Genomic DNA, 272,525 nt, shown 5'->3' on the forward strand with positions numbered 1-272,525 from the left:
AAATGCAAACTAAGTGGCATAAACAGTGGAAAGTTAACTAGATTTTTAAAATATGGGGCCAGATCCCCAGTTGATGTGGCCCATGAATTTTAAATTGACTTACATCCCTTTTAAAATCCTTCAGTAAAAGCCACCCTAGTGGCTTTTGGACACCAGAGGCTCAATTCACCACCACCCTTCTTGTTTCATCACTTACCAGTACAGTCTCCCCCTTTTCCCTTGGCCCTCTTGCCGATGGGGTAAATGACCACCAAGCTGTGCAGCTCAGCAATGAAGTGAGGGCAGGGTTTGTTGCACAGCTGCTCTGCCAAGAGCTTGTGAGCTGCCCCAACGCCATCAGACAGATTCAGACCTCGAGCCTGGCATCTTGTGTAAAACTACTACCGGCTTGTAACTGTGCTGGGGTCTGGGACAGGGCACTGTGCAGAATCACACTCTTAGAAGGGAGAAAAGGCCTTATTACTTCCTTAAGTGTACCAGCTGTGATAGTCCAGGACAAGGCAGAGAGCGCAGCCTGGACAAGAGCTGCATGGAGCAACCTTAAGGCGCATAGATAACCTTGGCAGAATTGGATTTTTTTTATAATTTCAACAGACGTCTATTTTGAAGCATTTTTTCTGTTTTTAGTGACGTAGATTTTCACTGTTTGGGGACATTATGAGGGGAGGGTCAGTTATTGAACGAGAGCCATAGAAGTTCAGAAAGTTAGCGCTTTGTAACCTTAGAATCTGATTCAAGGAATTTAATGAAGTTCTCAAGCAGCATTTCTGTTTCTTTGCCTAGCCGTGAATTTTTATTGATGGAAATACTTTTTGGTAGTTGATGTGTGTGTGGTGAAATTGACCTTTATCAGGGCTCTACTCCTTCCAAGCCTACACCAGTAGGCAGCAATTAGTGACCCTCCCTTCTTTAGAGCTCACTTGCTCTCCTGTTGTTAAAACAGCTCCCTTCTTCGGGGCGGAGGTGAGGGAGGCAGACCAAGCTGCGTCGAGCCCCACACTTGCTAAATGAGTTAAGTTTATAAAGTGTGGAGGACAAAGTATTCTGGGAAGATTCCTTGTGTGCACAGCTGGAACTGAGCCCCTGGGATCATTCCAACCAGCGTAATATGATGTGATGGATGCACGAGCCTGATCTGAATACGATGCCTGGGATGTGAAAATCTCCCCTGCCCCTCTTGCAATGCACTCTGCCCTCGTTGTCTCAGAATGGTGGGGCATTTTGACACTTACCTCCCTGGTAAAGCACAGAGAGCGCTACTGATGTGGAAAGAAAAGCATGGTGTAAGAGCTCTGTGTAACCTTTAAGGGGAGTAAAACCTGCATCTCCAGGGAAGCCTTTTGTGGGTAACTTGTCCACCGAAAAGTATAGATCCTCCTGCTCTCTTCCCTCCGACAACCCGAGGGACCACCAGCTCACTTCCCTGTGCAGCAGTATCTTCCAACTGAACATAACGGCCAGCCTGGGTCAGACCCGTGGTCCATTTATCCCAGGGTCCTGTCTTCTGACCGTGCCTGGTGTCAGAGGCTCCAGAGGGAATGAACAGAGCAGGGCAACTGTGTGATCCATCCCCTGTTGTCCACTCCTAGCTTCTGACAGTCAGAGGTTTAGAAACAGCCAGGGCATGGGGTTGTGTCCTTGACCATCTTGGCTTATAGACACTCCCAGTCTACTCTCAGCGGATTTTCAGTTGGTTTCTCCTGCAGTCTGTACAGCTGCCTCCTCCTTACAGGTGTATTTTCCCTGGGATTTCAGGGATTATAAAGCCCTGAACCCCCTGGGATGGTCTCGCCTCCTGTACAATAAGCCAGAAAACCTCCTGGTATTCATTCCTGTTTGAACATGAGCAGATCTTTGCAGGGGGACCAGTCCCAGTTTGATGTAAAAGCCACGACCGCTTGGTAAGTTGTTCCAGTGGTTAATTTACCCCTTGTTTGCCAGGCTTTCAGCCAGCAGCAGGTGTTAGTCTGCTGGGGTGGGGGGGCTGCAAGCTGGGGGAGCGCCCCACCCCCCAAAAAAATCTAATCCTTGCAGCGCCTGGGGCCAAATCCCCCTGCAGTGAGATTTGCCTCTGTATCTGCGGGGAGTACCCTGGCTGCCCGAGCGGCCCCTGGGCGGATGAGGTGGGGGTGGGGGGCTGCCCCCCCCCATCTGCCCCCTTTGAATGAGCGACGGCCACCAAGGATGACCCTTCCCCACCCGCCGCGGAACGGACCTGTCCCGGAACTCACGTGCCCGGGCCGCGTTTCCCTCTCCCGCGGGGAACCCTTTAGCCGCGGGACCGGCGGGGGGGACCCGGAACTTCCGGCCTGCGCGGCGCTCGCGGGATGGAGGCGGAAGCGGAGGCCCGCGCGCTGCCGCCCCCGCCGGGTGAGCAGCGGGGCGGGGGGTGTCGCACCCAAAGGGGTCCCCCGGCGCCTTGCTCAGGCCTTGGGGCGGGGGGGGTCGCTGTCCCCCTGGAGGAGATTTGGGGGCCCCCCTAGTTCTGCCCTGACCGCCCCCGCGGGGAACCCCGTTACTCTGGGGGCAGGGCTGGGGGCGGGCTCCCCGACCCCCCCCGACTGAGTGACCCCCCCGGGGCTGGGGGCGGGCTCCCCGACCCCCCCCCGACTGAGTGACCCCCCGGGGGCTGGGGGCGGGCTCCCCGACCCCCCCCGACTGAGTGACCCCCCGGGGGCTGGGGGCGGGCTCCCCGATCCCCCCCCCCGACTGAGTGACCCCCCCGGGGGCTGGGGGCGGGCTCCCCGATCCCCCCCCGACTGAGTGACCCCCCGGGGGCTGGGGGCGGGCGGGCTCCCCGATCCCCCCCCGACTGAGTGACCCCCCGGGGGCTGGGGGCGGGCGGGCTCCCCGATCCCCCCCCGACTGAGTGACCCCCCCCGGGGGCTGGGGGCGGGCTCCCCGATCCCCCCCCGACTGAGTGACCCCCCCGGGGGCTGGGGGCGGGCTCCCCGATCCCCCCCCGACTGAGTGACCCCCCCGGGGGCTGGGGGCGGGCTCCTCGATCCCCCCCCCGACTGAGTGACCCCCCCGGGGGCTGGGGGCGGGCTCCCCGATCCCCCCCCGACTGAGTGACCTCCGGGGGCTGGGGGCGGGCTCCCCGATCCCCCCCCGACTGAGTGACCCCCCCAGGGGGTGGGGGCGGGCTCCTCGATCCCCCCCCCGACTGAGTGACCCCCCCGGGGGCTGGGGGCGGGCTCCCCGATCCCCCCCCGACTGAGTGACCTCCGGGGGCTGGGGGCGGGCGGGCTCCCCGATCCCCCCCCGACTGAGTGACCCCCCCGGGGGCTGGGGGCGGGCTCCCCGATCCCCCCCCGACTGAGTGACCCCCCCGGGGGCTGGGGGCGGGCTCCCCGATCCCCCCCCGACTGAGTGACCCCCCCGGGGGCTGGGGGCGGGCTCCTCGATCCCCCCCCGACTGAGTGACCCCCCCGGGGGCTGGGGGCGGGCTCCCCGACCCCCCCCGACTGAGTGACCCCCCGGGGGCTGGGGGCGGGCTCCCCGATCCCCCCCCCCGACTGAGTGACCCCCCCGGGGGCTGGGGGCGGGCTCCCCGATCCCCCCCCGACTGAGTGACCCCCCGGGGGCTGGGGGCGGGCGGGCTCCCCGATCCCCCCCCGACTGAGTGACCCCCCGGGGGCTGGGGGCGGGCGGGCTCCCCGATCCCCCCCCGACTGAGTGACCCCCCCGGGGGCTGGGGGCGGGCTCCCCGATCCCCCCCCGACTGAGTGACCCCCCCGGGGGCTGGGGGCGGGCTCCCCGATCCCCCCCCGACTGAGTGACCCCCCCGGGGGCTGGGGGCGGGCTCCTCGATCCCCCCCCCGACTGAGTGACCCCCCCGGGGGCTGGGGGCGGGCTCCCCGATCCCCCCCCGACTGAGTGACCTCCGGGGGCTGGGGGCGGGCTCCCCGATCCCCCCCCGACTGAGTGACCCCCCCAGGGGCTGGGGGCGGGCTCCTCGATCCCCCCCCCGACTGAGTGACCCCCCCGGGGGCTGGGGGCGGGCTCCCCGATCCCCCCCCGACTGAGTGACCTCCGGGGGCTGGGGGCGGGCGGGCTCCCCGATCCCCCCCCGACTGAGTGACCCCCCCGGGGGCTGGGGGCGGGCTCCCCGATCCCCCCCCGACTGAGTGACCCCCCCCGGGGGCTGGGGGCGGGCTCCCCGATCCCCCCCCGACTGAGTGACCCCCCCGGGGGCTGGGGGCGGGCTCCTCGATCCCCCCCGACTGAGTGACCCCCCCGGGGGCTGGGGGCGGGCTCCTCGATCCCCCCCGACTGAGTGACCCCCCCGGGGGCTGGGGGCGGGCTCCTCGATCCCCCCCCCGACTGAGTGACCCCCCGGGGGCTGGGGGCGGGCTCCTCGATCCCCCCCCCGACTGAGTGACCCCCCCGGGGGCTGGGGGCGGGCTCCTCGATCCCCCCCCCGACTGAGTGACCCCCCCGGGGGCTGGGGGCGGGCTCCTCGATCCCCCCCCCGACTGAGTGACCCCCCCGGGGGCTGGGGGCGGGCTCCTCGATCCCCCCCCCCGACTGAGTGACCCCCGGGGGCTGGGGGCGGGCTCCCCGATCCCCCCCCCGACTGAGTGACCCCCCGAGGGGCTGGGGGCGGGCTCCCCGATCCCCCCCCCCGACTGAGTGACCCCCCCTGGGGGCTGGGGGCGGGCTCCCCGACCCCCCCCCGACTGAGTGCCCCCCCGGGGGCTGGGGGCGGGCTCCTCGATCCCCCCCCCGACTGAGTGACCCCCGGGAGCTCGGGGCGGGCTCCCCGATCCCCCCCCCCGACTGAGTGACCCCTGGGAGCTGGGGGCGGGCTCCCCGATCCCCCCCCCCGACTAAGTGACCCCCCGAGGGGCTGGGGGCGGGCTCCCCGATCCCCCCCCCGACTGAGTGACCCCGGGGGGCTGGGGGCGGGCTCCCCGATCCCCCCCCCGACTGAGTGACCGCTGGGGGCGGGCTCCCCGATCTCCCCCCCCCCCGACTGAGTGACCCCTGGGGGCTGGGGGTGGGCTCCCCGATCCCCCCCCCGACTGAGTGACCCCCCAGGGGCTGGGGGTGGGCTCCCCAATTCCCCCCCCTCATCTGAGAAATCTGCCCTGAGCCCCCCCCCTCCCATGGGATGTCCCCCAGTTACTCCAAGGGGCAGAGCTGGCCGTGGGGCCCACTTGCCCCCAGCAGCCCCCCCCCCCCCCCCATATGGACCCCCACACACACACACACCCTTAGAGGGCCGGGCTGGCTGGTGGGTCCCTGTTCTCCCCCCTCCTCCCCCGGTCAGCCCTGACCCCCCTTGGGGAGCCCGGCTGGCCCAGCGTTAATTCCGTGTCTCATCAGCAGGTAACACGGGTGCCTGGAAGAGCAGGGAGCAGCAGGAGCCGGAGGCTGCACCTTCCCCGTCGTTGGCAGAGAGCCCAGCCCCGGGGGACCGTCCCCCCAATACCAGCGGGGTCACCGAACCGCCTCAGGGCACGTCGCGCTGCGGGGAAGGGATGCTGGAAAGACCAGCCCTGGGGGACCGTCCCCCCAATACCAACAGGGTCACTGAACCCCCTCGGCAGACATGGCACTGGGGGGAGGAGATGCTGGAAAGACCAGCCCCGGGGGACCGTCCCCCCAAGAGCAACGGGGTCACTGAACCCTCTCAGCAGACATGGCACTGGGGGGAGGAGATGCTGGAAAGACCAGCTCCGGGGGACCGTCCCCCCAAGAGCAACAGAGTCACTGAATCCCCTCGGCAGACGTGGCACTGGGGGGAGGAGATGCTGGAGAGCCCAGCCCCACAGGACCAACCCCCAAAGAACACTGGGGTCACCACCCCGCCCCGGCACCCGTCGCCTTCGGGGGAAGCGATGCTGGCGACGCCAGCCCTAGGTGACCACTCACCCGACAGCAGTAGGCTCGGTGAACAGCTGCAGCGCCCGTCCCAGCGGAGGGGAGGGCTGCCGGAGCCCACCCCTGCTGTGGGCTTGGCTCACGAGGAGCCCGGGGCCCAGGAGCCCGAGGCAGGCGAGCGGGCCCTGCTGGCCATGCTGACGGCCGTCGCCAGCAGCCCGCTGCCGGTGCGCAGCCAGCAGAAGGACGAGCCGGACCTGACGGCGGAGGAGAAGCTGGCCATCCTGCGGGCGCTGTACCGGGACAAGCCCGTGGTCTTCCTGGAGCGCTTCCGGCGGGCCCTGCGCGTCGAGCACCTGGGCTGCTTCGCCCACCTGGCCGCCCGCTACGAAGTGCGCTTCTACTGCGACGAGGTGCGCCGGGCCGCCCGCGGCAAGGCCGGCCACACCCGGGTACGGAACAAGAGGTATGCCGCTCTGCAGCAGCTCATCAAAGGTAGGGGGCCGCCGGCCCGCCAGGCCCTGACCCTCCCCGCGCTGCCCTCTGTTATTGCACCCCCCCAGCCCCACAGACGTGGGTCACAAGAGGGGAGGTCCAGGGTCTTCACAGTCTGGCACCCCGGTCCTGGTGCGACGGGGCACGGAGCAGCAGCGGTCCCCTGGCGGCCAGTGCTGACTCGGGTGCCCCAAGGCAACGCTAGGGGGCGCTGTGCTGCAGGGAGGGTAGGTGGGTGCCCGCTGGGTGCCCTGGCTGGAGGCTGCTCTAGCAGGATGTGACCATGCCAGTCAGCCCAGCTGGTGCCAGGTGCCCCCCGCACAGGCTGCCATGGCAGAGGCTAAGGACGGCGTGGGTCAGAGACAGGAGCCCTGCCCGTGGGGGATCTCTGCAGGCTGAACAGTGGAGGCTAATGGTTTGAGCAGGGGGGCCTGGGAGCCAGGACTCCTGGGTTCTCCCCCAGCTCTGGGAGGGGAGTGGGAGCTGTGTCTGCCCTGGAGAGCCCCAGAAGCCACCTGCCTCTGGGAGCCCCAGCCCTGGTGCCCCAGCCCCATGGCTCCGGCCCCTCCACACTGTCTCTGCCTTGCAGGGGGGGAGTATTTCAGCGACGAGCAGATGCGGGCGCGGGAGCCCCTGCTCTACGAGCAGTACATCGGGCAGTACCTGAGCGACGAGGAGCTGCTGGCTCTGGGCAGCCAGGCGCTAGCCGGCCCCTGCTCCCTCTCCGGTGTCCTGCTCGACTCCTACCAGGAGCAGGTGCTCCAGCTGCGGCTGCATATCCAGCAGGAGCAGGAGGACGCCTGCATGGAGGAGGAGGAGGAGGATGACGAAGGTCAGTATCTAGTCCAGCTTGGGGAGGGGAGTGGGGGCTAGTGGTTAGAGCTGGGGGGGCTGGGAGCCAGGACTCCTGGGTTCTATCCCAGCTCTGGGAGGGGAGGCGGGGGTCTGACAGCCCGTTACTGGCTTTGCGGCTGGTATCCGTCCCCTCCTTGCTGATTGTGCCCTTCCCCTCTCTCCTTGCTAGGCGAGGATTCCAGCTCGGCCTCGGATGCCTGGGTCCCCGACACGGAGGAGAAGGCCTTCCTGCGTGAGGAGTTCACCAGCCGCATGCACCAGCGCTTCCTGGACGGCAAGGACGGTGACTTCGATTACAGGTGAGGGGGCGGGCACCGGGCGTCACTCGCTGGGCCACTGCCCGGGGGGGACACAGCAGAAGTGGGTCTGGCGGGGGTGGGGCAATCTGCGTCTGTCCCAGCTCTGGGAGGGAGAGAGGTCTAGTGGTTAGGGTGGGGCGCTAAGCCAAGACACCTGGGTTCTGTCCCCGGCTCTGGGAGGGGAGTGGGGTGTATGGGTTGCGGGGGCTGGGAGCCAGGTGTCCTGGGTTCTCCCCCAGCTCTGGGAGGGGTGTGTGGTGTAGGAGTTAAAGCAGTGGGCCAGGACACCTGGGTTCTGTCCCTGGCTCTGGGAGGGGAGTTGGGTGTAGGGGTTAGAGCAGGGGGGCTGGGAGCCAGGACACCTGGGTTCTGTCCCCGAGGTCACAGCTCTGGGCTCGTTCTCTCCCAGCGAGGTGGATGAGAACCCGGAGTTCGACAACCTGGACATTGTGTCGCGGGACGAGGAGGAGCGTTACTTCGACGGCGAGGAGTCCGAGGAGGCGGAAGAGATGGAGGCAGAGTAGGGGGCCCCCTGTGCCCCCACCAAGCCCTAGCACCCTGATGGAGTGGGGGGACACCAGGACCCAACTTGTGTACAGTAACCCAGACTCCTAGTCTGTGACCTGGGCTCCTTCCCGCTGCCGGCTGGGGGCGTGTCCCTGCAAGGCGCTGCCCCCGGACGCTCTCCCCAGGTCGCTCCCCGCCTCTGATCTAGTCCAGACAGGTACCTTTGTGTAACGGGATCCCTGCCCCCCTTCTCTCCAAGGCTGGGGCACCCCGCCCCCCATGGGCTTCGTTAGCCCCACGTTCCTGGCTCTCATGGGCAGCCCAGAGCCAGGAGAGGCACCGGGGAGCAGCTGGACTGGGGAAGGGGCTGCCCAAACTCTGCCCCACCCCGTCTCGCGGGCAGAGGAACCGCTGGATTTCTGGACTTGGCTCTGGGCCTCCGGGCCCCCGAGGGCGGGAAGCGTCCCAGTGGCGAGGCGAGGCCCAGAGCTGGGAGCCGCTGGCCTCTCGACGCTGCACCGGGAAGCAGCCGCTCAGGGGAACAGCCCCCCTGCTGGAGCTGGCCAGGTGCATGGGGCGGGGGGACGCTGTCACAATTAAAGCTCTTCATTAACGGGTTTTGCAACAGCAGCAGTTTGGTCCTTTCAGCCTGAAAATCCAGGAGCCGGTGTCTGCGGCTTGAGCTGGGGCAACAGGGAGTAGGGGGCTGGGAGCCAGGACTCCTGGGTTCTCTCACTGGCTCTGGGAGGGTAGTGGGGCCTGGTGGTTAGAGCAGGAGGGGCTGGGAGCCAGGACTCCTGGGTTCTCTCTCTGGGAGGGGAGTGGAGGCTAGGGGTTAGAGGTGGGGAGGGAGCTAGGACTCCTGGGTTCTATCCCCAGCTCTGGGAGGGGAGTGGGGTCTTGTGGTTAGAGCAGGGGGAACTGGGGGCCAAGACTCCTGGGTTCTCTCACCAGTTCTGGGAGGGGAGTGGGGCCTGGTGGTTAGAGCAGGAGGGACTGGGAGCCAGGACTCCTGGGTTCTCTCCCTGGGTCTCTGGGAGGGGAGGGGAGGCTAGGGGTTAGAGGTGGGGCGGGGGGGGCGGCTAGGACTCCTGGGTTCTATCCCCAGCTCTGGGAGGGGAGTGGGGTCTCGTGGTTAGAGCAGGGGGGGTGAGCCAGCTGAGGCAGGGCAATGGGGGTCTAGTGGGTAGAGAAGGGGGCGGTTCTGTTCCTGGCTGTGCCAGGGGAGCACTCTCTAAGCATCACAGCTGGGTTTGCTGGAACCGGGGTGTGCTCCCAACCCCTCTCTCTGTGATGACTTACTTTGCCTCTCCGTGCCTCAGTTTACCTTACCCCAGGAGTTAGTGTCTGTTGGGTGCTCAGGAAGCTCAGAGCCTTATCCCCCCTGCCGAGCTCCTTCCTGCTGGCCAATCGTCCCTGCCGGCCCTGGGCCCTGCTTGATTCCAGCCCCCACTGTTTTGGGGGGAGGGTGGCCGGGGCCCACGCAGGGACCTTCCGCCAGGGGGTGTTGCTGGGCGGGGGGAGCTGAGGATCCTGATCCCTGCAGGTGACTCACTTTCCCTCACCAGTTTCGGTTCCTTTCCCTGTCCCCCGTGGGGTTTTCGATCCCTTCCCAGCTTCCCTGTGGGAAATTCCGCCAGCAGGTGGGGGTGCTGCCGCTCAGCTGACTGCCCGGGGCCGTCACCGAGGGGTGCTGGGAGCGGGCAGGAAATACCTGGTCCCAGCCAGCTTCCTCTTCGGTGACTGAAGCCAGTTCCCCTGGGGCAGTCCCATCTAGGCCCCTGCTCGGGCTTCCTTGTCTCGGGCCTGGGTCACGGGCCTGGCCCCTGGTGTCGGTTACAGCAGCCTCAGGGCTTCTCTCACTCCTACTTACACCCCTGGGGGGCAGAGAATAGCCACCGTGCAGGGCACCCCAGCCACTGAAATCCACCCCCTGTGGGCCCTGGGGGGCAGAGAATAGCCATAGCGCTATGCTCTCCGCCCACGCCCCTGATCCGTCCCCTAGCCGGGGTGACCCCTGTGTGAGGAGATTCCCAGGGGCCTGACTCCTCACCCCAAGGGTCTGGGTGTGACTGAGAATTCCCAGTTGTCCCGTGGAACTCACCGCCACTAGATCAGCCCCGGCGCTGGCAGTGGGGGGAGGTGGGGTCCCCTGGGCAGCTGCCTGTGGAAGGTGTGAGCGACCCCGCGGTGGGCAAAGGAAAGTGGCGGGCGATACTCACCCCCCGTCGCCGCGGGCACTCGGGGTCAGGGGTGGAGAATCAGCTGCCGGCTGCAGGGCCAGTTCTGCCGCCTCCGGCAGCTTGGAGTGAGCACCAGCCAGACGCCTGGGGACATGGGCCGGGGGGGTGCTCTCCCCCCACCCCATATGTGTCATCCCTCACCCCCCCCCCCACACACACACACACACACGTGTCTGGCCTCATGTGTCGGGTGCCCGGGGCTGGCTCTGGCCCCACTTGGCTCCAGGGGGCGACCCCACGGTCAAAGCAGAGGCCGTGGGAGAATGGGGTTCATGAGTGTGTTGGGGGGGGATGCAGCAGATCACTGGGGTTGCTCAGCCCCCTGGGCCCCCTCCGCCGAGGCTGCCGATGGGTTTCTAGGGCTGAGCCCTGGGGAATGGCTGGGACCCTTATGCCCTGGGGCCAGACCGGGCCAGCACCCCCGAGAGGGGACAGGCCCCGTGTCCTAGCCCCCACCCAGCCAGTCCCCACCCTGGGGCAGGAGCAGGGCTGGCACCCCCGAGAGGGGACAGGCCCTGTCCCCATCCCCTGTGGGAAACGCGAGGACCCTGCTGGCCTGGATCCTGCCCCGGGGGCTGCGTTGGCCCAGCCCACGGCCCATGTTCGGGTCGTGCCTGGTTGCTCGGAGCCCCGAGGTCAGCGCTCGGCAGGGAGCCCCCCGCCCAGACCCAGCTGCAGGGGGCTCTGGGGGGCTCAGCCACTGGCAGCCGGGCGGCCTCAGGCCTGCGACGAGTTTGCCGGGGCTCAGCACTGCTGGGCCTGGAGCTGCGGGCAGCACGTGGCAGGAGCGGGGGGGCCAGGGTTCGCGCAGGAGGGTCCCGGGCGGTGGGGGGAGCTTTTCTCACCTGTCCCTCCCCAGCTCACTTTCCCTGTGCTCCAGCGCTCCCCCACTCGGCTGTGGGGACCCTGCCCCTGATCCCAGGCCCTGGCCCGGCCCAGCAATGGTGCTGGCTCCTGCCAGGATTGGGCCCTGCCTTTCGGCTGCTGCCCCCTGGTCCCACCCCCCCACCACCACCACACACACGTCTCGGCTCCAGCCGCCCACACACCACCACTGCAGCCACTCCCACAAACCGCTCGGAGGGGCGGGGGGCCTAGTGGTGGGAGCCGCGGGGGGCAGGGAGCAGAGTCGCGGCTGGTGAAGCACCGATCCCCGAAGGGCTGGGAGCCAGGACTCCTGGGTTCTCCCCCCGTCTCTGGGAGGGGAGGGGTCTAGTGGTTGGAGCACGGGGTGGGGCTGAGGGCCAGGACTCCTGGGTTCTCCCCCCGGCTCTGGGAGGGGAGGGGTCTAGTGGTTGGAGCGGGTGGGGGGGCTGAGGGCCAGGACTCCTGGGTTCTCTCCCGGTTTGTCAGTGATGTGCTGTGGGACCTGGGGAAGCCCCCTGCCTCTGTGTGTGCAGGGTGCGGCAGGGCCCTGATCTCCCCCAGCCGGGGGGGCGGAGGCCCTGGAGAGCCCCACGTAGGGAGAGCCCGAGCTCTCTGGGGTGGGGGCTGGCGGCCACAGCGGGCCCGTTCTGAGGGGAATCACGAGGGGCAGGAGCATAGGGGGGTCCCTGGGGCTCCCGGCAGGGCCTGGCTGGGGGCGGCTGGGATATTCCTGTCCCCGGCGCTGGGTAATTCGGGTGTTGGCACCGAAGGTTTGTCATCAGCTGCTCACCGCTAACACGCCAGGGCACCGCGGAGTGGGGGGAGCCGGGCCTGGGCCAGCAGGGGCTGCGGGTCGGGAGTGAGGGGCCCCGGCAGAGCTGGGGGGAGCCCAGGGCTGGGCTGGCAGGGGCTGCGGGTCGGGAGTGAGGGGCACTGGCAGAGCTGAGGGGGCCCCCAGGGCTGGGCTAGCAGGGGCTGTGGGTCGGGAGTGAGGGGCACTGGCAGAGCTGAGGGGGCCCCCAGGGCTGGGCTAGCAGGGGCTGTGGGTCGGGAGTGAGGGGCACCGGCAGAGCTGAGGGGGCCCCCAGGGCTGGGCTGGCAGGGGGCTGTGGGTCGGGAGTGAGGGGCCCCAGCAGAGCTGAGGGGGCCCCCAGGGCTGGGCTGGCAGGGGGCTGTGGGTCGGGAGTGAGGGGCCCCAGCAGAGCTGAGGGGGCCCCCAGGGCTGGGCTGGCAGGGGGCTGTGGGTCGGGAGTGAGGGGCACCGGCAGAGCTGAGGGGGCTCCCAGGGCTGGGCTGGCAGGGGGCTGTGGGTCGGGAGTGAGGGGCACCGGGAGAGCTGCTGGGGGGTCCCCCAAGGCTGGGCTAGCAGGGGGCTGTGGGTCGGGAGTGAGGGGCCCCGGCAGAGCTGAGGGGGCCCCCAGGGCTGGGCTAGCAGGGGGCTGTGGGTCGGGAGTGAGGGGCCCCGGCAGAGCTGAGGGGGCCCCCAGGGCTGGGCTGGCAGGGGGCTGTGGGTCGGGAGTGAGGGGCACCGGGAGAGCTGAGGGGGCCCCCAGGGCTGGGCTATCAGGTGCTGTGGGTCGGGAGTGAGGGGCACCGGGAGAGCTGAGGGGGCTCCCAGGGCTGGGCTGGCAGGGGGCTGTGGGTCGGGAGTGAGGGGCACCGGGAGAGCTGCTGGGGGGTCCCCCAAGGCTGGGCTAGCAGGGGGCTGTGGGTCGGGAGTGAGGGGCCCCGGCAGAGCTGAGGGGGCCCCCAGGGCTGGGCTAGCAGGGGGCTGTGGGTCGGGAGTGAGGGGCACTGGCAGAGCTGAGGGGGCCCCCAGGGCTGGGCTGGCAGGGGGCTGTGGGTCGGGAGTGAGGGGCCCCGGCAGAGCTGAGGGGGCCCCCAGGGCTGGGCTAGCAGGGGGCTGTGGGTCGGGAGTGGGGGGCACCGGGAGAGCTGCTGCGGGGGAACTAGCCCGGTTTATATCAGTCTCCTCCCAGGGCTGCCAGCCCCACATTCCCTCTGCCCCAGAGCGCGCTGTACGGGGTGGGGGGGGATTGGCAGCAGGGCCCTGGCAGTGACTCAGCCCCCGACATTCCCCCCGGGGGGGGCTTTCCATGGAAATTCCGGCTCCTCTCGCTGGGGGCTATTTTTGGAAACTTTTCTAAACATCCCGGGCCCCGCCCCTGCCTTTGATTCACCCCCAGCTCCTGCTGCTGGGCCCCCGGCCTGGGGAGCCGAGGGGGGCTGGGCTGGGCAGGGGGGTCCCCCTTGGGGCTGGTGCCCCCAGACAGACCCTGTAGCCCAGGGGTTCTCAAACTGGGGGTCAGGACCCCTCAGGGGACGCGAGGTTATTATATGGGGGGTTGCGAGCTGTCAGCCTCCCCCCACACCCCGCTTCGCCTCCAGCATTGATAATGGTGTTAAATAGATAAAAAGTGTTTGGAATGTATGGGGGGGTCGCACGCAGAGCCTGGCTGTGGGAAGGGGGGGCACCGGGACAAAGGTCTGAGAACCCCTGCTGTCGACCGCAGGGGGGCTCCCCACACCCTGCAGCCCAGCGCCCCCTAGCGCCACCCTGGGGCCAGCCCCGCCTGCCAGGGGAGAGCACCCCTTGCTGAGCCCCCCACCCTGCTCCCTGCCCCACAGCACCCCCTAGTGCCCCATGGGACCCCAAGTCCCCTTGCTCTGGCCGTTCGCTCCAGCAGCAGCTGCTGTTATTGGTCCCCCGAGGGGGACGTGGCTGGTGCTTGGCCCAGTCGTGCGGCGCCGACTCTGGGGAAGCCCCCGGGCCTGTGGCCACGAGCACAGCTGCTTTCTCCATGCCCTCTTGACCTCCCGCAGCCGCTCTGCTGACACGGGGCTGTCCCGCCCCAGAGGTGGCTGCATCTCGGCGCCGGGCGAGGGATCCCTGGGTAAAGAGCCCCCCGCCCCAGAGGTGGCTGCATCTCGGCTCCGAGCGAGGGATCCCTGGGTAAAGAGCCCCCGCCCCCCGCCCCAGAGGTGGCTGCATCTCGGCGCCGGGCGAGGGATCCCTGGGTAAAGAGCCCCCGCCCCCCGCCCCAGAGGTGGCTGCATCTCGGCTCCGAGCGAGGGATCCCTGGGTAAAGATCCCCCGCCCCCCGCCCCAGAGGTGGCTGCATCTCGGAGGCGGTGGCAGCCAATTTCACACGTTTTGTTTCGGGGGGCGGAGAAGGAAACTGGGAACTGCCCGGCTCCCCGTTCTCGTCTCTGCCGCTAGGGGGAGCTGAGCGGCTGGGATGTGACATGAGCTCTGCAGGGCTGCTTCATTCCACGCTGTGCCCCTGTGCCAGTCCTGGGGGGCTCGTCCCTTGCCCCCCTGCCAGGGGGTTCTCCGTGGCCCCCCGCCCCCACAGCCAGCAAATGCCCCTTGTCTTGCCAGCAGCTAGGCTGAAACCCAGATCCACCCCTGACCCGGGCCCACGGCCACCGTCACCCCCAACCGGGGCCCACGGCCTCCGCCACACCCAGATCCATCCCCGACCTGAGCCCACAGCCCCTGTCACCCCGAGATCCACCATCAACATGGGCCCATGGCTCACATCACCCCCAGATTCACCACCACCCCCACCTGGAGCCACGGCCTCTCTCACCCCCACCCCCAGATCCCCCCCTCAATCCAGGGCCACAGCCCCCATCACCCCCAGATCCACCCCCGACTGGGCCCACGGCTCCCGTCACCCCCAGATCCACCCCCCCACACCTGGAGCCACGCCCTCTCTCGCCCCCCAGATTCCCCCTCAATCCAGGGCTACGGCCCCCAGCGCACAACCCGCCCCCCCAAAGCCCACGGGCCACTGCACTTCGAGGCCTGCCGTGCGCTTGGCCTAGTGTTGAGGGGGGAGATTCTACCGTCGCGTCACTGACCCACAGCCACTTGGACCCAACGGCGCGGATTGAACTTGGATCACCCACACCCCCCGGCTCCCTGAGCTAATGGGGACTCCCCGTTAGTGACGTGCTGTGCGGGGCCTAAGACACACGGGAGCAGTTCTGATTCCAGCCAGCAGGGAGTGGTAGCGCCCCCCCCCAACACACACACACACACACAGAGCTCACGTGCAGGCCCTCGCCTGTCCTGGGTGGGGGGTGCCTGCAATCTCCCCCAGGCCAGGTGGGCTGGGCGGGCCCAGGCCACACGGTGACATTGTAGGGTGGCCGGCCAAGGCAGCATGTGGGGTGGGGGGGGTTCTGTGTTTGCTCTGGCGTCGCCGGCAGCTGCTTTGCAGGAACCCGTGGGAGGGGGCTTGGCTCTGTGTGTGTCGGTGTGGGTGGGTGTGTGCGCAGAGCCCCCTGGTGCTGACCCAGCCTGGGGGGATTCGGATGCCGGCGGAGCTGGACCCACCATCACCCAGTCCTGGGTCGGCCCCGCTGGGATGCCCCGGCTGCCTTCAGCAGCCCCCTTGCTGCCCCCCAGAGCATTTCAAAGACCGATCAATGGGGCCGGGGGGAGGTGGGTTTTCCTGATCCACTGGGGGGGTCTCGCATCCAAGGGCTTTTTCCCATTTTCTCGCTGCACCCCCCAGCCCAGCCCCTCCGATGCCCCAGGCAGCTCGTGGGGCTCATGCCAGCCTGGCTGATCCCTCCCGCAGAGGGGCTGGGTTCTGGGGCCCTGTTTGCAGCGTGATCTAGGGCCCAGCCCCTGCCTGATGCCTCTGTGGGTCAAGAGGCGGAAGGGCAGTGGTGGGCCAGCAAGAGAGGTGGCTCTGGCCCCACACTGAGCCCCCAGAGCCATGGGGCTGGGGGTTAACCCCCCCGTGAGGTGCCTGGGCAAAGGGCTCAGGCTCTCTGCACACTCAGGCAGCCTCGCTGCATCTGACACACTTGGGGCAGCTGCCCCTGCTCCCAGCGACAGGCTGAGGCTCCCTGCAGGCGCCCGGTGTCACATTTTTGAGCTTTTTCGCCCCAGCCCCGGGAGCTGGAAGCTTCGACCAGAACCCCGGGTTGCCAGAGCCGAGACCCGGGGTACAGGAGGCAAACCCGTCTCCCGCTGAGCTGAAGGGCCGGCCCCGGCCTCCCCAGGGAACTGTCTCTTCGGCATGAACAGAGCTGGCGCGGCGCGTTCTCCCTCCGAGCAATGCCCGGCATGACCCCCGCTAACGCCCGCGGCTCTGGCTGGTTCTCGCCCTTCGAGGCTGGCACTGGGCATGTGGCGGGGGGGAGAAATTAGCATCCAGGGACATCTCGGCGCGTCGGTTAACTCTCCTGGCGCAGGGGCGTACAACTGGGCAGCAGCCGCAGGGGCATGACCCAGGGACCCCTGCTCCAACAGCCTAGCCCTCTGCGTGAGAGGAGAATCACCCCCCTGGGTGAGCAGTGTCGGGGATACGACACACAACATACAGTGCCGTACCCATGCTCTAGAGGGCAGTGAGTGGTGTGCAAAGCTAGCTATAGATACACATATATGTCATAGACACAGACGTGCGAGTGTGCACAAGCACGCACATAGAAACACACACACACCCCTGCTCCTTGCACACCTGCAGCTCGTGCCCTCCGCTCACTCGCCCCAGGGGCTCCCAATGCTGCACAGACAGACCTGGTCCCTCCCCCGACAAGTTCAAAGTCTAACAATGACCCAGGACTCCTGGGTTCTCTCCCCAGCTCTGGGAGGGGAGTGGGGTCTCATGGTTAGAGCAGGGGGAGCTGGGAGCCAGGACTCCTGGGTTCTCTCCCCAGCTCTGGGAGGGGAGTGGGGTCTCATGGTTAGAGCAGGGGGGGCTGGGAGCCAGGACTCCTGGGTTCTCTCCCCAGCTCTGGGTGCGGAGTGGGGTCTCCTGGTTAGAGCAGGGGGGCTGGAAGCCAGGACTCCTGGGTTCTCTCCCCAGCTCCGGGTGCGGAGTGGGGTCTCCTGGTTAGAGCAGGGGGGCTGGGAGCCAGGACTCCTGGGTTCTCTCCCCAGCTCTGGGAGGGGAGTGGGGTCTCCTGGTTAGAGCAGGGGGGCTGGAAGCCAGGACTCCTGGGTTCTCTTCCCAGCTCCGGGTGCGGAGTGGGGTCTCCTGGTTAGAGCAGGGGGGCTGGGAGCCAGGACTCCTGGGTTCTCTTCCCAGCTCCGGGTGCGGAGTGGGGTCTCGTGGTTAGAGCGGGGGGGGCTGGGAGCCAGGACTCCTGGGTTCTCTCCCCAGCTCTGGGTGGGGAGTGGGGGTCTCATGGTTAGAGCAGGGGGGGCTGGGAGCCAGGACTCCTGGGTTCTCTCCCCAGCTCCGGGTGCGGAGTGGGGTCTCGGGGTTAGAGCGGGGGGGGCTGGGAGCCAGGACTCCTGGGTTCTCTCCCCAGCTCTGGGTGCGGAGTGGGGTCTCGTGGTTAGAGCGGGGGGGGCTGGGAGCCAGGACTCCTGGGTTCTCTCCCCAGCTCTGGGAGGGGAGTGGGGGTCTCGTGGTTAGAGCCGGGGGGGCTGGAAGCCAGGACTCCTGGGTTCTCTCCCCAGCTCTGGGTGGGGAGTGGGGGTCTCGTGGTTAGAGCAGGGGGAGCTGGGAGCCAGGACTCCTGGGTTCTCTCCCCAGCTCTGGGTGGGGAGTGGGGGTCTCGTGGTTAGAGCAGGGGGAGCTGGGAGCCAGGACTCCTGGGTTCTCTCCCCAGCTCTGGGTGCGGAGTGGGGTCTCGTGGTTAGAGCGGGGGGGGGCTGGGAGCCAGGACTCCTGGGTTCTCTCCCCAGCTCTGGGTGGGGAGTGGGGTCTCATGGTTAGAGCAGGGGGGGCTGGGAGCCAGGACTCCTGGGTTCTCTCCCTGGCTTTGCCCTGACTTGCTGTGTGACCTTGGGTCAGCTGAGGGGGGCCGGGGGGTGCGATGGAGGAGGAAGGGAATTCAGCCGGGGGGGCAGCACGGGCAGGGGGGCAGAAGGGGGCAAGGGGAGAGGAGGGGCTGAGGAGCTCAGCCCCCCCCCCCCCCCCCCCCGCCTGGCACATTCCTTCCCACTTGGTCAGTGTCTGAGGCTCCTGCTGCCTCCACTTTCCCCGGCCGCAGGCTGATGGAAACCAGGCCGTTCCCAGGCCCCGGCCCCCGCACACGCGGCCTGGCGCTGCCGGGGGGGTCTCCCCCGGGGCCCCTCGCTGCGGGTGGGGGCAGGGCCTTTCTCATCGCAGGCTGCTCAGGGAGAGGGGAACATAATGCCCCACTCTGCCCCCCATGCACTGGGGGTGACAGGCTGGCTGGGGGAAAGGGGCCTTTCCCCTCTGGGGGGCGCTGGGCCTGATCCGGCCCCATGGCAGGGACTGGCTGGCTTGGGGGGGGGCAGCGAATGGGGCATGGGGCCGTTCCCCTTGGGGGTGGGGGGGGCCGGCCCTGATCCGTCTGTAAAAGTTGAGCCCTCTCCTGCCCCCTAGTGGTTGGTGCACAGGGAGGATAATGATCTGCTACTGCTACCAGCTGGTGGAGAGACTCCCCTAGCTCAGCTGGGCTGCGATGCTGCAGGGCCTGGGTTCAAGCCCAATTAGCCTGGCCCATGTGAGCCCAGCCCTCCCCTCTTTGCCTTCCAGCCACGGGCCTCCCTGGCTGGGTCCCAGGAGCTCCCCCAAGGTGCCGCCCACGCCCCCGTTCGAGTCCTGCAAAAGTGGGTGAAACGGGGAGTGATGCAGGAATTGCCAGTGACAGGGGAGGGGGCTGGGAGGCAGGACTCCTGGGTTCTCTCCCTGGCTCTGGAAGGGGAGTGGGGTCTAGTGGTTACAGCAAGGGAGCCAGGAGCCAGGACTCCTGGGTTCTATCCCAGCTCCGGACGAGGAGTGGGGTCTAGGGGTTGGAGCAGGGGCGGCTGGGAGCCCGGACTCCTGTTTTCTCTTCCAGCTCTGGGAGGGGAGTGGGGGTGGGGTGGGCTGGGAGCCGGGACTCCTGGGTTCTCTCTCAGCTCTGGGAGGGGAGCGGGGTCTAGTGGGGGAGGGCTGGGAGCCCGGACTCCTGGGTTCTCTCCCAGCTCTGGGAGGGCAGTTCCAACCTCACAGCTGGGCCGTGTTGAGGGGACAGCTCCTGAGCAGTGAAATCCTGGGACTGTGGCAGGTCCCGGGACAACCCCCCAGCCCACCCCCGAGGAACCGTTCCCAGGCCCCTCCTCTGCGGCTCCCGCCCACCCCAGGCGGGGCTGTCTGGCCCGTTCGGCTGCAGTGCCCAGGGGGAACACCCGCCCGCCTGGCACAGGGGCCCACCCAGGGGAGAGGGGACTGTGGACTCCACAAATACCGAAACATCTGGAGCAGCTGGTCTGGCGTCACTGCGATTCCCACAGCCCCCAGCCTGCGTGTCCCCCCTGTCTGCACCCCCAGGCAGACTCCTGGCCATCCTGCTTGGGCACCCAGCCCTGTCCCCCGCCCCCAGTGCTCTGGGTGCATCTCACAGCCCAGGGCGGGGGCCCTGGGGCTGGCCACACACGTCCCGGCGGGGTCCTGCCACCCCTGGGAGATGAGCAGCGTCCAGCCCAGTCACTTCCCGCCGGGGTTACTCGCATCCTGGGGGGACGAGTCAGGCCCTGGTGAGGTTCCTCCCCACGGCCCGTCGCTCAGCCTGCCTAGCAAGCAGGACTGGGCCTGGGCCACTGCGGGGAGATTGAAGTGAGACCCCCACACTCTGCTCCCAGAGCTGGGAGAGAGCCCAGGAGCCCTGGCTCCCAGCCGCCCCCGCTCTAACCACTAGACCCCACTCCCCTCCCAGAGCCAGGGAGAGAACCCAGGAGTCCTGGCTCCCAGCCCCCCCTGCTCTAACCACTAGACCCCACTCCCCTCCCAGAGCCAGGGAGAGAACCCAGGAGTCCTGGATCCCAGCCCCCCATCCTGCCCTGCCCGGAGCCACCCCGGCATGGTTCGAAGGCACGCGGGGCCCAGCAGCCACCCAAGAAGCGTGCAGCTCCTGGCCGGGCTCCAGGGAGGAGGTCGGGAGGCCGTAGCTACGCGCCAGGGCTGACCACAGGCGTCCGCGGGACCCGCACGCAGCCCTGGGGGCAGGTACGGCTCAGCCGCCGACACCCTGCCAGGCCGTGGGACTTCACCTTGGGGAGTCTCATCCCCCAAGCATTCGTGGGGTGAGAGGCAGTCGGAGCTAGTGGTTAGAGCCAGGGGGCTGGGAGCCAGGACTCCTGGGTTCTCTCCCAGCTCTGGGAGGGGAGTGGGGTCTAGTGGTTAGAGCAGGGGGGGCTGGGAGCCAGGACTCCTGGGTTCTCTCCCAGCTCTGGGAGGGGAGTGGGATCTAGTGGTTAGAGCGGGGAAGGGGAGGGGCTGGAAGCCAGGACTCCTGGGTTCTATTTGCAGCCTTTGAAGGACTGCCAGGCCCCCTGAATTTGGCTTTGCATTTAGGCCCAGAGTCTGGGGGGCAGCAGGGTCCTGCCCTGGGGGCCCCTCTCTGCCACCCCTCCCCCCATGGTGCGGGACCCTGCTGCTAGGACTGGACCTGGCTCGTCCACAGCTGGGCAGGCTCCCCGGCCTCCCTCGGCCCTGGGAAAGCTGCCTTGCGGTTGGGGCCGGCTTTGAACTTCTCCTGCCTTCGCCCCCCGCCTTCCCCCCGGCCTCCCATGGCGAGAGCCGGCAGGAAATGCCTGCAGCATGGGTCAGCAGCCTGGGAGCGCAGGCCGGGGCAGCAGGAGAGACCTGGGCTCCGCAGGGGGCTCCCCGGTCCAGGGACCCTGACAGCTTTGACCCCCCCCAGCCAGTCTCAGCCCTAGTGCTCTGGCTCTGACTGGGGCCTAGTGGGTAGAGCGGGGGAGCTGGGAGCCAGGACTCCTGGGTTCTATCCCTCGCTTCACCACAGACCTTGTGTGACCATGAGCAAGTCACTTAGTCTCTCTGTGCCTCAGTTTCCCTGTCTGGCAGAGAGTAGCACTTCCCCCCCACCGGCCCGAGGAGCTCAGATACCCCGGTGATGGACACAGGGCTGATTGGGATCTGGCCTGGGTCAGGAGCAGCGAAAAGGGACTAAAAGGGTCCATGGCTGAGCCCACCCGCCATGACAGAGGGAACGATCACGGGCTCATCTGTATTCACCTGTTAGGTGTGTGACAGTAGCAGCTACAGGCCCCAACCCAGATCACGGCCCCGTCGGGCCGGGTGCTGCCCAGGCCGAGTGTGAGACACTCCCTGCCCCTAAACCCTCCCAGTCTAAACAGACAAGTGTGGCAGGGTGAGTATCCCCATTTACAAATGGGGAAACTGAGTCACGGGGCCAGGCAGTGACTTGACTGGGGTCACGCGGGAAGCCCCTTCCTCTGAAGCCGCTGGCACTGGTCACCGCCAGGACAGGAGACGGGGGAGAAGGACCAGTGATTAGCGCTGCCAGCCCCATGAGGCCCCCCCACCCCCATAGTGTCAGCGCTGCCCGCCTGGCCCCGGGGGCGGCACGGTGGGCAGGCTGGCGAGGGCGGTGCGGGATAATTACAGGCTTGGAGCCGCGCCGGCCGGGAGGGGTGGATGGAGCCAGCTTGGCAGGGAGTCAACCTGTCGGAGCCCTGCAGCCAGGCATGGGGCGGGCGTGTACCAACGTGGCAGCGGGTCCCAGGGCTGGGACACAGAGTGGGGAGCGGCGGGGGAAGGGGACACCCAGGGTCACAGGGCATCCCAAAGGGCCCACCCCAGGGTGCCCCCTCAGAGGCGGGCAGGCGGGGGGGGCCTCAGTCTCTGTGGCCCATTGTGAGCCCTGATCACACCCCCGATAAAAGGATTGGACCCCTCAGCCTGTAGCACACCAGGGGGCTGGGGGGAGGCGGGGGGGCGGGGGGGGGGCTCGTTCAGGGTGGTGCCAGAGGAGTGGGGGGCTCAGGACTGAAGCTGGGGCGGGAGGGGAGTGAGGTCTAGAGGTTAGAGCAGGGGGGGTCTGGGAGCCAGGACTCCTGGGTTCTCTCCACAGCTCTGGGAGGGGGGTGGGGGCTAGTGGTTACAGCAAGGGGGGCAGGGGGCCAGGACAGTGGGAGGGGGTGGGGGCTAGTGATTAGAGCGGGGGGAGTGTCAGGGTTGTTCCCCCCCGCCCCCGCATCCTGCATGGCCCTGCTGCCCTCCAGGGCCGGCGGCTGAGCCCTCTGGTGCCAGCCATCCTCGCGGTTCCCAGGACCAGGGCTGCTGGGCCAGAGGGCTCAGGGGCTGCCTGGTGCAGCCATTTGCACCCTGGCCTGGGCACAGACTGTCCCTGGAGCAGGGGGCCATGGGCCGGGCTCCAAACTTCCCACCCCGGCCGCAGGAACCTGCTCCCGGCTCAGCCTGCCCCACAGACGGTGACCTACAAAGCCCCTGGCACACGGGGCAGCCCTGTGGGCAAGGTGCTGTGGGCTGGGGGGCACCCTCCCCCGGTGGGCTGCGCTGCCCCCAATGCCCCAGCGCAGCGCTAGGGGGCACTGTGCCCCGTTTTCCATCGTACACGCTCTGGTCATTGAAAGCTCCTGGCCAGTTCCCCAGGAGTTGGGGGTGAACCCTGGCGTCCTGCCCAGTCAGGTGACTCCATCCTGCAGCCCTCAGTCACACGCAGGATTCGGGGCTCCTGGTTCGACCTCGTGGTGTTAGCAGCAGCCGTGCTACCCCCCAGAGCTGGCTGCATCAGCACCAGGTGCTTTGTGGTGAAAAGGGCCACTGAGGTGGCTAGTGGCTGCTGGTCCCCTGGTGTGTACCGGGGACGCGGTGCAAGCCGTACCGGCCTGCCTCGTGTGCTCTCCCCACCCCCTAGCCCTGGGCGAGGAAAGCCAGCTCCTGGCTCTCCCGCTCCCAGCCACGCAGCAGCCGCCCCCAGGGCTGGAGAAGCAGCTCTGACCCTGCGGCCCTTGGAATCTGTCATCACGGGGCCCAGCTCCCCCCCCCGGCCAGGGCCTGGCTCGCATCGATGGCCCCCACCCCTCTTGGGGCTGGCAGCTCCGCGGCTCATTAGGGACACGCCGGCCCCGGGCCATGAGCCCAGTGCCGGATCCTGGAACCCCACACGGCCAGCTGCTATGTTGTGATTCAGGGAGGGGTGGGAATAGGACCCAGGAGTCCTGGCTCCCAGCCCCCACTGCTCTAACCATTGGGCCCCACTCCCCTCTGAGAGCTGGGGAGAGAACCCAGGAGTTCTGGCTCCCAGCCCCCCGCCCCCTCCGGCTCTAACCACGGACCCCACTTCTGCTCCCCGCCATGATCTCATACTTCACACCCCACCCTGCCCCCTCTTCCTCTCTGCAGCCGGGGATGCTCTGGGGCTCTCCCGCAGCCCCACTTCTGCTCAGCCGGGCCCCTGGGGGCAGGTATCCCTGGGGCACAGGCCGGGCTGGAGCAGAGCTGAGAGCCCTGGGGCAGGGGCTGCCGACCGGCCCCGTGGCTCGGCTCAGCCCCACCCCGGTGCCTTTTCCACCCTGAGGGGGGCAGATTCCAGAGCCGTAGCCTCAGGGCTCCAGCCTGTAGCCCCCAGGGCAGCAGCGACCCAAAAGGGCTGACCAGCCCCCACCACCACCCCCCCGCCCGCCCAGGGTCTGTCTGGTCACCGGTGCCCCCCCCCCCCCCCCGCCCCGACCCTGGGCTCAGACAAGGCACCAGGCCAATCAGACCAGCGGGGCGGGCGGCTTCCCACCCCCAACTTCCCCCCCCCCGCCTGCCGTCCGGCGAGACAAGCAGCTGCCTTTCATTTGGGCCGGCCTCGCCCCAGCCTTGTGAATCGTCCTGGGCGGGGAGTGGGGCATGGGGCCTTTTCCCTCTAGGGGGCGCCAGCAACAGGGCAGGGACTGGCTGGCTCAGGGGGGCGGGGAATGGGGCCCGGGGCCTTTCCCCTCTAGGGGGCGCCGGCTCGGATCGAGACCCGGGTATTTCTGTACTGATCCGTCTGCCCGGCGTGGGCCCTGCACTCGCCGGGTTATTGCCAAGGGGTTGGGCTCCTGCTCAGCCCGGGGCTGGGTCAGCCCCTCGGAAGGAGGGCAAAGCTCGTTAGGGCTTGGAAGACCCTGGTGCATTTGGCTTCTTAATTACTGAGGAGTCGTTAGCCGGTGACGATACTGGGCGGCCGGGGAACTGAGCAGAAACCGATTCCTCCCCCGCCGTCCCAGCCCCCCAGGGTCTGTGGGTCTGCAGGGCCTGACCCGAGCAGGGTCCAGACAGGCCTTCATCCCTCTTCTTCTGTGGGGGCCTTTAAAAACCACTCCCTGTAAAACCAGCCCCCGCACCCTTCCCCAGAGGTGGCTGCATCTCAGTGCCAGGCAAGGGGTCCCCGGATAAACCGTCCCTGTGCCCCACCCCCGAGGCTCCAGCTCCAGATGAGGACTTATGGGGTGTTTATACAGGGATCCCGGCACTGAGATGCGGTTGTCTCTGGGGCGGGGCAGGGGCCCCCCACACGGCACTGAAGGGCGAGTGTGTCAGTCCCATGTCCTGGGTTCAAATCCCGGCCCCAGAAGCCACCTGCACGGCTTGGCTCGGGCCCGCTGGGTCCTTTGCTCTCTTGCCATGTGGGCGAAGGGTGCCGGGAGCCCCTGGGGGCAGGGGAGGTTCCCAGAGCCCATCTCCGCCCCGCTGGCACCGGCCCCAGCAGCGGGGACCCCGCCCGCCCGCCTGGCACGGGCCCCGCCAGGCCACCCAGCAGCTGCTCTCCCCGAACAGGCCCGTCACTGTCACTGCCAGGGGAGGGGAGTGAGGGAGTCGCCCCAGAGACGGGCCCGGGCGGATGAGTCAGGGAAAGAATAACAGGCAGGCGGCACCCGCCACTCAGCCCGGCTGATTGACAGCGGGGGGAACCGCGCCGCTGACGCAGAGCCCAGGCTGAGTCAGAGCCTGGGACCCAGGCGTCCGGTCACCGCAGGCAGGCCTCAGCTGTCTGTCTGTCCTGCCCCTTCCACCCTCTGCCATCCGAGTGTCTGGTCATCTGTCCCCAGTCACCATTTATCCATCAATCCCTCCGTCCGTCCCCAGTCACCCCCTCATCCGTCCCCGGACACCTTCTCTCCGTCCATCCGTCCCCAGTCACCCCCTCATCCGTCCATCCATCCCCGGACACCTTCTGTCCGGCCATCTGCCCCCAGATACCCCCTTATCCAGGGTCTGATCCTGGGCTGTGTTGGCTCAGCCCTGGTTGCCCCCCCCGAGGCCAAATTCCCCGGCGTGACGCAGGTGCGGGGGTGGGCGCCGGATGGTCCCTGTCCGTGACTCAAGGGACGTGCGCCAGCCTGTCTGACCCTGACATGCCCGGGCAGGGCGAAGGGACCCTACTGGGAATCCCTCGGGAGGGGGGGCTGGCACCAGGGCCCAGGAGTGTGGGTCCCCCTGAATAGGGACGGCCCCCATGGGTGTGACTCAGCCCCCACCCCCCGAGGTGAGAGGGGATCCCGCTTTCCAACCCCTACCCAGCCTGGAGCTGATCAGCCAGTGCCCCACATGCCGGGGCCTGTCTCTCCCCATAGAGACTCCAGCTAGCTCGCTAGGCTTCCATCCCCATACACCACTGTCTGTCTGTCTGTCTCTCTAGCCCCATACACCTTATCTATCTATCTATCCCCATCCACCCCCTCTATCTATCCATCCATCTAACCAACCCCATACACCCCCTCTATCTATCTATCTATCTATCTATCCCCATACACCCCCTCTATCTGTCTGTCTATCTCTCCCCAGACTCCCCCTCTATCTATCTATCCCCAGACACCCCCTCTATCTGTCTATCTATCTGTCTATCTATCCCCAGACACCCCCCTCTATCTGTCTATCTAATCAGGTGAGGAAGGAGACCGGCAAACTGCCAAGTTCATGGCCCAGGGTCCCCAAAATGAAATTGACTAGAAACAAAGGTGAAACTGACAAGTTCATTTGCTTCATTGCAGCTGAGAGAAATGCAGGAAAGAAACAAAATGGGGGTGTGTGTCCATCGGGGTGTGCGTGATCGTGTGTGTGCGCGCGTGTGTCTGGGTGTGCGCACGTGCAGGGGGGGTGTTTGCAGCGGTGTGCGCGCGTGCGGGTGTGTGCGGCGCAGGGGGTTGTTCGCGCGGGTGACTGGCCTGTGACACCGGCAGGCAAGAATTCCCCAATCCACATGCCAGCCCCTTGTCAGTGTCACTTCCTGCCCTGGTGGGGGTCAACAGGCCGGTGGGGGGGGCTGCGGTGGGGGGCAGAGGAAGCCTCATTTCCTCTCCCCGTGATGCAGCGACTTCTGCTTTTTGACTCTTGCCGGAAATATATTTTTATCTGGCACCAGGTTGCCCCCCTCCCCCTTCCGCCCCAGCTCCCGGCTCTGCAGCTGCGGTTTGACCTCCCCCGGTCACGTCAGAGCTGCGCCGGCAAACCCCCCCCACCGGGCCGATGGCTCCGCTCCTGGGGCTGGGTGGCTGGAGAACTGGGGGCAAACTCGGGCCCAGTGCTCCCCACCACAGCAGCCCCCTCGGGCCTGCCCTGGTAGCTTTTTTCACTCCCGTTTTGCTCCAAGCCAGCAGCAGGACGGGAGGGAGCTGAGCCCGGATGCCACCAAAATTCCCCCAGGCCAAGACTTTCCCAAGCGGCCGGATCCGCAGGGAGCGAAGGCTCAGGGCTGTCCGGAGAGCTGGCTCGGGCTGGGCACGGGAAAGCTTTGCTCAGCTGGCCCTGCTGCGTCGGGCGCTTGCGGGCCCAGTCTCAGCTCTGAGCGCCAGCCCCGAACGGGAACCTCCTCGCAAACCCCTGCGGGCATCACGGCACCGGCACGAAGTTTTTTGCCTTGGCATTTCCTTAGTTTTTACTGAGGTCAGCGCTTCGCTCTTGGGGGGGGGGCTTTTCGCCGGCCGATCTCCAAGCGCTTCATGCCACATGATTTAAACTACCCAGAGCCTGAGCCGCGAGGCCGGTGGTGCGGGAGACAGCCCCCGAGCCTGGGGCCAGCCCGCTTGGGGCAGGGGCTGTGGGGCTGCCGAGGGTGGGGCTGGCTGTGTCTGGCCGGCGAGGCTGAGGAGGGGCTGAGGGCCGGTAGCTGCCTGGCCGCAGCGGAAGCAGGAGGAAGGCCTATTTTGAGCTGTGGAGTTATTGTGGCGGCTGTTTATTTTCCTAGGGCGATTTTAGCTTCCCCGCCGTGCAGGGCACCACACGCCGCCCACCCGCGGTTGCTGCTCACACACTCGGTGACCGTCTGGGGCGCAGCCCGGCCCCCTGCTGTCCCGGGGAGCGGAGCCGGCTGGCTCCCGGCGCAGGCTGGGACCGGGAGAGGCCGTGACAGGCGGGGGAAAAGCACCCTTGTTAGTTTTAATTTCAATGCCTTTCGGCGGGGGGTTGGGGGGTGGGGGTGGGGGCGGGGGTTTAGAGCTCGTTAACCAAAGGCTCGTTCGCCTCCCGGTCGGCGGTTCGACGCCGGGCCAAGTCCAGCGAGAGCAGGCGCCTGTCCCAGCTGTCGGCGGGCCGAGTTTGTGGGGTCTCAGGCCGGGTCTGAGCAGCGCAGGCCACCAGACTCTGCGCCCAGTGGGGTGACGCCGGCTTGACCCCCCCCCACCATGTGAAGGAGCCTGTCTGCTCTTCACCCCAGCGCGCCCCCCCCGCCGGAGGCCCCCGGGGAGCCGAGCCCTCCCAGACAAGCTGCTGTTTACACAGGAGCCAGGCTCCAACCCGCCCCCCCCCCCCGCCCCTTGTTTGTGTGTTTATGGGCCCTAGAGGCCTTTCCCATGGGGGGAGGGAGATCCCCGGCTTTTCCCCCACTGGATCAGCCACCCCCCAACACACCACCACCCACCCAGCCTCGACCGCCTGACCCCGGGGCAGGGGCCGCCCAGCACAGAAGGCACATGGGGGCTCTAGGGAAAGGGGGGGTGTCATCCGGGAGTTCCCCTCCCCCCACATTCATGTGTCTGCCCCTCCCATACACCCCCAACCCCTGGGGCAAGCTATCGCCTTCCCCAGTCTCCATGTTCTACACCTGGCTCCAGGAGGGGAGTGGGGCAGGAGTCAGGACTCCTGGGTTCTAACCCTGGCTCTGGGCAGGGGAGGGGCTAGGAGTCAGGACTCCTGGGTTCTGGGGATAGACTGCAGTGGTGACATCAGGGGAGGGCGTGGGCCACATCACATCCCTTGTTTGGGGTGGGGGTGCTGCTCTGGTCCCCCCCCTTCCCTTTCGCCAGACCCTGCTCAGCCCCCCCTGCAGCCCGGGATGCCAGCGGGGGGGCACCTGGGGCAGGGGTGGGGCAAGAAGCCGGGCCCCATCCCCTGCCTGCCCCAGCGCCCAGTTGGTGCCGTGTGCGAGATGAGTTTGGCAGGTCTCAGCCCAGCTCCCGGGGGGGGGGGGGGGGGTGAGACCCACAGGTCACCTGAGCAGAGAGCCCAAGGCCTGATATTTGGGGGACTCTGGGGTGCAGGGCAGGGAGGCCCAGTCCCCCTCCCATGGGATGGTGACTGTGGGGGGGGGCAGTCCTGACTGAAGCGATTTCCCCCCCATCCCCCTCCGATCAGGGGAGCTGCTGAGCTTGTCAGTTTCACTTCCCTCCCCCACACTTGACATGGAAAAGGGGAAACTGCCTGTGACCCTTTCAACATGGCCCTGCTGCCAGCCGGGGCCGCGGGTCGGAGTGAGGGGCACCGGCAGAGCTGTGGGGGGGCAGGGGGGGGCTGGCAGGGGCTGCGGGTCGGGAGTGAGGGGCACCGGCAGGGCTGTGGGGGGGGGGGGGGGCTAGGCTAACAGGGGCTGCAAGTCTGGAGTGAGGGGCACCGGCAGGGCTGGGGGGGCAGGGGGGGGCTGGCAGGGGCTGCGGGTCGGGAGTGAGGGGCACCAGCAGAGTGGGGGAGGGGCAGGGCTGGGCTAGCAGGGGCTGCGGGTCGGGAGTGAGGGGCACCGGCAGGGCTGTGGGGAGGGGCAGGGCTGGGCTAGCAGGGGCTGCGGGTCGGGAGTGAGGGGCACCGGCAGAGCTGTGGGGGGGCAGGGGGGGGGCTGGCAGGGGCTGCGGGTCGGGAGTGAGGGGCACCAGCAGAGTGGGGGAGGGGCAGGGCTGGGCTAGCAGGGGCTGCGGGTCGGGAGTGAGGGGCACCAGCAGGGCTGTGGGGGGGGGGGGGGGGGCTGGGCTAGCAGGGGGCTGCGAGTCGAGAGTGAGGGGCACCGGCAGAGCTGTGGGGGGTGGGGCTGGGCTAGCAGGGGCTGCGGGTCGAGAGTGAGGGGCACCGGCAGGGCTGTGGGGGGGCAGGGCTGGGTTAGCAGGGGGCTGCGAGTCGGGAGTGAGGGGCACCGGCAACGCTGGGGGGGGGGGGCAGGGGGGGGCTGGCAGGGGCTGCGGGTCGGGAGTGAGGGGCACCGGCAGAGTGGGGGAGGGGCACACTCCCATGCCCCCTCCTCGGTCCCGGCGCCCAGGCCAGGCCCCTCTCTCCCGTTCCCAGGCTCCTGTGGCGGGCGCGGGGGGGGGGGGGGGAGGCGCGGGGGGGGGGCGGGGGGCCAGGCCGAGCCTGGCAGCCACCCGCAGCCGCAGGAGAATCAAGCCCTTGTGTGTCTCTGGCACGTCCCGCCAGCCGCTGCCAGGGCCAGGGCCGCGGGCGTCTCCAGTCCTCGGACCCCAGTGTTGGGCCCAGAGAGACGTGACCCGAGCGAGGCCCAGACACCCCCTGGCGACAGCCAGGCCCCCCAGCCCCTGGCCAGTCATCGATCCCATACCCCCCAGTACCCACCTAGCCCCCCCATCCCGCTACACGCCGTGTACGGGGTCGGGGGTCCCCCAGCGGGGGGAGTGGACACAGCCTGCGGGGTGCTGTGCTGGGTATTCTGCCCCCCGGGCTTTGCCAGTGCCCCTCACGCCTGCCCCCCAGCCCCTGCTAGCCCAGCCCTGAGCCCCCCCCACCCCTGAGCTCGGCTGATGTCCGAAGGCTCCCCAGTGCCAACCTTAGCCCTTGACTGGTGGGCGGTCGGGGGGGGGGCAGCCCTGAGCCAACCCCTTTGTGCCCGGGAAGCTGCAAGGGGGTCCCTGGATAACCAGACCCCCCCCCCGCCACCAGAGGTGGCTGCATCTCAGTGGTGGGCGAGTGCACCAGGATTAACAAACAGGACGCTCCGAGGGGCCCCCCCTGCGTCACCGGCAGCCGCGGGCCTGGCCGGGACCGGGACCGTTTCCTGGGCAAGTCGTAAACATTCCCCGTGGCGTCAGGCTCCCGGCTGGGGGGCTCGGCTCAGCCTGGGCTGACGCTGGGGACGTGAGGTACGCGGCTGCTCGGGCCACTGGGACGCCCCCCAGGGGCTGTGCACGCAGGACTCCCTCGCCCAGGCGTCCAGGTGCAGCCACCTCTGGGGTGGGGCTCAGCAGCCCTGAGCAGAGCCCAGCAACGGGGCGGGGGGCAGAATCCAGCTCTGAGGGGCAGCGGGGGAGGAGATGTCTGGAGGCGGAGTCACACCCAGTGGGCGGAGCTATGCAGTCGGCAATGAGCAGAGCCACCTGGCACGCGCCCCCGCCTGGCCAAGGTGGTAGAGCCCAAGGTGGGCTCCCCTCTTGAGGAGGTGGGGTTTGGGGTCAGGAGGCGGAGCCATGTGGTGGGTGGGAGGAGTCAGTCAAATGGGCGGGGTCACAGTGCACACAGGATCCGCCCCCTGGGGCTGCCAAGCCAATACCCAATCAATGGTGGAACAGAAAGCAGGACCTGCTAGTGAGGAGGCGGAGCAGCCATGTTGCACGAGGGGGCGGAGCCACACTCCTAGCCACGCCCATTCCCACGGTATCGACGTGTCCTCCACTGGCCTTCGACTCAGGCTGCCATGGCGCCCCCTGGCCCCGCCCCTCGGTTTGAATTAAAGCGACGGCGACCTGTTAATCCAGCGGGGGGGATCTCATCATTTTTAACTCAATGCCCGCCCCCCAAAACCCCCCCCCCCGAGGATTTTCGATCGAACCAACAACAAAACGAAACCTCGTTAAATAATTCTCTTCTTCTTTTTTAAATTACAAAAAATTCAAGATTTTCACCCAAAAACACTGAGGGAATTTACAAAAAAAATTATTAATAATAATAATAATAATAAGAGAAACTCCAAGTCCAAAACCCCCTAGTTCCCCCCCCATGAGCCCCCTGCCCGTTCTCTGCGGTGCGGGGGGGCAGTGAGTCCGTGTGTCTCGGCCTCGCCCCGCCGGCGCCCGGGCAATCAGCTGCACTTGCAGGAGCTGACGATCATGTTGGAGAGCTGCTCCACCTTGGGCTTGCGCCCCACGTAGTAGACGATGGGCAGGGGCGCCAGGGCCTGGGGGACGCAGCAGGGCGCGGCCGAGGCGCCCGGGTTGTGCTGGTTGTACAATGCCAGGACCTGCGGAGAAACAGCCCCGGTTCCGTATCTGTCCGGGGACAAGCTGGCCCCGGGGGTGGGGAGCGGGAGAGGGGGCCTGTCCCCCCGAGGGAGGGGGCCGGGCGCTTGGTGCTGGGCTCATGCCAGCCTGGAGGGGCCGGAGGGTGCCGGGGCGCCTGGATCCTGGGGAGGCCGATCCCACGCCGGGCTGGGGGGACGGGGCAGCAGTAGGTTGGGGGCAGCCGGCAGCTTGAGGTGAGCTGGGAGGGGCCGTCTGGCCCCAGAACCCCCACCAAGGTCCACACTGGGCTAATCAGCTCCCGACTGGGCTTCCCTGTCTGCCTACCCAGGCACCCTGGCTCCCAGCCCCCGCCCGGCTCTAACCACTAGACCCCACTCCCCTCCCAGAGCCAGGGAGAGAACCCAGGCGTCCTGGCTCCCAGCCCCCCTGCTCTAATCACTAGCTCCCCCTCCCCTCCCCTCCCAGAGCCAGGGAGAGAACCCAGGCGTCCTGGCTCCCAGCCCCACTGCTCTAACCACTAGCCCCCTCTCCCAGAACTGGGGACAGAACCCAGGCGTCCGGGCTCCCAGCCCCTCCCCCGGCACCCCCACCTTGCTGTACTGGGTGTCGGAGCTCCAGATGTAGGGGCAGGGGCCCATGCAGAAGTTGGCCATGTAGCCCTTGGGCTCGTGGATCCACTTCCACTGCAGGTCCTTGCGGAAGTCGATGTAGAGGGGCCGCACGCAGCAATTCTTCTCCTCCGTCCTGCCGGGGGCAGAGCCGTCAGGGCACCGCTACCACACAGCCAACCCAGGGGAGGCAGCCAGAGCCCAGAGAGAACCCAGGAGTCCTGGCTCCCAGCCCCCCTGCTCTCACCCCTAGACCCCACTGGCCTCCCAGAGCCGGGAGAGAACCCAGGAGTCCTGGCTCCCAGCCCCCCTGCTCTCACCCCTAGACCCCACTCCCTTCCCAGAGCCGCGCCCCCCCCCCAAAACAATACCCCCCGGCAGCATCCCCTCCCCGGAAGCCTGGGGGGCCCCCCGTCCGGGCCGCAGCTCACCCGAAGCAGTAGTCGGTGTCCAGCGCCCGGCGGTGGCGCGAGCTCTGCAGGTGGCTGGCGCGCTCCAGGGGCGTGGACATCACCAGCACGTAGGGCACCTTCTGGGCCGTGGAGGAGACGGTGCCCAGGTCCCCCCGCTTCTGGTCAAAGCCTTCAGGGAGCAGACACCCCGTTAGCGGCTTGCATATGGGGAGCTCCCCAAGCTCTGCCCCAGGGCGAGGGCACACTGGCTGGGAGAGGAGTGCTGGGGCACACACCTGGGGGGAACTGGAGGACGGACCCGTTGGCCCAGCCAGGGAGCCTGGCAGCTGGCAGGCAAGTCCTGGCCTGAGACTGGAACACGCCAGCCCAGGGCCTCAGGCCGATACCCAGGGACCAAGGGCAGCAGGGGCAGGGGAGGGGGCGTCTCCCTGTGCAGGAGGAAACTGAGGCACACAGGGAATTGCCTGGCTACCGCCCCCTGCTTTATCCACTAGACCCCACTCCCCTTCCAGAGCCGGGATAGAACCCAGGCGTCCTACCGTCTATGGTCACTTTCAGTTCCTCACAGGCGGCCTCGCAGGAGCAGTGAACGCTGAGTTTAAAGATCTCCAGCGGCTCTGAAACAGACGAACGGGGTGAGATTCCCGGCAGCACAACCAGTCCTCAATGTTTCACCTCCATGCACAAACCAGGAAATCCCCACCCCCCTCCCAAGGCGGGGCAGAGAACTCAGGAGTCCTGGCTCCCAGCCCCCCCTGCTCTAACCACTAGACCCCCCTCCCCTCCCAGAGCTGGGAGAGAACCCAGGAGTCCTGGCTCCCTGACGTCTCAGCTCTAACCCACCAGACCCCCTGCGCTGTGGCTGTTCTCTGCCCCCAGAGCCCACAGGAGGCACAGCACAAGTTAGAGCAGCCCGGAGGCAGCTCTACGTGACACTGGGAAACAACGGGGGCAGGGTAACCCCCCAGTGCAGGGACGGGGGACCTCGAGGGGATGGGGAAGGACAGGACACTGTGCCGGGTGCAGGCTGCAGGGGCCGCGGGGGGAGCTGGGTGCCCAGGAAGCAGCGGCGGACATGGTGTGCCCCGGATCGGGGCCCCCCTCACCTTGGCCACTCAGCCACTGGCGGACCACCTCGGTGACGTCGAAGGCCAGCCACTCCTCCTCGGGCGCCCGCCCCACGGCGCGACTGTCCAGGTACCGCCAGGACCTGTTCCCGTAGTGCTGGGGGGAGACGGGTGTGAGCCAGCGCACCAGGGGAGAGACGCCCGCCCTGGCCACCGTCTGCCCCACGGAGCCCCGCCTACCCCCAGCCTGCCCCACAGGCCCCACCCACCTGTTCTCCACCCTCCACCCACAACCCACTTCACCTCCTGTAGCCCCGCCCTCCCTGGTTTACCCCCACCAACAATCCACACTGCCCCACCCCATTCTTCTAACCCCGCCCTCTCTGGCCTAGCCCCGCCCATGCCATGTAGCCCCGCCCTCTCTGGCCTAGCCCCGCCCATATCATGTAGCCCCGCCCTCTCTGGCCTAGCCCCGCCCATATCATGTAGCCCCACCCTCTCTGGTCTAGCCCCGCCCACAACCCACACTGCCTCCCCGGCCCCGGGGGCCCAGCGCACCTGGTACAGCTCCACCCGCTGCTCCGTGCCCGGCTTCTGCAGCATGCGCAGCTCGGCCCGGTGCAGCAGGGCCTCGCTGCTGATCTGCGCCCGCACCTGCGAGGCGTTGAACAGGAAGAAGGTGCCATGGTAGGTCTTGCCCCAGTCCTTGTAGCTGTCTGCGGGGAGACAGGGCGTGAGCACGCAGCGCCGTGCCCCTCGCTCCCGACCCGCAGCCCTGGGCCCCCCCAGCGCTGCCGGTGCCCCTCACTCCCGACCCGCAGCCCCCTGCCAGCCCGGCCCTGGGCCCCCCGAGCCCTGCCGGTGCCCCTCACTCCCGACCCACAGCCCTGGGCCCCCCCAGCCCTGCCGGTGCCCCTCGCTCCCGACCTGCAGCCCTGGGCCCCCCCCACAGCGCTGCCGGTGCCCTTCACTCCCGACCCGCAGCCCTGGGCCCCCCCCACAGCGCTGCCGGTGCCCCTCACTCCCCACCCGCAGCCCCTGCCAGCCCGGCCCTGGGCCCCCCGAGCCCTGCCGGTGCCCCTCACTCCCGACCCGCAGCCCCTGCCAGCCCAGCCCTGGGCCCCCCCAGCCCTGCCGGTGCCCCTCACTCCCGACCCGCAGCCCTGGGCCCCCCCCACAGCGCTGCCGGTGCCCTTCACTCCCGACCCGCAGCCCCCTGCCAGCCCGGCCCTGGGCCCCCCGAGCCCTGCCGGTGCCCCTCACTCCCGACCCGCAGCCCTGGGCCCCCCCCACAGCGCTGCCGGTGCCCCTCACTCCTGACCCGCAGCCCTGGGCCCTTCCAGCGCTGCCGGTGCCCCTCACTCCCCACCCGCAGCCCCTGCCAGCCCGGCCCTGGGCCCCCCCAGCCCTGCCGGTGCCCCTCACTCCCGACCCGCAGCCCCCTTGGGCTCCTCCTTTAACCCTAAATACACCGGCCAGATCCTGCAGCGGGGGTGGGGCCGGGTTGTCACGAGGCTGCCCAAAGGGGTCGGAGGAGCCCAACGAAGGGGCCAAACCCCAGCGGCAGCTTCGAGCAGCTCAGCGTCAGTCAGACGAGTGCCCAGGGGAGGAAACACCAAGAAAGGTCTGGGATGGTCACAGCCTGAAACTGACCTATCCCCAGCCGGCTGAAAGCTTGGGCCCGATCCCGACCCCCCGTCCAGTGGAGCCAGGCCCACCCCAGAGGTGGCCGCATCTCTGCACCAGGCGAGGGGTCCCCGGATGAACTGCTCCCGCACCCCACCCCAGAGGTGGCTGCGTCCCCGCACTGGGACGGGGGGCCCCGTGTGTCGAGTCACGGTGCCTGTGGGGGGCAGGTCTCAGGGGCCCGCGGTTCCCAGATAATTCCAGCGCCGGTCTCAGCCCTGTGGCTCTGGCTGCATTATTCAGAGGCCCGTGACCTCGGCTCTTTGCAGCCCCCCCAGGACTCATGCCACAGCTCCCAGCTGCCCCCCCCTCCCCCCCGGCTCCTGTCCCCTTTGCGTGGAGGAAGCTGATAGGGGCTGGAGCCACCCGACCAATCGGATTTGAGTCTCATGGGAGGAGGCGGGGTTAACTGCCCATTCTGGCCATGCCCCCCACTCTGCCCCAGCCACCTGCTCATGGGAAGTGTTAACTCTGGAGCGGAGTGGTGGGGAGAACCGCCCACATGGGACTCAGCACCTGACGCCTCGTTACCACGGAGAACTAATCACCCCAGCGCTACGTGGCACGAACCCCCCGTGCTCAACAGCGGCCCACAGCTGATCGGACACGCCAGGCACCCCGGAACGGCCGGCTGGCGACTCTCAGGTGGTTTCTTGTTTTCCCCTTTTTGGCCCGGACGGCGAGTTTTCAGCCAACCGATGAAATCAAAATACAGCTGGGAGGGGAACCCCCCCCGACAGCGAGAAACGGGGCCACGGGACATCGGGGCAAACACACCATCCCCCCCCCCGGTCAGGGCTTTGCAGGGATCGCAGAGGGAATGTAACATGGGGGGGCTATTTTAAGCACCTGGCCATGATCCTCCCCAGCCATGTGCTCTGCTCTGTGCCCCCGCATATGCACCCGCCACATTCCCCTCATCTCTTGGCCTCATGCCCCCCCCATACACAGCCCCCCACAATGTCTACTCCAGGCGTCACTCTGCCTGGCCCCCCTACGCCCCCAGCACGTCCTCCCCTCCCCGGCCCTTTGCCTCTCCCTCTCCCCATGCCCCCCCCCCGCCACACCCTGCCACGCTCTGCCTCTCCCAGACACCCCCGGGATTTGTGCCGTTTCCTGCCCCCCCCCAACATCTTCCCCTCCCCCCAGGATCGTCCCATCCCCCCCACCCCCCGCCAGTGGCCCAGCTGGTGTTTTTACAGCGGGAAGAGGTTATTTTAAGCCATTTTCCCTTTGGCTCCAAGGGGCTTTTGACTCCGTCCATTCCCCCCCCCCCAGGTCTGGCCAGGCCGATCCCAGCGACCTCCGAGGCCCAAACAAACAGCACTCAGGGCGGGGGGGACGGACCCGTGCACTGGGGGGGCTATCAGGGATTAATGGGATTGGGGGGTTGATGGAGCAGGAAAGAGGAAAGCAAAGAGAAAAGAAAGTGATGGAGAAAAGGAAAGGAAAGAAAGAATGAAAAGTCGGAGCAAATGAAGAGGAATGAAAAAGGGGGAACCGACGGGGGAACGAATGCAAAGCTGGAAGGGAGGGAGGAAGGAAGGAAGGAAGGAAAGGAGGGAGGGAGGGATGCAGGGCAGGAAGGAGTGAGGAGCCAGGGAATGAGGAAGCTGCAGGGGGGCTGGGGGGTCTTAGTCCTGGAGCCATTTGACATGTTCCCCCCTCCAGCTAGGGGTGGGGTGGGGCTGGCACAGAGGGGCTGGCAAGGCGGACGGGGGCCACGGCTGGGGGGTGGCGGCACTGGGCTGGGACCCAGGAGAGCTGCATTTAATCCCCAGCTCTGCCCCGAGTGTCCATGGGTGAGTCCCTGGGCCCAGCTCCCAGCTGGGGCTCAAACCCCTGCCTGTCCCTGAGCTCGCCAGCACCTGGCACCGCTCTAACCACGGGACCCCCCCTCCTCTCCCAGAGCCAGGGAGAGAACCCAGGAGTCCTGGCTCCCAGCCCCCCCCCGCTCTAACCACTGGACCCCTCTCCCCTCCCAGAGCCAGGGAGAGAACCCAGGAGTTACAGCTGGGAGGCTGGGAGCCAGGATGCCTGGGTTCTTTCCCCGGCTCTGCCGCTGAGTGGCTGGCTAGGTGAGCGCCTTCCCCGCTCTGACCCTCACTTTCCCAGCATGTGCTGGAGGGGCAGGGGGTCAGGCCACGCTCAGCGCCAGACAGACCCGACAGGGCCTGGCTGGAAGGTGTCTAATCCCACCTGTCCTGTGCGGTGCAGATTTGAGGTCGGACCCCTGCCTTTGCCACGAGCCCCAGGGCCCACTGAGAACAGCTTGCCTGTGCCCATGAGATCCCCACCTACTTCAGGGTAAGTATTTGAGCCCCAATTTCACAGGCACTGGTGGGAAACTGAGGCACAGACCAGGTGAAGTGACCTGCCCAAGATCCCCCAGCAAATCAGTGGCAGAGCCAGGGATCGGTCCCAGGGGTCCTGGCTTCCAGGTCCCCTGCTCTAACCCCTAGACCCCACTCCCCTCTCAGGGATCCTCATCCTAAGGAATCCTCTGCCTTCCCAGGACTCAGTGCAGAGTCCCAGCCCGGCCAGAGGCAGAACCCAGGAGTCCGGGCCCCCGGACCCGCTGCCTCGCCCGGAGATACTGCCGTTGCCTTTATTGGCGGTTTCAGCGCTGGACACACCAACCCCTTCTCTGCCCCTCACCCCCCGCGGCCCTTCTGGCCAATCTGCAGTGCACACAAGCCAGGCCGACCCCTCCTCTGCCCCCTGCCCCAGCTCACCCCCAATGGGCCTCCGGGTCACTGTGGAGTGTGCACGGGCCAGGCTGACCCCTCCTCTGACCCCCCCCCCAGTGCGACGGGGCCCGGATCTCGCTCGGGGTCTGTGCAGCGCCCGGCGCGGTGGGGCCCTGGCTGGGGTTGAGGCTTCTGGGCCCTCACCTCCCATATCAACAATATCCCCAGGCCCTTCCTTGGGAGCACAGACGCTGGCATCCGACTCCGACTTGGCAAACGCATCCCTGTTATTGAAAGCCAAAAAGCACCCGTCTGCCAGGGCTGGATGGTGGAGCTGGGGGACGGGGGGGGGAACCCCTTTGCGTCTGTGGAAAGCCGCCCCTCCCATGGCTGAGCCCCCCCCCCCGGGGCCCGTGCAGCCAGCAGCCGACTGGGGCAGGCCCAGGCTGTAATGACGGGCGGGAAGTTCCGCGCTGAGCCACGGCCCCAGGGCTGGGCTGGGCCATTTCACCACCGCGGCGCGGGGAGACAAGACGCTCCAGGCCATGACAAGCTCCAGCAGAGGAACCAGACGCCTTCCCCTGAGCAAGCCGCTCCCGGGGCCAGAAATGGGATTTGGGGCAGGGCGGCAGCTGGGAACTGCTGATTCGGAGGCAGCCGAGTGGCTGGGCCTTGGGACTTGGGCAAGAAAAGAATTCGGGACGTAGCAATAGTCAGAGCGGGGGCCCGTCTACCCCGGTATCCCGTCTGCTGCAGCCGCTTCAGGGGAAGGCGCAAGGGACTTCCCCGGCTGGACGCAGACGGGATAACCTGCCCACCAGGGACTGGGGGTGACTGGCTGGTTCAGGCCCTGGCGCGTGGAGGCCTCTCACCCAGCCCAGATTCTCCGCTCCGTTTTAACCCTTGCTGTTCCCTCTCGGGATGGTCTCATTCTCTGCCGCAAAGCCCAGCTGGGCGCAACTCCCGGCCCCAAAGAGACCTAGTGGCAGTGAGTTCCACCAGCTAATCCTGCTTTGGGGGAGGGAACTTGGGACCGGAGAGGCCAATGGGGTCTCAGCTCCCCCACTCTGCAGGGGGAGGGGTTGAAGTCGCTTTAACCCTTTGCACTCTGCATTGTGGGAACCCGCCCAGCCCCAGTTACAGCAGCCTCAGGGCCGCTGTAATTCACGCTCTGCCCATGGGCCCTGGGGGGCAGGGAATAGCCACTTCGCAGTGGGCTCCGGCCATACCCCGATCCACCCCCTATGCTGGGGCTGGGAGCAGAGCCCGTACGCCCGCTCCACACCACCTCGGGGGGCCCCTGCGTGGTGGGGACTCTCAGGGGCTGATCCCACCCCAGAGGAACCCGAGCGTGATTGAGAACCAGGCCCCAGATCTCAGTTGGGGTCTGGGCAGCGCCCGGCACAAGGGGGCCCTGATCTCGGTTGGGGTCTGGGCAGCGCCCGGCATGACGGGGCCCTGATCTCGGTCAGGGGCTCTAAGCGCTCCCATCACACACATCATAAAGAGTAATTCTATGAAGCTGAAAGGATGGAAACATTCACAACAGATTAAAAGGACATTGTTTATCCACCCCACGGCTTTAGCCTGTGGAACTCACTGTCACTGGATCCCAGTGAGGCCGAGGGCTCAGCAGGATCCAGACAGGGTGGCACATTTATGTGGAGAACGAGCAGATCCAGATGGGGAGTGCTGCGGGTCAAGCTGAACCCAGCACAGCTATGGACACTCATGCTTCAGGGCATCCGCTGACCTTTAACCAGCAGGGTCAGGAAGGGACTTTCCCTGGGGAAAGGTTACCCATCGGTATCTAGTAGAGGCAGAATACCGGGGTAGATGGGCCCCTGCTCTGACCCAGACTGGCACTTCCTTGTGCTGCTAACTCTGCCTGGTAAGGACTCAGTGGCCACATCCAGCGCATGCCGGGCGCAGATCTCAGGGCCCTCAGCGGATGCTTCGCCCGCCCTAGGAGCGTTTGCGGTTCTCCCACCATGCAGAGATAGAACCCGAAACCCAGACACCTCAGTCCACGCCCCCCCCAGGAGCCCCTTCGGCACCGATGGACTGACACCAGGTGTCACCTGGGCCCTGTGAAGTCAAGGGACTTGCCTCGAGTCACGCAGGCGATCAGTGGCAGAACCAGAAATAGGACCCAGGAGTCCTGGCTTCCAGCTCCCCCCGCCCCCTAGACCCCACTCCCCTCCCACAGCTGGGGACAGAACCCAGGAGTCCTGGCTCCCAGGCCTAACCACTAGACCCCCCCCCCCATAACCACACACACACTAGACCCCACCCCACCCCCCTCCCAGAGCTGGGGACAGAACCCAGCGGTCCTGGCTCCCCCCCGCCCCGGACTCTCACCGTCTTTCACCGACAGCATGGAGAACTTGTGCACCTCCTTGGCGTAGTACTCGTCCTGGGGGCTCTCACGCAGCTTCGCCGCCTCCTGCTGGCGGGCCATGTCCCGCACCATGTCGCGGGTGCTGTTGTAAAGCGACATCACCTCCTCGGGCAGGCGGAGCAGGGCGGCGTCCCCCCCCTCCACCTGGGGGGGGCTGTCCAGCCGCAGCTTGCTGAGGATCTGCCCGCGGATGGCCTCGATCCGCTTCCTCTTCACCAGCTCCATGTTGATGGTCTTGCAGGTGGACAGGGCCTGGCTCGCCCAGAGCCGCACCAGGGCCAGCAGGAAGAGGAAGAGCGGCCCCATGGCCTGCCCCATGGCGGGGGGGCCCCTGCGGCGACAAGCAGTTTCCGGCCCGAGGCTGGGAAGTCGGCCTAGCGCCTGCCCCCGGGGATCCCGGCCCGCAGCAGCTGGAGGGAACCCCAGCGACGTCGCCGGCCGCCGGCCAGGTCCATGGGCCACGCTCCTCGGGCGAGACGGAGCCGCTCCGGGGCTCAGCCTGGCATCCGGCCCGGAGGGCGCATGGAAACGTAGGGCTGGCCGGGGGCCAGGCCAGCCGGACGGATTCCACCCGCTCCCCGCTTGGCTCCTCGGCGCTTGCTGGGACCTGCTGGCTCCCGCGAGCTGGGGCTGGAGGCTTTTAAAGGCTTTTGCCTCTGCCCAGCCCCAGCTCCACCCAGGAAACGAGCACGGGCGGGGGGACCCGGAGCCCGGCTCCGTGTTTCACTCCCACGCCTGGCGGGGCATGGCCAGTTCGAGGGAGCTCCCCTCGCCTTCCCCTCCCCCTCCCGCCCCCTTTCTGTCCCTTGCCCTCCGCCCCCCGCTTCCACACTCCCCCCTTCTGCCTCCTCCGGCTCCCTCCCCCCGACTTCTCTCCCTCCTCTCTTCCCTCGTCTCTCCTTCCTTCCTTCTTTCGGCCCGTCAACTTCCCCTTCTTGGCTGGCTTCTACATTCCAGCACTTCCCCTTCTCTTCTTCCCCAGCTGTCTCCTTCTCCATCCCTTCTTCACTCTCCTCCCCCCTTGCTGTCTCTTCCACCTCCGCCCCCTGCTCTGGGGGCCTGTCGTCTCCCAAGGGGAGCTGAGCCGCCCCCCCCTCGGGGTCAGATCAGTCCCCAGCCCCTCTGCTTGGGCAGCGACTGCCCGGGGGCACTGCGAGCGCCCCCGCCCCGTGTCGCCGACTCCCCCGACTTTGTCACGGGTCTCAGGATCGTTATCCTTTTCCTTAAAGCCCCAGCTCCCGGAGTCAAGGGGCGATGTGAGGATTTCAGCCTTTGTTCTTAAAGGAAAAGTTTGTTTCTAGCCCTCGCAGCTGTGGAGAAAGCTGCAAAATGTGGCCCCAGGGCACCCTCGAAATGCAGACGACAAACAAAAAGACCCCCCCCCTCCCCCGGGGAGTGTTACAGAATCTCGTGATTTTGGCGAGCCTGACTCGCGATCTTTGAATGTTTGGGGCTGGAGATGCTGGATGCGGGCTGCACGGCCGAGGGGGGATTGGGGCAAACAGAATTTACCCCTGTCTCCTCTGGGGCCTATGGCATTCACTCAGCTCCCTGCCGCGAGCCGCCCCCCCCCCCCACTCCGGTGCTGCCTTTTTGACCCCCCGCTCAAACCAGCCGTTGTCTCTTCGGAGCTGCTCAGCCTACACCCAGGTCCTGCCCCCCACGGCGCCGCCCAGCCAGGAACACCAGAAAACTGAGTTCACCCACTTCTTTTTTTACCACCGCCCCACTGCAGAAAGGTGGGGGGGCATCGGGAACTTTGCGGGCAGCAGACAGGGCCTGAGGGGGTGACAGTTGGAATGTGGACCCCAAGCCGGGCCCATCGGCCCCGATTCCTGGGGACCGACTCTGGCTAGGGGCTCTGCGACAGGACAGGGAGGCGGACCCCAGCACCCAGGCTCGGCCGGATCCGAGCTGCGGAAGGCCTAAAGCCAGATGGGGAAAAGGGGAGGAATTTAAATCCACCTGCTCCAAACTTCCAGCCCCCTCCCCGAACGCAAGGAGAATCCCCAATAGCTGTGGCCACTATAGAGCACATGCCATTCAGCCAGGAGCAAAGATCTCACCAGTTTCCCTCGGGGCAGCCTAGCGGTTCTCCGCTGGGGTGGGGAAGCTACTTTCCATTCAAACCCAGACCCAGACGTGTTTGTGCCGTGTAGCCCCAGCTCTGCTGCCCTCAGCAGGATGGAATGGGTATTGCATGGCTGGGTGTCAGATGCCCTGTACTGCGGGCAGTGATGAGGATTTTCTGTTAGCTCAGGGAGCAAGCATCCCTCTGCCTTTCAATCCCAAGCCCCCAGACATTATCAAACTCATCGTCACAAGCCTCCACCAGCCCATCACAAAGCAAGAGCCAAATGGGGAAACTGAGGCTTTCAGCAGGGCAGGGACTTCCCTAAGGTCACAGAGTGAACCCGTGGCCGAACTGGGAAAGGAACCCAGGAGTCTGGACTTTCAGCTCCAATCCTCCCTGGCTCTAACCACTAGACCCCACACCCCTCCCAGAGCCTGGGATAGAACCCAGGAGTCCTGGCTCCCAGCCCCGCCCCACCCCAACCACTAGACTCCACTCCCTTCCCCGAGCTGGAGAGAGAACCCAGGAGTCCTGGCCCCCCTCTGTGTACATTGACCTACCAAAGTCATGGAGCAATGGGCCTGGCCCCCTGGGGTACAGCCCCCTCCAGCAGCATTTTCCAGCCCCGGAGGGCTCCCCCCCCGCACCCCCACATTCCTGGGCCGGGGGGCTCCAGGTCACCCCAATGCTCCCTCCGTGTCTAGCCAGCAACTCCCAGCAGGCAAACGGGGACACCCCAAAACTGCTGCTCGGGCGCCCTCTGCTGGCAAGCGCCTGAATTGCAGCTTCTCTGAGCTCGGGGGAGCCCGAGCCCTGGGCCTGTCAACCTGGGTCAGCCAGACGGGGGGCCCCGGGGCCCCCAGTTTTAATCCCAGCTCCGATTTGCAGCACGGCCTCCGGCGAGTTCCTGCCCCACTTGGTGCCTCGGTTTCCCCTCCACCCATCTCCCAAAAGCGGGAGGAGAGGACAACCAATGGGATGCGGCTCTCAAAGGGCCTTGGGACTCTAGGGAGAGACACAGGCAGGATGCGGAATGAATGCAACAGGCCTCAGCTCAGCCCCTCCACCAGGGGGCATTATTCACCCCTTGTTCTAAACAGTCACGTTCCCCCCCTCCCCCCGGGGATGGAGAGAGAACCCAGGAGTCCTGACTGCCAGCTCCCCTGATCTTACCGCTAGCCCCTCCCTCCCCTCCCCTCCCAGAGAACCCAGGAGTCCGGCCTCCTGTCCGCTGGGCAGTGGATGAGCTGCGTCCCATCTGGAGGGCGAGCACAGCTCTTCCGAGGGACGCTGCCCCGTTAACGGGATTCGCCGCAGAGCCGGAGGATTAATGAGCCCTGGCTCAGTGGGGGGCCTTGGCAGCCAGGCCCCCGCATGGGCCCAGTGCCCAGGGCTGGGGTGAAAGCCGGACCCACCTGCCAGGAAGAGCTGGTGCTGGCACCGAGACTTCCGGGACAGCTCCCGCCAGCCCTTCCTGGAATTTCACCCCCAATTAGGCTAGGCGGAGGTAAGAGACGGGGGGGCCGTGAAGGTCAGTGGGCAGCGGAGCAGCAGCTGGCTGCAGGTGGGCACCGGCCTGGGGCCAAGTTGGCATCAGACACTGGCTCCAACAGGCCACAACCTGCACCAGTCAGCCAGGGAGCCCGCGGCCAGGGCTAGGAACAGCGGGGCGGGAGTCAGGACTCCTGGGTTCCCTACCCAAGCTGGTGCCCCTCACTCCTGACCTGCAGCCCCTGCTAGCCCAGCCCTGGGCCCCCCTCAGCTCAGCTGGTGCCCCTCACTCCCAGCCCACAGGCCCCTGCTAGCCCAGCCCTGGGCTCCTCCCCACCCTCACTCCTGACCCCCAGCCCCCCCCCAGACTAGCCCTGGGTGCCCCTCACTCCCGACCCGCAGCCCCCCCACTAGACTAGCCCTGGGCTCCCCCCTACCCCAGCTCTGCCGGTGCCCCTCACTCCCGACCCGCCGCCCCTGCTGGTCCAGCCCGGCCTGGCTCTCTCAGCCCCGATGAACTCAGGCTCCGAAGGGAGAACGCCAAGCAGCCGGATGGGGGGGCCCGGGCCCGTCTGTCACACTGGAGGGAGCCGGAGGGCGGCTGGGGGGGTATTAACTGGAGCAGACGTGGGCCCCATCCCAGCCAGGCTCAATCCAGGGACACACGTGGCTGGCATGGGCCAGGGGCGCCCTCTGCTGGGGCGACACTGGAACAGCACCAGCCACTGACCCCTTGGGGACACGGACAGGGGGCAAAGCGTGAGCTAGGCCCCCCCAACGGGCCGAGAGCCACCGGCCCCCCCGAGCTAGGGGGGAGCAGGAGACACTCATCCCCTCCCCGAGCTCCCGGGGATATCGTCGCCCTCCCGCTGGCTGTTCTCGGCCCACGGAGCGCGCCCACCCCGCTCGGCCCTTGTGGCAATGAGTTCCACGGGCTATGGCACTTCTGGGGGGCGGCGGGCTGGGGCAGGAACAAACGCCGTGCAGGGGTCTGGGGGCAATCGCTGATTATGTTTCTACCCCCCAATCAACGGGCCCCCCACCGTTCTGCAGCTACACCCCCATAATCCTTTGCTGTAGGGGTCACCATGGCAATCGGTGGGCGGGGGGGGGAGAAGAGAAACTCTCGGAAAAGCCGTTAGTGCAAAAGGATCTTTATATAAGGGGGGGTTGTTCAATGGGGAGCAGGGGAGAGAGACGGGGGAAGACGGGTGGGGGAGCTCTTTGGGGAGCAGGAGGCAGAGGGGACTCCCTCCCCCCGCCAGCCCCCAGCGCTCCCCATGGAGCCAGCGATGGGTCCAATTCCCACCGGCCCCCGGCGGCTCTGCGCCCTGCCCGCACAGCGCTGCCCCATGTTACAGAGGGCAGGGGGCACAGGGGCCAGCCCCAGGTCACCAGGGTCAATGGCAGAGCAGGGGAAAGAACCCAGAAGTCCTGCCCCCCCCATGAAACATAAACAGACTGAAACCAGCCCACCAGAGGGGAAAGAGCTCATGGCCCCTTCCCCCCCCCCGGGCCAGCCCAACTCCCCCCCCAGCCCCGTTCTTACAAAAGAGCCCCATCAAGCAGCTGAAATGTCCACACTGTTAAAGGGGGGAAGGCTTTGCGGTGACCCCCCTGGATCCAAGGGCTTCCCCAGCGCCCCCCCCCCGACCCTGCAGCAAGGGCAGGATCCGTGCAGACCCCTCGCACCCCACCCCGAGGCAGGGGGTCCATACAGCACCCAGCCTGCGATGGGGAACCTGCCTCCTCCCTAGAGCCCCGCCCCATGGCAGGGGGTCCGTACAGCACCCAGCCCACGGAGGGGGGCCTGCCCGCTCCCTAGAGCCCCGCCCCATGGCAGGGGGTCTGTACAGCACCCAGCCCACGGAGGGGGGCCTGCCTGCTCCCTAGAGCCCTGCCCCATGGCAGGGGGTCCGTACAGCACCCAGCCCATGGAGGGGGGCCTGCCCGCTCCCTAGAGCCCCGCCCCATGGCAGGGGGTCCGTACAGCACCCAGCCCACGGAGGGGGGCCTGCCCGCTCCCTAGAGCCCCGCCCCATGGCAGGGGGTCCGTACAGCACCCAGCCCACGGAGGGGGGCCTGCCCGCTCCCTAGAGCCCTGCCCCATGGCAGGGGGTCCGTACAGCACCCAGCCCACGGAGGGGGGCCTGCCTGCTCCCTAGAGCCCTGCCTGCAGCGGGGGGCCTGCCCGCTCCCTAGCACTCCACCCCGTAGCGGGCGAAGTGGCGCAGCACCACACCCAGCTCCAGGTGCACGGTGCCCGCGGCGGTGGTCTGCAGGCGGTACCGGTCAGCCCCCGTGTAGATCAGGTCGCTGTGCAGCAGCTGGGGCCCCCCGCCCACGAAGAGCTGGGAGAGCCGCTCCTGCCACGAGCCCAGGGGCTGCCAGGTGACGCAGGCCAGCGCGTGCCAGCCCGGGCTGCAGGGCACGTGGCAGACGCCGTAGCCGTAGAGCTCCCGGCGCCCGAAGGCGTCCTGGTGCCAGACCTGCACGTGCAGCTTGGGCCAGCCTGACGGCAAGAGAGAGGGGACCCGTCAGTGCCCAGCCCCCTCTGCAAGCCAGGTGCCCCCTGCCCCCCAAGCCAGCCAGTCCTGCCCTGGGGCCGGATGGGAGCGTTTATCCATCCTGGGGACACTTCTGCAGCCAAGGACACAAGGCGCTTCCAGAAGCAGGGGGATGTACGGCTGCACCTACCCCACCCGGGCTCTGCCCCCCACCCCAGACCCATCCCCAGCTCCGGCGGGGCTGAAGGGAGGGGAAGAAAAGCCCCGGGGGAGACGGACTGGAAAACAAACGGCCTCTGGTGTCTCACACAACTGGAGCCAAATTCCCTTCACTGAGAGAAACTAACTCACGCCTGGCCAGGGCTGCCACACACCCCCCGCCCGCCCGAGCCAGGGCTGCCTTCCCCATCCCTGTCCACACCCGAGCCAGAGCTGCCACGCACCCCCAACCCGCCCAAGCCAGGGCTGCCTTCCCCGTCTCTGCCCCACTTTGAGCCAGGGCTTCCTGCCCCCCACCCCCAAAGCTCCCGTCTGGAACCCGCAGCCTTCCCCGGATCTCCTGGGCCATCAGTCCAGGGAACACCGGGGCTGGAACCCGCGGAGGGAGGAACTTACCCTGCAGCCCCTTGGTGGCAAAGTGCACGTCGATGGGGTGGGACCAGTAGGCCACATCGTCCAGCTGGGGGTGATCCACCTGCGTCTGCCCCTCCCGCAGGCCGGACAGCAGCTTCCAGGCGCCACCTGGGGGGGGAAGCGCAGTCAGTGAGGGGGGCAGAGGCTTCAGGAAGGGAGCACATGAGAGCTGAGGAGAGAACCCAGGAGTCCTGGCTCCCAGCCCTCTCCCCCCCCCACCCGGCTCTAACCATCAGACCCCACTCCCCTCCCGAGCCAGGGAGAGAACCCAGGAGTCCTGGCTCCCAGCCCCCCTGCTCTAACCCAAAAGCTCAGGCTCTGGGCCTCTGCAGCCCTGTTGCCCCAGCCCACGAGCGGAGCCCCTCTTTCCCCCGGGCGGCCCGGGGCCCCGGCTGACCTGCGTGGATTCCCCACTTGCAGAAGAGGCTGCTGCGGGGGAAGCCGCTGGCTCCCACGATCTGCCCAATGAGGTGCACTTCGGCCATGATCCTGCAGCAGGGGGAGGACAAGGGGGGGGGGTTAGAAATAGATCCCAGGAGTCCGGGCTCCCAGCCCCCCCTGCTCTAACCACCAGCCCCCACCCAAGCCGGGGAGAACCCAGGAGTCCTGGCTCCCCCCACGAGCCGGGGAGAACCCAGGAGTCCTGGCTCCCAGAGCCAGGGAGAGAACCCAGGAGTCCGGGCTCCCAGCCCCCCCCCCGCTCTAACCACCAGCCCCCCCCGAGCCGGGGAGAACCCAGGAGTCCGGGCTCCCAGCCCCCCCCGCTCTAACCACCAGCCCCCCCCGAGCCGGGGAGAACCCAGGAGTCCTGGCTCCCGCCCCGAGCCGGGGAGAACCCAGGAGTCCTGGCTCCCAGCCCCCCCTGCTCGAACCATCAGCCCCCTCCCAGAGCCAGGGAGAGAACCCAGGAGTCCGGGCTCCCAGCCCCCCCCCGCTCTAACCACCAGCCCCCCCCCGAGCCGGGGAGAACCCAGGAGTCCTGCTCCCGGCCCTGCCCAGCGCGCGGCTCCGTGTTCCTGTGCGCTGCCGCCCAGCCCGCCCCAGAGGTGGCTGCATCGCCGGACACACCCCGCCCGGGGCTGGGGGGGGCGCGTGCTCGGGGCGTGCCGGGGGCGCGCACGGGGAGGCGGCGCGTACCCCCGCCTCAGCTCGCACCGGGGGGCGGGAGAGGAGAGGGGCCACCCCGCGCATGCGCACTGCGCGACGCCCGCCGTGCCCCGCCCTTCGCTGCCCGGGCGCCACGGACCCGCGAGCGACCCCCCGGCCCCGGCCTCGTCTCCAGCCGCCGCTCCCGCGCCCCGCCCGCCGCTGCCACGGCAACCGGGGAGGGCGGGGGCCCCAGCCCAGCGCCGCAGCCGGATTGGCGGGCGGATGAGGCACGTGACGGCGTTTGGGCGGAAGCCCCGCCCAGGAAGGCGGAAAGCGGGCGAGGGTGGCGGCCATCTTGAGCGCGGCAAATGACAGCCATCGTGAGGGCGGCGCCATGTTGGGTGGGTCATGGAAAGGAAGGGGGCGCCTCCACTGGGAGGGGCGAAGCCCTGCGGCAGCCATCTTGGGAAGGGCAGAGAGATTGACAGCTGGGGGGCGGGGCTGGGCATTGTGGGAGTGGCAGGGAGACCCTGGCCCAGCCAGCCCATAGCTGATGGGCGAGCTAGAGTGGGGGGGGAGGGGAACCCGCCCCCCGGCTGCTCCCCCTCCCCATCGCCCTGGCCCCACATGCACAGCGCTTCGCCCCAGGAAGCCGGACCCTCGACCGATCCCGGGCCCCCCGATGTGCCCCCCCCGATGTGGGACCAACAAACCTCCCCCCTCGGCCGCAGCCAGAGGCGAAATCCGACCCCCTGCCCCCCACCTGCCTCCCTGCCCTGCAGGGCCTTGGACTCATGTGGCTGGAGGAGAGACCGGGGGGGGTCACTCACGTGGGGGGGCCCCCTCTGGCTTTGTTAAATCAGCACAAGAACCGGAGACACAGGCGAGTTGGAGCCTGCAGAGCTCTAGGTCGCGGTGACATCTTGCGGCAGTGAGTTCCGCAGGCCCACCGTGCCGGAGAGAGCCAATTACAGGATAAGACACCCCCTCGGGGGCGGTCCCTCTTGACCTCAGGTGGGTGGCGATTGGCTCGTGCCTCAAAGTGGGCAGGGCTTATACCCACCGCTGATCAGTGAAAATTGATCGGCTTTTGCTCAGACCTCACATTCCTCCTCCAACCAATGAGGTGCATTGCCCAGGCCTGGGCACCCTCCCCTCAGCCACGTCCATAGGCCCAGGGCCATTTCGTTTGCTGGTGACCAGGAATAACCCTTCCCAGCTCAGGGACCCTCCGGGAACCATGGGGCCCTGCCCAGCCCCGGCTCCCTGCACGGGGCCCTATGACAGGGGCTGGAAACGCCTCTTCCAGCAGCCTGGTTTGCGTTTCCAGGTCCTGCCTAGCACCTGAAAGTGCTAGGGGGTGAACCACCTTGAGCAAGAGGGAAACTGAGGCGCAGAGAGAGATGGCACCTGCCCGAGGTCACAGTGGAAATAAGTGGCAGAACCAGGGAGAGAACCCAGGAGTCCAGGTTCCCAGCCCCCCTGCTCTAACCACGAGACCCTGCTCCCCTCCCATAGCCAGGGAGAGAACCCAGGAGTCCTGGCTCCCAGCCCCCCTGCTATAACCACTAGACCCCGCTCCCCTCCCATAGCCAGGGAGAGAACCCAGGAGTCCTGGCTCCCAGCCCCCCTGCTCTAACCACTAGACCCCGCTCCCCTCCCATAGCCAGGGAGAGAACCCAGGAGTCCTGGCTCCCAGCCCCCTGCTCTAACCACTGCTCCTCCCTGCCGCTCAGCCAGGCATCCCTGGGGCGCTTCGCTCTCCTGGCCCCGCGGGTTGACCCTTCGTGCCAGCATCGCGCGCCTGCCGGGCTATTTCCAGCTGCCCATGGCCAGCCCGCCCCCACCCCCCCAACTCCGAGCCGGGATTATTTCCTGCCTCTCGCAATTAAACTAAAACGCCAGAGTGCAGCGAAGACAACGGAGGCGCCTAATGCCCCCGCCCGCCTGCCCCCACCTCCATCTGCTTCCCTGCACAGAGAGCCTGCGAGCTGCCGTGGGAGGGGGCTGGGGGCTAGCGAGGGGGAGGGGGCAGCCGGCTGAGCCCTGGCCCATTTCCGCTCTGCATGAATCCCAGTTAGCCCAGTTCCCTTCCTGGTCTGGAGTCCTGGCCAGCCCCACCCTGGGGTGATGCCCAAGGCAGGACGGCCTACAGCGAAGGCCAGTTCGAACCCAGCCCAGGGCCTGCGTCCTGGCGTCAGGGGGTGGCTTGTCAGAGGGCATGGGATTGCTGGGGCTCAGAGACCCCCGGGGCCGGCCGGCTCCAGCGCGAGGCCCTCAGAGCAGGGAGCTCTGGCTGGGCTTTTCTCCGGAGAAAGGCTCAGGGACCAGCAGGGCTCGGGGGGAGCCCAGGGCCGGGCTGGCAGGGGGCTGCGGGTCGGGAGTGAGGGGCACCGGCAGGGCTGGGGGGGCAGGGGGGAGCCCAGGGCCGGGCTGGCAGGGGGCTGTGGGTCGGGAGTGAGGGGCACCAGCAGAGCTGGCTGGGGAGGCCCAGGGCCGGGCTGGCAGGGGGCTGCGGGTTGGGAGTGAGGGGCACCGGCAGGGCTGGGGGGGCCCAGGGCCGGGCTGGCAGGGGCTGCAGGTCGGGAGTGAGGGGCACTGGCAGGGCTGGGTAGCGAGGTCTATTAATAGCAGCTGTGATGCTGGTTTGGCAGCAGGACTCCTGGGTCCCTTGTGGCTGCTCCCGCCTCCGCGTGCGTGGGGAGGAGGCGGCGTGGGGGGGGGGGGCTGTTCGCACCCAGATCGGGGCCTTTCGATAACTCAGCACCCCATTGGCGGGAGGGAGACGGTTCCTTAGCCCCCCCCCGCGCTGCTTGGCCCCTTACTTTCAGCTCATGGATTCTCCTCCCCACCCCTCACGTACCCTCCCCTGCTCCCCGGGCACTTCATGGAGCTGGGGGGGGGTCACCAGCCCTCCTTTCCGGCTGGGGAGACTGGGGGACTGGAACCCTGGGGCCCCTGGGGCCCAGTCTAGGGTCCTGTCCACTAGGCCACGCTGCCAATCTTCCCCCTCCCGCCACCGTGGCCAGCTGAAGTCCCCCCGGGGGGGTCTGGCAGGGGGTTACGGGCCCCCAGAATGGATCAGACCAGCCATCCGTCACGCTGAGCCCCCCAGACACTATCCATCTGCCTCCCCTCTCCATGCACCCCCTGCCATGGGGGGTGGGGGCGGGGCCCAGCTGGGGGGGGCAGGCTGTGCAGTGGGCAGCCTACCCCAGACCCCCCCACCCCCAGCAGCTCGGCTGGGGGCCCCGGGGGCAGAACCTGCAGCTCGGGGGGGGGGACGCAGGGGGGGGGAATTGCTTGTGCCACCCCTCCCCCCCCACCTGTCTGTGAGCAGCTGGCTGGTGGCTGCCCAGCGCTGCGGGGGGGCGGGGGGAGGGTGACAGTTCCAGCAGATGGCAAAGGGGGGGAGGGGAGCTGGGGGGAGGTAAACGCAGAATGCGGGGGGGGGGGGGGGGGTGCTGAGCTCCATCCCTGGTCCACAGGGCTGGACAGAGGCTGCGACTCCCCACGTGACCCCCAGCCTGCCCCCCGCCGCCAGGCCTGGGCCCAGCATCCCCAGCAAAGGGCGATAACGCCCCCAAGGTGGGGGAGGGACTCCCCAGGGCAGGGCCCATCCCCTGCAGGGTCTCTGCAGGGTCTGTGCAGCGCCTGGCACCGGGGGGGCCTCCAGCTCCCGGCCCGGTGGCACCTTTGGACCCTGTGGGAGACGGGCCCTGCCCCACAGAGCCTGGCGACCTCAAGGCCCACCAAACATAGGCCCATCAAAGCCGCCCTCGCAAGCCAGCGGTGCCCCTCACTCCCGACCCACAGCCCCTGCCAGCCCGGCCCTGGGCTCCCCCCTGCCCCCCAGCTGTGCCGGTGCCCCTCACTCCTGACCCGCAGCCCCTGCCAGCCTGGCCCTGGGCTCCCCCCTGCCCCCCAGCTGTGCCGGTGCCCCTCACTCCCGACCCTCAGCCCCTGCCAGCCCGGCCCTGGGCTCCCCCCTGCCCCCCAGCCCTGCCGGTGCCCCTCACTCCCGACCCGCAGCCCCCTGCCAGCCCGGCCCTGGGCTCCCCCCTGCCCCCCAGCTCTGCCGGTGCCCCTCACTCCCAACCCACAGCCCCTGCCAGCCTGGCCCTGGTCTCCCCCCTGCCCCCCAGCTGTGCCGGTGCCCCTCACTCCTGACCCACAGCCCCTGCCAGCCTGGCCCTGGTCTCCCCCCTGCCCCCCAGCTGTGCCGGTGCCCCTCACTCCTGACCCACAGCCCCTGCCAGCCCGGCCCTGGGCTCCCCCCTGCCCCCCTGCCCCCCAGCTCTGCCAGTGCCCCTCACTCCCGACCCTCAGCCCCTGCCAGCCCGGCCCTGGGCTCCCCCCTGCCCCCCAGCTCTGCCTGTGCCCCTCACTCCCGACCCGCAGCCCCCTGCCAGCCCGGCCCTGGGCTCCCCCCTGCCCCCCAGCTCTGCCGGTGCCCCTCACTCCCGACCCGCAGCCCCCCCATGTGCCTGTTCCCTTCCCTCCCCCACCTACCCCACGCACGGAGCCCGCTATGAATGATTCATCAGCCGCGGAGCGCTCCTCTTGGAGGAGCCCGGCTGCTACGGCCCCGGCTCGGCTCTGCTTCTCCAGCCCCCTCAGTCTGCCATGGGCCCCTCGGCTCGCAGGCCGGCCCGGGACGCGAACCCGGGGCCAGCCCTTGAGCAAGGAGCTGGCTGGGTCAGCTGGGGCCGGCGGCCTCCCAGAGGGAAGCCCCCGGCCACCGAGAAGCAATGGGCCCCCCGACCTGTGGAAGGGGGAGCCCAGGGCTGGGGGAGCAGGGGGCTGCGGGTGGGGAGTGAGGGGCACCGGCAGAGCTGGGGGTCCAGGGCTGGGGGAGCAGGGGGCTGCGGGTCGGGAGTGAGGGGCACCGGCAGAGCTGGGGGGCAGGGCTGAGCTGGCAGGGGCTGCGGGTGGGGAGTGAGGGGCACCGGCAGAGCTGGGGGGCAGGGCTGGGCTAGCAGGGGGCTGGGGGTCGGGAGTGAGGGGCACCGGCAGAGCTGGGGGGCAGGGGGGAGCCCAGGGCCGGGCTGGCAGGATTCCCTGCCCCCTGGCATTGGCTGGGTCCATGGGATGACACCGCCCGGGCTCTGCCCCCCCACCCCCCCCAGGTGCTCAGCGGGGAGACCCCGTCAGCGGTCAGGGCGATTCTTCAGCCCGGTTAATTCGCTCCCTGCATCTGCCCCCCCCAGCCGGGGAAAGAACCCAGGAGTCCTGGTTCCCATACCCCCCACATCTCTACATTGGGGGGGGGGCAGGTCTCCCTGCCACGCCAGGTCCCCTAATGCTGGTAACAAAGCAGCGATACAACCCCCCGCCCCAGCGCCTCCCCCCCCTTTCCAGCCCCCCCCCCCCGCCGCCGCCCCCGGCCCAGGCGCGTGGGAGCGATCCCGGAGCAGGCAGCGCTTCCGGGGACCCCCAGCCCCCCACCCCCTCTGCGAGCCTGCCCCCCAGCCCCTCCCAGCCCCCCCGATCCTGCCCCTTGCGGGGGGCGGGGGGCGGAGCCGGGCTGCGGCTGCATCGCGGAGCTGCTGCGGGCTCCGTGCGGGGGGCGCGGGACGTGCGGGGCCGGGGGATTTTCGCCTCTCCTGCCGCGGGGGGGCCGGGGGCCCGGAGCAGCCCCCCGGGATGGGGGTTTGGGGGGGCTGCAGAGCGGCTGGCGGGGGCCCGGCGGGCGGAGGCGGGCGCTGAGGTGCCGGTAAGTGCCGGGGGCAGAGCCGGGCAGGGGGGGTCCCTGGAGCCGGGCAGGGGGGCAGGGCCCCTGCGGGTGTCAATGGGGCCGGACCCATGGCGGGGGTCAGTCGCTGGAGACCCGCTCGTTACACCAGCTGCGGATCTGGCCCAGAACTGAGGCGGGAGGGGGCTGCTAAGCTCAGCACAGGTCCCCCCCCCCCGCAACCTCTCCCCGAATCCGAAGGGGTCCGGGGCAGAGCCGCACCCCCTGTCCCAAGAGGGGGGACACAGGTGCCGGTGCGGGGGGGGGGGAGCGAGTCAGTGTCTTTCCCAGCTGATTGCGTGGGGGGCGGGGGGGTGAGAAGCCAAATCTCCTTCCTGCCCCTCCACAGGGGGCTCTGCCCCCCCATTCACGACCTCACCTATTGCCATAGGAGCCACTAACTCGGGGGGGGGGGAATGGGGACGCCCCCCCAGGTAAAGTCTGGGCTCCCGCAGGGCCAAGGCTGGGCGTGGGGCCGCGATCCCAGAGCTTCGGGTGGGTTCCTTTGTTTTGTGAGTGCGGTCCGTGGGGCAGCCCCCCAGCTGGGGTCCGTCGGCCGTCGCTCCATTGGGTCCGTGGGGCCAGCCCCCCAGCTGGGGTCCGTCGGCCGTCGCTCCATTGGGTCCGTGGGGCCAGGCCCCCAGCTGAGGTCAATCGGCAGTAGCTCCATTGAGGTCAGTGGGTCAGCCCCCCAGACTGGGGTCCGTCGGCCATGGCTCCATTGGGATCCGTGGGGCAGCCCCCCCAGCTGGGGTCCGTGGGGGTCGCCACACGCTGGAGCTCGGCCCATGTACCCAGCCCACGTTGCAGACCCAGGGCCGACGCTGCGGCCCCCCTGCCCCGGTGGCCGGAGCCGGGGGCTCTGCCCGCGGGAAGGAGCTGGGTCTGGCGGGGCCCCGTCGGGCTGGGACGTGGATTGACCAGCCCCGGCCCACGGGCGCCAGGCGGGGACAGGCGGGTGCGACCTCTGCTTGGGGGCAGCGCCGGGCACAGAAGCGGGGCTGGGAGCCGGTGGCCAGTCCGCAGCGGAGCTGGCCCAGGGAGTGGGAGAGAAACCGGCCCCCCCCCCCACCCTCCCGGCCCGCTTCCCACGCCCCAGGGGGTGGCGCAGATTCCCGGGGCTCCCCAGCGCCGCCCGGCCCAGCCCCGAGTCCTCGCCAAAGCCCCGGGGAGCGATGGGAGCTCCTGGACTGGGGCAGCTGGGCCGGGTAGATGTGGACGGGGAGAGGAGTGGGGTCTAGTGGGAAGAGCAGGACTCCTGGGTTCCATTCGCGGGTTTACCACTGACTTACACCAGGGACTCCGGCCCCTCCCTTTCCCCTCTCCGTGACTCAGTTTCCCCCCTCAGCCCGCAGCGGCGGCAGCAGCTTGCCTCTGGGCGGGCGGGGACTGGAGGCCAAATTCATCCCAGCGCCCTGGGCCGCCCCCCCTGGGCGCCAGGTACCGCCCCCCCCGCCCCCAGGGCTCAGCGCGTCCTTCCCTGCACCTCCCCCGAGCCCTCCGCCTCCTGCCGCCCCGACCCCACCGCCCGGCTGCTCCTTAGGGCGCCGCCCGCCCTCCTGCCCCCCAGAAGCGGCGGAGCAAATCGGCAACCCGCGGCAGGAGCGAGAGGATTGGCGCTAAACCGGCAGCCGGGCGGGGAGGAGAAGCCCAAGCCGGGAACAGCGGCGGGAGAGGGGCAGGACCTCGGCTGAAGGGGGCCTGGGACGGGGGCGGGGGGCTGGCAGGGGGGCTAGGACTTGCTCGCCCAGGGACCCATCCACCCTGGTATCCCGGCTAGGGGAGGGGGAGGTTTCTGCATCCACCCATAGCCCGGCCCACGTGGCGGATCCAGGCTCTCGGCAGGCAGCCGGGGGGGGGGGGGCGGAGGGGGGCGGCATCTCGGCAGGGTTGGACCCAAGGTTTGGTTTGCAGGGGGCGTCGAAGGGCCCCCGTGAAATGTGCGCTCCGGGGGGGCGGCCTGCAAGCAGCCGGTCTAACTCTGCGGGGAAGGAGCTCCAGCCCCCTCCAGGCAGCCGCCGGCGAAAGGCGCTGGGCGAGGCAGGGACCCACTGTTGCAACGAATGGTCTAATCGGCACCTGGGCTCCCAGCGTCAAGACCCAGCGGCTCTTTGGTTCCGCCAGGCGGGGGTTCCCCAGGTGGCAGAATAACGCCCCAAACGTCTCTTCCTCTCCTGGAGCAGCTGGACTTTGTCCAGGCCCCCAGGGGGTCTCTGGGAGGGGAGTGGGGTCTAGTGGTTAGTGGCGGAGGCTGGCAGCCAGGACTCCTGGGTCCCTTGGCCAGCTCTGCGAGGCCTTCCCCTTGTGTGTCACAGGGACAACGCTCCTCCCTTCCTCGAGCGCAGGGGAGAACAGCCTGGCACCGCTGCCAGCGGAGGGAGCCGCTCCTCCGGCTCCAGCCTGGGAGTCTCCTTTTTTTGTGCCCCTACAGATTCACCGTGTTTATCCCTTACTGCCCCCCCACCAGGTGACCTGGGAGCCCAAGACCCCGCCGGACCCCCTGCCGGAGCAGGGATCTCCCCCCGCCTCATGGAGAACAGCCACGAACTACAGCGCCCGCTGCTGGCCAAACCCTCCGGGCGCGCCCTGGCTGGGGAGGCGCGGCGGGAACACCCCGGCTTCTTCTCTCGGCCCGGCTGGAGGCGCCTGCCCCCGCCACCCCCCGAGCTGGCCCAGCAGCTGCTGGACGCAGGGACCCTGCAGAGGACGGTGGAGCCGCTGGGCAGCCCCGAGCCGGCCCCCGCCCCGGGCTCCACATGGAAGACCGGGGAGCCCCCCAGCTGGAGGAAGCAGGGGTACTGCGAGACGGCTTTCGGGGAGCCGGCCGAGCGCCCCAAGAAGCTCTTCCTGGAGAAGGACATTCACACGGTCTGCTGCGAAGTGGGGGACGGAGAGCGGCTGCCTGAGTTCGAGGTGAGGGGGGGCTGGGAACCCAGGCGTCCGGCTGAGCCCTGCCAGCAGCTGGAGGGCACTGGCCAGGGGGATGAATCACTAGCCACCTGCCATCGCTCCGTGAGCTCCAGGGACTGGTTCACGAGCCCGGTCAGTAAATCAGTGGCCTGCAGTGGGGCTGGTCACAGTCCACACTATCCCGGAGGGTCTTTGGGGTTCCCTGCTCGCCGGGTCTGGGGAGCAGTACCGGGTTTACAATGGCACGAGTGGGGCCCCTGGGACTGGTGCAGAAGCCTGGCCAGTCTCAGTCAGTTGTGGGGGGGACAGTGTGGGGGGCTTGGCTGGGCCCCTCCAGGCAAGTGGGTCCTGAGGGACCCCGGCCGGGGCAGGCCCTGGCCTGGCTGATCGCGCCACTCCGGAGTCGGGGGTGTTGGGCGGGGGGGCCGGGGCTGCGTGACGCGGCCTGGGCTCGCCCACGAGGGGAAGGGGCAGGCTGGCAGCACGGGGCCGGGCAGGCCACTGTGCGTCTGGCAACTGCCGGTTTGTAAATAGTGCCCTGGCGCTGGGCTGGGCAGAGCGGGGCGACCCCTTCCATGCCCCATTGCCCCTGGCTGGCCCCTCGCTCTGGGGACCAACCCCGCCCCCCACCGCGCCATGCACCATTGCCCACATGGGGGCCCACAAATGGTTAATCTGGCCCTGCCCAGGAGCGTCCAACCAGGCCCTCACCACAGGGCTGAGCTCCGTAGCCCGGGGACCTTGCCCCGCAGCCGAGGGGCCCTAGACTCGGGGTTCAGAGCTCTGCTCCTCTGATGCAGAGGTGTGGCTGGAAGCCAGGACTCCTGGGTTCTCTCCCCAGCTCTGGGAGGGGAGTGGGGGCTAGTGGTCAGAGCAGGGGGCCGGGAGCCAGGACTCCTGGGTTCTCTCCCCAGCTCTGGGAGGGGAGCGGGGGCTAGTGGTCAGAGCAGGGGGCTGGGAGCCAGGACTCCTGGGTTCTCTCCCCAGCTCTGGGAGGGGAGCGGGGGCTAGTAGCCAGAGCAGGGGGCTGGGAGCCAGGGCTCCTCGGTTCTATTCCTGGCTCAGGGAGTGGAGTGGGGACTGGTGGTCAGAGCAGGGGGCTGGGAGCCAGGACTCCTGGGTTCTCTCCCCAGCTCTGGGAGGGGAGCGGGGGCTAGTGGTCAGAGCAGGGGGCTGGGAGCCAGGACTCCTGGGGTCAACCCTGGCCGCCAGGGGAGCGCACTCCCCCCAGCCCCTGATCTGGATCCCCCCCCCACATCCCCCGCCCAGAACGACTCGGCGAGCGAGAGCGAGAGCGACAGCGACTTCGGCCTGATGCTGCCGCAGGACCACCTGGGCCTGGCCGTGTTCTCCATGCTCTGCTGCTTCTGGCCCCTGGGCATCGCCGCCTTCCACCTGTCCCAGAAGGTGAGCGGGGCAGGGGCGGGGCGGGGGCAGGAGCGGCCCACCCGGGAGACGAGTTTGCTGGGAAGCCCCTCCCCTCCCCCCCCCGCAGTAAAATCTGGACGATTTGCATACATTATGGGAGATATTTGCATAACTTCCTCTGCCCCCCAAAGACTGGTCCAGTCCCTCAGGGGGCCCCCAACCCCACACAGGGCACTGTCACAGTGCCCACTCCCCGGCCCCCCCATCCCCAGAGCTTGGGGGGGTCAGGGCAGAAGGGGCACTGCGTGGCCCATAGGGCCTATGGGGTGAGAGGATCTGGCCTGGGAATGGGGGCGGGGGGTGGCTCAGGGTACCCAGCTGTGGACTGGGGCCCAGGCTGGGGCTGGAGCAGGGTACCCGGCGGGGCAGGGGGCAGATGGCAGGGGGATCTAAAGCATACAGGAGGTGTGTGGGGGAGGTCATGGGGTATCCAGCCAGGGGTGGGGTTATCCATGGGGGGGTGTCTCAGGGGAGGAAATCTCAGGAGGTTCCTCCTCCCCCTCTAACCGGCTCTCCCCTCCCCCAGACCAACAAGGCCTCGGCCGAGGGTGATTTCCCAGGGGCGCGGGCGGCCTCGCGTCGGACCTTCGCGCTGGCCGTGCTCTCCATCCTGCTCGGTGTCTGCACCTACATTGGGGCCGTGGTGGTGCTCATCGCCTACCTGTCCGACAAGGGCCCCCCCTAGCGCCCCCAGGGGACGGACAGACAGGGGCCGGCCCAGCTGCCGCGGGCTCCCTGGACACGCCCGAGCCCAGCGCCGCGGGGATGGAGGCCAGCAGAGAGATTTGGACTAGCAGTTCCCTCCCCCGCCACCAGAGACATGGGCCCGGATGCCTGGGTTCACCAGGGAGCCTGATTCGTGGTGACCGACCAGACCCACTTCCTTCCTTCCTCCTTCACTGCACCCCCAAACTGTGTCCCCATTTTGTACGTCCCCCACCCCCCTGCCTTCCACTCAGGGTTGCGATCAGTCCGACGGGGGCGCCATACCCAGTAAAGGCCCCATCCACTTTGCCTGCATCTGCTGGGCAGCAAGGGGTCAGCCCCAGAGGGGAGGGGAAGGGTTAATGCCCCAGGCGGGGGTGCTGCTTTCCCACTGCCCCCAGGGGTTGGAGGCCCATAGAGAGGCCGTGGGTTATCTCCTGGAGCCAGGGGGCTGGGAGCAGGACTCCTGGGTTCAATCCCTAGCTTCAGGGGAGAGAGGTCTAGTGGGTTACAGGGTGGAGGCTGGAAGCCAGGACACTTGGGTTCAATCCACAGCTGGGGGGTTAGGGCTAGTGGGTTTCAGGAGGGGGAAGAGCTGGAAGCCAGGACACCTGGGTTCTATCCCTGGCTGTGGAAGGGGCATGGGGTCCTGTGGTTAGAGCAGGGGGGGTTGAGGAACCAGGACTCCTGTGTTCTCTACCCGACTCCCTGTCTGACCTCAGCAAATCCCTCCCCCTCTTGGTGCCTCAGTTTCTCCCTCCAACCCCATGACATCCTCACGGTTGAGACAATTCATCCTCAAACGAAGCAGGATGCAGCCGCTTCCATCCTGCGGCAGCCAAGTAAGCCCCCCGCGCTCTCCGCTGTGGGGGGATGCGGCCGTGGTCCTGCCCCACTGGCTGCAGGCTCTCCCCTCGGGCCCGGAGCGTCTGAGCGGCCCTGCAGCTCCACCCCAGCTTGATGGGCCCTCACCAGCCCTGCTCTGGCTTTTTCAGTGAAAGCCTTAAATGTTCCCTTGATCCCCGCTCAGGCGGAAAACTTCCCCAGGAGACGGCGTGGCTGGCTGGCTCACCAGCTCTGCTCTGACGGCGGGGAAACCGCGAAGATCCACCCCACCCCGGTGCTCCCCCGTCCCACTCCTCCCTCCCCGCTCACCGGAGATCGGGGGAGAGACAGCGAAGCCCCTGCTCAGCCAGGGGAAATAGTGGCTTGGTGCCGGCTGGTGCTTTCGAGAGGCGCGGCTGGGTGGGTTTAACGGGTCTGCTCGCACGGTACAGCAGCGCCGAGCTGGAGCAAACGGGGCCAGGCCCCCAGCGGCTGGGAATCAGCGTCGCTCCCGTTGGAGTCAATGGGGCCAGGCCCCCAGCGGCTGTGAGTCAGCAACAGAAAGCAAATTAGAGCAGCTGAGCTGCGCTCAGAAGCTATTCTAGGTTCACACTAGTGTCAGCAGGAGAATTTGGCCCTAAATTGGTTCAGGCTGGTGCCACTCCCAGGATAGCAGCCCCCCCAACCCGCCCCTCTCAGGCCAGGTTTTCTAAACCCCACACCCCACAGAAAGCTTGGGGTTAAAAACCTGTCTGCTGCGTTTGGGCCAACCCTTCCCTTCCCACTGCGACAGCCAAGCCCTGGGCCAGAGTGGGGTGCCCAGCCTGCAGGGCACACACGGCCCCCCAGTGCATTTTGGGAGGCCCCTGGGCGCACGGCCCCCCAGCGCATTTCGGGAGGCCCCTGGGCCGGCTTCAACACAATCTACTCACAGCCGATTCCTTAGCGCTTGGTGGTCACGTTTACAGCCGTTTAGGTCACACACGAGTGCGTAAACAGCCAAGATTAGACAAAGAACCCAGCTAAACACACATGAAACAAGCAGAACTTGAAATACACGTTCCCCACTGGAGATGGCTGCATCTCAGTGCAGGGTGAGGGATCCATGTATGAACAGCCCGTGCCCCACTCCACCCCAGAGGCAGCTGCATCTAAGCATTGGGTGAGGGGTCCCTGCACAAAATCCCCGTGCCCCACCCCAGAGGTGGCTGCATCTCAGCTCCCGGAGACAGGTCCCTGTATCTACAATGCTGTAGCAACTGGAAGAGCGTTAACCTTCGCAGCACCCCTGAAAATGGCAGGGGGGATTGCGAGCGGAGAACTGCTCCCGACAGATTTTTCAAAGCCAGGCAGCAGATTGAGCCTGCCCCCCACACCGCAGAAATTAACTGGAGTCACGTGGCTAAATCCACTGGGCAGATGCGAAATGTCACGGCCCAGCTGGCTGGGTTGTTTCGGTGCAGAGCCCCAGGGTGGGGGCCGGCTTTGCTTTTCGGCCAGCCCGGGCTGAGGCCTGCTGGGCTGGGCCTGGACCACTAGCGGCTCGTGGGTCCGACACCCCCACCGTGGCTGGGAAAGATGGGGCAGGGCTGCGGGGAGTCGAGCTGGGGGCGCCGCTCTCAGCCTGGCGGGACAGAGGCTGGGGTCTAGCCTGAGCCCAACACCCCCCCGAGTTCTTAAGTCATGCAGATCTCTCTCCACTGCCTGCCGGGGGTTTTCGGGGCGGCGGTGGGGTGGGGGGGGTTGCCGCAAGGTGCGAGCATAAAAGAATAAATCCTGTTCCCCGGAGCCAGAGTCACGTCACTGGCTGGGCCTTGGGGAGCACGAGGAATGGGCCATTGGGGTGCAACTTCATTTTCTGCTACAGGGCCTCAGGAAGGGGGGGTGGGGGTGTTCAGCAGGGTCCCCCCAGCCTGCACCGAGGGGCAGCGCCCGGGCTGGGAGGGTCAAGGGGTGTGGTGTGAAAGTGGGAGGAGGTTGGAAAGGGGGCAGGCAGACGGGTTAGGGCAGGAGACGCACGGAGCTCCCGGCGCCGACAGGCAATTACAATCATTTCATCAAAGCGATTAGGCTCCTTAACCAAAGCAGCGGCCTGGCTCCGCCAGGGAGGCTGCTGATGGTGAAGGGGGGAGGAAGCCCCATGATTTCAGGGGGGAGGAGAATCCCCCCCCCCGAATCCAGAGGGGGCACGGCCAGGGGGTCTTGCCGGCTACCTCCCCGCAGGCTGTAACTGCAGGGGACCCGCGAACAGAGGCCGCGGCTGCTCTGGGGTGGAGCACAGCGAGGGCGCAACACGGGGACTGCAGCCGGCAGAGGAAGGAGAGGGCCCCAGGGGGGCACTTCATGGCCATCAGCAGACCAGGCCGGGGGGGTGCCAGGTCCCCAAAGGACCCCCGGGGAGGAGGGAGGCTGAGTCGGGGGGGGTCGCAGCTCATGCTGGGACCCCAAAACCAAGCTGAGCGGCCAGATCCTCCGGGTCGCAGCAAACCCGGCCACGCTACCCTGGGGTTTTGTTCCCGCTCCAAGAGCGGGCGGAACGTCCTCATTAACAGCCTCCTTGGTGGAAACGGCAGAGAGCACGCTGGGCTAGGACTCCGGGGTCCTGTTCCCCCTCGCAGTGGGGTCTGGGGTTAGAACGGGGGAATCCAGACTCCTGGCCCCACTTCGAGGAGGGGAGCGGGCTCTAGGGGGGAGGACGCTGACAAACCGGAGAGGGGTCAGAGAAGAGCCAGTGGAATGACTCTGGGATCGGAAAACCTGCCTGAGCGCGAGCCGCAGACCGGCCGAGCAGGTGACCTGATCCCACGGGGGGAACGAGCCGGGAAAGTGAGGGGGCTGCAGTCCACGGCCAGGCGCCGGGCGGGAGCTGGAAATAGGTGGAAACGTTTAATGGGGAGGGGAAGGAACCAGGGAACCACTCGCCAGCGGGGGCTGGTTTTTCTCCTTCGAACAAGAGTTCCTTGGGGGCCGCCCCAGGGCAGACAGGATCACCCCACCCCGGCTGGCCTGGGCCCCGCTCCCGGTGGGGGAGAGATCAGAGCACAGAAGAGGGACTCCGGCCAAGGGGATTCGGAGCAGGCTGGGGGTAGAGCAGAGGGGAAAAGCCACAGAGCGGGAAGGGGGGGACGAAGGAGGGGAGAAAGGAGGACATAGGGAAGGAATGAACGTGTCACCTACTTTCACCCCGGGGCACAGCAGTGCCCGGCTGCAGCCGTCGAGCTGGGCTCAGGCAGGTGGGTTTGGCCCCGGTCCGGGGTGCGAGAAGGGGCGGGGGCCGGGGCCGAGAAGGGTAAATAAAAAGGGGGAACGAGCGAATGAAAGGAGAGAGAGAGAAATCAGCCCGTGGGTCACTGACATTTCCTGCCTGGGTTTACACTGGATTTCCCCTGCAAATCTGCCCCTGACCCGAATCCCCTGACGGTTTAACCCTTGTCACCACCCCGCAGCACACATTGGGCAGGGGCTTTGGCCAACAACCCCCAGCCCTCTCCAAATGCTTGTCCCCGTACACAAGGGGTTAACCATGGGGGGAGCACTGTGGGCCGGGGCTGGCCCTGACCCAGCTTGGTGACAGATACGCTGAAACACCCGGGTGTGGAGGGGTCCAGATGTCTGCCCACCGGGCCCTGCCAGGTGAGAGCTTCCCTGCAGCAGCGCCAGGTGGAGACTGGCGCTGGGAGGGGAGACCAGCACCCCCGCCAGGCCTCAGTTTCCCCCCCGTCGCATCCACAATGTGGCAGCCGGGGCTCCGTGGACCGGGCAGCTCGAGGTGCGCCGGGACCAAGTGCTCAGAATTTGGCTGCCGGCTCCGGCCCCGCTGGAGGGAAAAGGAAAAGCCAGGAGGCAAGGAGAGCCCTGCAGAACAGTAGTGTGCCTGGGGGGCAATCGCATGGCCAAAGGACACGCGGCGCAGACGGCTGGCTGGACAGACAGACGGGGGGATGCCCCCTTTTTAATGGGCCCCGATGCACAGAGTTCATCGCAGCAAACGCCGGGTTTGGGGTGATCTGGACGTAGCCTGTGCGCGACGGGCAGGAGCCGGGAGAGCGGTTTCACGGGCTGGACGCGCTGACAGGGGTCCCCGCTCGGCAGGGATCTGGGGCCCGGCTGGGGGCCAAGCCTCACGTCTTGGAGTATTTCCTGCGGACGGAGTCCCGGTAGAACTGGAAGATGGCACCACTGGCTCGCTGGGCGGCTGCGATGCACTGCTGCAGCTGGGGAGGAGCGGGGAGACGGGCGGTTAGAGTGGGGGGACCCCCAGAGACAGGCCCTCACGGCAGGTGCTGGGCTGGCTCTGTCCCCAGGGGCTCCCAACACCTGCCCCCCACCCAGGCTCGGGCTGCAGAGGAGAAGGCTCTTCGCTCTGCTGGGGCATCATGGGACAGTTGCGCCGACCAACCTGCCCCGAGAGGCCGGGGGGGGGGGGCCTGATTCCCCATCCTCAGGAAGTGGGGGCCTGATCCATTCACCCTCCCTGTAATTCATGAGGGGAACCCCCCATGTCCTCCCTCCGGGCCAGGACCCCCACACTCCCCACCCAGCCCCATGGCCAGCCCAGAAGCGTGTGGGGGGGGGAATGGGAGGAGAGCCGCCATCCCAGCACCCTACCTCCCGTCGCCGTAGCAACCAGGTTGGGGCTGTGATTCCCCATCAATCGTTCAAAGTTGCCCCACACCCAGGAGGGGAACCCTTCGCTCCCAGCCCCCTGGCACCTCTTCCTGCAGGCAGCCCACCCTCGCCCCGCAGCGCACAGGAGGGGAGAAAACAGCCCAGGGCATCCCAGGGGTCGCTCCCCACCGGCCCCTCAGGGGGCAATGGAAGGCAAGCCCTCGACTGGGGCTCAGAGCCACCCCCCTGGCCCCACATGGGAGTTGAGAGCATCCGACAGGCCACCTACCCACCCACCCCGCCCTCAGCGGCTCTGCCCCCAGCGCCAGCCGCCCGGGAGCGATTGGGAAACCAGACGCGGCTGAAAGGGCCTGAAATTCTGCCCCTGGGCAACAGTTGGGCACATGCCAGCCCCAAGCAAAGTGCCACAGCGACTCCCCGCCCCACTCTGCTGGTGCCCCTCACTCCCGACCCATAGCCCCTGCTAGCCTGGCCTTGGGCTCCCCGCCAGCTCTGCCGGTGCCCCTCACTCCCGACCCATAGCCCCTGCTAGCCCGGCCCTTGGCTCCCCGCCAGCTCTGCCGGTGCCCCTCGCTCCCGACCCACAGCCCCTGCTAGCCCAGCCCTGGGCTCCCCCCAGCTCTGCCGGTGCCCCTCACTCCTGACCCACAGCCCCTGCCAGCCCAGCCCTGGGCTCCCTGCCAGCTCTGCCGGTGCCCCTCGCTCCCGACCCGCAACCCCCTGCTCCTCCCCCAGCTCTGCCGGTGCCCCTCGCTCCCGACCCCAGGAAGAAGATGTCACAGGGTCTGGAGGGAAACAGATTCGCTAGGGAAGCTGGAGTGCAGAGCTGAGCTGCAAACGCAGCATGGCCCAGCATCAGCGCTCTCGCCCGTCCCATCCCCTGCCAGGGCACTGAAGGGTTAAGAGCCAGCCAGCGAATGGCCCCTCCCCCCCGCATTGCTCTGCCCCGAGGTGATCAGCCCCCCACGCAGGCAGGGCTGAGATCCAGCCCCCCCAGCAGCGAGGCTGTCAAGTCAATTAGCTCGCTGCAGCGGGCGCAGCCCCCAGGCTGGGCAGGGAATGGACGGAGAGCGGCAGCCGGCTGGGACAGCCAGAAACCTGGGGGGGGAGACGCGCACACGCACCCCGGGGGCAACAGGCGCACGGAGTCGCAGCCACAGGCTGTGATGTGCATCCACGGGGCCCACGCAAGCGCACACCCCACAGCAACACACACGGCTGCAACCACGCACTGGAACGCTGTGGGGGCGTGCGCGCACACACACACACACACCCCCCCCACAGCAACGCACACAGCCGCAACCACGCGCTGGAAAGCAATGTGCGCACACACACACACACACACACCCCCCACAGCAACGCACACGGCCACAACCACGCGCTGGCACGCCGTGGGGGCACAACACGGCAATGTGCTGCACAGAACCACAACCACACACACCACAGCAACACACACGTGCGCACGCTCCAGAGTGACGCGCACACAGCCACAACCGTGCGCTGCAAAGCAACACAGCAATGCGTGCACACACAGAATCACAACCACACACCGGAAAGCAATGTGCGCGCGCACACACACACCCACACCAGAGCAACGCACACAGACACAGCCGTGCACTGGAAAGCAATGCACACAGAGGCAACGCACGATCACAACCACAAACTATGCACGCACTGGAGCGCCACCCCCCCCCCCCGGGGGCAGAGACCAGCCCCAGCAGTGCGCTCCGGTCACACCCCCTAGGCCAGCACAGGGGATGCAGCGCAGGCTCCATGCACGGGGGATTCTCCGGGGGGGGGGGGCTTCCCACCCCCCTCAGATCCTGCACGCTGCTGGGACGGTCTCAGCGCGGGCGCCGTGGGGCGAAGGCAGGGCCCTGCCGGAGACCCACCAGCTGACACTGAGCAGCTGCTGCGGCCGGACGTGCCGGGGTGCTGAAGTGACCCCTCGCGGGTACAGAGGGGAGCCGAGGCGCTCGGGACCCCCACCCCGACCGAACCAGCAGGGGGGGGATCCGTGTCCCGCCCCGTTCAGTAAACCCAGGAGGAGGAAAAGGGTTTTCAAGCAGCCAAACCTAATTGGGATTCAGCCCAGGCCGGCTGCTCGGCCTGGCAGAACCATTGTCTGGGGCAGCCAAGAACACATCCGCGCTCCCGCCCGCTCCCCAGCAACGCGCCGGGTCGGGAATACTAACGGCCTGCCCTAGCGGACCGGGGTCCTTCCTCCCACCCCCCGGGGATTCCCCTCCCCCGCCTCAGCGGCACCCCCCTTTCTTGTCTCACGCCAGGTCTGTACGGGGCTTGGCCCCCCCAGAATCCCAGCTGCTCCGCGCCCTGCTGAGCTAAGCGACACCCCGGAGCCCTAGTTCCCGGCCATGGCACCGCACCCCAAACCCAGCCCTGCTGCCGGCAGATTCGTCTCCACCCGGCAGGGGTCACACAGAGCTCCCGGCACCCCCCCCCGTGAGATCTCCGAGCCTGATCCAACCCCTCCGCCCCCTGCTCCCGTGGGTCTGAGCTGCACAGGGACTCCACCAGCGAACCGGTGAGTGTGCGCCAGGTGCCGACCCGCAGTGCGTCCCAAGCCGGGTTTGCCCCGCGCCTGGCGGCCCAGCCGCCCGGCCACGCCCTGCTCACCTCCTCCACCGAGCAGGTCCCCTTGGTGGTGGACATGAGCACCTGCCGCTCCACGCTGCTGATGGCGAAGGTCACCACGGCCCGAGCCTCCTGCAAGGGAAGGGGGAGAGTGTGAGCTGCCCGCCCACGTCGGAGCCTTCCCCGTTCATCCCGGGACCCTCGCAGGCCAGGCTCCCGCCTCTGTGGTCCCAGCCTGCCAGAGCTTCACTATCGGACCCCAGCCCGATGCAGAACACACAACTCCCCTCGCATCAGACCCGTTAGCCAGGCAGCCTGCTCGTGCCAGCATCCAGTGGCGGAGAATTCCACAGGTCACACCGACTGCCCCCTTGAAGTAGGATTATTTCGACTTCATCATTTCTGCTCCCAGAGGTCACCACCTCGCATTTTGCCTCAGTTTCACCTATTTCTGACTCCCAGTCCCCTGGCTGCTCTAACCACTAGACCCCCTCTCCACTCCCATAGCCAGAGAAGAGTCCTGGCTCCCATTCTCACTGCTAGACCCCGATCTCGATACACACGGAGCAGATGAGGCCTGCGGGGGGAGTGGGGGAGCATTGATTCCCGCCGCCAGGCAGGAGGGTCAGGGGCTGGCAACGTTTACGAACCATTAAGAGCATTCAGGCTCGGAGGAGCGGAGGTAGCTCAGCTCCATGCTCCAGGGCACCCATCAGCACAGGGTCAGGAAGGAACCGCCCCCCCACCCCCCCGCCCAGATTGTGCTGGGTGCGACACAGACCCTCCCACCCATCGTGCAAGGCACGGCACAGACCCTGCCCCCCCGCCCCGCCACAATCAGGGGCCCCCCTTGTGCTGGGTGCTGCTTCTAGTTCCGTGGGGACACCGTGGCGCTAAACCCAGACACCCCTGGGGCACAGCCGCCTGGCCCTGGGCAGTCCCACACCCACCTTCTCCTGCTTGGCCGTGGGGTCGAGGCCGATGGCCCCAGTGGCGTCCAGGGTGCACGTCACCCCACAGAAGAGAGACTTCATGGGCAGGCCAGCGTCCATCAGCCCCATGCAGGCCGCGTTCAGGCAGCAGGCCAGCAGCTGGGTACCGGGTCAAGGAAAAGCTGGCAGCTAATTAACAGGGAGGGGTGCCGCAGGCCGTCCTCGCTACACGGAGGGAAGCCACCACTCGTTTCTTCAGAGGGGCCATAAGTCCCTATTTCAGCACACGCAGAGGTTGCCTCAGCTGGAAAGCGCACCTGGATCTGCAGAGTCTGGAGGATGTGGGGGCCGCAGGGGGCTGGGAGCCAGGACTCTTGGGTTCTATCCCCGGCTCTGCCACAGATTTGTGTGACCCCGAGCAAGCCACTTGCTCTCTCCGTGCCTCAGTTTCCACACCTGAGTGGCTGTGCAGGGGGTGCTGCCTATGGCCGGTGGTCACTTGGAGGAGCCTGGCCCCAGGGCCGTGAGGCTGGTGCCTGTCACCAGAGCCAAGCACCGCCTCCAGCTGTACCGGGCATGCTGCAGGCGTTTTCGACAGCAATTCAATTCCCCTTTAAAGAGGGCAGCCTAGTAACACTTGGCTTCCCTGCGGCACCGCACGGCTTCAAACACTCCACAATCAGCCTCCCTCCCGGAGTACAACAGAACCCAGGAGTCCTGCCCCCCAGTCCCTGCCTGCCCCAACCTCAAGACCCCACCCCTCATCCGAGCTGGGAAGACAACCCAGGAGTCCTGACTCTCTGAATGGGGCCTGAGGGCTCTAATATTTCACTGGACATGTGGAGCCCACCAAGCCCGTAACCATCCAGCTCCTGCCCATAAGTAACCCACCCCCAGCCTCCCTGGGGCCCGGCCCCCCCACCAGGGGCCCAGCCCGTGTGGCAGCTGCAGGAGCCTCTGGGGGCACGCCATGGGCCAGCCCCCCATGGCGCTAGCTACTGTTCACTTACTAGGTGTATTACGGTAGCATCCTGTGGTCCTGACCCAGCCCTGGCTTCGCTGGCACTACCATAATACACCTAATAAGAGAGCAGTTCCAAGCTAGAGCTCCAGTTATGGACCAGACCCCCACTGTGCGAAGGTCTACACATTTATTAGGTGCATTACAGTAGGGCCAGGACCCTAAGGCACTACCATAATACACCTAATAGATGTACAGCACCCAAAACAATGGAGTTCTGGACTGGTCCATTTCGGGCTCCTACCATGTTACCACACCGAAGAAATGTACAGTGCCTAGCCATGGTTCACAACTGGGGTGCCTAGGTCTTACCATAATACACCTAACACACACACAGCACCTAGCACAATGGAGTCCTGCTCCATAACTGGGAGGCCCGGCCCATAACTCCTTTGTGCTGGGCACTGGTCCTCACGTATTAGGTGCATTACGGCTGTGCCTAGCAGTCCCCAATGGACCAGAACCCCCCGGGGGCTGTACGTGTACTAGGGGTCTTGGGGTAGCACATGGGGCCCCCGCCCGGAGCAGGACCCCGCCGGGCGGTTGTTGCCGGTGGAAAGGCTCCGGCTGGGTCCCACGCCCTTCCTGCCAGCGCTAATTCTCCCCCGGGGATTTGGCTCAGTGAAAAGCGAGAGCCCTTCCCGGCAAGGCCGAATTAAGTCATCACTCCTGCCTCTGTTCAGATGGAATCCGACACCCTTGGCTGCCGCTAATCCCCGCACCTGGCTCACACCCCAGAGCCGGAGACCTTGTCACTTCGCACCCGCATCTCACGCCATAATTAAATTCCTCCAGCGCCCTGGGAAGGCTCTGGTGCCCCGCCCGCTCTGCAGCCAAGCCTGTCCCAGCAGCCCAGGTTGACACCAGGTTCCTCTGCTCTCATTGACAGAGGACTGGGCAAGCAGGGGGCTGTGGATCGGGAGTGAGGGGCACCAGCAGAGCTGGGGGGAGCCCAGGGTTGGGCGAGCAGGGGGCTGCGGGTTGGGACTGAGGGGCACCAGCAGAGCCGTGTGTGGGGACCCCAGGCTGCCATTCCCCCTTCGAATCTCCAGGCTGGTTTCAGTGTAACGGGAAGGCTGCAGCCCTGGCCAGATCGGAGACCAACCTTCCCCGGCACTGGGGCGCACCCCCAGGATGGCCACTGCCACAGCGCTGCTGCCACCTAGAGGCGACAGCCAGTAGTTCCCGTAGGGCTCGGGCAGGAAGAGCAGGAGGGCACCCGCTGGAGAGCGCCCCCGGCTGGGCTGCCTGTGAAGGATACGGAGCCCGCGTCGCTGATCACCTGCAGCACAATGGTGATGGAGGTCCGGGGGTGCAGGGCGCCCAGGAGAGCCGCCTCACACGTCTTCCTGATCAGCTGCTCCCGGTTCTTCTCGAAGACACCTGGGGGAAGGAGAGAGGGGGGCCAGGCTGAGCCAGGGGAGGGCACACCGGGAGCTGGACAAAACCCCCCAGCAACCCTCCGTCCCTACAAAACCAGCTCCTCTTCAGCTCCGTGCTCTCCCCCCGCCAGCTCCGTGCTCTCCCCCATGAGCCATCTGCCAGCGCACAGACGTCCCAACGCAGACTGCACCCCCGACGTGCCAGGCACTGCCCCAAAGCCCCCCAGCTGAGATCTGGGCCCCTCGCCATGCCAGGTGCTGCCCCACAACTGCTCCATCCCCTGCCCAAGATTGGGGAGGCCCCCGTCCTTCCGAGTGCTGTAGACAGCTTAAGCCCTAAATACACAGGACAAATGGAAGGAGAAGGGACTTGGACGAGTCAGACAGGGAGCCTGGAGCAGGGCAGGGTCCTGACTTCCAGTCTAGAGCCTTACCCACAAGGCCAGTCCCTTCCACGCATGCACACAGCTTGCTTCAGTTTCCCCATCTGAAAAGTGGGGGAGAATTCTCCCCCCTTTATCTCGTCTACGGAGAGAGAGTCCTGCCCCGGTGACATTACACCCGACCCCACGCTCGCCGGGCGGCTCTGACTACACAAGGCTGTTTCTCCAGCAAGAGTCAGTGCGACAAAGCTGAGAAATGTCAACAGTTCTGCAGAGGAAAATCCTCCCGGTGTTTCTTAATTTAATTATTTGCTGCGGAAGCGCCCCTGGGAATCTGACACCTTAAAAAAAGCAGCCTGCCGAGATCCAGAAAGCGGGAGAGATGCTAACAGTTCGTGGGGCAGGGCTCAAGGGGGCCCAGCTGCAGGGGACCGACCCGATGAGCCCCAGGGGCAAGGGAGAGCCCGCCCGGGGTTAACACCGCCATTGTGGCACAATCCAGACAGGAGGGGAGTGTTTAGGAGGCTACATGGCCTTATGTCAAGCTACTGTCGGTCCCTCCACACCCCCTCTTTGTCCGTCCCGCCACACCCCCCTGCACAAATCCCTCCATTCATTCCCCCCCACTGCACAGGGCTCCCCCATCCACCCATGGGTCTTATCTGGCCACCATTCCCGTAGCAGGTCAGCACCTCACAATCCTCAGTGGATTTACACACACACACATATCCCTGGCAGGGCAATGCTGTTACCCCATTGCACACACGAGGCACCGACCTGCAGTGACTTGACCAAACCCGTGGCAAAGCAGAGACTCGACCCAAGGTCCGTCCAACCCTCCGCCCGCCGGGGAGACGGCGCGACCCGAGCTGCAGCACCATGATCTGTATCCCAACGGGATGCGCGTCCCGTTTCGCTAGAGGGCGACGGGCTCCAAAAAGACGGCACAACCCCGCCCCCACCTTGTAAATCCCCGCTGGGCTCAGGGAAGAGGCCACGCGCAGCCACTTCCCCTCACGGGGTCTCAACGGGGACCGCTCGGGGCCGCTCAGACGCACCGTATGATCGGAGCTCACGGAAGCTGGAGCCGGACGTGCCGGGGGGGGTATCGGATCGTGGCAGAATTACTCCGCGAGACCTAAGAGCTGCACGCTGCTTTGTGACGGCAGGGCGGCACAGATTGTTAGGGTGGGGCTGCTGGCGAGCCCCCTACTCAGTACGCTAATAAAATTCTCTTGTTATTGTAGGGTTCATTTTAAACATTGTGTAAACAGCGGGGGGTTTGAAGGATATAGTGATTTGTTTGGTTTTTAAATAGCCTCCAAGCTTTTATTCGAGGCGTAATCCTGGCCAACGCCCGTGAGGCCCCCCAACCCCAGCCAGCGCCCCCCTTTACCGCTGACAAGGCCCATGGGGGGCGCTCCCTGCCCCGCCGTCGCTTACCCGGGAGCCCCACTTTGGGTTTGAGCAGCACTTCCACCGTGGCCTTGTCGTACAGCTCCTTGCTGACCTTCACCTCCGCCGGGCCGTACAAGCCGGCGAGGACCGAGGTGTCCCCTGAGAGGAGAGGCGAGAGCCAGGTCAGACACGGCCCCTGGGCTTCCCCCAGCTTCTGCCCCGGGAGGGGAGCCAGGACAGGAATCGCAAGCCCACGGCAGGGGGCGGCCCCGGAGCGCCTGCCCCAGGCTGCCAAGAAGGGGGTCCCCGAACTCAGCCGATGGCAAATGCCCCCGAGCTCTGTCTGGGATGGGGGAGGCGTCTCCAACAGCCCCTGCTGGACAGGCAATGAGAGAGGGCCAAATTGGGACCACGGGGGGACTTCCAGAGGAGACACCCCCCAGACGGGGGAATTGGGGAGCCCTCCCTCTACCTGCGGACGGGGTGGGAAGGGGAGACTAGCCGCTCCCTTTGGGGGAGACAAACCCACTACCACAGGGCAGGGGGATAAGCAAGTCCCTGGGCCGAGGGGAGAACAAGTGGGTGGAGAAAGAGCCCCTGGGGTGGAGGAGGGCAGGGAGGTTGGGGTCCCCGGGGAGCCCCAGGGAATGGACGGATGAGAGGACCAGCGGGGTGTGGGGGGAGGGAGACGGGAAATAAGGGGCAGCCCGTGTAGGGGGCCAGGGGTGTAGGGGTGACAGGGGGGAATGGGGTCCCGGGAGGGACCGGGAGGGGGTTTCGGGGGCAGTCGGGCCCCGGGGGGGGGGGGGAATAGAGGTGAGGGGGGATCCCGGGGGGGGGGGGGGGGGAATAGGGGTGAACGGGGGGGAAGGGTCCCGGGGGGTTCGGATCCCGGGACAGGTCTAGGGTTGACAGGAGGGTGCCGGGAGGGTCCTGGGGGGGATTAGGGGTCCCTGGGAGGGGTCCAGGCGTGACGGGGGGCCCGGGGGGGTCTAGGGGTGACGGGGGTGTCCGGGGGGGGTCTAGGGGTCCCGGGGGGGAATAGAGGTGATGAGGCTCCCGGGGGGGAATAGGGGTCCCGGGGGGGAATAGGGGTGATGAGGGTCCCAGGGGGGAATAGGGGTCCCGGGGGGGAATAGGGGTGATGAGGGTCCCAGGGGGGAATAGGGGTCCCGGGGGGGAATAGGGGTGATGAGGGTCCCAGGGGGGAATAGGGGTCCCGGGGCGGGGAAGAGGGGTCCCGGGGGGGGGAAGGGGGGTGAGGAGGGTCCCGGGGGGGGGTCTGGGGGTCCCGGGGGGGAATAGGGGTGATGAGGGTCCCGGGGAGGGTCTGGGGGTCCCGGGGGGGAATAGGGGTCCCGCGGGGGTCCCGGGGGGGGTCCCGGGGGGATCTAGGGGTCCCGGGGGGGAATAGGGGTCCCGGGGGGGTCCCGGGGGGCGTCTGGGGGTCCCGGGGGGGAATAGGGGTGATGAGGGTCCCAGGGAGGGTCTGGGGGTCCCGGGGGGGAGTCCCGGGGGGACCTAGGGGTCCCGGGGGGGGTCGGGGGGTCTGGGGGTCCCGGGGGGGGTCCCGGGGGGGAATAGGGGTCCCGGGGGGTCTGGGGGTCCCGGGGGGAGTCCCGGGGGGGGTCGGGGGGCCTGGGGGGGGTCGGGGGGGGTCCCGGGGAGGGTCTGGGGGTCCCGGGGGGGTCTGGGGGTCCCGGGGGGGGTCGGGGGGCCTGGGGGGGGTCCCGGGGAGGGTCTGGGGGTCCCGGGGGGGCCCGGGGGGTGACGGGGGGTCCCGGGGGGGCCCCGGGCTCACCCTGCAGGACGGCGGCGGAGCCGTCGGGGCGGCCGAGCGGGCCCAGCTCGCAGGAGAAGCGGCGCAGGCCGCAGCCCCCCGGCTCGGAGCCCATCGCGCCCCCGGACCCCGCGCGGAGACCGGCCCCGCCCCCTGACCCCCGCGGCGCGACCCCACTTCCGCTTCCGGGGCGCGGGGAACCGGCCGGAGCCCCGCCCATCAGCGCCGCCTCGGGCCACGTGCGGGGGAGGGGTCACCCCGTTACCATGGTGATGGGAGCGGTCGCTGTTGCCATGGGGCCCGGGAGGGGGCGGGGACCTCGGGGGAAAGGGGCCGGGCTCCGGGGCGGCCCCGCCTCCCGCAGCAAGATGGCGGCGGGCTGGGCGCTGCGGCGGGGCCTGGGGCTGGGGCTGCTGCGGGGCCCGCGGGGCGCCCGGGGCCTCGGCTCCGCCGTGAGTGCGGGGGGGGCGGGGGGACTTGGGGTGCAGAGGTGGGGAGCGGGGGCAGAGGGAATTGGGGGGCAGAAGGGAGCGGGGGGGCAGAGGGAAGGGGGGGCAGAAGGGAGCGGGGGGCAGAAGGGAGCGGGGGGCAGAGGGAATTGGGGGGCAGAGCGACGCGGGGGGGCAGAGGGACTTGGGGGGGCAGAGGTGGGGAGCCGGGGGGGGGCTGGGCCCCGATCCTGCCCTTGGGGGAGGGGGGACCCCGGGCTCTGCACGCAGCTCCGAGGGCGGGATCGGGCCCTACCCCTGGGCCGGGGGGTTAGTGTCCGTGGAGTCCCTGGCGGCGGGGGGGGCTCAGGACGCCTGGGTTCCCAGGGCCAGCCTGGCCGGGGCGCCTGGAGCAGAGGGGTCTAAACTGGGTTCCCGGGGCCCGCTCCCAGCCCCGTCCTTTGTTCCCCACGCGCCGCCGCGCCCAGTGCCTCAGTTTCCCCATTTCAAACAGGGAGGCTCGTGCTGGCCTGGAGGGGCAGGACGAGCCCATTAGGGTTAATCTATTAAAGCACCGGCTGCCCCCCCCCCCATCCGTGGGGCAGCTCATACGGGGAGGGGGACATGGGGAGTTCACCCCCCGTTGTAATCCCTGGAAGAGACTCGCGGCTGGGTCTGGGGGGGTCTTCGCGGCTGGGTCTGGGGGGGTCTTCGCGGCTGGGCCGCGCGCCGGAGGCTGACCCCGGGGTGTGTGTGGGGGGGATGTTGACGGGCCAGGTTACAGTTTCCTGACGGTTCGCTCGGCCCTGAATGGTCCATTCTGGGGGGTGTGAGGGAAGTGGGCCCGGAGCCCGTGTCAAACGCCATCTTTACGTTGGCAAGGGCGTGTTGAGATCAGGGAGACAAGGGGGGTGCGGTGATACCTCTTACGGGCCCAGCGTCTGGTGCTGAGAGGGGCGTTTTCCGGGCTCCCCGGGGCCCAGCCCTGCAGAGGGGCTCAGTGTGGCTCCCCACTGGGCTCTCTCACCCCCCACAGCTGGTCCGATAACCGCTCTTTCCTTTGGGCCGGTTTTCTCACCGGGCGCGCTCTGGTCACGCTCTCGCAGAGACGGGTGTTGACAGCTGGCCCGAGTGGGCCGGCTTTCAATGTCAGTCCCTGCTTCGCGTGGCCTTGAACTAACATAAACAAGGGCATGGTGTTTGTTCAGTCCAACCTGCCCCCAGCCCTGGCTCTAAGCGCAAAACAAATTTAATCAGCTGTTAAAACAGGGCTCGGGGGCCTGGCGAAGAGAACGAAAATCCCCAGGCCTCCTAAAATAACCTTGCCGGGCTCCCCGCCTGCCACGCACCTGCCTCGGAGAGTCGTGTGTGGCCAAAGTGAAGGGCGCCCCAAATTGATTCATGGAGGAAACTTTAAAAAGCTGCAGGATTTGTAGATGGGCCAGCTGCCAGCCTCTCCTCGGCCTCCTTCGGCTGTAGCTAGCTGGGAAAGGGGCATCCGTGTCGTTAATATCCGCTTGATTACACCCCTGCTGTGAGTCCACCCAGCTGTGTATGCAGCAGTTCAAGATTTGCTAAGCTTATAAACCCAGGGGCAGGGACTGTCTCTTTGTTCTGCGTTTGTGCAGCGCCTGGCGCCTGTGGGGCTGGCCCACGGCTGGGGCTACCCGGTGCTGCTGCAATGCAAAGAATAAATCATTTAAGCAACGTCGCTGGCAAAGCCCTGAGCGCACCCAGCCTGGCAACACGTCCCTACAAGCGCGGGGCCCCCTGGCTAGGTGTCACTCCCGTGGTGCTCCATGGACACGTGGGGGAGACATGTCAGAGCGCTGCTCTCCCGCCTCACCTGCATCCTGTCCTCCCCCCAGCATGTACTCCGGCAGCAGCAGGAGTTCACCTCCCTGGAGGAGAAGCCGCAGTTTCCCGGAGCCTCGGCCGACTTTGTGGACAAGCTGGATTTTATCCAACCCAACGCGATCTCCGGGATCCCCATCTACCGGGTCATGGACCGGCAGGGGCAGATCATCAACCCGGACGAAGATCCTCATGTGAGCGCGAGACGCTGGCAGGATCTGCGGGGGGTGGAGCCCAGGTCCCATCTCCTCCACCCCGCCCGTGCAGGATCGTCCTCTGGGCTGTCCCCCACAGCTGGACACATGGCAGGGGCAGGATGCGCCTAGTCTGTCCCCCGGGGCTCTGCCCGGTGTCGTGTCAAAACACTGCTCTCCTATCCCTGTTCCCCTGCATTTCACCCCGTTGCTTCCCACCCCTTGCTACCTCCCTGTGTGGGGCTGGACCCTGGAAAGTCTGCTGGCTGTTGCCGTGTCCCCTTGTGATGGATCCACGCACCAGAGCAGCGCCTCCTGCTGGCCGTTTCAGGGATTAGCTCTCTCTCATCCTCTGGCCGTGCCACCAGGGGGAGGGGTCACCAGGGCCCACCCACTACTCCGGGTCCTGGCCCAGGGATCCTGTAGCTAGCAGCCTCCTGCTGCCTCTCCTTAACTTCTCCACCAGAGCTGCTTCAGTTCTCCGCGGCCCCAGCACCTTCCTTGCCCTCCTCCCCGGGCCTCCAGCCCGCACGTCCCAGCAGCCAGGAGCTCCCTCTCGTTCCCCTGGTCCCTGCCAGCAGCTGCTCTGTCCAAGGAGCTACCTCCCTGCAGCCGCCGGCTTCCAGCAGCGACTGCCCCTGCTGCCCTGCCCCTCGCTTTTATGTCAGCCCGCTGGGCCCTGACTGGCTGCTCCGTGAAGCCTGTCTCTGATTGGCTGCGCCCTACGTGGCCTCCCTCGGCTGTTTGAACCCCTTCCCTGCCAGCCTGGGGCGAACACCCCATCCCACCCCCAATCGACCCGGCTGGTGCGGCCACAGTAACCGAGCACCTGACACGGGGGCCCGAACCGTCGCGGCTTCTCCCAGGCATGGGCTCGCCTAGCCCCCAGGCTCCATCGCTGAGTCGGGATCGCCAGTAACGATCCCGGCGCTGGGAGCCGCGGCCCCGAGCCGTCCCCGGTGCGGCAGGCCCCGCGCTGACCCGGCTCCTCGCCCTCTTCCGCCGCAGCTCTCGCAGGAGCAGGTGCTGAAGTTCTACAAGACCATGACGCTGCTGAACACGATGGACCGGATCCTGTACGAGTCGCAGAGGCAGGTGTGTCGGCCGGGGGCTGCGCGGCGCGTGCCGGGGGGCGCTGGGATGGCGGGGGGGAGGACCCCGGCAGCTCTGACCCGTCCGACGCTCCTGGTAACGCACCCCAGAGTCACCTTGCTCACAGCTGCGTCACGTTGCCGACTCCTCCAGGGTGTGACCCCTGTAGGCCCCCACTCCTTGTCGGCAGGCCCCACCCAGCCAGGCCCCAGTCTGGAGTTTGCCTTTGATTTCGCCTTCTGACCTGAGGTACTCTGCACTTGTCTTCTTCGGGGTTCTCCGTTCGTCGTAGGATTTTTAATGTCTTTTAGGGCGATTAGCTCGCGGCAACGTTAATTTACCACAGCACAGGGCTGGGAGCCAGGACTCCTGGGTTCTATCCTCAGCTCCGGGAGAGGAGCAGGGTCTAGTGGTTAGAGAAGCGGGGCTGGGAGCCAGGACTCCTGGGTTCTATTCCTGTCTCTGCTGCTGACTCTGTGTCCCCCCGCAAGGCAGTTCCCTGCTCCGTGCCTCTGTTTCCCCACAGTGATGAGGACAGTGGCCTGTGCGTACCCCTCACACTGCATCCCCACGGTTACTAACGCCATGTTCCTTTTCCAGGGCAGGATCTCCTTCTACATGACCAACTACGGGGAGGAGGGGACGCACGTGGGCAGCGCCGCAGCGCTGGATGACACAGACGTGGTGTTCGGGCAGTACCGGGAAGCAGGTGAGGGCGAATCAGTCTGGGTTTAATGCGCCCCCCTCCACCCCGTCACTCCTCCCTGCCCGTGCGCCCAGCCTGCGGGGCGGGGCTGTTCCATGCAGTGTCACTAGGGGGCAGCGTAAAGCAGCCTCACGGCCATGCTGGGACAGGCAACCTGCCCGCAGGGGAGCACCCGGACGCGTCCCACCTGGGCTCCCGGGGACGCCAGGCTAAAGCCCAGCAGGGCAGATCTGTGGCTGATTTCCAGCCCCTCCCATGCCGTGCAGTGGCTCTGATCCGAGGGGCAGCGGTGCCGTGGGTGGAGATCCAGGGCAGGGCAGCGCCGGGGTGGAGGACCGGGGCTGCCCCCGACCCCGCCTCCCTGCTGTAACCCGGCTGCGGTTCTGTCGGCCCCAGGTGTGCTGATGTACCGGGGTTACCCCCTGGACCTGTTCATGGCCCAGTGCTACGGCAACGCCAGCGACACCGGCAAAGGGCGCCAGATGCCGGTGCACTATGGCTGCAGAGACCGGCACTTCGTCACCATCTCGTCCCCGCTGGCCACGCAGATCCCCCAAGGTGAGGCCCTCGGGGGTGCTGGGGCCTTGAAACCCTCGGGTGCCCCAGAGGCTGTTGGACAGAGGCCACCTCCCAAAGGGGCTGTGGGAAAATCCTGACCCACAGCCCCCTGCCAGCCCAGCCCTGGACTCCCCCTCAGCTCTGCCAGTGCCCCTCACTCCCGACCCGCAGCCCCCTGCCCCCCCAGCTCTGCCGGTGCCCCTCACTCCCAACCCGCAGCCCCCTGCCCCCCCCCCAGCTCTGCCGGTGCCCCTCACTCCCAACCCGCAGCCCCCTGCCCCCCCCAGCTCTGCCGGTGCCCCTCACTCCCAACCTGCAGCCCCCTGCTAGCCCAGCCCTGCCCCCCCCAGCTCCTCCGGTGCCCCTCCCTCCCGACCCACAGCCCCCTGCTAGCCCAGCCCTGCCCCCCACCCCCAGCTCTGACGGTCCCCCTCACTCCCGACCTGCAGCCCCCTGCTACCCCAGTCCTGGGCTGCACCCCCCCAGCTCTGCCGGTGCCCCTCACTCCCGACCCGCAGCCCCCTGCTACCCCAGTCCTGGGCTGCACCCCGCCAGCCCTGCCGGTGCCCCTCACTCCCGACCCGCAGCCCCCTGCCAGCCCGGTCCTGGCAGACACACAGCCAGCTGTCTGCCAACCCGTTCTGCATGACGGACACTCCTCAGCCTGACCCCGCAGCCCACTCCCCGGGCTCCGCCCCGCCCCCCCCCCTTGGTGCCTGTTGATTCCAATCCACAGCCCCTGTTACTCGAGGCCTGAGCCTCGACAGGGCCCGGGGCAGAGCCCTGCCCTGCTGGCTGGCCGGGGGCGAGGGAGGTTCTGGGCCGAGGCTGCCAACTCGTCTCCCCGGCGCCCTGCTGGGGACCCTGCCCTAACCCCTCCCCCGCGCTCTGTGCCCACAGCTGTGGGGGTCGCCTACACCTTCAAGCGGGACAACGCCAGCCGGGCCGTGATCTGCTACTTCGGGGAGGGCGCGGCCAGCGAGGGCGACGCCCACGCCGGCTTCAACTTCGCCGCCACCCTGGAGTGCCCCATCCTCTTCTTCTGCCGCAACAACGGCTACGCCATCTCCACGCCCACCTCGGAGCAGTACCGGGGCGACGGCATCGGTGCGGGCCCAGGCCTGGGGGGAGCTGGCTGGGGGGCGGCAGTGGGGGGTCAGAGATCCAGCCACCCGCCAGACTGCTCAGTCTCAGCCCAGTCTCCGGGGGTCCCCAGGCACACACTTGGGGAGCAGACCAGTCGCCCACCCTCCCGTGAGAGCCGGAACCCGCTGTCCGGCTGCCCAGCCCCGGGGCGCGACCCCTTCCGACTCCTCTGGCTGCCCCCCTCCGGAGACACGTGGCCGTTGGGACACCTGTTGCCCCGTGACACACCCGTGCAATGCCCCTCGCTCGCTCACCCTTCGGGGGGGGTCCTGGCCTCCCCAGCGGCAGCACCCCCCTTCTCATTTCCTGGTCTCCTGCGCCAGGTGGCTCAGCTCCTTACCAGGGCGACCCCCCAGCCCCGTTCTCCTGCGGGGGGGCGGCCCCGTGTCTCAGGCGATGCCATGGGAACAGCTGGGCACTTCGAGTCAACGACCCGCCTGGGCGATTGCTTTGCCACCAGCCTGTGGCACGTCGGCCCGGCTCCTGGGTGGGGTTTGCAGCCAGAGGGCCCAGGATCTCCCCCAGCACCCCTGCAGTGCGCAGAGCCCCCCCGTTCCGCATGGCTGCCGCGGGGCTCGGGGTTGGCTGGAGGGAGCACTGGGGGCGGGCGGGGAATCCGAGGGAGGGGCTGGGGGTTGATGATGGGCAGGGGGGGTTGGTGGCAGGGCGTGGGGCTCGGGGTTGGCTGGAGGGAGCACTGGGGGTGGGCGGGGAATCTGAGGGAGGGGCTGGGGGTTGATGATGGGCGGGGGGGGTTGGTGGCAGGGCGGGGGGCTCGGGGCTGGCTGGAGGGAGCCCTGGGGGCGGGCGGGCGGGGAAGCCGAGGGGGGGCTGGGGGTTGATTGGGCAGGGGGCTGTTCGGGGCAGGGCGTGAGATCGGGCAGGGGGCCGGCCCCAGGGCTCAGAGCATGACCGGCGGCGTCTCTCGGCCCCCAGCGGCCCGGGGCCCCGGCTACGGGATCATGTCCATCCGCGTGGACGGGAACGACGTCTTCGCCGTGTACAACGCCACGCGGGAGGCCCGGCGCCGGGCCATCGCCGAGAACCAGCCCTTCCTCATCGAGGCCATGACCTACAGGTGGGGCAGGGGGCACGGGGCAGGGGGCACGGGGCGGGGGGGGGGGGGCGGGGGGGGCCGCGGGGCTCACGCCGTGATCCTCCTCCTCCCCCAGGATTGGGCACCACAGCACGAGTGACGACAGCTCGGCCTATCGCTCGGTGGACGAGGTGAACTACTGGGACAAGCAGGACCACCCCATCTCCCGCCTGCATCACTACCTGCGGGGCCGGGGCTGGTGGGGCGAGGAGCAGGAGAAGAGCTGGAGGAAGAAATCCCGCAAGAGGGTGAGTGAGGGGTCCCCCCCGCCCAGGACCCCTTAGCCCCGGCTGCCCACGGGGCTCGGCCAGCACCCGGTGTGGGGGGGCTGCCCCACCAGCTGGGAGCCCACCAGGGCTGGGAAGAGATGGCAGGGGAGAGCGACTCCACTCCTTGCTGGGCCCGAGCCAGCACCCTGGAGGTTAAGGGCAGGGGAAGGAGGGGTAGGTTGGGAGCCAGGACTCCTGGGTTCTCTCCCTGGCTCTGGGAGGGGGGTGGGGTCTAGTGAGTGGGGGGGGGGGGGGGGAGGCGGGACTCCTGGGTCCTGCCCGGCCCGGGGAGGGAGCGGGAGGGGCCTAGTGGGCAGAGCAGGGGGCTGGGAGCCAGGATACCTGGGTCCTGCCCTGCTCGGAGAGCGGGTGGGGCCCAGTGGGCAGAGCAGGGGCTGGGAGCCAGGACACCTGGGTCCTGTCTGGCTGGGGGAGGGAGCGGGAGGGGCCTAGTGGGTGGAGCAGGGGCTGGGAGCCAGGACACCTGGGTCCTGCCCGGCTGGGGGAGGGAGCGGGAGGGGCCCAGTGGGCGGAGCAGGGGGCTGGGAGTCAGGACACTGGTTCCTGCCCGGCTTGGGGAGGGAGCGGGAGGGGCCCAGTGGGCGGAGCAGGGGCTGGCTAACACTGCCCCCCCCCGGCCAGGTCATGGAGGCCTTTGAGCAGGCGGAGCGGAAGCTGAAGCCCGGCCCCCAGCACCTGTTCTCGGACGTGTACCACGAGATGCCCCCGCACCTGCAGAAGCAGCAGGAGGCGCTGGCGCGGCACCTCCAGCTGTACGGCGACCACTACCCCCTGGAGCACTTCGAGAAGTGAGGCCCCCGCTCACCCCGCCCCCTCCTGCCTCGATTTCCCCTGGCTGCGCTGTGCCAGGGGCGGGCGCACGGCACTGGGGCAGCGGGCCCGGCGCCAGGGGAAGTCCTAGCTCAGACAGCGCCGCCCCCAGGCTTAGATTAGCGCCTGGCCTCGCCCTGGCTGCTTAGGGACAGCTTGTCCCTGGGGCCAGCGGGCAGCTGCCCCCGGGCCCCTAGCGTCAGGCTGGGGCAGGGAGCCGCTTCGCTGCGGGGGGTGGGCACGGATCTCGGCTGTGGCCAGCTGATGCCGGAGAGCGGCACCATCTACCCCGCCCCAGGGGCCAGCGTCTGCCTGCCTGCCAGCTGCAGGGACTCACTGTGCCCCGCCCTGGGGTCCCTGGGCTCCGGGGGGCTTTGCTGTGGGGTGGGGGGGCAGGGTATTTTAGTGCAATCTCATAAATCAGCCTCTGGTTCTGCATTCTAGGCTCGGGAGAGCGGTGCGGGGTTGAACCATGGTTCCCCGGGAGTCAGCCAGGCAGAGCCGGTCCCTCGCCGGTCAGGCCCCGGGCGCCTGGCTCTGTTAAACGTAGGCTAGGCAGTTGCTGTTACACTGGGGGGCTGGGAAATCCGGCTCTGCCGTGGAGCCACAGGCCCCTGGGGCCTGGCTGTACCGGTGTGGGGGGGTCAATAAACTCTCTGTGCACTAACGTCTCCGCGTCCCCTCGTACCTGGGCAGCCGGGTCCCTCGCCGGTCACAGCTGGCCTCATCCTCTGGGCTGGTGTGGGGAGAGTTCCCGACCCACCAGCCGGCCCAGGGAAGTCGAGTCTCCAGGGCAGGGTTAGCAGGCGGTTTGTGGTGGGACACGTGGGGGCAGGTGGCTGGGGTTACAGGTAGCAGGAGCCCGGGGCTGTGCCTCCCAGAGGGGGAGCGTCTCCTGCCGGCACCAGGGAGGAGGGAGCGTATCTGAGCCCGGCTGCCTGCCCGCAGGGGTGCCCCAGGCCGAGGGTACCAGCCCCCCAGGCAGCAGCAGGGGTTAAAGGGCCAGCACGGGGCCCCCTGCCGGCTGGATAGAGGCTGCACTGCTGTGACGAAGCGGGACTGTTCTTAATGTTTCCTCTGAATAGTGTGGGGGTGCCTCAGTTTCCCCTAGGCAGTTCTTAAGTCTCTAGGGGGTGGGGTAAGGGTGTATGATCATTGCAGAGCCCTAGAGGGCAGGTGTGTGCAGGGGTCTGGACACAGAGAATGGCCGACACCCTGTTTCCTGGCCACTGATGGCCTGGGCCCTTCCCCCCTGCAAGGTGAGAGCTAAAGGGCTGGAGAACAAAGGAATCAGGTGACCTCCTGGCCCGGGAAAGGGACAAAGCCCAGAGGAGGAGGGGCTGGGGGGAGTCAGTTTGGGGCTTCGTAGAGACCAGTTCCAGAGCATCACCCGCCTTCCCCCCCACAACCCTCCGTCCATCCGCCCCTCCCGCCTTCCCCCCACACGCTCCTCCGTCCATCCGCCCCCCCCTTCCCCCCCAGACCCCTCCGTCCATCCGCCCCTCCCGCCTTCCCTGTCATCTAATAAACTTCTGTTAGACGACAGGAACATGGTCTAACACAGAGCTTGTAGGTGCAGAGAACAGGACCCCTCAGCTGGGTCCATTTTGGGGGGCAGTGAGCCAGACAACCTCGTCTGCCCTTCACTCCATGTCCCAGCCAGCCCCAAACTGAAACTCCCTCCAGCCCCGCCCTGCTCTGGGCTTTGTCCCTTTCCCGGGCCAGGAGGTCACCGGATTCCTTTGTTCTCCAGCCCTTCAGCTCCCACCTTGCAGGGGACAGAGTGTAACCACCAGCGGCAGCCTCCAGTGGGCGCTAGCATTGGGGCGAGGCTGACACCGCCAGGGCGTGAGGGGAAGGTTTGCCCTGTGCCCAAGCGCCGGGCTGGGGCCCCGTGAGACTAGTTCACGCCAGGGGCCAGCAGCCAGACCTGCCCCTGCAGCCACAGGTTCCACCCCCCTCCCCTCGCTCCCGACCCGCAGCCCCCGCCAGCCCAGCCCTGGGCCCCCCCCCGGCTCTGCCGGTGCCCCTCGCTCCCGACCCGCAGCCCCACCCTGGGCTCCCCCCCCCCCGGCTCTGCCGGTGCCCCTCGCTCCCGACCCGCAGCCCCCGCCAGCCCAGCCCTGGGCCCCCCCCCCCGGCTCTGCCGGTGCCCCTCGCTCCCGACCCGCAGCCCAGCCCTGGGCCCCCCCCAGCTCTGCCGGTGCCCCTCGCTCCCGACCCGCAGCCCTGGGTTCCCTCCACACCCAGGTCCGCTGCACTCAAGACGGGGAATTGCACAGAGCGGGGCTGGGTCGGGGAAGCGCCACTCGATTCGCACCCGTGCCAAGCCACGGTCCTGCCAGACACTGTTTAATGGCCCATCCGGGAACGACAGCCAGCTGCACAGAGCAGTGCCCCCCCCCCCCCCCAGGCGCGCCCAGGTCCATGGCCCAGCTCGCAGCTGGGGGGCCAGTTAAACGCAGTGGGAGGGAATTTGCCGGTCTGGCGGCGGAGAGCCGGGACCACGTTTCCGCTTGGCCCGTTCTCTTGTCCTGCCCCCCCAGCACGGGCAGCCCCCCTCCAGCCCTGCCGGAGCCCCTGCTGCCCCAGGGCCCGCTCCGCCCGAGGCTGGGGCCCCTGCAGCCAGCGCTCAGCCCCCCATCAGCACTTGAGCTGGGGGTTGCGAAGCTGCTGCCACAGCTGCATGGTCTGCTGCGGGCTGCGCCGATGCACCAGGAGCAGCTGCCGGTGCGCGCAGGGGTCGGCCCGGTCTTTCTCGGCGATGTCGAAGGTCTGGAATTCGGGGTGGGCCTCGGCCCGCACCCCCAGCGCCTGGAAGCAGAGCCCGGTGTAGACGTCGTCGATGGGGTAGAAGGCCACGTGCTGAGCCAGCAGGAAGAGGGCCGGGGCCAGGCGGCCCGAGAAGATGTAGCCGCCCCCGCCGGCGTAGGCCGGGTACGGCCCCGCGTAGAAGGACTCGGGGATGTAGTACTTGCTGGAGGCCTGGCGGAAGGGGGAGGCGTTGGCCATGACCTGCCCGGTGTAGAGCGCCCGGGCCCGGCGCGTGTCCAGCGCCCCCAGGTAGGCCAGCACCCGCGGCGTGTTGATGAACACGTCGTCGTCGCCCTTGAGCACGAAGCGGGCGTCGGGGCAGTGCGCCCGCGCCCAGCCCAGGAAGAGGAAGTCCTTGAGGGTCAGGTTGAAGAACGTGTCCTCGAAGTCCCACACCAGGACGTCGCCGTAGGCCTGGCTCTCGGCGGCGATGAGGCGCCGCAGGTCGGGCTGGTGCTGGCCGTGGGCCGCGCCCATCAGGAAGATGGTGCGCACCGGCTGCCCCCCGTGCGCCCCCTCCCGGCCCCAGGTCTCCCGCACGGCCTGGCGGGCGGCGAAGTTGCCCGGCACCGACTTGATGGCCAGCAGCAGGAAGGTCCCGTTGCCGGCACACTTGCGGGGCTGGTTCACCAGCAGCGGGAAGCTGCGGCAGCCGGCATGCAGCACGAAGCGCCGGTGCTGGTCCGGGTACGAGGCGAAGTCCCTGATGGCAGCCGCCGCGGCCGGCCCGTCCCCGCAGCCCCACGTGCCGTTGGCCGGCCCCCCCCTCCAGCGCCCGGAAGAGCCCGCGCAGCTGCCGGTTCCAGTAGGCGTCCGCCTCGGGGACGCTGCGGCGGAGCCGCTGGAGAGAGGCATTGAGAAGGAGCAGCAGCCCCGCCGGGTCGTCCCCCAGCGGCTGGGTGAGCGGGAGGGGGCTGGGCTGCCAGGCGGGCTCAGGGGCGGGCAGGTGCTCGGGCTGCTCCAAGCTCCAGTCCATATAGGCCTTCAGGGCCAGCAGCGTCAGCAGGGCCAAGGCCACCGTCAGCAGCTTGGTCCCCTTCATGGTCCTCTGCCATCACGGAGCCTGCGACACAGAGGGGGTGGTTAATGGATTGTTCTTTATAGTAAAGGACAATATTGTCAGACACAGAGATGAACGTAATTTGTTGAGGAAAAGTCAACATGGTTGTAGTAACGGGAAATCGTGCCTCACCAATCTACCAGAATTCCTTGAGGGGGTCAACAAGCATGTGGACCAAGGGGATCCAGTGGAGATAATGTACTTAGATTTCCAGAAAGCCTTTGACAAGGTCCCTCACCAAAGGCTCTGACGCAAAGTGAGCTGCCACGGGATAAGAGGGAAGGTGCTCTCGTGGATCAGTAACTGGTTAAAAGAAAGGGTCAGTTTTCAGAACGGAGAGAGGTAAATAGCGGTGTCCCCCAGGGGTCCGTACTGGGACCAGCCCTACGCAACATATTCATAAACGAAAAAGGGGTAACAGTGAGGTGGCAAAATTTGCAGATGATACTAAATTACTGGAGCTAGTTAAGTCCCAGGCAGGCTGCGAAGAGCTACAAAAGGAGCTCTCAAAACTGGGGGACTGGGCAACAACATGGCAGATGAAATTCAGCGTTGATAAATGCCAAGTAATGCCCATTGGAAACCGTAATCCCAACTGTACCTATACAATGATGGGGTCTGAATTAGCTGTTACCACTCCAGAGATCTTGGAGTCACTGCGGAGAGTTCTCTGAAAACGTCCACTCAACGTGCAGCGGCAGCCAAAAAAGCCAACAGGATGCTGGGAACAGTCGAAGAAAGGGACAGATAATAGGACAGAAAATATCACGTTGCCTCTGTATCAATCCATGGGACGCCCACAGCTTGAATCCTGCGTGCGGATGTGGTCGCCCCATCTCAAAAAAGATCGATTGGAACTGGAAAAGGTTCAGAAAAGGGCAACAAGAATGACTGGGGGTCTGGAATGGCTGCTGACTGAGGAGAGATTAAGAAGACGGGGACTTGTCAGCTTGGAAAAGAGACGACTCGGGGGGGGATATGCTCGAGGTCTATAAAATCATGACGGGTGGGGAGAAAGTAGAAAGGATGTGTTGTTTACTCGTCCTCATAACACAAGAACTAGGGGACACTCAATGAAATTAATAGGCAGCAGGTTTAAAACAAACCAAAGGAAGTGTTTCTTCACACAATGCACAGTCGACCTGTGGAACTCCTTGCCAGAGGATGTTGTGAAGGCCAAGACTATAACAGGGTTCAAAAAAGAACTAGATAAATTAATGGAGGACAGGTCCATCAATGGCTATTAGCCAGGATGGGCAGGGATGGTGTCCGTAGCCTCTGTTTGCCAGAAGCTGGGAATGGACAACACGGGATGGATCACTTGATGATTCCCTGTTCTGTTCATTCCCTCTGGGGCACCTGGCACTGGCCACTGTCGGAAGACAGAGGAGTACTGGTGGCACTGGACACTGGGCTGGATGGACCTTTGGTCTGACCCAGCACGGCCAGTCTTATGTTCTTATGGTATATTAAGGGCCTCAGTTTTCCCATCTGTACAATGGGGCCAATGCTGCTGAGCAGTGCCGGAGACGAGCCGGGATTGCTCACCCCGGCGAGAGCCCAGGGAAGGTTTCCAGGCTGGGCTGAGGGCAAGACTCCCACCCCCCTAAGGTTCCTGAGGGGGGCTTTCACCGAGCGTCACCCCAGCTCACCTGCACGGCTGGTGGCGGAGAGGCCGAGCGCTCTTAGCCACAGAGCACCCGCAAGAATGACTAGCAAATACACCCAGGCCGAGAGGGAACTGACGAACCCGGGGCTGAGCCCATGCAAAGCTGCCGGGGAAGCGGGACCCCAGGAATAGCCGACGCGGGCACCACAGAGGAACAAGCCCCAGGCCCGAATGACACACGATCAGGGGCTAAGAGCGTAACCGGTCCAGACCCCCGGGAAAGTCAGAGCAGCTGCAGGGTGGCCCAGCCCTGTGGGGACGGGCACCTGGTGGCACCCGGGGCTGAGCCGGGCCACTTGCCGCTGACTCGACCACGGTTTAGTGCCAGAGCATCACCGGGAACATTGTCACCCATTGACTTCAGATTAATTGGTTATCAGCAAACTAGTTACCAGTGATTAATTAGCCACAGGTTGTTATTACCACAGACCTAATGTGCTGGCCCCACGGGCAGATGCTGCCACCTGGCCACGCCCAGCGCACTCAGCAACCCACGGGCAGGGCCCACGGGCGGCTTCCAGCATCCTCCAGATCCTGCTTAGAGGACAGGAGCAAGTCCCCGGGCAGCAGTTCGAGTGAGTGACCATCAGCCCCCCACCTTTCCCATGGGGCCGCGAGCTTCCCCGGCCGGAGCCCTGCTCACCTTCTCCTCCCTGGGCTTTCCCTGCCTTCTCAGCGGGCCGGGCAGCCAGCCCCCAGCCTGCCTGGGAGCCGACAGCAGGGCTTCTCGGGGGGAGCGCGCTCGGGCCTGTGGGGGGGTCTGTCTACACAACCGGTGCCCCTGACTCCGGCTGCGGGGGGGTCCCAGAGCCTGGACTCCAGCTGCACGGCCCTGGCGAGCCCCTGAGTCAGCAGCCCCGGCCGTGCCGTCCCCGTGTGACCAGAGCGCCGGCCGGCTGCCAGCCTGCAGGCCCCTGGCCCAGCACCTGCGTCTCCGCCGGGAGAGGAGGTTTGCGCCACATTGGCCACCCCTTTGCTTTCTCCCCGGCGGGCACCTCACGGCAATTAGCAGCTTCGTCAAGGCGGCCCCGGCCCCAGCCCCTCTCCTCCTGCGCCCTCTACCCTGGCTCGTTTCCCCGGCTCTGGTGAGCGATTTGCCTCGTGCGAACGTTTCTTCCGGCTACTCCTGGGACCGACAGACCCACCCCAGAGCGTCCTGGATGCTGCGTAACCCCTGGAGGGCCGGCGCATTGCAATGCAGCGGTGGCTGGGCTAGGCTGAGATGGGGAGGGGGGGCAGAGGGATTCCTCCTGCTATCAGCCCTACGGACCCCCCCCCCCCCCGGAGCGACTGGCAGCTCTGATTCCCACTGGAGTCTCCAGGGACCGGGGGTGGGTGTGTGTGAACCAGGCTCTGGGCTTTGTTCTGAGCCAGCAAACGGCTGGACGGGGGGCAGGCCTTAGGGAAGGACACTGACCAGAGCCTTTGTGGAGGTGGGGGCTGGGGCAGGGGGGTCTCTGGTTTTCTCTCTCGTGTTTTTACCTTACGGATAAAATACACTTGCTTAGGAGGAACTGGGCGGTCACCTGTGGGTCTGGGGGAGCCGGGAATAATGGCACAGGCAGGGGCTGGGCGGCCCGGGACAGACAGAGACGGGTCTCCGCCCCAGCCAGGACCGGCAGCCTGCGGGCGGGAGCCATCGCGGAGAGGAGATGCAGGTGCAATGGCCCTGAACCGGGACAATTCGTTGGCTCCACGGTACCTTGCGCGACTCAACACAGGGTTTGCCCCACGCCTGGGGCGGCCATTCCCCTCGCTGGGCTAGCGACGGCCCGAGTCTGGTCTCTGCGAAGAGACGATCCGAGATCGGCAGCCGGCCGCAACGGCCTGCCTGGGAGCTCCCGGTCAGCGTCACAGCCCCCGGGGGGCTGGGGGTCCCTTGGCCTCATCCCCGGCGAGCCAGGGCCACATCATCACCCACGTCACAAATCCGGGTGGCTTTGGCATCAGCTTGTTCCCCGGCGGAGCACGGTCAAGCCAAGCTGGTGGGACCTGCCAGGGCAGAGAGAATCGGGTCGGGAGCGCAGGGGGCTACACGTTATAGGCATTGGCTCTGGGCTCTCTTTCCTGGCATACGCTGACCGGTGCTGAGCACACAGATGGTGCCAGGGAATGAGAGCGGCCAGCCTGGGTCAGAGCCACGGTGCATCCTGCCCAGCGTCCTGCCTGCTGACAGCGGCCAGGGCCAGGTGCCCCCGAGGGGACGAACAGGACAGGGAATCACCAAGTGACCCATCCCCGGTCACCCACTCCCAGCGCCTGGCGGACAGAGGACACAACACCACAGGGTCGTGGGCGCTGGGGAGGCAGGTTCTGGGCTTTGTCCCGGAGTTGGCCTGGTTACAGCTGACCCCCTAAGAACCCATCAACCCCTCGGACGCTCAACACGCCACTTTCTCCCTCCTCCTTTGTCTCACACTCGGAGCAGAAAAGGACCAAACCAAACGGTTTGCTGGTAAAATCTGAACTTGCGCAGCAGCCCAGCCCGGGGCAGAACCTGCCACCCCGTGGGGGTTAAGTGATCTCCTCTCGGCCGAGTCTCCAGCCTCCCTAACCTCCGGGCTGCTTTTCAGGCTGTCGACCAACCCTCCTCCCCATGGGCCTGGGACCGTTCGCTGGGGCTCAGAGAACTGGCCGCCTGGGGTTTGCTGCTCCCATCAGAGGCCTCTGGTTTTTGCAGCCTGCGGCAGAGCGTGCGGCCGGTCTGGGGCCCGGAGGGACCCGGGTTCTCCCCCCGCCCCGGCCTTCCCCTCTGGCCTCCGGCCCGCCGACAGGGACAGAGGCTGCAAGGGTTGCAAGCGCCCAAAGACGAGCTGGCCGGCTCGCGGGGGTTACAAAGCAGCTAACCCGGGAGCTTCTGAAACTCTGACCTGTGCTGTGTGCGCCCCAGTGCCCCATCTGTACCATGGGCCCCACAGCCCCGCCCGACCTCCCCGAGGGGCCAGGCGGGGAAATGGGTCAGACCTTGGGAGGAGCTCAGGCACGCCGGTGATGGGGCCATGTCAGTACCACAGGTAGGGTGGGAACCGCCCGACACCCGGCTTGCCCTGCCCTGGGGTTCGGCCCCTTCTTTTCACCGACGCCCCCAAATCCCCCCTTTTCTGAATGTAACCTTGGCTCAGGGGACTTGGCTGGATTTCTTCTCTCCCATCCCTGCCCCCCGCCGCCAGGGATTCCTGGTTTACAGGCTTCCAGAACCTGAATTTAGTCCCCAGCCTTCCTTCTCTCAATGCCCCGGCTCCGGAAACAAGCTCCTGACTCCCTGCCCCGGGGCAGGCCTGGGACCAGCCCCTCTCCCCTGGGAACCCCCAGGCCACACCCAGGGCAGGTGAGAGCTCTGTGGGGGGGGGGGGGGGGGGGCTAGGACATGCAGCAGCTGAGCTGCTGTCTGAAACTGGGGGGAGGAACCCACCTGCCCCCCCCAATAGCACCCCTGGGCTGCGGGTCAGGAGTGAGGGGCACTGGGAGAGCAGCCCTGGGGGTGTCAGGGGACCAGGTCTCAGCACCCCCCGGGAGCAGGGCTAACCCAAGCCGGCCTGCTCAGCTCCGGGGTGGGGGGAATTCAAAGGAAAGCTTTGGGGTGCAGTCAGTGGGGGGGGGTAGCTCCTCCCCCCATCTCTCAAAGCACAACCAGCCGCCAGCCCACTCTCCCCAGCCCGGGACAGGACAGGACAGGACAGGACACGTCCCCGGCACCATGCGAGTGCCAGACCTGCGGGGGGGGGGGGGGGAGGGGTTTATTTCTGCCCACCCCAAAGGCCGCTGGGAGCCCAGGGAGAGGGGCCAAGGCCTGGCCTCAGTTTCCCTCTGGGTTTATTGATGGCGTCTCTCTCCTTCCCAGGCAGGCAGCCCCGGCCCGGGATCCTGCCTGAAAAATCCGTCCTGGCTTCCCAGGAAGACGTGTCTGAACTCCCGGCCGGTCCGACCTCGTCCCACCCTGCAGTCGCCCACCAGGGGCCGGGGGGCTCCGCCCCGAGGAGCTCCAAGCCAGCGCCCCGGGCCACCCCCCGCCCCTTGGCAGGATTGCTTCAGCCCCCGCTCCCCACCCCGCTCTCACCTCCAGGCGATTCGGCTCCTCTTGCTGGTTCTGCGCGACGCTCACCCGCCTCTGAGTCACGTCCTAAACCCGGAGCGTACAAACCACCCCCTGGCCCCCCTCCACCGGTGGGAAGGAAAAGGCAAAGCAAAGCACCAGTCCTGAAATACCCGGGCAGCCCTGCCCACGCACGAGGCAGAGGGAAGGGTGGGGCCTGTCAGCCAAGCTCCCGGCACGATTTCATCTGCCATCAAATATTCATAAAGCTGAATCGGCTCCGGGCTCTGCAGGAAACGCCCCGTCCCCAGCCGGCTCCACAGAGCGTCCGAAAACCCAGCCCGGGGGGGCTGGGACTCTGGTGACCAGATGTCCCGATTTTATAAGGACAGGCCCAATATTTGGGGCTTTGTCTTATATAGACTCCTATTACCCTCCACCCCCGTCCTGATTTTTCACACTTGCTGTCTGGTCACCCTAGCTGGGACTGGGGGGGCTGACCCCCACCCCCCAGCCTGGTTTCCATCACATCCAGGGTTTGCTGTTTGGTTCTACGGCTCTCAGCCTCCCCAGTCCGGGCAGGTCCGTGGCCATCACCTGCCACCCCTTTGTCTGGACATGTTTCCCCAGCGCCGGGCAGGGAGCGTTCGCACCGCGTGGGGCTGGGGAGAGATTCAGGTTTGGCCACCCAGGGAGCTGGGAGACTCTCCCCCAGGACGGGGCAGGGGCAGCTCCCGGCTCCTTCCCCTGGCTCCTGCGGGTTCGTCCCCAGCCTCCATCCGCGTGGTGGCAGGGCCCTCCCGTGTCGAAGCAACGGCCAAGTTCCTGACGGTTTCCTGCCTCCAGCCCCGCTCCCTTCTCGGGGTCAAAACCCAGCCTGGGGCCCTGCCACCCGTCCTACCAAAGGGGAGCGGCAGGACAGAGCCGGCCCTGGCGTTTGGCCCAGCCAGGAGCGCATAGTGCAGGAGGAGGATCATTGCCCTGTGGGGAAACTGAGGCAGGGAGCGAGGGGAGGACTTGCCCAGGACTCGAGCAGAGGATGACAGAGCCCGGGCACGTCCTTGCTGGGATGAAAGGCTGGGGGGCGGGGGGGGAGGGAGAGCGCAGAGCGGGGGAAACCAGCCCCCGGCCTGTGCACATCCGGGGCTCGGAGCAACAGTGGAGTTGATCCAATTGGATGCCGCTGAGCCCCCCATGTAGGGTGACCAGCTGCCCTGATTTTATAGGGACAGTTTTTGGGTCTTTTTCTTATATAGGCTCCTATTACCCCCCACCCCCGTCCTGATTTGTCACATTCGCTGTCTGGTCACCCTCGGCCCACGCTACAAAGCGGCTCCTGCCCCCTGCCAGCGCTGCCCGGCATCCCACGGCCACGTGCAATCGGCACCCCCCAAGGCAGCCGGTGGGACCGACCCACCCCCAAGGAGCAGGTCCGGGGGATCCTGGGAAGCCAGATCGTGGCAGAGGCCTGACGACAGGGCCCAGCCACACGACGACCTTTGTTTCTCACGGGGCGGTGGAGGAAAACAGGCAGACGCAGCGGCTGTGAGAAAGGGGAAGAGGGGGACGGTTACATCACGTACAGGGACTTCTTGAGCCGGCCCAGCTGCCCACAGGGTCCCCCAGCTTCCCCTGGCGCCAGGGACCCCCCAGCCATCGGGGGGATCCAGGCGTTTATAACACTTTACAACGGTTTCCGGCTTGCGCAGCTTGTGGTGCAAAAGCTGGTGTCTCAATCCCCCCCCTGGGGCAGCCGGCACGAGGTTCCCACCGTGGGGAGAACCATGGGGACGGGCAAACAGCAGCCCGGCCGAGCCAGGCCCGTCGCTCGCACCCCGCGAGACCTCGGCTGGGAGAGCCCTCCTCGTGCCGCAGCGAGCGGCTACACGGCAGCCGTGCCACCGAAGTGTGCTAAGTGGCACCGTAGCCTTGGGGGAGGGGGTGGGGGAAAGGGCTGAGAAATCACAGAGGGCGCAGAGAAAGCGAGTAGGGACGTGTTACTTACCCCTTCGCCTAACACCCCCACCGGGGGTCACCCGGGGAAACGAACAGGTGGCAGGATGAAAGCAAATGGAAGGACTTCACCCGACGCACAGACAACCTGCGGAACTCCTTGCCAGGGGATGTTGTGGAGGAGAACTGGGTTCAAAACGGAATGAATTCAGCCCCTGGAGGACAGGTCCATGAATGGCTATTAGCCAAGATGGTCAGGGACGCAACCCCATGCTCTGGGTGTCCCTAAACCTCTGACTGCCCCAAGCTGGGACTGGACGGCAGGGGATGGCTCACGCGATAATTGTCCTGTTCTGTTCATTCCTTCTGAAGCAGCCAGCGCCAGCCATGGTCAGAGCCAGCAGGACCATGGGTCTGAGCCAGCCTTTCTCCATCCCTTGAGGGCTTCAAATCCAGAGCCTTGGGACCAACACGGGGGAGAAGAGAGACACGCCTCAGCCACACACACGTCCTGCTGGAGGGGCCCCTGGGGGAATGCAGCGACCCGCGTGACACAGCGGGTCCGACTGGTTCTACGGTCCAGGGGGGACAACCTGGCGGCCCATTTCCCCCCGTGGCGGCGAGGCGAGACCGGCTGCCCCGGGGCCTCCCGGCCTGGTCACTGCGACGCAGCCGACACCCCGCAGGAAAAGCGCCCCTTCTTGCTAACGCAGAGAAGCCCAAGCTTCCCTGTCCGGCCCCCAGCAGCCAAACTGAGGCAGGATCAGTCCCAAAATCACCTGCCTCGCCCCGACCTCCTGCCAAGAAAACGAGAGCTCGCTGGCCGGGGGCAGGCTGGGCTTTCACCTCCCCCACCGACACCCGAAATGGAGCAACCCAATGCCCTGGGAATCGGGAGCCGGCAGGGAGCTATGAGGCCTCTGGCTGGGGCACCCGGGGGACAGCGTTCGCTCCCGGCCTGGGTCACGGACAGGCAGGCACGCGGAGGTGATAACGGGGTTTGAACCACGAACCTGCTGCTAAAAATAAACAGCCCGTCAGTATTTCCACTCGGCCGGAGCCAGCGGGGTCCATTTCTGGCTTTGCTGGTTAGGCGGGGGGGTGGGGCAGCAGGATTCCTGGGTTCTATTCCTGGCTTGGGGGAGGGGGAAATGGGGTCTAGTGGTTAGAGCAGGGGGGGAAGGGGAGAGGGGCCAGGACTCCTGGGTTCCATCCCCGGCTCTGGGAAGGGAGTGGGGTTAGTGCTTAGAGGGGCGGGGGGCTGAGAGCCAGGATTCCTGGATTCTGAACTCTACTACGAACAAATCACTCCTTGCTGGACCCAGGGCTGCCCCTCGCCGGTCTCACGAGGGGGTTGTGGGCCAGTCGTACTGGTGAGGCTCAGAAGCGCTGGTGTCGGGCGCCCCCAGGCACCGCCACACAACGAGACGCACGGTCTCATGGCCTCACGCGAGGGGCAGGAACGTGCCAGCCCCTTTCCCCCGGGGGCGAGCTGCTGGCCAGGCTCCTCCACTCAGACCCCAAACCACCAGATGCAAAAACGCCAAAGGGCTTTCAAAACACAAACCCAGCCTGCTACGGGCTCGGCTCCTGTGCCAGGCCCAGCCCGCGGGCGCCAGGCCCCTGACATATCCCCACGCACAGCAGACTTCTCGGGCAGCGGCTCCGCTGGGCAGCTGACACCCGAGACAAAAGCTAGCAGGGAAGGGAAGCTTCCCCGCGGCTAATGGCCTCCCTGAGAGGCAGAGTCACGTGGCCAGATCATTCGTCACCTGCTGCAGCTGGCGCGCGGCCCAGCCACCTGGCAGGGGCAGGCGGGATGGCTTCTACCCAGGTGCCGTCCTGCCGGGGGCATGAAACGCCCGTGCGACGGGCACCGGGGATCCGAGCTGGAGGGACACGGAGGGGAGGGGAGATCCTGTGTTGGACGTGCTATGGAGCAAACACGGAGCTCTTCTTTGGGTCCCTTCCAGGGCGCCGGGAGGCTCCGAAGCGCGTCTCTCCCCCCGGCGGAAGTGGGTCCAATAAAAGCTCTGACCTGTCCCGCATCCTGGGACCCCCCCGGCCACCGCAAGTCCCGCTGGCGGCAGAGCGGCTGGGGGAGGAAAAGGAGGCAGGCCGGGAGGGAGCGTTGAGCCAGGCCTGTGGGTGGGAGAGGAGACGACGCGGGTGTGACCGGCTCCGACTAGGAATACTGAGGTGCGTCCAGCTCTCCGCCCTCCCACCTCGCCCGCACACCGACCTGAAATGGGAGGGGGAAAGGGGGTTGTGGCGGCTGTCGCTTCTTCCCAGGATGAAGATGGCCTGAAAAGGGCGGGGTTGGGGACAGGGACCGTTTCTTTCCTGCCGTTTCCTGCCCAGTGCGGCGTCGGGAACATGCCGCACAGTTGTGCTCCGAGAACTTTCTCGGCCCAAAGCGAAAAAATCTTCCCTTCTCCCAGGCCCCTTTGAGCCGTTCCAGGCTCCCGGTTGGCCCCGGCGCCACCCAAACCAAACCAGCCTGCTGCGCTGGAAAGGCCCCTTGCCTCCCGGCCGCTTGCATCTCCGTCTCTTGGGAATCCCCAAGTTCTCCCTTTGCTCAGGCCTCTCCCGCAACCAAGGATGTGAGAGTGGCACACGGAGAGGCCTTTAATGCTCACAGCACGGTTCAGCCCGTTGCGAGCCCCGTCCTCCGTGAGACCAAAGCCGGGGGGCACGGATCGCCCAGCATGGCCCAGGCACACCCGCAAAGGTACCGCGACGCTGGGGTCCTTCGCTGTCCATGATCGGAGGGTGCTGAAGAGAGCGCGGCTTCCCGCCCTCTTCCATCAGTGTCAGGAAAAGCTGGGGGCAGAGCAGCCAGGTGTCAGGCAGGGATTTCACCAGCTCTCCTGGCTCCGCTGGGGACGCCGGGCTCCTCCCTTCCGTCCCCGCTCGTCTGGGCACCAGAATCCGGGGCCAGCCCCACCACCTCGCACTGCGGCAGCATCTCCTCCACCAAGATCCGGATCAGCCCCGGGGTGGGCACCGAGGGCAGGTGCGAGAGGTCGAGGCGTCGCAGGTGCCTGGGCAGGTGATGGGGAAAAGGGATAACGAAACACAGAGCAATTAGCTGCCTTGTGGCTAGGGTAACGCTGCCACGGACTGACGGCCTCCGGACCACTGGAAAGTGACTCATCTAGAAAGGTTCCCCCCCGGAGCTGGGACCAGAGGCAGATCCTTCTCCCACCCAGCCCGACGCCCCCTATCCCTTCAGCAAGCCCCGCCAGCCCTCTTCCAACAGGCCCATAAACCCACGGCCTCCCCTCAAAGGACGCTCAGCACAATAGAAGAGAGAGAGTGTCCAGGGCTGGATTTTTAAAGTCTTTCGGCTCCTCACTCCCACTGGAAATGCAACGGGAATCCGCTCCCCTGGGAGACAGGCACCAGCGCACCTTTAAAAGCCTGGCCCTGGTCCTTTGGCCGCAGGGGAAGGAGCTGGGTCTAGTGGTTAGAGCAGGGAGAAATGTGGCCCGGACACTTGGGTTCTACTCCCAGGTAGCACAGACTCAAGCAACTTGCTACTCCCTGCCCGCTGGGGGGACGGGGAGACCGACGGGGGTTTGGAAAGTGCTTTGATCTCTTGGGGCGAAGGTCGGTGTCCGCACAAGCACCGCTCCCAGCAGGAGAGGCGCTGTGGAAGTGAACCCAGTGCACAGGACGCCGGCACAGGGTGTCTTGGGTGGGCACCGGTACAATCCGCGGGGAGCCGGGGCACGTGGCGTTTTCACACCCGTTAGGTGAAGACCGAGCAGGTTTCCCCGAGCCCCATTAACGCGGCCTGGCCCTCGCTGGAACGGCACCTCGCGTTAGCGCCCACGTGGGCGGAACACACCGTTCTCCCCAGCCAGGGGCACCCGGGGAGCAGCCACCCACCTTCGCAGCACCCGCCCGAGAGGAGGCCCCTGCCGCCCTGCCGAGGAGGAAGGAAAGGACCTGCCCGCACCACGCCCTGCGGTGACTCATCCGCTCCAGCGGAGGCCGCGTCTCTCCCGCACGGGCCTGCGTGGCAGCGTCCCCGGCGACGCTCGCGGCTGAGAGCCACCAGGGGTTTTTCCGGGAGTGCGACTCAGGGCGGATCCCCTGGCTGGCGCAGCAGCGCTGCCTGAGGGGCGGAGCAGGACGAACCCTCACGCTCCTGGGCTCCTCCCGAGCACGCTCACGCTCAAAGCCCTTTATGGTTGATTAGCCAGGCCGCACAGCTGCCCCCGGAGGCAGATGTTAACACGCCCTCACTCACAGAGGGAGAAACTGAGGCACAGAGCGATAGTGAAAGTGAGGGATAGCGCCCAGGAGTTCTGACTCTCCCCAGCTCTAACCATTAGACCTGGAGCCCAGAACAGAACAGAACCCAGGAGTCCTGGCCCCTCTAACCACGAGATCCTACTCCCTTCCTAGAGCTGAGGGAGACCCAGCCCCCCCCCCCTCCCCCCCGCTCTAACCACTAGGCTCCACTCCCTTTCCAGAGCTGGGGAGAGAACCCAGGAGTCCTGACTCCCAGCCACCCTACCCTCCCTCCCCGCGCTTTAATCACTAGGCCCCTCTTCCCTTCCAAAGCTGGGGAGAGAACCCAGGTGTCCTGAGTCCCAGCCCGCTGCACTAATCGCTAGACCCCATTCCCCTCCTAGAGTTCAGAAAATAATCTAACCACTAGGCATCACTCTCCTTCAGGAGACGGAAATAGACCCCACCCGACTCCCAATTCCCTCTGCTCTAAACCCTAACCCTCCACTCCGTCCTAAAGCCAGCTTCCGAACCCAGGTGTCCCGATTCCCCACCCCGCGCTCTGACCACTGCGCCGCGCTTCCAGCGTTTCCACTCACTCGAGTTGGTGGAGGCAAGCCAGCCCCCGCTCCGTGACCTGGGGGCACCCAGCCAGCGAGAGCTCCTCCAGGCTGTCCTTGAAGACATGCAGCCGGCTTAGGGTCCAGTCGTCAACATGGGGGCAGCGGCTCAGGTCCAGGGACCTCAGCGCCGTCAGCTTCACTGCAGGTGCGGAAAGGGAAAGGAGGGTGGAGCTGTGGGCCCCAAACCTGGTGGCAGCCCCCCAGCCCTCCCCCCTCCTTCGGCCCCAATCTCGTTACCTGCCCAGAGGGAGAGCTTCCGAGGTGACCCCCTGGGACTTGAATTTTGCCTCCTCCCATAGGAGGTGGCACTTACCAAGCTACCTCTTGCCCGGCACCCATCTTCAGGAGGGTGCCAGGCAGTTTCCACACCCACATGACATCTCCGGCAACGGCAGGTGCTCTCCCCTCTGGAAACCCGGCCCTTTTATGACAGGTTTCAGAGTAGCAGCCGTGTTAGTCTGTATCCGCAAAAAGAAAAGGAGTACTTGTGGCACCTTAGAGACGAACCAATTTATTTGAGCATGAGCTTTCGTGAGCTACAGCTCACTTCATCGGATGCATGCTGTGGAAATCGCAGAAGACATTATATGCACAGAGACCATGAAACAATACCTCCTCCCACCCCACTCTCCTGCTGGTAATAGCTTATCTAAAGTGATCATCAAGTTGGGCCATTTCCAGCACAAATCCAGGTTTTCTCACCCTCCGCCCCCACACACAAACTCACTCTCCTGCTGGCAATAGTTTGTGGGGGGGGGAGGGGTGAGAAAACCTGGATTTGTGCTGGAAATGCCCCACCTTGATTATCATGCACATTGTAGGGGGAGTGGTCACTTTGGATGAGCTATTACCAGCAGGAGAGTGAGTTTGTGTGTGTATGGGGGTGGGGGGGTGAGAAAACCTGGATTTGTGCTGGAAATGCCCCACCTTGATTATCATGCACATTGTAAAGAGAGTGGTCACTTTGGATAGGCTATTACCAGCAGGAGAGTGAGTTTGTGTGTGTGGTTTTTGGAGGGGGGTGAGAGAACCTGGATTTGTGCAGGAAATGGCCCACCTTGATTATCATACACATTGTGAAGAGAGTGGTCACTTTGGATGGGCTATTACCAGCAAGAGAGTGAGTTGGGGGGGGGGGGGGGGCGGAGGGTGAGAAAACCTGGATTTGTGCTGGAAATGGCCCAACTTGATGATCACTTTAGATAAGCTATTACCAGCAGGAGAGTGGGGTGGGAGGAGGTATTGTTTTATGGTGTCTGTGTATATAATGTCTTCTGCAGTTTCCACAGTATGCATTCGATGAAGTGAGCTGTAGCTCACGAAAGCTCATGATCAAATAAACTGGTTAGTCTCTAAGGTGCCACAAGTACTCCTTTTCTTTCGGCCCTTTTATCTGTCGCCTGAACGTGTGCTCAGGTGCCTAGCTGCAAATATCTCCGTCGGCCAGAGACGGGGCACTAGACAGGGAGGGCTCTGAGCTACTACAGGGAATTCTTCCCCAGGTGTCTGGCTGGTGGGTCTCACCCACATGCTCCAGGTCTAACTGATCACCAGATTTGGGGTCAGGAAGGAATCACCACCACCACCAGGTCGGCTCGGCAGAGACCCTGGCAGGTTTCCCTTCCTCAGCCAGAGATTACGGGTCTGTTGCAGGAGTGGGTGAAGATCTGTGGCCTGCAATGTGCAGAAGGTTGGACTGGATGCTCCCTTCTGGCCTTGGTATCTATGCGCCTACTACGCGCCCAGGTGAAGAAACGCAGGCCAAGGGTGGCAGAGGAGGTGGGGAATCGTAACTTGACGTGACACACGCGAGCAACACAGGCTCAAAGATCCGTCTGCCTGCTACTGGCAACCTGAAAAATAATCTCTGCCAGCTACAACGCGGCCAGAGATTCAACATCCACGAGGAGAGCCCCGACTCGTTCTCTCTCCTCCCCCAACTCCGGTCAGAGGCAAGGTCTCCTCACCTGGCGGATGAAATACAAGCTCCAGGGCAATAAATACCAAACCCTCGTTTTTAGGAGTGGCACAGAGAGGTGTGAGCCGGGGGACTGGGTTCTATCTAGCGTCGGAAGAACTCAGATTTGATCAGTACATGGCGGTGAACGCCGATTTCCAGCAATGGTGATCAACGTGTAGAGCTAGGCTAAGTACGAAAAATGCTGCTCGAGCGTTTGATTTAAGGCTAATTACTTCGTCTGTTTTGACACCTGATGCTGCCAATTTGTGATTTCACGGTTATAAAGCTTTAACTTGAATCTCAGCATCTCCTGCCATTCAGTAACCATCGTCTGACCCCCATTTTGTCTGACCTCCCCAGAGTTTCCCACAACAGTGAATATTCACATCCATTTAAAAAAATTAAAAATGCTTAAAAATAACTATCAACCTTCACCATCAAAATGACAAAATAAAACACAAGTTCCGCAGAGTCTAGTCACGTGAGACGCGTGGAACCGCGCAGCAACGGTGATGCAAAGACCATGACACGAGCCAACGGCTGTAAGGACCGGCCTATTCCTGAGCTCAGCTGAGGGACGCTCAGAGACGGTGCCAGTGATGTACCTAGTTCCCCATCACCTGCCATCAGCACAAAGCGGGGTGAAACGCCGCCCCTCTGCGCCATTCTGCTGTGACTACACATGGCGCGGGGCGACTGGGAATCAGGCCGGGCGGCCGCGTGCGAGAATGAGGAGCGAGCCAAGGGGCGGAGAAAATCCAACCCCAGAAAAGACCCAAACCTCCCGCAACCAGAGACCACCCAAACCTGGCTCTGATAATCAAAGACTCGCAGCCAGGTCAGGAACCGACCCCCAGAAATTAGGGGCTGCGTCGGCCTAAGGAGAAGGGGCAGCCTCCTCATCCCGCCTCCCCTTTGCCTAACGGCGGAGAAAACGAGGAAAATAGCTGCAGACAAAGGGTCACACTGCTCCCTGGTTCAAGCCTTGGCAAGTCACTGCAGGGCTGACTTCGGCCCAGCATGCTGTGCTTTCCGTTACAAGGGGAACCAGCTCGTCTAACTCCAGACGGGGAAACAAAGAGCCACTGACCTTTACTCTACACGACAAACTGCTGGTTACCAGGCAGCTTAGCACCATTGCAACCAGGAGAGGTCCTAGTTATGGCCCGCGGCCATTCTGCCCTGTGTCCAGAACAGCCACTCGCCCTGCCCTCTGGATGCTTTTAACACCAAGTCTCCCGGCCAATGCTGGCCAAAACCACATTGGGTTTTGTCCCAGTACCGGGTGGGCAAGGGGGCAAACCTCTCAAAAAGATGGCAGTCTGGCTAATACCCGACATGCTGCCGGGAGCCCAGATCTGCGGCATGTTTTCCAGCTTTGCTGTGCTGTTTTTAGCCCCGCAGCGAGAGCCCGAGTGAGTCGGCCCAGGCTCTGAGATTCAGCACCACGGGTTCTCCTTTGCAGTGTGCACATACCCTGAGGGGCTCATGTAATCACAGGACTCCAGGCGCTGGGGCTTTAAGGACAACACCAAATCTGGCCAGACTCGCACTAAAATCCTGAGCTGGCAATGATGAGTCCTCAACAAGATCAGACCCAAAGTGACAGCTAAACACTGGGCAACAGATCTCCGTGTAACCCGAGATCTGGTCTCAACAGATGGCAGCTGTGGGTCTTTGGACACATCTGATTATTTCAGACTGATGCAGACATAAGAATTAGGTTCATCAAATCATTGCCTGAGATAGCAGCTGCTTCCGATTGCCAGGAAATGGACACATCATCCCTCCAGCCGTGCATTAGAAGCAGCCAGGATGGCATTACGAAGGATCTCACAGCAAGGTACACAACCCTCCAGCAGAGCCACCAGGAACTGCCCATGAGGCCAAAGCACCTGCAATCTATACTAAAGCTAGCCCAAACACGGGGCAACGGGCCACCCAGCCGCATGCCAAGGCTCCAGCCCTGCGTTTGGATCCACCAAGGCAGACGCCGGGACCAACGCGCACCCAGCCACGGGCTCAGGGCACCAGCAACTCACGGAAAAGACTGGTACAAGGCAAACACCAGGGGACCCACATTATGAGACAAATGAGTCAGGACAGGGATTGCTGGCCCCCAAAACGGGTCTTTGGAGAGCTATTACAATGAACAGCATACAAGCTGTAATATTGGATCATATTAAAGAAGTTCTGTATTAAAATCACAAATGAGTTTGATTCCCCATAGTTTCAATTCCAGGGTATTACTAATTAAGAGGTCTCTTGGTTTTTGGTACTGTTTCTCTCCCTCTAGGTGTGAAACTTGCAAGCTGCTAATTGCGTTAGTACATTCTAAGACAGAGTCTGTTCTCAAAGCAATTCACAGAGAGAGAGACTCAAAGCAATACTCTACCAACAGAAACAGCACCCAGAGACTCCCCGCCCTTTTGTTGTATTAACAATTGTGATTAAAATAGAGATAGAGGATGTATGTGGATGGATTCTTGGTGTGGATAATCACTGAATGATCAGGGAGGTGCCAGCCTAAGAATCCAGTGTCCATCGGCTGAAGAAGGCGTCAAGTGGAAATAACCAGAGGACCCCCCAGAGGGCAGACTGGAATCCACCCAACAGCCTCAAGAATGGGAGAACCAAAGAACAAGGTAACATCTAGCAGCACGGAGCCGTCAGGAATGTGCTATCTGCTGATTGATTCAGCAACAGCATGATGAAGCAAAAAGAAAAGGAGGACTTGTGGCACCTTAGAGACTAACCAATTTATTTGAGCATAAGCTTTCGTGAGCTACAGCATCCAATGAAGTGAGCTGTAGCTCACGAAAGCTTATGCTCAAATAAATTGGTTAGTCTCTAAGGTGCCGCAAGTCCCCCTTTCTTTTTTGCGAATACAGACTAACACGGCTGTTACTCTGAAACCTGTCAGCATGATGAAGCAATTCCCATAGACTGGCATAGGAAGAAATTCCTTTAAAAATGGACTTTAGAAAGTGAGAACTTTGAGGTCTGATTCTGCAAACCAACTTCCAGGAGCATCAGATGTGCATCTGACAAGGCCCTGCTCCCTCCTCATGTCCAGGCCACCTGGCCAGTGGCTTGGCATGAGCAACTCTAAGGCTGGTAACTATGATAACAACCTTGCAGAACCTTGTGTGTGTTTGTATGAATGAATGTGTGAATAAATATGAGATTGAATGGAATGTTATAGCTATAACTAACTGCTTACTATGATTCTTTCTGTATTCACAATAAATGTGGTATTTTGCCTTTTCCTCTTTAATAAGATCCTGCTGGTTTTTATTTTATTGGTATAACATTTTGGTGGAGAATTGCGAAAGGGGGAATATTGGTAAAAAACCTCAGTTATTGTAAATATTGGTGTGCACACCACCAGCTCTATTGAGCTAGGCATTTCTATTAGGTTAACCAGACCTGCTGGCCTCCGGGAAGGTAGCAGGGGAAAAACGCATAGATTAAGCTATGATTTCAGAATCTAGGCTGTGTCACTTGCTAAGTAATACCAGCAGTGACAAAGAGATTGAAATATCCATGTTAAGATGTTTAAAAGAAAACAGGGTAAGCCAGTACCAGAGGGAGGAATGGAATCAGAAGGAACTCCAACCTCACCTTTTGTTAAAGCAATTACACCTTTTAAACAAATCCTTCAAAAATTTGGGCACAGTCCTTGGACTAAACAAGCCCTAGCTGATGTCTGCACTATTTCGGACCTAGAGGATAGATTGGCTCCGTGTATCCTCATATACAAACCTTCTCCTGCTGCCAACAGAGATGCAGCAGCAATTTGGCTGTTGTGGGAGGCCTGTAAGGATTCTTCCCTCCGCTTGTCCTCATGTGAAGAGGAAAAGGCACAAATGGTGGAAAAGGGAGCAGGCAATTGGAAGGTGCCGGCTACAAATACCCAAAGCCAGCGGAAAATAGTGAAAGAGGCACTCCAGGAATGCAAAAAAAGAGTGAAAAAGTTCACTCTGCAGAGGCTGGAGGGACACAGGTGAAGGGGGAGAAGGTCCTATGTACGGCACCCCCAGGCATAATGACAAAGAGAAAAGAGTAAAAAAGTTAACTCTGCAGAGGCTGGAGGGAATTAAGCAGCTAAACTTTGTGAAAATGTTAAAAAGGAAAAGTGTTAGAGAAAGAGCATTCTTGGTTTCTTTGCAGCCATTCTGAAGGGAAAATGGGCCCTTTTCCAAAGGAATGTATGTAAATTAGCCAGGCAAAAATAAACTATCTGATTAAAATCATTTGACTGGACAATTTAGTCAAATTTGCTAAAAGAACAGAAGGGGGTTCTATTGGAACTTAACTGTCTCAAATGTATAAAGGGAATGTAAGATGTAAAAAAAAAAAAAAAAAGGAGCAGTGTGGAAGGGATGTTAAGGAAAAGAAAATGTGTACATATCTATCTGTGTGAGTGTAAATATGTAAAGTCCTAAGGACCAATTGGTTTTGTTTTTGTTTTAAATAATGCCACTAAAAATTAATTTGACTCTTTAATTCAAAGTTGCAAAACTGACAGACCTTTTTGCTAGACACAGGTAATTAGTGTTGTTTGGCTTTGGGATTTGGCATTTAACCCTTAAAAGGTAACTCACTGCTTTACAAAATTTAAAATGTTATTAAGTTGTGGCTGCAGCAGGGCAGTCAAAATCAGAAAAAAAAAAATTCTGGTTTCTTTTTGTTTGGTTGGTTGGTTGGTTTTCATTTGGTTTTGTAACAAAATAGCAGATGAGAGCTGTAGTAAATAAATAAATAAAAAGAAATTAAAAAAGACAGTGCCCCTCTGAAGCAACAGCAGGGGTAAGGTGCACAAAACAAGAAGAAGCAATGTTAGAAACACTGAGCCTTAAAATGGCTCTGAGTAATCAGACTGTCACTTTGATAAAGGTACATGAAAACTCTGTAAGCAAAAAAAGAAAAAGAAAAAGAAAAAGAAAAAGAAATAGTGACACCTTAGGTAAAAATGGATCTGGATCACGTTATAGAAGTTAAACTACAGAAGGAATGTGCATTTGCCCCAGAACATGCGCAGGGTGTATTGTAGAAGGGGCAAAAGAAATGCAAACATACCACGCTACTTAATTAAAATGCTATTAGGGGTCCAAAGGGAGCCACCATAGGTTGGGATTTCTTTTTCACATTGCTGTGTGTTTTGGAAGGAGAAGTTAAAAGTGATCAAAACTCTGGTGAAAGTTGATTGTGTCCCTTTTAAGATCCAGCCTCTCAGCTGCTGAGGGCTTTAAATCCAAAAGCAGGAAGCGGCTGTGAAAATGCAAATGACCTAAATGATAAAGGAAGGAAAGAACGAGCAGCACAAAGGAGCTGCAGATAAAGGACACACCTGGTCAGCAAACTCTAAATAAAAAGAAAAGGAGTACTTGTGGCACCTTAGAGACTAACCAATTTATTTGAGCATAAGCTTTCGTGAGCTACAGCTCACTTCATCAGATGCTTATGCTCAAATAAATTGGTTAGTCTCTAAGGTGCAACAAGTCCTCCTTTCCTTTTTGCGAATACAGACTAACACGGCTGTTACTCTGAAACCTGTCTAAATAAGAGGCATGGGATCACAAGAGAATTTTAATAAATTTAATGAGAATAAGTACCCCTGTAACAACGTATAGTGTGTATGATTTTTGGAAAAACCCTTTAAGGTTGTATGATAATGATGCTTCTCAGCTATTACCTGTAAATAAACTTAAAGCTTAACACAGCAGGAAAAACATTATAAACTTGGTCTGCTGTAGAAGAAGGGAAACTGAGGTACCCCACCTCAGGGATTTAATGACTAAACAGTGGGATAATTTCCCCATAACCCTTAAAAGACAGAAGCCATTGAAACCTGGCCTGCCTATAAAAAAAACAAACAGGAAAATATGGGGGTAATTCCTCTGTTTTGCCTGCAATCAGCAAGGGTATTTGTAAAAGAAATATTTTAAGCAATAATCTGACACCCCAAAAGGGGTAGAAACATGTTCTTTTTGTCTTTCAGAAAATCAGGAAAAGCTGATGCCAGCTGAAAAGCATGAATCTACTGTCACAATAGAAATTGTGTTTTGTGTTCTATGTTTTGTCTTGTCTTGTTGCTAGCACTGTTGTGTGTTTAAAAAAAAAAAAAATACTAAAGACCTGCAGGTAATTAAAAATAAATTAAGCTCTCTGTCCCAACTACAGGACAGCCCGATACAAAAACAAGTACATGCCAATGTAGACTTGGTCCAAATTGGTCTGGGTAACCTAAAAGGCCGATGGAATCTTTGGTAATGGCTTAATACTATCACATGGCTTATCCATAAGAAAAAAAATATTAGAAATAGGAAACTCCACAGCCATAGCCATGGGATGCACTGAAATGCAGATACTTGCACTAGCTACTTTGGAACACAAAATGTTCTGGGTCATATTGGGAAATATTAAGGTTTGATGCATTTGTTAAAAAAGAAAGAGATCATTGTTTGACACTTATCAATATGAATGCATGCAATATGTTTCCAGTATTGTAAACCAGACTTGTTAATGGGAGAAACTGCTGTCAGAATTGCACCAACAGTCCCTGGAGGCAAAGGTATTGAAGGTTAACCCACTCCCCATATTACACGTGGGATCCTTCTGGCTACCCTGGACCTCGAGCCAGTGGGCTGGGGAGGGAGGGAAGCTATTGGACACTAGAGGTTGTACCGAATGGACTCCTCAAAAGTGGGTGTGCCTCACCTTGCCTGTTGCCCCAGAACCTTGTAGTAAAGATACATCACTGGGATCGTGTATGTGGCATGAATTGGAATCACAAACTCAAATTGCCTCACAGTACCTTCTCTTGAATAGGCTACATAGAAAGTGACACTGACGATTATAAATCTTAGTGTCAAAAGGGGGATTATGTTGGATCATATTAAAGAAGTTCTGTATTAAAATCACAAATGAGTTTGATTCCCCATAGTTTCAATTCCAGGGTATTACTAATTAAGAGATCTCTTGGTTTTTGGTACTGTTTCTCTCCCTCTAGGTGTGAAACTTGCAAGCTGCTAATTGCGTTAGTACATTCTAAGACAGAGTCTGTTCTCAAAGCAATTCACAGAGAGAGAGAGACTCAAAGCAATACTCTACCAACAGAAACAGCACCCAGAGACCCCCCGCCCTTTTGTTGTATTAACAATTGTGATTAAAATAGAGATAAAGGATGTATGTGGATGGATTCTTGGTGTGGATAATCACTGAATGATCAGGGAGGTGCCAGCCTAAGAATCCAGTGTCCATCGGCTGAAGAAGGCGTCAAGTGGAAATAACCAGAGGACCCCCAGAGGGCAGACTGGAATCCACCCAACAGCCTCAAGAACGGGAGAACCAAAGAACAAGATAACATCTAGCAGCACGGAGCCGTCAGGAATGTGCCATCTGCTGATTGAGTCAGCAACAGCATGATGAAGCAATTCCCATAGACTGGCATAGGAAGAAATTCCTTTAAAAATGGACTCTAGAAAGTGAGAACTTTGGGGTCCGATTCTGCAAACCAACTTCCAGGAGCATCAGATGAGCATCTGACAAGGCCCTGCTCCCTCCTCATGTCCAGGCCACCTGGCCAGTGGCTTGGCATGAGCAATTCTAAGGCTGGTAACTATGACAACAACCTTGCAGAACCTGTGTGTGTGTGTGTGTGTGTGTGTGTATGAATGAATGTGTGAATAAATATGAGATTGAATGGAATGTTATAGCTATAACTAACTGCTTACTATGATTCTTTCTGTATTCACAATAAATGTGGTATTTTGCCTTTTCCCCTTTAATAAGATCCTGCTGGTTTTTATTTTATTGGAATAACAGTCAGAGCAGGAGATTTCCAAGCCAGACGCAGCAGTGACCCCACAGAAATTAGAGACAAGAAAAGGGTTTTTCTCCCCATCTCCCCCATCTTTGCTCTCCAGGATTTTGGCCAGCGCCTCCGGCAGGAAGGTCACAGCCACTTCCCGTGGGAGACGATTTCTCAGCCTAATAAACCCTCAGCAGGAGATTTTACCCAGATCCTCGGCCTCCACCTTCCTTGGCTTCATCTTGTCCATTAAGAACACGATCTCTCCATTGTGAGCCTGGAGAGGAGCCTGCTACATTACTGCCTCTGACGGGCTCCCAGCCAGGGCAGGATATCACATATTAAAAGGCACAGGAAGCAGGAAGGTAAAGGCCAAAGTGTATTTCAACAGCTCAAAAACTGCCGTGCTGAAATGGATGAACAGATTGTACGAGCGTGTGATCAGCTGGTCTGATTGTGTGCCACAAGCCAGAGCATGGCAGAGCTGTTAGACAAACACACCCCCTTGATTTCACAATGACCAGGACTAAAGAATTCAAACCCCCCCCCTTTGGGAAACTGCTTTAGTAAATTACCCTCCCTGTGAAAAATCCTGACCCCTCTCCCACCGATCCACCTCCTTCCTGACTGGTGGGCACCAGAACTGGACGGCAGGTCCCAGCCGCGGTCGCGCCAGGGCCAGACACAGAGGGGAAACACCCTCTCTGCTCCGACGGGAGATTCCCCAGTTTATGCAGCCCAGGATTGCGTTAGCCCTTGTGGCCTCGGCATCACGTCAGCAGATAAATAGATTGGTACATCCCCGAATCACCCAGCGTCAGCACGGCCCCCTGGGATTAGTTAGTATGAAACGGGCCTGTCTTGCTTTGTATTTGTACCATCGCTTCCCTGACACACGGCAGCCGTCTGAGCAGCGCTGTGTGCCCCTTACAGCACCAGCCGTAAAGACAAGAAGGGACAATCTCTGCCTCCACCTATCAATCCACGTCTCCCGAAGCACTCTACAAATTAGACCGTATGCTCTATGGGGCAGAGACCATCTTTGTATTTGTACAGCGCCTAGCACCATGGGGCCCTGGGCCACGGCGGGGGTGCCCAGGCACTACTGTCAAATTAATAATGATAGCGCCCTGGGTTTCTCATAGGAGAAAAGCTTTGCCACTGCTGTTACAGTAAATGTCTTATCTTTTCTCAAATGTACTAATCTAGTTCTTCCAATGATATCCTGCAGCAGTGAGTTCCACAGGTTAACTGTATGTGGCCTGAGAAGCGTTCACTCCTTGGAGGACTCCTGGGGATGTTCAAGAGCTCGGGGATGAGGGAAATCAGCAAAACTTATCACCCCTAGCTTCATCCTTCGATCTCAAAGCTCTTTACAGAGGAGGTTGGGATCACGATTCCCATTTTACAGATGGGGAAATGGAGGCACAGAGGTGGGGCCTGCACAGCAGCAGAGCTGGGAACTCTTCTGAGTCCCAGTCCGGGGCTCTATCCACTAGGCCGCACTGCCTCCTCCATAAGAAAAGCCACTTGTGAGCCCAAGTGTTTCTGTGCTTCATAGTGCCCCCAGCTGCGCCAAAGATCCCACAGACAAACGTCCTCCGCGGAAGTCCATCCATTTCTCACCTAGGTTATCCAGCCCATTGTAGTTCAACACGGAGCCAGAGAGGTCGATGGCCACCACAGGCACATCTCGGAGCTGTAGGAAATCGGAGCTGTACTTCCCTCGCCGGTCCGCACAGAACCAGGTCTCCTGGCCTTGAAACCTGGAAGGAGAAACGCCAGCGTTAGGAGAACTGAGCCGGGGGTGAGTCAGGGCGAGGCACCACGGAGACCCCACACTAGGAACCGGGACTTTGCCAAGGGGATTTCCCGGCCAGACCCACGTCCCCAGGGCTTGGCCAAGAGCGTCAATACCTCACTCTTCCCCTGTTGGACAGGACAAAGTAGGCTGCCGCGACATTGTCTCCGTAGGTCTCCTTGGTGTAACCATAGTACCTGGCAAAAGGAGGGGGGAAGGGGAAGGATCACAACATTTTTCAACACGAAAACGGTGCATGTCAAGGACTATTAATTATTATTATTTAACCTCGGACCTGGAGCAGGCCCCTGGTGTGCTCGGAGCTGTACACACGCAGACCCTGCTCCAAAGAGGTTATGATCTACTAGAAATTTTGCCCAGAAATATATACCCGGAGCCTGTTTGTTTCCATCCGTGCGGGGCCAGAGCATGTAAATTGGATAAGAGGAGCATGGACACTTTTTTTTCCTCTGTTTTTGTGCAGCGCCTGGCACAGTGGGGCCCTGATCCACGACTGGGCTCCCAGTGTTACCGTAACAACAAACAATACGGTTTGGACTCAAATAACCGTCCTGAAATTAAAAACCGCTGGCGAACAAAGTCCCAACACCCAGGGCGGCTTCTCTCCCACACACTATGCCAGGACCAGAGCAACCCTGAGACTTAATGACTCTTGTGAGCCGCTAGGAACCGGACGGAGACCCAGAAAACCCACTGACCATGCCATCAGCTGGTAACAGCTTCTAGTCCTTGGGCGCAGGCGAAGCCGGATTTTAAAGGCTCTGCAGCTCACATGCAAGTCCCCTGCGTCATGGGTCTTGAACCCGGGCCCACAAGGTTCACAGAAGCAGCCACACTCCAACCCTCCCCCTGCTTGGTGTCCCGACCCAGCTCAGCGCCTGGCGCCTGACTTGTAGTTCCCGACCTCCAGTTTGTCTCCTGCCTCTGACCCTGGTTCCTGACTCGTGACTGCAGATGCTGGCTCCGACTACTAGGTCGGACGGCCCACAACCCGGTCGTGACAGCTGCGCCTTTGAGTTTGGAGCTCTCCTGAGGAGAAGTGCCACAGAAGGGCTAAGTGCTTTTCCTTACAGTAGAGCCGGGCAGGAAAATTTTCTCATACAGAATCGCGACAAAAGGGCAAAATCGCCAGTACTTTTGTGAGCAGGCAAACGGAACAGGAAAATGCACTTTGACTCGGTGGAAACGTTCTCTGACTTCGGAGACATTTGCTTCAATTTTGACCCTTTTAACTTTTCTTTTAGTAGCAATTAAGTTACATTTCTAGACCAAGAAGTTGCTTACAAAAGAAAAAAAATGAAACTTGCCATTTCAAAAGGGTTTTCCAGCATTTGTGTCCTGCTGGGAAATTCATCAAAACTGACCCTTTCCCGCAAACAGCTTCGGTTTTGAAAAATCAGCATTTTTCACCCCCCAAAAAATTTAAAAATTCCCGCCTAGCTCCGCTTTAGATTTCCCATGAGCGGTTGGTTGTGCAGGTCTCCCTGCAGGTACCCGGCAGTTCCGTAACCATCACATTTACAGTCATCAGCTTCTCAGAAGGGGAAGTGCCAGAGGTTTCTCTTTTCCAGGAAGTCAAGTTCCAGCCATCCCTCTCCAGCCCCCCCGCCCCCCCTTCTCAGCTGGGGAACACCGGAGACGCGGGCTGTACGTACGCGTTCTTCCTTCGCAGGTTTCTGTAACGAAGCTTCGTGCTCCAGCCGACGAGGTATTCGATGTCATAGAACCGGTTACAGAGGTACTGAAGGATGCCACCCTTTAGAGGGTCTGGGCAGGTGGCACTGCTGTACGGACGACGGGCGCACAGAAGGCGGGGGAAAGCCCTGCACTGCTGGAGCTGCAAGACACACGGTTAATCATGTGAACTCCCAGAGAGTCAATCAATCAGATTTCTAAGGCCAGGGGGTTGGGGGCTGTCAATGCAAACACCATAAGACAAAGAGAACCCTCTGCTAATGGAAGCAACCCAATTCCTCCCCAACCCCCGCCTCCGAGAGGGCTCTGCTGGTTAGAGGTTAAATGTAGCCTCTCTGCTCCCAAGGGGTCAGAGCCTCACGCTCGCCGACAGGTGGAGGCCACACAGGAGCCTCTCCCCGGGTGATTTCGCTCTAGCCACACAAGAGACGCCGTCTGCTGGCTACATCCTGTATGATCGATCGCACCGCACTGGCAGGACACTGGATTTCACACCTCGGATGGCTGCTCACAGTGTCACACCCGCAGAAACAGCTGGATTCCCCAGGCCAGGGGAGCCGCTTTATACCTGCTTCTCATTTACAATGCTTTTTACCTGGGGAGTGGGAGCCAGGACTCCTGGGTTCTAGCCCCAGCTCTGGGAGAGGAGTGTGTCTAGCGGTTAGAGCCAGGGGGGACTAGGATTGAGGACTCCTGGGTTTCTTTCCCAGTTCTCCCACTTTGCCCTCTCTGTGCCTCAGTTTCCCTTGTGTATAAAGAGGATAATCATGAGTCTGGGGGTCAAGAAAGCTCAGTCCTATCCCCAGGCGGATTGCCAACTGCTGCCAAATCTGGAGCAAATCCCTTCCCCAGGCTGTGTCTACAAGGAGACTTATCCACCTCACAGCTTCACTCATTAGCTGCAGAACCAGAAGCTACATTTACAGGTTTTCTTAAGCTTGAAGCATCTGTCTACAGGAGAGAAGCAATTACAGCAGTGCTAGCTACAGCAAAAGCACCTTAAACTCCCCCGCTGGAGATGCTTCGGGCGGCCACAGATCTGAGCAGCTGGCCTGAGTTGAGGAAGCAAGTGACCAGGAAGAGACCTTTGTTCCGGCCCTTGCTGAGGAACACCTAACCACGCCCCAGCAGAGCAACTCTCCTGTGCTGGAACCACAAATGGAAGGTCTCATGGGGTTGGTTTTGCAACATGATTAGCAAGAAGGGGAGGAGGGGAAAAAAGGAAAGCCAAGAGCTTAAATCACCCAGGCAGCTGGGAAATTGGGTCTGACGGGCGGGGTGACCATATTTCCCTGTGCTGAACACGGGACACCTGGTAAAATCACTCGTATTCAAGCGAGGTCAATGCAATCAGAGCTATGCAGGACAAATGTTCAAACTAACACCAAGTTGACTGAACCCGTTAAAAAGAAATACTGCGTAGCTGGAGTCTTTATTTACCTTAAGGCTTTAGGGTTCACATGGGGAGGGGTGTCACACACACATCACCTGGCCCCCGTCTTTGCAGAACCCATCTCTTCTCCCCCTCCCCCCACTGGAAGCAGCTTGTCCCTTCCTGCCCGCAGTGTCAGAAAGGCAGCTAACACCTCCAGACTACTGCTGGCCACTGACATAACCCAGCCGCCTCCTGTCCCCTGGCTACAGCATGGGCAGGAAGGGGTTAAGCCCTAAGGCTGCATTGTGCACCTGGGGCCAGGGAACCTGACTGCAGGGGGGCAAGAGAGGTGGCTCAGCAGGGGAGGGTGCCGAGGGAACAGAGCAGCCCCGCTCCCTGGGACAGGACCCACAGTGGGAGGAGGCGGGTGAAGAAGGGGCTAAGCCCCTGCCTTGGGAGCCTGCATGGGGGGCGGGGGGGCATGAACAGGCTGGAAATCGCTTCCCCCCTCCAACTCCAGAGCTCAGCTGAGGGGCGGGGAGGCTTCCCTGTGCCAGCGCTGTGCAGGGCTCTGGCACATGCCGGGCTCGGCTCCTCCTGGCCAGCGCCCCAGGCCGGAGGGTCTTGGCTTTCCCGGGGCACCGGCCCAGCCAGAGGCAGTGGGGGAAGGAAGGAGCCTGACAGCCAGGCTGCTGGTGAGCTGAGCGCTCGGACCAGGGGCTGGTTCTCCCCACAGCGCTGGGAGCGGGATGCGCCCGCTGGGTGAGGGAGATGGACGAGCAGCGGGGCTGGGGGGGGGGGGGGGGGGGGGGGCGAAGGAGGGAGAGGACAGCAAGAGGGGGCACGTAAAGGGTCGATGGGTGGGCAGCAGAGACAACACACCAGCCACTGCAGTTCATAGCACGTAGCGTGCCGGCCGGAAACGGGCCGGGGGGCCCTGCAGGCCGAGAGCCAGCACGCAGCGGGGGCTGCGGTGACAGACCAGCAGCGGGGGCGGCTGGCCCCACGCGCTCCATCTTTGCCCCGCCACCAGCCTTGCACACCCACCCCCCCCACTCACCAGTGTGGCCAACTCTCATGGTTTTATCACGATTCGCGATATGTGCTGTTTGTCTTAATGTCCCAACTCCTGAAGTCATGAAAATCTCGGCTTTCATTTTCAAAAGAAACCCCTCTGGCCTGAGCATACCCTAGAGACTCAAAAAAACCCAGCAGGCTAATCAGAGGAACTCCAAACTCATGATTTGAAATGCCATGTTTCTTAAGCCAATCTCCCAATCTTTGGGGGGCTTGCCTTGTGATTTTTTTTAAATGCTTGAGGTTAGCACTGCTGAGAATCCCACGTGGTTCTCAAATACAGAACTCCTTTCCTTTATTCTTTGCCTTTTTCACCTGACGGGTTAAGGTTTTATAAGTAACTGCAAAAATTAACCAGGCTGCAAAGACTTTGGCCAAGAATCCACTTCTTCACTGAGGAAGTTAATGTCACAAGAACAGGGGCTTGGTCCTGAAGTCATGGGGAAGTTTGTCAAGGCTGACGCGTCCTTCACAGCACAATCAAGGCTTGTTTGCTACCATCAGTGCAAGGAGACACAGCTCACCCATGCATTAAGTCTTCACATACAACTAATTTAACACCGAGACCATCAAATCAGTGCTTTAGGTCACTACCAACCAGGGCTGAATTCAACTCTTTGACCCAGCGATGAAAAGCACCAGGTCCTGATCCGGGACGCTCCTGAGCTTGTCCCAAAGAGATCTAGTGACATCTACTGGCCGGCGCTCTCAGCTCCCTCTTCCCCCGGAGGGATTTCACATTTCAAATCCAATTCGTTAAAACCCTTCTCCCTGAGCCTACCCTTCCTAGCAAAGGACGCCAGAACGTTTCTCAGCCTCCGTGGACGCACGTCACTCACCAACAAAATGCAGCCCCCTCTGGACTGGAAAACAGCTGCTGTTTCAAAGGGAAACTGTCATGGTGATATTTGGCCCCAAAAATATTGGAGGGCAGGGAAGAGCTCTTAAAAAGCCATTTTTATAAGCAATTCCAAAGGAGGCAATTTTAAACAAAGGTTGGGTTTGCGGGGGGCCCTCCAGGTACAGTCCACACAACAGGGCAACACGACCAGCCAACAACAATGGCTCTTGCAGGGACAGGGACTAGAAACCGACATGACACTGACGCCAGGCGGGCGTGGAGAAGGTCGCTGGCTGCCAACGCGGGGATCTGCTTCCCGAGGCCCGGCTCCGACAGTGAGGCCCGTGGACCTGAAAGCTGCCGCACGGCACCGGCGAAACCTGGACATGGGGTCGGGTATTTGAGGTCGCAGGGACCACGGGCCCGTCCCAGATCCAGCATCTGGGGCCTTCTCTACGCTATGCTACCATGGGTCCTTTTCACGACCTCGTGCTGCTCACCCGACCCCAACGCTGGGGTCACCCTCTGGCTCTGGGGATGGTTTTGAGCAGCCTCGCGCCCGAGCGGCCCCCTCCCGCAGCCAGTCGCCCCCTGCCGCACGCGCCCCCGGGCAACGCGGAAACAGCCCCAGGACCTTCCCAGGGCCCAGCAGAGCCAGAGGGTCCCGGACGACGAGCCGGCCCGGCTGGCACAGGGTTGGCGGCGCGCTCGGACCGGGGACTCGCTCAGGCGGAGCGGTTCGCTCCGTGGAGCCGGCCTAGGGGCTGGGGACCCCGGGGGGGGCCGCCATGGGGGGAGCAGGACCCAGGCGCTGGGGACCCCCGGGGGGGTTATGGGGGTGGCGGGGGGAGCAGGACCCGGGCGCTGGGGACCCCCGGGGGGGTTATGGGGGTGGCGGGGGGGGGGCAGGACCCGGGCGCTGGGGAACCCCGGGGGGTGGGGGGGGCCGGGCGCTGGGGAACCCCGGGGGTGGGGGGGGCCGGGACCCGGGCGCTGGGGACCCCTGGGGGGGGTTATGGGGGCAGCGGGGGGGTCGGGACCAGGGCGCTGGGGACCTCGGCGGGGGGGGGTTATGGGGGCGGGGGGGGGCCGGGACCCGGGCGCTGGGGGGGGGGCGTTACAGGGGCCCCAGGGGGGCAGAGGACCGGGGGGGGGCGTTAGGGGAGCGGGCGGGAACCTGCCCCCCCCCGGGGACGCTCTGGCGCGGGCGGGGCCGAGGCGCGCGGACATTTCCCCCCCCCGCCACCTACCGCCCCGGGCGCCGCCATCTTGGATCGGCCACGTGACTCCCGGCCCCGCCCGCGGAGCGCCCGGACCCTTCCCGCTCCGCCCCGCCCCTCAGGAACAGCCCCGCCCTCCCCTTTAGCCCCGCCCCCTCAGTGGTCTGGGGCTCCGGGGGCCAGGACTCCTGGGTTCCAGCCCTGGCCGGGGGGAGGGGGGATCCTGAGCGCTATTTGCAGCGCTTACTCCTCGTGTGCCCCTGAGCCCCTCGCTTCCCCACTCTGTGCCTCAGTTTCCCCCCACCCCGGCCTGGGGGACGCGCTCCGGGCTCTTGCCCCGCAGCACCCAGCCGAGTCACGGGCCGGCCGGTGGGGAACGGACCCGCTGCCCCGCTCTCAAACAGGGAGAGCCCCCCGGGGCCGACCCGCAGCTGAGCCCTCCCCCGCACGGGGGGCGAGGGTGTCTAGGGCGCCGTGGGCGACGCTCAGCACCGCGCCGGGCAACCCTGCCTCTGTTTCCCCTCCGGGGCCCAGCATGGGCCCCCGCGGCCGGACTCCAGCTCCCCAGCCGGTGCCGTGCGCAGGCAGGGGCCTGCATCGCGCTCCTCTGAGCCAGGGGGTGGCCCAGCCGTCCCCTGCCTGACCCCCAGCAAAGCCGGGCTCAGCAGCCCCACCTGCGCTCTCTGGGACGCGCGCGGTGCAGCTTGAGTGCCCCCTTCATACAGGTCGGGGGTCCCAGGAGCAGGCAATGGGGTTTCCTGCCCAGGGCGTGCGGCCTTTCCCCTGGGAATTTCCGCTCGGGTGACGGAGGGAGTCGCTGGAAGGGGCAAGCCGGGCGGCCGCGTGCCAAAGGGCGTGGGGACGGGCTGCTTCGGCTGCGAACTTTGAGCCCCCAGCTCCGCTGGCTGCTTGGGAGCCTGGCGCGTTTATGACCCGTTGCCAGCCAGCGCCCAGAGCCGCTCCCTGCACTGCAGGCCCAGCAGCTCCGTGGGACAGGAGGGGAAGCGAATCGGCGCTTCAGCTTTCCCGCTGGCTCGGGGGAGCGGGAGCACCGCTCGGTAGCGCCCTCGCTCGGTAAGGGGGGTCCCTTCAACTGCCCCCTCGGGGCTGGGGAACGGTGCTCGCTCGCCGGCTTGTCCTTCCGTCCCCTCCTCCCTCTCCCAGGGGGGCTCCTCCGGCCCTTCCCACCGTCGGTGGCGCAAAAGCCTTCTCCTTTGCAATCCCCTACCAAACGCAACAGACGCCCTGGTTTCTCCCTCTCGCCCCGGCCACGCTCCCCCCGTGCTCAGGATCTCCCTCCCTGTCTCCTCTCCCGCTCCCGGCAGCATCCCCAGGGCTCATGTGAGAGACGTGCTGCGAGGAAAGCCGTGTGTCCACCAACCTCAGTTCTCCTCGGCCAGAAGGAGGGGGTGGTCAGGCAGGATTAAAGGAGAAAAACTGGGGGGCGGGGGGGGAACGTCTGGGAGGGGGGAAACAACCCCCTGCGCAAAAGGCCAGGGGTGCCAGCCATAATCCACATCTGCGATAGGACCCTTTGGCGCATGACCCTGTTTCCCGGACGCCCCAGGCCAGCCCCAGGCACCCCGATGGCCGAATGCCGCTGGATGGAGGAAGAGGGGTCCCTTTTCAAGGGGCTGCCCCAGCTGCCCAAAGTGCTCCGCGCCCCCCCCCACGCATGGCCCTCCGGCGGCAGGGGAGCGCCAGGAGGCCCTAGGAGTGCGGGGGACAAGCAGCCAAAGGGACGGCGCTCCGGGCTCCAGCCTCCAGGCCAGGATCTCTTGGGTGCGGAAGGAGCTGGTGAGTTCGGCCCGGTTTTTCAGAAGGGGTTCGGTGCTGGCAGGCGGGCCCTGGCGTCAGGACTCCTCAGGGGTAACTGGCTGCAGTAGAAGGCCGTTACCTTCTCTGCAGGCCTGCCACCAGAGGGGGATGGAGACACCTGCTTTGCCGGCAGGTTTCACTGCTCGCGACTGGCTCGACAGGAGCAGCCACGATTCCTGGTCGCGGAGGGGAGCAACCTCTCCTGGTTACAGACCCTTCCTTTCCCTTCAACACCAGCAGCCCGTTTAGGACAGGAAGTGACGGAGAGTCCCGTCGCCAACGGCTAAGGACGAGCAGCGGAGAGCGGCCAGTTCCAGGCTGGCCTGGGCCAGGGTTCATGGGTAACTCTCACCGCCCCTTGAAAGCCACCAGTCGTAACTCCCTCCCTCTCCTCCCATCCCTGTCCCAGCTCAGCCTGCAGCTGACCGACCGGGCGCTTCTCCGGCAACTGGACCCCATCGCCCAGGAGATCCAGGACCTGCGGGAGCTGCAGCTGGAGCTGGAAGAGCTCTTTGCCGAAGGGGAGCTGCTGGGACCAGCCCCCTCCTCCCACTGGCATCTCTGCCCCTTGACACTGAGCGGTGGGGTGGAGGGGAAGGCCTTATAAACCATGCAGGTGAAAGAGCTGATTGGCTAGATGAACCATCGATCGCCTAGACGCAGGGGAGGGACTTCCCTTCTCCGCAAAGGGTTCTGGGTAGGGAAGCCCTTTATATAACCCCGGCTGGGCCGGCCGAGGGAGTGGGCATTGCTGGGATGGAGAGGACCTGTAGGGTGGAAGATCCCGGGCCTGTTATGAGCTATCCGGACCACTTTGGATGGGGAAATGGATGGCCGTGAGGAGACGGCAAAGGAGCCTGTCGTGTTCTCTGGCTGGGGGTTTTGTTCCCTCCCCGCCACGTTAAAATAAAAGGAGTTGGTCCTTTGCTTTTCTTCTTGCCCCAGCTTCTCTGAACTGGGCCCCGCCGATCTGTTCGGAGAGTTTGGCGCCCGCGTTCTGCCCCACGGCAACTGAGAGGACGAGAGAGAATCGCAGGGCGTTTCTGCCGTCGTCTTCCTCACGAGTCAGGCGCAGCGAAGAGAAATCAGTGTGGGTCACGGGGCGTTGTCCTGCCGTGTAAAGGGGGCAGAGGAGAGAGATATTTTTTTCTAGTGGGGGGGGCATGCGCTCTCTCCCTATGTGGGCGGGCACAGCCCATTCCTCCTGGGGGGAGACCTGATTCTGGAGTGAGCTCTGGCCACCTGTTTCAGAAGGAGAACCCCCGGCCCCCAGCTCCGCCATTGCACCACAGAGAGGTAGGTGCAGAGAGGGGCGTTGGGGCATGGCACTGGGAGAGGATGTCTCCAGGAGAAACTGGGTGTGGTTCTCAGTCACGCCTGGGCCCCTCTGCACCCCCCTTGCAGCGTAGTGGGGCAGAAACACCCTGAGAATCCCCACATGCATGGGGCTCCCCCAGCTGGGGTGGAGTTGGGGTGACGGTCCTGATCCCACCCTGCTCCCAGACCTGGCAGAGAGGGTGGACCTGCGGTGTGGCCGGGGCGCACTGCGCTGTAGCTCTTCTCTGGCCCACAGGGGGCGGAGTTCAAGTTAGAGCAGCCCCAAGGCTGCTGTAACTGACGCAGGGTCCAGAATATGGGGAGCACCTGCCCTGCGGGGTATCCCTAAGGGCTCTGCACAACCTGGTCCTGATCCTGGTGGTTGGAGCCTCGTCAGACAATACGATTTACACAATCAGACCCAGCAACAGGCTGATCCTGCTTCGTTCGCCTTGGTCTCTGGCGCAAAGGAGTCGACGGCTTCGCAGAAACATCTAAAAAACCCATCTTTCATTGCATAAAACAATTAAAGGATCCAAACCAACGCAGCAGGGGGACAAAGCTGTCCCCAGAAAATTCCCAGGGGTTTGGCTGGGCCAAGTGCAGTAGATTTCTCAGCATCCCCACTTCATCCCCCGGATCATGATTTGTTGTGTGTTGTGGCAGCAGCTGGGAGCCCCCATCATGAAGCCATTATGCTAGGAGCTGTACGAATGCCAAGCAGAAAGCTGGCCCCTGCCCCGACGAGCTGGCAATCAAAGTAAATCCCTGCCAGAAGGAAGATTTTGCCGCATCCCTCTACGGGCGGAAGTCCACGCAGCATCGGAGGGCGAATGGCTTCAGGCCTGGAGACTCAGGGGGCCGAAGGCTCCTTCCTTGCCGATCTCAACCAGTCGCCAACATGGTAGTCGATCCGCTGCGGAAGTGGGGAGGGGAGGGGGACACAGGGAGAGAGCTGGAGGGACCCCGCCAGGATACGGAGCTCCCACCCCACTGGGCCCCCCATGCTGCCCAGGGGCTTCGGGTGACATTCAGCGCAAAGCCTGGCCAGCACGTAAGCCCATGCCCTGCACATCAGGGGGCATTTCACCCAAGGGGCCTGATCCTCAGTCGTGCTCGGGTGTGGGACCAGCCCCCTGAGAAACCCACCACCCCCAACGCAAGGACTGCCCCAGCTGGCATAACGGCCCTGTACCCACCCTGCTCCCAGCACCTGGCGTAGGGGGCAGATCGGGGGCATGGCCGGAGCACACTGGCTATGGCTGTTCCCTGCCTCCAGGGCCCATAGGGGGTGGAGCGGGGGCGTGGCCAGAGCCCACTGGCTGTGGCAGTTCCCCGCCCCGCAGGACCCATAGGAGGCAGATCGGGGGCATGGCCAGAGCCCACTGGCTATGGCTATTCCCTGCCCCCCGGGTCCTTCACAGGGTGGAGCGTGAGTTTGAGCAGCCCTGGGGCCGGGGTGGAGTCACTGGAACTTAACAAGAGGTTCCCAAGTTCGAGTCTGGGTCGGTTCTGATTCTGTTCCCACCGGGCCGGGCTTCCCACCGGGCCGCACTTCCCACCGGGCTCTTACCTCGCGGGCCAAGACGAGGGGCAGGGGGTCCGAGGGCTTGGAGGGGTTCATGTTGGCACAGTGGGAGGTCCCGTTGATGAGGATGGCCAGCTCCGAGCGCGACTGGTTCTTCAGGACGCTCAGGGCATGCCAGGGGTCGATGTTGCCTGGGGACAGAGCGCTTAGCTCCAGCGTGGCATGGGGAGGCAATGCCAGGCCCAGCCCGCGGGTCCAATCTTGCCGACCACCCCCTCCCCAGCTGCCCGCCCCCCATCCGTACCATTCACAAAGAGGATCCTGCTGGCCTTGGGGTGGTCGGCCCCGTAGTACTCGTTGGTGAAGGTCACCGCCTGCCCCACGCGCTCGGGCCCGATGCCGAACACCTGGGAGCAGAGGTCGAGCTGGGCCGACAGCGTCAGGAGACGGGAGAAGGGGCAGGTGGCGTCTTCGCAGGTCTGGTCTGGAGCAGGGCGGGACGGGGGGGAGACGTCAGCACCGCGGTTCTTTGGGGTGCCCCCCCACCGAGATGGACGAAGAAACGGGGCGATCAGGGGGGAGAGGGTGCCCCAGGGCTTGGGGGGGGGGAGATGGGGCAAATGGGAAGGGGATTCTCTGCCAGACCTCTGTGTCTCGACCTCCCCAGCATGACACCCCCATTTCCAGTCACCCCGTCTTGGGGCAGGGACTGAGGGGGGCTTTAAGCCCCATTTGTTCTCCCCATATTCTGCCCGGGCCCCCTGGGCTGGGGGTAGAGGATGCATGGACAGTGCAGGGGTCTGGAGGTGGGGTTCACATGGGGGGCAGCGGCAGGGGCCAACCCCTCCCTCCCCCCCGCCACGCAGCCAGCTCACAGTATCCGAACTCGGTGCAGGTCTGGAAATACCACTGCCGCTCGCCCACGCCGCTGAGCGTCAGGTTGGCGCTGCGCAGCTCAGCCAGGGTGCGTTGGCGCGAGTTGTCCACGCAGGGCAGCGCCATGCGCTCCAGGAAGCCCTGCCACGGGAGGAGACACACGGGGGGGTCAGCCAGGGCCCCCCTCGGCCCCGGGAGGGGCCCGTCTGGCTCTGGCTCCGGCTCCAGCGGCTGGGGCACGTGGGACGGGGCCCCCCCCTTTGTTGTTACAACAGATCGACAGAAGGGGCGCCCGCAGCACACTGGCGAGGGGGCAGGACCCCTCTGCTTGTAGCTGACAGGGGAGAAACTGAGCTGCCCCCTTCCTTTAGCCCCTCGGGATGGCTGTCCCGTTCCCCCCACCATGGTGCATCATGGGAGATGTAGTTCCAATGCTTCATTCCCTATGGGCGAGGCTTCCCAGCTGGACTTCATCTCCCATGATGCACTGCAGCCACCACCTGCCCACCCCGCCCCCCAAGGCCGCAGTGCATCATGGGTGATGTCGTGCCTTGAGATTCTGGTGCCTTGTTCTCTATTGGCTGGACTTCCCAGCTGAACTTCATTTCCCATGATGCACAAAGGCCACTGCCATGAGGCACCACCTCCCCCAGATTGTGGTGCATCATGGGAAATGTTCCAGTGCCTCATGCCCCCACGCTTCTCAATGGACCAGCCTTGCCAGCCAGACTTCATCTCCCATGATGCACTGCAGCCACCACCTCTCCGCCCCAAGACTGCAGTGCGTCATGGGAGATGTAGTCCAAGCAGGAAGCCCAGCCCACAGAGGAGAACAGGAGCTGGAGGCCACCTGAACTACGGCCCGTTCCCTGGCCCCTGTGTGCAGCGAGCGCGCTGGGTCTCAGCTGAGCTGGAGCCAGACCCCTCCTCAGCCTTACGTTATTGACAGCGATGAGTCTCTGGTAGGGGGACCCCAGGCCCATGGCGTTCATGATGCCGCAGAGATCGGCCACGCTGCCGCCCTGGAATCCCTCGTTGTTGTACTGCACGGCGCCCATGAAGATGTCGGCCAGGTTGCTGGCGAGCTCCCCGCAGTCGTCGGGCTCCGTCAGCGGCCCGCAGGAGCGGAAATCCTTCGCCAGCTCGGCCAGCTGCCCGGCCTGCAGCCTCTGGTCCACGGCGGAGAAGGCCTGGGCCACGGCCTCGCGACACTGCGGGGGGAAAGGAGAGGCACTCGCAGGCCCAGGCGTTCTCGGCTGTGGGGGATTTTGCCTGGTGGGTTAGGTGTGGGGGCTGGGAGCCAGGACGCCTGGGTTCTATCCCCAGGTCTGGGAGGGGAGTGGGGTCTAGTGGTTAAAGTGAGGGGGCTGGGAGCCCGGACTCCTGGGTTTCTCCCTGGCTCTGGAAGGGGAGTGGGGGTTGGGAGTGGTGGGGGGGGGGCCCTGGGAGTCAGGACTCCTGGGTTCTATCCCTGGCTGTGGGAGGGTACAGGGCCCAATTCTCCTCTTATTGACACTGGTGCCAGTCAGGAGCAGCTCCTCGCATGCCAACGGAAGGACACTGGTGTGAGCGGGCACAGAACGGGGCCAAGGGGGGCCAGGTGTCGGAGCTGGGGGGCGGAGAGCCCTAGACGTCAGAGGTGGCCCCCGCATGCCCAGATCTCTCTGCAGCCCGGCTTGGAGCATCCCATGCCATGCCGTGGCGGGGAGGGGACGGGACACACAAATCTCTGGGATTTCCCCCCGCGGGACCCCGGAACCCGCCCCAAGCCATTCACCCACCTGGGCAGAGCCCCCCACCACCGGGTCCGACAGACTCCCCGCCACCACCTGGAGGAAAGACAGAAGCGCCGCGCGGGGTTAATGCAGCTGCCTGCTGCATGCTGGGAAGGCCCCGAAAGGGGTAACTAGGAGTTACCGGGTCCCTCCCCTCGCCCCCCCGTGCCGGGGCCCTTCTGCGGCCCCCCAGCTCCCTCTGGAAGAGGCTTCCCTAGAGCGACGGGAGCCCGGGGGTGCCCCCTGCGGCCAGGGGCTAGTCCTGCAGCCCCCAGTCCCTTCCATGACGGCGCAGCTCAGGGCAGGATTCGGGGGGCAGCACAAGCTGGGGACCCCCAGAGACACCGCCCCCCGCTTCTGCTCCCCCATGCCCTTCCCTGCCCAGATCCAAAGTCGGGACCCCACAGCCGGGTACAGCTGTCTGGGGCGGGAGGGGCCAAAGGGAGAGCTGCTCCGAGGACATCCCCCCCCCAGGTGAAAAGGGGGGTCTGGGAGCCCCCCCCATGGGCGCAGCCCGCTCACCTGGTTGTAGCCGGTGAAGTCCAGCTGGGCCCGCACCGGGGCGGAGGACGCAACAGCAGCAAAGACCAGGTGGGGGAACTAGGGGAGGAGAGAGAGAGAAACCGGCCCCACCATCGCACCATCTGCCTGGCGGGAAATCCATCCCCGCCCCCTCCCACGACCCCACAGGAGCAGGGGGGCACGGGTGGGGGCTGGGCTCCCCGGGGTGAGAGGGTTCTGGGGTGGACCCCAGGACTGGCTCAGTCCCCCCCACTGAGTCTTCCCCACTCAAACCAACTAGACCCCACATCCCTGCCACAGCTGGGAATAGAACCCAGGAGTCCGGATTCCCAGCCCCCACCCCTTTTCCTCCCCCCAGGTCTACCCCACTAGACCCCCTCCCGTCCCCTCCCCGAGCTGGGAATAGAACCCAGGAGTCCTGGCTCCCTGCCCCCTGCTCTGGCCGTTAGACCGCAGGCTAGCGCCGTCTGGCTCTGTGTCCCCCTCGAGTGGCTGGATCGTGTGTCGACTCTCGTGGGCCAGCCCCCAGCTACACGCCCGCGAAGTGGCACCGGTCAGATCGCGAGGTCGTGGGTTCGATGCTGGTGAGGGTGGGGGGCTCCCAGCAGAGCCCCACACACCGACAGCCCCCCCGGTGCCCCCCAGGCCGGTACCTTGACCCTGAACCAGGCGGCGAGGGAGCCGGGGTAGGAGCCCCCGAAGCAGATCCAGGTGTTGTTCCGTGTCAGGTTGTACTTCTGAGTGACGAAGAGGTGGAAGGCGGCCAGGTCAGCCAGGCTGCGACGGGACCGAGGGGGAGGTACCGAGAGAAAACCCACACTGGTGAGCTGAGCGCAAAGCTGGAACGCCGGGGTACCCCCGCCCCCTGTGACTCACTGTCAGACCCCAGGGAGGGAGTCAGTGTAATCATCCCCGTTTCACAGAGGGGAAACTGAGGCACTGAGTGGGGACGTGACTTGCCTGAGGTCACAGAGCAAGCCATTGGCAGAGCCAGGATAGAACCCAGGCGTCCTGGCTCCCAGCCCCTGACCCCCGCGCTCTAACCCACTAGGCCCCACTCCCCTCCCAGAGCTGGGGATAGAACCCAGGCATCCTGGCTTCCCCCCACCCCCCACGCTTGGGCACCCTCCGACACTGAGCGCAGCGTGTCCTGGCCCCGCCCCGCCCCGCCCCGCCCGGGGACTCACGCCTGCTGGCTGGACAGGAACTGGAGGCTGGCGTCCCACAGGCCGTCGGGGTTGATGCTGGCGCCGTAGAAGCGGTGCTCCAGGGCCACGGCCAGCGCCCCGTATTTCCGAGCCATCTCCATGTGGTGCCCTGGCACCAACACCGGGGTTAGGGGCACGGGAGCCTGGCAGATGATGAGCCCCCCCCCCCCCCCCCCCCCCGGTCACCCCATTGTGGGCACCTCTCCTAGGTCGTTCCCCACCCCGCTGGGGTAGCCAGTCCCCGCCCTGGGGCCGGATGGGAGCCGGCGCCCCCTAGCGGGGACAGGCCCCTGCCCCATTCCCCGCCCCCCTGAGCCAGCCAGTCCCCGCCCTGGGGCCGGATGGGAGCCAGAGCCCCCTAACGGGGACAGGCCCCTGCCCCATTCCCCGCCCCCCTGAGCCAGCCAGTCCCCGCCCTGGCCCCGCTTACCCGACAGCACCGCGAACTGCGACAGGGAGCTCTCGCCCCCGATGTAGAGGAAGACGGGCCCGGCTGGGCGGTGCCAGAACTCCTCATTGATCCAGAACCTCTGTGGGGGGAGAACAGGGGCCGGTGGGTGCGACGCGGCGGGGCCCCGGGGCAGCTCGGGGGCTCGGGGAGCCCCAGCGGGCAGGGGGCCCGGCAGCCGCCCAGGGCAGGTGCCTGGGTTTCACGTGGGCGTGCGTGCCCCTGTGCCCCTCCGGCCGGAGGCCCCGCTCCTGGCGAGGCTGGGGGGATCCGTGCGGGTCACCGCGCCAGGCCGGCCTGTCTCACCTGGTTAAAGACCCGCCCCTCCTGCCGATCGAAGTGGTCGAGGGGCTGGCGCAGGGCGCCCTCGCTGGGGGCGCGCCAGGGCGCCGGGCGCAGCAGCCGCCTCCGGGAGAAGGTGTCCCGCATGGCCTGCACCTCGCGCGCCCGCAGCACCTGCTGCCTCAGCAGCCGGAAGTTGCGCCCTGGGGAGGCAAAGGGAGGCAGGGGTGGGGGGGCCAGTTCTGATCCGGCCCCCCCCACCCCGAGGGGACCCAGCACCGCTCCCCGGCTGGCAGGGAGTCGGGGTGAGACGAGTTCGCTGGGCCTCAGGCCCCGGGGGTCAAAGGAGCAAACTCGACCAGCCCTGAATGGGTCCGGGGCACTGAGCTGCCCCCTAGAACGGGGTCTATGCAGGGCAGGGGGGAGGCGCACTGCAGGGGGGGGTCCAGGTGTGTGTTTTGGGGGAGGGGGGATCTTTGCCCAGCCCCTTTCCTTGGGCACAGGCGAAGGGATCTAGTCTCCAGGGGTCTCCGTCCGTCTGTCTGTCAGGCTAAAATTGCATTTGAAGAAGTAAAAAGAACAGGAGGACTTGGGGCACCTTCGAGACTAACAAATCTATCTGAGCATAAGGTGCCCCAAGTCCTCCTGTTCTTTTTGCGAATACAGACGCACTCGGCTGCGCCTCTGAAACCTGTCATTTGAAGAAGTGAAACCATTTCGCTCAGCAGAAGCGGGGGGAAGGGGGGACAGGTCACGCCCAGGGCTGCTTCCTGGGGGTCACATGCAGCCCAGGCGAGAAGCCTGCCCCCGCCGCTGCTTCCAAGAAGCCAGGCTCAGCAGAATGTGGGAGGCGAAAGCGTCCCACAGCGCGCTGGCTACAGACCCCACTCTCCTTCAGAGCTGGAAACCGGACCCAGGAGTCCTGGCTCCCAGCCTTCCCCGGCTCTAAACACAAGGCCCCACGCCCCCCCCCAGAGCCGGGGTTAGAACCCAGGAGTCCTGGCTCCCAGCCTCCCCCGGCTCTAAACACAAGGCCCCCGCTCCCTAGCAGGAACATGTGTGCCGGTTGGATCCCAGCAGGGAGGGACAGGCCCAAACGGGAATCCAGGGTTTCCAAAATCTTGCCTCCAGGCTGCTAAACAATCAAGATTCGACCTGCCCCTCCCCGCACCACTTCACCTCAATTGGGTGTGAACGCCAGAGCCAAACTAATGGGACACTTAAACAGCTGATCTCATCAGGGTCTGCTTGGCCTCATTGTGAGTCCCCCCCAAACTGTGCCCCCCTCCCCCTTCGCAGAGACGCATTTCTCCCCGAAGGATCCCAAGGCACTTTACAGATCGTGCATGCACTCACTTCACTTAGCTCGGCACCAAAATGCAGCCACCTCTGGGGTGAGGCCCAGTGGCTGTTAACATGGGGATCACGCTTGCTCAGCAGGGAGATCAGCCCCCTCGGAGATGGAACATGGCCCCCCGTTTAAACAGGGACCCCTCACTCGGCACAGACATGCAGCCGCTCCTGGGGGGCCGGGACGCAGCAGCTGCTCAGACGGGGATCCCCCAGCGCCGGGATGCAGCCACCTCTGGGGTGGGGCGAGGGGGTTGTTTATACAGGGACCCCTTGCCTGGTGCGGAGGTGCAGCCACCTCTGGGCTGGGGTACAGGGGGGCTGTTAAACAGGAACCCCACAGGATGAATTTAGGGAGGCAGAACATTACCCTAAGCAGGCCACTGAGGTGACATCCCCCCTGCGTGACGGAGCAGCCCTGACCCGGCTTTCCCATCCCACCGGGCAGACCGTAAACACTACCACTGGGGGCCGGGGCCAGCTCTCCCTGCGGTGTCCATACAGCACCTAACACCGTGGTGCCTGACAGCTCACAGGGGGCTACGTCCATTAACCGCCTTACCTGCCTCGGCTTGGATCAGCAGCGATAGGAGCAAACCCAGGGCCCAGGGAACCAGCCCCCCCATCTTCAGCCCAACTCTCAGACGGCTTCCTGGTTGCCTGAAAACTTCCTGCAGGAGGCCGGGGGTCCACACACAGAGCTGGCCGAGAGACTGGCTTGCTAATTCCTTCCCCAACTAGCCCAACAGCATCTTAACTCCCTCCTTCCCCTGGCCCCTCACATGATCCACTGCCCTTGCCCCTGGCCTGGCCCCCTTTGGACCAATTGCAGCTGCAGCCATTCGGGGGTGGGGCTGGAGAAGGGGGTGTGAACTTTCACTTTGCTGTCTGAGATGATCGAAAAGCAGCACCCGCCCCCCCTCTGGTGTAAGGGCTGGCCCTTCTGTATCTGAGAGCCCCAAGATACCCGTCCAACCTCTGGGCAGGGGCTGCCCCAATCCAGCCCCCTGCCCGAGGCATGAGACCCCTCCCCTTCACGAAACAGGGCAGAGAACCCAGGAGTCCTGTCTCCCGTTCCCCCAGCCCCGATGTAACCACCAGACCCTACTTCCTGCCCTGAGCTGGGCATAAAAGCCAGGAGTTTCTTCAGATCTAGCCCGGGCCCAGGATTTCAATGGATTTTACCGACGGGAAATTTGTGGAATCTGCTTTTTCCCCGTCGTACAGGACATTCAGGACAAAGCACCCAGAGGCTAAATTGCGTCACGCCCCCGCTTTCTAACGGAGCTTGGCTCATACAGTTAGTCGTGGGTTTGGTACCAATTCCCAGAAAGCACACGCTCTTGGGGCCGACGGGCTGCGTTTCTCATCCAAAGAGGCTGAATGGAAGTTGTAACCTCGAGGCAGAAATCAACCCTTAGCCCCTGCAGCAGTGACTGGGGCTTTCAAAGTAAGCCACACAATTAGATACATCATTAATCACCTTGAAATGTTCACACCACTCAGTCACTTGCTCTGGGTCATTAATAGCTCCCCTTCGTGACCAGCACACACAGCCTGTGCGTGAGATTTTAATGAGTTTTACCCACACAGGAAGCTCGAGCAACGCGTATTAGTCCGCCCTGTAGATCCTTTAGCCCAAGGCAAGACGGGCAGGGAGGCTACATTTCGTAAAGGGCCCCATTTCAAAAGACTCTGTCGTAACCTGCAAACTGCTGACCCAATTTCTTTGTGAATTCTCCAAATAATCCAGCCGGCAGCCAAAGAGGAACTGCTGGATGCTGCGGGGGGGCAGGGGGGAGGCGATTCACTGAGCTTTCCACACACACCACGGAGGGCAAATCCCTCCTGGAAGTGCCAACGGCTGGAAATTAAAGCCGGACAATATTCCACTTAGGAGCAAGGCCCAGGGTTTCACCGGGGCGGGGTGTTTACCATCGGAACAATTTACCATGGCATTCTCCATCTGGCCATGTCTTCAGATGCTTTCGTCTGACCGACACAAGGTCTGGGACTCGGCTCAGGGGTGACGGTGAAATTCTCTGGCCTGGATGGGAGGTCAAACAAGAGGATCTCAGGGACCCTTCTGCCCTTAAATATATTAAAATGCAAAAATCGAACTGGAGGCTGGCACCTCCTTGATATTTTCACTGGTCAGTCAACCCTAGCGCCAAGTTTTACACAAACCCAGGGAGACCCGGAGACCCTGGGACGGGCGCGGGGTCTCCGTAACCTCAAATACCTGCCTGAATGTCCAGATTTCACCGGAGCGGTTCGGCAGCTTTCGGGTCCACAGGCCTCATTGACAGAGCTAGGCCTTGGGAAGCAGATCCCAGCATGGGCAGCCAGCCCCGGAGACCTTCTCCACGCCCGCCGGGGGTGGCCCAGGTGCCAGGTTTATCCAGCTGTTTGCTGGGTTGCGTCAATTTCACGTCGGTTTCGAGTCAGTGTCAGGGCAAGAGCCATTGTTATGGGGGGACTGGACCGGGAGGGCGCCCTGCAAACCCAACCTTTGGTTAAAATTGCCTCCTTTGGAATCGCTTATAAGTGCAGCTTTTTAGGAACACCCCCTCCCCCGACGTTTTGGGGCCAAATGTCACCTTGACAGTTTCCCTTTGAAACAGCGGCTGTTCTCCAGCCCAGAGGGGGCTGCATTTCGTTGGTGGGTGACATGCGTCCACGGAGGCTGAGAAACTTTCCACTGAATGCATCCGATGCAGTGAGCTGTAGCTCACGAAAGCTTATGCTCAAATAAATGGGTTAGTCTCTAAGGTGCCCCAAGTCCTCCTGTTCTTTTTGCGAATACAGACTAACACGACTGTTACTCTGAAACCTGAGAAACTTCCTGGCGTCCTTTGGTAGGAAGGGAAGGGTCGGTTTGAAACCCGCGCTGGGTTTGATTTTAAAGGCACTCCAGGGGGAAGCGGAGCTGGGAGCGCTGGCCAGTAGATGTCACCAGATCTCTTCGGGACAGCCACCCAACTATGGGGCGAGAGGGAGTGAGTGTGTGTCCAGAACGGGACCTGGTGCTTTTCCTCGCTGGGTCAAAGGGCTGATCCCGCCCAGATCGGCAAAAAAAACCCAAAACCCAGCTCCGAGCCGACGGCCTCTCTGTGAAACGAGTTTGCTTGGCCTCAGGCCACGGCCAGGCAACAGTGGCAATTCTCTGTCCATGCACTTAAGCCATCTCTCTCAGAGCGGGGAGGAGGGAAGAGTTCTTCTGTTGCCCTGGCCATGTCCACACCAGGGATCAGGTCGATTTAATTTTTAAGTGTCTCCAAATTCCCCCCCGCCCGGTACTCCTAGGAGACCCTACAATAACAAACCTGCATACAACCCCCTGCGCCGGCTTGGTCTAGCAGCTGGTCTCAGGCCTGAACTGGGTTATGGGGACTGGGACTGGCGCTCTGCCGGTCAGGATCCCTTTGCCAGGGGGGCGGACATGGTGCATTTACACTCTCGTTGCACACTTTTGGGCTTCGCTTTGCAGCAAAGCATTGTGGGTGGCATACACCTTCGCCTCTGCTCAGCAAGGATCCGAGGGCTGCTCCTGCGCAAAGCATGCTGGGTACAGGACATGCGCAGTGACCGTCGGGATTTTTGCTTTACCGCCGGTTCGCTTCAGGCAGGCAGCTGGGCGGCTGCTCAGAAGCCGCTCAGCCTCAGATGGGTCAAGGGCCGCAAGGCGACGCTTCCGGAGGGAGAGCCCGGATTGTGTCTGTCTGTCCCTCCGTCTCTTCCGAAACAGAGCCGGCGCCGAACCGGGCGGCCTGTCTCTTTAAGAGATTTAAAGGGGCAGCGCACAGACGACCCAAATGGACTCGCCAAATGCCCAGAGGCCCGTTCATCCAAACTCGGACGCCGGCCCCGGATCAGAGCTGCCCCAAATGGGGCCAGCTCCAGGGGTCCCCAGCTCTGCCTCAAGGTCTCAGCTGAGAGTGACCCCCAGCCCCCTGCCAGCCCAGCCCTGGGCTCCCCCCCCCAGTTCTGCCGATGCCCCTCACTCCCGACCCGCAGCCCCCTGCTACCCAGCATAGCGTGGGCTCGGCAGGGGGGACCCCTTTGTTTCCAGGCCTGGCAACCCATGGCTCACTCACCCGCCTTATCTCCTTCATTAGAAATTTTAAACCAAGCTTAACCTTCTTTCCCTCATCTCCCCCCCGCCCATTAGCCGAGCGCCGTTCCTTGGTTCACCTTTGCAAGGTCTCCAGCTCGGGTGTCGTCTCCTCCCATCTGTGCCCGGGGATCAGGGCAGATTAGAGTCCAATCTGTCTGTCTAGTTCACTGCTTTAAAACCTGCTGACAGGTTCAGAGATTAAATTTACCAAACTCCCCCCCTCGGCCCCCTGTGTGCTCCTTCCCTCCCCAACCCCGGCCTCCGCCCGCCCGGGGTCGCGGGATGAACCTGCGTGGGACCTGGTGGGGGAGGGGACGTGGCTTCTTTTGGGTCACCCTGGGGCCCCTGTTGCTTTAAGGAACCCATGCCACTGCAGGGAGTGCGGCGCCCTGGCAGAGCTCGCAGGAAGGGGACCGGGGGCGGGGGGGGCGCGCGGGGCGCTATGTATGTGTCTGCCTGTCCATCTCCGGGGTGTGTATGTGTGTGTGTGTGTATCCTCATTCCAAGGCAGCTCCAACACACATCACCGTTTGGCTGTGCCTCAGTTTCCCTTTCTTAGCACAGTTCAGGCTGTGCCTCGGTTTCCCTGCTCCCAGCAGAGTTCTGGCTCCCGGTGTCCCCTAGCTCCACCAGGCATCTCTGCTCCCAGCAGGATTTACTTTTTGGCTACAGACTCCCTCAGCACTGACTCAGTTTCCCCAGTCAGAGCAGACAGCGCACTCGCCCCCTTGGCCACTGAGTTTGGCCTTAGTGGGTTTGCACGTGAGCCCTCTGGGTTCAACCCTGTGACATCAAGGGACGTAACCCTGTGACACATCCCCGCCCCTGGGTCCCTGACCCTCGCTCCCCACCCCGCAGCAACCTCTCCCCCACTTCAACGCAGCTCAGCTTGTCCAGCCCCCAGCCTCCCTGAGGGGAGCTATCGGTGCCGACGGCGCTGGGCATAACTGGGCTGAGACCTGGCAAACTCGCTTCACGTAGGGGAACTGAAAGACGGGAGTTAATAGCAGTCACAGGGGGGCGCCCGCCTGACATCTGCCAGGCCTGGCTGCGTGGGGCCCAGCCTGCCCCTGGGCTGTCCGTACAGCCCAGGGGCAATTCACACAACTCACAATTCACGGATTCACGGACCAGCTACCCCAGCGTAACCCAGCCCCATCCATGGGAACAGCTGCCAAGCGGCCTCCCGCTCTGAGCTCCGGTGACATGCGTTGGCTTGGCCCCCACGATCCCACCTAGACCCCAGAAATCCACCGGCTGTTATGCGCGGTCAGCAGGGGCGTATCCAGGGCCCCGACCCGGATCAGGCCCAGCTTGTTCGAGGTGTTGTACGAATCACCCAAGCGCTGGCCCTGCTCCAAACTGCTGCCAGTCTAGAAACCCCCTGCCCGTCAGCCCAGATCTCGGCTGGGGTCTGGGCAGCGCCCGGCGCGACTGGGCCCCGATCTCGGTCGGGGTCTGGGCAGCACCTGGCACAACGGGGCCCCGATCTTGGCTGGGGTCTGGGCAGCGCCTGGCGCGACGGGGCTCCGATCTCAGCTGGGGTTTGGGCTGTGCCCCGCACAATGGATCTGAATCTGCTTCCTATTGGAGCCCATCATCCGTTAATTCCCTCCAAGCCCCGCTTGGGACTAGTGTGACATGCCCCGGATGCAGGTTTCCGAGGGATACCCCCCATGTGCAGGTCTCCTGGAGGTTGGGGGTGCAGCTGTCCCGGGGTTCACCCCCCCCCCCATGCAGCTCTCGGGGGTAGGGGGGCTGAGCGGCTCCGGAGGAGGCAGGCCAGGGCAGCTGTGGTACGTCCGTGGGGGATTTGCCAGGTGTGACCCACATTGCCCCAGCGCCCCCAGGCCCGGCGTGGGTCACATGGGCGCTGGCATCACCGGCTTAGAGCCGAGTGGATTTGCGATGTCGTTTGAGGGCGGATTTAGGGGTTAAAGGGAAATGGATTTTTTCAAAACACAACATTCATTACAGGGGCTGAATTAAAGATGCTCTGGGAGTGGAGCAGGGAGCTCGGGCCGGGGGGGAAGTGAGGGGGCGACGCCACCCACCCACTCGCCCGGCCCCCTTCACACCCAGACAGCTGCAATGCAGGGACCTGGGCTGGCAGCTACTGGGGCCGGGGCTCCTGGCTTGGGGGAGGCCGTGTGCAATTTCTGCTCCTGCTACACAAGCACAGAAGTGGGGCTGGGAGCCAGGACTCCTGGGTTCTCTCCGCAGCTCTGGGAGGGGAATGAGGTCTCGTGGGTAGAGCAGGGGCTGGGGGTCCGGACCCCTGAATGCTGGGAATGGCCAACAGGGGATGGATCACTCGATAACTGCCCTGTTCTGTTCATTCCCTCTGGGGCACCTGGCCCTGGCCGCTGTGGGCAGACAGGACACTGGGCTGGACGGACCTTTGCTCTGACCCGGGCTGGCCGCTCTTCCGTTCTCCTGTTCTGGGTTAGAGCACAGGAGCCAGGGGCCCCTCGCCCAGCAATGAGACGCGGGCCCTCTGGGGTGCGGCGCGGGGGCTGTACATACAGGGACCCCTCGCCCAGCCCTGAGATGCAGCCGTCTCTGGGGTGGGGCACCGCAGCTGATTACGGTCCCACAGCATTTGTGAGAGGGAGAGTTGGTGTTTTGCCCCACTCCCGAGGGGATAATTCACATCAATGCAGACAGCTAGATTTGTAAGGTCTTGTCCGTGTTCACCCCCCCCAGAAGCCAATGGACCGAATCCCTCCACCACCCTCCTGCCCTCAGGCAAGGAGCTCAGGCTCCTGTAATGTTAGCCGGCAATGCGCCTTTCACCCTTGGGACCTACAGAGCCGCTGCCACACATGGAATAATTTTTTTGCCAGCAGAGCCTGGAGGCCCAGACTGAGATCAGGGCCCCGTCGCTCCAGGCGCTGCCCAGACCCCGACCGAGATCAGGGCCCCGTCGCGCCGGGCACTGCCCAGACCCCGACCAAGATCAGGGCCCCGTCGCGCCAGGCGCTGCCCAGACCCCGACCGAGATCAGGGCCCCGTTGCGCCGGGCGCTGCCCAGACCCCAACCGAGATCAGGGCCCCATCGCACTGGGCGCTGCCCAGACCCCGACCTAGATCAGGGCCCCATCGGGCCGGGCGCTGCCCAGGCCCCAACTGAGATCAGGGCCCCGTCGCGCCAGGCACTGCCCAGACCCCGACCTAGATCGGGGTCCCGTTGTGCCAGGCGCTGCCCAGACCCTGACCGAGATCAGGGCCCCGTCATGCCGGGTGCTGCCCAGACCCCGACCTAGATCGGGGTCCCGTTGTGCCAGGCGCTGCCCAGACCCTGACCCAGATCAGGGCCCCGTCGTGCCGGGTGCTGCATGGACACTGAAGAAGACTGACCCTGCTCCAAATAGCTCACAGTTCTAATAGATGAAGAGAGGATCATTCTCCCCATATTATGGATGAGGAAACTGAGGCCCAGAGCGGGGCAATGACTTGCCCAAGGAGCCTGTTACAGAGCTGGGTATTTAACCCAGATCTCCTGAGACCCAGGGAAGCTGTAACCACAATCCTCTGGGAGCAGGACTCCTGGGTTCTATCCCAGGGATGGGGGTCTGGTGGTTAGAGCAGGGGGGCTGGTAGCCCGGACTCCTGGGTTCTGTCCCTGGCCTGGGAGGGGAGTGGGGTCTGGTGCTTAGAGCAGGGGGGCTGGTAGCCCCCGGACTCCTGGGTTCTGTTCCTGGTTCCACCACTGACTCCCTGCAGACTCCGGTCGGGCTGGCCCAGCCGCTCCCTGCCGGGATCGCGTCACCTTTCCCGCCTCGGCCCCCGTGGGCCGGTCTCTCTTTAATTAAAGCCGGTTCCCCAGGGTGCCCTGCGCCCGGCCACCGGTGGCAGCTGTCAGCCAGCATCGTGGAACCAATTTGTCATCTCTCCCGGGCTCCCTAATCCCCTCTAATTCAGTTACCCAGCCAGGGAGGGGGCAGCGGCCCTAAGCCGATTGGGACATTTGCTAAATGAGATCAGTAAAAATAACAAATTGTGTGTGTGTGCGGCAGGCGGGCGGGGCGCTCGGCCCGGCCCCACGGGGCGCAGGGTCCTGCAGTGGGGAGACGGAAGAGGGGGGCCGAGGCGGGAAAGGTGACGCGATCCCGGCGGGGAGCGGCTGGGCCAGCCCGACCGGAGTCTCCAGGAGCAAGTTAGGCGCCATCCTCAGTGGGTGTGAGATCGGGAGGCTCAGACCGTGCTGGGTGGATCCCCCAAGTGTACGGTGTTAGGCCGGGGGTCAGGACCCTGCTGTCCTCCCACAGCTGGGAGAGAACCCAGGAGTCCTGGCACCCAGCCCACCCTGCTCTAACCACTAGAGCCCCAGTCCCTTCTCAGAGCCAGGAATAGGACCGAGGTATCCTGGCTCCCAGCCCCTCCCACCCAGAGCTGGGGGGATTTAGGCAAGTCACTTCCCCCTCTCTGTGCCTCAGTTTCTCCTCCTGCCCTCCCCACACTCAGGCCCCCCGCCATGGCAGGCGTAGCGGGGGAGACGCTCCTGGCCCTGCTGAGCTCCCAGAAGGATGAAGGACAATTGGCCCCGTTTCACAGAGGCCTGGAGAGAAGGTGACTCCCGCCCGGAGCCTTAGCCACTAGGCCACGCTGCCTGGCACAGCCCCTCCAGCCCTGCCCCACGCCCCGGCCCTGGAGAGCCGCTGCAGCCCCCCCATCAGGCCAGCTACCCCTGCTCCCCCCACCCTGCCACCCTGCTGGGCCTGGCTTCTTCTGCCGCCCCTGAGCCCGGGCAGTGAGCAGGAGGGACAGGACGGACCCACAGCAACCCCCTGCCCCGACCCCAGTCAGCCCCGTTACAGGCCTGAACCCAGCCCGACGGCCTGGCCAGCCAGCCAGCGGGGAGTGGGGGCCGGGATTCTTGAGTTCTCTCCCCAGTTGTGGGAGGGGAGTGGGGTCTAGTGGTTAGAGTGGGGGGCGGGGGCTGGGAGCCAGGACTCCTGGGTTCTGTGGGAGGCCCTGTGCCCTCTGGGGTGGATGCAGCCTGGGCCCTGCCCTGCAATGGGGGAATCCCCCAACACAGAACCCCACTGCGGGGGCGTGTCTGGGACACGGGGCTCAGAGTTATGGCCTGACAAGGGAGAGGCCACGAGAGCAACGGGAAGGAGGGAAAAGCCCACAACAGAGGCCAGGGATTTTCTGAGGAACTTCAGCCCCCCACATTCCAGTGGGTCCCCTGGAAACCCCAGCCTGAGCTCGGGGCTCGGCCCTGCTCTCATGAGAGTCTGGCCATTGGCTCGGGATCAGCTCCCATTTCCTCCCTCCACACGCCCGCAGCCACTGGGCCTGCCTCAGTTTCCCCTAGTGCATTGAAGGCAATTGGGGAGGGGCAAGGGGGTCAAGCTCCCGGAGGGGCCATGGGGAGGGCGACGCTGAGGGTGACGTTGTGGCGCCATTGAGATTGGGGGCAGGGCGCCCTGAGCAAAGGCCCGTGATTTCGTGACACGAGTGACTCCAGGTTCACTCACAGCTGGGCCCTGGGGGCCGGGCAAGCGGTTCCTGGGGCTAGGGGCGGGATTACCTCATGAGCAGACGCGGCTGCCTATTGCAGAGACCTCTGGTGCCTGCCCCCCCAGTCAGCAGGAACGGGGGGCTCCGGGCAGACCTGAGGAGATGGGCGTTGGCGCAGAGCGCTCGCCAAGGGCGGGTCCCCGCCAGCCCCCCTCACCCCTCAGCGGGTTCACGCCGCGGCCCATCCGCTCCCCTGCCTCCGGGCGTCCCCACGGGCCCCTGGAGCAACCAGGAGATGTTCCCCGAGCTAATTGGACCGAAGACCCTCAGCCCTGACCAGGAGCCACCACTGCCAGCCCAGCCCAGGCTCCCCACGTCCCAGCCCTGCCGGTGCCCCTCACTCCTGACCCGCAGCCCCTGCCAGCCCAGCCCTGGGGGCCCCCTCAGCTCTGCCGGTGCCCCTCACTCCCGACCCGCAGCCCCCTGCTAGCCCAGCCCTGGGGGCCCCCCAGCAGCTCTCCCGGTGCCCCTCACTCCCGACCCGCAGCCCCTGCCAGCCCAGCCCTGGGGGCCCCCCAGCAGCTCTCCCGGTGCCCCTCACTCCCGACCCGCAGCCCCTGCCAGCCCAGCCCTGGGGGCCCCCTCAACTCTGCCAGTGCCCCTCACTCCCGACCTGCAGCCCCTGTTAGCCCAGCCCTGGGCGCCCCCCAGCCCTGCCGGTGCCCCTCACTCCCGACCCGCAGCCCCTGCGACCCCAGCCCTGGGGACCCCCCAGCAGCTCTCCCGGTGCCCCTCACTCCCGACCTGCAGCCCCTGCTAGCCCAGCCCTGGGGGCCCCCCAGCAGCTCTCCCGGTGCCCCTCACTCCCGACCCGCAGCCCCCTGCTAGCCCAGCCCTGGGCTCCCCACTTCCCAGCCCTGCCGGTGCCCCTCACTCCTGACCCGCAGCCCCTGCTAGCCCAGTCCTGGGGGCCCCCCAGCAGCTCTCCCGGTGCCCCTCACTCCCGACCCGCTGCCCCTGCTAGCCCAGCCCTGGGGGCCCCCCAGCAGCTCTCCCGGTGCCCCTCACTCCCGACCCGCAGCCCCTGCCAGCCCAGCCCTGGGGGCCCCCCAGCAGCTCTCCCGGTGCCCCTCACTCCCGACCCGCAGCCCCTGCCAGCCCAGCCCTGGGGGCCCCCTCAACTCTGCCAGTGCCCCTCACTCCCGACCTGCAGCCCCTGTTAGCCCAGCCCTGGGCGCCCCCCAGCCCTGCCGGTGCCCCTCACTCCCGACCCGCAGCCCCTGCGACCCCAGCCCTGGGGACCCCCCAGCAGCTCTCCCGGTGCCCCTCACTCCCGACCTGCAGCCCCTGCTAGCCCAGCCCTGGGGGCCCCCCAGCAGCTCTCCCGGTGCCCCTCACTCCCGACCCGCAGCCCCCTGCTAGCCCAGCCCTGGGCTCCCCACTTCCCAGCCCTGCCGGTGCCCCTCACTCCCGACCCGCAGCCCCTGCTAGCCCAGTCCTGGGGGCCCCCCAGCAGCTCTCCCGGTGCCCCTCACTCCCGACCCGCTGCCCCTGCTAGCCCAGCCCTGGGGGCCCCCCAGCAGCTCTCCCGGTGCCCCTCACTCCCGACCCGCAGCCCCCTGCCAGCCCAGCCCTGGGCTCCCCACTTCCCAGCCCTGCCGGTGCCCCTCACTCTTGACCCACAGCCCCTGCTAGCCCAGCCCTGGGCTCCCCTCACCCAGCTCTGCCGGTGCCCCTCACTCCTGACCCACAGCCCCTGCTACCCCGGCCCTGGGCTCACCCCCCAACCAGCTCTGCCGGTGCCCCTCGCTCCCGACCCACAGCCCCCTGCCAGCCCAGCCCTGGGCTTCCCCTGCCCCAGCTCTGTCGGTGCCCCTCACTCCCGACCGCAGGCCCCTGCCAGCCCAGCCCTGGGCTCCCCAGCAGCTCTGCCGGTGCCTCTCAATCCTGCCCTATCCCATTACCTCTATTAGAGCCCTCACCTGAGTGAAGTGACCCAGGTGCGTGAGCATTTTGCAGGCTCGGGGCTAAAATTAGCAACGGCAAGAACCAAAAAAGCCAGCCCAGAACTCCGGGTTCTTTGCACTTTTTTTATTTTTTAAATCTTTAAACCACCAAAAACTGGGGGCTGGTACAGGAACCAGCCTCTCGCTAAATCAAGAATAAATATCAAGTCCTCAAAAATAGTTTGCATTGAAATTCTGTTTCTCCTACAGACACTGGAGTTTGACACCTAACAAAACTAGTCTAAAAAACCCCCCTCTACGTCAAGTTACAAAATAGCTTTTTTGTTTTTAAGCCAGTACTTTAGTGCACGCAAAAAACAATCAAATTCTTTGCAGATATTTATTGTCTCGGCTTGCTTTTCTTTTCTTTTTAATGTTTTTTGCCCCCGTTTCTTTAAAAAAAAACGACTGGAGCAAACCTATGGCTAGAAAAAAGCAAAAAATAAAACATTTCCACAGATAGAGGCGTGAAAATAAAACCAGCTAGTCGTAGGCGGTGGAGACGTGACCTCCTAATGCCGAGGGATGTGGCAACGTTAGCAGCTAGGCCGTTCGTTGCTCCTTTGCGAAGGGAAGAGCGGCAGAAATGAGGTATTCAGCCAAAAAATAAATTAAAACAGCCTTTGTCTGTGAAGGTGGAAACGGGGCTCGTCGTGGCGGCTCGCGGGAAAACAAAGAACTACAGAATCGCCCGAAACGAAACTCACAACCTGTCGGGGTTTATTTACATGCAAAAATTCTAAACGCGGCCGTGCAGTTCCACAGTGCTCCGGCTCTTGTCTAGTCCGATTCCCCGCTGCAAAGTGCGACCAGAGCCGGAGCGTTTTGCACGGAGATGTTCGGGCCCCACCGTGAGCTGTAAGGTGGCTGGTTTCAATGCAAACCCCTGGCAAGGAGAATCAATCTGGGGCAGCAGACGTGCAAGGCGAGGTGGCTTCTGATGTTAGAACCGTCCCCAGAGCAAACGGCCACTCCAGTTCAGATCTCTAGGAGCCGAGACCAGCTGGATCTCAGTGGGGCTGCCTCAGACAGAGACGGAGCTGAACCCGAATCCGCTACATCTTTGGGGGAGTTTCTGTGCAGCCAGCTTTGGAAAAGGGGAGCAGTCAAAGGGGTCTGGTTAGAAAAGAAAAAGCTGGGTTCTCCATAGTCTTGCACCCACTAGTGAGGAACAGGTGTGGACGAGAATCCTTCCGATCCGGTTTCATGCCTCTTCCGCACTAGTGTAAATGCATGTGCAAGGCAATGGGGAAACTGGGCCTCAAAGCGTCACCAATTCTCCCTTCTCCCCCAACACACTTTTAAACACAGCCAAAGGTGGGGGGCAGGGGGAAGCTCCATGTGAATGCAGTGGGGTCAGGTCCTCAGGTGGTCCACCCTGCAATTCCATTCTGCGCTGCCGGGCTCTGACCCCTGCCCCACAACGTGGCTGGAAACCAGGATGATTCAGGGAAAGCGGCTGGACGTTCGACAGCGGGGATCCGTGCCGAGTTTCCCCACCTCCTGGTTAGTCACCATCTCAGCTCTCCTCCCTGCACAAGCCAGAGGACCCGATCCTGTCCCCATCCCAGGGAGTTTTGCCACCGGGGTCCGAGAGCAGCAGGAGCCGAACCCAGTTTGACTGCACCCCTTTCTGGCCCCAAGCCGACAAGCCCACAGGGCCTGTGCGAATGGCTTTCAGGATCAGGGCCCCCATTGGGTGGGAAGTTGTGCTTTGTGCCTGGATGTTGCCTCAGACCCCTCAAGGTATTTCAGCACCTAACTCCCATGGGAGAGTGATTTTTCCAGCCCTGCAAAGAGCCCAAAGGCCTGGTCGCTTGCAATGGGCGGCACCGAGGCCGCAGCTTTCGAAATCAGCACGTTCTGGGGGATTTTGGGGGTCGAACAGATGAACAATAAACAGAAAAAATGCCCCCCGGGTCGTAGCCCGGAACAGCCAGGGCAGTTTGCTGAGCGTTTGGCCCAGGCCATGCACCCGTCAGTCTCCTGGGGGAGCGTGAGGCAGGGGAGCCCTCAAAGCATAAGCATTTGTCGTCACTTTCAAGTTAACCCCCTCCCCAAATAATGGGTTTTGCACCCAAAATATCCGGGGGGAGGAGAAATGGAGGTTAGAATAAAACACCACCCTGCAAACAGCCAGGCAGGCCTTGACCCTGGCTTGCGCCGCTGGCCTCTCGGCATAGATCTCTCCCCTCCAACTCGCTGAGTGCGACCGGGTCCCTTGCCCCGCTTCACGACCTGGGTTGCTTGCTTGAGACAGGCGTGTGGCCTGGCCACGGACCCATTCCGGGGGGGGTCAGCCAGCAGCTCTGCGGCACGGGTTGGGGTGCTGGAGGGGGATCCCAGGGAGAGTTTGTGTCCAGACGCCTCTACCGAGAGCCCCCGGTATGGCCACGCCACTCCGATCCTGGCTCCACAAAGCAGAGGGAGCCTGAAGACTCAGGATTTACATGGGGGGGAGTGGGGTCTAGAAAAATGCTCTCTAAATGCTCAATTCCTGCCCGCCCCAGCCAGGGGTCCTCATTTCCGCGCCCCCCCCCCGCATATATTTTTACTGGTGCTCTGCATTGTTCCTTTGATCCAGCAACGTCTCAGCTTCCAGCATTAAAGGCTCCCGTCCCGAACCCGCTGCTGAAATGCAGCCACCTCTGGGCCAGAGCTCAGCTGCGGGCGCCCCAGCTGGGCAGACCCTCTCTCTGGCAGGATGTGGCCGGCGAGGTCTCCACCCAGAGGAGACCGGACCTCAGTTCCGGACGACTGGACTGTGGGCAGCTGAACCTGGAGCCGGTTCAAACCCGACGCTCCCTAAGCCATCCTCACTGGGCTGTGACCTCGGCACACGCCCTTCGCCCTGGCCCTCAGCTTTGCCAAGCACAGAGCTGTCCATCCACAGATCCCATGGCCCCATGCAAATGGAGGGCACGACAGAAGGGGAAACCGAGGCACGGGGTGGAACATCTGACACCCAATCATTGGCTGACCTGGAAATAAAGCCGAGGAGAACTGACTCCCAGTCCCCACTTCTCTAAACCTCGCTCCCCTCCCAGCACCGGAAAAAGAACCCAGGAGTCCTGGGAGCACATGCCTGGACCTAACTCCTCCACCTCACACCCTATTTCTTTCCACCCTTCACTTCCTTTGCTCAGACCCTCCCACCCATCCCCTTCGAAGGATCAGGCCAGGGCTAGGGAGAAACCTGCCAGGGGCAGGGGGCTACTTCCCACCCAGAACCAGCCGTGCCACTTCCCAGCTCCACCCCTACAGATCCGGGTGCCACGTGGTGGGGGTGGCACAGACTGTGGGGGCTGCCACGCCAGCCAGCCCCCGCCCCGAGGAAATCAGCAGGGCGGGATCCCAGCTGAGATTCCTCGACAGATTTCGTGTCCGGGGCTCGGGTGGAAAAAAAACCCGAGGCACCGCGTGGCGCGAGGGGCCCATGTGGCCACGCCGGCTGGGGTCCTCAGCCCACAAACAACCAAGCAGGGCAAGTTTCCAAGGAAGGGCAAACCCCCCGTGATGCTGGGCAAGGGGGAGTCCCCCCTCAGTCAGATCCCCGACGCCGGTTGCAATCTCAGTCCGGCGACGGACGTGGGTCGGAGGCCAGGCGGCTCGAGAAGGTGGCAGCGGGGAGGGGAGAGATGGGCCTTCGGGGTGGGGGGGAAGCATGGACAGGGGGTGTCTCCCTGGCTGCCTCCCGCCACTTCACAAGACCTGGAACTTCCAGGAGCTCTGATCTTTGTAATCCAAGCAGTCCGCGGCGTTGAAATTGAGTTTCCAAGAGGCCGTCTGATCCTTGTAGTCTAAGCAATCCACCGAGCCAAAGCTGAGCCCGGCCGTGCCATAGCCCTGGCTGGACAGGGAGGCCGGGGACTGGCTGAGGTGGCTGCCCATGGCCGGGGCGGCGATGGGGCTCAGGGCAGCGCCGGGGGCGGAGAGCTGCGGGTGCATGGGCGAGAGGTAGGAGCCGCAGTCCAGGCCGGGGAAGTAGGCGGAGGAGCCGGCGTAGCTCTGGGGGTAGCCGGTGGCCTGGGTGTAGGTCATGGGGTAGGCGGCAGAGCGCTGCATGCACGGGGTGGCCGAGGAGGCCAGGGGGTCGGGGATGGGGGAGATGGAGGCCGGGCTCCAGATGGAGACGGTGGCGCTGGCCGTGGAACTGGGGGTGCCCGAGGCGCCGGCGGGTGGGGGGCTGTACTGGCCGTTGGTGCTGGTTTCCGAGCTGGTCTCCCGGGCCGGCGAGCTCTTCTTCTTGGCCGGGCGCGCCTTGGCCTGGCCACTACTCTGCTGCTGTTGCTGGCGGCATTTGGCCCGTCGGTTCTTGAACCAAACCTGCCGGGAGAGGGGGGAGGGGCGGGGGGTGAGCCACGGCGCCCGGGGGGGTCCGTTCCCCTGGCCGTGGCCCGGCTGCAACAGCCGCTGGCGTCCATCTCCGCCCCCTCCCGCTGGATCGGGGGGTCGCAAAGCGCCCGTCTCGCCCTCCCCTCCTAGGGCTGGTCTCTAGCCATTGAGCCCCCCGGATGACTGTACTCGGGGGGGGGGGGGGGGGGATTATCCTGCCCCACCTCTCGGAGGATCTCAAAGCCCCAGAACTGGGGCAGAACAGAGCCAGCTGTGGTTAGTATTATCCCCAGAGCAGATAGGGAAACTGAGGCTGCAGGGGGGAGCCTCTAGAATAATCCCATAATATCGGGATCTCTGAGAGCGTCGAGCACGGGGGATTTCCTGGCAGGAGCAGGGTAGAACTTAGCTGCTCCTCATCCAAAAGAGACACACACACACACACGCGCACAGGCTCGCTGCCTTACACCCAGCCTCGAATTTGTCCTCCCCCCGACCTGGTGATGTCTCTCTCCTGTTCTTAGCCCTTCGCCATCATTTCGGGGGGTGAACTTGCCCCATGAACATCTCCCGAGAAACCCGGACCGTTTCCTGCAGGACGCAGACGGAGGGCGGCCAATTATCGGGAGATCTCGCGTGGCAAATTTAAAAAGAGTCCAAATTTTACTGATGTCTAACTTTTAAAAATGGCATGAGATCTAAGCCAACTCTCGGGATTTGTTAAGACTCAGGGTTGGCGATGTGGCAGGGCGTGCTGGGCAGCTGTTGAGCCGGCTCTGAGCTCCGGGCAGCTAGGCTCTGTCTACATGGGAAAGCAAAACCGATTGAGCCTAAACCGGTTTATTTAACCCAACGGCAAAGGCACGGCGCACACTCCGGTACCACCGAGTCTGCCGGGGGTGCTATTTGACCGATATAGTTGTCCCAGTCCGACCCCTCGTGTGGAGGCAGTTTCACTGGGATGAAAGCGTCTTAAGCTGGGGGTCACCCACTTTGTAGCTTCTGTCAGTCAAGCGTATTGCACCCCACAGGGGCTGTTGGCAGGGATGGGCGGGGGACACGACAGGGGTGCTCTTCCAGGCAGTCAGTGCTGGCACCAATGCCCCAGCGCAGCACTAGGGGGCACTGTGCTGCAGGGAGTGGGGTGGGGGGGTCAGTAGGGGGCGCTCTCCCCTCCCAGGCTGGTCTGGCCCCGATGCCATTTTCCAGCAGAGACAAACGCAGCAGCCCGGCCTCCCGTGGCCACGTTGCAAAGAGTCCAGGTGTTTACTCAGGCGCCCAGCTGGGATAACCACATTCATCCTCCCAAAGCCCCTGGCAGCTTCCCTGGACTTCAGCTCCTCCCCAGCCCTGCAAGGTTCACAGCACAGCCCCCTGGCTCCTCTCCAGAGGTGGGCGCCTTTCTGGGCTGGGCAAACACCCCCTCTTGATATCACATGCATTGGGTTACATTTGTGGGGTCCCACAGGGGATGTAAAATCCTGTTCCTCCATTGCAAGCTAGGATTTCCCCAGAGGCTGCTGGGAGCTGCACACAGAACTCAAACCTGCTCCCAAACCCCAGCACGCTGCTAAAGGAGAATCCCCATCGGCTGTCAGCAGTATAGGGCTTATGACACCAAGGTGAGCAGTTCCAATTCCACCCAGCAGAGGGCAGCGGCCAGCCACGTGTGCTCACACATACACACTTTCCAGCAGGAGGCAGCAGTATATACACACACACATGCGCACACACACACAACCGTCTGGCCAGGGGTCAGTCCGGGCTCCCATCCTCACCTGCACCCGGGACTCCGGCAGGTTGATCTTGAGCGCTACCTCCTCCCGCATGAAGATGTCGGGGTAGCGGGTCTTAGCGAAGAGCGCCTCCAGAATGTCCAGCTGGGCCCGCGTGAAGGTCGTCCGCTCGCGCCGCTGCTTCCGTGGGGTGGCTGTGGGGGGAGAGGAGATGGTTACGCCTGCTGCTCTCAGGGTGGGACGGACAAGCCGGGGGGGTTGTCCCCGGAGTGGGGAGCTGGGGGAGCAGCAATCAGGGCTCTCCCCCAGGCATCTGCTTCTCCCTGCCCTTCGGTGACCCCCCTCCAGGGCACGGTGGGGGGCAAGCAGCTTGTTCCACTGCATTACCGTAATACACCTAACAAATAACGTACAGCGTCTAGCGCCAGGGGGGCCTGGCCCACAACTGGGGCGCCAAGGCGCTACCGTAATACACCTGCCAAATAATCATAATCATTCAGCCCTGGGTGTCTGGGCCACTCCACAGCTCAGAGCAATTTGTTACCAGAGAAAGAGATCTTGGCTAAGGCAAAGGCATTTATAGCTCAGAAGGCAGGAGAGTCTAGTGGTTAGACCACCAGGCTCAGGATCAGTGACCTTGGAGGAACTGGGCCGTCGTCACTGTGTGCCTCGGTTTCCCACCCGCCCAGTGGAGAGGAGGGCTCCACCCACAGCATGGCAGGGGGAGGGCGGGCTGTTATTTTGGTGCGTTTGTTTCAGCATTACGTGGGGTGGGTGGGTCTCGAAAATCCCTCCCAGAAAACCCAGTGTGTGATTTACGGAACAGGCCATCTAGGGCTTGGCCGGGTTGGATTACAGACTGCGAGGGGTTCGGATGCTCCGAGGGGGGTGAGAGGAGCCGGGCAGAGCTGCCCGTGTCTGTCAGTGTGAAGGCCCCAGCAGCCTTTCCCGCAGCTCTGGCCTGCAGGTCAGCCCTTTCCGGTGCAGTCGTTGGCCTGGCTGCATGGAGAGCGGGGCCAGAGGGTGCAAGCAGGGGGCTGTGGAGATGCCAGAGGGACCCTGGCAGCCAGGGAGGTGATTTAAATTGGCCATTCGGCTTTCGTTTGCACAAGTTGCCATGTGGCCGTTTGCACCAGGGCAAAGTGAGGGCAAAATGCCACCACGACAGGGTCACCCTCATTGCACTGGGGCAAGTGGGCGTGCAAGGGGCAGTGTACCGCATTGGGCCGGGCGTGCAAGGGGCAGCGCACTGCCCTGGGCGTGCAAGGGGCGGTGCACAGGGATAATGAGACCCTTTAGTGCAGCTAGTCCTGATTCACACCCATTGCAGTGGAGAGTCAGAGCCCGTGGAGAGTGAGACCACGGGGTTTTAATGACTAGTGACTTTAGACCCCTCCTCCTTTTGAGTCTCCACCTGCCCTTCGGGGCGGAGGTGGGTGGAGGTGATTAGCACTGTGTGAAAATCAGATCTCTTTGAGGAGCCTCAGGTATGGGCCGTCCAATCCCAAGTCACTTTTGAAACTCATGACTGTGTGGCCACGCATTGCACGTGACGCACACCCAGACTGCTCGGGGTGCGTGTGCATTGGGGACGCGTGGTCGAGATTAGAGGAACCCTGCACTAGGTCACATGTTTGCTCAGCATTTCTCCTGCGTCTGTGCTTAGAGCTGGGGGATCCTAGAGCGGGGTCCGGCTCAAAGCCAGGAACCCAGAAATCCCCCGCAATGTTGGGCTGAGCTTGGATCTCAACTTTCTCGTCAGCTCCATCTCTGAGAAACGCAGTCAGCTTCTCAGTTTGCGACTTGTGCCATCCTCTGCACCTGGGCACCGCTGAGTATAACACAGCACGGAACTGGACTGAGAGCCGTTCGCACCCACATCGCACGAGTGTAAAGGTCTGTGGACAAGGGGCCGGGGAATGGTGAAGCCGGCTTGTCTCTCGCCAGCGGTTTAGCCTCTAAGGGGTTCTCAGGCCAAATTATAATAGCGTTAGGGAAACCAAATAACTATGCACATAGACACGTCCAAATCATTACAATTTAGTTATTGCTAGCTAGTGAGTCTGCTGTGACAAGTGATATTAACAAACATACAAGTATGTCTTGTCACAGCAGACTTACTCAGCCCTACCAGGCCTGGGGACAAGTAAGCCCTGGGGAAGGGCCAGGGGAGATGGGGGCGCAGTGCAGGGGGGAAGGCAGCGAGGGCTGGAGCCTGAAGCCCTGGGGCCAGAGCCCAAAGTCCCGTAGCTGGAGGATGGGGCCCGAGGATGGAGCCCGAAGCCATATGGCCGGACCTTGGGGCCTGCCGACAGCCAGCCAGTGCCGGAGCCCGAAGCCCCGCAGCCAGAGCCTGCCGCCCCCAAGCTGAGCCCCACTGCCCCTGGGAAGGTGGGGAACTCACTGGCTGCCTGATTCTCCAGCCCTGTGCCCCACGTGACTCCAGGGGGTCCCAGCGACCAACACCAAGGTGGTGCACCCAGGAGCAACAGAGAGGGGGTGGGGGTGCTACTTTGCAGGCCAGCGTTCTGAGTTTCAATGAGGGGGACATGAATGCAGGGAGAGCAGAAACCCACTGATTGCAAATTCCCACAAGCAACCCTCGGGCTCTTAGGTGACCTCTGTCAAAGTATCTCTGAATGATATTCTATGACTCAAACCCCAATCTCTTCTAGGTGACTATTTCACTCTGACAACTGGTTTATTCCGCTCACTTTAATAGTCATAATGATAAGATAAAATAAATGAATCACAGAGAGTGGGTGAAATAAGCCTAACTCATTTGCTTTGCTCACTCTGTAATAATTGGTTTATTTCGCTCACTCTCTAGAATAGAACAGGAGGACTTGTGGCACCTTAGAGACTAACCAATTTATTAGAGCATAAGCTTTCGTGAGCTACAGCTCACTGCATCGGATGCATTCAGTGGAAAATACAGTGGGGAGATTTATACACACAGAGAACATGAAACAATGGGTGTTTCCCTACACACTGTGAGGAGAGTGATCACTTAAGGTGAGCTATTACCAGCAGGAGAGCGTGGGGGCGGGGGGGGGGGGACCTTTTGTAGTGATAATCAAGCTTATGCTCAAATAAATTTGTTAGTCTCTAAGGTGCCACAAGTCCTCCTGTTCTTTTTGCGAATACAGACTAACCCGGCTGCCACTCTGAAACCTGTCTCTAGAATAGCTGGCTGATCTCAGTCGCTGTAGAATAACCGGGCTGGCTGACTCGTTCAGCGTCATGGTAACTGGTTTATTTAGCTGTATTTACAATAATAACCAACTGATTTTGCTTTCTTCCTCTAGAATTATTACACCAGCTGTTTGCTTTTTCCAGTGCCTAGAGAATAACTAGTCTACTTCACACGCTCAGGATAAAGCTCAGGACAACGCTAACATCTCACTGAGGATCATGGATTTCTTTGACGTGTAAAATAATTGTAACTGGCGTATTTCACTCACTCGATTGAACAGAAACTGGAGTCTTCAGCTCTGTACGATAAGAACCAAGGTCGCTTGCTGGCTATGTAATAGTAACTAACTTATTTCAGGTTTCAGAGTAGCAGCTGTGTACTTGTGGCACCTTAGAGACTGACAAATGTATTTGAGCCTAAGCTTTCGTGGGCTAAAACCCACTTCATCGGATGCATGGAGTGGAAAATACAGTAGGAAGATACATATATCTATATACTGCATGCATGCAATGAAGTGGGTTTTGGCCCATGAAAGCTTATGATCAAATAAATTTGTTAGTCTCTAAGGTGCCACAAGTACTCCTCATTCTTTTAACTTATTTCACTCTCTCTACAATAATTAGTTTCTTTCCCCCAGCAACCACAACAGGGTGACCGGATGTCCCGATATTTGGGACTTTGTCTTGTATAGGATTCTATGACTCCCCAGCGATTTTTCACACTGCTCTCTGCTCACCCTAACCCACAACCCACTCCACAGAAATTGACAGCTCTGAAATTGACGGTAGGTTCTTCTGTGGCCTCCATGACCCTAGTCTCCGAGCGCCCACGGAGGAATCGCGGAAAGGCACTTACTTGGGTATCCCACGGCGGAGTGGAGCAGGTCCATGCCCGGTCCCGCTAGGGTTAACCCATTGACTGCATAATGAGGCTGCTTCATATAGGACATCATGCTCAGGAACTGGCGATCCCGAAGGGGCTCCTTCTCGTCTCACCCACCCCGGAGGACTGGGACGCTAGGTTATTCCAATCCGCTCAGCTGCCCAGGCTCGCTGCAGAGTGGGGAGAGGAAAAGACACACCCAGAAATTGTGGGCACCCTCCTCTAAAAGTGGCCAGGGGGAGCTGAGGGAAGGGCTCCTCCAATGGTGAGAAGGCAGCACCGGGACTTCACACCTTCAAGGGACCAGGGTTGAAGGAGACTGGTTAACCCTTTAATCCACACTTCCCTTCCAATTAACTCAATCAAGCCCAGCAAACCTCCCTGCCCTCCCCCACGCTGTTGCGTTGTTCCTCTGCATGGATAGCAGACACACACCCAGCTCAGGGCATGGGGCAGGAGAAGGGGCTGGCTACAGGCTAGAGCAGGGGTCTGCAGCCTTTCAGAAGCGGTGGGCCAAGTCTTCATTTATTCACTCTAATTTAAGGTTTTGCGTGCCAGTCATACATTTTGACATTTTTAGAAGGTCTCTTTCTATAAGTCTTTAATATAGATCTAAACTATTGTTGTATGTAAAGTAAATAAGGTTTTTAAAAATGTTTAAGAAGCTTCATTTAAAATTAAATTAAAATGCAGAGCCCCCCGGACCGGTGGCCAGGACCCGGGCAGTGAGTCCCGCCTTTGGCATGCGTGCCATAGGTTGCCTACCCCGGGCTAGAGACACAAAACAGCGTCCCCGGAAAGGCGCGGGAAGAGTCCTCCCTGCCCCATTGCCACATCAGTCCATACCGCACCAGTTAAGTCGACCCCTATAAGAAAGAAGCTCTCCGGTCAGTTTCCATTACAGTAGGGTGGGAACCTCTGTACAGTCCAGTTCCTTGGAGGTGTAAAGCACAGATCTGCTGACGAAGTGTGGGGGGAAGCATGGGGGCAGATTGGGTTTTGGCTATTTGTATCAGGCCGGATCCTCAGCTGGTGTGAGATTCGCTCGTTAACACCAGCTGAGGGTCTAGAAGGGGGATGCAGCTGTTCCGATTTATGCCAGCTGTGTGTCTGGGCCCAGGATCATCAGGGCCTCCAGGGCACAGGCTAGTGAAGAAATGTACAAAGTCAGAAGACCAGGGTTTTGCTAATGGAATAATTTAATGTGGTCAGCTGACCGGACCAAGACCCTGTGGGATGGGACCAGTTCTCTAGGGGACAGGGCCCTGGATGGAGATGCTGAAAACCTGGTTCTAGTCCCAGCTCTGCCAGTGAACTGATGTGTAAGTCACTGCCCCAGTTAGTGCCTCAGTTTCCCCTCCCACTCCTTGTCTATTGCGATTGTCAGCTTTTGGGGGCAGGGATTGTCTATCACTCTTTGTGCAGTAACTGGCATGACGGGGCGCTGATTTCGCTCGGGGTCTGGGCAGCGCCCGGCACGACGGGGCCCTGATCTTGGTCGGGGTCTGGGCAGCGCCCGGCACGACGGGGCGCTGATCTCGGTCTGGGCCTTTAGGGGCCAGCATAATATAAATAAATCAGTTCCATGCCAGAGAACCCTCGGGTAATCAATCGAAGAAGAGCTCTCCCTGAAAGGCAGCTGTTGCCAGGCTATAAACAAGACCCCCTATCGCTGGCCTTCCCTTAGAAAATATAGCCAATATACCCCATCCTGGCCCACCCCACGTTAATTTCCCCCCAAGAGGTAACAACTTTGGGAGACCTCGTGGGGCTGAGCATTTTAGAGTCATCTGCTCGGAGCAGATCTGATCACGGCAATGCTGTGTAGGCGGTTTTGGTCTAATTCCTTACCCATCACTGTCACGGACACAGCGTGAGGGTGCGAGCACGTAGTGCAAACGGCTCATGATTGTTTGAGCGCTGACCAGCGGCTGAAAACCAGGAGGCTGTTTTGCTAGTGTAGACGAGAACTTGCTTTCTTGTTTCCTTTTGCCTTAACTAGCTGCTGTCGTCTGAGCCATTCCATACCCAGACAGATTCAGGAAAGGAGAGGAAAACCATGCCACCCCTTCCACCTCCTCTGTCTGTGTCATCCCAACTCCCTCCAGGGGAACACGAGAATTCGTGCCAGGCCAAGCCACATTGTATTGCGCTCATTCCGGTTAATGACGAGCACGGCCCAGAAAACGCTCATAAATCACGAACGGATTCAACACCTTTTCTTGGCCGGGTCTAGAACTAGAGCCCAGAGAAATGGGTTTCAACAGGCAAAACCAAATGAAATAAAACAAAATTAGCCCTGGCGAGGCTGCCTTTACCAGGCGGGGAGGTTCCCCTTGAGTTTGCCTGCTGGGAAGTTTCCATAGGAGGGGAGCCATTTAACAGGATCCACCCCCCTTCTCCTTCCAGCTTCCTACATTTTGTGGATTCGGCTCAATCAGGGTCCAGAGCTCAGCTGGACTTGAAAAGTCAAAACACAACCCAGATTTTCCCTTCTTTCTGGTTTGGATCCGGGGGGTGGTGGTGTCTATAAAAGGCCCACAGGGGAAGATCTCTGAGAGCAGAGGACTCTTTCATCTAGCAGATAAAGACAAAATGAAATCCCGGGCTTCATTCGTACAGAATCTGGCGCAATGGGGCCTGGGCCACGGTGCTACCATAATACACATAATACAATAAAAACGTACAGCGCCCAGCACAATAGGGACCTGGCCCATGCCTGGGGTGCCTACGTGTTACCATAATGCACCTCACAGAAACAAAAATGTACAGCGCCTGGCAGAGCGGGGGTCCGGCCCATGCCTGGGGGCCCAAGGGCTATCACAATAAAGATACGATGGCTGAAAGTTGTCTAGAAACAAGGGACACCTTTTAACAGCAAGAGCAGTTAACCTACAATCGCCAAGCCCCAGCCTTCAAAATATCAGGCATCAGGCTCCAAAAAAACCAAAACAAGTTACAAGATTGGCTTAAGAAATCATGAGATCTTCAAAACCTCACAGGATGTGGGGGCCTTTTTATTTCATTTTCTGGGGTGGGAGCCTTTGCAGGTCATGTTTACAGGCTGTTCTCTGGAGCCCTGCGAGCTAGAAACAAAACCGGCAAGCCGAATTCCCATCATCACGGAAAAACCACCTCATTCCCGGGGTGAAGTTTTTAAGGGAAGCGCCTGCTACTGCAGATTGGCCACGCTGGGACACCCTCCCAAGCGACTGGGGGGATTTTCCTTAGAACCTTAGAATCGAGCTGGGGTGTCTTTCTAAAAGACGCCCACCAGTTATGGAGTCTGGTGTGGGAATTGCTGCTTGAATTTCTCGGATCGGGGAAGTGTAGGTCACAAGATCTTAAAGAACAGGAGGACTTGTGGCACCTTAGAGACTAACAAATTTATTTGAGCATAAGCTTTCGTGAGCTACAGCTCACTTCATCAGATGCTGTAGCTCACGAAAGCTTATGCTCGAATAAATTTGTTAGTCTCTAAGGTGCCACAAGTCCTCCTGTTCTTTTTGCGAATACAGACTAACCCGGCTGCTACTCTGAAAAAAGATCTTAATGGTTCCTTCTGGCCTTAAAACCTATTCCTCAGAATAAATCCCGAAATGCCACCACGATGGGGCTTTATTCATCTGGGGGCTGCTATTTTTGCCTCGCGCCAGGATTTCTGGCCTGTGCTGATTTTGCATCTCTTAATGGAGCTGCTGGGTGGGGACAGGGGGATCCAGCTAATTCCTTATTCTCTCCATGAAAACAAACTGCGGGTAATGTAACAAAATAATGAGGGTTGAACCAAACTTCCTCCTAAAACAGCTCCTTGATTGCAATTTGCCATCCTCAGTCATTAGCTGCCTTGCATGGTAAGTTTCTGAGGGCACTTGTAAACAAGTGGAGGATTGGGGAGAGGGGGGGATGAACTGACAGACTGACAGTTAGCAACTCATTTGCACCTTACTAAGCAGCCTTCGGCTTCTAATGCTGCATGTTGACTCTGGAGTGAAGTCTGTAAACAGGGCATTGATGAATTTTTGCACTTCCAGATTTGATCAGAGGAAAAACAAGTCTGAGCAAAAAACCAAAACCAAACAACTAAAACCAAACAAAAAAAAACCACCACAAATACATCAAAAATAGAGCCCATTAGAGGAGGGAAATCCAGAAAGAGCCTTTTAGAACAAATTGATGTATTAAGGGGGAAACTCTTTGGATCACTTGATATTTCCCTGTTCTGTTCATTCCCTCTGGGGCACCTGGCATCAGACAGGACACTGGGCTAGATGGACCTTTCATCTGACTCAGTGTGGCCGTTCTTATGTTCTTAAAATGCATTGGAATGTATTTTCAAGAACCAATTTTTTTTTCCTTTTGGCCGACAAACGTACGGTAAAATTTGCAAAACGTCTAAGTGATAGAGGAATTTAAAGTACAATTTTTCAAAAGGGCCCCCAAAGTCAAAGTCATTTGGGTGCTATTGAAAATGTGACCCTGAGTTATGAATTATCATTATTACCTAGTTCTTATATAGCACTTTTCATCAGTAGCTCTCAAATCTGAAATGACAGCGAGCTAAGGTGATTCTGTTAATAAATTTTCCCCCAAACAGAACCAGTTTAAATGCATGTTTTTTCTTCCAAAGCTTTTATACAAATAATTCTGGTGATTTCACTGACAAGTCAACAAAATCCACTTTAACTAAAACCACTAGAGATAGATAATCTGGGAAAGCACTGAGATCGATTTAAAATAATGGATTTTGCAGAATGGCCAGGCAGGGGCAAAGAAAACATGTTTTTGAGTGTGGAAAAAACACTTTAAATAGCTCAAAGCATTTGAAAGTGGTTTTGATGATTTTGCAAAACCTGTATGAATTACATTCAGATCTTTTCTTTTCTTCTTAGTTCATAAAGAGATTTGCGAAATCAAGTTTTCCTCTTTGTGGGGATAATCGGTTATTTTACCGAAAGGAATAATTGAATAAAAGACATTTTAGCAGTGTTGTGTCTGAAATGTTTTGGTAGCATTTAGCTTGTTTCTGGCACAAAACAAGCCATGAATCGCTGAAGAATTGAAGAATGCCACAATTTGATCCCAAAATGTATGAATGTATTTTTCTCTCTAGAGATATATCACAGTGTATATATTATTATTTTATTATTATTATTAGAAAATCATCAGTTTTGTTTATGTTAAATATACATATTGAAATATACTCACTGGAATTCTATAATTATTATTTAAATGAAAAAAGCAAGATGCATGCCTCCTTTGTTAGGAAGCAAACAAAGTAACTGAGCTGAACTTAGAATATTGTTACAAATCATTGCAAGGCAATTGCGTTCAACCAATATTCTGATCATTCTTTCCCCTCTCTCAGTTAATTAACAGGAATTTAGATAAATCACATCTCCCTGAGAGTTTAAAGTTAGACCTTAAAACAAAATAATAAAGATTTAGTTTTGAAGAGCTTTTTATGCATCATTTTTCGTTTGCGTTTTATGTATTGAAGGTAACTTAACAATTAGAAGGGACCTTGTTAAGGCTGATGGTGATGACTTAAAACGTGAATTATGATTCTTTTGAGTTGCAATGAAACCGACAAGATTATTCCTGGTTTCTGAAGGCAGGTTACCACCTTTGAACATAGTTCTTTTACAGTGTTGGTCATAGCAAAACAAAAGAGAAATATTTTTTCCCCTCTTCTCTAGATCCAGGCTTTATACTGAATCATTTTGCACTGGCTATTGCTTTCGCATGTTGAAAAGGAATGTAACTGCTTTCTACAGCGATATCCAACCTTAATATTTTTGGTGAAATTTGTCAGTAAGCCATTTTGTAAAGAAACTTATATTGTTGTCAACTTCTTAGGCTGAGTGAAATATACAAATGGATCCACAACTCGGCTGTGGTGATGACTGGCCAAATTTTCTCCCAGTTCAGTGTGATCCGTTGACAGTGGGGCAAATTGTGGGTTTAAGCCTGGGCTGTGCGAATATGACAAATCACCCTACAAAAAGTTCTTTGGTCTCTTGTCACTCAGTACAAAACCTTGGCCCCTTCACACCGACCTTACTATTATTACTTTGTCATTATAATTATAGGAACAACTTTGTTTAAGATCCTTTTAAAAAACCTGACTCAATTTCCATTAATCAGATGTTTGAATCTGTAGGGGAAAAAAATCACAATTTCATTTTCAATTGGTTCTAAAAACATCCCAGGTTTCGGTGCCACTTTAAGTCATCTTGTCCCCAGCCAGGTTACAATCTTTGCAACAGGAAAAAGCAAAGATTAAATTCCAGTTTGTTTAAAAAAGTGTGCAAAAGCATGAACCGTGCAGGTTTAAAACCCTCTCCATTTAAAACAACCCCAGCCCTAGAGACTGCGGCATGGCTGCTACCTATACGGGTGGCTTTAAAAGAAAATCTGTCCCTGTGGATATATTTTGTGAAACTCATTTGACTTAAGATTCCAACGTACAAACAAAATATAAGGGAAATTCTAATCTAAACTGATTTCCTGCTGAGAATTTATAAAAGAAAGTTAAGAAATAAGAATAAACCAAAGAAGAATGCCTTGTTTTAGATCTATCCTGTTGGCTGGAAGAAATAAGCAAGATTTGCACGTTTGCGGCAGTTGTGTCATTTTCTTTTTGAACTGTCCTTACCTTGGTAATCCCAAGAAAGAAAGTTTTGGGGTTTTCTTTGGGGATTTAATTCTTGCCCCAGCAAGGTTAGTGAGCAGAGGGCTCGAATGGCATAGCAGCAAAGTCACCTCTGGCGTTGGCAGTCGAGGTGTGCAAATTCTGCTTTGGAGGCAGAAAAAAATTCCTACCCGCCTTTACCAAAGGTCTTCTTACCTTTTTGCCCAAGCAAATGTCTTTCCAAAGGGTCCAGACTGAACAGTGCCGGGAGGTGCTGGAAGAAAACATAACAGAGACCGGTTTGCTGCTGGATCACCAGAAGAGGATGTGCAAATCTTTAGCAAACCCATGCCACGCCACCCCCCAAAAAAGCAGCAAGAAAGAGCAAAATGTGTTAAAAGGATAACTTGAGAAGAGATAGAGGAGTCGAGCTGTATAATCTGCAATAAAAAGAGAAGCTTAACCTGAATCGGAGAGCAGATTTAGAGCGGTCGCAGTAGATTCAGCAGACTTTTCCTCTCCCTGTCTCTCTGTGCTTTCAGATCTGAAGATTTGGGATTTTCTCCTCTAAGCCCCAGGAGTGGGGGCGGGGGAGGGGGGGAGAGTGTTTGCTCAAAACAATTTTGTGTGTAAGCTAGGTCCATTCTCAGCTGTTGCCTTAAGGATCTCACATGATAGGAATTATAACAACAGACCTCTTGCAGATTAATATCCGGGGGAATTGTTTTTCTCAGATGGCTCTGGAGGTCTTTGCTCTCCTTCTGGAGGGAGAACATGGCAAAGGAGAAGGTCCATGTCTGGAATGGGGAGCTGTCTTTTAAAGTTTCACTTTGGCTTGAAATTGACTTTGATCAAGATGGGTGTATGTTGGGGTAGCTTGTGAGCAAAAATAGCAGTCAGAAAGTATACATCGCAGCTGTGTTGGATTTTAATTCATCTAATTCATTTTCCAATTTCAATAGGTGGAACTTTAAAAAAAAAAAACAAGAAGACACTGTACTGTAGCAGCAGGCTAATATTTTGTTTGGAAAATGTCAAATCTCGTAGGAATGCTCCTCGTTAGTTAATCATACGCAGAAACCTTTGCGGATTAGGGCCTAATAGTTCAAAAAACGATAACCCAAATCTATTGCTTTTAAAAGACCACAAATCTAGGCATGAAAGATAAGCCTCACATTTCAAAGAAAGATACAAAACAATCTTGTGTTTATTTTTAAAACCAGCAAGCTAATATTTGAGGTTACTTAGATTAAAAAACATTTAACAGAGAGAAATAACATATTCGCAGAAAGAACACTCATTTTTGTTACATTCAGGATAATGCAGTTTGCATAAAAGTGCTTCGGTAGCAATCAACCTTCGAAGTATTATTTCACTTCTGCATTCTTCCCCCTAATATTTAAAGCAGTGTCAATTAAAAAAAAAATAGAGTACTAAAAAAACAAAAATTCTGGTTTAAAAAGTTTGTACTGCTTTCAGGGAAGGAAGATCTCTTTGCAATCTATAGGCACAACTTTTAACCAAGCCACTGAGTGCCTCTAGAGAGGAACCAATATTCATATTTGAATTGTGTCTCTAATCACGAAGATCCAAATAGCTACAAGCAGAAGAGACCAGCTCCTTTCTGCAGAGCTGTGCATCCTCAATGAAGATAGGATCCTTCCCCCCCTCCTCCTCTTCCCCCTTCTCCAATCTCTTTTCTTTATATATACATATAAACAAATAACCAAATGAAAACACTCTGCAAAGGCAGCAAAATGAGAGATTGTAGGAGATTAACAATCTTTTGAGCAAGCTGATGAGACTAGAGACAAGGTCCAAAAATTTCATTCAAGAGCGCTTGGATTGCTCGGCTGAAATTACTCTCCTAAGAAGCTTAGAGGCAAAAATAAAATTCAGGGAGAAAGTTGGATTCATTTCCATACAGTTCAGTACCCGAGAGAGAGAGAATACCTTGCTTTCCCCACTTTCTTCCCCTTATTTTATCTGCAAACCGAGAGGGGTTGCAGTACATTAAGTTTTCACTTTGCAGCTACGAAAATGCAAAGGCCAAAGAGCGTGTGCCTATCCTGTAGAACTTTAGCTGTTGTGTCGGAGTTTTACTAACAACCAAGGGCCTTGTGGCATCAGGCGCGTGTTGAAAGAGATAGTCCCTGCCCGAGAAACTTACAAGATAAGGGTAAGAGGCGAGACAATAGGTGGAGACAGACCGACAAAGCACAAGGTAACAAAGAGATGACAGCACTCGGCCTAGTTTCACACCATTTCCAAAAGTTTCCGACTTCCTTTGTCTTTAACTTTGCTTCTAGTCTTTAGCTTCTTGTAATCATTGGCCTTTCACCAGAGGATTTTTATAAGTGCAATGTGTGCGTTTGTAAATTGTGTAATACAAAGAATTGATTTCCATTTTAAACCCTTCGTATTATACAGCATGAAACGTTTAAGGTTAGGCAGCAAATGGTGACGCTAGCATGAGAAGTGGACGTATTCGGAACCGTTTGTATGGTTACGCTGGTTTTTTCGAGGCAGATTTTAAATTGTTTAATAAAATGTTAATAGAAAAAAAGGTAACTGCACAATAAAATAAAGAGGAAACTGGAGACTGACTTTGCACCTTGACAACACAACTTTCTCGGGGGAGCCAGACTCTGAGCCAAGCGGCTTCCACAGAATCATTTGTTTGTTTTTCCATTTGATGTTTGAGAACTTTTGGATTAAAAGGACCAGAAACCCATCCACTTGGTAGATGTCTTAAGACCCTTGGCAGAGACTCACTCATCCTGTCCCTTGTCCAGTCATTTACCCTGTGTCACAGTCTGCCTGTGACTGCAAACGCCTGCCCAAGGCCTTGTGTCTTTGCAAACATCCCCGCTCCCCCCACCCCACTCCCCACCACCCCAGTGCACTCTATAAAGACCAGAAAGAAAGAGAATTCGATCTGCGAGAAATTTCAGTGCAGCCGCACTTTTAAATCTAAAGATTTAAATCCTTTATCACCCAACTGATTGGTTCTAAAGTAAAGTTTCACAGAATATTGGCTTGGTAGTTTCGAAGTAAAATATGCTCTAGATGAGTGGTGATGGGTGGGTGGGGGCGGAGGCAGTGGGGGCCAGGGGCGATGTGGGGGGAACCCCACCGCCTGAGACCCGGGACAGGCCCGAAGACCCGGGGCCAGTGCCCAAAGCCTGAGCCTCACTGCTCCCAGGAAGGTAGGTCAGGAACCCATTGGCCACCTGCCACCTGCTCCCCCGGCATTGTGCCCCACATGTCTCCAAGGGAGGCGCAGGGCGACTCCTGCTGGCGGCCCCAGCAACCAACACCCAGGCGGCACATCCAGGAGCAACAGGAAGGAGAGAGGCTGCGGCTTTGTGCCCCGTGGCCGCAAGAGAAGCCGCTGGAAGCCGCATTTGAGAAATGCTGCATAATTGCAGATCTATCATTAATAGCAATACTCCATGCAGAGATTGTCCTTGTACACCTGCTCCTGTCCCTCATTCGACACACGGACGGTGCTGTCTTACAACGAGTCGGAACGCCGGGGTAGAAACATCTGTTTTGTCTACACAGGGTAATCTAGTCTCCTGTTCCAGTCTGAAATGCTACACATTACTGTCGGGTTGTTGTTCCAAAGCCAATCAATTTGAATGATGAAAATCGCTCGCTATTCAGAACGGCACCCAGAGGGAGAAACAAATATTGAATTTCTCCTGGCGGCGCAGATTCCTAGAACTCTTTGTCACCTGTTCTTGCCAAAAGAACTCGGAAAGACACCAGCATCCCAGCACACGCGCTCGGTTCATCTCCAAGCCCAGTGTGGTTTTAACGCCAACCGTTATGTTATTCATGGTTGGTTTCCTAATTACCAGTCAAGTCCCCCTCTGAAATTATAAGGCAGATGCCCCTTCTCCATCGCCCAGTGGCACAAAACCAGCTCCTGAGACAGCGCAAATAACTAAGTGTCTGATGGTCACATCACGCAATAGTTCTTCGCTTCCCATTTTAAAACTCAATCCCAACAATTGACCCAACCCAGACCGATCCCCCGCTCCACATGCCAGCGTACGTTTCACACCCAGCATCGCCACCAGCATCTACCAATAAATTCCCATCATCTGCGCCCTTCCAAAAAAAGAACCACCTCAAAACATTTGGAGGAAGAACTGGACCCGTGCAGGCCTTCCCCAGTCCAACGGCACTTGAATTAAGCGCGCTAAAGCCAGACGAGTGGCATTACGAATGTAAAGACTTTAAATCATTAGATATAATTTTATCAAGAGCGCTAAACCCCCCCACCCTGCCCTAAATCTGGATCAGTGGCAAATAATCATAGCTCCCCGTCGCACACAATAAAAAGACTAGTGATCTCTCTTGCTAGCAACTCACCTGGGTGTGCCGACTCCAGGAGGCGAAGACTTTGAGGAGGGGGAGGAAGAGAGAGAGAGAGCAAGAGAGGGGGGGAAAAGGAATAGAAGAGGAAGAGGCCACCTACATGTGGAAGATTTAAGTAAGGGAGGCTGTGATGTCAGCTGTCATTGTCTATATTTCACCCCTTAATCCTGGGCGGGTGGCAGGGAAGGGGGTCGGAGGTGGACTCAAGCGAGGTGACTTTGGGGAAGACAGTCCACCCGGCTGGCAGCGAGCAGCTAATCCGCTGCCGAAATGCCAGACGCAATTAAACGTGATCCCCCGGGACGAAAGGGGGTCTCTCCACAAGCCCAGTGGGTGGCATGGACGGGGAGAGGGGCAGCTGCTTGGGTGGCAGAGCCAGTCACCCGGAGAATCTCCCAGGCAATCAGGACCCAAGTCTCAGTTTCCCCCCAACCTCGTGGGATCATTTAGAGCCAGCTCTGGCCTGCGTCCTGACCTCACTCCCCTCCCAGAGCTGGGCATGGAACACAGGAGTCCTGGCTCCCAACTGCCCCGCTCTAACCACGAGACCCCACTCTCATCTCAGAGCTGGGATAGAACCCAGGAGTCCTGGCTCCCAGCCCGCCACTACTCTGGGACTCAGAACTCTGGGGTTCTTTGCCACAGACCTGCTGTGGCATCTCACTGCAACTCTTTGGGCCTCAGTTTCCCCTCCCACCCTTTGTGTAGGCATGCAGCGCGCAGCACAATGGGGACCCCCTGGTGCTACCGTAATTCCATTAATAGTATCATCCTACAAACTACGCTTGGGGCCAGTACCTGTGTTTTGGACGCTGTCCCTGCTGCCTTGGGACTTTGAGAGTTTGTGTTCCCAGCCAGGATCCTTCTTGGGAGGGACCCGATTCAGGACAGAACAGACTCACGTGCTATGCTCTGCTGGAGTCAATGGGGTTAGGGTGTGTCCCTGGATTGGAGCGTATGCTGTCATTTCTCTCTTGCACTTCCCCAGTAGCTCTGCACCCCTATCTCTCTTCAGAACCCCCCATGTCCTGTTCCTTGAAGCAGGGGGCTCCCAGGGCTCCAGACCCGCAGTGAGGCTGGGTTCTTCATCTGGGAGCAGCTCACTGCCCCATCTCTGTTCATCCCCAGCCCCCCTCTCCCGGCCCCTGGCTAGTCACGCCACACGGCCCAGCCACAGGGAGCGACCCCTATAACTGCTGAGCCTGCCCCAGAGGGAAAACTGGGGCTAGATCTATCACTACAGACCCCCACAATAGAACCTAGGCTCTAAATGACCAGGGCCCCAGTCGGGTTGGGTGCTGCCCAGGCCCCGACTCCAGCTGTAGGGATGATGTCAACACCCAGGCTGGATTCTCTCCCCTCCCTCCAGGCGCTTGGCTTGAGATTCAGCATGGGGCTTCAGTGCCCCGGGCAAGGTGTGGGGTGACAATTTGGGGGCATTTCGTTGTGGGGGTTCATGGCCCCACCCAATACTCTGTTTGCAATCAGTAATTAGAAGGCTCATTCCATCTGCTTCAGATCTAGGGTGCGGGGGCAGAGAAGGGATGACTCCCCCCCGCCTCCCAAATACCACCCCATGGAAGCCTTTTCACAAGAGGTGAAGCCTCATCCCTGCCCACAGCATGAACCCAAGAGTCCTGGCTCCCAACTCTACCACTAGACCCCACGCCCCTCCCAGAGCCATGGATAGAACCCAGGAGTCCTGGCTCCCAGCCCCCTGATCTAACCAGTAGACCCCACTCCCCTCCCAGAGCTGAGGATAGAACCCAGGAGTCCTGCCCTCACCACCCACCTCCTTTTTAACTCCTCGCTCCCTGCCATCTCCAAGCCCATTGTTTAATTGGACTCTAGCTCGCCTATCCCCTTTAGCTAATGCACTTAAAATGAGGCCAGGGGAAAGGAATATTCCATTGTCATCAATCCGGGAAGCCGGGACAACAATGCACTTTTAATTACCATTAATTCCCGGCCAAGCCAAAACAAAGCAATGGGATTTGCCACCTCGCAGAAAGGCAGCCGGGCCGGCAAAGCGGGGCCGGGCCCAGGGCTGTATTTAATAATTCCCCCTGGGTCGGGGATGGGGGGCTACGGTAATGAGTCCAGAAAGAGAAAAGTTAAACTAAAGGGTTTCGTTAATCCCCAGCCTTGCCCGGGCCACGGGTTGATTAATTACACACAGCAGGCTGGACCGAAGCAAGGCCTTCCCTCTCTTAATTATAATACACAGGAGGATTAGGGTCACACTGTCAGGGCTATTAATTTGTTACCAGCCACTGCTCATTAGGGAAATAGCAGAAAGAGGAGAGGAAGGCCATAAGTATTCTTAATTGAAAATCCTCAGTCTTGGAATAGAAGCAGGGAGGAGATTACGTGCCGTACCATAGGGCCGAGCAGCGGCCGGGTTATATACGCCGCACGCCAAGTGGACGCGGCTGGGCTGGGCTAACCCCCATTGGATGGGAAGAGGCCCCTTTGAAGTGGCTTTGAGGACGCATCGTCTCTTGCCCCTGGGCCTCCGGCCCAAATCTGGCGTCGCCCAGAGTCTCATTTAAAAGCGGGCAAAGGGAGTGTCGGAGGAAAGGGAACAGGAAATCGGCCTGGAAGAATTTGCCAAGAGAATCGGTGCTCCCCACGTACAGTGCTAGGGGGTGCTGCAGGGAGCGGGGTGGGGGGCTCAGCAGGGGGCGCTGCGCTGCAGGGGGCAGGGCAGGGGGCACGGGTAGGAGGGTCACTGCTGCCCACACTGCCTTTTGCAGATGAGGCCAGACTAGGGCCGCTTGCGGCCATCAAAGACTTGGTGGGAACTTTTGGCAGGAGCAGAGGCTTGGTTACCCGCAGCGGCCAGGCCAAACCCCAGCGTGGTTCGAATAATCCCACTGAGTTTCTTAAATTCTACCCCCAGCTATGAGATTTGTCCCCATATCTTCACCCTTTGCCCCAGGCAGTGAAGTTAGTCCTAGAGATCTGCCTCTTTTCTTCCCCGCAAAACGTACCCCCGGAGACCGAAGACCCTATAGCGAAGAAACGCAGCGACACGGCTCCGCCGCAGAATAAATCCGGAGTGGGGGTGGGGGACGCTTCAACCTGACATTATGGTAGTTTTGACCCCAAACAGAAATTGCAATTACTGAGCAGAGTGGCAGTGGTGACTGGCAAGCCAGTCCCTAAAACAGCACGTCCAAAGGTATTAAACGCTGATGAAAATGGATTGCCAGCGTCCTTAATCCCCCTGCCAATCCCTCCCAGCAAAGGCACAACGCATGGAGCGACCCTCTGCAATTAGACACTTACAATTTAATTTGTCCAACTGGCTTAGGGGAAATTGAAAAGAAAACAGGGGAAACTGACCGAACCCGGATGTTTAAAACGCCGCCTGGCACAGGGCAGGGCCCTGGTTCAGGTCTTAAAGATACCACCTGGAACTAGCCTGTGTTGGTTGTGTTTTCCCTACTAAGCATCCTTGGGAAGTATCTAGTCTTACACAGAGCAGGCTGGGAGCTAGGCCCAGGTTTGGCCTGTTGGGAACCAGAGTGTGTTAGCAACACTAGCAAAGCAGGAGTCGGGTCCTGCTAAAATTATGAGATTGGGTCCCGCCCAAAAAATCACAAGATTGGTGTAAAACCTCTGAGATTTGGCATAAAAACCATGAAATTTGGCTCCAAATCACGAGATACATTTTAGGGTTATTTTTATTTGCTGCATGGGTCTGGAGCCTTTAAGGTTCTCTCTGTGACCATGAGAGTAGTAATGTATTTTTTTAACTAGAAGTTAAGATTCACATGACTCCAGGTGCTGAGGCTTTAAGAAAAGCTCCTTTGACTGGCAAAAAGAGAAGGAGTACTTGTGGCACTTTAGAGACTAACAAATTTATTTGAGCATAAATATATTGAGCATCCGATGAAGTGAGCTGTAGCTCACGAAAGCTTATGCTCAGATAAATTGGTTAGTCTCTAAGGTGCCACAAGTCCTCCTTTTCTTTTTGTGGATACAGACTAACACGGCTGCTACTCTGAATCCTTTGATTGGGAGGCTTAGCCCTGGCAGCTCTCCATGGCCCCATTACTGCAGTGTCCGAGCACCTCTCAGTCTGCAAATGTATTGATCCTCAGGGATAGGCAGGGCACGGCTGTGATCCCCCTGGTGCAGATGGGGGAACTGAGGCACGGAGCGACTAACTGACTTGCCCATGGTCCAACAGGCAGTCAGTGGCACAGCAGGGAATCAGAACCAGGTCTCCCAAGTTGCCAGATTAGCGCCACAGCCCCTTGCTTGCAGTCTCTTTGTGCCGTCCGGCATGGTGGGCTGAGATCGTTAAGCACAGCGAGACAAACGAGTGGGCGTTGGACAGGGTCATGGTGCCACCAGCACAGGGGTCTGTCAATAATACACCCGATAATGCACAGCCCCTAGCGCCGAGGGGCCCCGGCCCCTGACTGGGGAGGGTAGACAGTACTGTAATACACCTGATAATGCCCAGCGCCTAGTGTCGAGGGGCCCCTGCCCAGGACTGGGGTGTGTAGACACTACCGTAATACACCTGATAATGCACAGTGCCTAGCACCGAGGGGCCCCGGCCCCTGACTGGGGAGGGTAGACGGTACCGTAATACACCTGATAATGCCCAGCGCCTAGCATCGAGGGGCCCCTGCCCAGGACTGGGGTGTGTAGACACTACCGTAATACACCTGATAATGCCCAGCGCCTAGCACCGAGGGGCCCCTGCCCAGGACTGGGGTGTGTAGACACTACCGTAATACACCTAATAATGCACAGTGCCTAGCGCCGAGGGGCCCCAGCCCAGGACTGGGTTGTGTAGACGCTACCGTAATACACCTGATAATGCACAGTGCCTAGCATCGAGGGGCCCCTGCCCAGGACTGGGGTGTGTAGACACTACCGTAATACATCTGATAATGCACAGTGCCTAGCGCCGAGGGGCCCCGGCCCCTGACTGGGGCGTGTAGGCACTACCGTAATACACCTAATAATGCACAGTACCTAGCGCCATGGAGCCCCTGACTGGGGCTTGTAGGCGCTACCGTAATATACCTAATAATGTATAGCCTCTACCACAATGGGGCCCTGGTCCCTGCCTGTTGCCCCTAGGTGCTACCATAATACATCTAATAGCAATAAAAATGTACAGTGCCTAGCACCATGGGACCCCAGCCCCTGACTGGGACGTGTACGAACTACCACAAACCACCTAATAAACAATAACTGGAAGTCCACCCCTAGCTCTGAGCTTTGAATCTGGACTAAGCAAAACCTCCCCCCACCTGGCCGATCATCAGCAAGCTCCAATTACGCCCCAGGCTCCCCACCTCCCTCCCTGTCCCCCTTAATGGGCTCCCTGCTCCAGGGTGGCCTCTCCAAACAAGCTGCTATTGTCACCCGGCTCCCCCCTGCTAATTAACTCGAATCAACACTCAGGGGGCTAATTCCACACTCCCCGCCCAGGGCCAATTAACACTTTCCCCGCCCCCAGCCCAGGCTTCATAGGGCACACAAGGCCCCCAGACAGGAACGGGCTGCCCCAGGACTGGGAGGGCTGAGGGGGGAGCTCAGCTCCATGGCAGGCTGGGGCTGATGCCCACGGAAGAGGGCCCGTCTGTGATACCAGGCCCAAGACAAAGCAGGGAAGCCGAGCCGAAGGCTCGTTCCCCCAGCCCCGTGGGGCGTTGCCGGCAGGGCAGGGGGCAGCCCCTGGCTCCGGGAATGCACTAATCCTGGAAAAGCTTCGCCCCGCCAGGCCATGTGCCCATCATGTGGTCAGCCCCCGGGAAGGGGACAGAGAACAAAGGAGGCGATTTAACAATAATAATATAATAAAGCTTCCCAGGTTGGGGCGGGGGGAGTCTGTAAATCTCTGGGTTATGTCAGGTGGGAGGGCACGGGGGGGGCCCTCACATGACGCTGGGCCTTATGCAAACCCGCTCACTAACGACACGCGCTGCTGTGTGTGTGTCCCCTGCGCTCCTGGGGCGACGAGGCCCCTAATGGCCAGGCCAGGCCCCCCGCACGGGAACTGGGGCGGGGAGGACGAGCACGCACCCCGAATACCTGCACAGCTGACACCACAGCCCCCTACGTACCCTCTGTACACAACACACACACCACCTCACCGCACACACCACCTCATCGCTCACACAGCCCCCTCTGTACACCACACACACACACACACACCACCTCACTACACGCATTCATGCTGTACACACACACCTCGCCACACGTGCACACACACCTGACATCACCACACACACACACTGTACACACACACACACCTTACCACACACACAGCCCCCTACACACCTTCTGTACACAACACACACCTCACCATGCACACAGCCCCCTAGGCACCCCCAGTACACAACGCACACTACCTCACTGCATGCACACACACACACAGTACACACACACGCACTGTACACCCACACCACCCATCGTGCGCACACACTGTACAGACCATGTGCACAAACCACTCACCGTACACACAGACACTACACACGATTTGCACACACCACATACACACACCAACCCACCTACACTGTGCACACACCCACACACCCATTATACAAATTCCCCCCATCAGACTTGCTACCCCATCCCCACCCCCCTCCATGCATCTGCTGCTCTCATGACCTAGCCCTGGCGGATGCTTCCAGAGGGCCCATCACCCTAGCCTCCAGGCTTCGCCTGCTCCCAAGCATAGGCCCAAGGCAGAGGAAGGCCATGCAGCCAGCAAATCATTCAGCCTGGCACGTGTTTGCCCACCCCCGTCATTAGCCTGGAGGGACATAGGGGGGTTTGTCCAGCCATGTCCATGCCTTTCCCCTCAGATTTGCTAATCTGGCAGTCCCCGGGAGGTGGGGGGTCTGCTGGGTCTAGGCTGTGGACTGGGTGGACTCCATACAGCCAAGCCTAGACCCTCCCTAGCCCTAGATCTCAAAGCACTTCGCAAAGGCAGGTCAGTACCCTACAGATGGGGAAACTGAGGCACAGAACAGGAAAGAGATTTACTAGCAATGTCGCCGTTAGAATGCATTGAAATAGCCCCACCCCAGAGGTCGCTGCATCTCAGGCAGGCAATGCCCACACCCTCTGTAAAGCACAGGAGGAAAGACCCTTGGCCTAGAAGCCCCCTATTATCAACAGACACAGAAGGGAGCGGAGGTTAGATTCTGCAACACAATAACCCCTGGGGGGCGGGCTGTGTGGGGCAGGCAGGGAAGCAGACAGTGGCTGGGGCGGGGTAATTATCCCTGTGGGGAGGGGGTGTTGATTTCATTAGAGTGGTTCATTAGCAGACAATGGGCAGAGTTTCCTTATCAATGACCCTCATCCCCACACAATGGGCCTGCTGATGGCTTCCCTAATTAGGTGGTGGGGGGGAACACAATGGCCTGGGGCCAGCTGTGCCATGGCTGCACAGGGAAGCACTGGTGCTAGCCACTGGCCCAGCAGCTGTCACCAAGCAGGCGGCTTCCTCAAGGAGGCACCTGCAGGACCTGAGCATTAGTGTCTCCTTGTGCTTCCCTGGGAGCCAGGATTCTCTCCACAACTCTGGGAGGGGAGTGGGGTCTAGCAGTTACAGCAGGGCATCAAGATTTCTGGGTTGTTCCTGGCTGTGGGAGGGGAGCCGAGTGGGTCTCTCGGAGACCCTGACCCCCTTTGGCAGTGGGCAGGGAAGATCAAACATGGACTCTCTGGATCTTAAAACACAACTCTCTCCGGCCTGAACTAAAAGCCAAGACCCTGATAGCCAAGGCTGCAGAAGGCTCATGTGTGGACCAGCCAGCACCCAGGACAGAGCTCCCTGCAGAACGAAGCTGGGTTACGTCCCCCCGCCCTCCTGGTCTTCTTCCACTGTCCGTGTGGCGTCCGGCACGATGGGGAACCTGCTCTCGGTCGGTAACAATAACACGTTGGACAGAGCTAAAAACCTACAGTGAACTTGGCTTTTCAAGTCTTTTTAGTTATTAAGCAGAGAAACCCGCCTCCCCGCCGTCCCAAAAGCCTGTTTGAATGGGGCCTTTCAGCTCACACACAATGGGGAAACTGAGGCATGGCACAATGACGTGACTCATTTAGGGAGCCTAGATTTCCTGAGGCCCAGCTCAGCGCCTTCCTTATCCATCCAGCCCTTTATCCCTAAACTAACCCCCTGTTACAGACAGTGTTGCCTAGTGGCTAATGTACCAGCTTGGGCCTCAGGACCCCTGAGCTCTATTCCCGGCTCTGCTTTTGGGTAACCTTGGGCAAGTCACTTGCCCCTCCGTGCCTCAGTTTCCCCATCTGTGAAATGGGGAGAATGAGCACGCCATCGTGCAGCCCTTTGAGATCTCCCGCTGGCGAGAGCTCCGCATGACTATGATGAGCTGTCACGGCGGCATCCAGCACAAGGCAGACATCCAAGTGCTGAAATGACCCCAGGGCTCTCCCGGGCTGGGTGCCAGCCCAGGAGCCACCCCCCCACCCCCCAAACCCTGGCTGTGGGGCGCAGGGTTGGGCGCCTGGGCCAGCTCCCTTCCTGGAACTGCTGCTTTTACAGCTGGGCTGGGCTGCTGCTTCACGGGACGGGACGGGAGGGTGCTTTGTTCCTTTGTCTCCCAGCGAGACTCCGGTAAAAGCCACGATTAATCTTATTGCTGCTTTAACTCATCTCCTGTCCACGCCGCATGCCTGCCAACCCCTGCAGCAACAGGGCGGGGTGGGCGGTGGTGGGTTTTCCCTGCCACCCTCTCCTGAGCAGGTTGGAATCACCCTCCTTTGCCCTGGGGGCTCAGGGCGGGGTCAGGGGTGCAGCCCAGCCCCGCCTCCAAGGTGAATCACCGAATGCAAACAGATCTTAGCAGCCCCATCCCATGTACGGCCCCAGGGCCCAATCCTGCAGCGCCCTCCCCTGGCGCTGGGAGGGTGGCCCCCAGCCAGGGGTTAAAGTCCCAGGAGTCAGTTCCTTCCCCTTTTCCATGCATTCTGGGGGACGTTGGGGCATGGGGCTGCGTCAGTTTTGCCTGCTCCTCGCAGCACCCCTCGCTAAGGTGCCTTTCCCCTGCCTAGGGTGACCAGATGTCCCGATTTTATAGGGACAGTCCCGATTTTTGGGTCTTTTTCTTATATAGGCTCCTATTATCCCCCACCCCCTGTCCTGATTTGTCACATTTGCTGTCTGGTCACCCTACCCCCACCAACTCCATTCACAGCCGGATGATATTAACCCATGGCAGAGAGACTGGCTGGGATAAGCCTCTGGCCCGTTTCGCTTTGGTTACCTGCCTCCTGGGGCAAGGGGATCCGCTCGGCCATCAGAGCCGTGGGCGAAAACACAGACTCTGTTTCGTGTCAAATTCTGCCACTGCAAACCTTTTCCTATTCCGAAACAGAAGGAAAAACAAGCAACAAACAAACAAACACCACTTAGAAATGTCCCATGAAACAAATTCGGAGGGTGGGAAAAAACCCAAAGCGTTTCAGGTTGAACAAAAACGTTTTGTTCAGATTTTGACCTTCTATTTTTTAAATACAAAACCAGTGAATCTCTGCATCAAACCGTCCTGCGCCGAAAGTCTCAGCGCTGGGTGTTCTGGCCCAACCCAACCGCTGCCTTTCGGGAAAGGGAGGAGGGGAAGTTTCAAAATGAAATTTCAAAATTGACGTGTTTTTCCCCAAACCTTTTGGCATTTTTCATGGAAAAACCATTTGGATGAAACTCTGTTATCCTCCAGCCCGGCCCTCCCCTCCAACCCACTCGGAGGGTTGGCTAAGTCCTGGCACCTTGCATCCATGCAGAAGGTTTAAATCCAAAAGGGACCATTGTGTTTCCTTTAGAAAGGCACCCAGTCTTGATTTACAGCCCCCAGAAATGATGGCCAAGCCACCCCGTCCCTTGGTCCCGTCTTCCGATGGTTACGCCCACTCCAAAACCAAAGCAAAACAAACTAAACAACCGCACCTCATTGCTAATCTGCGTTTGCATCTGCAGACGGCTCTGGTGCTGCTTTGGCAACAATTTGGGAGAGACCCCGTTATTAACGATCTCTCATCACATCTGGGGGGTCATTGCCACCCTAGACTCGTGCCCCAATCCTGGAGAGTCAGCCCCCACGCACACACCCCAAATCTGCCTCAGTAAGACGAGCTACCAACCGTGAGCAGCGATGGGACGCTAACACCCGCCGCCGACCCGTTTTCCCCGCAGCCGCTCTTAGGCAAGCATCCCGGTCCGACCCTTGGTCTCCATTTTATTCCCCATCTGCTTTTTTTTTTTACAAACCGAGCCGCCGGCATGTTCCTACAAGCGCTGGTTCCACCCTGTGCTCGCCGCCCAGCTGGGGATGGTTAGGACTCGCTCGGGTCGTGTCATGGCTGGAAGCGTCGGATGGAGACAGGCGGGACAACGTTGGTGTTTAGAGCCTGGCCGGGGGTGGGGTTTATGGCAGCCTCCCCCCCGCCACCTCCGACAGCAGATGAAATTGACATTTTTTAAGAGAAACACATTTTTCCCTCTTCAAGAGACCTCCCACTGGGCCCCAGCAGAACAGTCGACAAGAGGCCGAAGCACTGGAGTAGGATGCTGGAGATCTCTGCTCATTTCCCTGTGCCAGTCACTACATCTCTCTCTGGGCCTCAGTTTCCCCTCTGGATACTCATGTATCCTTGGCTCAGTTGCTACGGCGATCCACTGGATCATTCCCTACCTTTATGTGGCTGCCCATCACCGTAGGATCTGGGCATCTTCCGTGTACAATAAATGGCAATAGCAAAGTCCCTAGCAGGGGCTCTGGCTCGTCTCCCTTTAGGGGTTAGAACTCAGCGTGGGGTAGGGGCTATTGGGGGGGAAGGGGAGCGTGGGAGGGGCATGGTGTTGGGATCGTGAGCGCCGCTGATGGTGGAAAGGCGCTCTCAGAGAGGAAGGCTGTGCGATGTTTCCTACAGACAGGTTTCAGAGTAGCAGCTATGTTAGTCTGTATCAGCAAAAAGAACAGGAGTACTTGTGGCACCTTAGAGACTAACTAATTTATTTGAGCATAAGCTTTCGTGAGCTACAGCTCACTTCATCAGATGCATGGAATGGAACATGTAGTAAGAAGATATTTATACAGACAGAGAACATGAAAAAGTGGAAGTAAAGTAAAGAGATTGAGGATTCGCCTCATCTTGGGAAGATATTTGCACCATCCATCGTTCATCCCCAGCTTTCATGTGAATTGCCGCGGGCAGTGAGATCTGAATCGCCCCGGGGGAGCAAAGGTGTGGCAGTGGGTCACAGTGACATCCCCGGTGCCTGCAGCCCCAAGCCCCCCCACTCAGTCCCACATGCCCTTCCCTGCTCTCTGAGCTGCCGTGATGGAAGTCAGGGTGTTCCTGAGCACAATACTGGAGCACGGACGTACCTGAGGCACTGTCCCGGGGCAGCTGGGGTAAGTGAGAGAGGCTTCTTTTTCTCCAAGCCCCAGTTCCTGGAATCATGGGACCATCTGGGAATCTCTGCGTCTGTTAACAAATAAAATAAATAAAAATGGGTCTCGCCTGTGTGACTGCGGAGAAAAAGCAGGGAACCAGAATCGCAAAGAACAAACCCAAAGGTGCCATTAAAAAAAATCTCACGGTTTTGACACCAACCTTGAGATTTTTGGGAGGCCTTGACCAGTGACTTTGGAAATTTGCAACGTTCTCCCCCATGGAAGGACAAACCAGCTTGCATCACTCAGACCCTGGGGTACTGGGAGGAGAACCCAGCCCGGTGTCCAAACGCACTAAGCTTTTCTGTGTCTGCTCTAGAATCTGGAGTAGCTCCTTTATCCAGTGCTAGAGGGAAACATCAAATTCACCAAGCCAGACCACTGCAATAAGTCAGAGCGGGTTGGACGCTGGTTTTCTGTCTTGCAAGATTTGGGGGATTTTGTCCCACACAGAACTAGGAAAAACAAAAACTCTAAAAAATTTTCACAAACCGATAATCCAGGGGGAAAAAATTCAACTGAGACATTTCATTTCAATTACAACCTTTAATTTTTAAAAAAACTGTTTAGTATAAAAGAACTCCAGTTCCCTAAAGAAAAGTCATTTTGATTGATATTTTGTTCCAAAAACATCAACCTGGCCTGTTTTGACCATTCCAAAGCGGTTTTATTTCCCGACCAAAAAAACCAAAACCAAAACTTTTATCAGAAAATTCCCGCTTGGATCGACAACTAAGCTGATATTTCAGAACGCCAGTACCCTTGTGAATGGGACAAAGGCCCCCAAAGCCGCAACCAGCCGTCTACCCTGCTTTTAACACTCTTATTATGTTCTCAGGAGAATTTCGGTTTCTGAGACACGCATAGCTCTGGGCGCGTCCAAGGACTGCCGCTGTGGGACCAGCTGTGAGGGCACAATTCCGCTTGTGCTTTGTGCTTGTGTCTGCACGTGTGATTGGATGTGTGTGCAAATGACTGCGTGATCTAGCGTGTGTGAAAGGTTGTGCAGGTGCTTGTCTTTGCGTGACCAAACTGACATGCATCATTCTGGACACGCAAGTCCTGCCAATGGTTGCACCGACGCAGACACTCGTACATAGGCATGCAAAACCGGCGTGCATTTCACTCCCTGGGCTGTGACGCCCTCTAGATCCCTTCCAAGCCAAAGGCCGATTTTGTGGCACTCAACAACACCCCACAACCACATCAAATATGAGGGGGAGTAGTGCTGTGTCTACCGCCCTCTAGTGGACAGAAGGAGAGAACCAGCAAGAAGAGGCATGGGGGCAGGCCCCTAATTTGCCCCATGGCCTGGAGAGGCTGTCGAATTAAGTAGTGCCCCATCTACGCAGCATGCCAGCATTGCAGGCCCTGCTCCCCCGATGCTGTGAGAGCCGGGACCGTGATTACAGGGAGCAGGGGTGGAAGCTGGGAGGTAGGAACAAGGGCGGGAGGGGGAGGGAAGCTACAGGAATTGTTTTCCTTCAGAGAAGTGGGAAGTGTCTTGGCCCCTGAGCCAGGGCTGGAGCCAGATCTGGGGAGCAGCTGGAGCCCCCCACTCCTGGACCAGGCTCCCGCCGCGCAAGCCGCTGCACAGACCCAGCACGAAGCCAGCCAGGAGCTGGGCAGGGGCCTTCTCTAACCAGCCACTTCGCTCCGGGGCTGGGGTTTGTTCTTTGCACTTTTTTGGCTGAGACGGAGTTCATTCGGGTGAGGGGCTGGTGAGCAGACAGGAGTCTAGCCTAGTCACTGGGAGGCAGGACTCCTGGGTTCTGTGCCCCGGTCTGGGAGGGGAGTGTGTCTTGGTGATTAGAGCCAGGGGGGCTGCGTTCCATTCTCTGCTCTGCCTTCTGGGACTAACAACAGGAGGTGTAAGCTGGGGTGGGACACTCCAGTCTTGTTGTGTTTCCTTTAGAAAGACACCCAGTCTTGATATACCGACCCTCTCCCGAAATAACAGCCAATCCACCCCGCACATCCCAGGCCCCAGAGCCTCGCGCCCACTCCTGTAACAGACCCCTCACCTCTGGCTGAGTTACTGAAACCCTCAACTCAGGATTTAAAGACCACAAGTGACAAGAGAAATGCACCATTTACGCTAGTTGAAACCTTGCACAGCATTTTCCAATAGCAGATCTCAAAGCACAGGTTACTTCAGAGTAGTTCCCCACTTGGGGAAACTGAGGCACAGAGAGCTGAAGGGAGCCAGGTTGGAGGGTGGATCGTCACTGACTGACCAGTTTTGCAACCCCCGTGAGAGAATATGGAGCACTGCTTATACTGTGGTAGGCTGCAGGGACCCCATAGAAAGGAGGACTCACCAAAGGCGCGGCAGGGCATGGCATAGCCGTTCTTTCCTCCCTCGCGCCCCCCGCAGACGGTCGCTCGGTCCCAGGTTGGTCCTTCATGCCTCGGCCGGGTCACGTTTTAGTTCCACTCCTTCCAGGGGTAACAGCAAGTCTCTCAGACAATCCAGGACCCTTACATCAGATCCTTGGCCCCAAACGCCCAGCCCTGTGGGCCTCACACCCTTCCCTTCCGGGCTTTTAAGTCATCCTTATCCCCTTGCTTCGGGGGCTTCACGCCCACCTCTAGCCCAGAGACCCTCACGTGAGCAGACAAAGTCCGATCCATCAGACCACTTCCCATCACTGGCCTTTCTCCAGGCCTGGTCCCCCATTGCTTCTCCTCTCCGGCCTGCTCCCCCGGGTCCCACAGTAGCTTGCTCCAGTCCTGTACCTTCCTCTTCATCCCCCTGAAGCTTTCCTCTTCCCCCGGGGCTCCCCACTTTACTGCCAAGAGCAGGGACTGCAGAATTTTTCCCTTCTGCTCTGGACTTCCTGTCTTTCTGGCTGGACGTCATCGCTGATCAGCCTCCGGGTGCAGCCAGGTGTTTTAATTGGCCCACATTCACCCTTTCCCCACCTGTGTAGGGTAGGAACTCCATCACAGGCCCCAGCCACAGAGCAGGGCCCTGTTGTGCCAGGCGCTGCACAAACGAAGGCTAAGCAGACGAAGGGTGTGAGGGGAAACCGAGGCAGAGAAATGGGAAGGGGGCTGGGAATAGGACCCAGGCATCCTAGGTCCTGGGCTTTATCCACAAGACTGCACCGCCCTCCTGGAGAACGGGGTTCTCCCGGGCCCTTAGGGATCTGGTGATGCCCCTGTACTATGCTCCCCCGCCCGCTGGGCATGACTGGGAGATTTGGAAAAGAACTGAACAAAGGAAACGAAATTTCCACTCCAGCAGGGGATCAAGCGTGAGGGAGGCTAATCCGCCCTGGGACAGCTGTCTGCATCTGAGGCCAGGCCTGCACGCGCTGGGGAAGGATGGTACCTGTCTGCCTGCGGTGGGGAGCCCCCCTCGCTGCTTCCGGGGCCGGAGGGCGACTGTGGGGCCTGGGGGATAGGCAGGACAGGGACCATAAAGGGGGTGGGCCTCTCACAAGGGGAAAACCTCAGTGGGGACCCCCCGCAACCCCTTGGAGTTGGCGGCTGAGCTGCCACAGGTTCGCCGGGCTCTTGGAGAATGGAGCCATCAGGATGTAGAGGAGGTGGGGCACCGGACTGATGGATCAAACTGCTCCATCTCCCAAACACCCGCCCCAAATCAAACCACGAGGGGGGTGTTGAGCAGCACAACCCGCCCCCCCCCCCACACACACACACTGCGGAGGAGTGAGCTTCCGTCGCTTCACACGCTCCGTTACTTCGCAGCCCCACAATTGCAAAGCTGGATCAGAACAGGATCCCATCTCTGGCCAGCACCGGCTGCTTGAACCCTCCTGACCCCCGATGGCTCAAGCTGGATTTATGCCCTGGAGCATGGGGGTTCGTGCGCCCCACTGGGTACTTTGTTTGCTGGCTCAGATGACTCCAGCTCCACCTGAAGAAGCCAGCACGGCATGAACAATCCGGGCAATGGGAACCAAGTGGGGGGCCCATAAACCTCCATCAGGGTCAAGAGGCAACCGTCCCTTGGGGCAGTTTCTCTTCTCACAGCCGAGTGCAGCTGGGCAGTGCGGGAGATGGGGTACCGGGCTAGATGGCCCTGTGGGTCTGATCCACTCTGGTAGTTCCTACGTTCCTAGACAGAGGGCGCTGCTAGGGAAGTGGGAACAACCCCGTAGGGCCAGGGAGATGATTCTGGTTCCGGGAGGCTGCTGTGAGCTGGCACCCCCCCAAATTTAATCCTCCTCCTGCCCCCCGCCCCCAATCCCTCCCCACCCTGAGCCCTGGGGGACTCTGAACTTCCCAGCTTCGATCTATGTCTGGTTTTTAGTGTCATGATCCTGCCGCTGGGTGCAGGGGGGCTGCCCTGGCAGGGGACCCCAGGGCCGGTGTGTCAGCCGGGAGAGTGTTTCAACGTGAGTGCAGCGCACAAAGCAGGCCTTGTGAGCCAAGCTGGCAAATCCCCGCAGGAATCCCAAGCGGCTGCTAATGCTCTGGGCAATGAGCTGCACCTTCCAGGAGGAGGCCGGTCCCTCCTGGTCATTCCCAGCGGGGCCGGGGAGACGCCGCCATTAGGGGTCACTGGCCGTGACAGGCTCGGGCCTCACTGAATCGAAACATGGGAGCAACCCAGGAGGGCAGGATCAGCCCCCACCATCTATCCAGCCAACACCCTGAGCCCGATCGGCGGCTAGACAGAGCGGCCCTCACGTACGCAGAGCAGACGCATCCATCCTGCTCTCTGCCGCGGGCGGCGAGGGTGGGGGTGACGGAGCAGAAAAAGGTGCCGAAGTCCAAATTCTGCTCCACCACCATCTCTCTGCTCGGGAAATATTACCGTGGCTGTCTTCGCCCGCCTCCAACTCCCCTCACCCACTGCCCACCCCTGGGCCGAGGCTGTCCCCGAGCCTCCGGGGAGCAGCTGGGTGGAGAGTGCTGAAATCTTGATGATTAGTTTGTTTCTTAGACGCAGGGATTTGGAGCTGGTGAGCCTTAATCCTTTCAGTGTGATGGAAGCCCACATGCACTGGAGTTATACACACACACACACACACGGGTGTCTGTGTCCTGCCCCCCTAGCCTTCTCCCAATGGACCCAGGCGTCCGAGTTGGCCGCCATCCTAATGCTCCATGTCACCTTTAGATCCCCACCCCATGCCCTTCGAGGAAACACTCCCCTGGGGGGACTCACCGCTGCAGGAGCTTAGAAAGACAGAAAAGGCCAGATTTGCCAAGATCCCATGGTGCAAATGCAGAGGCTGGGGCATGCCTGCCTGACACTGCGAATGAGCGCAGGTGCGGCTTGAAGCCCTTCCATAATATCTGCAGTGAAGAGAGTCGCACAAGGCCCCTGCTAATTGGCTCTGGTTCCACCCGAACTCAGGGTTGCCTCAGAATCAGGCCCCCGTTGTGGGGGCGCTGTGGAGTTCTGGATCGGGAGGGGATCAGGTCCTGAAGATGGGAGGTGGAATGAGCACTGGACGCTCATGGGGACTGAGCCAGAGGGACCCCCGGCCTGGCAGCTTTTCCGTAAACCCTCCCTTCCCATGCAGCCTTGCAGCATTACAACGCTGCGATGACAGAGTGCCATGGCAGAGTGGCAGCCCCGAGAGGCAGGATCCCTATGCCATTTCCACAGTGATTCTGGGCATTATTCCTTATTAGTCGCCTCCTGAGCCTCCTCTTTGCTACAGCACAGACATTCGGCTCCTTTAGTCCCACCTGCTTCAAGAGAACGAAGGATTTGCCAGGCCAGGGCGAGCCAGCAGGGCTGCTACCCAGTGTATCATTAATACAGCAGCAACTAGGGGCCCGAACCGAGATCAGGGCCCCGTCGGGCCGGGCGCCGCCCAGAGCCCAGAGCGAGATCAGGGCCCCGTCGGGCCGGGCGCCGCCCAGACCCCGAGTGAGATCAGGGCCCCGTCGGGCCGGGCGCCGCCCAGAGCCCAGAGCGAGATCAGGGCCCCGTCGGGCTGGGTGCCGCCCAGAGCCCAGAGCGAGATCAGGGCCCCGTCGGGCCGGGCGCCGCCCAGACCCCGAGCGAGATCAGGGCCCCGTCGCGCCGGGCGCCGCCCAGAGCCCAGAGCGAGATCAGGGCCCCGTCGGGCCGGGCGCCGCCCAGAGCCCAGAGCGAGATCAGGGCCCCGTCGGGCCGGGCGCCGCCCAGAGCGAGATCAGGGCCCCGTCGGGCCGGGCGCCGCCCAGAGCCCAGAGCGAGATCAGGGCCCCGTCGGGCCGGGCGCCGCCCAGAGCGAGATCAGGGCCCCGTCGGGCCGGGCGCCGCCCAGAGCCCAGAGCGAGATCAGGGCCCCGTCGGGCCGGGCGCCGCCCAGACCCCGAGCGAGATCAGGGCCCCGTCGCGCCGGGCGCCGCCCAGAGCCCAGAGCGAGATCAGGGCCCCGTCGGGCCGGGCGCCGCCCAGAGCCCAGAGCGAGATCAGGGCCCCGTCGGGCCGGGCGCCGCCCAGAGCGAGATCAGGGCCCCGTTGGGCCGGGCGCCGCCCAGAGCCCAGAGCGAGATCAGGGCCCCGTTGGGCCGGGCGCCGCCCAGAGCCCAGAGCGAGATCAGGGCCCCGTCGGGCTGGGCGCCGCCCAGAGCCCAGAGCCAGGGACACCCCTTGCCCCAAAGAGCTGCCAGTGCAAATAGGCAAAGGGTGAGTTTCCCCCTTGTACAGATGGGGAACCCGAAGTCCAGGCTGGTTCAGTGACTTGCCCAAGTTCATACAGAGTGGCTGCAGCAGAGGCAGAAACCAAACGCAAATCTCCCGAGGCCCAGCCCGGTGCCTTATCCACTGCCCTGGGGCGGGGGGACGAGTGGGGCTGAACCAAGAGGGTCTGATTTCAGCCGGGCCCTAGCTGAGCGTGCCAGCTGGAGCTCAGCTATGCCAGCTGGTGGGCAGGCTGCTCTCAGGCCAACACAAGACATCTCACTATCTAACACCGGCCTCTCGGTGTGCTCCATCAAGATCTCTCTCCTACAGCTCTGCCCAGCGCGGTCACACACAGAGTCTGCTCGCTCTTCCAGCCAGCTGGATCTGTCATTAGAAGGATCCAGAAGTGGGTCTCTTCCAGCCATTACATAAACGAGCCTGTCGGCAGAGCCTTTGCTCGGAAGGGGTGTGACAGCCGCATGATGCCGGCCGGTCCCAAGAGACACAGGAGACACGCCTGCCGCTGGCCAGAGACGTAAGCCGCCGGGCGTTTGTGGCAGAGGGGAATGGATGTACCGGGAGAGAAGGCAGCCCGGAGTAAGAGCCAGGCTCTGGGCCCATGTCTGCAGCCCAGCACATGGCTCTGGGTTTGCTCCGGAGGCTGTGAGCACAAGCCCGACAAAGACAGCCTTTGCCTGGCTAAGAGGATTATTTTTCAGGAACGCGGCGCCTGCTTCCTCGGAGTGCTGGGCCTGGCCTCGCTAGCGGCGCTTCTGTTTGGTCTCCTGTCGATTTCGTTGCCATGCAGAGGCACAGGCAGGAATGAACGGGGCCCTGGGCAGCTCAGGGCAACTAGCCCCCTCACACGAGAAACTCCCCCGCCCTAGTTGTAGCGTGTACCGCTTCGAGAGGGTCTGGCCAGCCCTTGGACGGGAGAGTGCAAAGGAAATCCAGGGGTGCTGCAGGGCTTGCTGTGGGGGATTCAATACGGGGTGCTCTTCCCTTGGAGTCAGTGCCAACCACCCCAGCCCGGTGCCGGGGGGCGCTGTGCTGCAGGGAGTGAGGTGGAGGAGTCAGGAGGAGGCGCTGTCCCTTCGCAGTCAGTGCTCAGACCCCCGGGGCAGCTTGGTGTGCCATTTTCCAGAAAGCCAGGCCCTCTCAACCTCATGCTGCAGGGAAGGTGTTCGCTCCAGATTCCCCACCTCGAGGCATTTGAAATTCCTCTGCCCTCAGCTGGAGAGTGGCCTTCACTTCCTGTCCTAGCCAGCGGCTGCTGCATCCTACCCCAGGAGTGGCTGCATTTCAGCATGGGGACGTGATTCTTAGTGCCAGTGTAACAAATCAGCGTACACCCTGGCTGCTGAGAACAGGGCTGGAACCCCGCTGCTCCTACTTTGAAAGCTCAGGCCCGAGCCTCTTGAGCTAAAGGAGAATCCCCATTAACTGCTGGCCATAGAGGGGGTATGACACACAGCCAAGCCATTCTGATTCCATCCAATCAGTTCTCTGTTCCATCCAATCAGTTCCATCCAATCAAGCTGCGTGCCCTGTGTGTGTAGCCACACGGTGACTCTTTGTGTTCCCCTAGCACAGGCTGAATTTAAAGCCAAGCAACAGAAGCAAACTAGTTCTTTTTGCACAGTCAGTAGCATCTTCCTCTGGGCATATTTACAGCCTGGATCTGTCCTATTTGACAGAGAGAGGACGAGGATGGGGAGGGGGCGGAAGAAATCAAGAAGTGCTTTTTCAAGCCCAGTGGGAAGCCGCGCCACGCGCAGCTATTTCCAAACCTTTAAGACATTAATTCAAATCCTGCCCCGGGGTCAAAGGCCAGACCTGAGCTGTGGCCACATGGCAGAGCGGCCCTAATTAAAAGACTGACTTCCTAACCTCACCTCAAATGGCGCAGTGCATCTCCAGCCATGTGGGAATCATTTGCAGAGTGCAGGGGAGGGAAGGAACACAAACGAATCGCAGCCAAATTAAAGATGAAAAGTCCCTGGGGAGAAAGTCTTCTTGAATAGGCCAATGTTTCCCAGCCTGTTAGCTTCCTAACCCACATGAAGCCCTGCCTGCACTAAACTTTTTGCCACCAGCGTAGCTTGCTGCAAACAAGTGTATCTCTCATCTGTGTTATGGCAGCACCTAGCATCTCCAGCCAGGAGTGAGAGGCAGGCCCTGCCCTGAAGAGCTCACAGGCAAAAGAGCCAAGACTGAGGAAAGGGGAAAAAAAAAAAAAAAAAGATTATTTATCTCCCTTTTACAGACAACAGAACTGAGGCCCACAGAGATGAAGGTCACACGGGGAGCCAGGAATACCCCAAGGAGTCCTGACTACCAGTGCTGCTCTAACCACTAGATAACACTCCTTCCCCAGAATCAGGAGCCCAGGAGCCCTCTCTCTTGCTAGCCACTAGACCACACTCCCCCCCAGAGCTGGGAATAGAGCCTGGCTTCCCCAGTCCTGGCTCTAACCACTAGATCAGATCACCCTTCCTCCTACATGGCTGTCGTTGACCAACTTTGCCTTCTTTTTAAAAAAAGATGTTTGGATAGAACTGGACATAAAGCAGCTCCCATTAGTCATTCAGTCCAGAGGTCCTGTTCATTCTCAAGACACCACCCGGAAAGGGAAGGCAAAGGATCCACTTTAGGGTTGGTTGCTTGAAGAATTTCCAACCCAGGGAAATTCCAAAGTTGCTTTCCCACCAGATTTCAGAGTAGCAGCCATGTTAGTCGGTATCCGCAAAAAGAAAAGGAGTACTTGTGGCACCTTAGAGCACATTTATTTGAGTATAAGCTTTTGTGACTTAAACCTGGTTCCAACAACAGATGGTTGTTGATAGTGAACAGCTCGGTTTAGAGCCAAGGTTCGAGGATACACTTCTTAGCTAACACACCACTGCCCTCCCATGGTCACTAAGCCTCTTTACAAGGGGACTAGAAATTATGCCTGTCAGATTACGTTCCAGAGATTCAAGACACTGGTTTCATTTGCCAGCAGTGAAATTTCTACCAATTTCTCCAGAACGAAGTGTGTCTTTAAGTCTCCTCCTTCAAAATGATCCTTTCTCAGTGCAAACACACACGATTTGTTGTTTACATTTTAGAATCTGAAATTCCTTCGGGTCGGGGGGAAAAAACCAAAATTTGTTCCCAATGGATGCAAGCTACATCCATAAATTTGCAATTCTTATGCAGAAATTAATAGCATCTGAATTATGGAAGCGCCTAAAAGTGACAGATCCATGCCCCATTGCTCCAGGTGCAGCATAGACAGAGTGAGAGACAGTCCCTGCTCCCAAAGAGCTTACAATCTGAATTGGTGCTTTTCAACTTCGTCCAGGCCATGACCCTCTTCCACATACAGGGATCCCCCTCCCGTCTCATGTAGCAACATGGTAAGGGGAAGGTTGTGATCCCCTCACTGAACAAGGGAATCTCAAATAGGAGCAGAGAGGTTATTTGGCCCTGGTGTGACCGTTGTGGGAATCCTGTGTCCAGCTCTGGTGCCCACAATTCAGGAAAGAGGCTGATACATTGGAGGGGCCAGAGAAGAGCCACAAGCATCGTTAAAGGAGTGGAAAGCATGCCTTATAGCGATAGACTCCAGGAGCTCAACCTGTTTAACTTATCAAAGAGACGGTGAAGCGGTAACTTCATCCCAGGGTATAAGTACCTAAAGAGGGAACAACATTTTGATGATGCCAGAGGGTCTGCGATCTAGCAGACAAAGGTCCAGCAAGATCCCGTGGCTGGAAACTGAAGCTAGACAAATTCAGACTGGAATTAAGGTGCAAAATTTTTAACAGTCGGGGTGATTAACGCCTGGAAGAACCTAGCACGGGTTGCAGTGGAGTCCCCATTACTGGAAACGTTTAAAAAAGATTGGATGTTTTTGTAAAAGATCAACTCTAATCCAATCATAGCTATTGGACCTGAAACCGGAATTCATGCTGGGATGGCCTATAACCAATGGTACACAGGAGGCCAGACTAAACCACCACAGTGGTGCGGTCTGGCTTCAGAATCCGTGAAATGCCTTGGAGAAGGTGATATTTCTGGGACACTAAATGATTAGGGAACTGAGGCTGCGATTTGCCTAGTTCTAATCCCAGGGTTGCTCCAGCGGGCCAGGGGCAGGGCTCAGGATTAGAACTTGAATCCCTCCGTTCCCAGTCTCCTGGCCTGTTCTCCTGGGAGCTCCCAAGAGTCTGCTGTCAGCCTTGACAGGCTGCCAGCTGCCTCCTTAACTCACTCCCTTCTGTCCTAAGCACATCAGACCAGTCGGTGGTCTCCCATCCCATACAACGGGGGAGATGTTTGGAATGAGGGGGCTGGTGCTCTGCATTCCCCCCCTTTTAAGGGGAGGATATAATTAGTTCCTTTAACAATATTTATCCAGGAGGGTTGTTTGGGCCTTAACACATTACTCCGCTCACTGGCCTGGCTGAATTTGACAAGGCAGATCACTGCACACACAAAGCCCTAGGTCCTCGCTGGGCTGGCAAGAATGATACTGATTATACAAAGCTAATACCAGTGGGACAAGTCAAATATCCTGCCTGGTGTTTTAGGGGTTCACAGTAAGCAGACCCCGGGGCTTGAGTATGCCTGGGTATTTTAGAAGGGAAAGATCACCTGACATTCACGGCCCACTGCTGGGGTGTGTGGGTACTACTGCCCTGGGACAGATAGAATCAGAACTTCCAGCTAGTGGGAATTTCTTTTAGATCCAGGCCTAGGCTTTCGGAGGAGGGGGTTCGAGGTTCCATTCCCACTGCCACCACTATAGCAGAGTTCAAAAGGGAGCTAGATAGATACATGGAAGATAGCCATCAATGGACCTACTAGCCAGGATGGGCAGGAATGGTCCCTAGCCTGTTTGCCAGAAGCTAGGAGTGGGTGACAGGGCACGGATCACTTGATGATAACCCGTCTGTTCATTCCCTTTGGGGCACCTGCCGTTGGCCACTGTCAGGGGACAGGATACTGGGCTTGATGGACCTTTGGTCTGACCCAGTCTGGCCATTCTTATGAAGTCTGAGTGATCCCATGGTGCAGCACTGGATGATCGCAGATGGCTGAGGAGGTGGCAAAGAGCAGAGGCCCTATTTTAAGCATAGAAGTTCATCAGGTTTTGTGTCCTGACCGCCCACCAGGCACCGCCTCCCCCTAAACAGCATGCCCTTTATTGGGGGCCTCCCGCTCAACACAGATCTTAAGGCAGAGTGGAAAGGAACTGGTTAGATGGACGGTCTGTTGGGATGCAGAGGGATAAGTGCTGGCTTCCTAACAGCGCTGTACATTTCCTTTTGACAAGGCTGTTTATTCATAATAAATACTTAGCTGTTGAGTAGCCTTGTCACCCGCGCTCATAAAGTGCTCTGCTAACAACAAAGCCGGGCCAACCCCCTCTGTAGGGTAGACACTTTTATCCTCATCTTACAAAGGGCCCTAGGGAGGGGGTGCAAATTGCTGACGGACGCAGAATGAGTCGGGGCCAGCTCAGGACTAGAAATCAGAAAATCCACTCTGTGGTTCCCTGCTCAACCTGTACCCCCCACGCCCCTCCCAGAGCAGGGACCAGAACCCAGGAGTCCCGCCTCCCCATCTCCTGCTCTAATCAGTAGTCAATATCCTCAGAGCAGGTAATAGAACCGTTAGCATCCTGAGTCCTGAGTCCAGGTCCCCCCTGCTCTAACCACTAGCCCACATTGCCTCCCTGTAAGATACAGAGATATTAAGAGCTTTGCAAACAAGAAAAAAGAAAAAAAAAAAAACACCCCCCCAGCAAACTCCACACACTTGTCCTTTTTAAGCAAAGGGGACTGCATGTCCTCAAAGGCCCATCTGCCTATGCTACCCCAGAAAAAATAAAGCAGCCCTGACATACCAGCACTGTAATCCCACTTAAGGTGGCTAAAACAGGGCTTTCGCTCTGCCACACTGTCTCCACATTTAATGTAAACTTGTCAAGTGCAATCAAGTCAGCGCTGCAAGGTAATCTGCTCAGAGCCCTTAGCACCTGCACTGTGGTGATTCGACAGAACAGATGTACCAAGAGATGGAAGGTTCCCTCCATGCCCCAGTTGAAAGGGAATAAGTGGGAGCAGTAAGGTTGGAAATGTACAAGACACAGGTCAGAGCCTGCAGCAGAAATCCTGGGCCTGAATGGATGTTACCTTGCCGTTATTTACCCTACTGCAAAGTGAATGAAAAACACTTATAGCAGAATGTGAGCATTTTACATCCACTTTGCCAAGGAAGTGATCAATGGCTCCATGTCTAGTTGGCAGCCGGTGTCAAGTGGAGTGCCCCAGGGGTCGGTCCTGGGGCCGGTTTTGTTCAATATCTTCATAAATGATCTGGAGGATGGTGTGGATTGCACTCTCAGCAAATTTGTGGATGATACTAAACTGGGAGGAGTGGTAGATACGCTGGAGGGGAGGGATAGGATACAGAAGGACCTAGACAAATTGGAGGATTGGGCCAAAAGAAATCTAATGAGGTTCAATAAGGATAAGTGCAGGGTCCTGCACTTAGGATGGAAGAATCCAATGCACCGCTACAGACTAGGGACCGAATGGCTCGGCAGCAGTTCTGCGGAAAAGGACCTAGGGGTGACAGTGGACGAGAAGCTGGATATGAGTCAGCAGTGTGCCCTTGTTGCCAAGAAGGCCAATGGCATTTTGGGATGTATAAGTAGGGGCATAGCGAGCAGATCGAGGGACGTGATCGTTCCCCTCTATTCGACACTGGTGAGGCCTCATCTGGAGTAGTGTGTCCAGTTTTGGGCCCCACACTACAAGAAGGATGTGGATAAATTGGAGAGAGTCCAGCGAAGGGCAACAAAAATGATTAGGGGTCTAGAGCACATGACTTATGAGGAGAGGCTGAGGGAACTGGGATTGTTTAGTCTGCAGAAGAGAAGAATGAGGGGGGATTTGATAGCTGCTTTCAACTACCTGAAAGGAGGTTCCAAAGAGGATGGCTCTAGACTGTTCTCAATGGTAGCAGATGACAGAACGAGGAGTAATGGTCTCAAGTTGCAATGGGGGAGGTTTAGATTGGATATTAGGAAAAACTTTTTCACTAAGAGGGTGGTGAAACACTGGAATGCGTTACCTAGGGAGGTGGTAGAATCTCCTTCCTTAGAGGTTTTTAAGGTCAGGCTTGACAAAGCCCTGGCTGGGATGATTTAACTGGGAATTGGTCCTGCTTCGAGCAGGGGGTTGGACTAGATGACCTTCTGGGGTCCCTTCCAACCCTGATATTCTATGATTCTATGAACAGAATCCAGGCCTGGATTGTGCTTGGCTTGCCACTTCCAGGCAGAAGACAGTAGGTCCGGACTCCTGGGTTCTTTCTCTCATTCTGCCACTGACACTCATCTCTCTCTACCCCTCTTTAAAAAACAGGGACTGTAATACAGATCTACCTCCCAGGCACACTGCCAGGCGTAAACTCATTAGCATTTGTAAGAGAAGATACTTGAAATAGATAAATAAAGCTACAGATGTTCCAACTTTTTACTGGCACATTATTTTACCCTTGCTACGTTTTCTATTCAACTTATGATGCTTTCAGATACAGACCCACCCACCACGGTAATTTTGCGATTGAGTTTTCCGAGACATTAAGCAAGTGGGCACTGAATGGCAGCAGCAATCCAAAACTGCACGTGGGAGGAAAGTGCTTTTTTAATGGTGTCTTATGGAGTCAGACGTTAAGATTCCCAAGCAAATCCTACAGAGGACAGAACGCCTATGCAAAAAGTAGGTCAGTGCAAAACCACCACCACCACCACCTCCTCAACCGACAGAAAGCCTTTCCCTCCATGCACTTTGCAAGAGACCCGCCGCTCTTTTCTAAAGGGCAGTATGCGTTAAAGGCAAAGAGACACTGCGTCAATCAGAACAGATCCTCTTGGAAAACAAGTACGAAATATCCAGTTGGGTGGCTGAGGGCATTTCAAGAAAGGACAGATGGGAAATTCCAGACCCTTCACCAGCAGAGATGAGCTGGAAATGTGCAGTGGCCCCGATTCCGATCTTGGCTATGCCATTGTAGTACTGCAGTAATGCCATTGAAGTCACTGTCGTGTACAGCTGAGAGCAGAATTTGACTCAGTGAGTTTAAGTAGGGCCCAGTTGCGTGCCATCACAGTTCTCTGGGGCAGGAAGAGCATGCAGTGAAATTAAGGGCTTGTCAGTACTTGAAATGCCACAGCAGAACAGCTGTAGTACTTCAGTGTAGAGTCTACCTAGCTGACAGGAGGGGGGTCTCCTATCAGCATAGGTAATTCCCCCCCACTATCTGACCCCCAGAGCAAAAGACAGTCCGGCCTGCATGGAACATGACCACTGAAATAGTAGGTGTTTAAAAGTACACTGCAATTCTAAATCATCATCTTCTCAAAGGGCTGTTAAAACAAAGGCTTATCATCTATCAGAGTTCAATCACCCCTGCACCTACCGGTTAGACAGTACCCTTCAAACTGATGAGCCCAAAGCATTTCAGAAATATTACCTAACCGGCACAAGTGTGTCACTCTCAGAGTTACCAGTGAGGAGATAGACAGACAGCTCTGCTGTGCCAAAGGTCACGGCAAGTCAGCCCAAGAACGCAGGAGTCCTGAGTCCCTGTCTTCTGTATCCCACTGCATGAAGTGAACGCTACAACAGGAAAAGGGAGGGGGGAGGTTCTTTCCTCTGTATCCTGAAGCCAAACTGCAGGATATAGCGTCACATCAAGTAACTGGATGTGCCGTCGCTTAGCTGGAGCAGGGACCTGGGATTCCAGATTCCGGGGTTTTATTTGTGGTTCTGGCTATCTTAAAGCAAAAAAACTTCAAATCCAGACTCCAGCGAGAAACTGCTGAATTGGAATTCATTTGCAAATTGGATACTATTAATTTGGGCTTGAATAGAGACTGGGAGTGGCTAAGTCATTATGCAAGGTAGCCTGTCCCCCTGTTTTTTTTCCTGCAAAACCCCCCCCAAGACGTTCTGGTTAAACTTGGATTATTGCTGTGCACATTGTAAGATGAGCTGTTGCAAGCAGGAGAATGAGTTTGTGTGTGTGGTTTTTGGAGGGGGGGGGGTGAGAAAACCTGGATTAGTGCTGGAGGTGACCCACCTTGATTATCATGCGCATTATAAAGAGGGGTTTCAAAGGGGGATGGGCTGTTGCCAGCAGGAGAGTGAGTTTGTATGTGTGTGTGGCGGGGGGGGGGGGGAAGGGTGAGAAAACCTGGATTTGTGCTGGAAATGGCTCTACTTGATGATCACTTTAGATAAGCTGTTGCCAGCGGGGGAGTGGGGTGGGAGGAAGTTTTGTTTCATGGTCTCTGTGTGTATATAATGTCTTCTGCAGTTTCCACGATATGCTATGCATCCGATGAAGTGAGCTGTAGCTCACGAAAGCTCATGCTCAAATAAACTGGTTAGTCTCTAAGGTGCCACAAGTACTCCTATTCTTTTTACGAATACAGACTAACACGGCTGTTACTCTGAAACCTGTCACTTACAACAGTTTAAGTTTTGTTTTCCCACATCTTCAAAAAGGATCTAACACTCCTTTCCCCTCAAGGCTCTGAAAGGCGTAAATAATGCTCCCAGAAAGGCTCGGAGATCCTTAAAGGAGCTACAGAACTTTGGACATTGTGTCAGCACACGGTACGTTGCTTTGATTTACTGTAGAGGAGGACACTCCTGTCCTAGTGTGACAGCAAATACAAGATTAAGGAAGCAAAAAGGTTATTGTTCAGCATTTATTTCTTTTTTTTTTTTTTGTTCCCACCACAGGGTGAAGAAACCTGAAAGTTACAAAGGTCCAAGTCACATTTCACGAGACAGATGGAAATAAGAAAACAAGTTTAAATATCATGCCCATTCTAGATATAAAGGAAAAAAAGAAATCAAATAATGAAAAATATAGTGTAGCGTGATCTTTTGCAGATATATTTTTACAAACCGAAGACCAAAAGCTCCTTATGTTATGCCTAAATCTACTTAAGTTTTGTGTATAAAACCAGACATTTCAAAAATGTTTCCCCCTTGTTTTATATATTTTTTTTTGCAATTCTGAAAAAAAAGTTTACAAAAACAAAACAAAAAAATCCAAGTCTTGTAAATTTCTCAAATTTTTTTTTGCTTGTACATTATGAACAAACGGATTCAACTCTCCTGATCGCTTACATCTTGCTAAGATAGGTTTATAACATCTCCCCGTGTCCTAGCCACTACAAACAGGAGTAGGAAAAAAAAAACAAACCTAGAGTCTACTCTAATACACTGTGAGAGCAGATATCAGCCGCCAGTGAGTTAAGCCCGCTCGCCGCGGATACGACGCGCCAGCTGGATGTCTTTTGGCATGATGGTGACTCTTTTGGCGTGGATTGCACACAAGTTGGTGTCTTCAAAGAGACCCACGAGATAAGCCTCACTGGCTTCCTACCAAGGAAAAACCACAACAGAAGTAACAGCTCTATTTGTTTCGCAACAGTCTCTTTCGGAGGCATCCAAATGCTCCCATTGTACAGAGGGCCAGATTTTTCCTACTGCTCCGTGACGTTTACTTGGCCATTTATTCTGATGTCTAAAGGGGGGCTGAGCGCTCTTGAAAAACTGACCCTACAGGCTTAGCACCTACCCAGCTCCGTGTGCATCAAGGGCTTCCCAAGTGTCAGCTGAACCCCATTTGGCAGGTGAGGAAACCAATTCAGAGATCCCAAATTCGTGCCCCACCCATCTACACTAGCAAGCAGCACAGTCTCAAACGTGGCAGCTCTTTCTAATGCTATGTGCTCAATACCCCCACGCCAGCAGCTTTGAGACATGGATGCTTTCCCCTGCCACGAGTGAGTGGAATGACAGAGAAGCTGAGCACTGCAGCAGTCACTGATGTCAGTGTCTCTCCTCTGCCTGTAAAAACACACACACACCCCCCCACCCACCCCCACTGGGATGCAGTGGCCCCTCGGGGCGAAAGCAGTAATCTGTGGACATCAACAGTGAATTTAGATTCTACATTCTGAAGCCAGAGGCTCTGAGCAGCAGAGGTATGTTCTGCAGATGCCTCCATCTCTAGTTTCCACAGATTTGATGAGTGCAAAGCAGGTCGGGCTCACTCTTTGGAAGGTACTTCCCCACTGTCTGGGGGCAAGTTAGACAAGTTTGTCTCTCTTCCCCGCCGGGGAGACAGAAGGAAAGTCGCCTACCTGCAGGGCTCCAATGGCCGCGCTCTGGAACCGCAGATCCGTCTTGAAGTCCTGAGCGATTTCACGGACGAGACGCTGGAAAGGGAGCTTGCGAATCAGCAGCTCGGTGGATTTCTGGTACCGCCGGATCTCTCGAAGGGCCACAGTGCCAGGCCTGGAAGAGATTTCAAAGACATAACCTGAAGGGCTCCGAATTTAACCCCAATGATCCCAACCACACTCAGACATCAGAGTCCCAAGGACAGCAGACAGAACTCCCTTCTCCTCTGCAAGTGTCTCAGCTGTACACACACACACACACAGTGCATAGAAGAAGCTTGCCCTGCCACAGTCTCTGGGGACAAAGAGGACTCCATGGTTGTTAAGCTGGCCTATTTCACTGCTGTCAATTTCACAAACTTTCCTGTTACAAAATAAAGTGCAGTATTTAAAGGGAATCAACAAAAGTTGACAGCCCCTAATATTAGGCCACTGGTAGATCTAAGCTTTTTTTCTTTTTAAGTGGCTTTTTAAGTACTTTAGCAGCTCCTTCCAAACAAGGACTGGAACAATGATGACATCTCAACCGCTGGGCAGGAGCCCTATCAAACATGGGTTGCTGAGCTGGCTACAAGCACCTTTGTATGCACGCGTTTGTCCCTTACGCTTCTGTTCTAATAAGCCAGCCGAGAGGATAATATTTTATAAAACTACTCACTACAAACCATTATTTATTATTTCTAACTACAGTAGCCGCTCGGAACCCTGATCTCAGTCGAGGCCTCTCTGGGCTCAGCCCCGTACGCACCCATCGTGAGAAACTGTCCCTGCTCTGAAGAGCTTACATGCTAAGTAGATGAGACTGGCAAAGGATGAGTGTGGAAACTGAGGCACAGAGAAGGGAAACGACTTCCCCAAGACCACACCAGCAGGTCAGTGGCATGGCTGGCAGAGAGAACTCCAGCTCAGGCGTCTGAATCCCTAACTACTAGCCCATGTTCCCTCAGACATAGTACATAAGAATTAAGGCTATGACATATCACGTTATTTATTTCTCATAATGGCAAACCGCAAAACTCCCCTTTACGTCTCCCATGCATACCAGCAGAGAAAGCGTGACTCCAAGTACCTGTAACGATGAGGTTTCTTCACTCCCCCAGTGGAAGGCGCACTTTTCCTGGCTGCTTTAGTGGCCAGTTGTTTCCGGGGGGCTTTCCCACCAGTGGATTTACGAGCAGTCTGCTTGGTACGGGCCATTCTGGACGGTCTTTAGTGCGGAAGAAATCTGCAGGGAAAAAGGGGGAAGAAATCAGTTTAACCTTTTCAAGAACAGTTTGACCTGGGGTCGCGTCCCATCACTCCCTGTGTGACCTACAAGTCACTAAGCCAATGTGGTTCCCTACTGGTAAAATGGAGCTAGTCACACTGCCCTGCCTTCCCGGGTGTTGGGAGGAGGAATCTCTTGATGACTGTGAGACGCTCAGATACTATGGAAACCCTAGAGGTCGTCATATAAATGTTTAGGAACATTTCCGGCACTATATGGGAGAAAAAAAAAAAAAAAAAAGTGTACTAGAAAATCCCTGAAAAGCTTTTGTTAGTTCCACAACTGCTCACTCAGAATTACTTCATTTATAACAGTGCCCGACTAGAGTGTCACAGATGAACCTGTGTTTTGTTTCTGCTGTAATATAAAATGATCATTTCAGTCAGTAACCTGATTTGCCCAGCATGGAAGAGGAGGAGAACTGTTGTCTTCCCAGCTCTGGAGGAGGATGGGGTCTAGTGCTTAGGACTAGGAGCTAGGACTCCAGGGTTCTAGTCTCAGCTTGGGAAGGCAGCAGGATCCAGTAATTACATTAGGAAGTAGGTCTGGGAGCCAGGACTCCTCCTGGGTTCTAGTCCCAGGTCTGGCAAAGGACTATGGTCTAGTGGATTAAAGCAGGAGTGATTTACAGTCAGGACTCCTGGGTTCTTTTCCTCTCCGCCCTCTGCAGTTGCCAGTTTTTGCACAGACCCACATGTGATATTTCCCAACAGTGAGAAAAAGTCACCGATTTCCCCCCTGAGGTTCCCCACTGATCACTGGCGCCAGCTGGGGGGGGGGAGGAAGGAACCTGCTGCCCCGATCGCTCAGAAACAGGGCAGGGAGATGTGGGGTTGGGGAAGTGAAGGCAGTGGAGGGAGCCAGCTAGGAACAGCGTGAGTGAGAGTCTGGAAAAGGGATTGTTGTGGGGAGGAGAGTGGGGAGGGTCACCCTGGCTGGAAGCTGGGGGGAAAGGTTGCAAAAAGCAAGGGGCCTTCAACCCTTCATGGAGCGGAGGCTGCTCTGGGCCCAAAATGAGCGAGAGAGATCTGGCCTCAGAGCCGGCTCCATGCCACGTGAGACCCCGCCGAGGCGCTGGTTCCACATGAGCACCATCACATTGGGCACCAGGCCGAAGTCACTGTCATCGTGGCAACCAGGCGCCATGGCGATCGTGGCAAGAACAGCAACCCCACACCAAATTGTGCCATGGCATCCCACCTCCATGGCCAATACGCAGCCCCTGCAGAGCCACCAGAGTCTGCTTTAAAGAGAACCCAGGAGTCCCAGCTCCCAGTCCCCGCCCCAGTTGGCCCCCTCTACCCACATAAAGTGTTATTTTTAAAGAAAGACTACACGTTCCAGAAGCCTTTGCGCCAAGTCTGGGTTTGATTAGCTAACTAGTGTCAGGTGACCTTCCCCAGGCTAACCGAGGCTTTCTCCCGATTGGCCAGCGTCGCCAGCCAACCGGTATGTAACCTGACAAGAAAGGGGGTAGAGCCGCGAAGCCTCCTCGGTGATTGACGCGGCTCATGACCAATCGACCTCGGGGCTGCCTCAGGGGCTTCCAGCCAATCAGCGCGGCCACCGTGCTCTCGCATCGCCCGACCAATGAGCTGCAGGATACAGACGGAAGGCGGGACTTACTTGGTGGAAGGGGCTCCTCAGACGATCTCGGTTTCTACTCACCCCCCCCCTTTTTTCGGACGAGGGGGGAGGGGGAAGCCCGGGTACGGTGGTGTCTCGCGCCTCCTTATTACCTGTGTGTGTGGCTCGCGCCCCTCGCAGCAGCGACCGTTGGAGCCGTTGGGAGTCCCGCGCCGGCGCTCGCGCTGCTCTCGCTCCCTTCCCGCCTTTCCCGCCAGCCCCAGCAGAAAATGGCGGGTTCCCCGGCTGGGCTATTTAACCATCATGCAATGGGGCAGAGGGGAGGGGTGGGGAGGTCAGCTGAGGTGAACCAGGCTGTGTAGGCGCCATCTTGTAAGCGCCACCCAGGCTGCCCCTGCCTCCCTCCCAGTCACAGGGCTGGCAAGGGGGAGCCTTCATTTAACCACACACCCTACTGCATTTTATGCCCCTTGCGTGAGTTACGTTAAGACCTCCCTCGAGTCAGGCTAAACCCTTGGCGTGCGTCATGCCAACCTTGCCTACATGTAATGTAAAATCCCTGGCACAGAGTCATGCCAGGTGCCCCCCCCATGTGCATCACACCAACCCATGCCTATGTGTGACACGGCAAAGCCCTGGAACGCGTCACGCCAACCTCGCCTACATGTAACACAGTAGACCTCTGTTACAAGTCATGCCAAGCGCCCCCCAGTGTGCATCTTGCCAACCTTGCCTACATGTAACATGCGAAACCCCGGCACATATCACACCAAGTGCCTCCCCCATGTGTGTCATGCCAACCTTCCCTACATGTAACATGCCAACCCCTCCCCCGCATATTCACACCAACCGTTCCAATATATACCATGTCAAGGCCCTTGCAGAAGCTTTGGCAACTCCTTCCAGTGCACAAATTATATCAAGCCCTTTGCACTAGTCATATGAACCTCCCAGTATAAGCCATGCCAAGTCATGCCTACTAGCCACATATGTCACTATAAAACCCTCACACGACTCCACAACCTCCCTGGGTCACTTACTCCGGTGCCTAAGAAAGTTTGCCCTAGTATCCAATGTGACTCTCCCTTGCTACAAATTAAACCAATTACTTCTTGTGCTACCCTCAGGGGCTATGAAGAACAATGGATCCCTTTCAAAAGATGGTCAACGGTAGATGGTGTGAAACATATGTAAGCTCTCTGAGGTAGGATTATCTCCTACTGTATGAATGTGAAATACCCAATGTAACTGCTGTTCTTCAGCAGCCCATCCAGCTGGGCCTCCATTTGCACTTGGATAACCCACAAAGCTCAGCCTACATGAGCAGCAAAGCGTGCGGCCTTCTTGTAATAATTTCTAAGGGGTTGCCAGTACAAACTCAATTACAGCAGAGGACGGATAGGAGTGGCTGCGTGATCCAGTTCTGCTCAAACTGGACTAAGGCCCACTGTTACTAGACAACTCAAAACTCACTCTGATGCCTCATTCTTCAAAGATATAGGAGTCCTAAATGCAGGGTCCATCTCTCCCTGAGTGTTTCTACAGTAGCCCAGCACAGTCAGGCATCTGATGCTGCCTAGGCTCCTCAGGACATTACCCCAATAGAAATAAACCATGAATTCCTAGATTTGTCTTGCAAGGATATTCAGAAAACTACCACCAGGAAATCACTAATTTATACTACCTGCATTTATCATTGTGGGCACCAGAGGGCACAGTTGTATCTCGTCACCCTCACCAGAGTTGCTAAAAAACTGGACTAAACTGTGTATTTTTTTAACCAATTTTTAATAAATTATATTTTTTGTCCTCCCCTATCATCCCTCCACCCCGACTCTTGCAACACTACAAACACGACTGAAATTTGACCTCAGCTGCTTCTGGCAAGGTAGATATTACAGATGAGGAATGGGAGATAGAGGTGATGTCACAATGCAAGTCTGGCACACCCAGGACAAGAACCTCTGTTTTAGGCCTGAGCCACAAGACAACCGTTTTTCCTTTTAAGACCTCCTTTAAAAAGGAGAGTTCTGATTGACAATAGATCTGAATTAAGACCGCCCCCAAGGTGCGTTATCTTAAATTATTTTCATACAGGACACATCCAGGATGTGAGAGAACTCATTTACAACTAGCTCCGCTCTACTGGAAATCTGGGGGCTCTGAGCTAATCCCTAAGCACTACAGAGATGGTCATGGGTTCCTAGGCTCCCCATTAAATCAAATCAATTGTGGAAGAACAAAAACAGGCCTGTTGGATTAAAGGGTAAAATTATTACAAAAAACGGTGTTTGGGGAGGTAAGGAGAAGGCATCAAGTTGTCATGGCAATGGAAGGTCAGAGCTTTAAATAAGTCTCACCCTATGCAGCAGAGAGAACTCTTACTGGCCTGGCCCCAGCAGACAGAGGATTTACTCCTTTACTGGTTACTTACAAGAGTTGTTTCATAATAGGTACAAGTTACAAGGGTAACTGAGCCAAGCTGATTAATTTTTCTTTTAAATGGAGGTTTATTTTAGTATTCATGAAAATGAGACTAAGAACATATTAGCATAGGGTAGGCATTGTGCACACAGCTCACGTACTTCAGTCCCCATTTACAGCCATCTCTGCTAGTACACTTCCCACTCTCCATCCCAGCTCTGCCCTGCTCCACAATCTTGACTTGCAGCACCCTCTGCTACTGTAGCTTGAAGCGGGGGGTGTCACAATACAGAACTGGTCTGCAAATGCCACCAGTTTTCCTTTGTTTCAAGGTTTGGGGGACTGTGGATCAAAGTCATTGTAACAAGACCCTGGAGATGTGGCAGGAGAACTTTGATGTCACAAAAAGCAAGGTCCTGGCTGCTTAAAAAAATATCCATTGCCTAGTTGGGACATCTCAATATGAGCCCCACTACTGAGGTTGCAAAGAAGTCTGGAAAGATGAAAAGCTGCATCAAGCTTGCTGGAGTGGAGTGTGTAGATGGAAGGAGCTTGATAGGTTTGGATATAGGACCTGGAATGCTGCTTTCATGATAGTCACACTGCAATGAAGCACTGGACCACTCGCCACTTGTTTCGGAGTACTGGTATAGAAGAATTATACCCCCTATTGCAAGGGAACGGAGATTCTGCTATTGCTCTGTGTTTGTCAGATAGCAAGCACTAGAAAGAAGCCACTACACAACCAGTTTACAAATTTTCATTATTTTATTTGACAGACATCTTTCTGAAGTGCAACAAAAGTTAAATCATACAGCAAAATTGCAAAACCGTCTTTCTGGGTTTTTTTTTTTTCTTTTTTTTTAAACACTGGGTGACCCTGGAAGGGGGAAGTGCATTATCACGATTCAGAAATGCCAAGATTTAGAGGTTACGTTTTGTGAGCAAGCTCCACTGCCTAGCTGGGACATCTCAATGTGATTTGTCAGGACTGTATCAAGGTTCTGCAGAAGAGGGAAAAACTGTTTTGACACCAGTTTAAGAAAACATAAGGAGTTTAAATTAAAACTCAGGAATTCTATAAACAGACTACTGAGTCATTCCTTAAAACATTTTATCTCATTTCCCTCCCAGTTTCCCCCATACCGGACAATGAGCAGTTAATTCCTCTTCCCACACTGATGGGATTCCCAGATGGTGACCCTCCCTTACTTGACAGCCTTCATCCCAGCAACCCCAGACAAAGAGCTTGCTGTTGCTATATCAGCACTAAGACAGATTTCTCTGTAAGGTTGAACAGTGAAACTCACTCAAGAATTACTCAAAGTTAGAGGCACCTTAATGGCACATAGTGTGTTAACAGGGCACGTTAACGGGGCCGTTTCAACTCTAGAAAGGTGTTGCATACAGATATAAAGCATGCCAAAGCACAGAGCTGGATTCTCATCTGCCTTCGTTCAAACCAGCATCCGGCGCAAAAACTTCTGGGAATGGCCACGCGCCAGAAGACATTTCGGCAACTCCCGTCATCAAGCGCTCGGCCGAGCTGAACGAAGCAAATGCTCATCAAGCTAGACAAAGAGAGGGAACATATATAGTTAACAAACTTGAAATTTAAAAATAAAACTGGACTAGGTGTAAAGAAGGGCTACTAGGATGATCAGGAGGCTGGAGAGCCCATCCTAGGAGAGGAGATGGAAAGAGCTTGGCTTGTTTAGCCTAGCCAAGTGAAGGCTGAGAGGGGGAAAATCTGATTGCTCTCTCTAAATAGGCCAGGGTGTGGTGGGGAAAACCACCAGAAGAGCTATTGAAGCTCAAGGACATTATTGGCACAAGAACAAACGGCTACAAATTGATCGTGAATACGTTTAGGCTGGAAACGAGAAGCTCCTCTGATGGTTAGGAACCAAGGGTCTGGAACAGCCTCCGAAACGGAGCAGTGAGGGCGAGCTAGTTTGAAGATGGAGACTGATAAGTTTACGTCCAGAATTCTATGCTGGAGCGTCTGTGAGAGCAGTGGACTGAAGGCTCAGAAAGGCCCTTTCCAGTCTGATGTACCGGAAGCAGCAGCTACAGCATGCAAGTGTAACCGTGCCCTCTACTGTTTAAATAAAAGCACTGTAGACAAACCCAAGATAACACAATCGCAACACAGAGGACAAGAGACCTCGTAGGACTAATTAAGGAAGTGGGGGGGAGGGGAGGAGAGGGCGTGGCAGTGCAAAGGGTGCATTTTAGGATCTAACAGACCAGGGTTCTAGCTTTGGTTCTGGGGATTGCATGCATGATTTACCAAGGGGGCAAGTCTGCTTTCATCACCACCTGGATTCACAGCACCTCAGCCAACCAGAGCCATGCTCATTTTCTGAACCCTTTTGCCAATCTTTTTGCCTCCCATGAATGCTCTGCCCTGCTGGTGGTTGCCAGCATAAGCAGAGTGGCAGGGAGCTTTACGATTTGCAGCATTACAGCATTTTAACACAGAGCTTTCCCAAGTGTTTCCTTGTCTATGTATATAAGCCGGAATGCAGCCATCTCTGGGGTGAAGCACAACAGCTGCCCCAGCAGTCAGCATAATAGCGGTTGGGATGGGGGGGAAGGAGATGAAGTTCTAACCAACCATAACGTGACAAGTCCTTGCTCTTTCGGGTGCCCCATCATATTTATAATACCCATGCCGAGGGGGATAGGACCATGGTTAAAGGTATCCTAGAAAGTCACATGCAGCAAGGCTCTGTTTATCCAAGGAGGAAGGGCTGAAAGAGGACTACTGGGATAGCCAGACCCACAAACTTACCTGTGCTATGTACAGAGCCACCGATGCATTCTGCTGTTCCTATCCCAAAGCCAACGCCTCTTTAATGGCTGCCACAATCTTGGAAAGCTTGGTGCCATTATCCACAAATCCATCCCCGTTCTGCCAGAGAGCAGCCAGTTAGCAAGGGGACAGCTGAACCCCCCCCCCAGACATGCCCCATAAGACTCAAAGAAGTCAGAGCATGAGAAGGCTGTTTGCCAGAAGCTGGGAATGAGCAACAGGGGACAGATCACTTGGTGATTCCCTGTTCTGTTCATTCCCTCTGGGGCACCAGGCATTGGCCACTGTCAGAAGACAGGATACAGGGCTAGATGGACCTTTGGTCTGACCCAGTATGACCGTTTTTATGTTTTAAAGCTTCTATAATTCTCCAGGGTAACACGGCCACTGATTGTGTCCAGAGTTATGCCCCCGGAGATTTCCACTCCTATTTAAGAGTATTCCTCAGTAAGACGCCTTCTACTCGGGCACTCATATCACTGCCAAGAAGCTGTGACAGGACAGCATCGCCAGGATCGGAGGGACAATGCAGTGTTTGAAAAGCAGCCTCGGAAAAACCTCACAGCTACTCCTTGGCTACAGCAGCGAGCGCAGAAAGCTTGTTTCTCCTGCTTGACCACCCTGGCTCACAAAGAGCTCAAACAAAATATTAGCTTTAAAAAAAAAAAGAGCAGATGAAACTTACAGCCCCTTCCCCCCTGCCAAGAAATATGGGCAAACACAACCGCTTCTAGAAGGTGTCACATACAGGACAGTTGAAGTTCAGCAGGCTCCTGGAACGTCCTTAAGCACACAGAGCTCAACAGTCCTGCCACCTCAAAGAGACACTTGACAGTGGAAGAACTTTTAATGTAGGACCAACAGCTCTAATCCCCCCACCCTCCCGGGCCTGCAGCATCAGCAGCTGCAAGAGCCAAATGCTATTTTAGCATCAAAGAGGTTTTCTAAGGAGCTGTATTTTTCCTCCTGTGAAGGTCAGCAGCGGTGGCTGCTAATAAGACATTTCAATTTGCCATCCTTGGTGATAAAGGATGCAGGTTTCATCCATCACTGAAATGCAGCCATCTTTGAGGTGGAAAATGCCAGCTTTTAGGGGAAGGGGCAGGAGAAGAAGAGAGACTAAAAAACCACAGCCTGTATCCTACTGCAACTGCAGAGAAAGTTTTAGAGAGTCAAGATAAGTTACTCTTATTGCAACATGAACAGGGCATTGAGTTAACACTTGCAAGCCCAGTGAGTGGGCTAGTAGGAGTTAGTGGCTGATATGTGTTTTAGGTCTCATCTCCAGCAGCACCGAAGGAAGAGTACCAACCTGCTGACCCACAGTGAGTGCTCCTTAGAAGCCCCCCCGATCCCTGTTCAGCCTGCAGATTCTAAGGGGATCATTGTACAAGCTGGTACAACTGTAGACAGGACTACTGCTCCAGCTTCAACAGCGGACTCTGGCTACAGATGTCAGCCCAGACAAGGCTCCCAGCCTTGTGCTCACAACATCTCTATGAAGGAGTCTTCCTGGATCATGCACATCGCCCGCCTTGGTGACTATCAGCTGAGCAGTTCGGTTAGGAACTAGATGGCAGGGGAGGAAGAGACCACTCACCATTTTTGAATGCACCAGTTTGCCTGCGATTGTCACTTCAAACCATCCTGTGACCTGAGGGGTCCCTTCGCCACTCTAAGCAGAGAAGAGGAGTCAGTCACCTTGAGAATGAAGAGCCCCGAGGGGGTCTGGGCTATTTTAAGCAGCCAGCTCTCCCCTTCATGTTAGTTTCTTCTGAAGATTCCTAATTCAACAGGAGTGCTCCCTACAGTTCTCACCAGAGAGGAGAATACATCTGCAAACAGATGTTATGAGCTTGATGCAGAAGTGACAGGGTGGGATTCTCTGGCGTGGAGTCATACAGGAGGTCAGACTAGATGATCATAATGGGCCCTTCTCTGGCCTTAGACTCTATTAAGTTAATTTGTATTCTAGAAGCCAGGATCCCATTGTGCCAGCTGCGGAACATATCAAAGAATCCCTATCCCAAACGAATTATAATCTAGAAGAGTATATATAGATTGAAGCGCACAAGGAAACCAGGACATGATACTAGATTGTCCAAACATCTTCAGTCCTGCAGGACTGTCCTCCTTCCACCTTAACGCTACTCTCCATGCTTCCTTGATCAAGGCTTCCCTTACCTCTACCACACGGGGCATGCTTTGTAAGCCAACCAGCAGCAGCCCAGGATCAGGTCAAAGCTTTCCCCATGGTTATGTTTGTGCCTGTTTGCCCATCGGAGAGGTTTAACCGCTTCCCCTGAAGCATGTGGCACTGGCCACTTTCAGAGACAAGATACTAGACTAGACGAACCATGGATCTGACAACTATGTTCCAGATTTATGCTGGACATGACATGCTCTTAGTCCGACAGTTCTCAGTCAGGTCCCACCAGATGAGGAGGGGCTTATTTAGAGCCTCCTGCATCGCAGATTCCCACTGAAGGCAACAGGAGTTTTGAGAGTACAGAACCGGAGCTTTAGAGGACACGGCCATTCCTTGGCTGTGCATATTCTCTGACTGGGAGTCAGACAGACACAAAAGTTAAGTGCTCTGGACAAACTGGACAGTCCTGGGATACTCACGATCTCCAGCTTGCCTGGGAACTGTTTTTCAAGTTCCTTCTTGAGCTGTTGATACTAGAGAGGAGAGAAGGGAAAGGCAGAACCCAGAGTTAATGCACTGAGAAGTCTTCGTCAGGACTTGCCCCAGCTAAATCTTGGCTCTGCTGTTACTTCACGCACCTAAAAAAACAGCTGGCAACAATACCAGCTAGCGAGCCAAGTCTCACGCAGCCAGGCCATGTGGCCTGCTGTGGGTACAGGAGCCCTTTCTACCCCAACTTCCTGCTTCCCTTTGCACCAATTTTCTCACCAGTGCAACTCCATTTATACCTCCTCATGCACAGGTTCAGACAGCCCAGGCAGCCAATTGGGGACCGAAGGGGGATGAAAACCCCAGCAGTTCTCGTTGGGTCAGGCTGGGGCAAAGGGTTGGGGACGCTCCAGGAGCAGATCCAATGACATGCTATGGCCCAACTTTCTCTGGAGGAGAACTTCCTCTCCTTGCAGATGGCCAGTAACTTGGACCAAGTGCTGGGAACAGGAATGGGATCCTAGAGCACATCAGTCCAGTTCACCCACCACCGCCAGAGTTATAACTCGAACTGAACCGAGGAACTGGTCGCTTACCTTGGGACTGTAGCCTCAGGCCCCGCTGCAGGGAGACAAAGAAGAATTATTTCAGCATCTAGACACTAACCAAAGAAGGGACAAAGGCTAAAATTCAAACAGGAGCTGAGCACCTAGCTTTCTTTAATCCCACCTGGACTCCTGCTATTTGAGATGAAGGGGAACGACATTAGGTTGAAAATAATACCACCACCTAGCTCTTCTATAGTGCTTTCCATCAACCGATCTCAAAGTGCCTTGCAAAGGAGCATCAAGTAGCTCCATTTTACGAAGGGAAAGGAACGTGTCCAAGGACACCCACGCAAGTTAGTGGCAGAGCTGGGAATCCCAAAACCCTGTCCAGTGCTCTGTCCACAAGGCCATGCTGCCTCCAGAAGTAGTAGGCTGGTGTCTTCTCTGTGGGACAAGACAGTAGATGGGAACATGACACCCTTTTTGAGGACATCTCCCTGGGTTTTGAGCATCGATGTTGGTCCACAGAAAGTGATAATTACAAATCACTGGGAGAGTAAAACCCCACTAACGATGCTGATTGTTGCTAGTTGTTTTCATTAGAAACTTAAGACTGAAGTTGAGCCTTCTTGCCATGCGGTTACTTTCATTGCATTTAGATTGTGTCAAGAAACAGTCAACTGCTGACTTTATCCGCAGACGCTAATTGCTATTATTTGGAATAGGACGCATATGAACTTTGCGCTCACACCTGCTGGTGCTGGGACAAACTGGCCCCCTAACCACCTTCTATCGGAGGTGCAAGAGAGCAACTGGCTGCTGAGAAAGAGCTTTGAAAGAGGGAAGTCATACCAGCCCTTCCTGTGTCTATTTTAGATGCACAGGAGCAGAGGAGAGCGCTTCCAGAAGTCATTCTAGTAGGCGTGGGAATGTAGAGTAGGAGGGTGCTTTTTGCCAGGGACAGAAACCTCTCAGAAGACCCCGAATGCTGTTCTGTAACACCGTCACAGAGCTGGCTAAGCCCTAGAGTCACAGCAACTAACTCTGCAGGATAAAACTATTTTATTAGCAAGGAGGTGAGATTCCTACCCCCCCCTTTTTTTCCCCTCCCCCCTAAACTCCACCCCAGCTTCAGCAGTCACTTCTCACCGCTGCCCCATGGGCACAGAATAACCCCTCTACTTCCACAGCACACAAGACTCAGTATCGCTCTGGCGCTTTCGTTACGCCGCGATAACCAGAGGATACACAGCTACCATGACTACGCGCGTTCTTGAAGACAGGTGAAGCTGCAAGAGGCGAGTTAGAAAGTTGAAGTCTATGGACCAAAAAGCGAGGCAGCTCAGGTCAGAGTAGCAGGAGATATTGGGGAGCCGTGCCTGGGGAGGCCGGACCTATAGGTGCATGGAGGGCTGTGGGTCATGCTTGAGGGGCATGAGTTGTGTATATGGGAGGCCATGGTTACTCTAGCAGAAGGAGGAGATGCAGATCAGCACAGAGGCACCCTGGCAGAGGATTCGCTTAGCAAAGGCTGCAGCAGGTCAGGATTAAGGTGTCTTGCACTAAGCAAGATAGATGCCGGTCTATTCCAGGGTGACAATACCCTTTTCAAGCTCTGGCTGACTGAAGGTGGGCAGAGGGGGCGTGTAAGCTGCCACTTTGCAGCAGAAGTACCAAATATAAACGAGGACTCGCCTGACTGCACAGAGATGGCATTAGTCCACCTACCATTCAGCCAGTGCGTGCTAGGCTGTAAGCAGCTTCATTCACCCTGTGGGATAGAAGCAGCGTAATCCCCTACAACACCCGTGCAGGTTTCTTAAAGAGCTCTCAGTTTAAGCCCCAAACAGCCAAGGTATCAGCCCAGTTACCCTCCAACCCGGTCAACTGATCTCAAGGGGGCGTTAAACCGGCCCCCAGCCAGACCATTCCTGAGAGGGCAGCACAGGGTCATTCCCCACAGTTTGTCCTGTGGCCTGGCCAGTAACAGCATACAAGGATTTACCCGAAGGGCCTGAAATCAAGAGAGAGCCTCCCACTGCCTTCAAGGGGCTTCGGGTCAGGACCACTAAGCAGCTGGGGCAAGAAGCGGGAGTTATCTCCCGGTCTCGCTGCTTTTAACGGATACTTTGCTGGATCAGCACGTTTCCTCCCCGGCCTGTGGAGCGTCTGCTAAAATACCCCGCCCCAGGCCAACGCAGGGTAGCAGATTGTGCGTATCTGTTTCAGAGCAGCAGCCGGGTTAGTCTGTATCCGCAAAAAGAACAGGAGGACTTGGGGCACCTCAGAGACTAACCCATTTACTTGAGCACAAGCTTTCGTGAGCTAGAGCTCACTGCATCGGATGCACGCATGGAAAATACAGTGGGGAGATTTACATACACAGAGAGCATGGGACAAGGGGTGTGGCCACCCACCCTGTAACCAGAGCGAGCAGGGAAGGTGAGCTCTCCAGAAACCATGACCCCGCCCTCGGCTCCGTTACGAAGTCCAGCAGGTGTGGGAGCTCATAAGTTTTACGGGACCATCTTCTGCTGGCGAGAGAGACGAGCCCCTAGAGGAGGCAACCGGCCCACAAAACCTGCAGCCTGACAGCGGCCAGACATTTCCTGCGACTTCCGTCCACACGCGCACCGCTTGTCCGGCCCCGAGCTCTGTCTGCGACCGTAGCCTTGCGGCCCCCTCTGCCCCCCGCTTTAAAGCGAGCGAGCGGATTCCCCGCTGCTCAGCCAGAGCCCCCCCCGTGTCGCTTAGTGGGAAGACAGCACGAGAACAAAAGAAGGGGGCGGCCCCTCTTCCCCTCCGGCCTGGTCAGCGGCCCCTATGCTGCAGCCGCTGTACGGACGAACGGCGGCGCAAACACGTTTCCTCGCTCCTCCCGCGGGCGGAACCGGCCAGCGGCAACAGCGCGGCCCGCTGCTCCCCGCCCGCGCTTACCAGTACACCACGCGGACTCGGAGAGCCATGGCCGCGGCCCCGGCGCGGGGAGCCTGGAACCTTCACACCGCGGGCGTTCGCAGGCGGAACGCTGCAACACGGCCGGTCCTTCCACCGGCGGGCGGCAAAGGAGGGGAGGGGACGGTTTACAGCGCCCTTGTTCCCCCGCACATTAAACCTAGTCCCCTTAGCTGCTCCCTCCGCCCCCGCCAAAAAACTGGGTTCGATGCAACCAGGGTTGTGTTTGGTGGGAAACGGGTGTAGAACCGATTGCAGCGGTCTGGTAATGGCGCATGAGACTCCCCCTTTCTCCTGCGCTGCAGTGGTCTGGCCCCAGGCTCGCCGCGCCGCTTGACGCTGACAGCTGTAATTAACAAAGGGGAGGCGGAGAAATTCGCTGGTGTTTGCGTAACAATCATTTTAATAACGCGCAATTACTTTAGGAAAGAAGTTTCTCCCTCCCCTACCCAGAGCTAGGACTTTGCCCTGAACATATGGACAAAGGTCCAGTCCCATAACGAAAGCGTTGCAGAGAGGAGCCTATACAATCCAGAGGCTAGGGCATTTCTTTGCAAGGGAGAAAAAGCTTTCCGGACTTACAGATCCTTAAACTCAGGGTTTCGAAAATGAATTCCCCACAACACCTGCTCCTTCCCCACAGGGCGATCAAAGTCAGACTTGTGCAAGAGCAGAATTCCTGGGCCAGGGCATGGGTGCTGTTCAATGGGCACACGCAGACCTTCCGCCAGTCCTGGGTTTGGCTTGACTGTCCTGCTTTGACCCCACAAATCGCCCTATCCTTTGAGGGCCAGGGAATCCTACAGCTGTCTCTCTCCCACTCCCTCCTTCTACCTTCCTCGTGGGCGAGAGGGCGTATCAAGGGGACTAGGATGAGCCCTAGCTGGCCATTACAAACCAGCAGATTTGAGAGCAGCCCTTAGGCTGCTCCACATTACTGAGGGAAATGAACGGGCTGCAGATGGAAATGTAGCATAAAGCCACATTTGTCACAGAGTTCCAGGCCGGAAGGGACCGCCAGATCATCTGGTCTGACCTCCTGCGTATCACGCACCACCAACACCACCTGCCTGCTAAACCCAACAACTGACATTAGTCCCCCTCAGGCATGCCAAGTTCATGGCAGAGCCTCTGACTGAACCTCGATCACCAGAGTCCCAGCCCAGTGCCTTAGCCACAAGACAAGCCTTCTCCTCTCTGCGTTGCATCGGCAGTTTGATTGTAGGTTGTCTGGGGCAGGGACCATATTTGAGCTCCCAGCATGCTCTTGGGTGCTATACAAACACTGCCCCACGCTCCATGGGCAGATCCAATGCCATTCCTGCGTCGGAGGGTACTTATATAGCCCATGGGAGTCAGGCACTTAAATACCTTTGAGGATCTGGGCTAAGAGACTTACCCACGGTCACACAGGGAGGCTGTGCAGAGCAGGGGATTCACCCCTAGTCCCAGGTGATCAGCCAAACCATTAGGCCACCCTTCCTCTCTGCCCAGGGGCAGGCAGGCCACAGAGAATTCCCCACTGCCAGGACCTGCAATCTGGTGGGCAGTAGCACGAAGCAAGATTTGGGGACAAGGCTGGTGGAGCCATGACTAGGCAGATCAGTCAAGCAATCCCCCACCCTACGGAAGGCTTTAGCAAGAAGAACAGGGAAACCCATGGCCCCAGTGCTGCAGAGAAGCTGGGGCTACAGCCACTGTTCCCTCTAAGCTGTGCACATGGGCGCGCGCACACAGATCCTAAACCCCGCGCACACGGAGAAACACCGCGCGCACAAAAATTTGCACAGAAGCACAACAATTTGCACAGAAGAAATTTTTTGCGCACACGGCTTGTCGAAAGTTTGTACAGAAGAAATTGTTTGCCCACACGGCCTGTCAAAAATTAGAAGGAACATTGGCTACAGCCCTACACCAGAGCAGGTGTCCTCCTGGGAGAGGGGCATTGCAGTCCTGGCACCAGGGTTGGTGGGGAGGGTGATGGGTTTCACATTCCCAAAGCCCACCTCATTAGGCTTTGAGCAGGCCACGCGAATATCACCCACCAAGCAGACACAGAACAGGAGGCAGGTGGCATCCGTGCCCCTGTTGTCACAAGATTAGCTTGCAACTCCGGGTGGAGAGGGGGCTTGGGGGAATCTGACTCAGCCATGTCCTATGCTAAATCAGAGCACCCTTTATTCACGGCATCATGAGATCAAACCGCCCGCTGGCTGCGGAATGGCTTTGAATGTACGGCTCCGGTGGGAATTTTCACAGGCCCTGTTTGCCCCAAGGGATGCCCTGGGTTGCTGAATCAATTAGGAGGGTGGCAAGCCCCAGCGCGGAATAGCCTCATCATCTACAGTGACCTGGAACGGTGACCATAAAACAACCCAGAGGTTCTACCCCCTCCTAGTGGAACTGTGGAGAATAATTCATTTCCTCCCCTTTTAAACTCAGCCTGATATAATACTCCATGCCCACGTGGCCCCTTCTGAATCCTCAAAGCACTGGGCAAATATTAGCCAGAAGAAACAGTTGCCATTGTAGGGAGGTGTAAATTATACCATCCTACATCAGCATTGCCAGCTCTTACCCTTTGGTCATGAGGCTTGGGACAGCTGGTGTTCTGAAGAAAGCCCCAGCTTCTGGAGTCAGGAGAATCTGAGCTCGTGACTAATAATAATAATAAGAGTTTCTAGCTCTCATGGTAGCAGAGAAAAGCTCGGAAACATGACCACCGTGTGCCAAAAAGGGGAGAAAGCGGAAGATGAAGTAGAGCTCAATATTTATTACTATTTTAAAAACAATCTCATGAAATCTCAGAAAGCAAAGAACAATTCCCATATCCAATTCACCACTTTCTAGATATCTGGTAACTCAAAAGCTCATACATCTACTTAGAATAAGCAAGATTGCCAGCCTGGATTTGAGCTGACAGGTTAGTGAAAGGGAGAGCCCAGAGCCTGGGGAAGAGGGCATTCGCTGACCTGAGGTCGGCACTGCAAGGAGCCAAGAAAGTAGATTTAAAAACAAAAATCCGCTAGCCGGACCCCTTCCCCACACTTCCAGGGTTTGATTTCTGAAAACAGCTGGGCAGCTAACCCCAGGCCAAGCCAGGGGAAGGAGTAAAGGGGTGCCAAAATCAAGCTAGCTCCACCTTTGATCCTGTAGTAAGGGCTTCCTTCCTGCAGGCATGGTGCCCCCTACCCCATTGGGGCACATGGCTCTGTCTCATCCCACCCCACTTTCCATCTGTGCAGCTCTCCTCGCTGGCTAGCCTGCCTCCCGCACCCTGCTCACTTCATTAGCCAGCTTTCCCTGCATCACAGGGTGTGCTATCTACTATGGAGGGGTGAGAAAGAACATTTGGCTAAAAACAAGCTGGCTAATGTGCTGCTCTCTCCAACGTAAAAAGAAAAGGAGTACTAGTGGGCTTATGCTCAAATAAATTGGTTAGTCTCTAAGGGGCCACAAGTACTCCTTTTCTTTTTGCGAATACAGACTAACACGGCTGCTACTCTGAAATCTCTCCAATGTGCGTCTGGCTTTAGCAAAGTATTTAATTAGCCTCCACAAACTTCTTTTCCTCACCTGCAGATTACAGTGATCTCAGCCCAAGAAGCCCTGGAATGTGATTCCTTCCGAGGACATGCTCAATTGAGCCGTAATGACATTGACTTGGTGTGCAAAAGAAAGTAGTAAGAAGAGCATGGAATGGATTTTACTAACACTATTGAGCTGCTTGTGAATGATTTCATGACTATACATATTGGTGACTTCTTTCTCTGAATGTCACTGTGATTGGCAGTGAAAGTCACTAGATTTGTCACTGGTCACTTTGTTTGACACTTATTTTCTCACCAGGCAAACCAAAAAGTCGCTAAATCTAGTGACAAAGTAGTGTGTGAATCTGATTAGCATCCCCATTAAGCCAAAGCTTGACTTTAAGCAAGAGCTAAAGTGCTGTCTTGAGGCAAGGCCTAAATACACAAGCAGAGTTTTTGTCTTAGCAAGATTGCAACAAACAACAACAGTGCACAAACAGTTGTGATCAGTTGCATCATCTGAGGCCTGATAACCTGAACACCCATCCAACACGGGCTTCTTTAGCAAATGAAAGGTTTGTAGGCACTGCCTTATGCGTTGATAACTACTAAATACTTCCATTTGCATATTGTTAAAAATACAAACCCAGTCCGGGAGGGAGAGCCGCCCCTTAAAGACCATTCTGATGAGATCAAACAAGAATTTAGGATTGTCTTCCCATGCAATGACATCATCCCAGAGCCAGGGTGCAACCCAAGGGATGATGTTACCAAACGAGTCACCTGGTCAATCATTTGTTATCATTCACAGCCACTTTTTATGGTGTATGTCAAAAGGACGATCACGGGGTGTTTCACCCACATCCAGGGAAAAAGTGTTCTCACTTCAATCATTTACTCGTGACTCTCCAAAGAGTGTCTATTTTCACATGTTATTAATTGATCCACATTTTGCATGTGGCTTCTGGTACAATTCACACACACACACACTCCATACATATACGCTACAAAATAGATTTAGGCACACACAGACTCACACTTTACCATTGCGTGCACTACAAAACAGATTCACACACTGTCTCTCTCACGCACACACATCACAAAACAGATTCACACACACAAGCGCTCTTATGCACAGAGTGTACAAGACCGATTCAGTCCTGAGTTGTGGAAAATTAAGGTCTTCCCTTTCTGTGGAAACTTAGCCAACCTTTAATCCCATTTTTATTTTTACCTTACACCGAAAAAATCACAAAACCCATCGAAGGCCTTGTCTACAATCAAAACACTACAGCTACGCTGGTGTAGTGCTTCAGTGTAGACCCTCGCTACAGGGATGGGCGGTAATCCACCTCCCAGAGACAGAAGAACTGTGCTGGCTCCCGGAAGTTAGGCTGGCATAGCTCTGGCTCTCGTGGGTTTTCCACACCCCTGAGCAACATAGCTAGGCTGATGCCAGTTTTCAGCATAGACCAGCCCGAAGGTGCAGCATTTTCAAGGAGACAAATGCCATGACAAATGTCTCTGCGCTGAACAAGTGATCTCCATACTCCCACCTCTCATCGAAGAGGGAGTGCGTTGATTACATGATAAGAACAGGAGTACTTGTGGCACCTTAAAGACTAACCAATTTATTTGAGCAATGCTTGGTTAGTCTTTAAGGTGCCACAAGTCCTCCTTTTCTTTTTGCGAATACAGACTAACACGGCTGCTACTCTGAAACTTGATTACATGATCTTTCCCTTCTCACATTTTCTGTCAATGGGGCCAGATCCCCAGCAGGTGTAAATCACGATCGCAGCAGTGGAGTCAATGGGGCCGAGCGTGACCAGATAGCAAGTGAGAAAAAATCGGGACAGGGAGTGGAGGGGGGGGGTGTGAGAGACGCCTGTATAAGAAAAAGATCTGAATATCAGGACTGTCCCTATAAAAATCGGGACATCTGATCACCCTAACTGGGCCAGATCCCCAGCTAGTGCAAACTGGGGTCCCTCCATTGCAATCAATGAGCTGGATCCCCAGCGCCACTCACTTCACTTCCATGGAGTTACGACAATTTATAAAAAGAACAGGAGTACTTGTGGCACCTTAGAGACTAACCAATTAACCAGTATGCATCCGATGAAGTGAGCTGTAGCTCACGAAAGCTTATGCTCAAATAAATTGGTTAGTCTCTAAGGTGCCACAAGTACTCCTTTTCTTTTTGCGAATACAGACTAACACGGCTGTTACTCTGAAACCTGACAATTTATACCGGCTGAGGATCTGGCACCAGGATCCTAAATGAGGATTTCTCTGATTCCTCTTGCCTTGAGCCGCAATTTCACTCCACTGGACGTTGGATAACCTTGCTTTTCATCACTCCCCCACCCACTGCCTTGCACATAGTTTTAAACTGATCAGAGTTGCAATTAACTTAGGCTCATGGTATATTCACCCCTATTGTTTGAAGCTCTGAAGAGGAAGGCTCCTCCTCCCTCTCCCTCCTCTCCTTGTGGCGTCTGCTGCCCATAAGCCCTGATAAGGTGTGTGCACAAGATGAAAGCTGAGAAGCTGGGTTTACCCTGAAACCTCCAGCAAAAGTCTGGGGTTTATGACAGTCACCAAAGCAAGAAAAAGAAAAAGAAAAAGAAAAAGAAAAAGTCACCTCTGAGGTCTCAGGACCGGCAAGTTTCACATGAGCTCTTGGGACCAGCCAGTTTAACTTAGTTACCAAGCCAAGTTCCACAGAGGAGCCGAAAAGGTTTTTTTAGCCATGGAAACCTCATGCATGGAAGGGTTCGGGCAGTTCATGCAGGTCACTCACCAGCCTTGTCTTCAGCCTGCGCTGGGACCTTCTGGCTTCTCCGTCACTCACTGCGTTTCTCAAAGCTCCATGAGGGGTTACTGCGCTGGGACGTTCCCAGGCCCTGCTGACCTACCAACCTACCACCAAGACAATTACTGCAATGGGGTCGCCAGTGGAGACTGGTACGGGCAGACGCAGGATGGACCGTACCCACCAAGTAAGTGAAAGAAACACAGATTATAGATGCTACAGCCTCTGGCCCATTAGAAATACCAGATCAATATCAGATCACCTTCCCCAGATGACTTGGCTTCAATGGAGCCACTCATCAGAGTTGAGGTGAACACAATTTGGCTCTGGAACTCAGAACTCTCTTATTTGTTAGCCTTAATCCTCACTGAACCCTTGTTGCACTGGGGCTATTGATTTAAATTGCATGATATGGCCCCATAGCATTGATTTTTGCTTGATCAAGAAGGCAAAGTAAACTCCTCTGGTTTAAAAAAAAAAGGACTTTTGATTCACCTGCCTCTGAGAAATGCACATTGATTTTATAACTCAGATTAGATAGATAGATAGAGGCAGTATATGGGGATAGATAGATTAGACAAGTGTGTGCATTAGGACAGATACAGTGTATGGGGATGGATAGAGAGATAGCTAAAGAGACAGAGAGATCTCAGATGCACCTAATTGTGAGTCCTCATGCGGCATGTGAAAAAATACGAATGAAGAAATATAAGACCCTGGATTGACTAAATTTAGCAAAATACTCCTTCAGGTCAAAGGGAGTTTTGCCCTGAGCAGAGGTGTCAGGATTTGGTCCTCCAGTTTTTAAGAACACCCCACATGTGCTGCTACCCCAGTTAACAAACTTCAGCCCAATACGGTCAGGCTAGCTACAAAAAGGAATTGCACCACTGAAGCCAATAGGCTGCTCACTTACACCAAAGGTTTAAATGGAGTTCCTTGTGATTTACACCAGTATGAGCAGAGAATCAAGCTTCCTAGCCAAGATCCTCAGCTAGCATAAATCAACAGTTGCCTTGACTTTGATTTACAGCAGTTGGAGATCTGGACGTTGGCATTAATAGGTTTATTGAGCGGTAAGTGTTATGCTGGGTACCGGATAGTTTGCAGGATTGTTCCTAAAACTCCAGAGTCCGTCTCTAATGGTTAGATTGCAAATGACTTGATCCCAGTCATTTTTTAAAAAGAAAATTCCAAACAATTAGCTGTTAAGTGAGATTTCTCCAATTCAATCCACTATGATCACTGATTTGTGTATAATTTATAGGAACGTTTAATTACCTGACCCAGTTTCTGCAAAATCTTAATGAAAATTAACATATGCACATTAACATTACATCATAAAACTGAAGATCTCACTTGGTTGAAGAAAACAGATTTTAACAAGTCCTCTTTCAAGAGGAAAACTAGCTCAAACATTAGCATTTTGATTAGCAGAAATCTACTCATGAAAAGCACTATATTAATTTTAACAAGGAGAGTAATTAACCATTGGAACAACTGACCAAGGGTCGTGGCAGATTCTCCGTCACTGGCAATTTTTAAATCAAGACGGGGTGTTCATCTAAAAGATCTGCTCTGGGAATCATTTGGGGGAAGTTCTCTGGCCTGAGGTCAGACTAGATCACAGTGGTTCATTCTGGCCTTGGAATCTATGAATCTATACAAGAGCTAGGTTTTATTATTAATCATTGTTATTAAGGTGGCGTGTTAACATGTACATATAAAGCAAACCCCCAGCAATATGTAGCAATCAAATATGGAAGCACAATTAATACAACCTGTAAATTATTAAACTGATATTCAGTGATCATATTAAACTTTAAGGGAAACTGATGTTGAGAAATAAAGAAAGAAGCAGCAGCAAATCAGCTTGTACTCCACCCAGCTAGAATATTTTGAATTTTTCCTGTCCGAATGTTTCCCCATTTATCTGATCCCCAGGAAACTGATTCTAATCATATGCTGCTCTGCTAAGTATATCACTAGGATTTATATAATTCATAGATTCCAAGGCCAGAAGGGACCTTTGTAGTCATGTAGTCTGACCTGTATAACCCATGCCATAGAATTATGTGTTCCCTTCAAAACAGAAGCCACAATTTGAGATCAGCTGATGCACAGTTTGGGTTCTCATTCTTTTAAAATCCTGTTGCTTAAAAGGCACGTATCAAGGTTAATTTCTCCCCTGAGGTTTATAATCTAGCTGCCATTTGAAACAGGAAAGTGATCAAGTTATTCCCTAGCTGAGCGGTGCAGATTTCCTAGGGCACTGGTGAGATATTTTGGCGTATGTGTTTGCGTGTGTCTCTTGCTGATTCAGGGTGAGAAATTAATATTTGGGTCAGATTCCAATCTCCTTCACAGCCGTGTGACTCTGGAGCAAACTTCAAAGAGATCAACAGAACAAAGTCGTATTTTACACCCATGAAACCAATAAGGGCGACTGTCAGATCCTCAGCTGGTGTAAATCACAGTCAATGGGGCTGGGAATCTGCCCCCAATCTCCTTGACACTGGCTAAGTAACTCAGGGTTTACCTAATAGCTGATACCTATTGCTGTTTACCTAAGAACAATCAGTTACTCATTCCCCCCTCCCAATAGAAACCCATCATGGCTCTATATTTAAAACCGATACTTAATATCTGCTTGTCAGATCCGGAACATTCAAAAAGGGAATCGAATTGGCTACCTGGAAATAATTGCCAGGCAGTTCAGAGCATTCCTTCTGGTGGTGGGCTGAGGAAACTGGATGGAGAGCATAAAAGCCTGTTTTTCTATCAGATACATGCCGTTCAAACAAGAATTATTTTGGGGAATTATTTATTATTTATCTCTGGCCTGTGTAAAACAGGAAGTCAGACTGGATGAGTGCAGTAGCCGCTTCTGACCTGGGAATCTATCATGAATCCACTGTCATCTCCAAGAGAACAAACTGTGTCAAATAATAACTCAGCACGTTTGCTTGTGTATTTCCTTACTTCCCCCAAATGCAACCCTATAATTACGTTTCCAGTCACCTCTCACACAGCTACATATGCCAGTGTAACATTGAATCTATTTGCATGGCAGGCACGTTTTGCTTTAAAATAAAACTCTAATGATACCAAAGTTGTTGCAGTGGCCCTTCTATAGTTTAAGGTTTAAACTAGCTTTGCTGTTCAACAGCCGGTTTTTCTGAGTGCTCTAAAATCCTTTCTACTCAACAGATTTAAAACAATTATTAAAAAACAAACAAACTTAAAACCCTAATATTTAAAATGTTACCATCAAAGCTTTTTTTAAAATTCAGTATGATTAGAATAGTGATTCCAGCAGTTCTTTTCGACTTTAAAAAGCCCAAGACTGAAAGTATCAGAGGGGTAGCCGTGTTAGTCTGGATCTGTGAAAGAGGCAAAGAGCCCTGTGGCACCTTATAGACTAACAGACGTATTGGAGCATGAGCTTTCATGTGAACACCCACTTCTTCAGATGCATGTAGTGGAAATTTCCAGAGGCAGGTATAAATATGCAAGCAAGAATCAGGCTAGGGATAACAAGGCTAGTTCAATCAGGGAGGATGAGGCCCTCTTCTAGCAACTGAGGTGTGAACACCAAGGGAGGAGAAACTGCTTTTGGAGTTGGCGAGTCATTCAGTCTTTGTTTAATCCTGAGCTGATGGGGTCAAATTTGCAGATGAACTAAAGCTCCGCAATCTCTCTTTGAAGTCTGGTCCTGAAGTTTTTTTGCTGCAGGATGGCCACCTTTAAATCTGCTAGTGTGTGTCCAGGGAGATTGAAGTGTTCTCCTACAGATTTTTGTATATTGCCATTCCTAATATCTGGTTTGTGTCCATTTAAGCTAGTTTCATTTCAGGAGTTAATGCTACTTATCCCCTACTTGCTGCTCCTCACCTCGGTTTCCCCATCTGTAAAATGGGGATAATGGCACCGAGTGACCTTTGTAAAGTGCTCTGAGATCTTGGGATAAAAAGCGTTACCCTATGCAATTGCCAAGTATTGCTTGGGTGGTGGATTTTTAAACAGAAATCTCCATTGAAATCAAGGCTTCATTTCTAATGAAAGAGGTTCCTGGGCTCCAGCCATTTTTTTACTTTCGTAAGTGACGCACCAAGCCCCGAGGCACTGGCGCTGTGAACTGCCGAGCTTGGCGGTTCTGGGGCTCAGCCCTGGCACAAATTAAGCCCTGGCTGAACCCAATGGCGGGATGCTTCCCATTGTCCTTGCTCCTTAGCTACTGGGAGCAGTTAATTATTATGCTACATAATTCTGATTACTAATTGAAAGTGATGTTGCCACCAGCTGTTTTTACATGAACTTCTAAAACCAAGGGCCCAGTCCTAGCTCCGGATCCACCTGGATGGAACCCAGAACAGCAGACTTGATGACACACATTGCCCCATCCAGTCGACATCATCCTATAGGGAGCCGTCGATTTCATTGGGGATCTGCCTGGGAGCAGGGGCCCATTGACAGAATCGGCACCAAAGTGACCCCAACTTTCTCGTTCCTTTCCCAGTCTCTAGGTACATGGGACCGCCTGGATTTAACATGCCCAGCACTGGTTGCCTAGGATATATTGGCGAAGCGGCCAAATCTACCCTCTTCCTCCAGAACATGTCCAGGCGGAAGAGGAGGGTGCTGTTCTCTCAGGCTCAGGTTTACGAGTTGGAGAAGAGATTTGAGCTCCAGAAATACCTGACTGCTCCTGAGCGGGAGCATCTGGCTAAGGTCACCCACCTGACCCCCAACCAGGTGAAGATCTGGTTCCAGAACCACCGCTACAAGATGAAGAGGCAAGCCAAGCAGCGGGACCTGGAGCAGCCACCTAGCCCAATCTCAGTGCTCCACAAGACCTGTGCCAGCAGCCCCATCACCTCCCACGTTGACTATGGCTTTGCAGATCCCAAGCTGGAGAATAAATCCACTCCAGAGGCCCATTACAATCTCCCCGGACTTGAGCAAGGTGGTCTCAGAGGCCAAGACCTGGCCATGAGCCCCAACACTGCTGCAGACTGTCAGCCCAAGGCCAGCAACAGAAGCCTCATGTTTAGCAAGTCGTGGTAGCTTCATCTGGGGGGATTATTTTCCCGAACCGAGATAATTCAACACAAGTTCACAGAACGTTTCGCACAATCCAAATCTCCATTTTTCCACCAAAAAATGTTTCAACTAAAAACAGTTTTCCCCAGTTCTAAGAAAGCCTGATGCACCTCATTTTACAGCTGGGGATCTGAGGACAGAAATGACTTGTCCAAGGTCACACGGGGAACAACAGAGGCAGGAATTGAACCCAAGTCTCTAGCCTTCACCATTCTTTCCCCAAAATTACCTGCCTGCAGGTTTGGGTGGTACTTTGGAGTGGGCTAGGCCATGGCTGCATCCGACATTTGAGGGAGCCTTCAGAACTGGCATGGCATACATAGCTAACGGTGCCTGATTGCAAAGGTTGAGAATAAAGACCCCAACGGAGCTGTTCACAACACACCTCCCATTTACTCCACTCTGCTCTCTCCAGGGTACAAAGAACACAACCATGAGGCATTTCTTTTTAGCACAGACGCTTGGTTCGGTGACTGCATGGCAGCGTTAGCAGGGGACAGCGGGGGCTAGCGACACTTACCTCCTTTGTAAAATGCTGGGTATTGCGTTGGTCTTAAAAGTGCCAGTTAGTTTTCACTGTTCATTTCGAAAAAAAAAAAAATGTTTTTTCCTTTTTAATCTCTGCCAAATTTTTCTGGATTTTTTTCATCCTGAAAAAGGCTAATTTGAAAAACGTTTTAGATAAAAACACTTGGGTTTCAAAAAATCAAAAAACAAACATTTGAACCCGAAACTGACAATGTTTGCTAAAAAAATTTCAGGGTTTTGGGGTTTTTTTTTTGACAAAACAAACAAACAAAGAAACAAACAAGCTCAATCTATTTACTTAAAGAGAAGGTGAAGGGGTGATTGGATTACAGTCTATAAGGATCTACATGAGGAACAAATATTTAATCTAGCAGAGAGAGGTGTAACGTTCTCCAGTGGCTGGAAGATGAAGTTAGAGAAATTCAGACTGGAAATAAGGCACGTTTTTAACAATGACAGTAATTAATCATTGGAACAACTTACCCAAGGGTTGTGGTGGATGCTCCATCACTTGACACTTTTTAAATCAAGACTGGATGTTTTTCTAAAAGATCTGCTCTAGGAATGATCTTGAGGAAGTTCTCGGGCCTGTGTTTTACAGGTCAGACTAGATGATCACAACAGTCCCTTCTAGCCATGGAATCGATGAAAAAAAACTAGAAAATGTTGGCTTAAATGAAAATTCTCCATTCAAATGTTAATTCTGGTCTAAAAGCCATTTTTATTGGGAAAATAAATGTTTTTTTGTTTTGTTTTTTTAACAGGCTGTAGCTTGGAGATCTACAGATGGAATGCACTGCATCAGAACTAGATATTACAATTCTAATATGATCACAGTCATCACATAATCCTTTTAATTGTACTTAATAATGCATTCCAAATCCATTTATTTATTCGCCTTTAAAGAAAAATGTAGAGATTGGAAAAAGCTATTGGTTATTTTTTAACTTGATCGCTTCATTTCTTAGAATAATACTGAAAATCAGGGACCGTCTAAACACTTGCAGTTGGAATCTCCCTGTGCACTCATATATATATATATATATTTCATGTCACACCTGTGTTTATATTTTATAACTTCTTTAGAGACAGGAAAAAGGCAAAGAGTTAAATAAAATATTGCTACCTTGCTTAAAAAAAGAAAACAATTCTGGTTGTATTTCTCCATTCATCCATAGGAAATACATTTTCATGCCAGGTATAATTAGCTTTTGAAACTCCTTGCCACAGGATCTCATTGAAGCTAAGGGTTTAGTAGAATTAAGAAAACCAAAGATCTGGCATATAAGTACCAACACCTGTATTATACAGGGGGTTGGAGTAGCCCAAATGATCACAGTGGTCCTGTCTGGCCATACCATTAAAACTGGTTGGAAAATGTTTTTTTTTCTCCATGGAAAATTGAGACAAAACACACACACAAATTGTTTTGTTTTCATTAAAATGTTTCAGGGAAATGTTCACGTTTTCAGTGAAACAAATTGAAAATAAAAATCTCTCACTTCTGAAATGTCGCCACGATGCACAATGAGAGTTCAAATTCACCCCCAGGCCAGGCTCCCTGCTGGGGCTACGTCTCCCATCATGCACCAATCTGGTGACCCTGTGGTCATTTTTCAGTGTCTGATTTTCCTTTGGTCCAAATCAATCCAAATCAAGGGACCCTGGGGTAAAATCTGTCCCTGTGGGAAATAGGTACCTAATGTGCTGGCCTCTCACCCATAGGAGTGTAAATCCAACCTGACCCCTCTAATTCTGACCCCTGCTGGACGGTGCTTAGAAAAGAGACGCCTAAGGGGTGGGTCAGGTATGATCGAGGACTATGAAATCATGACTGGTGTGGAGGAAGTGACTAGAGACGTACTATTTACCCCTTTACAGAACGCAAGAACCAGGGGTCACCTGATGAAATTAATAAGTAGCAGGTTTAAAGCAAACATAAGAAAACTCCTACACGCAAAGCACAGTCACCCGTGGAACTCATTGCTAGGGGATGTTGTGAAGGCCCAAAGCATAACAGGGTTCAAGAAAGAACTAGATAAGTTCCTGGAGGACAGGTCCATCAATGGCTATTAGCCACGATGGTCAGTGACGCAACCCCATGCTCTAGGCATCCCCACACCTCTGACTGCCAGAAGCTGGGAGTGGACAACAGGGAAAGGATCACTTGATAACTTCTCTGTTTTGTTCATTCCCTCTGAAGCTGCTGGCACTGGCCACTTTCGGAAAATAGGACACTGGGCTAGATGGACCATTGGTTTGACCCACTATGGCCATTCTGATGTTCATTTGCAATCCTGCTAATTTACACTCCACTCTGACTTTGCTACCCCAGCGGATCAACTCTGAATGGTCAAAGATTACGAGACTGATTTAAAAATAAAAAAACTCGGGAGATTTTTTTTTTAAATGAATTTTGGGATCTTTGTATTTGTTGCAGTTCCTTTCGGGGTGCTCAGGTCACGTTTCTAAGCATTTCTCTGCAACCCGGAGGGCTCGACAATGACCTTTGGTTAACAAAAGAAAAGAAAGCGGAGATTCTTAAGCAGTCACGTGACTCCAAGAGCTGGGGATCTGAAAACAACAAAATGCGGCGAGACTTACGAAAGCTGGTAGCGCTGCCCTTCGAGACCAGGCCCTTGTAACTTACCTGGCTGAGAGATCAGGACAATTTCTGCTGCCAGGTAAATATTTTGGTGTGTTTCTGTGTTAAGACCTGCTGTTATTTGCTGGATGCTGGAGAAGCCATGCTGCTGGGTTGAGTAAATACCATTCATGCCTTTAAAATAAATATAACGCAGGTTATGTACCTGCACCACTCTGTTCTCGCAAGCAAATATGTACCGAGGCTCGGGTTTGTGTATTATTACGCACTTAACAGTCAGCAATCTCTTCTCCCCAGCATGCGTTTTGGGATCTGATGCTACCGATTTGCTGAATTTCTGAAAAAGGGTGTTGCACAGAATCTGGCGGCACCTCAAGAGCGCTTTGATTATCCGCACGGTTCCAAGCACTTTCCTACTATTAAGACAAATCGTCCTGCCCCTTGAGGTAAGCGTTTTACACGTGGTGGGAGACCGGTGCAGCGAGAGGACGTGACTTGCCTGTGATCACACACAGAATCGAGAACCCCAGGAATCCTGGCTGCCAGTCCCCCGTGCTGGCCACTAGACCCCCATGCTCATTCCTGAACTAGGCCTGGAAGCTGTGAACTAGGCCAGAAAGGACCATCATGATCATTTAGCCCAGTGGTTCTCAAACTTTTGTACAGGTGACCCCTTTCACACAGCAAGCCTCTGAGTGCAACCCCCCCTTACACATAAACATTTTTTTATATATATATATTTAACACCATTATAAATGCTGGAGGCAAAGCGGGGTTTGGGGTGGAGGCTGGCAGCTCGCAACTCCCCATGTAATAACCTTGCGACCACCTGAGGGGTCCCAGCTCCCAGTTTGAGAACCCCTGATCTAGCCTGCCCTCCTGCACACTGCAGGCCACAGAACCTCACCCACCCCTAACCTCTGGCTGAGTTACTGAAACCCTCAAATCAGGATTTAAAGACTTCAAGTGACAGAATCTTCCAGTTACACTAGTTTAAACCTGCAACTAACCTGTGACCCATGTGGCAGAGGAAGGCAACCCCCGCCCCCCAGGATCAATGCCAATTGCTCCCTCCCTGACCTGGGGTCAGACTGAAACTGCTACCCTAGAGGGGAGAGACCCCCTGTTCCCTGAGCCCACCTACGCCCCCAGTCTGGGGCCAGACCAGAGCCAGGACCCTCTAGAAGAGAAAGGCCCAGTGTCCCTTTCCCCACGCCCCTGAGCCAGCCCGTCCCCCAAGCCCTCCTCCCTGGAGTTCCTAGTGCTCGCCATCTAGGCGGATCCCAGTCCCATGGCCCCAGCTGCCCCAACCACGGAAGCTGACCCAAAAGATCATTATTTGTTTTCCTCCTTCATCTCTCCCAAGGGGGCCAGGGCGCTTCCCCCCTCTTCCAGGGCTGGTTCAAACCCCCAGCCACCTCTGCACTCTGGGAGAGGTAATGACCTCATCTATTGCAGATCTATTGTGTGCCAAGAGTGCTTTGGGTCAATATTGATTTATCAGCTTCCTTGTCTGCCCACCCGCAGTGAGTCAGCCTGTGGTTTGCTTTGCTTCTTGGGAGCCCCTCGAGAGACAGAGACAGGGACAGGCTCCCGTGTGGCGCCAGGAGTGAAAACAAGCCGTGTTGACTCTGCTTCTGAGATTAGCAGAAGTAGCTGTTTGATCCTGAGTTTGGCCAGGCAGCTTGATCAAGGTAATTAAAGGGCTTAATCTGCTCAGTAAAGGGCAGGTTTCTCTGCTGATTTCTCTGTCGCATCCCCTCCTGCAAATGTAGCCCTAAATTAACTGGGGGCTTTTTGTGCTGGACTCTCAGCTGTGTCCAGCACAAAAAGCCCCCAGTTAACTTAGGGATGAGTCTGAGAGAGGAATGTTGGGCTCAAAATTCATGGCTGTCAGGAGCTGGGATTTCCTTTTGGACTGTGCCAGCAGCTAAAGTTTGATCCAGACTTCCAGGGTGTGGTTCATTTCAGGGGAGGGAATAGACCTGCTGGAAGTTCAGATCCAGCTTCAAGCCTTTCTCAGGTGCTAGGGAGAAGTGTTTGGATCTGGGCTTTTGATTTGGCAAAACAACTTACTTTAATATGGTAGCACACAGAGACCTCAGCCAGGATCAGGGCCCCACTGGGCCGGGCGCTGCACAGACCCCAACCAAGATCAGCGCCCCCATCGGGCCGGGTGCTGCCCTGACCCAGAGACAGTCGTTGCTCCAAAGATCTTACAATCTAATCAGACAAAGGAACCCATTTTACAGCTGGGGAAACTCAGGCCCAGGGAGATGCAGACCCAAGGTCACCCAGGGAGGCCTTGGCCAAGCTAGGAAATGAACCCCCATCTCCCAGGTGATTTTTGCCACATGCTCATCCCGTTGCTCAGGGATGACTCACTGCTGGAGTGGCCAGTGCCCTGCCTGCCCTGAGTTCATTAATAATTTGCTGTGTCCATTCCCCAGGAAGCAGGTGCCAAACCGAGGCCAACAGGGCGCACATTTCAGAGCGAAGCCAGCTGGCAAAACCCACCTTCTCCCCAACCCCTGCACACTTCAGTTGCTAGATAAACAGCTGGGCCCTGAGGACTAACATTCCAGGAGCTCGAGTCAACAGGCTTCCCTTGGAGAGCAAAGACAAGGGAGGTTTCAAAGGCATTGCACCCCCCCCTTCAAGCCCCTTTGATCTAACCTGTATTTGGGGGCAGGGGGATCTATTGCTGACTGACAGCTCTGGAGACAAATGTCTTCTTTCCACAGGACAGGTAGGGCTCAGACAGAAACAGAGAAACCTTCCCACCTTGCCCATGTGCCATCCCCAGGGTACCCCAGCATGGAGGTGAGGAATCAGCTCATTCGGTGTTATAACGTATGGCCTGAAAGGGTAAGCAGCATGGCCTAGTGAAGAGAGAATTGGCCTTGTGGGTGACCTTATCAAACCCTCTGCCTCAGTTTCCCCATCTGTGGAAGGGGTATAATGACCCTGCGCTCCTTTGTCAAGGTCTTTGAGACCCCCTGGTAAAAGCCATGGCCTGTTAATGAGCTACCTACTGCCAAAACATGGAGCAGAAACCACTCCCATCAGCTCCACCCTTCCTAGGGAGGCTGTTGGCTGCAGTGAGTTGTCATTATTGTTTGTTTCCAGCCCAAAACAGTCCTTTCCCACCAAACACACTATTTTTTTTTTGTTTGGCTGGTTGTGGGGTTTTTTTCAGGGAAAAAAAAATTTTCATTTTGGGGGATTTTCCAGGTTTTGGGTCCCTTTTACCATTCAATGACCCTCCCTCCCATAAAAGGAAACAGAACCCAGGCATCCTGACTCCCAGTCCCCTTGCACTATTCGAGCTCTCAAAGTGGGGAACCCAGGAGGCCGGGCGCAGAGCCTCATGCCCAGTCCCTTAGATCAAATCATGCTGCTCTCACAGGATCTAAAAAAAGACGCACCTAGATTTGTGATGCAGGTGGCTGGGGGCCAGCACAGAGCAGGCCCGTTGGGTTCCCCCCAGGTCTCTGGGTGCTGGGAGGAGACATCTCACACTGCTAGCTTCTTTATGCATCATTAACTCCAACACTGATCTCCTGTTGCCCGCCCACCGTACCTGTTTCTGGTTAACCAGAGCATCAACACAGCTGTCTGCCCTCCTCTGGAGCAGCGCTGGGTCTGCAGATAACCCAGATTCAGCTGCCCGGTAACGAGAGCAGGTTCGGGCTCAGCTCTCTGGGACAACGTGGCCAGGAGGGGAGGCTGGTGGGTTGGTAGCGATTTGCACCCAGCTTGTTTTGTGACGGAAGAAGCAGCTGCCACAGGATTCTCCTCTCCTCCGCAGCCCGCCAAAGGGCTCAGAGAGTCACGTTTCCAAAAGCCCATGAGAGCTAAACTCCACAGAGGGACATAAGACCCTGCAACGGCTAACCCCTAGGCGCCCTGCCATGTGATTGAGCCCCTCAGCCTGGTGTCAGGTGCTCAGGCTCCTGTACAGTGCATTGGCGGGAATTAGAATATGTCCACACTACTTTGTAAACCAGGTCTGGGGGACCCAAGTGGACTCGGGTCCACGCTGCATTGGGCTTGCAATTGCCAGCCCCAGGTCTCCCAGCCAGACTGCATGACACAGACCTTCTGCCTCGGCGCTGTGGCTGGAGCTGTGTCCACACTACAGGATAGCCGGGCTCGGACCGGAGTCTTAGCAGGACTTGGGCTCAGACCCCCACGGATGGGTCCTTAGTTGGACCTGGATCCTGAGCTGACCCAAGTCAGACGAATTTGTGTGTGGGTTCAAACCGGAGTCAGAGCCGGGGCTTGGTGCGCAGTGTGGACAGACCCCTAGGGGTCTTTCCCACTGAAATCAGCCAGGAGTGAAATACGGAGGAAAGGGGCAGGGTTGGGCTCCACCCCTCTAAGAAACAGACACTCCTAATTCCCATTAATCTGGGGATTTGTGCACTGAGGACTCAGGGAGTCTCTGTTCAGGACCCAGATTGGGGCCCCCATGGGGCTGGGCGCCACCCAGATTCCAAGGTACAATCCCTGCTCCAAAGAGCCCCCAGCCTAAGCAAGCAAAACTGGAAACTGTCGTGCGGAGAGTGAAGGGAGCTGCCTGCAGTCCCACAGCAGAGTGGGGAATAGACGCCTCGTCCCATCCCCACCCACTGCTCTGTCCCTGCTCCCTCCACGAGCAGGAAATCGAACCCAGGAGTCCAGGACTGCTAGCCAGCCATGCCCAGGCCCTGCCTGCTGCATACCCCCTGCCCCACGTCCAGGGCAGCCTTTGCCCCAGCGATGCTGCCGGCCCTCAAGCTGCTCCGTGCTCCGATTAACGAAGATAAAGGGACAGCTCTCAATGACACGGGCGCCCAGCACCCCCTGGTCAGCGGGCAGCCAGCAGCTCTTGCCAGCGGCCCGGCAGGGCCCTGGGATAACTGGGACACCGGGTGGGGTGGGACACAAATCCCCCGCTGAGCCCTAAGTTACCTAACGACGGAGCGAGTCCCACCCGCCGATCAGCTTTAACGAGGTCACAGCCGAGCATGCCAACCCGCCTGCCACCTTGCGTCACCATGGCAACGACTTTCTCGCACTCCTAGCCCGCCTCATGCATGGAGGCGGCGGGGGGGACCCCGATCCATCTCCACTGGTTTAACACCCGCGCCCCCACCAGCCAGCGAGCAGGAGAGCTCTGGGAGGCGAGGGAGTGGGGAATTCAAGAAGTGGCAGGGAAAGCGAAGTTTGTTATTGTAGGGTCCCTCCTGAGTGCTGGAGCTATGCACACGGTTTGTTATTGTAGGGTCTCTCGGGAGCACTGGGACTGCTCAAGCAGGTTTGTTATTGTAGGCTCGCTGGGCTAAGCACGCTGGTCACTCAGCTGAATTGTCTCCAGCTGTATCTCTGCAGCGCCCGGCGCGACAGGGCCCTGATCTCGGTTGGGGTCTGGGCAGCGCCCGGCGCGACGGGGCCCTGATCTCGGTCGGGGTCTGGGCAGCGCCCGGCGCGACAGGGCCCTGATCTCAGTTGGGGTCTGGGCAGCGCCCGGCGCGACGGGGTCCTGATCTCGGTCGGGGTCTGGGCAGCGCCCGGCACGACGGGGCCCTGATTTCGGTCGGGGTCTGGGCAGCGCCCGGCGCGACGGGGCCCTGATCTCGGTCGGGGTCTGGGCAGCGCCCGGCGCGACGGGGCCCTGATCTCGGTCGGGGTCTGGGCAGCGCCCGGCACGACGGGGCCCTGATCTCGGTCGGGGTCTGGGCAGCGCTCAGCACGACGGGGCCCTGATCTCGGCTGGGGGTCTGGGCAGCGCCCGGCACGACGGGGCCCTGATCTCGGCTGGGGTCTGGGCAGCGCCCGGCACGACGGGGCCCTGATCTCGGTCGGGGTCTGGGCAGCGCCCGGCACGACGGGGCCCTGATCTCGGTCGGGGTCTGGGCAGCGCCCGGCCTGACGGGGCCCTGATCTCGGTCGGGGTCTGGGCAGCGCCCGGCACGACGGGGCCCTGATCTCGGTCGGGGTCTGGGCAGCGCCCGGCACGACGGGGCCCTGATCTCGATCAAGTGTTACAGCAACATAAATAGCTGTCTGGAGGCCGCTGTGCTTGATACCAACTTACCTCTGGAGGCTGAGAGGACCCAGGGCTAGAGGGGCCTTTTTCTTGCATGCGTGACCTTAGGGCGGCCGTGCGATTTCCAGCCCATCAGGCCAGCTGGCGCGTCCCTGTAACCACAGCAAAGCAAACAGCTCTGATCTCCGCTGCAGCTTCCGTGCTAGGAGGGGCGCCGGAGATTGACCCCGGTGGCAGGATCGCGGCAGGGATATTCCACTCCTAGAGGAGGAGAAACGGATCATTGCAATAAACCTTGCTGGCCACCCCCAGAGAGCTGCATTCAGAGCCAGCTAGCCGCCCCCCACAGAGCGCCGGCCCCGCATTGGGCACCCAGACGCTCTCGAAGCGTTTACACACGTTCCTTCATTGGAGGAGCGTCATTGTCTCCTTTTCCGCACTGGGCCCAAGGTCGCACACACAATCTGCAGTGGTGCCAGGAACCGAACCCCCGTCACTGCCTGCCTGAGCCTCTGCTGGAACCGCTGCCTTTGTCCCCAGAGCTTGGGGCTCTGCTGCGGGACCAGCTCTGCCAGCTGGCAGCAGTAGTAGGCTCTTATCTGTGGACACCCATTTCCAGTGTGGTGCATTGGGGCAGAGAGGGGGGCTCTGCCCCCTTAACCCAATCCAGCCCCAAAAGTCCCCCCAGGACACAACCCTTTCCCTGCCCGCCGCTGTCTCTGGGGCAGGGAGACATGGCCAGGCAGTGTGGCACTTTGCCAGCCCTTGTTTCTCCCCCGGCCTGCCCAGGGCACAGCCGGGCCCTGGTTAGACACAGCCATGGGCCAGAGCGGCTGGAGGTGTTACACGCCCCGTACGGGCTCATGACACACCCTGTATGGCCACACATGACCCACATAACCTGCTCACACTCATTACACGCCTGCATATGCTCATTACACACGCCACACACCCCAAATGCCCAACAGGTGCTCATTACACACCCCACACGGGCTCATTACACTCCCTGCATGGCCACACACTCATTATATGACCCACAGACCCCACTCACACTCATTACATGCCCGCACGTGCTCATTACACCCGCCACACACGCTTATTACATGCCCCGCATGCCCACCAAGCGCTCATTACACGCCCCACACACGCTCATTGCACGCCCCACATGCTCATTCCACACCTTGCGTGCCCAACACACACTCATTACACATGCACGCCTCACCCAATGCAACACACATCCAGTGCGTGTGCACACAGACACACACAGAGTACACCCATTACACAGACACCCTGCAACCAACATCCACCTCCCTCCCCCCGCCCCGTGCCTACCCATCTCCAGCCTGTACAGCGCCCTGCCAGTCCCAGCGCCGCGTGTTACGTCTTGAGCCTCCAGTCAGACACCGGACACGTCGCCGGCCCTTCCCGCCCGTGAGCTGGAGGCGATGGGGGGGAGCTGATGACTACGATGGCAATGGGGTTAGTTCACTGCGGGGGCGCCGGGAGCGAGGCTACGGCTGGGCTAACCCCATTCCGCTAGCGAATGGGCTCCCGGCGTCGACCCCCCCGGGCGCTGAGCTCTTTGCACGAGGACAGGACCGGCCGACGGCGGGGAGCGGGCGCACGGGCCCTGTATCATCGTCAACCAGCGACGCCCTGCAGCTGACGGGGTAGGGAGGGCGATCGGGGCCACGTCTTTTAAGGGCCGAGCGTGGCGCTGGGCGGCTCTCGCTAGGCAAGGGCACCTGACCCCCCCAGCACAAGCCAGTCCAGAGAACCTCCCCCCGGGTCCCTGGTTCCAGTCCAGACGCCGGAGGCTGAGCTAAGCAGCCCTCCGAGGAAAGAGCTCCCCAGGGAGGGAGAATGCATCGCGTCCTGTCGCTGCTAAACAGTTATTAGGCGTATGGCTGGTGCACACAGCCCGATGGAGATCGGGGCCCCCCCGTCGGGCCAGGCACAGGGCCCCATTGTACCGGGTGCTGCACAGACACAGAGCGGGAGACAGTCCCTGCCCCAAAGAGCTGCCAGTCTAACCAGACAAAGGGTGGGAAGGGAAACTGAGGCACGGAACGGGGAAGCGGCTTGCCTGGCATTGCCCAGCAGAGCGGGACATGGAACCCAGGAGCCCTGACCTCCGAGGCAGGGGCTGTCGAGACTCGCATGCGTGTGCGGGTGTGCGCGTGTACACACCCGTGTACCGGGGGGGGGGGCGCTGCAGGAAGCCGTGTCCCCATGCTGAGCACCACGCAGAGGGGGCGGTCTGGCACGGTGGAGATTCATACCACAGCCCACGGCCGTGCGGTGCCAACCGGGACAGTTTGCAGGAGCTCCAGCACCCTTCAATAACCAACCACGCTGGGGTAATTAGCGAACCTGCTTAATTAACCAACTCCCAGCTGCCAGAGACAGGTCTTGCAATACCCCGTGTGGCCATTAGGTGGGGGTGAGGAAGTGCTCATCGCACAACCCTGAACCCACCCTGGGCTGCTTTGTAGCAGATGCTGCAAAAAAACCCAACCCTGTGGGGGGGTCCCCAAATCTACCCCCCAAAAACATGCAGGAGGTCAGGGCGGAACCTAAACCAGCCCCCCACGTCGGTCACCCCTGAACCCCACTGCTCTGCGCTGCTGGGGCATCACTTAGCCAGCCCCTGCCCTTGCCCCACGGCTGCGGGCGGCTCCCTGGGGCGCTGGCGGAGGGAGGCGCGGGGTGCCCTGGCTGGGATCGCCCGGGGACAGACGCCGCCGGGGGGGGGCAGCATGGGACGTGGGCCTGGGGCTCTGCCAGCATCAGCAGAAGCCACAGCCTTCCCCCCACCGCCAATAACTGCCCCCCCCAATAATCATCTCCCCAGTCTGGGGGCTCATCCTCTGAACCGCCCCCTGGAACGGAAATGCCCCCTCCCGGCTCCTAGTGGGATGAGCATGGGACAGACACACAGACCGACAGACAGCTGTCCGTCAGACAGTGCGGTGCGGTGCCGGACCGGGACTAGGGCTCTAGTTCGGCCACTGACCTCTCGGGCGAGTCACTGTCCCGCTCTGTGCCTCAGTTTCCCTCTGTGCCCTCGTCATGGAGCCGCTCCCTGGCTGACAGGCCCTGCCTCCCACCCCCAGCTCTGCCGGTGCCCTTCAGAGCTGACCCCAGCCCCCTGCTACTGACCCTCAGGGGGAATGGGAGCTGAGAACAGCCCTCGCACTAGGGCATCAGAGAAAAGTGTGTGTGTGTGGACAGGGCTACTGTAACACATCCAGTGTCTGCGGCTATTGCAACCCAGCAGAGTAGGTGTGTGACGGCACCGAAATCCTGCAATACACCTGTGTGTGCACGTGTGCCAAGAGACACTTCAACACCCCAGCACACAAACCTGCCACGCATTCCCGTTCATGGCTGTTTGTGGAAACACTGCAACACGGCAACGTGTGTGCACAGGACAAAACAAACCCAGCTCACAGCCTGTCCTCACCCAGGCTCGTCCTCTAAGGCTGGAAAGTTCTTCACCGCTGGGTGTGGGTGCGTTGTTGTGATGTGTATATTGTTGCACTGTGATTTGTGTGTGTGTGCATTGTTGTGGCATGTGTTTAGTGCTGCAATTTGTGAGTGTGTCTGTGTGTGCGCACATGCTTGGGATGTGTATTTGTGTGTATGTGTGTTGTGATGTGTGAATATTTGTGTGAGTGCATTGTTGCAATGTGTGTGTGCGTGTTGTTGCAATGTGTGTATTTGTGTGTGTTGTTGCAATGTGTGTGATAGGTGTATGTGTGTGTGTGGTTGCAATGTGTGTGCATTGTTGCAATGTGTGTTGTTGCAATGTGTGTGTATGTGTGCATTGTTGCGATGTGTGCACGCGCACTGTTGCAGTGTGTGTGTTGTTGCACTGTGTGTGTGTTGTTGCAATGTGTGTGATGGGCATATGTATCTGTGTATTGTTGTAATGTGTGTGTGTTGTTGCAGTGTATGTGATGTGTGTGCATGTGTGCATTGTTGTAATGGGCGTGTGTCTGCGTGCATTGTGGTTGCAATGTGTGTTATGGCTGTATGTATCTGCAATGTTGCAAAGTGTGTGCTGTTCCAATGTATGTGCGTTGTAATGTGTGTGTCTTTGTGCATTGTTGCAATGTGTGCATGTGTGCTGTTGCAATTGCAATGTGCGTACATTGTAATGTGTGTCTGTGCACTGTTGCAATGTGTGTGTGTGCGTCTTTATGCACTGTTGCAATGTGTGTTATAGGTGTATGTATCTGGGCATTGTTGCAATGTGTGTGTTGTTGCAGTGTGTGTGTGTGTGTGTGTGATGGGTGTGTGTGTCTGGGCAGTGTTGCGGTGTGTGTGTGTGTGTGTTGTTGCAGTGTGTGTGTGTGTGATGGGTGTGTGTGTCTGGGCAGTGTTGCGGTGTGTGTGTGGTTGCAGTGTGTGTGTGTGTGTGATGGGTGTGTGTGTGGTTGCAATGTGTGTGTGTGTCTGGGCGTTGTTGCAGTGTGTGTGTGGTTGCAGTGTGTGTGTGTGTGATGGGTGTGTGTGGTTGCAGTGTTGCGGTGTGTGTGTGTGTTTGTGCCTCGGCGCCTTCACACGTCTCTCCCCCGCAGGGCGCGATCCCACCCCCCTCTGCCCGCCGGCCGCCCCGGGCCCCCCCGCCGGGCTCCCGCCCGTCCCGCGCCGGGGGGGCCGCGCTCACCCCGCCGCCTCCCGCCCCCGGCTCCTCGGCAGCGGCGCAGCGCGCCCCAGCCCCGCTCCCATGGGCCGGGCTGCCCGGCGCGGGCCCGGACGCCGGGGTCCCCGCCGCTGACGGGGCCGGGGGAGCGGCCGGGGTCCCGCCGCGATGGGCGAGTGGACGATCCTGGAGAGGCTGCTGGAGGCCGCGGTGCAGCAGCACTCGACGATGATCGGCAGGTGCGCGGGGCGGGGGGGCCCGGGGGGGGCGGGTCCCGTGCACCTTCCAGCGCGGGGGGGGTCTGACCCCGGCACCCTCCGGCTCGGGGGGGGTCTGACCCCGTGCACCCTGCGGCTCTGGGGGGGGCTGGTCCCATGCACCCTCCAGCTCGGGGGGGGGGGTCTGACCCCCTGCACCCTCCGGCTCTGGGGGGGGTCTGACCCCGTGCACCCTGCGGCTCTGGGGGGGGCTGGTCCCCTGCACCCTCCAGCTCGGGGGGGGGGTCTGACCCCCTGCACCCTCCGGCTCTGGGGGGGGTCTGACCCCGTGCACCCTCCGGCTCTGGGGGGGGGGGGGGGGGGCTGGTCCCGTGCAGCCTCCGGCTCTGGGGGCGGGGGGGCTGGTCCCATGCACCCTCCAGCTCTGGGGGGGGTCTGACCCCATGCACCCTGCGGCTCTGGGGGGGGGGGGGGGGGCTGGTCCCGTGCAGCCTCCGGCTCTGGGGGCGGGGGGGCTGGTCCCATGCACCCTCCGGCTCTGGGGGGGGTCTGACCCCGTGCACCCTCCGGCTCTGGGGGGGGTCTGACCCCATGCACCCTGCGGCTCTGGGGGGGGGGGCTGGTCCCGTGCAGCCTCCGGCTCGGGGGGGGGGGCTGGTCCCGTGCAGCCTCCGGCTCTGGGGGCGGGGGGGCTGGTCCCATGCACCCTCCAGCTCTGGGGGGGGGTCTGACCCCGTGCACCCTCCAGCTCTAGGAGAGGGGGCTGGTCCCGTGCACCCTCCAGCTCTGGGAGAGGGGTCTGATCCCGTGCACCCTCCAGCTCTGGCGGGGGGGGGGGCTGGTCCCGTGCACCCTCCGGCTCTGGGAGAGGGGGCGCTGGCCACAGGGGAGCCGGGGGGCACATGCACCCTCCCGGGGGGGCTGGAGCAGTTTGTGTCCTGGGGGTGCCGAGAGCCATTGCACCGAACGGTAAATCCTGGGTTTCATGGAAACCGCGTCAAGCCGAGGTGTGCGGAAGCACCCCGAGTTCCAGCACCCCTGCGCCCTCCGGCTGTGGGGCTGGCCGCCGGGGGGGGGGGCACGGGCCCCTGGCAAGGAGCTGGGGCCGGGGTTGCCAGCTGGAGCAGCAGGACAGGCACGCGCCCGAATTACCCGCCGGGAGAGCCCAGTGGGTCTGGTGGTTAGAGCAGGATGCTGGAGTTCTGGAGTGGGAGGGGAGCCAGGACTCCTGGGTTCTCTCCCCGCTCTGGCAGGGGAGCAGGGCTAGGGGTTAGTGCCGGGGGACTGGAGGCAGGATCCAGGTTCTATTCCGGACACAGCCTTCCCGAGTGATCTTTAGCAAGTCCCATCCCCTCATTCTGCCTCAGTTTCCCCCTCTGTAGAATGCGGGTTCGGCCCCGGATTTACGGGATGGGGGGTTTGCAGACCGCGTGCTGTGGGATCCCGGCCGGGGGAGGTGCTATCCATGTGAAGAACAAACCCAGCACCCACCCTGCACTGCGGTGGGGGGTGTGTGTGTGTGGAGATATGGGGCGATGTGTGTGGGGGGCACCAGGGGCCCTGTTCCGACCCGGCAACCCCTCTGCCAGGTGGCAATGAAGGAGCCGGCAGCTGCCCTCCCCGGGGGGCTGCGGGTCAGTGCCGGGGGAACCAGCCAGCTGCTCGCGCTCGCTGTCCCCTCCCTGCCCGCAGGCCCCGGGGGCAGACGCGCCAGCCTGACCCTAGAGGTCAGCCAGGGAAACGGGGCGTGGGGGGCCCTGCCGCCCGGGAGCGGGGAGCAACCTCCAGCTCTGGCACAAAGCCACCAAGGCAGTGGGGCTGGGAGGAGACTGCACTGGGGGGCGGAGGGGGCAGCTCTGGACGGGGAAGGGGCAGAGGGGATGGGCGGAGCTGGGCGCTCAGTGCCAGGATGGGCAGGGCGGGAGGAGAGAGAGGGACAGGGGAGGATGGACGGATGGTGGGGGACGCTGACTCCAGGCTGTGAGATTCCTGGGGGCACCCCTCTCATGTCGGGGGGGGCCGTTCCCCAGCAGGGACTGACCCCCGTGTCAGGATCACGCTGTCGGGTCTGGTCCCAGGCCCTGGTTGGCTGCATGTTCCGGACTGTGTCGGCAGGCTGGGAACCCGGGCTGGGCCCATACGGTGTTTTAGGGCCCCGCGGCCGAGCGAAGCGGGATCGGGGCCGAGATGAGCAGGAGGGTTCGGATGCGGAGGGGTTCCCGAGCGGGACACAGCGGGGTGGGGCCTTGAGGGCCCGGACCCCAGCCTCACTCCCCACCCTACGGTTGCCAGCTGATGCTCGCGGGCGGCCCGGCGGGTTTGGCCTCGGGGCAGGACAAGCGGCCTCCAGATCAGAGAGGGCATGAGCAGCCCAGGGGTCCCCTGGCATGTGCTGCAACAACCCGTCATCCCAGCTTGCGGGGCATCAGGGGTAGGCGCCACACAGACCCCCGGCTGAGACCAGGGGGGCCCCCTGTCACGCCACACAGACCCCCGGCCGAGACAGGCCCTGCCCGTCACGGGTCAGCATCATCTGCGGTGAGTGATCTCCTGCACGCTCTGGGGATTAGCTCTGATCGGGCAGCCCTCCTGCCGAGCCGTCCCGCCCCGCGAACCCCTCGCTCCCGGAGCCGCAGCCTCCTCTTGGGGACTCAGCCCTCTGGCCGGCTGTCTCCGGGGTTCCCCCTTCTCCGGGGAGTATCAAAATCCCGCCGGCAGGGGAGCCCGGGTCTTCCCTGCAGCCTCCTTCGGCTGCCAGCTCCCTGGCTTTACACAGGCCCCTCCCGGCGCCTCCCCAGCTGGGCCTCGTGGCTGATTAATCAATCCCTGCTCCCTGGCGCCTCCTAATGGACCCTCTCAGCGGTGGTGTGGGGCATACGCCCCATCCTCCTGCCCCATAGCTCTCCCCGCCCAGGTAGACCGAGGAAGGATTGTTATACCCATTTTACGGCTGGGGAAACTGAGGCACAGAGCTTGGGCGAGCCACCTGAGGTGACTCGGGGGGTCTGTGGCAGCGCTGGGAATGGAAGCCAGGCCTCCTGCGCTCCACCCCACCACCAGGCACAGCCCTGGTGCCCGGCCGTCCGGTAACGCTGCCCTCGGCAGCGCTCAATTCCTCTCCACTGGGTCCAGGGCTGGGCTGTGGGGGCAGGTGTGGGGCTGGTTGGAGTGGGGTGCAGCAGGTGGCCCCAGCCTGCGTCAGGGCAGAATCCAGCGCATGGCGTCTGGCAGGGGCCCGGTGGGGGCCCGTCGCCCAGAGTCACTGGGCTGGTGAAGGCCCTGGGGGCTTCGCTCCAGGGAGGGAGGGTCCCACATGTGAGCCTATGCCCGTCATCTGACTCATCAGCTTCCATTAAAGGGCCCCTGAGCATGGTGTATTGTGGGGGAGTGGGGTTTAGTGGTTAGAGCAGGGGATCTGAGAGCCAGGACTCCTGGGTTCCATCGCCAACTCTGTGACTATGTTCCTGGGTGGCCTTGTGTAAACCCCTGACTCAATTTCCCTGTCTGTACTATGGGTCTAGCAGGTTCGTCTTCCAGGGGCTGCGAGGATCGATCCCCTGACAGGTGTGAGGCTCTCATTCCAGGCAGGGCCCTAGGCAGCTGGGGCGGTGGGGATATGGTGGACCAGCTCTCCTGCGGGTCAGTGGCCCAGAAGGGCACGGCCGTGGGGTTAATGCCTTGGGACTCTGGGCTCTAATCCCTGTTCTGCCCTGATTCCCTGGGCAAGTCGCTGCATCGCTCTGGGCCTCAGTTTCCCCAGCTGTAATGTGGGAGAAAAATCTGCCCTTTGCTCAGATGGTGAGTTCTTTGGGGCAAGGACTGTCTCCTGCTGGGTCTGCGATGCCCGGCCCGACGGGGCCCTGATCTTGGCCGGGGTCTGGGCAGCGCCCGGCCCAAGGGGGGGCCGGTTCTGGTGGAGCACGCCCGGTGTTTCATTGCCAGCCCCCTGGGTGAGATTGTGACCGGTGCCGAGGGAGGAGAGACAGGCGAGGCCGCTGCCCCATCACTGAGGCCAGGAGGATGCTGGTTTCAGTCTGTGGGGTTTGCGTGCGCTGCCCCCTGCCCCCCGGCTGGTGGGCATGTGGAGGGGGTGTCTCTGGCCCCACGGATTCAGATCCTGGGGTGGGCTTTGTCTTCCTGACGGAGTTAACCCCTCGCCTGCTGGGGTTTTCTGGCTGCGGCGCTCCACCCCAGAGGTAGCTGCATTCTAAGGGTGCAGCGTTGGGCGTGAAAGGCCCCAGGGAAAGCCACCGAGAATCAGGGACCGAGAGATGCTGGCCCTTCTCCCCGCTCCAGCAGCTGGGCAAAAGGTCAAGTGCATCAAACACCGTGCTGGAGCTGGGATAGATCGAACCCAGGCGTCCTAGCTCCCAGCACCCCCCTGCTCTAACCACTAGACCCCCCCCCTCCCCAAGCTGGGATAGAACCCAGGAGTCCTGACTCCCTTCCCCCTGAATGCAGCTCCCACAGTCTTGCCAACCTGCAAAGATCAGCAATCCTGTCTCAGACCCCCCAAGACAGAAGAGATTTTTGAAATGCCGCCAGGAGCTTGGGGTCTGACTGGTGATGGGTGAATGCCCCCTGCCCAGCCCTGGGGAGCTTGTGGGGGAAGGGGGCTAGTGTTGTCCCCTCACCCAGCTTTATTGGGTTGGGGGATTGTGAACCCCGCTGCTGGAGCTGTCACCCCCACACAACCCAGCCCTTGATTCTCCCCTGCCCCCAGCAATTCGGGCCCACTTCAATTCACTCCCCTGCCCCATGAGTTCTGCCCCACCCCAGCCTCCTGGCGTTCTTCGCCCCCCCTCCCCCCACGTGACAGGCATGGGGCAGCAGCTCCACAATGGGGGGCAACAGGGCCCCCCGTTAGCACAGCTGGGCTGTGTAGAGGAGGCCGGGCTGCTGGCTTTAATCACCCGGCACTGCTAAACTTTCTGGTGCCCCGGACAGTCACCCCCAGCTGTTTATCCCCAAACATTATAGAGACCCTGCCCCCCCCACCTCTGGGGCAAGAGATCTGGCGGGCAGGGGCTGTAAATATTGAGGGAATTTAATGCACTGGATGGGAGGTGAGTAAGCATCAGGCATCCCATTATACAGAGGGGGAAACTGAGGCACAGAGGGGTCGGGGGGAGAAAGGACTTTGGCAGAGATTTTACAGCAAGAGAATGACAGAGCTAGGAATAGGACTCAGGAGTCCTGGAGCCCAGATCCCCCCCTTCTCTAACCACTAGCCCCCAGTGCCCTTTTGGAGACAGGGCTAGAACCCAGGAGTCCTGACTCCCAGCCTCCCCCGCTCTAACCACTAGACCCCACTCCCCTCCCAGCACTGGGGAAAGAACCCAGGCGTCCTGCCTGCCATGAACTCTCCCCGCAGCCTGGGGTCCCAGCGGAGCGGGGCCTGCTCCCCTCGCCGCGCCCAGCTGGGTCCCTCCCCCCCCCCGCAGGATCCTGCTGACGGTGGTCGTCATCTTCCGGATCCTGATCGTGGCCATCGTGGGCGAGACGGTGTACGAGGACGAGCAGACCATGTTCACGTGCAACACCCTGCAGCCCGGCTGCAACCAGGCCTGCTACGACAAGGCCTTCCCCATCTCCCACATCCGCTACTGGGTCTTCCAGATCATCCTGGTCTGCACGCCCAGCCTCTGCTTCATCACCTACTCGGTCCACCAGTCGGCCAAGCAGCGGGACCGGCGCTATTCCTTCCTCCACCCGCTGCTGGAGAAGGACGCCCGCAAGGCGCGGAGCGTCAACGGGATCCTGGTGCATAACCCCGAGGCCTCGGCCAAGGAGGAGCCCGCCTGCCTGGAGGTCAAGGAGCTGCCCAGCGCCCCCCGGCGGCCGCCCAGGAGCGCCAAGGTCAAGCGGCAGGAGGGCATCTCCCGCTTCTACATCATCCAGGTGGTCTTCCGCAACGCGCTGGAGATCGGCTTCCTGGCGGGCCAGTACTTCCTGTACGGCTTCCACGTGCCGGCCATCTTCGAGTGCGACCGCTACCCCTGCGTCAGGGCGGTGGAGTGCTACGTCTCCCGGCCCACCGAGAAGACCGTCTTCCTGGTCTTCATGTTCGCCGTGAGCGGGATCTGCGTGCTGCTCAACCTGGCCGAGCTCAACCACCTGGGCTGGCACAAGATCCGGACGGCCGTGCGGGGCGTGCAGGCCCGGCGCAAGTCGGTCTGCGAGGGGCGCAAGAAGGACCTGGCGGCCCTGGCCCAGGTGGCACCGCTGGGCCGGACCCAGTCCAGTGAGTCCGCCTACGTCTGAGCCCCGGGGCCGGCCGCTTTCCAGTGCGAACGCCGCCGGGGGCCTCTCGCTCCGCGCCCCCTCCGGACCGGGGCGGGGGGGCCGCAGGTTTGCTCCAAGGGCTGAATGGGAGACATGGGACCCGCCCCCCCAGATCCAGCCTGGGGCGGGGCGGGGGAAGCTCCCAGCTCCCAGTCATTTTAAAAAACCAAAAGTTATTTATTGTTCCTCGGAGTCTTCCAACATGGTGCAAGCTGGGGGGAAGGTTCCTGGAACTCGCCCCCCCCCCCATAGGCTTTTCCAGCCCTGGGATCAGCCAGGGGTGAGGAATAAATGGGGGGGGGCTGGTTGTGTTTCTGCAGGGAGAAGGGGCGGGCAGATCACGGTTCCCGGCTTTTTCTCAGCCCTTGGGCTGGAAATAAAAAAGGAAACCGATGAGCAGAGGCAGTTTTTAATCATTCGGAAATAAGCTGGGTGGTAGATGGGGCTGGGCTGCAGGGAGCAAGGGGGGGCTCTCCCGTGGCAGTCCGGCCTGGCCCGTCTCACTTGCGGGGGGCAGGGGGACACAGGCTGCAGAGAAACGGGGCTGTGTCCCTGGGTGGATGGCTCCCTGCCGCCAACCCCCCCCGGCTAGAGACGGGGAGCTTGTGGCTGGGAGATGGGACTGCAAAGGGGGCAGTCCCATCCCCCCCTCCCCCCAATCCCATCGGCCCTGCCTGCCTGGCTGGGGGAGGTGCCGGGGGCTGGTTCTGGCTCAGCGCCCGCTGCCAGTCCCAGGAACCCCCCCGCCCCATTGGGATTTCAGCCCTTAAGCTGCTCTGGGCTGTGACCATCTGGCCATATCCCCCCCCCCGCCCCGGGGCCCTGGGCACTTTGCATGGTGGGGGGGGGAAGAACCAGCCCCTGTAGATAATGGTCCAGCCCTTCGCCAGCACTGATCTCAAAGCACTGTGAGGGCTGCAGTCTCCTGCTCCCCCCTCCCCACCATGTTAACATCATCCCCATTTACAGAGAGGGAAACTGAGCCACAGAGAGGGGGCAAGACATGGCCAAGATCACCCAGCAGGGCCAGGGATCCTAGTTCCCAGCCCACCCCCCCCAACCCTGAGAGACCCCTCCCCTCTCAGAGCTGGAGACAGAACCCAGGAGTCCTAGCTCCCAGCCCCCCTCCTAGCTCTGTGCCCTCCCTTTAATAATCCTCTCCCGTCTTCCCCCCACCCCTGGTATTTTCACCTTTTAAGCCCCTCACTGCCCTGAAGCTCCGGGTTGTTGAACAAAACCACCCCCCCCACATGGCTCGGCCCCAGGGGTGGGGGGAGAGAAAGGGGGGGGAATAACACCGTAGTGACTCCTGTGTGAGCCCAGCACGGACCCCCAGCCGCCCCGTGGCAGCCCCATGCTTCCCCCCGACCCCGAACAGCCCTTGGGCTGCCGTCATCGGCTGGTGTCGGGCTGTGAGTAGTGGTGCGGCTGTCACACCCCAGAGCCCCATTAAAACCGTGACCCCTCCCCATGGCCAGCACCTTGTCCCCACTGGGGGCAGATGGTGGGTGACCCCTGGGGGTGGGAGGAGGGATGAAGGGAGGGACAGCTGGCAGGGGGGGCAGTGGGTATAAATCCCATGAGGACTGGAGGCAGAAGGGGGGGGTGAGGGCAGGGGTGACCAGGCCACAGCCCCCTCCCAGGCCCAGAAGGGGGGGGCAAAGGCAGATGCAGCCAGCCAGATGGAGTGGTCCCAGCACCTGCCCCTATTGAGATCCCACAGTGCCCCTTGTGCTCGGATCACGGGGGGGGGGGGAAAGCACCAGGTGAGCAGGGACCTGGCAACAGCATCCCCCCCCCCCCCTTCGTTAGCACCAAGGAGGTGACTTTTCATTCCCAGTCACACCTCTATTAATGGAGCATGGGAAGAGCAGGGCACCAGGAAGCGGGGGAGGAGCTGGGAGCCAGGACTCCTGGGTTCTCTCCCAGCTCTGGGAGGGGAGTGGGGTGTAATGGTTAGAGTGGGGGGGGTGGGGGCTAGGAGCCAGGATTCCTGAGTTCAGTTCCCCTCACCTCTTTTCTGATCTGTGCACTCGGCCAGGACACATGTGCCCCCCTCTGGCATCTGAGCGTCCCACAGTCTCCCCCTGGCAGCAGGAGAACGTCCTCCCTCCTCAGCCCCCCAGCCCAGGGGGAGCCACCCCATGCAGGAACAAGACCCCCAGCCTGCCAGGCCTCCTGGGCTCCGCACTGGCGCATGGGGCTTTGTCCCCCGACTCCAGGGGTCCCCACCCCACAGCCACGCCGACCCCTGCCCAGAGCATGGGGGCTGCCCAGCGTTGGGCGGGGTGAGATGGGCCTAGAGGCAGAGCAGGGCCTGGCACCCAGGGGTGGGCAGAGGGTCGCCAGGCCCGCTGAGAGCCAAACCAGGCTGGGGCTGTTTCGAGTTCGGAGGCGACTGGGAGCAGGCCGCGGCCCACGACAACGAACTGCATTAGGTGGCCTGAATTATGCATGGGAGCCGGGACGCCGCGTCAGCACATCCCCCAGAGCCAGCCGCTGCGGGCGCCGAGAGGGGAGCTGCTGGCCAGGCAGAGTCCCTCACCGGCGTGGGGGGGCAGGGTCACCCCAGGCACCAATAGACCCACCAAAGCTAGAAATCTTCAGCCACCGGCCCCTGGCCAGGAGAGGGCCCCAGCTCCACGAAGCAGACTGGTAGCGTGATGGGGGAAACTGAGGCAGAAAGCCAGTGAGGATGGAGGACTCCCTGACAGCCGGGACTCCTGGGTTCTCAGGGGAGTCCCAACAGCACTGGAGCTGGGCCAGAAGGGTCCACTCAGCAGCAGAGCCAGGGAGAGGACCCCGGAGTCCTGGCTCCCAGCCCCCACTCCCTTCCCAGAGGTGCTGGCCAGGAAGGGCAGAGAGGAGCTGGCTGGCTGGCAGATGCCGCGGTGGAAGCTGTGAGCCAAGCTGGCATCCCCAGCAGCTGGGGGGTGATGGGGGGGAGATGCTGTCCTGAACAGAAGCCAGATGTTGCTAAACCATGCACATCAAATCACAGCGCTGGCGCCCTGCAAACGCCAGCCCCGTGGTGCCAGCGGGCAGCCGCCGTCCAGCCCTGGATCGCAGCCACGCCGAAACCGGGCAGCCTGCCCCCACCTCCCCAGAGGGACGCAGAGCCCTGGGCCCCCCCCCAGAGTAATGCTGCTTCTAACACGACCAAGGGGGGGCCGAGACCCCAGCCTCACGCCACTAACCCTTGGCAGGTGCCCAGCCTCAGCCAGGTGCCCAGCGATGGGGGTTCGGAGCAGGGCCAGGCCCCGCAGGGGAGAGGGGATTTGGGGCAGGACGCGGGGGGTGCTAGGGGCCCGTGCGGGAAACGAGGAGCTGGAGCGACAGGAGATGCCCAGGGCTTTAATAGGATGGTCGGTACAAACGGCCGGCGCTGGGGTCCGTGCTACAACCTGCAAGGCAAAGCAGAGGGCGGTTAGGGGGCACAGCCGGGGTGGGGGGCAGGAACGGGGCATTCAGGGAATCTGCTGCTGGTGAAATCCCAGAGACCGAACTCTTTATCCCCAGAACAGGGGGTAACCCCAGGGGGAGGGGCCAGCACCAGTCCCATGCACCCTGCTAGACCGGACACCCCCCCCCCCCCCATCTCCACCCAGCGCCCCCATCCCCCACTGCCCCAGCCCGTGGGTCCCCCCCGGAACCCCCTACTTACGTGACTTCGCGGAAAGCCCTCTTCTCCACGTACTTCAGACGGTATTTCCTTTTGAACCTGGTGGGGGGCAATGGGGAAAGGGGGGGTTAGATCCCAGCCACAAGGAATGGGGTACAGGCCCCTCAAACCCACCAGCCGGGGGGAGGGCCTCAGGGTGAGCCCTGCCTGATCGTCCCCCGCCCCCTCTGCTCCCCAGAGCCCTGGAACACCCCCCACCCCACCCCACGCCGGAGCCTGATTGGGGAACCTATGGGGGAGGGGGATGGGTTGGGGGAGCCTGCGCACCTCAATGCACCGCTTACGGCTAGCGAAGCCCACGCTGCCCGAACCGTCCCAGGGCGTCAGCCCTGCCCCAGCCTAGGGGCAGAGACCCCCCCTGCCCAGGGCACACGTGGGTCGGGATTCTCCTGCCAACCTCCCCCCTGGCAGAGCAGGCACAGGCTGCCCGGGGCCGTGGGGCCCCCCAGGCCTGCGCGGGGGCCCCCCACTCACTTGGCTCGCTCCCTGGGCTCGATCAGGTTTCTCTTCTGCAGGCTCTTGAAGCGGTCACGCAGGACGCTGCCCTCGGGCTGAGCGAGAGACGGGCAAAGCTGGTCAGAGCCGGGGGGTTCAGCCTGTGCTCTGGCTACGGAGAGGGGAATCTACTCGCTCCCATTTACCAGCCGCCCCTCACCCCGGCCTCAGATCTCAGCGCTGGGCTGGGACGCCCCAGCCCCAACTCTGCAGAGACCCCTTCACTGAGCTTCAAGAGGCAGCGCGTGCGGGGGGACGGGACGGACGGACAGGGGACCCTCAGAGCAGCCAGATGGGGAGACCGAGGCAGCAGATGGCCCCCTGGAAGAATCAGAGTGCTAAGTTACCGCCCCCATCAGCCCCATCCCTGCCCTGGGGGGCAGCTGGGACCACCCCACAGCTGGGAGGCTGCAGCCCCCTCTCCCACTGCCCCAGACTGGGGCGGGCCCCACAGGGCAGAGAGGAAGCTGGTTCCTGTCCCACCATCAGCTGAGGCCCCCGAGCTACACCTGGCGAACGAGAGCGGGGGACGCTGCGCCCTGGGCACCCGCTGGGGGCATCGGTGGGGCCCCCCGGTTGCAGAAGTATTGCACAGGAGGGCAGTGCTAGAGACAGAGCAAGGAGGGGGTGCAGAGGTGGGGGAACGGGGGGCCACAGGGGTCTCTAGACCCTGCAGCAGCTCCCAGACTCACCCAGCAGCGTCAGGCCTCGGCACGGCGCCGGCTGGGTGAAATCCCAGCCCTGGATCTGCGCCGGGGCCCGCAGGTGCAGACACGGACATGGAATTAAGGCAGGGGAATGTGGCTGCGGGGGAGGGGGGGGGGGGGATGAGCTGTTGCCAGGTTAACAGGGGCATCCATGGGCACCCCTCATTGGACCACGGGCTATAAACTCTCATGCTCCAGGGCAGGGGGCAGCTGCCAGCCACGAGGGTCAGGCAGGATTTGTCTCTGCGGGCAGGTTATCCCATAATCATCCACTGGGGGGGCATGTGGCACCGGCCCCTGTCGGAGGCTGGGACCGGACTGGACGGACGGGAGGCGGTGCCCGCTGCCGATTGGGTGGCTGGCCTGTCTGTCGGTGCGCACAGGACGAGAAGGGGGCTACATCTGGTGCCCTCAGTCCCCAGGTCCTTCCCCACTGGGCAGGGCCCGGGAAACCCCGGGTGACCTTCACATTCCCAGCATGCACTGCTGCGAATCCTCGTAGCGCAAGGATGGGTCTCATCACGGGGCACCAGTGTCGGCCCCGCCCCCCGAAACACCGAACCCCGGGGGCACCAAGAGCAGCCCTGGCACCAGGGAGATGGCCGCTGGTGCGTGCACCCACCTTGAGCGTCCGCAGGGACTCGGCCAGCTCCGTGCTCAGCTGCACCTCCAGGTCGGGGTCTTCGTACCTGCCAGAGAGAGACCCCGGGGGTGGGGGGAGGGTTAGAAGAGGAGCAGCCCCCCCACATGCTTGCCCTGAAAACAGAGCCCCTCCCCCAGCCAGAAACAGCCCCCGTCGGAGCCCCCTTTATGTGGCAGCCCCCTGCGCCCGCCTCACCCCAGGGCCCCTCCATACCCTGCTCAGCACCCCCAGTTCCCAGCGCCTCCTTCCTCCCCAGGCCCAGCACCCCCAGCTCCCTGCATCCCCTTTACATCAGCACCCGGCACCCCTAGTTCCCGCCCCCCCAGCTCCCTGTTGTACCCCTGTACTGCACCCCCCCCTTTAGCCATCCCTTCACCCCCCCATTACAGCCTGCTCCCCTCCCGGGTCCCCAGGGGTCGGGCACCCAGGAAATCACCCCCCCGCCCCCAGGAGAGTCGTGCCCATGGGCCCGCCGCGCCCAGAGGGACAGGCCCCTCGCTGCTCACTTGAGCCTGCCCAGCCGCCGGGGCTTGGTGGCCTCGGCCCGTCTCTTCGCCAGCCGCACCCGCCTCCGGCGAGCCAGCTCGGCCTCGCGCCGCTTCAGCTGCAGCCGGATGGAGCGGAGCTGGAAGAGCTCCTGCCGCCGGCACCGTGCCGCCTTCTCACCCAGCCGCCGGGCCGCCTGCAGGGACCCGAGCGGGTCAGATCCGGCGAAGCGCTGCCCCTCACCCCTGGCAACAGCCCCCACAGCCTGGCCCTACCCCCTGCTCTAACCACTGGGCCCTGCTCCCCTGCCTGCGCTGGGAGAGAACCCAGGAGTCCTGCTCCCAGCCCTGCCCTGCTCTAACCACCAGCCCCCACTCCCCTCCCTGAGCTGGGAGAGAACCCAGGAGTCCTGCTCTAACCACCAGCCCCCACTCCCCTCCCTGAGCTGGGAGAGAACCCAGGAGTCCTGCTCTAACCACTAGCCCCCACTCCCCTCCCTGAGCTGGGAGAGAACCCAGGAGTCCTGGCTCCCAGCCCTGCTCTAACCACTAGCCCCCATTCCTCTCCCTGAGCTGGGAGAGAACCCAGGAGTCCTGCTCCCAGCCCTGCCCTGCCCTAAGCACTGGACCCCACGCCCCTCCCTGAGCTGGGAGAGAACCCAGGAGTCCTGCTCCCAGCCCCCCTGCTCCCCTCCCAGGGCTGAGGAGAGAACCCAGGAGTCCTGGCTCCTCCAGCCACCGGTGCTGCACCTTCCCATATCCAGCTCCTAACAACTGCCCCTCCCGGGCACTCATTCCCTTGCCCCCCGCCCCCAGCGTGGGGCCCAGCGGGGGGGTTGGAGCCAGCCCCCCCCGTTGGCTTTGCGCTGAGCCGGCGCGGGGAGCAGATGGCGGTGGCTGGGCGCAGCAGATGGCCCCGCGCTGCCGCACCGAGAATGAAGCTCGCTCTGGCACGGGGCCCGGGAGGCCGCAGACAAGCTGCTTGTTACCCCGCCGCTTCTCAAGGGCGATCTGCAGAGCCAGGGGGATCCCAGCACGGGGTAAGGGGGCCCTGGGGTGTCCCTAGACAATGGCAGGGGGGCTCGTCCCGGACACCCCGCCCCATGGGATTGTGGCCAGAGGGCACCGGCCAGCTGCCATCAGCTGGTCACTATTGACTGGGGCTGGATTACCCATCCCCCCACGCAAGCAGAAGCCAAGGGGAATTAGGCACCAGGAATTTGGCTTCCTTCTCCCTCCTGCGCTGCTGCTCCGTTTTCTTCTCGCGCAGGGGGGCCGGAGGTGGGGGGGCCCCGGGGGCCAGGGGCTCATCGGGCGCCTCTTCGTCACCCCCCTCGTCAGCCGACTCCTCAAGCAGCCCCTCGCACTGCTCCCGGAAGGCCGTCTCCTGCAGGCAGAGCGAGCAACGGCCATGAGACAGGGACAGACACACGGGGCTCTGGCCCCACCGCCAGAAGGGGAGCAGGGCCTAGGGGTTAGAGTGGGGCTGGGGAGCCAGGACTCCTGGGTTCTATTCAGGGAAACTTCATCACTGTTGCATGGGAGCCGCCCCAGCGGAGGCGGGGGGGGCGGGGGGGGTTGATGTGCCCCACAGCTGCAAGGGGACATGGGCTGAAACACCCTAGTTCTCTAGGGAGCTTTGTGGGGGGGGGATTCGCTTGACCCCGAGCCGCCAAGGCTGCTGGACCCTGGGGGCGTTACAGGGGTGGGGAACGTGGCACTCAGCGACTGGCACTGCTGGGCCCGCAGGGCATCCGGGGCCACCCGCAGTGAGTCGGGAAGGGCAGGGCCCCTCTCACGCCCTCCCCGGGCAGAGTCTGGGGGGTCCCTGGCACTGGGGTGGCATTACTGACGGTGGCCCACCCCTGAAAGCGATTCCCTACGAGGCTAAATATAGCGGGATCGGGTGGGTGGGGGGCGGGGAAGCCGCCAGCCAAGGACAGGGGAGGGCGGGGCACATGCCCCTGCACCTCCCGACTCCCAGGCTGGGGGGCAGGACTGGTGGGTTTGGCCATGTCCCCTCTCCACCCAGAGCCTGGGGGGCCCCCGAGCCGCCCCAAGCCAGCTCAGCATTGCCTGCCCCCAGGGGCTCCCGGCCGCCTGGCTCTCACCTGGGTGGGGGCCTCGGCCGCCGTGGGGAAACGCAGCTGCCTCTCCAGCTTATCCTCGGCCTTCTGCCGCCGGAGCTCCACCTCGTGGGCCTGGAGCAGCAGCGCCTGGGGGGAGACACGGGGGTCAGCGGGAACAGCCCCCCATTCACCCCCAGCTCAGCAGGGTCCTGGGACCCCCCCACGCACCCCCAGCTCAGCAGGGTTCTGGGACCCCCCCCCACATAGCCCTCCCCCCAGCCCTAATCACCAAAGGGCAGGAAAGCTGCCCCCCAAGTCCAGAGTGGGGCCGCAAATCCTGCCCCCATGGCTGCTCCATTCCCAGCATGCACTGCTGCAAATGCTCCGAGAGCAGGCTGAGCCAGGGCGTGTGCGCGTGACATGGGGGGGGCTCAGCCAGGGCACCCCCCTGCCCCCTACCTGGTGGGCTTGGAACGTGGGGTTGTAGGACCCCCCGGCGGGGATGACTTCCACGGCCGGCAGCTCCGACGGCTTCTTCTCCAGCCTGGCGGGGCGCTGAGGAGAGAACGCGGGTGAGCCGGGAGGGAAGGGCCTGGCGCCCCGCGCACGGCGCCATGTGTCCAGGGGGTCCGTGCCCACCCCCCACAGGGACCCAGCACTCACCCGCACTCTCTGCTTCTTGGTCTGCTCCAGGAACCAGGCGTCCTGCCCGGCCAGCGGCCGGTCGAGCGGGTCTGCAGGGAGAGTGGCACTGTTACCACCAGCCCCACAACGGTACCACCCACGGAGACGGCAGGGCCTAGGGGTCAGAGTGGGGGGCACTAGGATGCCTGGGTTCTGTGTTGTTTAGTGGTTAGAGGAGAGGCTGGGGACAGCGCCAGGACTCCGGGGTTCTACTCCCAGCCTATGGCAGTGGGGTAGGGTAGAGCGGTGGGGTGGGGGGGGTGGGAGCCAGGACACCTGGGTTCTATCCTAGCTCTGGGAGGGGAATGGGGTCTAGTGGGTTGGGGGAAGGGGGCTGGGAGCCAGGACTCCTGGGCTCTAGCCCAGCTCTGGGAGTGGAGTCTAGTAGTTAACGCAGGGAGCAGCTGGGGCGACACCTCCTTCCCTAGGGGGAGCCGGGTCTGTACCCTGCTTTGAGCTCAAGGAGATCCAGAGAGACCTGGGGCGGGGCCCCCATGCTCCCCTCCCGCGGTACTCACAGCTCTGATGAGCTCTGGGGAGCATTCCAGCCAGGCAAGGGACACGACTCTAGGCCACTCGGGGCGATCAGGAGCAGCCCTCCAAGTATGGGGGGTGGCTCCATTTGTGCAGCGAGTTTCCTGGGTCTTGGACAAACCCCCAGCAAGCAGATACCTGCAGCAGCCAGGCCTGGGCCCCAGTGGGAGCACTGCGCAATGGAAGGCCCCCGGGTACAGAACAGAACCCCCCAACCCCACCCCACGGCTGCACCCTCTGCCACAGGCCAGAGTCAGCCGGGGCAGATCTCACAGCTCAGCGGCTGTGCTGAGCTTAGCCAAAGTCACCCCCAAAAAAGGGAAACCATGAATCTGGCCCGGCTTCAGGCTAGAATCCAGGAGCCCTGGCTCCTACCCCCCTGTTCTAACTACTAGACCCCACTCCTCTCCCAGAGCTGGGGAGAGAACCCAGGCATCCTGGCTCCCAACCCCCCTGCTCTAACCACTAGACCCCACTCCCCTCCCAGAGCTGGGGAGAGAACCCAGGAGTCCTGCTCCCAGCCCCCCTGCTCTAACCACTAGACTCCACTCCCCTGCCACAGAGGTTCCCTGCTTACTTGCGTCCGACCAGATGTCGTAGAAGCCCCCAGCCGGCTCGGGCCCCGCACCCTGGCCGTGTGCGGCCTCTGCTCTTGCTGGCCGTGCTTTCTGCAGCCGGGCCTGGAGGAGGCGCTGCTCTCGGGGCACCACGCCCCGCTCCGCCAGCTTCTCCCACAGCTGCTGCTTCCGCTTCAGCTTCTTCCCGTTGGGGACCTGGTGGGCCAAAATGCTGCCAAGGGGAGTGAGACAGGATGAGGGCGGCTCAGGCCTCTGGGCCAGCAGGGGGCGCTTGGCCTCCCTCCATGTGAGACCTACATCCCACTCCCCTCCCAGTGCCAGGGATAGAACCCAGGCGTCACGGCTCTCTGCCCCCGGGCTCTAATCCACTGGACCCCACTCCTCTTCCAAACCCAGCACCCCAGTTCTGCATGGCTATTATCCCAGTTTTACCAATGGGGAAACTGAGGCACAGAGCCGTGCCCAAGGTCCCCCAGGCAGAGAACCACCCATGATCCCCGCAGGGACGGCTCCCTGGCGCGCTTCCGTCTACACATGGGAGAGACGGGGAGCCACCGATACCATCCCACCAGCCCCGCCCCGGGCGGGACACTCACTCTTTGGGAGCAGGCACCTTGGAATCCGGCTGCAGGATGAGGTCTATTCGCAAGGGCTTCTCTTTGCCTTGGTTCAGCTTCCGGTCTGGGGCGAGGAGGGGAGAGACGGATGGATGGACAGCCACTCGCTCTGCAGCACCCCGGAGACGCGAGGATGCCCCAAAAGGGATGGCGTTGCCGCCCCCCCCCCCCCGCCCCTGGGTATTGCATCGCCAAAGCCAGCAAGCGGCTCCCACTGCGTCCACACGGAATGGGACGCACCAAGCAGGGTGTTTTTTTCCCCCCAACCCGGCTCTGGTCTCCCCCAAGCAGCTGGCGCGCATGGCAGGGCTTCCGACAGGCACAGAGCCCAACGTGCCAGACGCAGCTCGAGCCGCAGGCCATGGCCCATCGTCTAGTCTGTCCCCCTGCGTAACCCGGGCCAGAGAATCCTCCCTGGAGCCTGCGTCTCATCAAACCCCGCCATTCCCTGGCGCTCGCCGTCTGCCGAGTTGTCCCTCACAGCGCTTTATTCGTTAGCGCCATTTTAACCACGGGGAAACTGAGGCACCGAGATGGGGTCACCCAACAGCAGGGCTGGAACTAGAACCCAGGAGTCCTGACTCCTAGTCAAGTGCTCTACCCACTAGGCCACCTGGCTTCCCGGTATCTTGTGGGATTCCTACGCCCAGCCCTTAGCTTGTGGTTGAGCTAGAGCGTCCGGCCGCCCCCCATGGTTCCCTCCAAGCAGCTCCCCGGTTCACTACGCATGATGAGCGATTCACCTACCGACCCGCGGCAAGGCGTCCTAAAGCTGCTCGTGATTTGGGGGGGGCCCCCCTGATTCCAGATGTCTTAAGGGGCTTGACATTCAGGCTGCACTGAACCCCCCAGCTCTGCAATTCAGCCCCCCGCTAAGGCACCCCTCACTGGAGATCAGCGCCGGGCGCTGCATGCAATCCCTGACCGTTACAGATGGGAAAACTGTACAGATGGGGAAACTGAGGCACACAGACATGGGGACCTGCTCAGGGGTAACCTGCTCAGGCAGTGACCCAGCTGGGACTTGAACCCCAGGCCACCAAGGAAAGCAGCTGCATCTCTGCCCAGGACTGGTTCCCCCCACCCAAGTGGGACTCAGCCTTGCCCCGCAGGGACCCCCCCCAAAGCAGCCACTGGACTCCAAGGGAGCCCCCCACACTGGTTCTCCGACTGGGGGGGGGGGGCGCTGCCCTTCTGCCCCAAAGCTCAGGGACCCCCACAGCACAGGCTAACTCCCCGCCCACTCCCTCACCTTTCTCCTCACTCCCCGTGTCCAGGAAGAAGAGGCTCTCGTCCGGCTTCTCGGCCACCAGGCCCCTGGGGAGCGAAGGGGAGAGACGCCCCGTTACTCCCACACACTGGGGAGGGACTAAGGGAGCCCCGATGCCCTCAGCAGGTCCAAATTGCCCCTGCCCCCGTTCAGACTGTAGGTGCCCACCCACCTCACAGCTCCCCTTCCTCATCCTCATCCCCGATATCCCAAGGGTCCCCCATCAACTTTTCCCTTGCCAGCCCCCCATTTTCTCCTCCCCAAATTCTACCCAGGTCCACCCCTCTCTCTAGACCCTCCCCAGTTCTCCCCCTCCCCCCCCGCTTCTGGGCCCTCTTGACACCCCTCCAGCCTAACCCAGGAGCCCCCCCCCCCAATTCACTCCATGGGGTCCTCTCTGCCCCCCCCCCGGCACCTATGAGGATCCTCGAGGTCTCTGACCCCCCTTTGCCCCCAGTTTCTCCATCACCCCAACCCATGAGATCTTCTCCAGCCCCCAAGCTTCCCCACTCCATGTAGCCTCCCTTCCCCTGACCCCTCCCAGGGTCCCCGCACATCCCGCACCAGCACCTATCATCCCCTCTCTTACAGGACCCCCAAGCTCACCCCACAAGGCCTCCCCATGGCCCCCATACTCACCCCAACCATCACTGTCTCCCCCCAGCCCCTCACCCCATCAGGGGTCACCAATTCTCTTCCCTTCCCAGGGCCCCAACTTCCTCCCACCTCTGCCCCAATGCCCCCAGCCTGCCCCCTTTCCGGCCCCCACCCCCTCTGCTTTCTCCCCACACCCCCCTCCCTGCCCAAGCCCTCCAGCCCCCACCTCTCCCACCCCCCTGGGCTGGCGCCCCCCCCCCCCATCGCCTCGGGCTCGCGCCCCCCCCCATCCCCTCGGGCTCGCGCCCCCCCCCAGGCGCCCCCCCATCCTCCCGGACCGGCGCCCCCCCCGGGCGCCCCCCCCCTTCCCCCCGGACCCGCACCCCTCCCCGGGCGCCCCCCGGACCCACGCCCCCCCCGCCGGCCCCCCAGCCCCTCACCCGGCCGCGCGCTGCTGCAGCCCCACGTCCTCCAGGAAGGCCCCCAGCTCCCGGCCCAGCTGGGCCTCGGGCCCCCGCCATCGCTTCCAGCTCTTCTTCCGGTTGCGGCTGCCCCGGACCCGCCGCTTGCCGGGGGCGCCGGGATCGCGGGACCCGGCCCGGAAGCCCAGGAAGCCCGAGGCGGCCGCGCCGCCGCGAGTCTCCGTGGGCGCCGCCATCTTGGTAAAGGAAGGAAACGCCGGGCCGGAAGTGCCGGTTAAACTACTTCCGGCTGGCCCCGCCATCTTGGTATAGGAGAAAGAGAGGGGGCGCCGGCGGAGGGTTTTTATCAGCAGATTCCATACTCCCTCCCTCCCTCCATCAATCAATCAATAAATAATAATAAAAAAATCCCCGCCTCCCATGGCACCACCGCCCCCTCACCCGGACTACGGGGCGGTTCATTTTTTCGTCGCTGGATTGGTATTGGAATCAGCAGATTCGACACCCAAACCCAGCTCTGGGGCCGCTCAAGAGACCCGGGAGGCTGCGCAGGGGGCAGATGTGGGGCTGAGGCCAGGAACATCTGGACTATGGCGGGGAATAATGGGGCTGTCATTACACCGCCCAGCCTGATCCCCTTCCCAGTTACATGGGTATAAATCCAGTTTCACACCCCTCCCTACATTTCCCGGTGGGCATCCAGATTCCCGGGTGTAAATTCAGATTCACCCCCAGATTCCCTGGTGGGAATCCAGATTAATACCCCAGATTCCTGGGTGCAAATCCAGACCCCCCCACCTCCGCGCATAGATTTCCCGTTGTAAATCCGGGTTCCGTTCTCAGTGTAAACGCAGAACAACTTCACAATGAACTCTCTGGTCAGCCACGAGGGGGCAGGACCACCCGACTCGTGCCGGTCTCCCAGGGCTGGGCTTTGGGTGGGGCCCTGCCGGGGGCTGTGATCATATTTTTCCTGCCCCTCGTGAATGGTCGAACCGTTTTCATGGAAGATTTTCCACTTTTGGAAATGAAGAGAGGAGGATCCCACCCCCCTGGTGTCAAGCAGCCGGAGTCACTCCCCTGAAGCCACTGGCTCTGATTCCCTTCCCCTGGCCCAGTGTAACTCCAGTGCAGCCCCGGGGGGCGATTCCCGTCTGCGGGACGGGGGCCGTGTCTCTGGCCAGGCCAGCGGGCGCCGTGTGCCGGGTAGTTGTGAGGCAGGTGGGGTGATGCTACGTGGGCCCGGGAGCTGGAGGGCGTGTGTGGGGTGTGTGTCAAAACCAAGGGGGTCCCCCCCACAGAACCAGCTGGCTGCACCCGATGGGGTCAGGGCTGCAGGTAGTAACAGAAAACACACACACACACACACACACACACACACACACACAACTACTTCTGGCTGGTCCAACCAGAACCTGCACACACAAATCACAGAACACACGCGCACACACCCACGCAACATACGCACACACAAAATACATACATAACATGCGCACATAAAATACATTCACAAAAAACATGCCCGTACACAAAATAGGCACACGCAAAACAGCATATAGACACACAAGCCACAAGCACACAAAATACACACGCAAAACCCAGCACAAGGCCAGACAGACACACACAGAGAAAACACGTGTGCATCTACACACACACTGCTCAGCCTTGTTAGAAGCAGTGGATCCACACCCCTCCCCACCCCGGCTTCCTTTCACAAGCTGACACTCGTCCTGGCTTCACCCACAGATGTTTCCCAAAGCCAGGGTGGGCCCTTCTCCCCCCAGGGCCTGCATCTCCGGCACTGGGGTGGGTGCATGGGGGTGGCATGGAAGGGCAGGGCAGGGCTGCCCTCCCCCCCCCACTTGTGTTTCACATGGATGAAGTGAGCTGTAGCTCACGAAAGCTTATGCTCAAATAAATTGGTTAGTCTCTAAGGTGCCACAAGTCCTCCTGTTCTCTTTTCACATCCACACAGGGCTCTTGAAAACTGTAAATATTGAGGTGGAAAATCCAGAGAACCGGGTCTGAAGGGAAAGAATGACGGAGCCGTACCTAAAGCCCAGGGCTCCCGGGCTCTATCCCCAGCTCGGGGAGGGGGATGGGGTCGAGTGGTTAGAGTGGGGTGGCGGTGGGGGGCTGGGAGCCAGGAATCCTGGGTTCCCTTCACAGCTCTGCTTCGATCCGTGGGTCCTTGGACAAGACCCCCCCTTCTCCTTCTCTGTGTCTCGTTTTCTCCTCCAACCTGGCAACCTTTATCTGGGGCTCAGGGCCCATGGAGCCCAACCTGCGTGTGCCCAGGGCTTTGAGATCCCGGGGGAGGGCGAAGTGCCCTGACTGAGCAAGGCTGGGAACGTGGCCATGCTTGAGGGGACTCGGGGGCGAAAGGGACCAGAGGTGCCTCTTGGCTTCAGCCTCCATCCCCCACTGGCACCCAAGGGAGGCGCTGCCAGGGTCCAATGGAGGGTTTCCAATCCCCCCCACACACACACACACACTTTCCACTGCATGGACACCCCCTGCACTCCCTGCCAGCCCGGCCCTCCCATCTTTCCCAAGGCACGCTGAGGAATGCAAGTTTCCCTTGGCCGGGGCTCCGGGGTCCTGGCAGCCACCCAGGGGGGTGAGTCACCGGCCAGAGACGCTCGCTCCACCCTGCGGTGCAAAGGTGAGGAGGGAGTCGAATACCCCCCTTCCCCCCGGGACCACTGGCTGTGTCGGACAGTCTGTTCCCGCGGCAGCTCCCAGCCATCGGGGCTGCAGGCTCGTCCGTCCCACATCCCCCAGCCCAGCCTCGTCCCGCTCAGGGTCCACCCGGCACCTGCCTCCTCCCAGGGGCATGGGCCGGGGTCTCCACACCTCCCAGTGGATGGCAGATTAGGAGCTGGGGAGCAGCCTCCCAATCCCACCCACCTCTGGCTCCTGAGGACCCCACCTGGGGGCTGAGAATGTGCCCACAATGTGCAGCCGCCCCCTGGCCCCCCCCATCATCCCCCTCTGCCTGGCACTTTGGGCATTAAGGGCACAAGAGGTCTAGTTCTGCCGATTGATGGGCCGATCCAGTGAGGGGAGGCAGGATACCAGGGTGGATGGGCCCAGTGGTGTGATCTGGGGTGGCAGAGACAGGGGAGGAGGAGGAAGTGGGGGGGCGGGAATGCCGGGCAAAGCAGGCCACTGGTCTGATGGGGGTAAGGGGGGTACCTGGCTGATGGGCCCTGGGTCCAGAAGCAGAGGGCCAGGCTGTGGGCCACTAGCCGCGCTCCGATTCCAGGCAGCGTCTGGCTCCGGGGGCCAGGCATCAGGGGCCCACGTCAGCGGATAAATGCGAGATCTCTTTATTGCAGAAGGACCTATATAAATACGGCCCCGGGGGCAGAGGAGACGACATACAGAGAGTCCTGGAACCCGGCTCGCACAGGGGTGGCCAGTGAGACCGAGGGGGAAAGACCTCCTGGGGCTCCAGCTGGGCTCAGGCCCCATGTTGCCCTCAATGGGCCAAGGCCAGTTCCCAGCCGTAGCTGACCCTAGATCCAGAGAGACGGTAACCACCTCGGCTGACCTCACACAGCAGCCGGGAGAGAGATGGGGCCTGCAGGGGGAGCCCCCCAACCTGGTCACCTGACCAGCGCTGCATTAGGGCCCCCCCACATCCCTCCGACCACTATCCTGCCCCAGGGATGGGGAACAGAGGGCCTGAATCTCGGTTGCCCCATCCTTGCACTTGGGGATGGGATGGGCGGGGGGGCGGCTAGTGTAACTTAGAGCGGCCCCAGGGCTGCTGTGACTCACGCTCTGCCCCCAGTAGGCCCTGGTTTAACGGCAGAGTAAATGAGCGTTTTGCCATAACAATACCAAGGGGCTGCCCCCTCCAGCGCACGGCAGGGGGGAGCAGTGGGGTGTGTCGGGGCAGGAAGCGCAGGGTGGCTGGTCTGATACAAGGGGTCAATATACACAAAGCATGTGGCTGGAGGGGAAATGCCCCCCCCAGGATACGACTCACAGACCCTGCCAGACTGGGCCCCACTTCCCGGATGGGTCTGAATGGACCCGATCGGGCTCAGACAGGGCAGCAGCCGGACCGTGAGTGGATTGCATGGCTGGTACAATATGGGTGCAGTACCGCCTGCTACCACTAGGGAGGGGGCGTCTAGCAGGGCTGCAGTCCACTGAGGCTGTAATACCCCAGGCTAACACCAGGGGGCAGGCAGGTGGCAAGGCCATACAGGGATATATGGGGCCAATTGGCAGGCCCTGCCCCCTACTGTTGGGGGTTGTTACCTGCAGCCCGCCCAGCTGGTCTGGGCACTGGGCTCAGAACCCCCCAAACTCCTAGGGTAGCTCTGCCCCAGGCAGCCCTCGGGGCCGGATCTGGGTCCCAGCGGCCTGGTGCAGGCCCCCAGCCTGGCACCACAGATCGCAGACAGGACATGGGCATGGAGGATGCCGGGGGCAGTGCCAGGATGTGACCTGCGCTAACCCAGCCTGGCTCTATGCCCCCCTACCCGGGGGGGTGGGGGAGAGCAGCTCATGGCTGGCAGGCCCCAGGTTCGATCCCCACCCAGTGTGGCTGGTGGCCTGGGGATCTGGGAGCACAGCAAGTCCCCCCCACTTTAACATGGTGACCGCCCCGGGGTCCGTCAGGTCTCCCCCCAGATGACCTGGGGCAGCTGGAGGTCCGGGCAGTGGGTCCAGCTCGCGGCCTCTCTCTTCTCTCCCGGCGGACACGTAACATTGTGGGGGGGTGTGGGGGGGGGATCCGGGGGCTGCTGGCCGCGACAGAGCCAGCTGCAGCTTCGTGCCCCGGGGGCGGGACGGAGATGGTGAAGGTATCCCAGGGCGGCTGGCTCAGATGGGATGCTGCGGGGCGGGGCGGGGGGGGAGGGCCTGATCCTGCATCCATGAGGTCCTAAATTACTCCCTCACCGGGGGGGTGAGGGGTGACACTGGTTTGCTGATGCTGGAAAGGGGGGGGATCAGGGTTTCCTGGAGCAGTTCAGCCTGGCATGGGGGGGGGAATCGGGGTCTCCCGGAGCAGTTCAGCCTGGCATGGGGGGAGGGAATCGGGGTCTCCTGGAGCAGTTCAGCCTGGCATGGGGGGAGGGAATCGGGGTCTCCTGGAGCAGTTCAGCCTGGCACGGGGGGCAGAGAGATCGCGGTTTCCCAGAGCAGTTCAGCCTGGCACGGGTTGGGGGTGGATCGGGGTCTCCCGCGGCAGTTCAGCCTGGCACGGGGGGCAGGGGGATCGCGGTTTCCCGGAGCAGTTCAGCCTGGCACGGGTTGGGGAGGCAGAATCAGGGTCTCCTGGAGCAATTGAGCCTGGCACGGGGCGGGTGTGAGCTGGGGCCCATTTACTCGGCCGAGCCCTTCTGCCTCCTCTTGGAGGGGGGCACCAGGTGGCGGGGCAGGTCGGCGGGCAGGCCGTGCCCCTCCAGCTTGACCTCGATGAGGTGGCTGGCCAGGGCGAACTCCTCGTCGTCCAGCATCCCGTCCCTGTCCACGTCGCTCAGCTTCCAGATCTTGCCCAGCACCGAGTTGGGCAGCTTGGTGGCCACCATCCAGCTCTTGGCCTTGGTGCCGCTCAGCTTCCCGTCCAGGGGCGAGAGGTTGTAGAAGATCTCGTCGTACTTGGGCTTGTCCTTGGTCACCACCCAGTCCTCGTCGTCCGCCCCCTCGTAGGCGCCCTCGGCCAGGCCCTCCACGAAGGGGCCGTTGTGGGTGCCGTCGAAGGCCCCCCCCCTGCACCCCGCCCTCCGGCATCTCCAGCTCCTCCTGGCGCAGCAGGGGCATCAGCTTGGCGATGTCGCTCGTCAGCATCTCGTCCAGCCCGTCCAGCAGCCGCGGCTTCAGCGCGTGGAACTTGGTGAAGTCGTGGACCATCAGCAGCTCCTGCGGGGGGGCGGGGCGGTCAGCAGCGGGGGGGAGCATGGCCCAGTTCGGCCAGGCGCCCCCTCTCCCACGGCCCAGTCCAGCCTGGCACCGTCCCTCCCCTGCCGCCTAACTTGGCCCATCACCCCCCAGCGCCGCACCCTGAAGTCCAGCCCAGCCCCACACCCCTGTCCCCAGCGGCGTGGGGCAGCCTGCAGGGGGCGCCGTGGCAGGGGGCCGAGGAGCCAGCGGCGCCAGGGGCCGGCTCTCACCTGCATCTTGCCGCAGTCGGGGAAGTCGCCGGGCGAGATGTGATGCTCCAGCTGGATCTTGGCGAAGATGACGGGCAGCTTGGCGATCAGGTGCTTCTTCTTGTTGTCCTTCCCGAACACGGAGGGCATCTCCTTCTTCAGGTGGCTGATGATGTGGGCATGGACCTGGGGGGGCCGAGGGGGCGTCAGCCAGGACTGGAGGGGACGGGACGCATCCGCAGGGCCCACCTCCAGAGCGAGGAGGCATGCCCCCACCCCTCGGTGCCAACCACAGCTCCCGCCCCCGCTGCTCGGGGCCACCGGGCTTGCTGGCTGAGCTGTCAATTATCCAGCTCCCTTCCCCCCACCACTTAGCAGCGCCCTCCCCCCACACCCCATCTTCCTCCCCTCCTCCCCCAGCCGAACATCACCCTCCCCTCCCCCCAGCCCATCTTCCTCCCCTCCCCCCCAGCCCAGCATCACCCTCCCCTCCCCCCAACCCCATCTTCCTCCCCTCCCCCAAGCCCAGCATCACCCTCCTCCCCCCACCCCATCTGCCTCCCCTCCCCCCAGCCCCATCTTCCTCCCCTCCCCCACAGTCCAGCATCACCTTCCCCTCCCCCCCAACCCCATCTTCCTCCGCTCCACCTAGCCCAGCATCATCTTCCCCCCAACCTCATCTTCCTCCCCTCCCCCAAGCCCAGCATCACCCTCCCCCCAACCCCATCTTCCTCCCCTCCTCCCCCAGCCCAGCATCACCCTCCCCTCCCCCCAACCCCATCTTCCTCCCCTCCTCCCCCAGCCCAGCATCACCCTCCCCTCCCCCCAACCCCATCTTCCTCCCCTCCTCCCCCAGCCCAGCATCACCCTCCCCTCCCCCTAGCCCAGCATCATCCTCCCCCCAACCTCATCTTCCTCCCCTCCCCCAAGCCCAGCATCACCCTCCTCCCCCCACCCATCTGCCTCCCCTCCCCCCCAGCCCAGCATCACCCTCCCCTCCCCCCAACCCCATCTTCCTCCCCTCCCCCATGACCCAGCATCACCCTCCCCGGCCCACAGCTCAGCCTGGCCCAGCACCAGTCCCCTGCCGGCCCAGCTCGGACGCCCCCGCAGCACCAGTGGGCCCCGCCAGCAGCTCTTCCTGCCAGGCCCCCTCTCCCGCCCTGCACTGACCCAGAGCTTCGCTCCCTCGGCTTCCGCAGGAAGGATCCGTCTGGGGCAGTTGGGCAGGGCAGGGCAGGGGCGCTCGCTCAGTCCCCACCCTCACACTGGGACAGGCCCCCCAGCTGGCTCCCAGCATGGCCCAGGACACTGGACTGGGCGCCAGGACTCCTGGGTCCCATCCCCAGCTCTGGAAGGAGAAGGGAGGGGGTGTAGTGGTTAGAGCAGGGAGGCTGGGAGCCAGGACTCCTGGGTCCCATCCCCAGCTCTGGAAGGAGAAGGGAGGGGGTGTAGTGGTTAGAGCAGGGAGGCTGGGAGCCAGGACTCCTGGGTCCCATCCCCAGCTCTGGAAGGAGAAGGGAGGGGGTGTAGTGGTTAGAGCAGGGAGGCTGGGCGCCAGGACTCCTGGGTCCCATCCCCAGCTCTGGAAGGAGAAGGGAGGGGGTGTAGTGGTTAGAGCAGGGAGGCTGGGAGCCAGGACTCCTGGGTCCCATCCCCAGCTCTAGAAGGAGAAGGGAGGGGGTGTAGTGGTTAGAGCAGGGAGGCTGGGAGCCAGGACTCCTGGGTCCCATCCCCAGCTCTGGAAGGAGAAGGGAGGGGGTGTAGTGGTTAGAGCAGGGAGGCTGGGAGCCAGGACTCCTGGGTCCCATCCCCAGCTCTGGAAGGAGAAGGGGCGTCTAGTAACAATCAGGGGGGCTGGGGAACTGATTTATAAGGAAAGATTTAACAACCCAAACCCAGCTAAAATACACCGGGGTGGGGGACTATGGGCCACAGTTGCAGCCCCCATGGGGGGAGTTTATTCCATGAGCTCTTGGGGGCAGGGGCCCTCTGCCCCCACCTTCCTCCAGCACTGGCTCCATGTACCTGGACCTGCCACCCCCCGACCACATCCCGCCTGCCTTTCCCCACTGCCCCCCGCCACGTGCCAGCCCGGAGACGTCAGGGAATTTGCTGCCTCGTGCCCCCCGCTGCTGCACTTCGCTGCCTTCCCTCTGCGGAGAAAGAGGGGCTCAGGAAAATCTGCGCCCCAAAGCCTTGGGTGGACTTTGGGGGCTGGGTGAATGCTAGCCATGCGGGCAGGGGAGTGGACCCCCAGCACGGGAAGGGAGCCGCAGACAGCTGCTCTTGGAGCAAACACCAGCTGAATGTTGCCCCTTGATCCCCCGAAGGGGGGGACCCCAGGTCCAGCCTGCTCAGATGGCAGCTGAACCCACATGACTGAGTGGTTAGGAGCACGGGGCTGGGGCTCAGGACTCCTGGGTTCTCTTCCTGCCTCTGCTTGGCCACCTTGGGCAAGTCACCGCCCCGCTCTGTGCCTTGGTTTCTGTCTAGTTAAATTGTGAGTGCCTGGCACAGCGGGGGACAGGGTCATGGCAGCGCCTGGCACAACAAGGCCCCAACTTACTGTGTCCTTAAGAAAGTGACTCAGCCCCATTTGTGCCTCAGTTTCCCCTCCGCATTAAGGATTGGGCCCAGACACCAACGGCATAGGGGGACGGGGCCGATGAACGTCTCAGCTCGATGGCGACGCTGGCCCTTGCCAGCCCTGCCCCGGGCGAGCGCCGGGGCCGAGGGGCGGGCGTCCAGCCTCCGTGACCCAGGCGGTTGTTGGCAGCCAGCTGTGGAAAGTGCTCAGGGGCTGTTCCATGGACGTTCTGTTCCCTGGCTCCGGCCGGGGCCGGGAGGAAATTGCCACTCGGGGGCCCGGGCCGCACAAAGGGCCCCGGGGAGCCGGCCCAGCAGGTGGCAGGAAAAGATAAGGCCGCGCGGGAGGGAAAGAGGCTGCAAAAGCCAATCTGGCGCTTCCTCTCGGGCCAATGGAGGAGCCTCATTAAAACTCCCCCACGTCACCGGGGGCACGGGGAGAGGAACCTGCGTTACTGAGGGGGCCGCGCCCTCGGGGAGGGGGGGTGTTGCTTTCCAAAAGCCTGTTAGAATAGGGAACTCTGGCCCTGAGCTGGCTCCAGGGTGGGGTCCTGGGACCTTTCCCCCCTAGGGGGCGCTGGCCCTGCTCCGGCCATGGGGCTGGGGCCAGGGGCCAGGAGCCCGGGGCCTTTCCCCAACGTGCTTGCAATGGAGGGGGCTGGAAGTTCGCTGTGCCCGGGGGCGCTGGCCCTGAGCCCCGCCAGCCCACGAGTCACCCAGGGGTTGCCCCCTCCCCAGCCTGGCTGAAGCAAGGAGAAATCGTGCGGGGGGGCTGTGAGCTCCGAACCTGGGGCAAAACGGCTGCCCGCTCACTGGTGTCCGGCCCAGGGCGGGGCACGGCTGGAATCCAGCTGCCAGGACTGGGTGGGATGGGGCGGATGGGGGGGGCTGGGTCGCTCGGAGCTGCCTGCCCAGCTCAGCCTCGCCTGGCACCACATGCCCTGGCGAGGGGGGCTCCCCCTTCAGGCACAGGGCCAGGGACCAGCCCGGACCCTGCCAGGTGCTAAGGTGGGTGCCTGCTACTTGGGGGATGCCCAGCCCCCCCTGCGTCAGCTCAAGCATGGGGGGCAGCAGCAGGGGGTTGGGGAACCAGGCCCAGGGCATGTGGAGGTGTCAGTGCCCCCCACCCCCAATGGAGGCATCCCTAGTTAGAGGGTGTTTTAGGGGATCTGGCTAGAGGCATTTCCCAGGTGGGGGGTGGGGGGTGTTGCTCAGGCCAGGAGCCGGGGAGGGCCGTTGCTCGGGAGGGGGTCCCCATTTCTCAGGCTGGGGGGGGGGGGTTGCTCAGGCCAGGAGCCGGGGAGGGCCATTGCTCAGGAGGGGGTCCCCATTTCTCAGGCTGAGGGGGGGGTGTTGCTCAGGCCAGGAGCCGGGGAGGGCCGTTGCTCGGGAGGGGGTCCCCATTTCTCAGGCTGGGGGGGGGGGTTGCTCAGGCCAGGAGCCGGGGAGGGCCATTGCTCAGGAGGGGGTCCCCATTTCTCAGGCTGGGGGGGGGGGTGTTGCTCAGGCCAGGAGCCGGGGAGGGCCGTTGCTCGGGAGGGGGTCCCCATTTCTCAGGCTGGGGGGGGGTTGCTCAGGCCAGGAGCCGGGGAGGGCCATTGCTCAGGAGGGGGTCCCCATTTCTCAGGCTGAGGGGGGGGGTGTTGCTCAGGCCAGGAGCCGGGGAGGGCCGTTGCTCGGGAGGGGGTCCCCATTTCTCAGGGTGGGGGGGGGGGTTGCTCAGGCCAGGAGCCGGGGAGGGGCCATTGCTCAGGAGGGGGTCCCCATTTCTCAGGCTGGGGGGGGGTGTTGCTCAGGCCAGGAGCCGGGGAGGGCCGTTGCTCGGGAGGGGGTCCCCATTTCTCAGGCTGGGGGGGGGGTTGCTCAGGCCAGGAGCCGGGGAGGGCCATTGCTCAGGAGGGGGTCCCCATTTCTCAGGCTGAGGGGGGGGTGTTGCTCAGGCCAGGAGCCGGGGAGGGCCGTTGCTCGGGAGGGGGTCCCCATTTCTCAGACTGGGGGGGGCAGGGAGGATTGTTACTCGATCACAGCTGCGGAAGGCTCTGCCACATGGGAAACCCTTAATGAGGAAACCAGGTGCAGGATGCGGGGGTGGGGGGCTCACAAACCCCGTAACGGCCCCTCCCCTGCAGCACAATGAGGACACACGCACACCCCCGGGGGGGGATGGGGCCATTGTTCAGGGCAGGAGAGCCACATTGTTTTTGGGGGTCTGGAGCCATCTGCTGCCTAAGAGGCTCACAGCCCTGAGACAATATGGGGCGGGGGGAAACGCAGCCCCAAAAGCTGCCCTCAGAGACTCCCCCCAAGCTCAGGGGGTGCAGGGCCCGCAATGGGCCTGAGACCCACCAGCTAGCAGAGAATGTAAGACTTCCCCCCACAGCCAAGGGGTCTCTAATCACTAGACCCCCCCCCCCCCACTCCCCTCTCTGAGCTGGGAATAGAACCCAGGAGTCCTGGCTTCCAGCCCCTCCTGCTCTAACCACTAGACCCCCCCCCCACTCCCCTCTCTGAGCTGGGAATAGAACCCAGGAGTCCTGGCTTCCAGCCCCTCCTGCTCTAACCACTAGACCCCTCCCCTCCCCACGCCACCCATGCCACGCTAGGCCAGGCATAGAACCCAGGAGTCCTGGTGGCTTGGAAGATAACCAGGTGCTTTTGCCACCTGGGTGGCCAGGGGCTCCTTGGTCCCTCACCTTGCTCCCCCTGTCCCCTCAGTCCCCCATGTCCCTCTTGGTGCCCCCCACTCACCCCCCTAGTATTCCCTTCCCTGCCCCCTCTGTCCCCCCACCTGCCTAGATCCCCCTGCCCCCCTCAGTACTCCCCACCCACGACCCCAGAGCCCCCTTCCATCCCCCTCAGTCCCCCCCGTCCCCCTCAGTGCCCTCCACCCATGACCCCAGAACCCCCCTTTCATCCCCCTCGGTCCCCCTGCCTGCCTAGATTCCCACAGTGCTCCCCAACCCCCTCCCCAGAGCCCCCTTCCACGCCCCTCGGTCCTCCTGCCAGCCTAGATCCCCTGCACCCCTCAGTCCCCCCCAAATCCCCCTCCCACCTCCTTGACCCGCCTAGATCCCCCTGTCCCTCTCAGTGCCCCCCCCATCTCCCAGAGCTCCCCCACCCCCTCGGTCCCCCCCCCCGGCGCCCTCCTCCCACCCCCCTCGGTCCCCCCGCTCACCCTGACCAGCCGGGCTCTCTTGACCAGGTCGTTGAGCTTGCGGAGGGCCGAGTTGCGGGGCAGGTTCTGGATGTCCTGGAACAAGTCCTGCTCCTCCAGCTCGAAGAGCCGCCGGTTGTCGGAGACGAGCAGCGGCTCAGCCCAGAAGGAGCCAATGTAGACACGCAGCACCTCGGGGGTGTTGAACACCTTCCCCAGGGACCACATGAGGGCCCCATAGACCCGCATCAGCTGCTGCGTCTCCACCATGTCGGCCTTGTTCAGGACCACCCGGATCTTGTCCTCGTTGCCCTTCAGGGCTCGGATGGCCTCCGAGAACTCGTCCGAGATCTCCAGCTTGTGGGCGTCGAAGAGCAGGACGATGCGGTCCACGCGCTCCGCGAACCACTGCAGCACGGCCGGGAAGTCGTAGCCTGCGGGGCCGGGGAGAGGCCGTCAGGGCCCGAGGGGCGGGCACGGGGCCCGGCGGGCAAGGCCCTGCCCTGTGCCCCGCGCCAGCCCTGCCCCCCCGCCTCACGCCTGCCCCGCTCCCCACTCCCGCCCTGCCCCATCCGCCTGCCTCATGCCTGCCCTGCTCCCCACTCCCCAGACCCTGTGCCCCACGCCCCCCGTGCCCCCCGCCTCACGCCTGCCCCGCTCCCCACTCCCGCCCTGCCCCGCCCCCCTGCCTCATGCCTGCCCTGCTCCCCACTCCCCAGACCCTGTGCCCCCCGCCCCCCGTGCCCCCTGCTCCCCAGCCCCTGCACCCTATACCCATCCTGCTCCCCACTCCCCAGCCCTGTGCCCCACGCCCCCTGCTCCCCAGCCCCTGCACCCTATACCCGTCCTGCTCCCCACTCCCCAGCCCTGTGCCCCATGACCGCCCTGCCCCCCTGCCCCTGTGCCCAACACAGCCCTGCTCCCCACTCCCCAGCCCTGTGCCCGATGCCCGCCCTGCCCCGCCCCCCTGCCTCATGCCTGCCCTGCTCCCCACTCCCCAGACCCTGTGCCCCACGCCCCCCCGTGCCCCCTGCTCCCCAGCCCCTGCACCCTATACCCATCCTGCTCCCCACTCCCCAGCCCTGTGCCCCACGCCCCCCGTGCTCCCTGCTCCCCAGCCCCTGCACCCTATACCCATCCTGCTCCCCACTCCCCAGACCCTGTGCCCCACGCCCCCCGTGCCCCCTGCTCCCCAGCCGCTGCACCCTATACCCATCCTGCTCCCCACTCCCCAGCCCTGTGCCCCACGCCCCCCGTGCCCCCTGCTCCCCAGCCCCTGCACCCTATACCCGTCCTGCTCCCCACTCTCCAGCCCTGTGCCCCATGACCGCCCTGCCCCCCTGCCCCTGTGCCCAACACAGCCCTGCTCCCCACTCCCCAGCCCTGTGCCCCATGCCTGCCCTGCCCCCCTGCCTCATGCCCACCCTGTTCCCCACTCCCCAGACCCCGTGCCCCACGCCCCCCATGCCCCTGCACCCTATACCCATCCTGCTCCCCACGCCCCAGCCCTGTGCCCCACACCTGCCCTGCCCTGCTCCCCACTCCTCAGACCCTGTGCCCCCCGCCCGCCCTGCCTCGCCCCCCGCCTCATTGCCGCCCTGCTCCCCACTCCCCAGCCCCTGTGCCCCACACCTCCGTGCCCCCCACTCCCCAGCCCCTGCACCCCATGCCAAGCACAGCCCTGCCCCTCCACTCCCCAGCCCCTGTGTCCCACACCCGCCCTGCCAGGGCATGGGGCATACCCTGCAGAATGCACTGGCTGCCCGTGGACCTCGCTGCCAGCTGTGGGGTCCCTAGGCAGCAAGTTCCTTGACCCCTTCCGCTGGCGCCGGGCCCGGAGGACTAGCTCATGGGTTGAGAGAGGGAAAGGGGCCCCTGCTTCCCCCCAACAGACCCCCTCCCCCACCCTCTGCTCCTCCCCTAGTGTACCCCCAGTCCTGCCTCCCTCACCCTCCACTGCCTCCCATTGAGATCAGGCCCCGTCACTCCGGGCGCTGCCCAGACCCCGACCCAGATCAGGGTTCCCTGTATTTGGGGGGGGGCTCAGGGGCTGAGAGAAGAGACGTCTCATTACATCCCCCCCAGCAAACCTAACAGCCTCGCTGAGGAGTGCTGCTGGAGCCCAGCAGATTCTCCCCCCCCGCCCCCCGCCCTCCCACTTGGCAGCCCGAGGCGGCGAGTGTCTCCAAAGCACCAAAAAAGGAAGCCTTGAGGCTGAGCAGAGGAAAGTCTGAGCCAGCCGGGGCCCCACCATGAATCAAAAACCCAGCTGGACCGGACGGGGCTGCTGCAAACCCCCTCCGGGCGTCTCTCCGCTGGCCGGGGGTCCTGGGAAAGGTTGGGGTGGCCTCCCGTGCCAGGGGGAATCAGCGAAACCAGGGCACAGGGCTTTCCAGTGACCCAGCCCCCTGCCCGGGCGAGGGGCTCTGGCCTGCTGCAGCCAGGCAGATGTTCTCCCCGCTCCTCTGGCCCCCGGCTTCTCTGGGGTGGCGGGGAGCAGGCGTCGGCCCTGTTGGCTGCAGTGATGGGGTGGGGGGAGAATCGGGTCCTGCGAACTCCTCCGTCCCCTGCTGTTTACACAAGCAGGGAAGGAGCCAGCGAGTTTCCAGGTCTGGCGCCCGGCCCTCCCTGGAAAATGGAGCCGATCCAGAGGAGGACCGGGGCTCCCAGCGACGGGCTGCTTCCCCCGCTGAGCTGGGATGGGGAAGGGGAGGCTGGGGCCGTTTGGAGAGCCGCGGCTGAGCTGTGTGTCCAGCCCAGATGGGATTCGGGGGATTCTCTAGAGAGGGAGGGGGGCCCGAGGGGCAGGAACGGCAGCTGGACCAGACCCTGTGCCCACCCGACAGCCGCGCTGGCCTTTCCCCCACACCAGCTTGCCAAGGTGTATTGGATCTCACGGTGCCCTGCACCTAATGTCACGAGCTACAGGGTTCGCCTTCGCTTGCAGGCCTGGAGCACTGTGTGGTGGGTTATGGTGCACTGTCTGAACAGGCCCCGCACCTCACCCCAGAGGTGGCTGCATCTCAGCGCTGGGTGAAGGATCTCTGTATAAACAGCTGCCATGCAGCTCAGGCCTGGCTGGGAAGCTGGCCCTGGGAGCAGGGCTATAACTCACCCCTGTGGGAAACACCCTGAGCTCCAGATGGTGCCAGCTCACGGCGGGAATTTCCTCTGCGCTCTGGCCCATTTGGCTCAGTCCTCGGGCAGCCCACCCGGGCAGTTCCTGTGTCTCGGTGATGGGGTTCACCAGAGGACGGGGCTCTGGGCTTCCATTGCCTCAGGGGACCTCCTCCTTCCCCCCGAAAAACCGCCACTAGCTATCTGCAACTGGGGTCTAGTGGTTAGAGCAGGGAGGGGCAGCTGGGAGCCAGGACTCCTGGGTTCTGTCCCCGGTTCTGGGAGGGGAGTGGGATCTAGTGGTTAGAGTGGGGGGAGGGGAGCTAGGACTCCTGGGTTCAGTGATTCACTGAATGGCCTTCAGCAAGTCTCTAGCTCTTCTCTGTGCCTCAGTTTCCCCAACTGTGAAGCAGGGAGAGAACTGCTCTGATTGGCCTCACAGGGGTCGACTTGGCCATAGCTTTTCACTAGCAACGCTCCCGGTGCCCCCGTGTCAAAGCAGGCTGTGCTGCTCCCATTCACGTGTGCTGTCCCCCGTCTCCCCCACGATCACGCCGCCAGGACGTACGCCCTGCCCCCGCCGCGCTCCCCTCTGCTGTCACAGCCCCACTGGCAGAATGGGCATGATTTCTCAGCGTGTTGTGACCCATCCCGTTGCTATGGGGCTCAGCTGACCCTGCCCACGGAAACCTCCCTGCCCTGGCTTATCACCTGCTTTATTTTAACAGCTTCTTCCTCTGTTTCTCCTGGCCCTGCTGGTTGTTGGGGGATTTCAGATCCCACCCTGCTCCCAGAAACAGCACACCAGGGACCTGGCCTGAACCGAACTGCCCCGTCCGGCACTTCCTGGGTTCAGTCCCAGTGCCACTGCAACGCCCGCTCGTGGGGACGCATGGCTGCACGAGCAACCCTACAATAACAGGCCGATGTAGTGGTGCAGGATTCACAAGTGACCCTACAATAACAAACCAGGGTGACCAGACCGTGCCATCTCCGAGCGACCCTACAATAACGAACCAGCCCGTGCCGTCTCCGAGCGACCCTACGATAACGAACCAGCCCGTGCCGTCTCCGAGTGACCCTACGATAACGAACCAGCCCGTGCAGTCTCCGAGCGACCCTACGATAACGAACCAGCCCGTGCCGTCTCCGAGCGACCCTACGATAACACTGCAGCCTGCCTGCTAGAGGGAGATCGGTTTTGTTTGGGATGCACAGCTGGGCCTGTCCCAGTGGGCTGTTTGCACACAGGAGTGAGCTGAACACAGGACAGCTGCGAGCAGCCGAGGGCGCCCTGGACTCATCGGGGTGTTTACTGAGCCGCCATGCCCCTGGGTCGGGCTGGATTCCCTGCATGCCTCCGGGCGCCGCCCGCACGGCGCTCCCTCCAGCTCCAAAGGGTGCCAGGTGGGCAGCTGGGCCAGGGAGCCCCCCCGGGGGGGCACTTGTGTTCTAGCCACTGGGTGAACCCCTCCTGGAATGCATCCCCCTCCCCACATGGGCCCTGGGAGCCCCTGGCAGCTCGCCAGCGAGGAATTCAAAGGGGAGGAATCCCAACGAGGAATTCGGACACGTCAGTGGGAAAGCACGTCCCCACCCCCCACTACATTCCTCTAGCCAGGGTACATCCAGGCCGGGGACCCCCCAGCTTACGGCACGAAGGGCACATTCCCGCAGGGGCCAGGGGTCACTGGGAGGGCAGGTGCTCAGTGCCTCTGAAATTGGGCTGTCAGGAGCCTCACGGTGCTGTGATAAACCGTCTTGTAAAGGGTGCCTGGTCCCTGCCGCTGAGATGCAGCCGCCTCTGGGGTGCGGGGCGGGGGCCTTTTTGTAGAGGGATCCCACACCCGGCACTGAGATGCAGCCACCTCTGTGATGGGCCCTGGCAGCTGTTTATACAGAGAGCCCCTCAGCCAGGACTGAAACGCAACCACCTCGGGGGTGGCATGCAACAGCTGCTACACACCAGCATGGCACTCTGGTTTAGAATAGTCATCAAAGCCTGGTCCTATGGTCCAAAACCAGGACTGGGAGCCAGGACTCCTGGGTTCTATCCCCAGCTCTGGGAGGGAAGCGGGGTTGGTGGTTAGAGCGGGGCGGGGGTGCGGGGCTGGGAACCAGGACGCCTGGGTTCTCTCCCCAGCTGCCCTTGGGAAGCCACTGCCCCGCAGCTTCCCTCGGAGCTGATGGCCCCGCACACCCGGTGTGGGTTGCTGTGTGGCGGCAGGTTATCCAGTGTCTCTGTTGGTTTTCCCAGGGCCTTCCCCCCGCAGCTGCTCCCTGCCCAGCAGGGCCAGAGGCCTGGACATCCCTTTGTTGGCACACAGGGCCGACTCCTCCGTGCCTCATGCTCCCTGGCAGGCATCCCAGTGCGGGAACAGCCAGCCCCTGCTCAGCTGACGGGGATCCAGCCCAAACAGTCACGGCCCCAGCTGGGAGGTTACGCTCGGGGTCCAGCCGGATCCCATGGCAGAGCGATGTCATCGGCCTCCTTCAGTTTGCACGCCCAGCTTCGTTTAGACAGGATTCGCCCTCACTTCCTGCCCCGAACAGCTGGCTGGCATTGCTGAATCATAAACAGGGCCCCGCACCCCACCCCAGAGGTGGCTGCATCTCGGCACTAGGCGAGTGGTCCCCGTATAAACAGCCCTCGCGTTCCACCCCAGAGGTGGCTGCCTGCATCTCAGCCCCGGTTCATCTGAGGACCAATCCCTCCCCACACAGCATCACCCCCCAGCTCCCCAAAGGCGGTGCCCTGCAGGATGCCCTCCCGCTCCACTGATGAGGCTCACTAACGAGTTGCGTGCCTTGAGATTACTTATTGCACCGGATTCCGGCCCTGGTACATTTCATTCCCACTCAATACCCCCCTTTGTAACGGATTCGTTCCCGTGTTGGCTAATCGTTTCCTTCCAGGAATGATTTTATAACCAGCAGGGGGGAGGGAGGGGTACAGGAACGAGCGGGAGAAAGAAAATGTCCCCGCTTGTGGGTTACGTTTCCCCTCTCCCCTCTGCTGGCCTGGTCTGCTGAGCCGGCAGCGCCGTGGGGCCGTGACTGGCTTTCGCTCTGTGTCTGGCTGGGGCAGAGAGAGACAGCCAGAGCTGGACAGCAGGGGCTGCAGGTCGGGCGTGAGGGGCCCCGGCAGAGCTCGTGGAGCCCAGGGCTGGGCTAGCAGGGGCTGCGGGTCGGGAGTGACGGGCACGGTCAGAGCTGTGGCAGGGGCAGGGGGAGCCCAGGGCTGGGGGAGCAGTGGCCTGCAGGTCGGGCGTGAGGGGCACTGTCAGAGCTGTGGGGGGCGGGGGAGCCCAGGGCTGGGTGTGAGGGGCCCCGGCAGAGCTGGGGTTGGGGAAGCCCAGGGCTGGGCTAGCAGGGGCTGCGTGTCGGGAGCGAGGGGCACGGTCAGTGCTGTGGAGGGCAGGAAAGCCCAGGGCTGGGTGTGTGGGGTCCTGGCAGAGCTCAGGGAGCAGGTATCTGAGTAACTCAGCGCCCCTGCTCCATCCACCCCTGGGCCACCTGTCTATGGCGCTCGCCCAGCAGCATCGGCAGCCCTGGCCCTTTGGAGGCCCTGGGGGCTCGGATAATGCAGCCCCCCCACTCCCCGCCCCCCAAGCTGCTCCCTGTTTGGAATCAGCCCTGCTGCATCGTTTCCCCGGAAGTCGGGCTCCGGGACTGAGTCAGTATTTCCCGGCCGGCTGGAGCCCGGGGGGCAGGGAACCGAGGGGCAATGCCAGTCCCGTGCCAGGAACATGCCCGGCTGCTCGCATGGCAGGGCCAAGGGCAGAGCAGAGACGAAGCCTGAGATTTATTTGTATGATGGCTCCATGACCCCCCCCCCCCCCGCACCCTTTGGGAACCCAGGAGTCCTGGCCCCAGCCCCACCTCCAAAGCCAGTGTGGCAATACCCACCTTTGTCCCAGGCCAGGATCCCACATGGGAGGAGCCCCACTGGGGCTTGGCCTCTCGCCTCCCGCCACTGTCCTCCCCCAACCTGGGGGGGAGCTGGGCCACGTCAATCTGGGAGCCACCAGCCCAGTCACACCCGCTAGTGGGCAGCGAGGGGCCCTGCTCAGCCCTGGGGCATGGCACCCGCAAGGCAACTGCTCGCACACGCGGCCTGCCAAGCGGGCACACACATGCCCCGCCCTGCAGGCACTGATGCAAACGTGGGCGCCCGTGAACACACGCACACGCTGGCGCACATGCACCAGCCTGCAAGCCCCCCCCCCCGCCCCCCCGAGCCCTGGGCCTGCACACAGCCAGGGCACACGCACTGCCACGAGGAGCGCGTACATACGCTGACACGCACAAACAGTTTGTTCAAGCGAATTACGACAACAACGGGTGGTTTCATCCCGCGACGATGACTCACGGTGAAAAAATGCCCCTGGCCCAGGCCTGGCTCCTGCAGCAACAGGCCTCACAGCCAAGTGTGCGCTCGACAGGGCGGGGCTGGGAAAGGCGGCGTTCTGCAGCGAGGGTGTCCTGGTGCCGGGGGTGCAGGGAGACACACACCCGTCTGAAGGGAGCCCCCCCCGCCCTACTCCACTAGACCCCACTCCCCTCCCAGAGCCAGGGAGAGAACCCAGGCGTCCTGGCTCCCAGCCCCCCTGCTCTAACCACTAGCCCCCGCTCTCCTCCCAGAGCTGGGGACAGAACCCAGGAGTCCTGGCTTGACCTGCTGGGCTCCACAGCCCTTCCCACCCACCCTAGCAATCAACGTGCCCCTGACCGAAACCCCACGCGGGGGGAGCCGGGGTTACAGATGTGGCAAGATGAAGCCCCCGCCCCTTGTTCCAGCCACACAGCACTGAGCCAGTGCAGTTTCGCCCCATCCCTGCCCCCTCCTACCCCCCGCCCCAGGCCTTACCCCGGCACACGCGCTGCTTGGCTCCCGACAGGATCCCCGGGGTGTCGATGAGGCTGATACTCTCCAGGACTTGGTTGGGCAGCTGGGCACACATGAACCTGGCAGGAGAGAGAAGCAGCGATGAGCGATGACAGCATGTGGGACAGGAGTGGGGCAGCTCGGCCTAGCAGCTAGGGCTCCGCACGAGGAGCCAGGACTCCTGGGTCCTATCCTCGTGCAGGGAGGGGAGCGGGGTCTAATGGTCAGAGCAGGGGTGGCTGGGAGACAGGACTCCTGGGTTCACGGCATGGCTCTGTCACTGAACTGCTGTGGGACTTGGGGGAAATCTCTTCACCGCTGGTACCTGTTTCCCCACCCTGCCCATGCCGAGTTAAAGTGGGAGCTCTTCCAGGCAGGGACAGTCTCACTCTCTCTGGACAGTCCCTGGCCCAATGGGGGCCCCTGATCTCGGTCTGGGCCTGGGCAGTGCCTGGCCCAACGGGGCCTTGATCTTGGTTGGGGTCTGGGTAGCGCCTGGCACAATGTGGCCCTGATCTCAGTCAGGGTCTGTGCAGCACCTGGCGTAATTGGAGACTCCAGGGGCTACTGTGTTTGGATGTTGGCAGGTTTATCCCATGTCCTTTGATCTCTACTGCTGAGAAAGCAGGTGGAAAACAGTTACTGTTTAAAGAGAGCTCATCCACCCCGCTGCCAGCCCCCTTCTCCTTGCGTAAGGAGCAGATCGGGGGTGTGGCCGGAGTGCGCTGCACTGGGGCTATTCTCTGCCACCCCCACAGAGTACATAGGGGATGAATCGGGGGCATGGCTGGAGCGCACTGTGCTGTGGCTATTCTCGGCCCCTCAGGTCCCACAGATGAGTTAGAGCAGCCCTGAGGCTGCTGTAATTTGCACTCAGGGTCAGACAGCTCCCAGGATTCAGAGGGTTTAAAGCCACTTTTCCCACCCCAGGTGCTGGGAGGGGAATCACAGAACCCCAAGCCTTGGGGAGTCCCTGCTTTCCCCTGACCCTGGGGCCCTGGTGGTGCTGGGGAGCCAGGTCACCCCACCACATACAGTAGAGCAGCCTCAGGGGAGCCCTGGGCTGGTTGGAGAGGACGGTGGCACCGTGAAGCTGCATCGGGCCTGGGGATCCGGCCCCCTCCAGTCCCAGGGTGCAAGCAGACACCCCCTGGCCTCTGTGCCAGCCTCCCACATAGCCTGGGGCCGCCCTTCTTCTGCGCCTCCCCCAACCGCAGAGCGCCCGGTGCATCAGCTCATGCTGGAAAACGCCTTTTCCTTCACTCTGCCTTCCCGGGGGCACAGCGGCACCGGACACGTGGACGGAGGCTGGACAGCTGACTGCGGGCCCAGGGCAGAGAGACAGGCCACAGTGGCAGGGCCCAGGGTAAAGGCTGGGGGGGGGCTGGGCGGAAAGGAAGGGGAAGAAGGAATGAAGGATGGAGCAAGACGCAGGAGTAGCCCGGATGCAGGCTGGGGGATCTGGGAAGAGGAGAGCAAGCCAGGGCTGGTGCAGAGGATGGGGGGATGCTGCCCCACGCTCCCTGGCCCGGGTTGGGGGGGTGGGGGGGGCCTGCAGGAAAGCAGCCCAGCATCAGCAGGAAGCCGGGCCGTGGCATGCGAGTGGGGGGCTCATGGGGAGGAGCCCGTGTTTACAAACTCCTCCATGCTGGAGGAAGTCGGGCTGGTCCGATATAAACACGACGCTAAAAATAGCCCTGCCCAGGCCCAGCTGAGCCGGGCAGCGGAGGTAGCGGGGGGCTCCCAGCTCAGCTGTGGCTGCTTCCAAGCAGGGGCTGAAGCTACAGGCCAGATGGTCTCCCGGGGCCTGCTCCAGGCAGGGGGCTATCGGGAGCCGTTGCACTGACCTCAGTGGGCTTTAGGTTGGGCTCCAGGGCCCGTTTCCCTGGGAAACCCGCCACAGTCCATGAAAAGAACCCAGGCGTCCTGGCCTGTTTGTCTAGAAAAGAGAGTGTTTCCAGAGTTAAAATTCATTTTGTTTTACCGAGATCAGGGCCCCGTCGCGGAGGGCGCTGCCCAGACCCCAACCAAGATCGGGGCCCCATTGTGCCAGGTGCTGCCCAGACCCCGACCGAGATCGGGGCCCTGTCATGCCAGGTGCTTCCCAGACCTTGCCAGAGATCAGGGCCCCCATTGTGCCAGGTGCTGCACAGACACAGAGTGAGAGCCAGTCCCCCACAGACATATTATCCCTATGTTACAGACAAGGGAAACCGAGGCACAATGCGATTTCCAGTGAGTCTGTGACAGAGCCAGATACTGAACCCCCATCTCCTGGGCCCCAGCCTTTCCTCGAGGCCCCCCTCACTCCATCTTCCCCGCCTGCACCCCTCAGCTCAGCCCCGAGCTGAGCTTGCCCGCCCCGGGCGCCTCCTGCCAGCCATCTCGTGAGAAGGGGCCTGTCCGCCCATGGCTTCCTGCCGCCAGCGCATCTGGAGCCATGACGCCTTCTTTCCAGGCAGCCCGGGCTGGGGAGGGGACTGGGCCACAGGCCCTGCATTCCTGAGAGCCTGGCTCAGCTCCAGCCCCCAGCCTGGCCCCCCCGCCACAGACCGGGGCTGGGTGGGAACAGGTGTCCTCTGCACTGCACGAGAGAGACAAGGCCAGGCTGGATGCACATCACAGGGGGCTGCTGCTGTTTAAACCTCCCTCCCTACAGCTGCAGCCCCCACGGTCCCCCAGGTGTAGCCCCCTCCCCTGCCAAACCCAACATCCCAGGCTTCTCCCAAGGGGCTGGGCAGGGACATGCAGGGTTGAACAGCTGTTTGCAATGGTGGAGCAAGGTGAGGGCGGGAAGCCAAGGCAAGGCTGTGCCAGATGGAGCAAGGGATCTCCATTTTTCAGAGAAGGAGTGGAGTCTAGTGGTTAAAGCAGGGAGGGTTAGGAGCCAGGACTCCTGGGGCCGATCCCTGGCCTTGGGAAAGTAGTAGGGTCTAGCTGTTAGACATCGGAGTTTGGACTCCTGGGTTCTATTCCTAGCTCTGCAAAGGTGTGGGGCGTCTGAGTGGCTGGTGCAGGGAGGGACTGGGAGCCAGGACTCCTGGGGCCTGTTCCCGGCTCTGTAGGACGTAAGGCCCGAAGAGGAGAAATGACATGTGCAGGGCTCTGCAGAGTCAGGGAAAGAACCCAGGAGCCCTGACAACAAGCTCATGCGGCCTGGCTATCATCCTGACCTGCTGCATGCTGCCCCTGAAGTGCTGCCGTGTTCCACCCCAGAGGCAGCTGCAGTTCAGTGCGGGTCGGGGGAGCAGCCCCACGGATACTCTGAGACTCGTGACAGGCTCGATGGGAGAGGTTTACAAAGCAGGATCGGGGGCTTAGCCACAAATTCCATCACTGACACCCACAGGCCCACTCCCTCAGCACCAGGGCAGGAGACGGCCCCCAGGTTAACGGGCCTGGAGGCGTGGGTGAAGCTAAGAAAGGAAGCTTGGATCTGAACCACCCCCGCAGTGCCCTGCCCCTCCCCATGTTGGGATGTACACACACACACACACACACACACACACACACCCCCAATGCACGCGCATGCACTCACACTGAGTTGCGCCCAGATGCGTACACACACGCGCAGGGATGTATGCACACACACTGACACGCGCACACACACACACACACCCCGGGTTGCACACAGATGCACACACACACACACACACATACACAGGAGGGGCAGAGCCCCAGTGTGGAGACAGGCTGCAGAAATGATCCAGGGCTCCGCCCGGGGGCGAGGCTGGATAGATCGGGGCTGGGAGAGGCGAGGAGCAGGAGCTGGGGATGGGAGGGGCTAGAGAAGGGGAACGGGCTGCCCCTGCTTGTCCCAAGGGCCAGGGGGCGCCCACTGACTCTGAATGGCAGCTGTTTAAACCAATGAAAGGAAATGCAGCCTGGCATTAGCCCGTGGAACTCCCTGCTACAAGCTCTGAGGCCATGCGGTCAGGGACTCAAGCAAGGGTTGGGGATAAAGAGAACGTTTATTAGACAGATTGGGTTTTTGGTTTAATAAGGGATATAAGTCCTCAAGCTTCAGGGCATGAGCCCACTTCCAAGTCTTGGGGATCAGGGGAAAGCATCCCCTCGTGGCCAGATTACCCCATAGCTCTCTGGGCTAGATGGACCTGCTGGCCATCCCTATGTCACGTCCCATTGCTTAAGCTCAAGTGAGAGGAGGAGACTCTAAAAGGAGCTGGGAATGGGCACATCAGACCAGATCAAAGGCCCATCAAGCCAGGTCTCCTGTCCACGAGAGAGTGGGTCAAGCCAGACACTCCCGAGGACCGTGAGGTACCCAGCTGTGGCATCTTACCCCATGGGGGAAATTCCTGACCCCTCCATGGAGCTGGTCCGCTCACGCCCTGGAGCATGCCGATTAAACAGCCATGGGACCCAGGCCAGTTCAGCCTGGGCTGGCACGGGTGTGGGCTGAAGACGAGGAAAAGGAGGCACTCGTAGATGGCAAGGAAAGGCCGTGGCACAGAGTCCCTGCAGGAAGGCACTGGAGAACTAGCAGCCCTCTGTTACGCCACAGTGAGTTAGCGGTGGCCGGGGAGCATTGGGGGAAGGCATCGGAGGACCAGCAGTCCTCGATCGTTGTGTGGTGGGCTAGCCTGGGCCGAGTTAGCGGTGGCCGGGGAGCATTGTGGGAAGGCATCGGAGGACCAGCAGCCCTCGATCGTTGTG

General features: G+C 60.5%; 15 protein-coding genes and 2 long non-coding RNA genes across 29 annotated transcripts in view; 6 read left to right on the plus strand and 11 right to left on the minus strand.

Moving 5' to 3' along the window:
* The first annotated feature begins 2,192 nt into the window (after window positions 1-2,192).
* CCDC97 (coiled-coil domain containing 97) lies at window positions 2,193-8,602 on the plus strand. 2 transcript variants are annotated; one of them, XM_037884640.2, is made up of 5 exons: window positions 2,193-2,370; window positions 5,332-6,324; window positions 6,914-7,156; window positions 7,349-7,478; window positions 7,888-8,602. In XM_037884640.2, exons 1-5 carry the CDS (start codon window positions 2,328-2,330, stop codon window positions 8,000-8,002), a joined length of 1,524 nt encoding a protein of 507 aa, XP_037740568.1. In that variant the 5' UTR covers window positions 2,193-2,327; the 3' UTR covers window positions 8,003-8,602. The 2 variants fall into 2 exon arrangements, with proteins under 2 accessions (XP_037740568.1, XP_037740569.1); XM_037884641.2 differs by having other exon boundaries at window positions 2,218-2,370; window positions 5,335-6,324.
* A 22,236-nt stretch (window positions 8,603-30,838) lies between these two features.
* Window positions 30,839-40,852, minus strand: TGFB1 (transforming growth factor beta 1). Its single transcript, XM_037884657.2, has 7 exons — window positions 40,052-40,852; window positions 33,873-34,030; window positions 33,354-33,471; window positions 32,787-32,864; window positions 32,266-32,416; window positions 31,817-31,970; window positions 30,839-31,225 (listed from the first exon to the last, which is right to left on the minus strand). The coding sequence occupies exons 1-7, from the start codon at window positions 40,407-40,409 to the stop codon at window positions 31,067-31,069; spliced, it is 1,176 nt and encodes a 391-aa protein (XP_037740585.1). The 5' UTR covers window positions 40,410-40,852; the 3' UTR covers window positions 30,839-31,066.
* A 3,942-nt stretch (window positions 40,853-44,794) lies between these two features.
* On the minus strand, window positions 44,795-48,166 carry B9D2 (B9 domain containing 2). 4 transcript variants are annotated; one of them, XM_037884463.2, is made up of 4 exons: window positions 48,043-48,166; window positions 47,194-47,285; window positions 46,779-46,904; window positions 44,795-46,168 (listed from the first exon to the last, which is right to left on the minus strand). In XM_037884463.2, the coding sequence occupies exons 2-4, from the start codon at window positions 47,279-47,281 to the stop codon at window positions 45,855-45,857; spliced, it is 528 nt and encodes a 175-aa protein (XP_037740391.1). In that variant the 5' UTR covers window positions 47,282-47,285; window positions 48,043-48,166; the 3' UTR covers window positions 44,795-45,854. The 4 variants fall into 4 exon arrangements, with proteins under 4 accessions (XP_037740391.1, XP_037740392.1, XP_043390446.1 ...); XM_037884464.2 differs by having other exon boundaries at window positions 47,934-48,095; XM_043534511.1 differs by lacking the exon at window positions 48,043-48,166 and adding an exon at window positions 47,865-47,953.
* A 5,363-nt stretch (window positions 48,167-53,529) lies between these two features.
* TMEM91 (transmembrane protein 91) lies at window positions 53,530-60,213 on the plus strand. 2 transcript variants are annotated; one of them, XR_006287184.1, is made up of 5 exons: window positions 53,530-53,601; window positions 56,087-56,532; window positions 57,799-57,936; window positions 58,484-59,160; window positions 59,230-60,213. XR_006287184.1 is itself a non-coding variant. In XM_037884460.2 (4 exons), exons 2-4 carry the CDS (start codon window positions 56,149-56,151, stop codon window positions 58,640-58,642), a joined length of 681 nt encoding a protein of 226 aa, XP_037740388.1. In that variant the 5' UTR covers window positions 53,530-53,601; window positions 56,087-56,148; the 3' UTR covers window positions 58,643-60,213. The 2 variants fall into 2 exon arrangements, 1 of the variants encoding a protein (XP_037740388.1); XM_037884460.2 differs by having other exon boundaries at window positions 58,484-60,213.
* Window positions 60,214-63,409: 3,196 nt separating this feature from the next.
* Window positions 63,410-73,792, minus strand: EXOSC5 (exosome component 5). Its single transcript, XM_037884461.2, has 6 exons — window positions 73,629-73,792; window positions 71,873-71,986; window positions 69,926-70,047; window positions 67,662-67,802; window positions 66,754-66,843; window positions 63,410-63,701 (listed from the first exon to the last, which is right to left on the minus strand). Exons 1-6 carry the CDS (start codon window positions 73,720-73,722, stop codon window positions 63,609-63,611), a joined length of 654 nt encoding a protein of 217 aa, XP_037740389.1. The 5' UTR covers window positions 73,723-73,792; the 3' UTR covers window positions 63,410-63,608.
* A 150-nt stretch (window positions 73,793-73,942) lies between these two features.
* On the plus strand, window positions 73,943-82,448 carry BCKDHA (branched chain keto acid dehydrogenase E1 subunit alpha). Its single transcript, XM_037884458.2, has 9 exons — window positions 73,943-74,059; window positions 75,904-76,083; window positions 77,092-77,178; window positions 77,776-77,884; window positions 78,278-78,439; window positions 79,340-79,546; window positions 80,522-80,663; window positions 80,758-80,929; window positions 81,593-82,448. The coding sequence occupies exons 1-9, from the start codon at window positions 73,976-73,978 to the stop codon at window positions 81,761-81,763; spliced, it is 1,314 nt and encodes a 437-aa protein (XP_037740386.1). The 5' UTR covers window positions 73,943-73,975; the 3' UTR covers window positions 81,764-82,448.
* Window positions 82,449-84,122: 1,674 nt separating this feature from the next.
* B3GNT8 (UDP-GlcNAc:betaGal beta-1,3-N-acetylglucosaminyltransferase 8) lies at window positions 84,123-95,776 on the minus strand. Its single transcript, XM_043534527.1, is given in 4 exon segments — window positions 84,123-85,360; window positions 85,362-85,658; window positions 91,382-92,900; window positions 93,363-95,776. Coding segments are annotated over 2 exon segments (1,212 nt in total). The 5' UTR covers window positions 85,638-85,658; window positions 91,382-92,900; window positions 93,363-95,776; the 3' UTR covers window positions 84,123-84,424.
* A 147-nt stretch (window positions 95,777-95,923) lies between these two features.
* DMAC2 (distal membrane arm assembly component 2) lies at window positions 95,924-116,095 on the minus strand. 3 transcript variants are annotated; one of them, XM_037884378.1, is made up of 6 exons: window positions 116,012-116,095; window positions 111,429-111,610; window positions 109,869-109,949; window positions 109,578-109,717; window positions 98,152-98,314; window positions 95,924-96,354 (listed from the first exon to the last, which is right to left on the minus strand). In XM_037884378.1, the coding sequence occupies exons 1-6, from the start codon at window positions 116,027-116,029 to the stop codon at window positions 96,156-96,158; spliced, it is 783 nt and encodes a 260-aa protein (XP_037740306.1). In that variant the 5' UTR covers window positions 116,030-116,095; the 3' UTR covers window positions 95,924-96,155. The 3 variants fall into 3 exon arrangements, 2 of the variants coding, with proteins under 2 accessions (XP_037740306.1, XP_043390463.1); XM_043534528.1 differs by lacking the exon at window positions 109,869-109,949; XR_006287195.1 differs by lacking the exons at window positions 95,924-96,354; window positions 98,152-98,314; window positions 109,578-109,717; window positions 109,869-109,949; window positions 116,012-116,095 and adding an exon at window positions 112,348-114,753 and having other exon boundaries at window positions 111,475-111,610.
* A 456-nt stretch (window positions 116,096-116,551) lies between these two features.
* Window positions 116,552-119,118, plus strand: LOC119564353. 2 transcript variants are annotated; one of them, XR_006287102.1, is made up of 3 exons: window positions 116,552-117,055; window positions 117,510-117,778; window positions 118,209-119,118. It is a non-coding gene; the product is annotated as an uncharacterized LOC119564353 (long non-coding RNA). The 2 variants fall into 2 exon arrangements; XR_005223141.2 differs by having other exon boundaries at window positions 116,555-117,055; window positions 117,549-117,778.
* Window positions 119,119-119,609: 491 nt separating this feature from the next.
* Window positions 119,610-128,323, minus strand: PRSS16 (serine protease 16). The gene is made up of 12 exons (XM_037884504.2): window positions 127,668-128,323; window positions 125,780-125,958; window positions 125,456-125,555; window positions 125,005-125,134; window positions 124,471-124,594; window positions 123,818-123,895; window positions 123,302-123,349; window positions 122,459-122,731; window positions 121,520-121,661; window positions 120,949-121,128; window positions 120,690-120,835; window positions 119,610-120,032 (listed from the first exon to the last, which is right to left on the minus strand). The coding sequence occupies exons 1-12, from the start codon at window positions 127,729-127,731 to the stop codon at window positions 119,970-119,972; spliced, it is 1,527 nt and encodes a 508-aa protein (XP_037740432.1). The 5' UTR covers window positions 127,732-128,323; the 3' UTR covers window positions 119,610-119,969.
* A 10,456-nt stretch (window positions 128,324-138,779) lies between these two features.
* Window positions 138,780-175,026, minus strand: CRX (cone-rod homeobox). Of its 2 annotated transcripts, XM_037884502.2 has the most exons (6): window positions 173,653-175,026; window positions 171,263-171,362; window positions 155,697-155,754; window positions 148,820-149,016; window positions 144,811-144,962; window positions 138,780-143,023 (listed from the first exon to the last, which is right to left on the minus strand). In XM_037884502.2, exons 4-6 carry the CDS (start codon window positions 148,914-148,916, stop codon window positions 142,400-142,402), a joined length of 873 nt encoding a protein of 290 aa, XP_037740430.1. In that variant the 5' UTR covers window positions 148,917-149,016; window positions 155,697-155,754; window positions 171,263-171,362; window positions 173,653-175,026; the 3' UTR covers window positions 138,780-142,399. The 2 variants fall into 2 exon arrangements, with proteins under 2 accessions (XP_037740430.1, XP_043390204.1); XM_043534269.1 differs by lacking the exons at window positions 171,263-171,362; window positions 173,653-175,026 and adding an exon at window positions 169,142-170,179.
* Window positions 175,027-187,693: 12,667 nt separating this feature from the next.
* LOC102933066 (histone H3.3A) lies at window positions 187,694-192,359 on the minus strand. Of its 4 annotated transcripts, XM_043534271.1 has the most exons (5): window positions 192,202-192,355; window positions 191,921-192,057; window positions 190,265-190,420; window positions 189,157-189,310; window positions 187,694-188,389 (listed from the first exon to the last, which is right to left on the minus strand). In XM_043534271.1, the coding sequence occupies exons 3-5, from the start codon at window positions 190,390-190,392 to the stop codon at window positions 188,261-188,263; spliced, it is 411 nt and encodes a 136-aa protein (XP_043390206.1). In that variant the 5' UTR covers window positions 190,393-190,420; window positions 191,921-192,057; window positions 192,202-192,355; the 3' UTR covers window positions 187,694-188,260. The 4 variants fall into 4 exon arrangements, with proteins under 4 accessions (XP_043390206.1, XP_007067371.1, XP_043390205.1 ...); XM_007067309.4 differs by lacking the exon at window positions 191,921-192,057 and having other exon boundaries at window positions 192,202-192,359; XM_043534270.1 differs by having other exon boundaries at window positions 190,265-192,057.
* Window positions 192,360-195,222: 2,863 nt separating this feature from the next.
* Window positions 195,223-203,768, minus strand: LOC119564350. The gene is made up of 6 exons (XR_005223136.2): window positions 203,415-203,768; window positions 200,526-200,550; window positions 199,920-199,973; window positions 198,892-198,966; window positions 197,271-197,390; window positions 195,223-196,044 (listed from the first exon to the last, which is right to left on the minus strand). It is a non-coding gene; the product is annotated as an uncharacterized LOC119564350 (long non-coding RNA).
* Window positions 203,769-209,210: 5,442 nt separating this feature from the next.
* On the plus strand, window positions 209,211-215,469 carry LOC122463595 (thyroid transcription factor 1-like). The gene is made up of 2 exons (XM_043534274.1): window positions 209,211-209,967; window positions 214,300-215,469. The coding sequence occupies exons 1-2, from the start codon at window positions 209,718-209,720 to the stop codon at window positions 214,845-214,847; spliced, it is 798 nt and encodes a 265-aa protein (XP_043390209.1). The 5' UTR covers window positions 209,211-209,717; the 3' UTR covers window positions 214,848-215,469.
* A 13,105-nt stretch (window positions 215,470-228,574) lies between these two features.
* LOC102935104 (gap junction delta-2 protein) lies at window positions 228,575-235,360 on the plus strand. Its single transcript, XM_037884528.2, has 2 exons — window positions 228,575-228,940; window positions 234,364-235,360. Exons 1-2 carry the CDS (start codon window positions 228,870-228,872, stop codon window positions 235,181-235,183), a joined length of 891 nt encoding a protein of 296 aa, XP_037740456.1. The 5' UTR covers window positions 228,575-228,869; the 3' UTR covers window positions 235,184-235,360.
* A 3,178-nt stretch (window positions 235,361-238,538) lies between these two features.
* NOP53 (NOP53 ribosome biogenesis factor) lies at window positions 238,539-248,299 on the minus strand. The gene is made up of 13 exons (XM_037884639.2): window positions 248,006-248,299; window positions 246,951-247,015; window positions 245,678-245,762; window positions 245,081-245,292; window positions 243,949-244,019; window positions 243,745-243,840; window positions 243,328-243,432; window positions 242,430-242,603; window positions 241,238-241,413; window positions 240,711-240,777; window positions 239,361-239,437; window positions 238,869-238,925; window positions 238,539-238,608 (listed from the first exon to the last, which is right to left on the minus strand). The coding sequence occupies exons 1-13, from the start codon at window positions 248,287-248,289 to the stop codon at window positions 238,602-238,604; spliced, it is 1,476 nt and encodes a 491-aa protein (XP_037740567.2). The 5' UTR covers window positions 248,290-248,299; the 3' UTR covers window positions 238,539-238,601.
* Window positions 248,300-251,303: 3,004 nt separating this feature from the next.
* The window catches only part of EHD2 (EH domain containing 2), a 22,768-nt gene continuing 1,546 nt past the window's right edge, over window positions 251,304-272,525 (minus strand). Inside the window, 5 exon segments of the mRNA XM_037884551.1 lie at window positions 251,304-253,719; window positions 253,721-253,870; window positions 254,122-254,286; window positions 259,865-260,277; window positions 267,831-267,928. Coding sequence (XP_037740479.1) covers window positions 253,333-253,719; window positions 253,721-253,870; window positions 254,122-254,286; window positions 259,865-260,277; window positions 267,831-267,928 — 1,213 coding nt within the window. The 3' untranslated portion in view covers window positions 251,304-253,332.

This window comes from Chelonia mydas, chromosome 23, assembly GCF_015237465.2.
Source record: "Chelonia mydas isolate rCheMyd1 chromosome 23, rCheMyd1.pri.v2, whole genome shotgun sequence".
Classification (NCBI taxonomy): domain Eukaryota; kingdom Metazoa; phylum Chordata; order Testudines; family Cheloniidae; genus Chelonia; species Chelonia mydas.

Coding starts and splice junctions, on each gene's coding strand:
- CCDC97 (XM_037884640.2), top strand. CDS start 2,328: ATGGAGGCGGAAGCGGAGGCCCGCGCGCTGCCGCCCCCGCCGG. Junction 6,325..6,913: donor TCTGCAGCAGCTCATCAAAG/GTAGGGGGCCGC, acceptor TCTGCCTTGCAG/GGGGGGAGTATTTCAGCGAC. Junction 7,479..7,887: donor GACGGTGACTTCGATTACAG/GTGAGGGGGCGG, acceptor GTTCTCTCCCAG/CGAGGTGGATGAGAACCCGG.
- TGFB1 (XM_037884657.2), bottom strand. CDS start 40,409: ATGGGGCAGGCCATGGGGCCGCTCTTCCTCTTCCTGCTGGCCCTGGTG. Junction 34,031..40,051: donor CATGCTGTCGGTGAAAGACG/GTGAGAGTCCGG, acceptor GTCTCCCCGCAG/ACAGCTACAAGGACTGGGGC. Junction 32,865..33,353: donor CCAGTGGCTGAGTGGCCAAG/GTGAGGGGGGCC, acceptor CGTCTGTTTCAG/AGCCGCTGGAGATCTTTAAA.
- B9D2 (XM_037884463.2), bottom strand. CDS start 47,281: ATGGCCGAAGTGCACCTCATTGGGCAGATCGTGGGAGCCAGCGGCTTC. Junction 46,905..47,193: donor CAAGTGGGGAATCCACGCAG/GTCAGCCGGGGC, acceptor TTCCCCCCCCAG/GTGGCGCCTGGAAGCTGCTG. Junction 46,169..46,778: donor TGCCACCAAGGGGCTGCAGG/GTAAGTTCCTCC, acceptor TCTTGCCGTCAG/GCTGGCCCAAGCTGCACGTG.
- TMEM91 (XM_037884460.2), top strand. CDS start 56,149: ATGGAGAACAGCCACGAACTACAGCGCCCGCTGCTGGCCAAACCCTCC. Junction 56,533..57,798: donor AGCGGCTGCCTGAGTTCGAG/GTGAGGGGGGGC, acceptor TCCCCCGCCCAG/AACGACTCGGCGAGCGAGAG. Junction 57,937..58,483: donor CCTTCCACCTGTCCCAGAAG/GTGAGCGGGGCA, acceptor CCCCTCCCCCAG/ACCAACAAGGCCTCGGCCGA.
- EXOSC5 (XM_037884461.2), bottom strand. CDS start 73,722: ATGGGCTCCGAGCCGGGGGGCTGCGGCCTGCGCCGCTTCTCCTGCGAG. Junction 71,987..73,628: donor CTCCGCCGCCGTCCTGCAGG/GTGAGCCCGGGG, acceptor CTCTCCTCTCAG/GGGACACCTCGGTCCTCGCC. Junction 66,844..67,661: donor CCACGGCCAAGCAGGAGAAG/GTGGGTGTGGGA, acceptor CTTCCCTTGCAG/GAGGCTCGGGCCGTGGTGAC.
- BCKDHA (XM_037884458.2), top strand. CDS start 73,976: ATGGCGGCGGGCTGGGCGCTGCGGCGGGGCCTGGGGCTGGGGCTGCTG. Junction 80,664..80,757: donor ATCGAGGCCATGACCTACAG/GTGGGGCAGGGG, acceptor CTCCTCCCCCAG/GATTGGGCACCACAGCACGA. Junction 80,930..81,592: donor GGAAGAAATCCCGCAAGAGG/GTGAGTGAGGGG, acceptor CCCCCCGGCCAG/GTCATGGAGGCCTTTGAGCA.
- DMAC2 (XM_037884378.1), bottom strand. Junction 109,950..111,428: donor AACCTGCGAAGGAAGAACGC/GTACGTACAGCC, acceptor TCCTTTTGCCAG/GTACTATGGTTACACCAAGG. Junction 96,355..98,151: donor GCTTGCCTCCACCAACTCGA/GTGAGTGGAAAC, acceptor TCACCTGCCCAG/GCACCTGCGACGCCTCGACC.
- PRSS16 (XM_037884504.2), bottom strand. CDS start 127,731: ATGGGGGGGCTGGTTCCCTGGGCCCTGGGTTTGCTCCTATCGCTGCTG. Junction 125,959..127,667: donor GCTGATCCAAGCCGAGGCAG/GTAAGGCGGTTA, acceptor TTGCCTCCCCAG/GGCGCAACTTCCGGCTGCTG. Junction 123,350..123,817: donor ACTTCACCGGCTACAACCAG/GTGAGCGGGCTG, acceptor TCTTTCCTCCAG/GTGGTGGCGGGGAGTCTGTC.
- CRX (XM_037884502.2), bottom strand. CDS start 148,916: ATGATGTCCTATATGAAGCAGCCTCATTATGCAGTCAATGGGTTAACC. Junction 144,963..148,819: donor CTCCGCCGTGGGATACCCAA/GTAAGTGCCTTT, acceptor CTCCCCCCACAG/CCACCCCACGGAAGCAGCGG. Junction 143,024..144,810: donor TGCCGGAGTCCCGGGTGCAG/GTGAGGATGGGA, acceptor CTCTCCCGGCAG/GTTTGGTTCAAGAACCGACG.
- LOC102933066 (XM_007067309.4), bottom strand. CDS start 190,392: ATGGCCCGTACCAAGCAGACTGCTCGTAAATCCACTGGTGGGAAAGCC. Junction 189,311..190,264: donor AAGAAACCTCATCGTTACAG/GTACTTGGAGTC, acceptor AATCTCTTCCAG/GCCTGGCACTGTGGCCCTTC. Junction 188,390..189,156: donor CGGCCATTGGAGCCCTGCAG/GTAGGCGACTTT, acceptor TTTCCTTGGTAG/GAAGCCAGTGAGGCTTATCT.
- LOC122463595 (XM_043534274.1), top strand. CDS start 209,718: ATGGAAACCTCATGCATGGAAGGGTTCGGGCAGTTCATGCAGGTCACT. Junction 209,968..214,299: donor GGATGGACCGTACCCACCAA/GTAAGTGAAAGA, acceptor TTCCTTTCCCAG/TCTCTAGGTACATGGGACCG.
- LOC102935104 (XM_037884528.2), top strand. CDS start 228,870: ATGGGCGAGTGGACGATCCTGGAGAGGCTGCTGGAGGCCGCGGTGCAG. Junction 228,941..234,363: donor CACTCGACGATGATCGGCAG/GTGCGCGGGGCG, acceptor CCCCCCCCGCAG/GATCCTGCTGACGGTGGTCG.
- NOP53 (XM_037884639.2), bottom strand. CDS start 248,289: ATGGCGGGGCCAGCCGGAAGTAGTTTAACCGGCACTTCCGGCCCGGCG. Junction 245,763..246,950: donor CACGGGGAGTGAGGAGAAAG/GTGAGGGAGTGG, acceptor TCCTCGCCCCAG/ACCGGAAGCTGAACCAAGGC. Junction 242,604..243,327: donor CGGCCGAGGCCCCCACCCAG/GTGAGAGCCAGG, acceptor CTCTGCCTGCAG/GAGACGGCCTTCCGGGAGCA.